The sequence below is a fragment of the Mobula hypostoma genome, chromosome 20 (assembly GCF_963921235.1).
Source record: "Mobula hypostoma chromosome 20, sMobHyp1.1, whole genome shotgun sequence".
Classification (NCBI taxonomy): domain Eukaryota; kingdom Metazoa; phylum Chordata; class Chondrichthyes; order Myliobatiformes; family Myliobatidae; genus Mobula; species Mobula hypostoma.
The window spans coordinates 44,938,128-45,212,229 of record NC_086116.1 but is presented as its reverse complement, the minus strand read 5'-3'; the positions used below and the strand labels follow the sequence as shown (position 1 = coordinate 45,212,229).

Below are 274,102 nucleotides of genomic sequence, written 5' to 3'. Positions count from 1 at the left end.
CTCCTATAAAATGAGGCATGATCCAGTTGAAGGTGCATTAGGTGGGCTTTCACATGGAGAAATAAGCACTATAAAAAAGCAGGATATTTCCTGACAGCACCGCTCCCAATATTACACAACACATTACTTCAGAAGAAGCTGTCAACCCTCAGAGGCATGGCAGTCATGGAGAAGCTGCACACTTGCACCGAGGAGAAAGGGACTGCAGGGGAGAGGAAGACAGGTCTAACCTCACTCAAAGGTCAAGCAACTCCTTCTCAATGAGATACATGTCATGAGCACGCATTTATGCTTCCAGGAGCCAAGAAGACCTGCTCGTCTCATCACGGGGAGGTGTTATCAGCCATCTGCTCTAGGACTGGTAATCCCCTCACAATGAAACAATGTAGAAAGAAATGTCGCAATCTCACATTTTTTGCCTTGGTGATCTCCACATCACTGTTCACATCAGCAAAATGGAGCTCCACACAGCAAATGCATTTTGCATAGAAGTGGAAGTTCTTTAAATGTGGCTTAAATCAGGAAACACTGTTGTACCAGGCCTTGAAAGTAATTGGGATAGAAATGCATCCATTCATGAGTAATGCGCTGTGAGGCTATGTTGACACCCATCCATTTGCCATCCGCTGTATGTTGTAATGAGTTCCACAAGAAAATCATACTTGATTTACTTATTTATTTATTTGGTTAGTTAGCTATTTATTTATTGAAATACAGTGTGGAACAGGTCCTTCTGGGCTTTCGAGCTGTGCTGGCCAGAAACCTCCGATTTAACCCTAGCCTAATCACAGGACAATTTACGACAAATGAACCTATCAACCAGTACATCTTTAGACTGTGGGAGGAAACTGGGGCAACCGGAGAAAACACACACAATCATCGGGAGAACATACAAACTCCTTACAGACAGTGGCAGGAGTGTTGGCAGAATAACCACAAATTACCAGGTTTAACTTCAGAGTTGTGCCCATGAGCTCAACACTCCACTGAGCTCAACAGTACCAGGTTTGTCCTGAGGTAAAAAATTTGATTTCCAAGATGATAAAGTCATAACCAATTATTATTACAAAAAGAATAAAAAAATTCCTTTCCCTGTTTGTTAATCCAAGTTTGGAATAAATGATTCTTCATAGATGTGATGGGGAGCAAACGATCAGAAGAAATAAATATGAAATATAAACCAGAAGAATTTATGATGAAAGATATCCTAATCTTTGAAAGATTTGTTTCAAACTTTCTGGGTGACTGGCTCAATACATGTGCATTCCAAAAGACAAAATAATCTATTTAAAGTCATTGAATAGATGTTCAAACTAAAACGTAACAATACGAGCCTGGGAAATGATCTATTGCATTAACATTGCATTAGTAATTTCTACTGCATGCACTTGTTTTAAAGTGGGTGTTCAACATTGTCTGGTGGGATCAGCTTTCTTGTCTAGCACTGTGAATGAATACATTTCACAAAATATGCAGACGATTGGTTCATTGCTGAAGAGCAACATTTCTAAGGCTTGATCTGAGCCACTAAAGTATTTATCTTATAGACAGGGTTATGTGGATATGTGTTCAAGCAGAAAGAAGAGGATTGCTTATTCAAGGGTTAAACCAATTAGAACGATGCCACAGTGTCACATGGGTTTTTCACATTTACTTACTTCACATTTTATTCTGCTCTAGGGGCTATTGTCCAAAGTTACAGCTTAGAGAAATAATGAAAGATTCAGTCTATTCCTTGTACTAGTGCTGGAAGTTCTCATAAATAAATCAACTTTAGTCCAACGCATGCTGGAAAAAGTACACTCAGTGGCCACTTTATTAGGTACATCTCTAACCGTGCTTGTTAATGCAAACGCCTAATCGGCCAATCACGTGGAAGCAACACAATGCTAAAAAGCATGCAGACACGGTCAAGAGGATCAGTTGTTGTTCAGACCGAACATCAGAATGGGGAGGAAATGTAATCTAAGTGACTGGCGGTGGATGATTTTTCTGGCACCAGTCAGGGTGGTTTGTGAATTGCAGGAACTGCCAAACTCCTGGGAATTCCACACACAACAATATCCAGAGTTCACAGAGACTGGCGCCAGAAACAAAAAAAAACATTCAATGAACGACAGTTCTGTGGGCGAAAATGCCTTGGTAATGAGAGAGAGACTGGTTCAAGCTGACAGGAAGGTGACAGGTAACTCAAAGAACCACATGGTAGTGGTGTGCAGAAGAGCAGCTTTGAACACACAAGTTGAACTTGAAGTGGATGGGCTACAGCAGCAGAAGACTGCATGGGATTCCACTCCTGTACCTAATAAAGTGGCCATGGAGTGTGCAAATCATTGAAAATTACAGAATAACAACAAAGCATGATTTGTATTTTTCATTTGCTAAATAGTAACAACAAAGGCCAGGTGTTATAATTTTGAATTATATTTTTAAATTAAAAGCTTGTATTTCAATCTTCAGAGCTCAGCATTTTATGAGAGTGTCAGTTACCTTAGTTAGGGAAAACTCGCCCAACATATCATACAAAACCTGCATCTACCCTTCCATTGAACGTGCAGATCCTATTGGCTGAGACACTATATTGTCATTTGCTACAACTGTCTTGTGTCTGAAAAATCATAATGAATATGTATATAATGGGTTTTGCACACTTCATTAATATTTGCAAATCCAGTGGATTCTGGTTAATTGGGACCAGTATTTGGCCCAATGAAGCAGCTGCCCAAAGCTATTAGCCAAAAGTTTCATGAATATAGTTAAAACGATACAAAATAGACAAATTACCATTTAAGTGAGTACAAATGATGTATCAAATGAAATGCAGAACAATTAGAACACTACTTTTACTGCAGCTGGCTGCCTGTCATATCCGTCGATGACAGGATACCCATACAGGAGCATTTTTAAAGTGGAAAAGCTGTTGCACTCTCTTGACCTTAGAAGTCTGGATCCAGTGGGGTGAGTAGACATCACAACTGGGATGCAGTTGATGACCATGACTTATTCAACGCCTTGTCATGCCCCTCGTTCTCCGTGTAGCATTCCTGGCTGTTGGCTCTCACTGCAGATCTTATCTGGCCAGTCCGCCGGAGCTGACGTCATATGCTAGGACAGGCACATCCCCATCAGGCTCGCCAGCTAACCTAACCACTGTGTGCTGCCGCATTCTTTTGATTGACTGTAAGTGCGTAAACAAAATCAGTGCAGACCTCGGATGTAAATAATGGACTGCCTTCATGCAATGCAATCTGTTGTGTATTTAATACGTCAGTAAGATTTGAGTAATACTGTAAATTTATTGTTGATTAAGCATTCTTTGTTGTTCACTTAATTCATGACAAGTTATATGGAAAGTATGTGAATGGCATACATCATTATACCACTGCATCGTATGTGAGCGCCTCACAGAAGTAAAAATGAAGTCACATGTTATCCTCACCTCCGTGTTTTTCTTTCGATTAGTTTTATGTTTTGAAGTTACAAAGCTTAACGATTAAGTTTTAAAACAAACCTGAGACGACTACCTACCTGTTGAAGTGCAGAATGTTTCCAAATAGTTGCGGAGTTTCAGATTGATGAATCAAATTTTCAGAACAATTCTATTCTGCAATCGGCACATTGTATGTTTCATAATAAGTCGGCAAAATCAAATTTTATCCCGGGTACTGTATCTGTTCCTTTTGAAATATAATGCCTATATGTTTGGAGCCCTACCTATAACTACAAAAAAAGCCAAATAAAACAAATGTTATCAGAAAAGGAAAAATAGAGCATAGTGTCCGTACTTCATTTAGCTTCTGTGAAACTTACATCTGGGAACACAGCGCAAAAATGATTATATTACTAGATTATTGCAGAGCTTGAACTGAATGGGTCATTCATCTGATGAGAAAAGTAGTGACTAACTGTTAGAAACACAACAAAAATTGGATAGAAATGATTACATGCTTGAAGCACTTGCACTGATATAAGGAGCACAGCTCAAGTGGTTTATTGCACTTTTGTATGATGGATACATTTACTGATGTAGAAATAATGCCAGATTTAAACGTGAAAACGGCACCACTAAATGCTACTTCTTCATATTGTTCATTGTTAGAAATATCGAAGTATCTTTCATGGCAGTAAATTCTACAGATACTTCACGGCAGGAGAAAATAGCCATGTTTGATTTTATATGGGAAGATGAAAGATGAGAACACAACTGTTGTTATTAATAGCTGTCATTAACCAAAATAATTTAAGTGGCAGCCATGGAATGCTGAACTTGTTTGTGATCTGAACATTCTAATGGATAATATCAGTTCTTTTGGATATACTAGTCAGTATACATCGATTTCAAAAAGGTGAGCATGCAACTGATTCTACTTGACAGATGCTTTTGTCTTTCATTTTTTTCCGGCATGGAAACCGAATTCTCATATCAAAGTTATAATCATAGTGTGAAAAGCTTGGACAGAGTGGAATTTGTGAAATGAGTCCAAGAGAGCTTTATTTACAGTATATACAGGGACCTACTGGAGATAATATGACATTGGACCTTCTCCTGGGGAATGAGGTAGGGCAAGAGGCAGAAGGGTCTGCCAAAAAGAACATTGGGTCCAGTGAACATAATTTTGAATTAGATATGGAGAAGGACATGGTTGATTCACAGGTTAAAGTCCTGAACTGGGGCAAAGCAAATTTTGGAGCTATTAAATGGGTTCTGACAGATGAGCTTGTCAGCAGGGAAAGGAGCATCTGCCAAGTGGATGGCATTTAAAAGTGTGGCATTAAGAGTTCAGGGCCTGCACGTTCCTGTCAGAGTGAAGGACAAGGCTGACAGGTTTCAGGAACCGGAGTGATATTAGGTATCTGGTTAGAAGAAGAGGGAAGCTCACACTGCACACAATAAAGTCAAGTTTATTGTCATTTAACTATATACACGTACTGGTAAGTAACCTATATAAACATATAATGTACTGCATATAGAAACAAGACAATGTTTCTCCAAATCAGGGTGTAAGCACGTAGTACTCATAACACACGATAACTAATGAAGGTGAGGATAAAATCTACAGACGAATCACACATAAATAACAAACTAAAGTGCATTAATATTAAACATTGTAAGGCACGGAACAGATTAACCAGTGACACTTTGAATACGAAGCGGCAGGAAGTTCAGGAGCCTCATGGTCTGAGGGAAGAAACTTTCTCATCCTGACTGTTCTTGTTTTATGCATCATAGTCTCCTGCCTGATGGTAGAGAGTCAAAAAGGATGCTGGATGGATGGGTGGAATCCTTAATTATATTAAGGGCCCTGTGTAGGCAACACTCCTGATAAATGTCCCCAGTGGATGATAGGGAGAGGCCTATGATTCTCTCAGTTGTTCTCACTGTCCTTTGTAGCGACTTCTGGTCCGATGCTTGGCTGCTCCCATACCAGATGGAGATCCAACTTATCAGGACACTCTCAATGGTGCTCTGATAAAACACAGTTAAGATGGGGGGGGTGGATGCGGGGGGAGCCTTGCTTGCCTCAATCTTCTCAGGGAAGTGGAGGCGCTGCTGTGCCTTCTTGTTCAGGGAGGTGAAATTAAGGGACAAATTGAGGTCACCCATGATGTGAACTTCCAGGAACTTGGTGCACCTACCTCTCCCTACAGAGCAGCCATGCATTCTCAGAGGGGCATGGTTCATCGGCACAATCAACTGGGAACAAGTGAAACTCTTAATGACTACAAAATATGTAAGAGTGCACTTAAGAGAAAAGTTAGGAGGGCAAAAAAGGGATATGTGAAGCATCTGACAAGCAATGTGAAGCCAAATCCCAAGAGGTAACTACCTGGGGGAAGCAACAGTGGCCGTGCCTCTGGCACTGAGTCTAGCCCTGTGGCTCAGAAGGGTAGGAAACTGAAGAGAAGGGCAGTGGTAATAGGGGACTCTATAGTTAAGGGGAACAGATAGGCGATTCTGTGGACGTGAAAAAGAAACAAGGATGGTAGTTTGCCTCCCAGATGACGGGATTCGTGATGTTTCTGAGCATGTCCACAATATCCTGAAATGGGAGGGTGAGCAGCTAGAGGTGGTGGTAAATATTGATACCAATGACACAGGCAGAAAAGGGGTGGAGGTCCTGAAAGCAGAATACAAGGGAGTTAGGAAAGAAGCTAAGAAGCAGGACGTCAGAGGTAGTAATCTTGGGATTGCTGTCTGTGCCATGCAACAGTGAGTTTAGGAATAGAATGAGGTGAAGGATAAATGCGTGGCTGAAGGATTGGAGGAGGGGGCAGGGATTCAGATTTTTGGATCATTGGGACCTCCTCTGGGACAGGTGTACAAAAAGGATGGGTTGCACTTGAATCCGAGGGGAACCAATATCCTGGCGGGGAGGTTTGCTAATGCTGTTGGGGAGGATTTGAACTAGATGTGCAGGGGGTGGAAACTGAAGCAAAGAGGCAGAGAATGGGGAGGTTGGAGTACAAGTAGAGACAGCTTGTAGGAGTTTGTGAGGAAGGACAGGCAGATGTTAGGGCAAAGATGCACTCAGCCGATGGTTTGAGTCTATTTTAATGCAGTGAGTATCATAAACAAGGCGGATGAACTTAGAGCATGGATCAATACATGGAACTGTGATGTTGTGGCCATTACAGAGACTTGGATGTCTCAGGAGCAGGAATAGCTGCTGACTATACCAGGCTTTCGATGTTTCAAAGAGAGGGAGGCAAAAGAGGTGGGGGCATGGCATTGCTAATTTGGGATAGTGTCATGGCTGCAGAAAAGGAGGAAGTCATGGAGGGATGGTCTACTGAGTAAGTGTGGGTGAAAGTCGGAAACAGGAAAGGGGTATTAACTCTACTGGGTGTTTTTATAGAACCCCCCCTCCCAATATTAACAGGGATTTCAAGGAGCAGATAAGGAGGCAGATACTTTATACTTTATAGTCGCCAAACAATTGATATTAGAACTTACAATCATCACAGCAATATTTGATTCTGCGCTTCCCACTCCCTGGATTACAAATATTAAATATTAAAAATAGTAAAAAATTAGTAAATATTAAAATTCTAAATTATAAATCATAAATAGAAAATAGAAAAATGGAAGTAAGGTAGTGCAAAAAAACCAAGAGGCAGGTCCAGATATTTGGAAGGTACGGCCCAGTTCCGGGTCGGGATCCATTCAGCAGTCTTATCACAGTTGGAAAGAAGCTGTTCCCAAATCTGGCCATACGAGTCTTCAAGCTCCTGAGCCTTCTCCTGGAGGGAAGAGGGACGAAAAGTGTGTTGGCTGGGTGGGTCGTGTCCTTGATTATCCTGGCAGCACTGCTCCGACAGCGTGCGGTGTAAAGATTCTGGAATGGTGCAACAATAATAGGGTTGTTGTGTTGGGAGATTTTAACTTTCCTAATATTGATTGGCATCTCCTTAGAGCAAGGGGTTTAGATGGGGTGGAGTTTGTTAGGTATGTTCAGGAAGGTTTCCTGACACAATATGTACAAACCCCATTTCCAGAAAAGTTGGGATATTTTCCAAAATGCAATAAAAACAAAAATCTGTGATATGTTAATTCACGTGAACCTTTATTTAACTGACAAAAGTACAAAGGAAAGATTTTCAATAGTTTTACTGACCAACTTAATTGTATTTTGTAAACATACACAAATTTAGAATTTGATGGCTGCAACACACTCAACAAAAGTTGGGACAGAGGCATGTTTACCATTGTGTTACATCACCTTTCCTTTTAATAACACTTTTTAATCATTTTGGAACTGAGGGTACTAATTGTAGTAGATTTGCAGTTGGAAATCTTGTCCACTCTTGCTTGATATAAGACTTCAGCTGCTCAACAGTCCGTGGTCTCCGTTGTCTGATTCTCCTCTTCATGATGCACCATACATTTTCAATAGGAGATAGATCTGGACTGGCAGCAGGCCAGTCAAGCACACGCGCTCTGTGTCTACAAAGCCATCTGTGTAGCCCATGCAGAATGTGGCCTGGCATTGTCCTACTGAAATAAGCATGGACGTCCTGGGAAGAGACGTCGCCTTGATGGCAACATATGTCTCTCTAAAATCCTAATATACGCCTCAGAGTCAATGGTACCTTCACATACATGCAACTCACCCATGCCGTGGGCATTGATGCACCCCCATACCATCACAGATGCTGGCTTTTGCACCTTTCACTGATAACAATCTGGATGGTCGTTTTCATCTTTGGCACGGAGAACTCAACGCCCGTTTTTTCCGAAAACTAGCTGAAATGTGGACTCATCTGACCACAGCACACGGCAGTCTTTCAGTCCACCTGAGATGAGCTTGGGCCCAGAGAACTCGCTGGCGTTTCTGCATAGAGTTGACGTATAGCTTCCTCCTTGTGTAATACAGTTTCAGGTTGCATTTCTGGATGCAGCGACGGACTGTGTTGAGTGACAATGGTTTTCCGAAGTACTCCCGAGCCCAGGTGGCTATAATTGTCACAGTAGCATGACGGTTTCTTAGGCAGTGCCACCTGAGGGCTCAAAGATCACGCGCATTCAACAGTGGTTTCTGACCTTGCCCTTTACGCATTGAGATGTCTCTGAATTCTCTGAATCTTTTCACAATGTTATGTACTGTAGATGTTGAAAGACCTAAATTCTCTGCAATCTTGCATTGAGAAATGTTCCTTTTGAACTGACTAACAATTCTCTCACAAATTTTAGCACAAAGGGGTGAGCCACGACCCATCCTTGCTTGCAAAGACTGAGCCTTTGATGGACGCTACTTTTATACCCAGTCATGATACCTCATCTGCTACCAATTAGCCTGCTTAATGTGGAGTCTTCCAAACCAGTGTTACTTGAATATTCTGTGCACTTTTCAATCTTATTTTAACTCTGTCCCAACTTTTGTTGAGTGTGTTGCAGCCATCAAATTCTAAATTTGTGTATATTTACAAAATACAATCAAGTTGGTCAGTAAAACTATTGAAAATCTTTTCTTTGTACTTTTGTCAGTTAAATAAAGGTTCACGTGAATTAACATATCACAGATTTTTGTTTTTATTGCATTTTGGAAAATATTCCAACTTTTCTGGAAATGAGGTTTGTAGATACGCCAACTCGAGGAGAGGCTGTACTTGATCTGGTATTGGGAAATGAACCTGGTCAGGTGTCAATTCTCTTGGTGGAAGAGCATTTTGGAGGTAGTGACCACAACTCTAGCTCCTTCACCATAGCCTTGGAGAGGGATAAGAGCAGACAATTTGGGAAAACTTTTAATTGGGGTAGGGAGAAATATGATGCTATTAGGCAGGAACTTGGGAGCATAAATTGGGAGAAGATGTTCTCAGGGAAATGCACAGCAGAAATGTGACAAATGTTCAGGGAACATTTGCATGGAGTTCTGCGTTGGTATGTCCATTGAGGCAAGGAAAGGATAGTAGAGTTAAAGAACCATGATCTACAAAGTATGTAGAAAATCTAGCTAAGAAGAAAAGAAAAGCTTATGAAAGGTTAAAGAAACTAGGTACTGTTAGAGCTCTAGAAAATTACAAGGTTGCTAGGAAGGAGCTTAAGAATGGAATTAGGAGAGCTGGAAGGGGCCATGAGAAGTCCTTGGTGAGCAGGATTAAGGAAAACCCCAAGGCATTTTACAAGTACGTGAAGAGCAAGAGGATGAGCCATGTGAGAATAGGATCAATCAGGAGCGGTGGTGGAAATGTGTGCATGGAGTCGGAGGAGGTAGTGGGGGTGCTTCATGAATACTTTGATTCATAATTCACCAGGGAAAAAGACCTTGGCAATTGTGGAAATGACTTACAGTGGACTGAAACGTTGAGTGGTTAGTAAGTTTGTTTGATACTGAAACAGCTAGTGCTGTAGATAGTATCTTCCTCTTCATGTGCCTTGCACATTACACGCTTGGGTGATCACGGCTCTCCACATCGAACGATCCTTCACAGCCTCTATGATATATCGCACATTTAGATTTGTTAGTTCTTTCACAGTGTCCATGTATTTTCTTCTTTGCCTTCCTCTTCCGCGTTTCCCAGGCATATGGCCTTGTAATGTAAGGCATTCTATTTCTCCCTTTCTGATGATATGGCCCAGGAAATTAAGTTTCCTCTCATTTAATGTTCTCATTAAAGATCTTTTTGTATGAGTACGTTGGAGTACTGTCTCATTAGTTACCCTATCTCTATATGATATTTTCAGCATTCTTCTAAGAAACTACCTTTCTGTTGCTTCTATGTTTCTTTGGAGTTCTGGTGTTATAGTCCATGCTTTGGACGCATACAGCAAGATTGACCAGATGTAGCATTTCAGTCGTCTAAGCCTTGTTGTCATAAAAATGTGTCTGTTGGTAAAAATGGGTTTCATTTTTTGGAAGTTGGTTTTGGCAATAGCAATTCTTCTACTTCGTTACTTCTAGCGTAGATAGTATAGAAACTTATAAAAATTACAGAGGTGTCTTGATCAGCTAAATATATATATTGAGTATTAGCTCATGGCTTTCAATCCAGATAAAATGAGATATTGCATTTTGAGAAATCAAAGCAGGCTACACTTGTACAGTGAAGTGCGATGGAACAGAGCGACCCTGGAGTGTAAGTGAGTTGTTCACTGAAAACAGTTTCTCAGGTAGATAGGGCAGTGAAAAAGGAATTTGGCACCCAGCTTTCATTGGTCAGAGCACTGAGTAGAGGAATTGGAAAGTTATGTTGCGGTTATACAGTGTAAGATGTTGGTGAGACCTCACTCGGAATACTGTATACAGTTTTGTTCAGCATATTATAGAAAAGGTGCTAATAAACCAAAAAAATTTACTATGACGTTGCCTGGATTTAGGGGCCTGAAGTGCAAGGAAATGATGCACAGACCAGAACTATGTGAAATACTCCAGATGCAACATAACTAGAGTTTTATAAAGCTGCAACATAACTTCCTGACTTATGAACTCAGTGCATCAACTAATAAAGGCAAGCTTGTCATGTACCTTCTTAACCAGCCTATCAACTTGTATGGCCACGTTCAGGGAGCTATGAATTTAGATCCTAGGATCCATCTGCTCATCAACACTGTTAAGGGTCTCTCTCATTTTTGACCTACCACAGTGTAACACTTCACATTTGGCTAGGTTAAACTCCATCTGTCATTTCTCTGTCCATCTCTGCAGCTGATCTATGTCCTGTTGTGTTCTTTTCCAGTCCTCTATGCTATCTACAGCTCTGTCAATCTTCGTATCCTCTGGAAACTTACTTATCCACCCAACAACTCTATCATCCGGGTCACTTATCACAAAAAGCAGATGATGCCAGTACAGATTCCTGCAGAACACTGATAATCACACACCTCCATCTAGAATAAGTCCTTTCAACCACTACCCTCTGTCTTCTGTGGGCAAGCCAATTCTCCATTGATCCTGTGCATCTTAATCCTCTGTGGCACTAAGTCAAATGCCTTATGAAAATCCATGTGAACAACATCCATAGCTCTACCTTCATCAATCACATCATCAAGAAACTTAATCAAGTTAATAAATCATGACTTAAGGCTGATTTATATTTCTGTGTCAACTCGACGCCGTAAGTACGGCGTCACCACAAACCCTACGCAGAGCCTACGCGGATCCCTACGCCATACCCTGATACGCACCTCTCCCAAACTGTAACTGTGCATCACAGCAACGCAGACCACAACAACTGTCATTGGTCCGCTTGGTAGCATCGCATTTCCTCCTACGCTGCAACAGCTTCCCTTTGGCCGACTGAAGGGCAGGGAAGGAACTCTGGCTGCAATGCTTTCCATAAAGCTTTACGGACCTCCGAAATTATGGAGGACACATTGCGCTTTTACAAAAAAAGACGCTCGCTTTAAACTTGCTTACCCTAAGAAAGACTACCATGACCATGAAGCCTTGCACGGGCAGGTGTGTGTGCATACGCGACGTGCCCGATTTGCAGAGCGACGCAGACACACCAACGCACAAGTATAAATGCTCACAACGTGCGTAGGCCACTTGCATCGGTTACGGCGTCGAGTTGACGCACAAGTATAAATCAGCCTTTACCCCACACAAAGCCGTGCTAATCCCCCTAATCAGGCCGTGGTTTTCCAAATGCTCATAAATCCTATCGCTAAGAATTGTTTCCAGTAACTTCCCTACCACTGGTGTGAGACTCACCAGTTTACACCAGGGTTATCCCTGGTTCCTCTCTTGAAAAATGGAACATTTTCTACTCACCAGTCCTCCAGGAACTTGCCTGTGGCTAGACAGGACATGGTGATATGGGTCGAAGCCTCAACAATCTCTTCACTTACCTCTCTCAATAACCTGGGATATATCTGATCAGGCCTGGGGAGTTATCCACCTTAATGCTCTTTAAGAGAGCCAATACTTCCTCCTCCTTTACTCCGAAATGCTCTAGCATATAATAGGCTCAGCACTGACCTCACTATCTTCCACATCCTCCTTCTCCTGGGTAAACACTGGTGTAAAGTACTCATCTCAAATCTCACCCACATCCTCCACATCCAAGCAAATGTTTCCCCTTTATCCTCGAGTGGCTCTACCCTCTCCATAGTTATCCTCTTGTACTTAATGTACAGTATGTATAGAATGCTTTAGGGTTCTCTTTAATCCTACTAGCTAAGGACTTGCCATGGCCCCTTCTGGTTTTCCTAATTCCTTTCTTGAGTTTTTTTTGGCTTCTTTATAACCCTCAAGGGCTCTGTTTGATTCTAGCTTCCTAAATTTTACATGTTTTCCCTTTTCCTCCTTGACTAAGTTCATCACCTCTCTCGATATCTAAGGTTCTCTTTCCTTGCCATCCTTGGTTTTCCTTCTGAATGGAACATACTTGTTCTGTACTCAGTCTTTAAACGCCCTCCACATGTTGATATGGACTTGCCCAAAAACAGCTGTTCCCAATTAACTATCCCTACTTTCTGTCTAATGCTCTCATAATCTGCCCTGCTCCAATTTAACACACTTCAGCAGGGTCCATACTTATCCTTCTCTATATCTATCTTAAAATGTAAGGAGTTCTTGTCACTGTTTCCTAACTGCTCACCTACTGAAGGTCGGTCACCTGGCCAGGCTCCCATGACAACAACCCTATTGTTTTCACAACTTTCCTTAATCTGCCTGCATATCAGTTCCTCAATGTCCGGTAGCTATTGTCTATGTACTATCCCATATTGTACGTGAGATTGTTTTTAATACAATTCCATCAGAGTAATTATCTCCTTCCTAACTTTGAGTTCCACCCATATAGACACAGTGGACTAACCCTCCAATATGTCCCCTCTGAGTGTGGCTGCGATATTGTCCCTGATTAGTAGTACAGCTACCAACCTCACCCTACCCCCCCTTCCCCATCTTTTACCTCCCTCTTTATCTTTTCTAAAGCATCAGAACCTTGGGACATTAAGCACCCATTCCTGTCCCTCTCTCAACCAAGTTTCTGTAATGGCCACATCATACTTCCATGTAGTGAGCCATGTGTTAAGTTCGTCACCTTTACCTGTAATAGACAATAGACAATAGGTGCAGGAGTAGGCCATTCGGCCCTTCGAGCCAGCTCCGCCATTCACTGTCATCATGGCTGATCATCCACAATCAGTACCCCGTCCCTGCCTTCTCCCCATATCCCTTGACTCCGCTATCTTTAAGAGCTCTATATAACTCTTTCTTGAAAGAATCCAGAGAACTGGCCTCCACTGCCTTCTGAGGCAGAGCATTCCACAGATCCACAACCCTCTGTGTGAAAAAGTTTTTCCTCAACTTCGTTCTAAATGGTCTATCCCTTATTCTTAAACTGTGGCCTCTGGTTCTGGACTCCCCCGACATCGGAGACATGTTTCCTGCCTCTAGCGTGTCCAATCCCTTAATAATCTTATATGTTTCAGTCAGATCCCCTCTCATCTTTCTAAATTCCAGTGTATACAAGCCCAGTCGCTCAAATCTTTCAACATATGGCATTCCCACCATCCTTGGAATTAACCCAGTGAACTTACGCTGCACTCCCTCCATAGCAACAATATCCTTCCTCAAATCTGGAGACCAAAACTGCACACAATACTCCAGGTAGGGTCTCACCAGGGCCTTGTACAACTGCAAAAGGACCTCTTTGCTCCTATACTCAACTCCCATTGTTATGAAGGCCAACATGCCATTAGCTTTCTTCACTGCCTGCTGTGCCTATATGCTTACTTTCAGTGACTGATGAACAAGGACACCCAGATCTCGTTGTACTTCCCCTTTTCCTAACTTGACACAATTCAGATAGTAATCTGCCTTCCTGTTCTTGCCACCAAAGTGGATAACCTCACATTTACACACATTAAACTGCATCTGCCATGCATCTGCCCACTCACCCAACCTGTCCAAGTCACCCTGCATTCCCATAATATCCTCCTCACATTTCACACTGTCACCCAGCTTTGTGTCATCTGCAAATTTGCTAATGTTACTTTTAATCCCTTCATCTAAATCATTAATGTACATTGTAAATAGCTGCGGTCCCAGCACCGAGTCTTGCAGTACTAGTCACTGCCTGCCTTTCTGAAAAGGACCCATTAATCCCTAGTCTTTGTTTCCTGTCTGCCAACCAATTTTCTATCCATGTCAGTACCCTACCCCCAATACCATGTGCTCTAATTTTGCCCACTAATCTCCTATGTGGGACCTTATCAAATGCTTTCTGAAAGTCCAGGTACACTATATCCACTGGCTTTCCCATGTCCATTTTCATAGTTACATCCTCAAAAAATTCCAGAAGATTAGTCAAGCACGATTTCCCCTTCGTAAATCCATGCTGACTCGGACTGATCCTGTTACTGCTATCCAAATATTCCACTATTTCATCTTTTATAATTGACTCCAGCATCTTCCCCACCACTGATGTCAGACTAACTGGTCTATAACTGCCTGTTTTCTCTCTCCCTCCTTTCTTAAATACTCCTAGTATTTAAATACACACACTTCAAACTATCTGTCCCATCATACCTACCACTCTGCTTCTGCCTCTTTGTACTGGCCTGACATCTACCGTCTTCTGCATCCCTCCACTTTCAGACCTGGTGCTCTGGTACCCACCCCCTGCCAAACTAGCTTAAATCCTCCCGAGTAGCACGAGTGAACCCAGCCGTGATACTGGTTTCCCATCAATTTAAATGCAAACCATTCTTCTTGCACAGGAGCCCTGCCTCAGAAGAGGATGCTGTCCAAGTTGCATGCCATCTTGGTCAATGTCTCCCATCCACTACATAATGTACTGGGTGGGCACAGGAGTACATTCAGCCACAGACTCATTCCACCGAGATGCAGCACAGAGCGTCATAGGAAGTCATTCCTGCCTGTGGCCATCAAACTTTACAACTCCTCCCTTGGAGGATCAGACACCCTGAGCCAATAGGCTGGTCCTGGACTTATTTCCTGGCATAATTTACATATTACTGTTTAACTATTTATGGTTTTATTACTATTTATTATTTATGGTGCAACTGTAATGAAAACCAATTTCCCCCGGGATCAATAAAGTATGACTATGACTATGACTATGAAGAGGTTCCAAAGATCCAAGGACCTGAAACCCTGTCCCCTGCGTCAGTTCCTCAGCCATTTGTTCATCTGTACTGTCATCCTATTCCTGCCCCGACTAGAACGTGGCACTGGGACTAATCCATGGAGGTCCTTCTCCTTAGCCACATCATAACTCCCTAGACTCACTTCATAGAACTGCTTTCTACCAATGTCATTGGTGTCAATGTTCACCTCGACCTCTGACTGCTCACCCTCCCCCTTAAGAATATTCTGCAGCCTGGACCCTAGCACCTGGGAAGCAACACATCATCCTGGCATCACTTTCGCAGCCACAGAGTCTCCTGTCCCTCCCCCTAACTATTGAGTCTCCTACCACGATCGCTGGGTCTGACTTTACCCTTCCCGACGGAGGCTCAGAGCTGGCCACAGTGCCACTGGCCTGGCTTCTGCTGCTGTGCCCTGAGGTCACCTGAGGCCGCAATTAAACCCAGATCTCCAGAGCTCGGAGGTATCTTCTCTACTCACCGCACCTCTGTGGAACCCAAAGCATTATTGTGCTTGCTTTACAGTGCAGCACCAGTTTTCCAACTGGAGTTCAGAATACTGATATGGTAGATTTTAAAGGATTGTTATTTAAGATGAACTATAGACCTGAGAGGCTAATATCCCCGGAATTAGTGCCCCAGTCCAACCACACTGGGGTGCAGTTCTGTTACTAATCCAGTGATATGATCAAATATCAGCCTCATCACTGCCAAGGCCTACAGACACATGAAGAGATATTGTACTGGACTGAACAACCTGCATTCTCAGAGACTGTGATGGCAGCAGCTTCTCTGTGGAGCACAGACTTGTGTCTTTCTGGCTAAGAGTAGCCCCACTGCCCCCATTGATGGTGCTGATCTTGGGTTGAAGGGTTGATGCAGGGATCAAAAGCCACAGACCCTCAGGTGAAGAATTAGTAGCTGGAGTGCAGGGTTAGAGGTCATGGCATTACCATGTCAGGGGTCAAGGGATTGGAAATTAAGGAGGGAGGAGAAGATGGTGGTGCGACGCTGCACACGCGGCCGTTCCGAATGATATCGTATGTGTTAACTAGGGGGCCGTGCACAACCCAGATTTGATGGAGACAGCCGTGAGAAGCATGGAAGAACATTTGGAGAAGCTTCTGAAATGTCCGCTTCGCTGCCGCTGCTACTGTGCGATCCAGATTCTCCAGAGGGATGGCCCCAAATCCTCGGCTTTGCCTATTGCCTGTTGCCGGGGCCGGGGTCGAAGCGCTCGGCAGAGATGGTGCTCGGTGCTCAGTGTCGGAGAGCTGGTCAGAGGCTCGGAGTTTTCGGACGGACTCGGAATTGGACTGTGGTCGGATGCTTCCAGGATGCTGCATCGGCAAGTTGGCGGTGCTGGAGGTTTACCGTCTGCATGAGATGATGGGACTTTTGAGAGACTTTGAGACTTTTTAATGTGCCCATGGTCTGTTCTTATCAAATTACGGTATTGCTTTGCACTGTTGTAACTATATGTTATAATTATGTGGTTTTTGACAGTTTTTAAGTCAGTTTGTCATGTGTTTCTGTGATATCTGGAAAAACATTGTATCATTTCTTAATGCATGCATTACTAAATGACAAAAAAGGAGGACTGCGTGTCCTCATAATCTAATCTAATCTAAATTAGGATATCCATGATTGAGGCTCAGGTGGTTTGTAGTGAGATGGACTGGGATTTGACGTTGACAGGAAATTTGTGTGGGGAAGGAAAGTCATGTGAGGCTGGAGGGCTAAGAGGGTAGTTTGCTGCAGTTGTGGTTGGTGTGTGTGTGTGCGTGTGTGTGTGTGTGTGTGTGTGTGTGTGTGTGTGTGGGGGGGGGGGGGGATTGGTTGGAAAACAAATCACCTGCCTTAGAGGGGATTGAATAGTTCCCAGTGCTGAACTGCTCAGATAAACCACTGCAAGTCAAACAGAAATGGGCCTGACAGGAGATTTGATTATGCAGGCTATGAAGACAATTGAACATCACTGAAGCAACATCCAGGCAACGCCCGGCCATTGAAAACCACAACAAGGTCCTCAGCGCACTAAACAGACAGGGATCCTGGAACAAAGGTCGCAGACTTTGAAAATGTAATTGAAAATTGGGAACTACATGCAATATTCAATTAGTTGAAAAGCCTATTGAAACTGGAGACGAATCTTTGGCTTTGTACATGGATATAGATTATAAATTAGAGAAGTTATGTTAAAATGGTATTAAGTACTGATTAAGTCTCAGCTGGAATACAAGAATCCTTCAAAGAGTCAGATCAGGCAATTATCATGAATCACTTTCATAACATGTTCCAGTACACACTGTAGCTTTGCATAAAAGTCTGGGTCCTTTGTGTAAGTCACCTTTTTTGCTTTGCATATGGCTTTTTTTTATGTTGTTATTGACACTGGCATCTAATGAAAACAGACAATATCATAATCACGCATCATGTCTCAAGCCTTACTTTTGAGCAAGGGCAAGTGAAAATTATGCCAATGGACTGACCATGACCGCTTCCAAGTGACTTGCTAAAACTATCCAGCAAAATATCCATTCAAGTCTATTAGTTCATAAGCACAAAACTCAAACACATGCTCCTTGAAGCTAACTGCACCATGTTTAGTTTATATTGCTCCTTGTCTATACACAAGGACACTCTTGGCAACTTGTTCCATCAAGAATTGATCTCATATTTTCATTACTTGGAGGAGCCAAGTTTTGGTCTACCAAAGCACCGGAGAGCCAGGGCATCCGTGTTTGTATTCACTTCCAGTAGCAGGACTCTCACTCTGAAAGATACTGGAGAGCCACATTTCTTGATAGCAAATGCAATGCCAGTAATCTTTGATCCATTGTCCGGTATCTCTGGGAAATGGAATCTAACTCCGACACGGATGTGTGGTTATGGGCCATGTGCAGAAGGAAAGACACTGAAGGGGATGAAAAGTTCACTGACTCTTAGAAATTAATGGAAAAACTACAAATGCTGAGCTAACAGGGACGTTAACTAAAAACTCTCAAACTGAAAGCCAATACCAACAGTGTGGCTTGGAAACAGTAAATTCACACTAAATAGATATCGCTCATTTATAGTGACAATCAAAAGGTAAGCAGGGAGCATTGATGTTGCTTTTGGTCAAGACTAAAATGAGGGGAAGGGGGTTAAATACCACAATGGAACATTAATGGGTTGGAATGTGCATACTCACGAGCGTGATTGCTGACCCCATTCAGGAGCCCACCTGCAAAGTCAGCCAGACTCCACGGCAGAGTCTGTGGTCATGACAGAGCGCCCCCCTCCCTCGGCACAGCTCCCAAGGTGCCATAGACAAATGCCTGCTGGAAGTCCTGGATGATAGACGTGTCCAAGATGTCATGGCCCAGAACCCAAGGGTGTTCCTCAGTGCTATACCCCTCCAAATCCAAGTAATCCTGGACCCTGACCTACACCTGGTATGATGCAGGAGGCACTGCACAGAAGAGACCAGGGAACCACCTATCGGGGGGAGAAGTGGGGGTAGGGAAAGAAATCACTGGGCAGTATGAACACCATGTGAATTTTCATCGATGATTGTAGGCATAAGCTATAGGAGACTTTGTTGATAGCATTCTCCACCACAGTTGGTCCCACTTAGCACAGAACCAACTTGCAGCTCTCAACTTTCAAAGGAAGATCTCTAGACACCAGCCAGACTTTCTCCCCCGGGTCGAGAGACCCCACCTCTCAGCAGAGCAAGTCAGCCATATTGTTTCTGAGCGCACAGCGGGGAGGCCCTGGCCTGTCCCCACATGCACTTGTGCTGCTAGACCAAACTCTTCAGCAGCAGGAGCCCCCACGTCAATCTCTTGGTCAGGGAAGAGCGGTGGCTGGAATCCCTTCTGGCATTCAAGGGGGGGGGGGCACGCCAGTGGAGGACAACTTGAAGTTATTGTGGGCAATCTCCGCCCAGACCAGCTGGGAGGTTCAGGCATTGGGGTAGAAGAGACAAGGCAACACAGGGTTGTCTCCAGCTCCTGATTCACTCTCTCAGTCTGGCCAAGAGATTGGAGGAGATTCCAAAAGAGAACAGAAAGCCTTCTAGAAGTAGTACATGAACTGTGATTCTTGATCAGACACTTTGCACTGAGGGAAGCTGTGCAGCCCGAACGTGCTGAACCATGAGGGTGGCAGTCTCACGAGTTGACAGGAGCTTGGGCAGAGTAATGAAGTGAGCAGCCTTGGACAGCCGGTCCTCAACCACCAGAACGGTAGTGTTTCCATCTGACAGATGATCAAATCCACAAAGAGATCAGACCAAAATCATTTCTTTATAAATTTCAGGCTCCCTTGAATTTCCAGGTGGGAAGAGTGTCAGGCCTGTGGGGGCTTGAACCCAGGTCTCCAGCCTGGCAATCTGGATCTCTGCCACTGTACCCAAGAGGCCGAGAGAGAAATGAACGCAGGTGCAGAGATCACACAGGAGGCCAGAATGGATACTCAGGCAGGTACTTTAGTGGATATTTTGCCTTTCCAGCACAGTTCCAAAACAAAGGTAATAATGCAAATTAGAAGGCTGGGCAGTGGTTCAACATAACAAAAACAGGAGTTAAAAAAGGAGCAGACAGACAATTCCAGAAACACACAAACTGAATCCAAAGTTCTAAAGTAAAACAGGTCCAAAATACAAAAATAGCAAGTCAAGGGCAAAAAAAACACACACACTCAAAAGGAATATACCACTGGATTACAAAACAGGCATACAGTACTATCAAGTCCCGGCTCAAAGACGAAGCTAAAAGTGGCACAATTAACACTGCTTAGATACTCAGAATAACTAGGCACAGGTGTAGTCAATTCCCACACACGTAACGCAGCAAGGCTAGAATGTTTCAAAACCGGAAGCCCACTGAGGGCTTCTAGTAGCCAACTGTGGGATTTGGCCCCAAAGTCCTGACTCTCCAACCCTCAGGGGCACACAGTGGCGGGGACAAACAGCCAGTTGGGAGGTCACCCACCTGGGCCTGGATCTGACTGTTGGGCAGCCCTCACTTCTACCTCTATTCCCTAAGTTACAGGAACGGCAATGCACAAGAGAGGAAGGATGGGCTCTGGATTGGCATTGTTCTCAGAGATGTCAGACTGGTGGGAGAAAGCATCAGCCTTGGTATTCTTGCTGCCAGGATGGCAGGTGTCGGTAAAATTAAACCAGGTGGAAAAAAAGAGAGCATAGAAGATAAATAATCATAGGAGATACATACTCTTCATAGGAGATAAATTTCTTGGCATCCTCAATGTAAGAGAGGTTCCTGTGATCTGTCCATACCTGAAATGGGTGCTCTGTCCCCTCCAGCTAGTGTCACCATGCTTCCGGGGTCTCCTTGACAGCCAGAAGTTCTTGGTTCCTGACATCGAGGTTACATTCGGCAGGAGTCAAGTGATGGGATGCAACCAATTATCCACAGAAGAGCACTGGGAGAGTACAGGTCCAACACCAGCATCTGATGCACCAACCCCGACAATGAATGGGCGGGATGGGTCTGGACGTTGCAGCCCTGGGGCAGTGGCAAAGCGTCAATTTAGTTCTGAGAATGCTTGGACTGCTTCACTTGTCCATGGGAGTCCTGCAGAGGTCCTCTTGGGGAGTGCACGGTGGAACTGAGGTTGCCGATGGCGTGGTGATAAAAGTTTGCAAACCCATTGAAGCACCTCACCTCTTTGACCGTAGGTGGTTTGGGCCACTCTGTGACTGCTTGAACTTCACATGGGTCAATTTGAACACTGGAAGGAACGTGGACATAGCCCAAGAGCAATGCCTGCTCTCTAGGAAACTCACATTTCTCTGGCTTGATATAAAGGTAGTTCTCGAGGAGCTGTCTGAGAACCCTCCCAACATGCTGGGCGTGTTCCTGGCGAGAACGGGAATAGATAAGAATGACATCCAAATACACAAAAACAAACTGCGTCAACATGACCCGCAGCACATTACTGACCAGGGTCAGAAATCAGCAGGGATGTTGGCCAGACCAAATGGCATCATGAGGTACTCAAAGTGGCCAGTGGAGGTGTTAAATGCTGTCTTTCACTCAACCCTTTCTCAGATCCAAACCAGATGTAGCATACTTGATATGAGTTCACCTTAAATACACAGAGAGATTACATAAAACAGATGTGCATAATACAAGGAAGAAGAATGCATTGTGTTTATAAGAAATATTGCAATGTCTTTACAGGGATTCTTTACAATAAATGTAAACAGATTTTTATTTAATTCGTCCCCCCCATCCCTCCCCACTGATCTCCCTCCTGGCACTTAGCCGTGTAAGCGGAACAAGTGCTACACATGCCCTTACATTTCCTCCCTTACCATCATTCAGGGCCCCAAACAGTCCTTCCAGGTGAGGCAACACTTCACCTGTGAGTCGACTGGGGTGATGTACTGCGTCCGGTGCTCTCGATGTGGCCTTCTATATATTGGCGAGACCCAACGCAGACTGGGAGACCGCTTTGCTGAACACCTACGCTCTGTCCGTCAGAGAAAGCAGGATCTCCCAGTGGCCACACATTTTAATTCCACATCCCATTCCCATTCTGACATGTCTATCCACGGCCTCCTCTACTGTAAAGATGAAGCCACACTCAGGTTGGAGGAACAACACCTTATATTCAGTCTGGGTAGCCTCCAACCTGATGGCATGAACATTGACTTCTCAAACTTCCGCTAATGCCCCACCTCCCCCTCATACCCCATCCGTTATTTATTCTTATACACACATTCTTTCTCTCACTCTCCTTTTTCTCCCTCTGTCCCTTTGACTATACCCCTTGCCTATCCTCTGGGTTTCCACCCCCCCCCTTGTCTTTCTCCCTGGGCCTCCTGTCCCATGATCCTCTCGTATCCCTTTTACCAATCACCTGTCCAGCTCTTGGCTCCATCCCTCCCCCTCCTGTCTTCTCCTATCATTTTGGATCTCACCCTCCCCCTCCCACTTTCAAATCTCTTACTAGCTCTTCCTTCAGTTAGTCCTGACGAAGGGTCTCGGCCTGAAACGTCGACTGTACCTCTTCCTAGAGATGCTGCCTGGCCTGCTGCGTTCACCAGCAACTTTGATGTGTGTTGCTTGAATTTCCAGCATCTGCAGAATTCCTGTTGTTTGCGTTTTTATTTTTGTTGGCTGTTAATTTCTGAATACAAAATACAATTGCGCTATTCAGCAGTTCTCCAGACCCGACTGTCATGCATCAAAATTATCATTGCTTGCAGTGTTTTACCAGTTGCCAGCAAAAGCCATGGCTTCCAGAAGATCACTGGGATATAATGACTCCCTGCTAAGAAACCTTCCTGAAGTGTTGATAAGGTAGAAAAGTGGCTCAGTAGCAATATTTCAGTGCTTGAGACACAAACTGATGCATGCAAAAATCTCTAGTGTCTTCACAAAAAGAATGTAAAACTGGAGAGGTGTGCTGTTACTAGGATTTGTAGAACAGACACTCGTAATAATGAGATCCAAATGAAAATAGAATGTAGGACTGTTATTATCTTTTCAATGGTATTGGTATGAAGATCTTAATTAGGATAATCTTCACTTCAAACAAAATAGCTGTTAATCCTTCCAGAAAGTGGAACTGAAAACACTAAATTTGTCTCAGACATGGAAATGAATTGTACTGTTTAGTCTGCAATTTAAACAGATTGCAACACATATAATAAGTAAGTAGGATAACACAGAGCTTTGTACGTTTTCCTACCGGCTTTTTTTTAAACTAGACTGAATTCACTCTATACTGATACAATAAAAATATCATCTCACTTGGCAGTTTAAAGTCCCATTCCAATAAAGTCACATAATTGAGTTAACTAGATTACCATATTAAAAATGAATTAGCAGGTGTTTACTGGCAATTATTTTAAGATAGAATATTGTAAAGATGATATAAATGCTGCATAATTCAATGCTAGGCAGTTCCTTCAGGAAAGAGGATGCAATATTCTTGCATATTTCCTACTTTACATAAAATGCCAAAGAACAATGAATGCAAATACAACACATGATTGATGGAAAGTGTCAAAAGACAACCCTGTGCTCAGTTATGCTTTAATCCTCAAATGGTTGATTATGGCAAACAATTTGCATTCGAAAGGGCAATCATTTGAAAATGGTGCAATATCTTGGATAGATATGAATTCTGGTCCATTAATCAAACCTGGAATTAAAACCGTTACTAAATGGCAAGACAAGATGTCTGACAATTACAGCAGCATCAGGCAAGTATGTTTGTCAGGGCCCGAATACTGATCTGAATGTTGGTTTTGGAACAGTAAGCATTTTTGGCACACTTTCACACAAGTTCAGTCATTTATCACCGAAAGCAATGTCCTCCCTGAAACATTGGAATCATTCAACAGTTTAGAACGTAGTTTTAAGTAAGATATTCAAGAGTAGTGAAGTATTATTTTAAAAGAAATTGAGATTTTTTTCTAATCTTTTTAATCATTATGCATGATACACTACTTGGTCTTTATTTCTTTAACTGGGTTCTTTCAGTTTCTTGCTTTGTGGCTGCCTATAAGGGAACAAATCTCAAGGTTGTATAATTTATACATTCTTTAAAAATAAAATCTACTTTGAACTTCTAGCAAGATTGAGGAATTCATATAATTTGGCAGCATGACAGCTGTAGTTTGATGAAGTTTCAAAGTAAAAGTGCGGGGATGTATCTGATAGATTGGCTGCCATCAGCCACTAGAAGTCAGAGAAATTTTCGGGTTCTGCGCTATAAATCTGGAATTGAGAACTCCTTTAGGATGACTTCCACGTGGCACATTCAATGCCTTTATCATCAGTCCCCTCTCCTAAATGCCTGTCTGATGATCAGCTTCACCACCTCTTTCCAATACCTACTCCATTATGTGAGTGGAACTTGTATCAGGTTGGCACAATGTCTCAGCTGAATCATCCTCTTATTGAACTAAGTTTTGCCAAACTGTCGGTACTAAGCCGCTTTGTGCTGCTGAAACCTTATCATTTAAATGCTCCTGTAATCTTGCCCTCCAACACATCAATACTTTATGGAGGTGTCATTACCACTGTTCACAAAAATGAGCTGGCAGTAATTGTGTGAGTACTGTGGAGTATCAGTGGGGGTTCATCGTTTAGTTTCAGCACAGTGCTGGGACAAGAGCCAAGTGCTCCAGATGCAGAGAGTCTGGAATGAAAAACAGAATTTTGGAAATAATCAGCAGGTTAGACAGCCTCTGGAGAGAGAAACAGGTTTTAACACTTAAAATCCATTACCAGTCATCACATGATTAAGCTAAACAGATTATTGAAATATTTGTGCCTATTCTGTTTATAGAGCAAGCAGAATAAACCATGAAATACAAGACAAAGGGAATCTTTTTTGAAAGAAACCCAAACCAAAGACACATACTTTTGCTTTGGATGATAGTAAATAATTCCTGCAACAACTGTTATTTGTTAAATGAATATTCTACAATACTCATCCAGATTTACAACAGGATGTGAAGGTGGCTGCTGTGATAAATCATTGGTTCTTTCCAACCATCTACAAAGAGTTTCTATGAATCAGGGTAATTTGCAAAATCTAATCTGATAAGAATAGGACAGATGGTATGCTGGGGGAGCAGTGGAAGATGCAGCCACTTTCCTAAATCACCAGAGCTCGCTCATTATGGCATTTACAAGCTTTCAATATCTCTTCCATACTGTTGGAGGAGAGAATTAAGGTCACTTTGATACAAGTGTCTGTTTCTTGACTTAATAAGATTTATATTTTTCTGAGAGTAGACCATTAAAATTCTAGAGACGACAATAGATTTCTATAGCTTGAAGCATAATGTTTACATTTGGAATATGGTTGAATTATAATTCATGAAGACAAAAGGCAAGATAAATTGGGTAGAAGTCTTCTTCCTAGGCAGTCCCTCAGAACTAGGGGTTCCCAACCTTTTTTATGCCATGGAGCCTCACTATTAACCGAGGAGTCTGTGGACCACAGGTTGGGAGCCCCTGGTCAGGACTGAGGATGACTTGTTCTCACTCTGGTGTTGTAAGTTCTGAGATGTTTAATGAGGCCAATAAAAGAGGTGCCTGACAAGACATGTTTCAGTAAATCGGTTCATTCCTACCACTGCTTACCCGAGAATTCTGTGTGCATCCAATGCACAGCCTCAACGATCCCTGTACCCTCCCAAATGCTTCTCTTCCATTTTAAGTGGTTATGGACGAGAGGTTCTCAGGAGATGTTATACTTCTTCTCAGTAGCTTTACCTGTATGTCTGAATCTCTTCCTCCGTCCATCTGGTAAAAAGTTCCTTACATGACTGTGCTTGAACTAGTGTGCCTGCTTTGGGAATCTGGTGTGTGTGGCATGTAGAAGACCTGGTCTGCCCTACGGAGTTTGCCCATTCTCCATATGACAGCACGGGCTTCAGTCTGGAGCTCAGGTATTTTCCCCTCCCTTACCTAAAATGAGTGTGTCGGTAGGTTAAATGGCTACTGTATACGTCTCTATTGTGTAACTGTGTGTTAAAATGCAGGGTGGATGAAGTGGGCGCAGAGTAATGTGAGAAAAATTACATGTGTTAGGGTAGTATTAATATAAAGACAGACGCTGATCAAGAACAGGTGTTTGATGGTTGGTGCAGATCTGGTGTTCCAAAGGGACTGTTTCCACTTTGTGTCTCTCTTCAGCTTGGTGATTCTTGAAGATGCATTATAGGTCGAAATTTTTCTATGCCCTCTGATGTCTACTGCAGATAGACCAGATCTCAGGTGTGTATCTGAGAGCAGGGATCGCAGCTGCCCAGCATTTTGTGAGTTTTATACCAGGTCTGAGGTATAATTGACCAATGTTGAGCTGGTGCATTTAAAGCAATGGTAAATTTGTTGCCTGCCTTCATAGAGAGATGGCTCCTGAGATAGGGGAAGTGTTTCATATGTTCCTTGAGCTTTATTGATGGACAGTGTAGTCCAGCAGAGGTATGCTGGTGAGAACCTTCACCTTATGGATGTTCAGTGTCAGGCTCAACCTCATGTATGCTTGAATGAACAAGGAGATGATATCCTGGGCCTCAGCATCTGAACATGAGCAAGCACGAACAACGTCTGCATAAACAATTGCAGCTTGGAGATTGAGGTCTGGGTCGTCTTGGTTTTGGGGTGTAATTGCCATGGTCTGTCCTCAGTCATATGTGCTAAGCCCAGAATTGTACAGCTGTGTATTCTGCTTATGAAATTCTTACTGGCTTTATGCATTTGTACCCTAGACCATCAGAACTTCCAATATTTACCTTTGTTAATAGAAGATTGTAAGAAAAATCATTTGTATTCCTGCCAAAGGGTTTCGGCCAGAAATGTTGACTGTACTTTTTTCCATAGATGCTGCCTGACCTGCCGAGTTCCTCCAGCACCTTGTGTGTGTTGCTCGGATTTCCAGCATCTGCAGATTTTCTCTTGCTTGTGATTTATATTCACTTGTGGGTTGTGGACAAGGCCAGCAGTTATGGCACATCCCTCATTTGCCTTGTTAATGGGCAACTGCCTCCTAAGCCATTTCAGTGGGCCAATACAGGTCAACTCTAATTTTGTGAATTCAGAGTCACATATAGACCAGAGCGGATAAGAACAGCAAGCCCCCTTTACCATGGGATACAAGTGAATCCGATGAGGTTTTAAGAGCAATCTTGATGCTGACTTAGTGTTCCATGTTATTTATTGAACTGAATTTTAACTCCCCAGCTGGTGAATTCAGATTTAGCCGTGTCTCATGGAACATTAGTCCACCCCCTCAAGTTTACTTAACCAGTAAATTATGCATTACATGATGGTTACAGCTGCAAAAACAAATCAGAGGGTTGATGTGGTGTCTACTGTTTCCAACTGGTTGTCTGAATGTACTTGCCTTGAATTATCCACATTCCCCAGATCAAAAATATTGATTGTTAACCAACTCCACTCAATCAATAGCAGGCACGGTATGATGCCAAGTGTAATTTAGAGCCTGTTTGCAAGAGTTTTCTACACTTATATTCACTTATAGTCAAGGACAACATGATCACAGTGCTAAATACTAAAGGATCTGGAAAAGGCAGACGATGGTCAGTTGACAAAATGAAGTGTTTCTGAGATGCATCAGTTATTTGCAATGCAGAGTATCTGAGTGCTGCTGGAATCTTTATAACAGGAATGACCCTGGCAGTACGTGAGACGCAATGCAGAGGCTGTGTCGGATTTACACCCAGTATCCACCGTGCCATAGTTTATCGAGTTGGCCAGAGAGAAAATGGGCTGGCTTGGAAATGCAGACTCAATTGTTGCATTGAGGTCAACAAGTTCAGTGCCCGCCCACCGTGGGAGCAGCTGGCTGCCCTTAACCCCCATCCCCACCCACTCACCCTACTCCACCTCCTTCCCCCATCCCCACCCACTCACCCTACTCCACCTCCTTCCCCCACACTCTCTCACTCTTAAAAGTTGCTTCCTGTTATCTTTTGGTAGCATGCTCTCGATTCCCGCCTGAAATATGGATAAAGTTCTCAAAACACAGCAAATTAAATATGATTGTGGCTAACTTGGCACCATATGCAATTATTGCTGGTCATGTTGTCACAGGCCAGTGAATACAATCCTGAGATACTAATGCTAAACTGTATCAGACAGCAACCTTGGACTGTCACTGATGACCTTCCATCCATCATATTGACAGTGCATTGTTAGCAATGTTCAGCTCCAGACACAATGTTCTCTGGGTTTATTCTGCCATACATTCAAATTCTGTCATATAGCTTCAGGCTGAAGTTGCATGAAAGCTAGGCTGGGTAAGACACAGAAACTCCTCCCAGGAGGACAACAGTAAACTAGCTGATTTCACAACTGTGTTGAGTTTTTCAGCCCACATCACTGCTATTGCCATTTTAATTTGAGAGCTAAATTAAATCAATTTCAGAGCCTGAATTTAAATGTTTCAACTCAATTTCTTAAGTCTTCTGAACTGTTACTTTTGTAACTTCAAAGTTCAAAGTATTATCAAAGTATGCACGTCACCATATACTACTCCCAGATTCATTTTCTTGCGGGCATTCACAGTAGAATAGCATTTGCACTTGAATGTTCTCTTCACTGCATTTGCACCATTATAGAGTTAATGAACACTACATCTGGAATCCCTCTTCCGTACCTTTGTACGGTAAATTCAACTTAATAACAGATTAATGAGAATTTCAGATGAAAACGCCAGCATTGCATTTGCTTTTTAAAAGGTTTGCAATTATATAGTCGCTTTCATGGCCTATCCAGGGAAATAGTTCTTTTTGTATTGACTGGAAATTCACTGAGCATCCGGCTGTATGCAGCAGGCTCCCTTTAATAACAGTGAAATAATGAATTGATGGAGAGACACATATTAATCTGAATAACAAGTAATAACCCTACTGACCATTTTAACATGAAAACCGCTATCAGATCTTTTGCATCTACCTATGCAAAAAAAAGCCTCGGTCAAATATCTCATCCAAAAGACTTTTTGTATGAGATATTGTGGCTTGGTGAGGCATCTGAGACATGGTGTGGAGAGGGTGGCGTGTGAGCATAGCAGTTACCATGGGAGCAATGCTGTTATAGCACCAGTAACCCGGCTCAATTCTCGGCATGCTCTGTAAAGACGTTGCACGTTCGCCCAATGACCGTGTGGGTTTCCTCCAGGTGCTCTGGTTTCCTCCCACCTCCCAAAGACATATGGGTTAGGGTTAGCAAGCTGTGGGCACACGCCGTTGGTGCTTGAGTGCAGTGACACTTGTGGGCTGCTCCCAGTACATCCTCGGACCGTGTTGGTCGTTGATGCAAGTGACGCATTTCACTGTTTCAATGCACGTACAAAAAATAAAGCTCATCTTTCTTTCTAGATGGCAGCCTAGATTTACTGCTATTGAACTTCCTGAACTGCGATTGGCAACTTATCTTTCCCACCTAGAAGCAAGGTACCTACCGAACCATAGCGCACAAAACCGTTTCTCTGATCTGTGCCTTTTCTCAAGCGTAGCAGGTCAGAGAGAGAGTTTAGAAATATGCCTTTCAGCCCTCAGTGCCTACCATCATCCAGACATTTACACTGATGGGGTTGTTCAAAGTAACATTTATTATCAGAGTACATACTCTGAGATTCTTTTTCCTACGGGCATACTTAGCAAACCTATAGAACAGTAACTGTAAACAGGATCAATGAACAACAAACTGTGCAAATACAAATATAAATAAAGAGGAATAAATAACGAGCATGAAATAACAAGATAAAGAGTCCTTAAAGTGAGACTATTGGTTTTGGGAACACCAGAAATGGAAAGGTTCAAAAGTCCAATTCAATATCAGAGAAATGTATACAATATACATCCTGAAACGTTTTTTCTTCGCAAAACATCCACGAAAATAGAGACATACATCAAAGTTTCTGGTGAACGCAGCAGGCCAAGCAGCATCTCTAGGAAGAGGCGCAGTCGAAGTTTCAGGCCGAGACCCTTCGTCAGGACTAACTGAAGGAAGAGTGAGTAAGGGATTTGAAAGTTTACGAAAATAGAGAGGTGCCCCAAAGAATGAATGACAGTTAAATGTGAGAACCCCAAAGTATCACCCCCAGCTCCCCCCTCCTGCGCATAAGCGGTGGCGAGCAACAATTCCCAACCGGCAAAACAAAAAGCACACCCACTACCGTACACAAGTGTGAGCTAGGCGACAGCAAAGACACTGACCTTGCAGTTACCCCAAAGACTATCACAATTCATCCAGATTTCAGCAACCCACAGGTTCTCTCTCTCTCTCTAATAAGGTAGAGGGAGGTGTCCCCCATTTTCGCAGTGAGCGGGAGACATATCATCCTGCTGGATGTTAAAAAGTCCGTTTCACTGCTTTTTACGGGCTCTGTGCCCGAAGATCACAAAGAACTCGGGTCTTCGGGCCCACAGCGAAAAATTTTCTGGCCTCTCCGACGACACGAGTCTCCTGCCGTGACACCGACCCTCAATCCTGCCCATCTCCAGAGCCCCGCGATCTTAGGCTTCCAAACTCTAGGCCGACCCCTTGGCGTGCTGAACACCAGCCGGTCCTGAAGCCCCGAGAACAGGTTCCTTTCCCACAAAGAACCGAAGTCAGCGTGTAACTCCAGGTCAGGGTCTTTAAAAGAACCCCGAAAGGGAAAAAAGTGTAGTTATCCTCTATTGTTCAAGAGGCTGATAGTTGAGGGGTTGTAACTGTTCTTGCATCTTCTACCTGATGGCAATCGTGAGAAAAGAGCAAGGCCTGGGTGGTGAGGAACTTTGATGATGGATGCTCCCTTTCTATGGCAACGTTTCCTGTAGATGTGATCAATGGTTAGGGGGCTTTACCCGTGATGTACTGGGCCGAATCCACTACCTTTTGTAGGATTTTCCACTCAAAGACATTGATGTTCCCATCCAGTTGGTAATGCAGTCAGTCAGCACACTTTTTACCACACATCTATAGAGATTTGCCAAGGTTTCTGATGACATGTTGAGTCTCCACAGATTACTGAGGAGGTAGAGTCACTCTCGTGCCTTCTTTGCAAATATATTTATATGATGGGTCCAGGAGAGGTCCTCTGACATAGTGACAACTGGGAATTTAAAGTTACTGACCCTCTCCACCTCAGCTCCTCCAATGATTACTAGCTAAAGAACTTCAGGTTTCCCTCTCCTGAAGTCCACAATCAGCTCCTTGGTCTTGTTGACATTGAGGGAGAGGTTGTTGTTATTACCCCACTCAACCAAGTTTTCAATCTCCCTCCTTTATGCTGATTCATCACCTCCTTTGATAGAGCCCACAACAGTCACGTCATCAGCAAACTTGTATATGGTGTTGGAGCTGTACTTAGCCACGCAGTCACAGGTGTAAAGTGAGTCGAGCGGATGTCCAAGCACACGTCCCTGTGGTGCACCTGTGCTGATGGAGATTGTGGAGGACATGTTTTTGCGAATCTGAACAGAATGGCAAGTGAGGAAATCCAGGGTCCAATTGCACACCAGGGTATTGAGGCTCAAGGCTTGAAGTTTACTGATTAGTTTTGAGGAGATGATGGTATGAAATGCTGAGCTATAATCGATAAAGTGCACCCTGATGTACAAATCTTTGCTGTCCAAATGTTTAAGGGTTGTGTGAAGAGCCAATGAGATGGCATCTGCTTCGGTAGGCAAATTGGAGCAGATCCAACTCACCACTTAGACAGGAGGTGATAAGCTTCAACACCAGCCCCTCAAAACACTTCATCACTGTGGATCTAAGTCCCACTGGACGATAGTCATTTAGACAGGTTACCACACTCTTCTTGGGCACTAATGTGATTGAAGCAAATGAGTACCTTTTGCTGGAGCAAGAGGTTGAAGATATCCACGATCACACCAGACATTTGGTCAGCTCAGGTCTTCAGTACTCAGTCAGGTACTCCGTCCGGACTGGGCTACCTGTCGTATCCAACAATAACAGCTGGATTTGTGCATTTTTTCTGTTGTGCATTCGGTGATGTGAACTGCATGAAGAAATCTGTGCAGGAGAGATTTTTAAGGTGGGAAAGCCGTTGCTGTGGGGAAATACCACTCTACAGACCTTGGAAGTCCGGGTCACATAGTCATCATACTCGTTCTTTCTTGGTTGCATTGGATGACCATGAATTCTGCACCTTGTCATACCCTTCACTCTCCAAGAAATGTTGCAGAACTGCCTTTTGGCTGTTGGATCTTACTGCTGATCTCATCCAGGCAACGCACTGGAGATGACTTAGGGTCAGCACGTCCCTATCCCACCGGGGTTTGAAACCTGCCGGCTACCCTTGTTCGGTTTAGCCCACATGTCGAAGTGGTGTGGCGGCTGCTGCATGCTGACAGCTATTTGGAGCCGCAGGTGAGGGCTGAGTGTTCGGTGGGGGTCAAAGGTGAGTGAGATGTTTGGGGTGTATGGGGTGACCAGGCAGGGGTAGCACCTCTGGTTGTTTCGTTTCATATGGCATGGCCCGGGAGAGGCAGACACGAGTCTGTCTGTTCGGGAGCCGGGGTTGGATCAATCTTCGTCTGGCATCTCGTCCACAGCCGTTGCAACATGGGTGGCCCTGAGTTGGCATCGCCTGATGGAGTCCTTGAAGCACACAAACCTCCACACGAAATAAATGTTTTGATCCAGGTCGTGGTGGAGCACCTCTGGTGAAGGGAGCCCATTTACGTTAACCCTATTTTTAAAGTTCTCCCCACATTCCCAACAACTCCCTCCAGCTCCTACCACTCACCCACTTACCAGGAACAATTTACAGTGGTCAGTTCACCTACGAACCCCACACGTGGTTTCGGATGTGGACGGAAACTAGGAAACTGGAGCACCCGTGCAGGCACAGGGAGAATGTGCAATTGTTGACCTGAAGTTATGTTCAACTGTAACCATCTGAAAATCACATTTTTAAAAATAAAATGGGCAAGAAATCACATTTTAATAAAAGAGGGATTATGCATTTTTAACCTCCTTTGCACAAAATTTCCAGGACTTTAACAGCACCTAGTCCCCAGGGACTGTTCTGTCTGAGTGGTGAACTGAAGGTGCATGAGCAAGATTTGTTGGGGTAGAGACATCAGGAAGTGATGATGAAGATGACAGTAGCAGATGGGAGATTGTATTGGGTGTATGGAGGAAGGTGAAAGGCAGGATTCTGAGATACAGGAAAATAAGAGGCTGATTGAGGATTGTAGTGGCTCATTGTCCAGTGATTAAAGGCAACAGACAGGATTTAAATATCAGAAGAAAGGGTTTAAGGTATTGCTGAGTTTTGAACGTGGACCTGGTTCTGATATCAATCTGATTAGATTAACTAAGAATTTGAAAAAAAAACAATTAGGAGATAGTGTGGATGCAAAACCTTCCAGAGATGGGGGCGCTCTTCGAGTTTTGTAGTCAAAAGCTGTGACAGGAAGGAAGGTAACACGAAATAATTATATTGAACAACAGTGGCTTTGGGGAGTAATCACAGCAGTGCCTCTAGAGATGAAACCATTGACTAATTTATAAATAATCTAGCTGGGGGAAAAGTTGTAGATGTGAAATATTTTAAAGGGTTTCATAGTGGAGTAAGAATAGATGTTGATATAAGTGGATGGAAAAAAGTTGCTGGATACGGTTAGTTTAGGTTATATTAGTCATGTGGTTTGAGTATATGAGCTGTCCCCGCTGAGATGTTTTCCAAGCCAGAAGTTTGGCTATGTAGCATCTGAGTGTACCGGTAAAAAGCAGTGTGGTAATTGTGGAGAAGGTATTGGCCTAAATTTTAGCAACTGTGGAGGGGAACACAGCTCTGCTGACAAACAAGAGAAAATTTGCAGAAGCTGGAAATCCAAGCAACACTCACAAAATGCTGGAGGAACTCTGGAGGCCAGGCAGCAGCTATGGAAAAAAGTACAGTGGGGGAAGGGGAGAGAGAAACACCAGGCGATAGGTGAAACTTGGAGGGAGAGGGATGAAGCAAAGAGCTAGGAGTTGATTGGTGAAAGAGACAGAAGGTCATGGAAGAAAGAAGAAAGGGGGTTGGGGAGGAGCACCAGAGGGAGGCGACGGGCAGGCAAGTAGATAACGTGAGAGAGGGACGAGGGGGTGGGAAAAATAAGCTGTGCTTATGCCGGGGGTCCTACACATAAGGGATATCATACAGTGTGTTCGGGTGGAAATGGCATATCAAATGCAGAGGTTCTTCAGAAAGTACGGATTACAGATAGATTAAAGTCAGTGTGTAAAGTGTGTGATTTTATAACAAAGGATTCGTTGATTGTGAATAAAGTTTGTTACTTTCGTGGCAGATGAGGTAAAGTGTACGGCACAAACAAAGTATGGAACAAATTAAAGTGCATTAAAAGCTGCAGAAAAAAAAACATTTAGAGATAAAAGCCTTAACTCTATAAATTATTAATGGAGCTTTACGGGGGTAAATGATATTCAGATTTCAAAGAAGAGTTGTTAATGTTTTTTTCTTACAATGGAATGCTAGAAGTGTGTCAGCTAATGGTCAGGGGATTTTAATGTTCACTGTGTGAGGTTGTAGTGACATAAACGGGAAAGGGATGGTGGAGGAAGGCTTTCTGGAAGAAAAGTATCTGGTGTGCTTGATGCGCCTTCCGTTGGTGGGCCGACTACCATTAAACATTACTAGAAGAAGAAGACGGTTCTGTCTGTAACTGAACCTCTGCCAGGACCTGTTCCCTGCTCTATGAGTCGATGTGTGAGCCTCACTCCGAGTACACAAGACTGATAAGAGAGGAGAGGACTGCGCGGATACATTTCGCAATCTATCTCTCGCTCGCAACACTCGGTTTCCGGGTCCGCCTCCCTCGCTCGCCCAACGAGCGGCCCGGAGGGACCTCGCAGGATCCGCCCCACCGGCCATGGCAGCGACCGCCAGGCTGAATCTTCTCCTGCGGCACCTACACCCCGACCTTGTATCCTTCAGTTTCGCCGGGAAGCTCGAGTTATCCTTTCCGCTGCGCTGTCACCGAAGTTCCGCCGGACTTGCGTTGGGCGGAGACTCGGCCCCGGAGAGAAGTCGGTTTCCAGTAGTGGTGCTCGGCGCTGGTTGTGACGGCTTCCACTCGAGCTTAAGCTTTAATTTCTTTTTTTAAATTGTTAAAGACAGAACGGGCTGCATAGACGCGGTGGGCCGAAGAGCCTGCGCCTGTTCTGTACAGCTTCACGGCTGTAGAGGAGTCCTCTGGCCTTGTTTGGGGACCCGGGGGATGGGGCCGGGTTGGAGAGCGCTCTGGTGATATTGGCCCTGAGATACTGTGTCTAAGGTGACTGTAGTTCTAAGGAAGTGTGTATTATGTGGTTCTGGAAAGGGTGGACCGGGTGCAACTGATTAAAAAGGGCCCTGGCTCCCAACATCGACTCTCTATTTCCCTCCAGTGAGATGTTGCCTGACCTCCAGATTTGTGTATGTGTTGCTCAAGATCTCCAGCATCTGCAGAAAATTGTGTTTATTGTTTACAATCTCCTACCAGAGGAAGTGGTTGAGACAGATACCATTTAAGCAGCACTTGAATACGTAGGAGATGACTTCTCATTGCTCCCAACAAGGAGGTGGTATCAGAGCCTGAAGACAGACTCTGAATGTTTCAGGAACAGCTTCTCCCCCTCCACCATCAGATTTATGAATGGACAATGAACACTACCTCACTATTTTTTGCTCTTTTTGCACTACCTACTTAATTTTCTATACATACTTACTGTAATCTATAGTTGCATATGGTTATGTATTGCAATGTAATGAATTTCATGTCATGTGTCAGTGATATTAAACCTGATTCTGATTATCAGTCTCTGCCTAACAGGGTTGGGGAAGCAGACATTCTCATCTCATTTAAAAAGTCAAACACGAGAAAATCTGCAGATGCTGGAATTTCAAGCAACACACATAAAAGTTGCTGGTGAACACAGCAGGCCGGGCAGCATCTCTAGGAAGAGGTACAGTCGACGTTTTGGGCCGAGACCCTTCGTCAGGACTAACTGAAAGAAGAGTTATTAAGAGATTTGAAAGTGGGAGGGGGAGGGGGAGATCCATAATGACAGGAGAAGACAGGAGGGGGAGGGATGGAGCCAAGAGCTGAACGGGTGATTGACAAAGGGGATATGAGAGGATCATGGGACAGGAGGCCCAGGGAGAAAGAAAAGGGGGAGGGGGGACTGTACCTCTTCCAATAGATGCTGCCTGGCCTGCTGCGTTCACCAGCAACTTTTATGTGTGTTGCCTGTCATTTAAAAAGTACTTAGAAGAGCCTAAGGGTCACAGTGCTGTTGTAAATTGTGTTTTGGCTGCATCGCTTTTTAAACAGCCCACATGTGATGGGCTGAATGCCTGCCTTCTGCTTTTCTGTAATTGCACAGTTGACCAAATTGCTTTATTTGTGTTGAATTGGGGATTCCAGTTGGATGTAATGATCAGATGCCAGAGCGTTCAGTTCCTGGTGGCATTTAACCCCCCCCCCCAGCTACTTTAATAAAATATGTCTGGGGCAGCAGAGACTGAGGAGAGCGGATAGAGGTTTATAAGATTATGAGAGGCATAGATTGAGTAAAGTTCAAAGTAAATTTATTGTCCAAGTCCATATATGTCACTGTATACAACCCTGTGATTCATTTTCGCACAAGGGCATACTCAATAAATCCAGTAACCATAATTGAAGCACCAATTGGGCATACAACCAGTGTGCAAAAGGCAACAAGCTGTGTAAATACGAAAAGGAATAATGAATAAGTAACACATATCGAGAAACACACACAAAATGCTGGAGGAACTCCACAGGCTAGGCAGCATCTAAGGAAAAGAGTACAGTTGATGTTTCGGGCCAAAACCCTTCTGCAGGACAGACTATATCGAGGACACACTTTCATCTCATCATGAAGCTGATGAGATGAAAGTGATTCCATAGGTTGTGGGAACAGTTCAGTGATGGGACAAGTGAAGTTATCTTGAGGGGTAATAACTGTTCCTGGTGTGAGACCTGTGGCTCCTGTTCCTTGATGTATGTACTGGAAAATAAATTTAAACTTATTTTTTCTCACTCCCTGTTTCCCAGTGACCTTACTTGCACTTGAGAGTTGCTACAAGCTCTACTTCACCACCTCTTTAGCTGACACCTTCGAGGTGCCTTCTGCAAGGATCACCATCTTGTCGTGGTGGAGAGGTTTGGGAGTTTCCTTGATCCCGGAAGTGATGCTGCCCGGAGTTTAGAAGTCTGTCACTGAGATCCTAGTAGGGTGAGATCAGACAGAGAGTGATCCAACCAAGACCTCAGTGCTGGAGCTGGTGGAAGATGATGACACATCACAGTGGCAGTGAAGGTGGAGGAAGGCTGCAGCAGTGAAGTGTTCCCAGTTCTCTTGTGCAGCCCCCAATCTGTCAAGGGCTGTGTGGTTGTTGCCTATGCATCTGCTCTCCAGGTTAAACAAAGCCATGCACAAGTATTCTCCATTAAGTGAATCCATCCGTACATTCTAGTTATGTGGATCCCAGATCAGCCTCTACAGCCACCAAGAGACAACCCCTTAGCAGAGCATCTTGCTCCACTTGAGTGATTGCACAACTACTCCCAGATCACCTCCATTTAGCGGATGAAAAAAGACCTGTAAAGAATACTCTGCTTCCAGATATTGCATTTTTGTGTATTTAATAAGTAGTTCTGTGTTTAAAAGTAGTGCTAAGTTACCAATAAACAAAATTTCCTTGAGAGAGAAATCATATTTTTTCCTTTATCCATACTTAAGAAAGCCTCTCCCACATCAGCAGAAGTAACTTCGCATTCTTTTCCTGGAAAGCTCCGGTAAGTAAGGGGACAAATTAATTGATTGTTGCGGATTGTCATTATTTTATTGTGAGGAGTAATTTGCTGGAGGTAGGTCCTGCGAGCTCTAATGTATTTTTGTTTTCCCTGGTCTGTGAGGCTTCCTGTTACAACTCTAATCTGGTAGGCTGTATGTCCAAATACAATGAGATAACGGAATTGCCTTTTGTTTAATTGACAGAAGGTGTGTGTATTTGAAATGAGATCTTTGGAGAAAATGTACAGTTTATTCCCTTTGAGTCAGATAATTGGAGACTTCCACCAACCTCAAGTGTAGCAGGTCTTCTCTGTATGAGCAGTGTTAAGGCCAATTTATACTTCTGCGTCGAATCTATGCCGTAGGTATGGTGTAGCCGCGTACCCTACGCTGTAGCCTGACACGCACCTCCCCAAAAATGTAACTACACGTCGCGGCGACGAGGACCGCAACAACTGTGATTGGTCCGCTTGGTAGCATCACATTTCCGGTTGCTGCTGCTTCTCCGTCATTTTGGAATTGAGAGAGAATAAGAATGTGAGTTGGACGTGAGTTGGGAAATGGACCAAATCAAGGAGAGGTTAATTGAGGAAGTTTGAAAATATGTACATTTGTACGACTGTTGGTCGCCAGACTATAAAGACAGCCAAATAGTATCAAATTCATGGAAAGAAATTTCCACAAACATCAGTTTCAATAAAAGTAACTCTTGTTCAACATTTATTAGCTCCAACTCGAACATGAAGTACTCAGTTTCAGTCGCCATTGTTTGAAGTACACAAAGAAAGTGGCATAGAAACACCAGCGCCAGCTAGTGTTTTGGCATTGAATTGCGGAGTGACGCAGACACCCCAATGCACAAGTATAAATGCTCACAACGGCGTAGGCCGCTTCCTTAGGCCACAATGTAGAGCCTACGCAGAAGTATGAGTCAGCCTTTCGAGATGTAACGTTACAGCACAGTACAGGCTCACGATTTGTCCCAACCTTTTAACCTACTGTAACATCAATGTAACCCTTCCCTCCAACATAGCCAACCAGTTTTTCAACCATCCACGTGCCTATCAATGAGTTCCTTAAATGTCTCTTATGTATCTGTGTATCGAAGCCCACAACTGATGTCAGAGATGGATTTAATAGATACATGGCTTATTTGAGTGAAACCCAGTGGAGTTACTTCCATGCATGGGCAAACCGTTATCTCTCAACCAACACCGATCAGAAATGATCACTTTGCTGCTTTTGTATGGGTGAAAACCGGCTACTGTGTTTCCTTTTTTAAAGTTTAGCTTCATTTGTCTCACATGCATCGGAACATCAAAACGTACAATGAAATGTGTGTTTATGTCAATGTCCACACAGCCCGAGAATGTGTTGAGGCTGCTTGCAAATGTCACCGCACTTTTGACTGGAAGACAGCACGCTCACAACTTACTAACCCTAACCCGTATGTCTGGAATGTGGGAGGAAACCAGAGCACCCGGTGGAAAACCACACAGTCACGGGGAGAATGTACAAACTCATTACAATGATTCCTTAAAGAATTGAACATCTGGTCAACAAACCTGGAAGTGCCAAAGGCATTTTGACCAAGGAATCGATTGTTGACTTTAGGAGGGGTAAGTCAGGAGAACACACACCATTCCTCATTGAGGGGTCTGCAGTAGAAAGGGTAAGCAGTTTTAAATCCCTGAGCATCAGCATCTATCTTGGGCCAACACATTGATGGAATCATGAAGCAGGCACACCAGTGGCTCTGTTAGGAGTTTGAGGAAATATGGTATCTCAACAAAGATACCTAAAATATTTCTATAGCTGTACGGTGGAGAGCATTCTGACTGGTTGCATCACAGCCTGTCTGGAGGCTCCAGTGCAGAGGATTGGAAGAGGCTCAGAGGGTTGCAGTCTCAGCCAGCTCCATTACGGGCAGAATCATCCCCACCATTGAGGACATCTTCAAGAGGTGGTTTCTCATAAGGCAGCATCCACCCTCGTAATCTGGGACCTGCCCTCCTCTCATGACTACCGTCAGTGAGGAGCTACAGGAGCCTGAGGACCCAAACTCAACACTAGGAACATCTTCCACTCTGACATTCGATCTCTGAATGATCCATGAAAACTACCTTGTTAATTGTCTTTTGCACATTTTTTGTAATTTGTGTTACTCAGTATATCATACTGTACTCTGCTGCCGCAAAGCAACAAAGTTCATAACATTGGAGGTATAGCAGAACCTGGAAATGATGAAAACATTCAATAGGTAGTTCCTATTTGTAAGATGTCAGGCCTTCATCTAAGCCATCAGCTGTCCATTTTCTCCACAGACGCTGCCTGACTTGCTAAGTTCCACCAGCATCTTGTGTTGCTTCACTTGTAAATTGGCATTTCGAGTGCAGAATATAATGCTCAGGCTACACTGATTCCATTAACTTGGCTGCTCTCTCTCTACACTGCTAATTGCTATCCCAACAGTTTGTAAATATGAAAAGATTTGTGCTTCTTTTATACACCACTGCCTTTACTGTGGTCGCTGTTGACAACAAATTGTAGCAGCTATTGAAGTACAAAAAGCTACAAGAACAGTTTGGAACCTGAACTCTAAGTGATTAATCTGAGTCTCCAATGTCACTGTACAGCGCTAGCTGTAAGCTTGGGGTTCAATTCCTGCCCCTGTCTGTAAGGAGTTTGTACATTCTGCCCGTGTCCATGTCGGTTTCCTCTGGGTGCTCAGGTTTCCTCCCACATTCTAAAGATGTACATAAAAGTTAGGTTAGTGAGTCATAGGCATGCTATATTGGTGCCTGAAGCGTAGTTTGCCTCCAGCACCTTCGCTGTTTTGATCTGATGCACACAACACATTTCACTGTATGGTTCAATGTACTTGCAACAAATAAAGCTAATCTTCCTCTTTGCAAAGCATGTCAGGGGTATGACCTTTGAATAACAGTCAAAATTTGACTTCATCTGGGAGAAAGCAGCCAACTCATCCTCAGTATTATTTACTTATTAGTTAATTTATTTTTTTGTATTTGCATAGTTTGTTGTCTTTGGCACATTGGCTGGATGTTGGTTTTTGTGTGTGGCTTTTCATTGATTAGAACATAGAACAGCTCAGGAACAGACCCTTCCACTCATGATGTTGTGTTGAAACACTTAACTTACCAGTTAAATAGCTAACTAATCTCTCATGCCTACACAATTTCCATGTCCTTCCAGTTTCCTGGCATGCATGTGCTTATCTAAATGTCTCATAAATGTCCCTAAAGTTTCTGCCTCTTCCACAACAGCAGACAGTGCATTCCAGACACCCATCACACTGTGTTTAAAAAAAAACAACGTACCTACCCCTCTCATCTCCTTTGAACTTGCCTCCTCTCACCTGAAATGCATAGTCTCTGGTATTAAACATTTCAATCCTGTTTACCCTTATCGATGCCCCTCGTAATCTTACAAACTTCTATCAGATCTCCCTTCAGCCCCTGCTGCTCCAGAGAAAACAACCCAAGTTTGTTCAACCTCTCTTTATAGCACATGTCCTCTAATCCAGGAAGCATCTTGGTAAACCTCTCCAAAGCCTCGACATCCTTCCTATAATGGAGTGACCAAAACTGTGTAATACTCCATATGTGGCCTAACAAATTTAATAAAGCTGCCACATAACTTCCTGACTTTTGAATTCACTGCCTCGACGAATAAAGGCAATCATGCTATATGTACGCCTTGTTAAACATCCTATCAATGTGTGTTGCCACTTTCAGGGAGCTATGAATTTTGACCCCAATATCCTTTTGCTCATTAACACTGCTCAGGGTCTTGCCTTTAACAATGTACTATTTTTTACATTTGACCTACTAAGGTGCAACACTTCACATTTGTCTGGGTTAAACTCCATCTGCTATTTCTCAAGCTATATCTGTAACTGATCTATATTGTGCTGCATTCTTTTCCAGTCTTCCACGCGATCCACAACACTACCAGTCTTCGTATCATCTGCATACTTGCTAACCCACCCATCTACATTATCATCCAGGTGGTTTATATACATTGCAGACAGCAGAGGTCCCTCTCACACCTCCAGCTAGAGCAAGTCCTTATGACCACTTGCCTCTGTCGTGTCTGGGCAAGCCCGTTGCGAATCCAAATGGCCAATTCACCATGGATCCCATGCTTCTTCGTCTTTTGAATGAGCCTCCTGTGAGGGACCTTGTCAAACACCTTACTAAATTTCACATAGACGACATATACAGCTCTACCTTCATCAGTCACCCTTGTCACCTCGTCAAAAACTCAGTCAAGTTAACAAGCCAGGACTTTCCTCTGCAAAAAGCTGTGCCAACTCCCTAATTAGGCCAAGCTTTTCCAAATGTTCATAAATCCTATCCCTAAGAATTCTTACATATTTCTTTGTTCTGCTGTGTACGCCTGCAAGGAAATGAATTTCAAGGTAGTACATGTGCATGCATACTTTGGTACTAAATTTCCTTTGAACTTTGAACTTGCCATTCTCAAACTGACAGATGCACTCCACGGCCAATGCCCTGACTGTGTACAGTATGCTTACTCAGTGAAGTGGTTTCAGGAGTATCTCTCAAAACCCACCCTTTTATCATTGCAAGAACAAAGGCAGCAGATACGCAAAATCACTTGCAGGTTCTTGCCAAGTTGCACCCCAATCTGGGGGGGGGGGGAATATATTCCCCATCCTTGAAATATACTTCTTTTTCTTCAATATCATAGTGAATTATGAAACTGTCAGCTTAAGAGTACTGAACAAATATCTTTACTAGAGGCAACTATGCTTATAAATGGAGTACCGTGGAAGCGTACTGATTTGCGTGATGCTATTACGGTTCGGGGAGTCAGAGTTCAGTGTTCAATTCCAGCGCTGCCTGTGAGGAGTTTGTACCTTCTCCCCCTGACAGCATCAATTTCCTCCGGGCACTCTGGTTTCCTCCCACAGTCCAAAGGTGTACAGGTTAATTGGTCATTGTCAATTGTATGATTAGGATAGTGTTTAATCGGAAGGTTTCTGGGCGGTGTGGCTCGTTGGGCTGGAATGACCTGTTCTCCAAATAATAAAATAAATAAGTCACCAGAGAGAGCTGGACAACTTGTGATTTTGCCAGCAGTAGCTATATCCCTTGAGATTGAGCATACAAGGTAGTATATCACAGAAAACCAAAAAAAAAAACCAGTATAAACTGCGTAAGAAGGGATTGCAGCACACATCTGCAACCTCACTTGAGTTCTCATGCTTACCGATCTTTAAACTACAATTTTGTGATGCGTTTCATTGGGGGAAAAATCAGTGTAAGAGCTCAATTTCTTGAGTTTTAATGTAATTGGGCATCAATAATAATAAGGAAAACATTTTTACTGCATTCCAAATAACTTACATTAAAGATGCATCCAAATCCCTTCAACTTGTTAAAAGGGGAGAGAGGGTGATGTTCCTGTGTTGGTCAATCTGTTGTTTAGACCATAAGGCAAGGGAGCAGAGTTAGGTCATTTGGGCAATCACATCTGCCTCATCGTTTTATCCTGGCTCTTTCATTATCCCTCTCAATCCCATTCTTCTGCCTTCTCCCCATAATCTTTGACACCCTTACCAATCAAGAATATATCAATTTCCATTTTAAATATACCCAATGACTTGGACTGCACAGATTCACCACCTATAGTTTGACATTTTCAGCAAATTTCCTGCAGCAGGGGTTTCCGGGAATCTTGAGGGGAGCATGTGTGTGTTTTTACTGAACCTCTTAATCTCCTCCTCAAGTAAAACTTAGAATGTAGCCTGTTGCTACTGTAGTATAATTTTTGGATTATTTACCTATATATCAAAGAGGTAAGCGCGATGCTATTACACCTCGGGGAGCTGGAGTTCAGAGTTCGAAGTTCATTTCCGGCGCTGCCTGTAAGGAACTTGTGTGTTCTCCCCGTGAACTTGGTGGGTTTCCTTCAGGTGCTCCGGGTCCCTCCCACAGTCCAAGGATGTGCTGGTTAGTAGTTAATGAATTGGTGGTTGTAAATTGTCTTGTGATTAGACTAGGGTCAGATCGGTGGGTTGCTGGGTAGTGTGGCTCATTGGGCTGGAAAGGCCTGTTCCATGCTATGTATATAAATAAGTATTAAAAATAAATTAAAATATTTAAAAGTAAATAAATTAAATTAGTTTGATCATTCTCAGAGTAATTACAAATGTCTAACATTATGCAGAATAAAACTATACATTGTTTTTGTGTGAAAATTGTCCTTTTTTACCAAGAAGTTTTAAATGTGTTTATTAAACTATCTTTTTCTCTAGCTACATTTTGGAAAACCCTCATCTCATCCCTGAGCAGAGGCAGTTTTATGAGGAAAACGGATTCCTTCTTGTTAAGAAGTTGGTTTCTGATGAAAACCTGGAAACGTTTCGGTAAGTTGTTGGTGTTTTAAAGAAATAAAACATGAATTTATTTATCGCAAACAAGAGAAAAACCTGCAGGTGTTGGAAATCCAAGCACACACACAAAATGCTGGAGAAACTCAGCAGGCCAGGCAGCATCTATGGAAACGAGCACAGTCGACATTTTGGGCTGAGACCCTTCATCAGGACTGATATATTTATTTCAGAGGACAACAAATGGGGAGAGGAGGTGATGATGAACCTTACCCGAGTTGTAAACATACCGACAGAATACTTGCTCCGAGAGATTTATAAGGGGCATAGAAACATAGGGAAGTTTTAATGCAAGATTCAAGATTGTTTAATATCATTTCCAGTACACAAGTGTAAAGGAGAGCGAAATAATTGTTAGTCCAGATCCGATGCAGCACAAAAAAGTAATAAGAGAAAGGACATTAATAATAGAAAAGCACAATAAATATAAATACTTAAAATAGTTTATATACATTGATCGTATATCCATAAAGTGACTCTAGGCACAAGAGTATGTGTACATAAGGTGACTGACAGGATGTAACTATGAAAATGGACAAGGGAGAGTCAGTGGATGTAGTGTACCTGGACTTCCAGAAAGCCTTTGATAAAGACCACATAGATTAGTGAGCAAAATTAGGGTACATGGTATTGGCGGCAGAGTAATGACTTGGATTGAAAATTGGCTGGCTGACAGGAAACAAAGAGTAGCGATTAACGGGTCCCTTTCGGAATGGCAGGCGGTGACCAGTGGGGTACCGCAGGGTTCAGTGCAGGGACCGTAGCTGTTTACAATATACATTAATGATTTAGATGAAGGGATTAAAAGTAACATTAGCAAATTTGCAGATGACACAAAGCTGGGTGGACGTGAGAAATGTGAGGAGGATGTTATGAGAATGCAGGGTGACTTGGACAGGTTGGGTGAGTGGGCAGATGCAGTTTAATGTGGATAAATGTGAGGTTATCCACTTTGGTGGTAAGAACAGGAAGGCAGATTATTATCTAAATGGAGTCAAGTTAGGAAAAGGGGAAGTACAATGAGATCTAGGTGTTCTTGTACATCAGTCACTGAAAGCAAGCATGCAGGTACAGCAGGCAGTGAAGAAAGCTAATGGCATGCTGGCCTTCATAACAAGGGGAATTGAGTATAGGAGCAAAGAGGTCCTTCTGCAGCTGTACAGGGCCCTGGTGAGACCACACCTGGAGTATTGTGTGCAGTTTTGGTCTCCAAATTTGAGGAGGGACATTCTTGCTATTGAGGGAGTGCAGCATAGGTTCACAAGGTTAATTCCCGGGATGGCGGGACTGTCATATGTTGAGAGATTGGAGCGACTGGGCTTGTATACACTGGAATTTAGAAGGATGAGAGGGGATCTGACTGAAACATATAAGATTATTAAGGGATTGGACACGCTGGAGGCAGGAAGCATGTTCCCACTGATGGGTGAGTCCAGAACCAGAGGTCACAGTTTAAGAATTAGGGGTAGGCCATTTAGAATTGAGTTGAGGAAAAACTTTTTTACCCAGAGAGTGGTAGATATGTGGAATGCTCTGCCCCAGAAGGCTGTGGAGGCCAAGTCTCTGGATGCTTTCAAAAAAGAGATGGATAGAGCTCTTAAAGATAGCGGAATCAAAGGTTGTGGGGATTAGGCAGGAACTGGATACTGATAGTGGATGATCAGCCATGATCACAGTGAATGGCGGTGCTGGCTCAAAGGGCTGAATGGCCTACTCCTGTACCTATTGTCTGTTGACAGGAAAGACTGCACCTGGAGCATTGAGTACTGGTTGGGTCTCCCTGTTTGAATGTGTATTTGCATTGGAGATGGTGCAAAGAAAGTTCACCAGGTTAATTCCTGCAATAAAGGGTTGAAATAAGGAAAGGTTGAACAGCTTGTCAGTGTTTATTGCTTAGAAGGATGAGAGATCATCTTTTTGAAATGTATGATCTAAACCAGGGATTCCCAGCCTTTTTTTTTAATGCCACGGATCCCTACCATTAACCGAGAGGTTCATATCAGGTTGGGAACCCTGCTCTAGATAGACGTCAGTAAGGCCTTTGACGGAGTCCCACATGGGAGAATGGTTCAGGGGACTCAAGGCAAGTTGACAAATTAGATCTAAAATTCGCTAAACGCGATGCTGGGAATATTTGAGGAAAAAATGTTGAGGGAATTCAGCAAGTCAGGCAGCATCAGTGGTGTGGAATAAACAGTTGATGTTCATCAGAACTTTTTCCAGTACTAATAAGTGGTCTTGGCCCAAAATGTTGACTGTTTATTCCCCTCCATAGATCCTGTCTGACCTGTGAAGGTCCTCCAACATTTTGTGTGTGTTACTCTAAAATTCACTTTCTGGTGGGGACAAAGGGTAAATGTGGGGGGTTTTTGTGATTGGAAACCTGTGATCCATGATGCCAAACAGGGATCTGTGCTGGGACCCTTGCTGTTTGACAGTTACATTAATGATCTGGATATGTAGGAGGATCATTGGGAGATGAGATGAAAATTGGTAGATTTCTTGACAGTGAGGAGGGTAGTCAGGTTATCGTTAGACATTGATCAGTTGGTAAATTGGACAGGGAGTGGCAGATTGACGTTAATCCTGATAAGGGTGAGATGATGTACTTTGAGCCAACCAGAAAGGAGAGGGCATGATGAATGATGGGATCTAGGGAGCGTTGAGGAACAAAGGGGGCTCATGTTCAAGTTTATTGTCAACTGATCGTACATATATATAACCAAACGAAACAACATTACTCTGGACCACGGTGCACCTGCAAAACGTGTCTCACACAGCACCAATTCTGAAATATTATCACAAATAAATTACTAAAGTATAATTGAAAAAATAATTGATAGGTATCTGAGTAGCCAGGGCATCAAGGGTTATGGTGAGAAGGCGGGGGAGTGGGACTAAATGGGAGAATGAATCAGCTCATGATAAAATGGCGGAGCAGACTCAATGGGCCGAATGGCCAACTTCTGCTCCTTTGTCTTATGGTCTTATGGTCTAAAAATGCATGTAGTGTGCAGCACAAGTGAAGAATAAACAGCTCGCTGTTCTAGTGAGGACACCAGGGTGGTGTCAGGGTACTCATTAGTCTTAGAGCCTAAATGTTGAGCCAGTCTGGCAGTTCCTAGTGCTGAGGCTCCCGGATCTCCTTCCTATGGTAGTGGGTCAAAGAGATTGTGGGATAGGTGGTAGGGATCCTGAACAGTGCTTCCAGTCCTTCGTCTACTACACTGCTGGTAAACGTCACTAAGATCCCTGAAGGTAGCAGCGTGGGTAGACATGAAGGGAGTGTGTGGATACTAGACGTCATTGGCTGGGGCACCAAATATTAGTTTATGATACAGCTTGTAAAACTTGGCTAGGCCACAGCCGAGGTACTGTGCACACTTCTGGTCTCCACTCTGTGCACTGGAGAGGGTGCAGAAGAGATTCACCAGGCGCTGCCTGGGATAGTGCCCCTTACACGTGAGGAGAGACCGGGCTTGTTTTCCTTGGAGTGTAAGAAACCGCGAAGACTGACTGAGGCGTAAGAATAATGAGCTGTGCAGACAGGAGAGACGGCAGGAAACGTTGCCACATGGCTGGGGTGTCAAAACTAGAGGGTATAGGTTTTGTTCAGGAGGAAGATGTTAAGAGTAGATCAAAGGAGTGATATTTTCGCCCGGGTTGGAATCCGGATTGTCCTGCTTGAAAGGGTGTGGGGTGGAGGCACTGCTAAAGTTTGCTAATTTACTGAAAGTTTACAAGCAGGTGATTGTACAAATATATAAGGGAATAAAGAAAGTAAAAACTACAAGGAAAAGCACAATGAAAACTTCAATCTGGACCTTAATCCAACACTTCAAACCCTTAACACCCCAACTGAAAATCAGCTTTGTGTATACTCAATTACCTGGCCTCTGATGTTCCCTTGGGTAGATGGTTCTAAAGATTCAAGGAAGAGAATTGTTTGGAATTCTTTATTACAGACGTAAACTGAAAAAGAAATGATTATCTATTTGCTAATATTGTGATGTATTTAATGAATACACACAAAGTACGTTTGGAAATGAATGCTGTTTGTCTTGGTTACAGAGAGGAGTTTGAAAGGATCTGTCAGAAGGAAGTTGTGGTCCCTGGATTAACAGTGATGAGAGATGTAGTCATTTCGAAATCTGAGTATGTTCCAGATCACCAGGCTGTTTCCAAGATCCAAGATTTCCAAAACAATGAAATCCTTTTTAGGTACTGCTGCCTACCAGAGGTGAGAGGCAAAGATTTAAAGGCTAAAGACTTCTTTTTATCCAAAGAATTGCAAATGATTGAGAACATACTCAGATGCAAACAAGAAGCAATGTTAGTGTACGTTCTCCTAAAAAGTAAGAGCTTGCTGCACAATATGTAACTTTAAATTATTTTCAAACCAGTAGGCTGCTATCAAATCAGAATAATCAAGTCTAAAAATATTTTGCTGGTGTTTCACTGTACTCTTCAAGATATCCTCAAATGCTTATCTAATTTAACATAATATAGGCATCCGTTAGTCTCGTGAGACCATGGATTTGCGCCTTGGAAGGTTTCCAGGGCGCAGGCCTGAGCAAGGTTGTATGGAAGACCTGCAGTTGCCCATGCTGCAAATCTCCCTTCTCCATACCACCGATATTATCCAAGGGAAGGGCATTAGGACCCATACAGCTTGGCACCGGTGTTGTCGCAGAGCAATGTGTGGTTAAGTGCCTTGCTCAAGTACATAACACACTGCCTCAGCTGAGGCTCGAACTGGCAACCTTCAGATCACTAGACCGACACCTTAACCACTTGGCCACGCGCCAACACCTAATTTAACATACCAGTTTACAAATATTGCAGCTAATTTGTAGGTGGATATTGTATTTGAAATCAGCCTTTTGCATAAAATGCTTTGTTAATACAGTTAATGCTTTCAGATCTTAAAATATGTGGAGTGCTTCACTGGTCCCAACATCATGGCAATGCACACCATGCTGATCAACAAGCCTCCTGACTCGGGTAAGACGGGGAAAAAAGAGACTGAATATTGGAACCAGTTTATTGTTGTCACGTGTGCTGAGACACACTGAAAAATTTGTCTTGCACGCTTTTTGTATATAGTGGATTCCAGTTAATTGGGCTGTCCATTATTTGGGACAACTCTTAAAGTTTATCAGAATCAGGTTTGTTATCACCAGCATGTGACGTGAAATTTGTTAACTTGGCAGCAGCAGTTCAATGCAATACATAATCTAGCAGAGAAAAAATACATACATAAAATAAAACATAATAATAAATTAACAAGTAAATCAATTACGTATATAGACAAAAAAACATGCAAAGACAGTAATACTGTATATTAAAAAAAAAGTGAGGTAGTATCCGAAGCCTCAGCACCCACCCAGGAATCGGATGGCAGAGGGGGAGAAGCCGCTCCTGAGTCGCTGAGCATGTGCCCCCAGGCCTCTGCACCTCCCACCTGACGGCAACGGTGAAAAAAGATCACGCCCTGGGCGCTGGAGGCCCTCAGCAAAAACCTAATCGAGAAAATACCCAGGACTCCCTTCATTAATCTGGGCCACTATTTCGCTTAATTGGGACAGGAGACTGTTGCCGAACAGTTTCTAACTTGCATCAGTCACGTGCACTTTTGTAGCTTAGAGCGAGCAGTTTTTAAATAACATCAATTGTGTCTGTTTATATTCAAAAAGCAGTGATTTTTGTGGCTGATAGTTGGCAAGAAATAAGCAGTAAGACAGTTCAGAACTGTTGCACACTGGAGATGCTAGAAATGGTCAGGAGTGAAAATGAAATGATTTCACTACTTCAAGTTTGGAACTATAACAAATTTGGAGGTATTGGCAATCGTTTTGAATGTTAGAATGAAAATGAAGATTTGGAGGATGCAAACATTGAAAGCATTTTATGAAGGCAGCCCATAATGGCGACCGAGACGGAGGTGGAATTGTTCGGACAGAGATGGCGCTCAGTACTCGGTGTCAGAGAGCTGATCAGAGCTCGAAGTTTTCGGATGGCTCAGAGTTGGATTGTGGTCGGCATGGCAGGGAGAGTTTTTCTTCCTTCTTCTGTCTGCGTGAGATGTGGGACATTTGAGAAACTTTGAACTTTTACTGTGCTCATGGACTTCTTCATCAAGTTATGGTATTGTTACACTGTTTGTAACTATATGTTATAATTATGTGGTTTTGTCAGCTTTTCAGTCTTGGTTTGTCCTGTGTTTTGTGATATCACACCGGAGGAAATAATGTGTTATTTCTTAATGCATGCATTACTAAATGACAATAAAAAAGGACTACCTGTCTTCATAATCATATCATAATCTGCACTAGATGCCTGCGCCAATTTGTTCATTTATCATCAGCCAAATGAATTCGGCAGCGTTCACTGGATGAATTCCTCCGTCAATAACTATTAGTACGGTTTTATAGTACTATAGTAATATGGTTGTGTTCTAATTTGTTCTATATTTCATTGAAATACATAATTTGTTACTCAGTTAAATGGTAGTTTGTCTTTTTTATACCTTTTAAACTATCTCCATGAAACTTCAGCTAATTGGGACAAAATGTACTGGTCCCAATGAGTCCCATTTAAGTGGAATCCACTGTTTATAAATTCATTACAACAGTGCACTGAGGTAGTACAAGGTAAAACAATAACGGAATGCAGAATAAAGCGTAACAACTACAAAGAAAGTGCAGTGCAGGTAAATAAGTTGCAAATTCACAATGAGAAAGACTGTATCGCTGTTGGTTTATTATTGTCACATGTACCAAGATACAGTGAAAAGCTTCTCTTGCATACTGTTCTTACAGAATCAGTGTCAGAATTAATATCATTGGCATATGTCATGAAATTCATTACTTTGTGGCAGCAGTCCATTGTAATACATAATAATAAAAACTATAGATTGCTATATGTAGTTCGTGTGTTTATTGACTACTGTAGTCAATAAACGGCAGCCTGATGAAGGTACAGGTGTCCCCCACTTTTCGAACGTTCGCTTTACGAAACCTCGCTGTTACGAAAAACCTACATTAGTTCCCTGTTTTCGCTAACAGAAGGTGTTTTCACTGTTATGAAAAAAGGCAACACAGAAAAAGCATGCGATAAAAGACAGCGCGCGCCCCGAGCAGCCGCTCCTCCCCCAGAATTACATTCTGGCCGTCATTGCTTAAACACGTGCCTGTGAGCAGCCGTTAGCAAGATGAGTTCTAGGGTATCGGAAAAGCCTGAAAGAGCTCGTAAGGGTGTTAAACTTAGCGTAAAACTAGACATAATTAAGCGTTCCGATCGTGGTGAACGAAGTAAGGGCAAAGTGAGTTTGGCTTGTGGAAGTTGACGAAGGTGATGTTGAAGAGGTTTTGGCATCCCATGACCAAGAACTGATGAAGAGCTGATGCAATTGGAAGAAGAAAGGATAACAATCGAAACCGAATGCAGTAGCGAATGGACCGAAAGTGAAGTCGTCCAGGAACTGAACGTGAAGCAACTGTGTGAGATTTTCGCAGCAATTGACAACAATGATTGCAGAAAAGTATGACTTTAATTTTGAAAGGGTACGTAAGTTTAGGGCATATTTGCAAGATGGTTTGAGTGCTTACAAAGAACTCTATGACAGAAAAATGCGCAAGGCTAAGCAGTCAAGCACACTGTCGTTTTTCAAGCCTTCCACATCAGCCACAGCAGACGACAAACCTCGACCCTCGACATCTAGGCAGGCAGAGATAGAAGAAGACGACCTATCTGCCCTGATGGAAACAGACGACGATGAGATGACACCTCAGTGTCCCACCACCCCAGACCCCGGGCTACGTACCGATACATTGCCGCGGAGAATGCAGCGATAGCTGGGACACGCCCAGCACATCTTTAAGAAAAAAGCCGAAATAAACAAGCTAATTAATTAGGTGCCACCTGGCATGTAAATGTCGGCCCAGAACGGAGGCGATTGCCGATTACGAACGGTTTCATAGGAATGCTGTACCTTCGGACGGCGGGGGAAACCTGTATTACTACTGTCCAGGTGATCCAGGGCAGAGTGGAGAGCTAATGAGATTGCATCTGCTGTACACCTGTTGTGGCAAAAGGCAGGCTGCAGTGGGTCCAGGTCCTTGCTTAGGCAGGAGTTGATTCTGGCCATGGCCCACCTCTCGAAGCACTTCATCACAGCAGATGTGAGGGCCACTGAGCAACGGGGATTGAGGCAGCTCACCCTGCTCTTCTTCGACACTGATATGATTGTCGCCCTTTTGGTGGGAACCTTCCGACCGCAGCAGTGAGAGTTTGAAGTTGTCCTCGAACCCTCCCGCCAATTGGTTTACACAGCCCTCCCAGGTACACCATCAGGGCCTGATGCCTCGAGGGGATAATCATAAAGCATACTCCACCTCCTTGGCCTTTAAAAGACTGAGCTGCCCTGTCTTTGTGGAGCCATCTGACTGCAGCACTACGTCCAAAATTGCCAGTGCTTCTGGCACCAACGTACTATATACGGAAGATTCCGGAGAAAAAGTTCTGTACACTATCTAGACAGATCATGGCATATGTAAACATAAGAGATTCTGCAGACGCTGAAAATAGAGCAACACGCACAAAATGCTGAAGGAACTCAGGTGGTCAGGTAGGCATAAAGAGTGGACGCTTGGGCTGAGAGCCTTCATCATGGCATACAGAGGTGCGTCGAGGTAGTAAAATGAGAACAGAATGCAGTACATACTGTTACAGTTACAGAACAAGTGCAGTGCAGGAAGACAAATAAAGTGCGAGGGCCTTGAGGAGGGAGACTGGGAGCTCAAGTGTTCACCTTCAGCCTATGAGAGTCCATCCAAGAGTCCAACAGCAGGCCAGGCGCTGTCCTTGATCGCGGTGGTACGTGTTTTCAAATACCACCGAGGTGAGGGGACAGGAGGTAGAAGGACTGGAGTGGGAGGGGTATTGATTATGTTGGCTGCTTTCCCGAGACAGTATGAGGTGTAGATAGAATCAACAAAGGGTGGCTTGGTTTGTGTGACGAAATGGGCTGAGTTCACAGCTCCACAATTTCTTATGAACTTGAGCAGAATAGTTGCCGTAGCAAGCTGTAACGCATCCTAATCAGGTGCTATCTAGGGTACACTTGTAAAGGTTGGTGAGGGTTATATGGGACATGCTAAATTTCCTCAGCCTTCTTCGGAAGCGGAAGTGATGGTTACCTCTCTTGGCCATAGTGCCAACATGGCTGGACCAGGGTAAATTATTGGTGATTGAGTATCCAAGAAGCAGAATCTCTATGAACTTGTAGTGAGATCAGTGCATCCTGAGAACTGGCTGAGAAAAGTGTTAGTATGTGAATGGTATAATCAGTATCAGAACACAGCCCAGCACATCACACAAGCCAATCTTCCGTCCTTGGACTCACTTTATACCGCACGCTGTCGGAGCAGTGCTGCCAGGATAATCAGGGACACGACCCACCCAGCCAACACACTTTTCGTCCCTCTTCCCTCCGGGAGAAGGCTCAGGAGCTTGAAGACTCGTACAGCCAGATTTGGGAACAGCTTCTTTCCAACTGTGATAAGACTGCTGAATGGATCCTGACCCGGATCTGGGCTGTACCCTTCAAATATCCAGACCTGCCTCTTGATTTTTTTTGCACTACCTTACTTTCCCTTTTCTATTTTCTATTTACGATTGATGATTTAAATTTTTAATATTTACTATCGAGTTGTACTCCAGGGAGCACGAAGAACAATCAAATATCGCCGTGATGATTGTACGCTCTAGTATCAATTGTTTGGCGACAATAAAGTATAAAGTATAATCTGGTGTTTTAGCACGGACATCTGTCATTAAATTTGTTGTTTTGTAGCAGCAGTACAGTATGATATATCAATACACTGTAAATTATAATAAATTTATAGGGGTATGATATGGTGTAGTGGCATCAGTACTGGACTTCGAGTTTGAAACCGGCCGGGTCCCAACCTGGGCAGCAGCTATATCTGTAGGGAAGAGAGGCCTGGCAATCTACTTCTGTAGCTTGCCACAAAAACCCTATGGACAGCTACAGTATCCATAGGCTCGCCATGAGTCGACAATTTCACGGTGGCACTTAACAGCTATATGTCAAGTTCAGGTTTGTAGTCATTTGATTATGCATACATCAAGCAAAATAGTGTTCCTGTGGACCATGGTGCATTCACAAAACATGCATCACACACAGCACTTAAACCAAAATATTAGGAATAAGTTAATAAAATATAATTCAAGATGCGTGTAGTAAAGCGCAGCTCGGGTAAACAGTACGGTAAACAGCTCTCTGTCCAAGTGATGGGATCTCAGTGGTGGCAGGGTGTTCATGAGTCTCACAGCCTGAGGGAAGAAGCTGTTACCCAGTCTAGCAGTCCTAGTCCTGGTGCTTCTGTACAGCCTTGATTAATGAGAAGGTGTTGTGGGTACAGGTTACATCGTCCGTTATGAGCACACCGAGGAACCCTATGCTCTTCACTCTCTCCTTGGCAGAGCCATTGATGTGCAGTGGAGAAAGATCGACCTGTGCCTTGCTGAAGTCCACAGTCATCTCTTCTGTCTTGTGCGTGTTGAATCTCAGGCTGTGGTTCTCAGAGTATCTGTCAAGCCCCTCTACCCTCTGTCTGTATGCCAACTCATCATTGTTGCTGATGAGGCCAACCCACTGTTGTGTCATCAGCGAACTTGATTCTGCGGTTTGAGCTGGATCTGGCAGTGCAGTCGTGAGATAGATATAGACACATACTTTCGCACAGTGTTGTAGTAATTGTGTGCATTGCACTGTACTGCTGGTGCAAAAGGAACAAATTTCATGACATAAGTGAGTGATGATAAACCTGATTCTGATATGGGTCTCTAATGTGGACAGAGAGTGGGAAGGGGGCAAGGAGAGGGGAATTGTCCTTGGGGAAAAGTGAAGGGAGCTGGGAGGGAGACATTCTGTAATGATCAATAAACCAATTGACTGGAATCAAATGACCTTGCCTGATGCCTCAGGGATGGATGTATTGGCACCCAGGCCCCCCCCCCCACTCCTGGCACTCCATCTCTGCCACCTGTCCCACACCCCTCCACCCTTGCCATTCCTAACATCCTTTGCTTCTTGCCAGATTTCCAAAGTCGCTCTCTGCTCCACGTTGACAAATACAGTAGTGTGCATCTCATTATTTATTCATTTTGTCTAATATATATCTGTATATCTTATGGTAGACGGTAAGAAGCTGTTCCTAAAATGTTAAGTGTTGGGTCTTCATGCTGCTGTCCCCTGTACCATATTGAGTTCTGTATGCACACGCTCTCAGGAAAGAAGACTTCGCGGCATCCGTTGCACCAGGATCTGCATTACTTTCCATTCCGGCCTGCGGCCCAGATCGTATGTGCCTGGACTGCCATGGAGAAGGTGGACCGCAACAACGGCTGCCTTGTGGTGCTGCCGGGGACACACAAGGGCAGCCTGAAGAAACACGTTTACCCCGATTGGCCGGTAAGTGCGGTGGTGTAACACCGTTACTATACCGCGACCAGTGTTCAATTCCCGCCACTGTCTGTGAAGTTTGTACCTTCTCCTGTGATGCCTGGGTTTCCTCCAAGTGCCGAGGTTTCCTCCCACATTCCGAAGGTACCAGGTTAGTGGGTTAATTGGCCCTGTGGGTGTAATTGGGCAGTGTGGGCTGTTGAACTGTAAAGGCCTGTTACCGTGTTGCATCTCTTAATTAAGTACACAAATTATGGAAACTAGGCTTGTACTCACTGGAATTTACAAGCTTTAAGGGTGATTTTCAATAAACTATGTCATCTGGGTCATTGATAATGAATCTGACTTTCCAGGTCTGACAGAGAACAATCCTGGTTTGTGGAGCCAGATGATTTCTCTCAGGATGCATTTCACAAAAAAAAAGTAGGACAATCACCTTGAGGAGTGAAATTACAAAATGCTTGTTCTTCTCGAAAATTTACTAAAATAAGATCCATGCATCATTTTGAAACAAGATTGCACAGAAATTTAAATATCACAATTAAATCCTAATCAGAAATTCCAAACCTCCTAATTTCAGGAAAGTTAGAGTGCTAAACTAACACACATCAAGAATTGGATTGCTTAAAATTGTTTCTAGTAATTACACTTGTTCTGTTAATGAAATGTATCAGACTTGGAACACTCCAGTGCTGAGTTTTCTGGCTTTTCTTGTGTCTTCATTGCTAGAGGGATTGAATTTAGGAGCAGGGAGGTCATGCTGCAACTATACAGGGTACTGGTGAGGCTGCACCTGGAGTACTGGGTGCAGTTCTGGTCTCCATACTTGAGGAAGGATATATTTGAGTTGGAGGTGGTGTAGAGGAGGTTCACCAGGTTGATTCCGGAGATGAGGGGGCTAGACTATGAGACGAGATTGAGTTGCCTGGGACTGTACTCGCTGTACTCACTGGAATTCAGAAGAATGAGAAGAGATCTTATAAAAACATATAAAATTATGAAACGGATAGGTAAGATAGAAGCAGGAAAGTTGTTTCCACTGGTAAGTGAGACTAGAACTAGGAGACATAACCTCAAGATTCGGGGGAGATGAGGAGGAACTGCTTTTCCAATTCTCTGCCTAATGAAGCAGTGGAGGCTACCTCAGTAAATATATTTAAGACAAGGTTGGATAGATTTTTGCATAGTAGAGGAATTAAGGGTTATGGGGAAAAGGCAGGTAGGTGGAGATGAGTCCATAGCCAGATCAGCCATGAACTTATTGAATGGCAGAGCAGGCTCGATGGGCCGGATGGCCTACTCCTGCTCCTATTTCTTGTGTTGTTTCCATGGAGAATTTTATTTTTGCTCATGAAGGTGATGTGGTATGCTGTCCTTGTCTGCTATATTTTCAGGGTGGCGTCAATAAGATGTATCATGGCATCCACGATTATGACCCCAGTCATCCCCGGCTTCACCTGGAAATGGAGAAGGGTGACACTGTGTTCTTTCACCCTCTACTCATCCATGGATCGGGAACCAATCAGACTCGTGGCTTCCGAAAGGTGAGGTTGATGGACAGGGGTTACAGGAAAGCGAGACCCATCGCATATAGTAGATGGAGAGTCCAATGCAAAATAAACTTCCTTCGCAAACAAAATCCCCTCAAGTAGCATGGATAATTTCACTCACTTCAACACTAAGTTGATTCCACAGTCTATTGACTCACTTTCAATGCCTCTTTCATAGAACATAGAAAATCTGTAGCACATTGCAGTTCCTTTGGCCACAATGTTGTGCCGACCATGTAACCTACTCTAGAAGCTGCCTAGAATTCCCCTAGCGCATAGGCCTCTATTTTTCTACGCTTCGTGTACCCATCTAAAAGTCTCTTTAAAGACCCTATTGTATCCGCCTCCACCACCATCGCTGGCAGTGCATTCCACGCACCAACCTCGGTACATATTTCCAAGCACATTAAAACTATGCCTCTTCGTGTTAGCCTTTTCAGCCCTGGGAAAAAGCCTCTGGCTGTTCACACCATCAATTCTCTGTTATTTATGTATTTTGTATTTGTACAGATCATCTTCTTTTGTACATTGGTTGTTTGTCAGTCTCTGGGTAGTTTTTCATTGATTCTATCGTATTTCTTTTTCTATTGTGAATGCCCACAAGAAAATGAATCTCAGGGTTGTATTTGATGTCAGAAATGTATTTCGATAATAAATTTAGTTTGTGCTTTGATCAACACTTTCTGATCTTGCTGAGTGATACGAGGCCATGGGGCTGGCATTGCTATCACCACATTTGATAGTTGGAATTAGATGAAGTTTACTAATTGTCACCTCCAAACCCTGTTTCAATTTTGGGTGCAGTGGTTTTTCAGGAATTGAGTAGGAATGCAGTAACATTCATTGGTGTTTTGTGGATCAATGAGATTTTGCCTTTGTAGAGGTAATTGTGAAGTTTTGTATGGTATTGGTCAGACTGCACTTGGAGTATTGGTAGCAGTTTTGGGCCCCTTATCTAAGATACAATGTGCTGGCATTGGAGAGCGTCCAGAGAAGGTTCATTAGAATGATCCTGGAAACAAAAGGGTTAATGTATGAGGAGCATTTGATATCTCTGGGCCTGTACTCAATATGAGTTTAGTAGAATGAGGGTGAAGTTGCCATTACTAGGGAGAAGGTTCTTAGGAAACTGAAAGGTTTGAAGGTAGATAAGTCACCTGGACCAGATGGTATTCTCCCCAGGGCTCTTAAAGAGGTGGCTGAAGAGATTGTGGAAGCATCAGTAGTGATCTTTTGGGCACGGTTCTGAAGGAATGGAAAATTGAAAATGTCATTCCACTCTTCAAGAAGGGAGAGAGGCAGAAGAAAGGAAATTATGGACTGTTAGTTTGAACTCAGTGGTTTGGAAGATGTTGGAGTTGGTTGTTAAGGTGAGCTCTCAGGTTACTTGGAGGCACATAATATCGTAGGCAGTAGTCAGGAAAAATCTTGCCTGACAAATCTGTTGGAATTTGAAGAAAAACAGGATAGACAAAGAATCGGTAGATGTTGTGTACTTGACTTTTCAGAAGACCTTTGACAAGTTGCTTAACAAGTTAAAAGCCCATGGCATTACAGGAAAGATACTAGCATGGACATGTGTCTAGTGGTGTGCCACAGGGATCAGAGCTGGGTCCATTGTTATTTGTCATCTATATCAATGATCTGGATGATAATGTGGTAAATTGGATCAGCAAGTTTGCTGATGATACAAAGATTGGAGGTGTGGTGGACATTGAGGAAGGTTTTCAAAGCTTGCAGAGAGATTTGGACCAGCTGGAAAAATGGGCTGAAAATTGGCAGATGGAGTTTAATACAAACAAGTGTGAGGTATTGCACTTTGCAAGGACAAACCAAGGTAGAACATACAGGGTAAATGGTAAGGCACTGAGGAGTGCAGTAGAACAGAGGGATCTGAAAATGCAGATACAAAATTCCCTAAAAGTGGCGTCACAGGTAGATAGGATCGTAAAGAGAGCTTTTGGTACATTGGCCTTTATTAATCAAAGTATTGAGTATAAGAGCTGGAATGTTATGATGAGGTTGTATAAGGCATTGGTGAGGCCGAATCTGGAGTATTGTGTTCAGTTTTGGTCACCAAGTTACAGGAAGGATATTAATAAGGTTGAAAGAGTGCAGAGAAGGTTTACAAGGATGTTGCCGGGACTTGAGAAACTCAGTTACAGAGAAAGGTTGAATAGGTTAGGACTTTATTCCCTGGAGCGTAGAAGAATGAGGGGTGATTTGATAGAGGTATATAAAATTATGATGGGTATAGATAGAGTGAATGCAAGCAGGCTTTTTCCACTGAGGCAAGGGGAGAAAAAAAACAGAGGACATGGGATAAGGGTGAAGGGGGAAAAGTTTAAAGGGAACATTAGTGGGGGCTTCTTCACACAGAGAGTGGTGGGAGTATGGAACGAGCTGCCAGACGAGGTGGTAAACGCGGGTTCTTTTTTAATATTTAAAAATAAATTGGACAGATACAGGGATGGGAGGTGTATGGAGGGATATGGTCCGTGTGCATGTCAGTGGGACTAGGCAGAAAATAGTTCAGCACAGCCGAGAAGGGCCAAAAGGCCTGTTTCTGTGCTGTAGTTTCTATGGATAGAGCATTGACTAATTGGCTGGTGGCAAAGAGTGAAAATAAAGGGAGCCTTTTCTGGTTGACCTCCGATGACTAGTGTTCAACAGGGATCTGTGTTGGGACTGCTTTTTATGTTATGTGTCAGTGGCTTGGATGACGGAATTTATGGCTTTGTGGCCAAGTTTGCAGACCGTGCGAAGATACACAGAGAGACAGGTAGTTTTGAGGAAGTAGAGAGGCTACAGAAGGACTTAGATTAGGGGAATGGGCAAAGAAGTGGCAAGTGCAAGAGTGTGAGGAAGTGTATGGTCATGCACTTTGGAGGAAGAAATGAAAGAGTAGACTATTTTGTAACTGGAGAGAAAATACAAAAATCTGAGATGCAAAGGGATTTGGGAGTCCTTGTGCAGGATTCCCTAAAGGTTCATTTGCAGGTTGAGTCAGTGGTGAGGAAGGCAAATGTGATGTCAGCATTCATTTCAAGAGGACTAGAATATAAAAGCAAGAATGTAATGTTTATAAAGCACTGGTGAGGCCTTATTTGGAATATTGCGAGCAGTTTTGGGCCCTCTATCTAAGAAAGGGTATGTTAGCATTGGAGAGGGTTCAAAGGAGGATCATGAAAATGATTCTGGGATTGAAAAGCTTGTCATATGAGCAGAGTTGGATTGCTCTGGGCCTCTAGTCACCGGAATTCAGAAGAATGAGGGGTAACCTCATTGAAACCTATCGAATGTTGAAAGGCCTCAATAGAGTGGATGTGGAGGAGATGTTTCCTACGGTGGGGAGTGTAAGACCAGGTGACACGGCCTCAGTATAGAGGGGACATCCTCTTAGAGTAGAGATGAGGAGGAATTTCTTTAGCCAGAGAGTGATGAATCTGTGGAATTCATTGCCGCAGGCGGCTGTGGAGGCCGAGTCATCTGGTATATTTAAGACAGAGTTTGGTGGATTCTTGATTAGCCAGGGCATGAAAGGATATGGGGAGAAGGCAAGAGATTGCGGCTGAGCGGGAAACTGGATTAGCCATGATGAAATGGCAGAGCAGACTCTGGCCAAATGCTCTAATCCTGCTCTATATCGTCCGGTTCAATATCATTGAAACTTACGGAATATTAAAAGGCCAAAATAGAGCGGTGTTTCCTATATTAGGGGAGTCTAGGACCAGAGCGTACAGCCTCAAAATAGAGGAGCATCCATTTAGAACAGAGATGACGAGGAATTTCTTCAGGCAGTGGGTGGTGAATCTGAGAAATTCAATGCTGCAGACGGTTGTGGAGGTCAAGTCTTTGGGTGTATTTAAAGCATATGTAGATTGATAGATTTTTGATTAATAAAGGCATTAAAGGTTACAGGGAGAAGGCAGGAGAAAGGAGTTGAGAGGGATAATAAATCAGCCATGGTGGAATTGCAGAGCACACTCAATAGGCTAAATTCTGCCTTATGTCTAGTGGTCTTATGGTTCCCATTGTTTTCTGTAAGGAGTTTGTATGTTCTTCCCGTGGCCACGTGAGTTTCCTCTGGGTGTTCTGTTTTCCTCCCCCATTCCAAGATATATTAGGTTTAGGTTTATTAAACTGTGGGCGTGCTATCTCAATGCCAGAAGTGTACTGACGCTTGCGAGCTGGCCCCAACACAATCCTCGCTCTTTGGCCTGTTGCGAACAACACTTTTTACTGTATGTTTCAGTATACGTGTGACAAATAAAGCTAATCTTTTATCTTTATCAAAGAATCTTAAAACCTTCAGTTAAGCTCCCAGACTTGTCAGCCTTGTTCTGAACAATGCTTTTCCTTCAATACTGACTTCCTCTGTTGCGTGTGGTTTGATTTTCAGGCAATTTCCTGCCACTTTGCCAGTGCAGATTGCAGTTACATTAACGTGAAGGGTACCAGCCAGGAGAATATCGAGGAAGAGGTTCTTGAAATAGGAAAGAAGAAGTACAACCTTGACAAGGATGTGTCTTTGGCGGTAGGTATTTAAAATCTAAATTGTTAAAGTTGCGTAAGGCCTTGTAATCAAATCGAGTTGTTAGGGATAGTTTAATGTGGAGTTGAGTTGGTAACTGGGTAACATTGGGACTTGGTAGCTGTAAGAACGCTGTGTCCACAACCCTTCTCAATGTCAGCAAAGCAAACTGCTGCCGTTCTTCTCACACAGGATATTAATGCACCTTAAACCAATGAACACAGAACCTTGAGACGCCATCGGGAAACAAGATCAACCAAACCTCAACTTGTTTTAGACTATAAGACACAGGAGCAGAATTAGGCCATTCAGCCCATTGATTCTACCCTGCCATACCATCATGGCTGATTTATTATCCCCCTCAACCCATTTTCCTGGCTCTTCTCATAACCTTTGACACCCTGTCATACTCCGCTTTAAATATGCACGGTGACTTGTTCTCCACAGCTGTCCGTCACGGTGATTTCGACGTGCTCACGTTTGTTAAGAACATAGAACAAAATGGCAGAGGACAGGCCCTTCGGCCCATGATGTGCTGACCTATACAAATCTACTCCACAGTCAGTCTATCCCTTCCTTCCCACCCAGCCTATAACCCCCCATTTTTCTTGCATCCATCTGCCTATTTAAGAGTCTCTTAAATGCCCCTAGTGTATCTGCCTCTACAGCCCCTCCTGGCAGGGCTTTCCACACACTCACCACTGTCTTAAAAGAAACACACACACAACCTCTGACATCGAATCTAAACATTCCTCCACTGTCCTTAATTAGATGTCCTGGTATTGCCCATTAACACCCTGGTGAAAGGGCATTGGCTCTTCATTCTGTCTCTGTCTCTCATAACCTGTACACCTCTGTCAAGTCAGCTCTCATCCAAAGGGAAAGGCCCTGGTCGTAAGAGGCCCTTTATTGAATGGGGTTGACCATGGACATTGCGGCCTAGCTGTCTACGTATACGCAAGCCAGGATAGTACGACATGGAGAGCAAACTGTTGCCAAGGCAGCAGGCTCCCACGCTCCACGCAGCTGATGAATCCAAAGGGACGGCAGAGACCGATACAGTTTGTCACCAGAGGCGTCGCAGGAGTTGCCAGTCAGTGTTAAACTCAACGTATGACTGTCTTAGGGACTCCAGCTCCAGATTTATTTATTTATTTATTTTAGCAATGTTTACTCTGAAAGTCTTCCCCATGGGCGGGTTCAGCCACAACGCAGTGGAGGTTTGAGATCAGAGCTTTCCTTCCCCTAGGTGAGCTGCCAACCACAGCTGACGAGCCTCATCTGCGCAGAGTGACTGGTTTTAAGGAGCTAGTAACCCGCCTTTACCCCTTCTCCTGTCAGACGTGTCCTCTAATCTAGGTAAATCTCCTCTGCACCCTCTCTAAAGCTTCCACATCCTTCCTATAATGGTGCAACCACAGCTGAACATAATATGGTCTATCCAGAGTTTAAAAGAGCTGCAACATTTCCCACTAAGGTGGGAGTCTTGACCAGCATGGACCAGATGGGTAGAAGGACCAGCTTCCTTGCTCCATGCTGCTGTTTGATCGTCTGTTTGCTCTATCAGCCCTGCATATTTTTTTTCTGCACAATATTATTCAAATTAATGTACACAAATTAGGATCAATAGTGTATCTGACTATTGGATAGTCCAGTAAAGCTCCTGCAGGGCTGACAGATCAGTGCACTTCATGGCCCAGTGAAGCCACCCAGAAAGCAAACTCAAAGCCTGTGCACTCCTTCTGATTCAGATTCATTTATCACATGTACATGCACCGTAATATACATACATACGTCATTTGCACTAATAACCAGCACAACCTAAGGATGTGCTGGGGGCAGCTTGCGATTGTAGTCCTACATTCTGCCCACCGTGTTCAGTTGACCAATACAACAGCAAGACAGGCCACAGACACACACACACTCTCTCTCACTCACTCTTTCCCTCCACCTCACCCCTCCAGGACAGGCTGCCTCCAGGCCTCCAACTTCCAGCTCAGTTTAATACAAAAGAATTAGTACTGTTTGGGTGGGTGCTTTTTTGCTCCATGGTTACTGGGGTTCGAGGCTATGTCAGGGTTGCACAGAAGATGAAAAGCTACTGTAAAATTTCCAGACCCAGTGAAGACAAGGAATTAGGCTGGGCAACTCTTTTCCTGGCACTTCAGAAGTTTGAAAAAGTTATGCAGTGCACACAGCCTATGGAAGAGTGAAGATATTTGACCTTGTTGGATTAGGGTGTAGAATTGTTATTTTTCCTGTGGTTTAGTCTTTTTAAGTTTGTATGTTTATATAATTAGCCCTATGTTTGGAATTGTTCAGTGAATTTTCCAGTAAGTACGGTACAGTTGCTTCTGTAATTTTTCTAGAAAAAGTTCTTAATTTTCAGTAGCAGGTGTCATGCCATGTGAATCTGGCTATTTTAAAGGCTAATTGTTATCATTGGAATTTTTTTTATCTAGTCGGAGTACGAGAGCACAACTGCTTTTTCCTTTGTCTCTTCTTTGTTCTCTTGTCTGTCCTTTCTTGTTTACTTTCCACTCTTGTTACACTTAATAAAATGATCGTAAGCAACAAGTTTTATGCCTCATTCTTGACTTCTGAAGAACCTTTGGATCCAACAGCCAGATCGCATAGTAACTGATTATGCAAGTAAATGTTTCCTTTAAAGCATATAGCCATGAAGGAATTGCATTCATGACCATTTCAATGTACCAAATTTTCCCGCAATTGGACCAGAACAGAGGCAATGCTAACACTTTCCCTATTTTCTTTCCAGGACGTCTGGTGTTTCAAATCGCGTCTTGTACAAGGAGAGAGAACCAATTTGTGAAATCGTCCTGACCTGAGTAACCACTAGAGGACGCTGTGCTTGTGCGCCACGCACCATGACAGATTAATTAATTTTCTTCTGCAAATGATAATGTTCACTGCACTTTCAATATACTCTGCATGTTTAAGAACCGCCTTCAAGAGTTAATTCCTATAATTGTAGAGTAACACACACAAAGTGCTGGAGGAACTCAGCAGGTCAGACAGCATCCATGGATGGGCAGCAACTCAACATTTCGAGTTGAGACCCTTCTTCAGGATAAAGACTCGGCCCAGAAGGTCAACTGTTTGTTCCTTTCGAAAGATGCTGTCTGACCTGCTGAGTTCCGCCAGCATCTTGTGTGTGTTACTCCAGATTTACAGCATTTTCAGGATCTCTTGTGTCAATATTTGTAGCATCATTTACAATCCAAAGGTACAGTAAAACTCCAATAATCCAGCAGGGTTGGGACATTGGTGTCAGACTGACCGGTTTTCTCAACTATTTGTAAAACACCCCAGAATACTTTCAGTTCACTTTTAAGATTTGCATTGAATTATAAATATTTGCGAGTGGAGGCCCGATGTCTGTCAATCAGCTAGTTCGTGCTGGAGACAGTAGATTGGCAGCCTGCCCTGGGGTTGGAGGCCTGACTCTGTGTGAGTGAGTGGATGGTGTATGGATGGGAGAAAGGAAAGCAGTTTTTTTCCCTGTCACTGATTAAAGATTAGCTTTTATTTGTCACTTGTACATCGAAACATACAGTGAAATGCGTCGTTTGTGCCAAATCAAATCAGCGAGAATTGTGCTGGGCAGCCCGAAGTTGTCAGCATGCTTGTGACGCCAACATAGCATGGCCACAGCCTAATCCGTCTGTCTTTGTAATGTGGGAGGAAACCAGAGCACCTGGAGGAAACCCACGCAGTCACAGGGAGAACGTACAAACTCCTTACAGACAGCGGTGTGAATTGAACACCAATCAGTGATTGTTGGAAAGTGATTCCACTAACCACTACACTGCACTGCATTTGATCCATTGCTATCGCTGCATGTCTTGTTCTGTTGAACATTGTGGGCAGGCTATGTTGGCACCGGAACACAGCACATCCTTAGGTTGTGTTAGTTATTAACGCAAAGGATGCATTTCAATGTACATATGATAAATAAATGAGTCTCAAATTTCCAACAAATTGAATTTAAAGGGAGTACAGCCAATGTGGTCCTGGTGAGTTTGAAATGAGTGCAGGAACCAAGGCTCCAGTAACCATTTGCTGAACCAGCCATATCCTATCCACGGTCATATAGCGGATTATCGGAGTTCTACTGCACTCGGTCGGATGTTCTTTAAGTTGGCTTTAGTTCAGCTGATTGCACACTATCACCAATTTTAATTGCACTTGTGTTGATGGATTTTAATCCTTAATTATATTGTGTTTTACATTTTCTGTTCCACGTTAATTTAATACTGTTCAGTTTAGAATAGTTTGAAATGATTCTTGCAGTGTAGCATGTGATCTTCCGCTGAATGATCATATATAAATGCCTTTGAATCAACTATATTGGTCAGTTTGTTCATCAGCCCTGCTCTCGTGTTTGCACTGCAGTCTGTGGGCCTGTGGCATATTGCTCAGAGTGACCACACAGTCACCTTGTCCAATTTGATCACGGTAGGACTGCTCACTCTCTCCGTGATCATCTCAGCTCGGACCAGAAAGGTTACATCTTCACGTCATACTGCACAGACTAGAATACAGTCTTGGCCAATGCTCTCATTGAGTGCTTGAGGCTGTCCATAAGCTGTGATATCAGGCTGACCGGGCTGTTCTCTGCTTCTGTCCTTAATAATCGATGCCACCTTCTTTAGGCAAAACCAAACCTGTGGTCTTCTCCCCCACTCCCCCAATACTTAATTATCAAACATCTGCCAGTTGCAACCTTATGCTTTCTGATTCCGATTCAGTTATTTATCACGTACAGTACATCGAAACACACAGTGAAATGAGGCATTTGTGTTAACCACCAACGTAACCTAAGGATGTGCTGGGGGCAGCCCGCAAAGCGTCGCCACAAATTCAGGCACCAACATAGCACGCAATATCAGATCCAGAGTCCACAATGTTCAGTACAACGAAAACAACAGAACAGCAACGAAAACAACCCCCTTTTATCCCTCCCGCCCACTCACTCACACAGACAGACCTCCAGCCCCAGGACTGGCTGCCTCCAGTAGACTCTGGAACTCACAGACATCAGGCCTCTGACTTGCCCCGTGGACTCGCAGATTCAGGGCTTTGGCCATTGCGTCTTAACTTCTGGACTTCGGGCTTCGATCTTTGGTATCAACTTGCCGATGGTGGGACTCCGAACTCGCGGCCTCAGGCTCCGGACAGTGCTAAGGAAGCTTAATATCCAGCCAGTCCGCCGGACTCTGCTGTCGTCATTTTGTAAAACATTTTGTTCTCTGAGGTGGGACATGACGACACCGAGACCATTTTGAGGAAGAATTTGGAATGGATTGAGGTGGGCACATCAGCAACATTTAAAATCCATCTAGATAAGTACATGGACAGGAGAGGTTTAGAAGGCTAGGGGCTGAATACAGGCAGGTGGGACTAGCTCGCTGGGCAACATGGTTGAGTTGGGCCGATGAGCTTGTTTTCCTGATGTATGACCTTTAAAAGCAGGGAAATCACTTCTGGAACTTTGTTCTGTCAGCAGTTCAGCACTGAAACAAAATGCTGCCACTCAGCCTTATTGGTCAGTTCTGTGCCTTAAAACACCCAGGCCTTTAAATATACAGTCATTGGGGTTCCTCCCCCCAAATCTCATGTCAGTCAAAGTTATAGCAACTCTTGTTTCTTCACCCCAGCCCTGCCCTTCTGATCTTTCCTCACAGTACTGTTATCTTTGTTTCACCCATTTCATCCCTCTCCTGGTTCTACACGCACATGCCACCTTCCTCTTCTCCCATCCCTTCGGGGTCTGGTCACCTGCCACCTGCCATGCCCCTTTAGCCTAATGGTGCCCATTCTTACCTCCTTTGTTCATCAGAGTGAGGTGCTGGTAGCCCTTTGTGTTCCTGTTTATCTCCCTCCAGCGGCTGACTCCAACCTTCACCTCCCCCAGCCACCACACCCACTTCAACTGCCTCTCAAAGTATTTTTTCTGTTCTGTCTTCCTCCATCTGTCACTCACCTGCCATTGTCTTCCAAGTCCATCCCTTCTCCCTCTTCCCTGTCCATCAGCTCCCACCAGTCCACAGTCCACCAGTCACTTCTGGCTCCCGTCTCACCTCTCACCACTCTCCTTCTGGACTGCAGAGTTCCAACCCAAAATGCTGACAGTTCACGAGAAGCATGGGTCGGGCAGACAGCGGGCACCTTTTTTTCCAGAGTCGAAAGGCCCAATACCAGAGGGCCTACATTTAAAGTGAGACGGGGTGTGTGAAATGCACTGCCGGCGCTGGTGGTGGAGGCAAATACGACTGAGGTGTTCTAAGAGGCTCTGAGTTTGCCACAGGAAATGGAGGGATGTGGATACTGGGTCGGCAGAAGGGACCAGTTCAGTCGTGTGTTTACATAGTTCAGCCCAGCACGGTGGGTTGAAAAGCCAATTCATGTGCTGTATGTTCTCGGAGATTTCTTTGTAGGAATGAGCCAGTAACCCTAGGCCACATCAGCCTGAAGGTATAGACCATCCTCTTGGATTCTTTTGAAAAGGAGATGGGAATTATTCCCGATATCCTGCACAAGGACTGGTTGTCCATCATAAGACATAGGGGCAGAATTAGGCCATTCAGCCCATCGAGTCTGTTCTGCCATTCCATTATGGATGACTTATTATCCCTCTGAACCCCATTCTTCTGCCTTCTCCCTGTAACCTTTGACACCCTGACTATTCAAGGACCTGTCAACCTCTGCTCTAAATATACCTGATTTGGCCTCCACAGCCGTGTGTCACAATTAATTCCATAGAATCATCACCCTCCGGCGAAAGAACCTCCTCCTCACCTCTGTTGTAAAGGGACATCCTTCTCTGCTGAGGTTGTCACTATAGACTCTCTCCGTATAGGAAACATCCTCTCCACATCTACCTATGCCTTTCTAAATTCAATAGGTTTCAACAAGATCCACCCTCATTCTTCCAAACACCAGCAAGTACAGGCCCAGAGCCATCAAACATGCATTAACCCTTTTATTCCTGAGATCATTCTCGTGAACCTCCTCTGGACCCTTTCCAATGCCAGCAAATCCTTCTAGTAAGATGGCGGCACACCTGGACACAGCGGACTCTACAGAGACAAAGATGTTACTGACTTTACTTTTGAAGATCGCAAAACCCTGCTGAACGCTAGGAATTTAAGGTACTGCAGGTGCATCCCATCCGCAAGCTGCTCGTCGGCAGAGATATTGAAGGTGCGGATCGTGGTGATGCCTGCTACAGGAAGGTATTGGAGTCAGTGCCTGAAGGCTGTGTGCAGTCATAACAGCAAGTGATCAACCTAGTTGCTTTTCTTGTGATCACAAGACCCTGGTGGACATAGTTAGTCTGAAACGCTGCGGGTACGATTCACTGGGTTACGAGCAGATGGCGGGGAGCTGCTAGGCCTCAGTCGTAGCAAGGACTAGGCCTCAAGCCACAGTGTCGCCCTTTTGCAGCCACTCGGGGAGGTGTTGGAGTCGGGCGCTCCACAGGAGTCCCGAGGGCTATGTCTCTGCTGGAGTTGGTGCTGCCCCCAGTGTTCACTCGGTAGAAGACAAGCTGTATTGTGTTCAACTACATACTGCTGCTTCATGGACTCTGGGACTTGGACTATTTTTATGTGTGATTGTATTTTACTGATATTTTATATGTGCTCTGTGTGCCTTCTGCTATGTATGACTGTTGGTACTGTTTTTTTGCACCTTGGCCCCTCAGTAACGCTGTTTCATTTGGCTGTATTTATGGGTGTGTTGGCACTTGGCCAAGTGGTTAAGGCACTCGTCTAGTGATTTGAAGGTTGCTAATTCGAGCCTTGGCTGAGGCAGCGTGTTGTGTCCTTGAGCAAGGCACTTAACCACACATTGCTCTGCAATGACACCGGTGCCAAGCTGTATGGGTCCTAATGCCCTTCCCTTGGACAATATCGGTGGCGTGGAGAGGGGAGACTCACAGCATGGGCAACTGCTGGTCTTCCATACAACCTTGCCCAGGCCTGCACCCTGGAAACCTTCCAAGGTGCAAATCCATGGTCTCATGAGACTAATGGATGCCTATTCTATTCTATACTCATGTATATTTGAATGATAATTAAACTTGAACTTTCTTAGATAAGAGCTGCCCACTGTATCCGATGATGACAGGAGACCTGTCTGGGAGAGTTTTTGAAGTGAAACAGCAGTTGTGCTGAAACAGTTCCATTCTCTCGACCTCGGAAGTCCGGGTCCAGTGGCACAAGTAGTGGATACAAATTGTGAACTTCCTTGGTGGCAGTGGGTGACCATGATTTCTTCCTTTACTAGTCGTGCCCCTCGCTCTCCACAGGGAGTTGCCGAGCAGCCTTCCTGGCCGTTGGATCTCTCTGTTGGTCTCCATTAGAACATGTCCCTATCTCACCGCAGTATGAAGCCCCGCCGGCTACCTTCACCCGGTTTAGCCCGGCTGCCGAAGCGGTAATCATGGTGCGGCCACCGTCACACGCGAGCAGCTACTTGGAGGCACGGGTGAGGGCTTGGCCGATATTCATTCGACGTTTCTAGAGCAGCAAATCACAAACGCAAGAGCTTCTGCAGATGCTGGAAATCCAGAATTACACACACTCAGAGTGCTGGAGGAACTCAGCAGGTCAGGCAGCATCCGTGGAGAGGAATGAACAGTGCACATTGTGGGCCAAGACCCTTCAGCCCTGAAGGTGGGTCTCAGCTCAAAAGGTCAACTGTTCAACCCTCTCCACAGAAACTGCCTGAGCTGCTGAGCTCCTCCAGCACTTTGTGTGTGTTACTAGAGCAACTTATCATTCACTGGAAGTTTGTTGTACACAGGATGACTGTCTTGCTACAGCAGTAACTACAGTGCAGGAATACTTCATGAGTTGAAAAATAAAACGTGGGGCCATTCTCAAAGGGTTGTGCGAGCAGCAGCAATAATACAAGTCGTCCTTTATAATTTACTCTCTGTTGGAGCTGTGATTAAGAGGAACAGCAGGATATAGATTGTTTTTCAAGTCATCCCTATTAATCATTATAATATTTGTCATTTCTTGCTGTGTAGATCAGAAGTTCATGGATTGCTTTTATTTCCATATGTACAGCTTAATGAGTCATGGAGCAATATTAACACTACAGCACAGAAACAGACCCTTCGGCCCAAAGCATCTATGCTGACCCAATCTATACCAAATTGCCTGCGTTGATTGCATCTTGCTCTCTGCCCTGAGCAGCTGCCTCTGTGAGAAGGGAAACATGTTAACACTTCAGGGTCAAAGGCCCTTCATTAGAAAGGGGAAAGAGTGGGAAATAAATTGGCCATAAATTGCGGAGAAGATGGGGCAAGGGATGTATAAGCCAGAGACAACATCCATCACAGGGTGAGAGCACGGTTGCTATGGCTACCAGTTGTAAAGGTCCTCTGGTCAATAGGTTTACGAGGGGAGTCAGATGTCAGCTATACAAACAATGTAGGGTAATATCTTGCAAAGTGGGCTGTGAAACATGCCCGCTTACCCTAATGGAACTCACCTGGTACCAATCACAGTGAAATGGTTGGCTCTGATATAGAGAAAGAAGGTAAGTTACCTGAGGATGGAGAATTCGGAAGGCTGCAATGCACCCAGAGGGAAGACAAATAACCCTGAGAACTTAAGTTGTTGAAAATGAGTCTATAGGTTGTGGAGTCAGTTCAGTGTTGAGCTGACTGAAGTTATCCATGCTGCTACAGGGGCCTGAGGGTCATAGGGTTTATGTTGTCATTCTTGGGTGTAGATCTGAAGTTTACATATTACAAGTCAGTCAGTGCAAGAAGAGACCTTTCATCTGTGCAAACCCCATTCTATACTAATCCTGCTCACCTGTGTTAATTCCATATCCCCCCGTGCCCTGCTCATTCGGGTACCTGTTCAATGTTAATGCTGTTCCTGCCTCCACCACCACTTCTGGCAGCTCACTTCACTGTGTGAAAAATTCACCCCTCAGAAACCTCCTCCCTCTCGCCTTAAACCCCTGCTCTCTGGTTTTCTACACCCCTCCCCTTGGAAACAGAATTTACTCACATTAGATCCATCGCCTTATTTGCCTTGGCCATTCAAGCACCTGGCTAGAGGCTTGTTTTAAATGCTGAGGGAGTCTCTGCCTCCATCCCCTCTCAGGCAGTGCGTTCCATATTCCAACCCTTTCTGTCTGAAAAAAATTCACCTCAGATCCCTCAACACCTCTAGCCCTCTTGTTACAGATATCTCCACCAAGGGAAAAATATATACTTGCTGTCAATCCTGTCAACGCCCCCATGATTTTATATACCTCTGTCACTCCTCAGCCGCCTCCGCTCTACAGAAAGCAGTCCCAACGTGACTGGTTGCATCACAGCCTGGCACTTTGAACTTGAACTCTGACTCTATAAATCTGTACAGATGCCCCTTAAGTGTTGTTACAGTTCCTGCCTCCAGCAGCTCATTTAGATACCAACTACCTTTTAAACCTTTCTCTCACCTTAAACCTGTGCTATATAATTTTAGACATCCCTTGCCATGGAAAGCAGACATTGGCTACCTACCCTAGTTTTGCACTGGGTGTACAGCACATCTGTGGTAATTACTAATTTGCATTAATTTAGGATGTGTCCGTGTTTTTACAGGAAAGGGACAGACAAATTCTGGGAATATTAGCACGTTACACATCAAATCTTGTGTGTTCTTTTGCTAGCTGAGGCTTCCAACTGGCGTTACTGAATAGAGGCAATCATTGTTTTAATTTATAACTGCAAGAACAGCTCACAAAAAGAGTAAAAGCAGTATTGTCGTCCGTAGTTCTGGTTATTTTCAGGGTGATTTTTGCCAGTAAAAATGTATTTCAAGGAATGCTTTGCTGACTGATTTTCAATAGCCACTAGAGGATGCTGTGGGTCAGTATTTCCTGACCTCGAAGTCATTACGGTTGTAATTAGTATTTAATTCAGAAACTGTCAATTATTCTAGAGGTGTCAGAACAGCGAACTTTTCCAAAATGACTCATTAAGTCTCAAAGTCAAATAATGCCTTATACACAAGTATGCGTAGAATGATAAACTTGCTCACATCACATTCACAAGAAAAACTTAAATTATATACAATTTTACAAGAAGAATAAATGAATGAAAATAAAAGCAATTTGTTAACTTCGGATCTACACTCAGGAATGACAAACATTAAACTGATAAATACCGATTGCTTGAATGACAACATGGTGGTAAGCATCCTGCTGTTTCATCTCCAAGGATTTCTTCATTAAAAAAGGAAAATTCACTTAATTAGTTTAAGTAGCTTGGAGGTATGATGTAGGAAACACGGCAACAAATTTAGACCGGAATCTCCCACAAAGAGTGATGCGCCAATGTTCAGGTGAAGGATGTGCAATTTTGTGAACTGGTTTATGTATTGAGGTTCAGTGGAAGACCTCGAGATCATCACATCAGTACTATGAGGTAGTACAAAGGAAAACAATCACAATGTAGAATTAAGTGTAACTGCTACAGAGAAAGTGCAGTGCAGACAATAATAGGTTTCAAAAGTACATTTAATGTCAGAGAAATGTGTACAATATACACCCTGAAATTCTTTTTCTTTGCAAGCATCCACGAAAACAGAGGAGTGCCCCAAAGAATGAATGACAGTTAAATGTTAGAACCCCAACTCCCCTGTCGTAGGGGTTGGAAGTTTGCATGCCTTAATGACCCAGAGGGCTATGTTGGTTGGAGTCAGGGCTTTATACTTTAGCTCTTGGTAGGGTCACCCATGCCAAACAGGTCAAAGGGTAGAGGCCAGACTAAGAATGGTCTATCAGTCCTCCAGGTTCAGGGGTTCAGGGGATATAACAAGGAGCAACAGAGATGGAGAACTTTCATTGCTGCCCTAAACACCAGTGGCGAAATGGGAGTAAGCAGGTAAGTTATCCTACCCAACCACAATCTCCTTTTGTTTTTCTTTCAATCTCCAGCTGCTGTCTCCCACCACAACACAGCCTCCCCACTCCATCTGTCCATCATCTCCATCCCCACCTCAATCCACCTATCGGCACTTGAAAGGCCAAGGTAAGGTGCCCGTGGAGAGGATGTTTCCAGTAGTGGGAGAGTCTAGGATCAGAGGGCACAGCCTCAGAATAGGAGGACGACCCTCTGGAACAGAAATAAGGAGGAACTTCTTTAGCCAGAGGATGGTGAATCTGTGGAATTCATTGCCACAGGTGGCTGTGGAGGCCGTCATTGGGTATTTTTAAAGTGGAGGTTAATAGATTCTTAATTAAAGGTGAGCTTTATTTCTCACATGTACATCAAAACATATAGTGAAATGTATCATTTTGGGTCAACGACCAACACAGTCCAACGATGTGCTGGGTGCAGGCCACAAGTGTCGCCATGCCTCTGGTGCCAACATAGCATGCCCACAACTTACCAGCCCTAACCTGTCTGTGTTCGAAATGTGGGAGGAAAGTGCAGCACCATGCAGTCACATGGAGGAAGTACAAACTCCGTACAGACAGTGGTGGGAATTGAACCCGGGTCGCCAATGCTGTGAAGTGTTATGGTAGCTGCCACTCGGCTGTGCCACTTTTGTCAGGGTGTCAAAGTTTACAAGGAGAATGGGATTGAGAGGGAAAATAAATCCGCCATTATCGAATGCCAAACAAAACTCGATGGGCCAAATGGCCCAATTGCTTAATGTCCTCTATGATGTGGTGGTTTATGCCTATGACAGAGCTGTCTCAAGCCTAAACCCTCTGCAGCCTCTGTCAATGCTGTTTATTTTCTAGAGTTTAAATCAGTCTTTGGAAGGCAGAAAGACCAAGGGAGTGATTTATTGAACCACAGCCACATTGAGTTTCAAGTTTAATGATCATTCAACCATACATGAATATAGCTAAACAAAACAGTGCTCCTCTGGGGCCAGGATGCAAAACACATTACCAACAACAGACAGCACATCAGAAAAAACAAATAGTTATGAAGAGAGAAAAAATTATATAGCCCAAGTCCCCGAGTTGTCCTGGTCCGGCTTGTTCTTCCACTGACTGAACACCAGAGGGCAGCACCAATGGGAGGGGCCACCCTCAATCCCGCATGAAATCCAATGGCACACTGTCAGCTCCAGCATCTCCTTCGCTGACGACTCCAAGTCAGGTGGAGTCTTGTCTGCGCAATAACCAAGGTAACCCATCTCCCCCATCGTCGGTCTTGCCAATGAACCGGTGAAACCAGGCTTGCGGTATTCTACGTTACCAAAGTCGGGCAGGATCTGTCAATACAATAAAAACGTCCAAGTCAACCACTCGCACCTTTTTTTTACCGTGCACCGTCTCAGCATAAGAGTGCGGAGCAATTCCAGGCAACGACACAATGGCGTTCCATAAATCCAGCTCCATCACAATCGAGCAACTCGCTGATGCAATCGTCCTGCTGTACTTGATGTTCCTAGTATCCACAGGTTGTCTCTTGGATAGGCAGTCGTAGATTATATGGCAAGATTGTGAAGATAAACAGTGCATTTCTCCCTGGTGTCCTGACCAATATTAATCACCCACACCATTGCCTAAGGAGCTGATTATTTTTTTAATGACACTGCTCTTTATGGAAGCTTGCTGTTCACAGTTGGCACACTTTATACTACCTCTGTATCAAGACTATTTAATTAAGTGTATTTGGGCACTAAGAGATTGGCTCGAGTCCCAGTCCCTAACCATCGAAGGGAAAATTATTATGTTTACCTCATCGTCCGGTGATCCATTCCATGAGAAAGTTTTCTTATTTCCACTTGATCACATCCTAGTTATTGTCTCAGTAACATAATGAAGGATTACAACCCCACCTCCCCACCCTGCTCATGGATTGTTTGTCCCACTCCCATACAGCATCCATGCAGGGACCACCAAACTCAAAAACAGTTCCCTTCCCCCCAGCCGTCAGGCTGATCAACACCTCCACTCAACACCCCACCCCCACCACTACATCCACATCACCTAGCAACACCTTACGTACGTACAATCAATCTATGTGTATTATGGGCATCCGTTAGTCTCATGAGACCATGGATTTGCACCTTGGAAGGTTTCCAGGGGTGCAGGCCTGGGCAAGGTTGTATGGAAGACCGGCAGTTGCCCATGTTGCAAGTCTCCCCTCTCCACGACACCGATGTTGTCCAAGGGAAGGGCATTAGGACCCATACAGCTTGGCACCGGTGTCGTCGCAGAGCAATGTGTGATTAAGTGCCTTGCAACATGCTGCCTCATGGTATCTATGGGTATAACAGTTAGTTGTACATTATGCTTTATAGGATTACTGTACCTTGATACTTATATTTATTGTGCTTTTATGCTAGATTTGAATATGCAGTAACAATAATATTGTTCTCCTTTACACTCATGAACTGAAGAATGACAATAAATAGTCTTGATTCTTTTCTCCTATTAGTTTTCTTCTTATCTGGTATTTGGTATTGGACGTGTATGGAGATACAGTGAAAGTCCTGCATACAGTTCATACAGATCAGATCTACAGACAGTGCATTGAAGTAGAAGGTAAAACCATAACCATGCAGAATAAAGTGGAACAACAGCAGAGGAAGTGCAGTGCAGGTAGACAACAAAATGCACGTTCATAACGAGGTAGATCAAGAGGTCAGGAGTCTATCTTATCGTGCTAAAGGAATGCTTGGGAGTCTGCACCATTGATGGTTAAGGAGGCAATCAAACAACTTGCCCAGAGATTCTCGGTCCTCAGCTTTCCGTTGGCTCCTGCTGAGTGCAGTGATTCCATAGCATAGCAGTTAGTGCATTGTTTTACAGCGATAGCCTTCACCCATTGGGGTTCAATTCCTGCCGCTTTCTGTGGGAGTTTGTATGTACTCTTGTGTCACGTGGGTTTCCTGTCAGTGATCTGATATCCACCCACATTCCAAAGACAAACGGGTAAATTGCGGGCATGCTATATTAGTACCGGAAGCATGGTGACCACTTACTGGCTTCCCCCAGCACAATTCTCTCTGCAACACACACAAAATGCTGGAGGAACTCAGCAGGCCAGGCAGCATCTAGGAAAAGAGTACAGTCGACATTTCGGGCTGAACCCCTACAATTCCTACAATCCTCACTGATATGATTCGACCCAAGTGACACATTTCACTGTATGTTTTGATGTACGTGTGACAAATAAAGGTGATCTTTCTCTTTAGGAGAATTCTGTAGCATTCCCTTGGTGTTTTCTTGAGTGTCTCAGAACTCTTCCCACAGTTGCCCCTTTTCCTACCTGTTTCTCTCCAGATTTTGTCCCCACGTCTCCTTTTAGCTGCTCTAGACTTCCCTCTATTTACTCGCTGGTTCTTAGGGGATATGAGCTCAACACAGACAATCAGACAAGTAATTAATGTCTATCTTCTCAAAACCCCCTTGTCATTTGAAGAACTATAGTACTAAATATTGGAAGGCCTAGGTAGAGTGGATGTGGAGAGGATGTTTCCGATTGTGGAGGGAATCTAGGACCAGAGGACACAACCTCAGACCAGAGATGAGGAGGAATTTCTTTACCCAGGGGGTGGTGAATTCATCGCCACAGACGGCTGTGGAGGCCAAGACATTGGATATTTAAAGTGGAGGTTGATAGGTTTTTGATTAGTAAGGCCATCAAAAGTTACAGCGGGGAGGCAGGGGAATGAGGATAATAAATCAGCCATGATGGAATGGCAGAGCTGACCTGATTGGCTGAATGTACCAATTCTGATCGCATGTCTCATGGTCTTATTATGGTTAACAATAAAGGTGGTTATATTGACTGTAATAATCTTAGCTTCTGATCTGGAGACACGTGTATGGGCTGGATGACAATTCTTTAAGAGTTATAGAGTCACACAGCACAGAATCAGGCTCTTTGGCCCACGGCAACAGTGTTGCCCAGCAAGCTAGGCCCATCTGGCTATGTTTGACTCACAGCCCTGGTTCACAGGCCCTGTTATTGACACACTTTCCATTTTGAAACCAGTGCCAAGGTTGGAAGGTGCTTCATGCTGGCTTTCCAGCGTGCTGGTGGATGTTTGGAGACGGTGCTTCGAAGATGGAACCTTAGGAACTGAGCCGTATTGTCTGCACAGGTGAATGTATGAGATCCAACGTGTCATCCCAGCAATGAACCCACAAACACCTCAAGAGTCAACAGGTCCTTGGAATGCATGGAAAGGCACTGCTTAAGAGAAATTATGTGTGCCCTTCATGTATTGGTTTCCTTGAAATAACATGGCAGCATTCCTGCAAACAGGCTGCGTTTCCACAGCTTTGCTACAGTGTCTCTTGTCTCCTGAACTCTACATACCTTCAGGCTAAAAAATAATCTCAAAACCTATTTGGAGAATCTGGAATTCTGTACTATAATAGGTGAGTGCATTTGCACAGATCAGCGCCACAAGAAAGCAGCATGCATCATCTAGGACTCCTCCAATCCGAGCCATGTTCTCGTCTTGCTACTACCATCGGGCAGGAGGTATAGAAGCTCAAGGTCCCACACCACCACTTTCAGGGTCAGTTATTACCTCACAGCAATGCCGAGCTGACTCCACAACCTACAGAATCACTTTCCAGGACTCCCTACAACTCATATTCTGTGTTACAATGCAAAACATTTTTTTTTCACCTTCTGTTGCACATTGGTTGTTTGTCAAGGGTTGTTTGCTTGTGAATAGTTGTTTTTTGTTATATAAATCCTGTTGTAGTTCTTTTCTCCATGAAGAGGTCTGCAAGTGAAGGCCTGCCTGTGAGGTAATATTGCTGCTCTATGACTCCTGGCTGAGGCCCTCTGTTGGTCAGAGTCAACTCTGGAAGTTGCCTTTTAGCTGTCAGATCGACAGTACGATCTGGAGAGCAACCTGTTGCCCATACAGCTGATGAATCCAAAGGAATGGCAAACTCAGATACAGTTTGGTATCATCGATGTCACAGGATTTCCCAGTCAGTGTTGAACTCAATGGAGGACTGCCTTAGACGGCTCCAGAATGTTCCTTGGGGTTTTGTCCGGCGGCTGTTCCCAGGAGTGGGTTTAGCTGCGAGTCAGCAGAGGTTCGAGTTCGGATTTCTCTTCCTCCTAGATGAGCTGCCAACCATGGCTAACGAGCCCCATCTGCCTGAAAACCCGGGTTACCACACTAGGAATATTGTGTTCGGTCCTGGTTGCCTCCTTATGGGAAGGATGTGGAAGCTTTAGAGGGGGTTCAGAGATTTACAAGGACGCTGCTTCAACTGGAAGGCATGTCTTATGAAGATAGGCTGAGTGAGACAGCTTTTCTCTTCGGAGCAAAGGAGCATGAGGGGTGACGATAGAGGTGTACAAGATGATAAGAGGCATTGATAGAGTGGATAGCCAGAGACTTTTTCCCAGGGAGGAAGTGGCTAATACGACGGCACATAATTTAAGGCGTTTTGAGGGAATTTAAGGGGGGAAATCTTTAACAGAGCGTTGGGTGGGTGGAATGTACTGTCAGGTGGTGATAGAGGCAGATACATTCAGGATATTTAAGGGACTCTGAGATAGGCACATGAATAATAGAAGAAGGAAGGGTGATGTGGGAGGGAAGGGTGAAGGTGATCTTGGTGTAGGTTAAAATATTGGCACAACATTGTGAGCCGAAGACCCTGTACTGTGCAGTTATGTTCTATTGTAAATAGCTAATACCTCCTCTTTCAGAATTTATTGTAAAATGACATAAATCTCTAAATCTGAGTTATGCACTGAGAAATTGATAATTTTATTCCGTAAAAAGTTTGGTATAAATTATTACAGAATAAATGGATAAATACAGAATAAGTGCTGTCATATAGTGAAAACTGCCTAGCGGATTATCGGCACCAATTGCCCACCATTGAGAATATCTACCATAAACGCTGCCTGGGTAGGGCAAAAAGCATTATCAAGGATGCATCTCACCCTAACCATGGACTTTTTACTCTCCTCCCATCCGGTAGGCGCTACAGGAGCCTCCGCTCCCACACCAGCAGGCACAGGAAGAGCTTCTTCCCTGAGGCTGTGACACTGCTGAACCTCACATCACAGCGCTAAGCAGTATTGCATCCGTATTGGACTGTCTCAGTACTTCTATATTTGTGTGCTGTAGCACTTACTTTTTATTCGCAGTTATTTTGTAAATAATACTATTCTTTTGCTCTTCTGGTCAGATGCTAATTGCATTTCATTGGCTCTGTATCTGTACTCGGCACGATGACAATAAAGTTGAATCTAATCTAATCTAATATGAGGACTGAATTTAAACTTCAGGAACTTTAAAGCAAATCATTTCACTCCTGCTAAAGTAGATTAAATGAGAATGACAGCAGTATTTGCACCAAAAAAAGTCTGTCAAAGGCATTAAGCATAGATTCTCTTTACTGAAAGTTTTGTTTAATTAAATACATAATGTCCTTTCAGTCAACACCTACTTAAGCTCAAGGTCTTCAAGGAAGTGGTAGCACTTCCGTCACGAAATGAGGATGCAGTTGCTGTGATACTTTAGAGCACTCGGACTGAGTAAGGGTGTGTACCCCAATCCAGGATGGGGGATGCATTGAGGCCAGACCAGGCTGAAGGAACAAGAGTTCCCTTCATGTGCTGCTGGTGAGGGCAATGGAGTTGTGCAGTGTTCTTGACGTTGTGGCACAGGGTACATTCAACGTTCAAAGTAAATTTATTATTAGAGTACATATGTCACCATCTACTACCCTGAGGGTCACTTTCTTGTGGGCATTCACAGTAGAACAAAGAAATACGATGGAATCAATGAAAAACTACACACAAAGACTGACAAGCCACCGATCTACAGAAAACAACAATTGTGCAAACACACGATGGAGAAATAAATACATAAATATTGATAACGTGAGTCGCTGAGTCCTTGAAAGTTAGTCTATGGTTTGTGCAATCAGTTCAGCATTGAGGTGAGTGAAGTTACCCACCACTGGTTCGGGAGCCTGGTGCTCCTGAACCTACTACCTCCTGCCCCGGCCGATGGCATCAGAATTAATGTGTCACGTTAATGAAGTCGTTTGGCACCAAGGCAGCGCTGGGAACGATGGGCGGCTTTCATCCGTCACCAGCCTGTGAAATTCTGGTACCGCAGATCAGCTGAGATCTTAAACAAGCCTGGAATAATGGCATCGATCTTACGGAAGTATGTATCCATTAATTAATATTACAACAAAGCATGGATGAGACCATAAGACACAGAAGCAGAATTAGGCCTCTCGACCCATTGAGTCTACTCCAATATTCCATCATTCCTCTCAACTCGATTTTCCTGCCTCTACCTGTAACCTTTGATGCCCTGACTAATCAAGCATCTATCACCCACCACTTTAAATGTACTCAGTGACTTGCTCTCCAGAGCTGTCTGTAGCAGTGCACACCACAGAATCATCACCAGCAAGCTAAAGAAATTCCTCTACATCTCTGTCCCTCTTTTCTGATACTGTGCTCTCTGGTCCTAGACTCCCACATTATAGGAAACATCCTTTAAACATCCACTCTGTCTAGTCCTTTCAATATTCCATAGGTTTCCATGAGCTCCTTCCTTATTCTTCTAAACTCCAGCAAGTACAGGTCCAGAGCCATCAAACGCTCCTTATACATCACCTCTTCATTCGCAGAATCATTCTCGGAAAATCCTCTGGATCTTTTCCAATGCCAACACATCATTTCTTAGCAACACACATCAAAGTTGCTGGTGAATGCAGCAGGCCAGGCAGCATCTCTAGGAAGAGGTACAGTCGACGTTTCAGGCTGAGGCCCTTCGTCAGGAGGGTGTTGCTTGGACTTCCAGTATGTACGTTACTTGAATTTCCAGCATGTGTGTTGCTTGAATTTCCAGCATCTGCAGAATTCCTGTTGTTTGCGTTTTTAAATTGTCCTGACGAAGGGTCTTGGCCTGAAACGTCGACTGTACCTCTTCCTAGAGATGCTGCCTGGCCTGCTGCGTTCACCAGCAACTTTGATGTGTGTTGCTTGAATTTCCAGCATCTGCAAAATTCCTGTTGTTTGTGTTTTTAAACATCATTTCTTAGATAAGGGGCCCAAAACTGCTCACATTACTCCAAGTGCGGTCTGACTGAGGCCTTGTAAAGCCCAGCATCACATCCTTGCTCTTATATTCTAGTCCCCATGAAATGAATGCTAACATTGCACTTGCCTTCTTCACCTGCAAGTTAACCTTTCGGAAATCCTACACAAGGACTCCCAAGTCCCTTTGCACATCTGATTAGAATTTTCTCCCTGTTTAGAAAATAGTCTATACCTTTATTCCATCTATCAAAGTGCATGGCCATACACTTCCATATATCTGCCACTTACTTGTTCCTTCTCCCAGTCTGTCCAAGTCCTTCTGCAGACATCCTGCTTCCTCAACAGTACCTGTCCCTCCACCTATCTTTGTATTTTCTACAACTTTGGCCACAAAACCAACAATTCCGTTATCCAAATCATAAACATATAATGTGAAAAGAAACAGTCCCAATATCAACCTCTCTGGAAACCCACTAGTCACCAACAGCCAACCAGAATAGGGCCTCTTTGTTCCTCCACTTTACCTCCTGCCAATCAGCCAACTTTCTATCCATGCTAGTCTCTTTCCAATAATACCATACGCTCTTTTACTGTATCTTGTTAAGTAACCTCATGTGCAGCACCTTTCTGAAATCCAAGTAAACACTATCCACTAACTCTCCTTTGTCTATCCTGCCTGTTATTTTCTCAAAGAATTCTAACAGATTTGCCAGGCAAGATTTCCCCTTAAGAAAACCATGCTGACTTTGACGTTTTTTATCACGTGCCAACTTCCCTGAAATCTCATCCTTAATAATGGACTCCAGCATTTTGCCAATGACTGAAGTCAGACTAACCCTCATTTCTTCTGCATCTCTCTCTTTGAAGGGTGGAAAGATGTCTGCAATAACTTCACTCACCTCAACACTGAACCGATTCCACCTGCGGACTCACTTTCAGGCACTCGACAACTCATGTTCTCAATATTTATTAATTTGTTTGTTATTATTTGTTCTTTTTGTATTTGCATAGTTTGTTGTCTTTTGCACATTGGTTGTTCGTCAGTCTTTGTGTGCAGATTTTCACTGATTCTATTGTATTTCTTTGTTCTACTGTGAATGGCTGCAAGAAAATGAACCTGAGGGAGGGAGGGAATTGGTGATATATGTACTTTGATAATAAATTTACTTTAGAACAGTACAGGCCTCTCGGCCCCCTTACCTTTTACCCTTCTTTAAGATCAATCCAACTACCCCTTCTTTCCTACGTAGCCGACAAGAGAAAATCCGCAGATGCTGGAAATCCGAGCAACACACACAAAATGCTGGAGGAACTCAGCAGACCAGGCAGCATCTTGGGCCAAAACGTCGACTGTACTCTTTTCCTATATGCTTCCTGGACCTGTTGAGTTCCTTCAGCATTTTGTGTGTGTTTTTTCCATTTTTCTATCATGCATGTGTCTATCTAAGAGTTTCTTCAATGTCCCTAATGCATTTGCCTCAACCACCACACTGGCAGTGTGTTCCACACACCCACTGCTGAGTGTGAAAAACAACACAATTCTTACATTTCTACAGTTACTACAGTAGATTTTAGAGATTGTTTTCCTGGGGATGACCTTGTAATAAGTGTTAAGAATTTTTATTTATTGATCCACAGCAGTGCCATGGAGAGCATTTATTGCCACCCCTGACTGAGCAGACCACTGGTTTGTAGAGACAAGATATTGTCATCTTGTCAAGGGTCTGAGCCACCCATTGTCCTGAATGGAATCCCAGACAGAGCACAGCAGCAAGCCCTTTGGCCAAACTCATATATGCTGACCAAAATGGCTCTCCAAGTTAGTCTCATTTTTTGCCCATGTTTGGCTCATGTACCTCTAAACCTTTTCCTATCCGTGTACTTGACCAAATGTCTGTGTTAAAAACAAGCCTACCTCTGGCATTCCCGCTAAATGTTCCTCCACTCACACCCTCATTTTAGCCATTTCCACATTGGGATTAAAGTGCTGACTGCCCACTCGACCTTTGTCCTGCCTATCATCTTATTACCTCTATCAAGTCACCTCTCATCCTCCTTCACTCCGAAGAGAGAACCCCTAGCTCATTCAACCTTTCCTCATTAGACATGCTCTCTAACCCAAGGGTCCCCAGCCTTTTTTGCACCGCGGACCAGTTTAATATTGACAATATTCTTGCTGACCGGCTGGGGGGGGGGGGGGGGTTAATCACGACCGGAATATAGGTGATAATTCAACTAGGTCACTTATAAGTGGCTAATACACTAAATTTTGTTCCTAAAATGGTTTATCTAACGAATTTAATATTAAACACACAGCACATATTTTCCCCGTATGAACATATAAAATCATTGCGACACACCAATATCGCTGAATCAGTGGGAGCCCTGGGCTTGTTTTCCTGCAACAAGACGGTCCCATCGAGGGGTGATGGGAGACAGCGATACTCAAAGGGGGTTCCTTATGTCCAGTCTATTCCGCAATTTGGTTTTCGTTGCATTTGTTGCAGAAAACTCCGCTGCACAAAGATATGTTGGAAATGGAAGCAACGTTTTCAGTGCTTTCGTGGCTATCTCAGGATATTCAGCCTTGACTTTGATCCAGAATGCCGGTAGAGATGTTATATCAAACATACTTTTCAGCCCACTGTCATTTGCAAGCTGGAGGAGTTGATCTTCTTCCCGCGCTGACATGAATGACACGTGCATAATGACCTCGCGTGCGTTCAAGTTCCAACAGTGCGTGAGAGAGGGAATGAGGAAAGGTGCAGCTGACTCATATCGTTTCATATCGTCAAATCATATCGTTTCCTCGCGGCCGGTGTTTGGGGACGACTGCTCTAACCCAGGCATCACCTCCTCTGCACCCTCTCTAAAGCTTTCTCATCTGAGGAGACCAGAAGTGAACACAATACTCCGAGTGCCGTGCAGTCAGAGTTTTGTCGAGCTGCAAGAGCTCGTGGCCCTTGAACTCACTCCCCAACTAAGGAAGGCCAACACACCATATGCTTTCCTAACAACCTTACCAATTTGTGTGGCAAATAATATTTGATTGTCTGTGAGACCGTTGTACAACTTCATTAGAATAAAACTAAATAGTAGTGATTATCCCTTATATTCTGCGTAGTGAGTAACCTGGTTTATTGGAGCAGAAGGTAATGTGGTTGTTGTGTTTGTGTTACTATTTTACATACCAATTGGATTTAAACATTACGTAAACTGTTCCTGGAAGCTCAAAACAGCAGGATTACAAAATAAGTTCCAGAGCGAAGTTATAAATCTATGTGGATTCAATAGGTCATTTATAGACCACATTCTGTCTTAGTGAAAATGCAATGCAATTGTGCAAAGTTTAACAAATGAAGAAATTTTGATTTTCAACATTGGTAAGAAGCAGTCTGAGCAGAAATCTTAGCCAGTTCCAACTTTGTGCTAATGGGACTGAAATAATAATCCCAGATGATATGGAAAAGTGCAGTTCACTCTTAACGTCAGGGAACAGCTGACCGAGTGAGCTGTTCTTTCTGCCGGTGAAATTCTTGCAAGTGCTGGTGCCAGCGACTTGGGAGCTGTCCCTTCTGCATAAGACCCTCCTTAAAACCTACTTCTCCAAGCAAACATTTGCTTACCCGCCTGAAACGAAGCCTGGCATCAGTGACTGCAGCCCTATGAAGCAGCATCGTCATTCTCCTGTGTTACACATGCAGTGTAAGCACGGCTTCTTGTGGTTATAACACTGAAACTGGCCATTGTTTCACTTTTACATGTTATTATACTTAGAGATACAGAATGCAAACAGGACCTACTGGCTCAATGAGCCTGCTACAGCCTGTAAGGAGTTTGTACGTTCTTGCCATGACTCCATGGGTTTCCTCCAGGTGCTCCAGTTTCCTCCCACAGTCCAAAGACCGACCGGTTGGTAGGTTACTTGGTCATTGTAAATTGTCCTGTGATTAGGCTAGGATTAAATCAGGAGATAGCTGGGCGGTGCAGCTCGAAGGGCCTATTCCACACTGCATCTCAATAAGTAAATAAGTTACACCTATGTGACCAAAAAACCTACTAACCGGTGTATCTTTGGACTGTAGGAAAGAAACAGAGCACCTGGAGGAAACCCACATGGTCATGGGGAGAAGGTACAAACTCCTCACAGTGGCGGGAATTGAACCCATGTCACTGTCATCGTAATAGCATTACGCTAACCGCTACGCTGCCATGCTGTTGTGTCATTTGCAGCATACAGATAATATTGGGCTGCATACTGTTTATGAGGAATTAACAGTATTGGGAAATATTATTTTATTTGTAATTTCCAGGTCTTTATGTTTTCAATGCAGACTGCAGACACTGCATTTCACAACTTCAATGTACCTTACAACCATCAAGCACCCTCACCATACCGGCCATGCTCTCGTATCGCTGCTGCCCTTAGTGACGAGATACAGGAACCTCAAGTCCCAGAACACCAGCTTCAGAAACAGTTATTACCCTTCAACCATCAGGCTCCTGGATCACTCACTCACTTTCAAGGACTCTACAAGTCATGTTCTCAGTATTATTTATTCATTATTATTACTTTTTTTTGTATTCACACGGCCTCCTCAGCTTTTGCGCATAGGTTTTCATTGATTCTATTGAACCTCTTTGTTCTACTGTGAATGCCTGCAAGAAAACAAATCTCAAGGTAGTGTATGGTGACTTTTATGTACTTCTATTTTTGACTTTTTGAAGCATTACTTCACTTAGTTATTGTTCTAAGACACGGCCTGTGCCCAGTGAGTTCCCACATTGTTATTCTGCTGTCGCTGGAGTATTGTGTCTAGTCCCAGGTGCTGAACTTGAGGAAAGATGTAAACGGTTTGGTGAGGGTGCGGGAGAGAGTTACTGAAATGGTTCCAGAGTGCAGGAACTTTGTAAATTTTCCATCAAAACTAGGGTTGGGCTAGAGAGTGTTGTGAGATTTGACAGAGGAATTTAAACTCAGTAGGAGTACAAACACTGTAGATGGAAAGACTGTATTTTGTGTAGATGACGACCTTCCTGCTGGGATATAGAATTGGGGACTTGGATTGACAGAGACTGGCTAAAAAACTAACAGGAGAAGCAGTTTTTTTTTCTCAAACTTATTTTCCCAAACGCCTGTCTCTCCTCCACCCCTACCCACCCACTCACTGTCCCTCCCTCCAATACCACCAACCCCCCTACCCACAGAGACACTCACCCTGACCCCAACCAGACAGAGACCCTCATGGTGAACCCCAACCACAGAGAGAGATCCTCAGCCTAACCCCCAACAGAGAGAAACCCTCATGCTGGCCCCTCACCACAGAGACCTCACCTCAACATATAAACATTGGCCCGGACCGAATCCCCTACATAACGCAGTGACTGAGGCAATCTGTAGGTCAGATACGAGCGCATTTGCTTTTCTTCCCCCCTGTGTATTTGGATTTCCACCCTTTCTCGCTGCTGACCCTAGCGGTTGGAGCACGGATGTGCTCAGGAGAGTGATCTGTGGCCCTCTAAACCGACCTAGGCAGCGTAACACCTTACAGCGATCGCGATTCGGTTTGTGAGGAGTTTGTATGCTCTCCCCTTGACCGCCTGTGTTTCCTCCGGGTGCTCCGGTTTCCTCCCACGTTCCAAAGACGTGCGGGTATGTTGCGGGCATGCTGCGTTAGGGCCGGAAGCGTGGCGAGATGCGGACTGCCCCCAGCACGTCCTTGGACTGTATTGGTCGTCGACGCAAACGATGCTTCTCGCCGTTATGACAAATACAGCTAATCCTTTCATCCCCCCTGTTTTTCGAACCAGGTTTTGAATTGTAACGTTTAAGAGGAGTTTGCACGGGAAGGGTCTGGGTGCAGGTAAATGGGTCTAGGTCTAGGCAGAAGACCGGGCCGTATTGACTGGATCAGTTTCTGTGCTACAACTCTACATCGATTCCAACCCCTACCCTGAACCGAACAGACTTACAGACACCCTGACCTGCCCAGACCTAACAGACCGGACTCCGCACCTCCACCGAACACATTCTGGAGATTTGCCGAACCGCATCTTCTCCAACCACCAGCGGCGTCTGCGCCCCTTTACCTCCTTCAGGAACCCACTAAACATTGCCAGGGCGCAGAGTGCCCGCTGCCAACGAATGCCTTTCGCCTCCAAGTTCCGCAAAAGGATAGTGTCATGCATCCAGGGTCCTTGGAGCTGATTAGTCCTGAGCTAAACCCCTTGTTTAGTTTCACCGAGAGTACTGGGTGCGGGGGCGAAGGTCCCGTCACCGCCCCTCCGGACGGCGGCGGGGCGGTTCTGGGGCAACCGCGGTCCCGCCCCTCTCGGACTCAGCAAGCCGCCAGTCCCAGTCCGTCTCAGACACCCGAGCTGCGAAGAACACCTGGAGAAACCTGTCCGCTCTGCCACTGTCCCGGGAACGGAGAACTCCACCGCGATGGAGTGGAAACGACTGGCGTTGCTGTGCTGCGCCGCCACCGGCGTCCTGTTGGCGGGTAGGTGGACATTCTAACCCCTTCCTGCCCTTCAGTGGGGCATCAGAGCTCCCTCTGCAATGTTCTTCCAGTTGGGTTACCCCCCCAACCTAACTCTCCCAACTCCCTCCGGGAGTATCTCACTACTCGACCCAAACGTCGACCCTAGATGGTGCCGACTCGCTGAGTTTATCCGGCACTTACAGTTTCTTGTGTCTCCGTCCACCCTCTGCTTCATCCCCTCGCCCTCTCTCTTTCTATCTATTAATCCTCTCCCCTACTCGTTCATCTGTCTCAGCCGACCTCTCCATCCACCTCTCCCTTTTCCTCCACAGCCCTTCTCCCTTCCTCCCTACTTCCCTAACTATCTCCCTCTCTCAACTTCCCTTCCTCTTCCCCTCCCTCCTCTCCCTCCCCTTTCCCCTTCCCCTCCCCCACTTCCCCTTCCCCCCTCCATCCCCACTTCCCCTTCCCCCTCCCCTTTCCCCTTCCCCTCCTCTCTTCTCCTCCGCCCCTTCCCTCCTCTCCTTACCCTCTTCCCCTCCTTCCCCTCCCCTCCCTCTCCATTCCCCTTCCCACTCCCTCCCCACTTCCCCTTCCCCCTCCCCACTTCCCCCTCCCCCTCCCCACTTCCCCCTCCATCCCAACTTCCCCCTCCCCTTTCCCCTTCCCCTCCTCTCCCTTCCCTCTTTCCCCCTCCTTCCCCTTCCCCTCCTCTCCCTCCTTTCCCCTTCCTGTCCCTTCTTTCCCCTTCCCCTCCCCTCCTTCTCCATTTCCCCTTTCCCCACCCTCCCCATTTCCCCTTCCCTCCCCCTCTTTTACCCTTCCCCTCTTTCCCCTTCCCCTCTTCTCTTTTCCTCTGCCCCTTCCCTCCTCCCCTCCTCCCTCCTTCCCTCTTTCCCCTCCCCTCCCCCTCCTTTCCCCTCCCCCCTTTCCCCTTCCCCTCCTCTCCCTCCTTCCCCCTTCCCCTCCCTCCTTCCCCCTTCCTCCTTCTCCCCTTCCCCCTCCCTCCTTCTCCCCTTCCCCCTCCCTCCCTTCCTCTTCTCTCCCTCCTTTCCCCTTCCCCTCCCCACCTTCCTTCTCCCTTCCCCTCCCTCCTTTCGCTCTCACTTTTCCTCCCTCCCCTTCCTCTCTCTCCCTCTCCCCTTTCTCTTTTCCCCTTCCTCACCCTCCATCCCCCTCCCACCCCCCCTCCAACCCCCTCTCCCATCCTCTCTCCCACCCCCTTCCGCTCCCTTCCTCCCTCCCCGTCCTATCTCTCTCTCGTGTTTCTCTGCATCAGGACAGAAGAGCAGGTTTTTAACCCGAAACCTCAACAATCCCTCTTCCCCGCCGGCCCACACTGCTCCAACACACTGGAGCACTTCGTTTGTTGCTCCAGACTGCAGCATCTGCAGTGGCTTGTTTTATTGTAGTTGGGATATTCCGTGGAGAAACACCCCTCCTCTCCCCATTTCTAATCTGTGAGCTGACCGGTGTTCCAGTGGGAAAGGGAGAGGCAGATGTGCACCCCAGTAGTTCCCCCTACTTGCACCCCGCTCTCTGTTTCACTCTCACTTGTTTCTCTTGCAGTTCTGAGCCAGGTGGAGGGAGCCACGGTCCGGCTGGAGAAAGATGGCGAGCCCCGTGATACAGAAAGTAAGGAGCGTCCCAGCATAATTTACCATTCATGCCATATCTGCCAGCAAACAGACATCTCTCCCTCTCTGTCTCTCTCGCTCTCTCCCTGTCCCTCCCCCTTCTGTCCCTCTCCCCATTTAACTTTCCCCGTCTGTCTCCCCATCTCTCTCCCCCATCTCTCTCTCTCTCCCTCCCCATCTGTCTGTCTGTCTGTCTCTCTCTCCCCATCTGTCTGTCTCTCTCTCCCCGTCTGTCTGTCTCTCTCCCCATATGTCTGTCTGTCTGTCTCTCTCTCTCTCTCTCTCTCTCTCTCTCTCTCTCTCCATCTGTTTCTCTCTCTCTCTCCCCATCTGTCTCTCTCTCTCCCCATCTGTCTGTCTCCCTCTCCCCGTCTGTCTGTCTCTCTCTCCCCGTATGTCTCTCTCTCTCTCCGGTCTAGCTGTCTGTCTGTCTCTCCCCCATATGTCTGTCTCTCTCTCCCCGTCTGTCTGTCTGTCTCTCTCCCCATCTGTCTGTCTCTCTCTCTCCCCGTCTGTCTGTCTCTCTCCCAGTCTGTCTGTCTCTCTCTCCCCATCTGTCTGTCTCCCTCTCTCCCTGTCTGTCTGTCTCTCTCTCCCCGTCTCTCTCTCTGTCTGTTTCTCTCTCTCCCACATCTGTCTCTCTCTCTCCCCATCTGTCTGTCTCCCTCTCCCCATCTGTCTCTCTCCCCATCTGTCTGTCTGTCTCTCCCTGTATGTCCCTCTCTCTCTCTCTCTCTCTCCCATCTGTCTCTCCCTCTCCCTATCTTGTCTGTCTCCCTCTCCCCCCATCTGTCTGTCTCCCCCCATCTGCCTGTCTCTCTCCCTACCTATCTCTCTCTCTCTCCCCTGTCTGTCTCTCTCTCCCCATCTGTTGGTCTCTCTCTCTCTCCCCCCGGTCTGTCTGTCTCCCTCTCCCCCCATATGTCTGTCTCTCTCCCCACCTATCTGTCTCTCTCTCTCTCTCCCTGTCTGTCTGTCTCTCTCCCCATATGTCTCCGTCTCTTTCTCCCTCATATGTCTGTCTGTCTCTCCCCATATTTCTTTCTCTCTCCCTGCCTATCTGTCTCTCTCTCTCTCTCTCCCCGTCTGTCTCTCTCTCTCCCCCATCTGTCTCTCTCCCTCCCCATCTGTCTCTTTCTCTCTCTATCTGTCTCTTTCTCCCTCTCTCTCTCTCCCCATCTGTCTCTCTCTCTCCCTGTCTGTCTGTCTCTCTCTCCCTGTCTGTCTCTCTCTCCCTGTCTGTCTGTCTCTCCCCATCTGTCTGTCTCTCTCCCTGTCTGTCTGTCTGTCTGTCTCTCCCCATCTGTCTGTCTCTCTCTCCTCCGTATGTCTGTCTCTCTCTCCCTGTCTGTCTCTCTCCCCGGTCTGTCTGTCTCCCTCTTCCCCATATGTCTGGCTCTCTCCCCACCTATCTGTCTGTCTCTCTCTCCCCGTCTCTCTCTCTCTCTATCTCCCCCGTCTGTCTCTCTCTCTCTCCCCGTTTGTCTCTCTCTCTCTCTCCCCATCTGTCTCTCTCTCCCTCCCCCATCTGTCTCTCTCCCTCCCCGTCTGTCTGTCTCTCTCCCCGGTCTGTCTGTTTCCCTCTCCCCATATGTCTGTCTCTCTCCCTGCCTATCTGTCTCTCTCTCTCTCCCCCCGTCTGTCTGTCTCTCTCCCCGTCTGTCTGTCTCTCTCCCCGTCTGTCTGTCTCTCTCCCCGGTTTGTCTTTCTCTCTCTCCCCCATATGTCTGTCTGTCTCTCTCCCCGGTCTGTCTGTCTCTTTCCCCGGTTTGTCTTTCTCTCTCCCCCATATGCCTGTCTCTCTCTCTCTCTCTCCCCCCACCCCGTCTATCTCTCGCTTTCTCATCTGTGTCTCTCTCTCCCCATCTGACTCTCTCCCTCCCCGTCTGTCTCTCTCTCTCCCCGTCTGTCTCTCCCCATCTGTCTCTCTCCCTCCCTGTCTGTCTGTCCGTCTCTCTCCCCCCACCTGTCTCTCTCTCCCACTGTCTCTGTCTCTCTCTCCCCCTGTCTCTGTCTCTCTCTCTCCCCTGTCTGTCTTTCTCTCCCCTGTCTGTCTCTCTCTCCCCATCTGTCTCTCTCTCCCCTGTCTGTCTGTCTGTCTCTCTCTCCCCCGTCTGTCTCTCCCTCTGTCCATTTCTCCCCCCTTGCCCCTCTCTCCCTCCCTCTGTCTCTCTTTCTGATTCTCCCTCTCCCTCTGTCCCTCTCTCTCTCTCTCCCTCCCCCTCCCCCTGTGTCTCCCTCTGCCCATCTCTCTCGCTCTGACTGTCACCCTAACTTTCTACCTGTCTCTCTGTTTGATCTCTCTCTCTCCCTCTCTCTGTCTTTCTCAGTCTGTCTCTCTGTCTTTTTTTCCTGTCTGGCAGTCTTGCATTCTCACTCACTCTCTCTCTCTGTACGCCTGTCCCTCTCTCACTCTCTGTCTTCCTCAACCTCACAGGCACCAAGAAGCGCATTTTTATGTCTGAGCCGGCTGCCTCGACCTTTCTGAAACGGCGAACCAGGCGATCCACCGCGGCTGAGCTGGCGGGTGAGCAGCAGGAGGGAGAGGGGTGTGAACGAAAGAGGAGGGAGGAGGGAGGAAACCAGGGCCGGTGTACAGGTGATCCTCTGTGGCTGAGTGTGAGTAGGTGGAGGGAGAGAGAACAAATTAAAAAGATCGAGGCAGAGATGGGGTAAGGGGGGATAAGGGAGGTGGAGGGAGAAAGGGAGAGAAGGGATGAGAGGAAGGGAGAGAGGCAGAGAGTAGAAAATATAAAAGACTGGAAAGGAAAGTGAGGGAGACATAGAGGAAGGAATTGAGAATAGTGGGAACAGATAAATAAGGAGAGGAAGAGAGGGAAAGGTAGAAGGGGACACGAGAGTCTGCGGTTGTGGAGGAACCCACGGGGGTTAGCTGCGTCAGTGGGGTGAGAGAGAAATTGCTAACGTTTTGGGTAGTGAGATACTCCCAGCGAGGGAGATAGGAGAGCTACACTAAGAGAAGGGGCATACTTGTCCTGTTCTCTGCACACGTCACATCTTTTAAAACCTGTTAGCCATTGAGTTAATAAGGAAGTGTCGTGGCCTCTGCATTTCCGGGAATTTGTGTCGCTTATAGGGCTGAAGGTGTTATATTTGAATGCACAATACTTGGAAAAAGGTAGATAATTTTGTAGCGCAGTTAGAGATTGGTAGGTATGATAAGAAGGCATCATCGAGTTGTGGCTGAAAGCGGATCATAGTTGGGAGTTTTACATCCAAGAATACACATTGTGTGGGAAGGACAGGCAGGTACGCAGAGGGGATAGGGTGTCTCTGTTGGTAAAAAATGAAATCAAATCCTTAGAAAGAGATGACACGGGATCAGAAGATGTAGAATCCCTGTGATTAGGCTCAATAAGGATGATGGAGAAAGTCTCTTCACAGCAGCTACTGATGGATGGGAATTTAAATACTGGCCAAGAGATAATGTGAGGAAAATCCGTCACTCAGATTAGTTCTGATCTGGAATTCACTGCTGTAACCAGAGGGAAAAAGTTAATGTTTTTGATAATCGGAGTCTTTTACTAGAGGGCATAGTTTTAAGGTGAGAGGGTGAAAGTTTGAAGGGGATACACTGGGTAATTTTGTTTTAGACAGAGTGTATTAGGTACTTGGAGTGTGCTGCTGATGGGAGATGGTGGAAGAAGACACAGTAGTGGCATTTAGGAGTTAGTTCGACAGATCCATGGTCACATAGGGAATGGAGGGATGTGGATATGGGCAATGTGCAGTGAGATGGGATTAGTTTAATCTGGCATCATGGTTGGCACAGACATTGTGAGCCACAGGGCCTGTTCCTGCACTGTACTAAGGGAACTGCAAAGGCACTTACGAGAAATAACTTGCAAGCTGTGGGGATGCAACAGGATTGCTGTACCAGACACAGTGGGCCAAATGGCGCTCTTATTCTCCACAGAAGCGGCCTAACTTGATGAGTAGTTCCGTTTTCAAGTCATATTTGTACTTATTGTTAAAATAATCTTTCCCGCAGCGGAAAACCAACAGAGGCTTGCTGCTGACGAGCGAAGGAAGGAATACCATGAGGAACAGTTGAATGAATGGGAGAATTATGTGGAGGAGGTGCAGGATGGTAAGAGGTCAAAGTCTCTGCAGGTGATAAGTGAAACTGAAAAGCAGTCTAGAAGACAGAACATTACAACACACTACAGGCACTTTGATCCATGATGCTGTGCTGACCTTTTAATCTATTTTGAGAGCAATCTGACCCTTCCCTCACATTATAGCCCTCAACTTTTCTATCATCTTTGCGTTTATCTAAGAGTCTCTTAAATGTCTCTAATGGATTTGCCTCTACCACCACCCCTGGCAATGCGTTCCTGCTGTTAGGCAGGAACCTGAGAGCACAAATTGGGAGTAGATGTTCTCAGGTAATGTGTAGTGAAGATATGAGGTTTGTTTAGGAGCACTTGCATGGGGTTCTGGATAGGTTTGTCCCATTGAGGCAGGGAAAAGATATAAGGGTGAAGGAACCATGGTTGACAAGAGAAGTGGAACATTTGGCCGAGAGGAAGGAGGAAGTTTACTTGAGGTTTAGGAAGCAAGGATCAGACAGAGATCTTGAGAGTTATAAGGTAGTCATGAAGGAGTTTAAGGAACTTAGGAGAGCCTGAAGGGGGTCATGAGAAGGCCTTGGTGAGTAGGATTAAGGAAAACCCCAAGGCAATCTACAGATAAGTGAAGAACAAAAAGATGTAAATGGCTAATGTGACAGGGCATAATTTTAAGGTGTTTGGTTCAAAGTGTGGGGGGGGGAGGGGTGGATGTCAGAGGCAGGTTTTTCACTCAATAACTGGTAAGTGCATGGGATGCTCGGCCAGGAGTGGTGGTAGAAGCATATACTTTAGGGAGATTTAAGAGAATTTTGGATAGGCACATGGATGAAAGAAAAATGGAGTGCTATGTGGGAGGGAAGCACTAGATTTATCTTTAGAGTAGATTAAAAGGTCGGCACAATATCATGGACCAAAGATGCTGTGCTGTACTGTATTGTTAGGTGAGAGACATTAATTGGTAAACTAAAAACTGGTAAAATTGGTGCATTCTTGTCACAGGTACCAAGTGAAAAACTTGTGTTGCACACCATGTATACAGATTAATTCACTACAACAGTCCTTTGAGGTTGAACAAGTCAGTGCAGGCAGACAATAAGGTGCAATAGTCTTATGACAGCAGGGTAGAAGTTGTCCTGGAGCCTGGTAATACGTGCTTTCAGGCTTTTGTAGCTCGTTGGGAGGGGTGGCAAGAGATTATCTGGGTTGGGCGGAGTCTTTGATTTTGCTAGTGCATACCAAGGCAGTGAAAAGTATAGACAGGGTTCACAGAGGGGAGGCTGGTTCCATCGTGCACTGAGCAGTGTCCACAGTTCTGCAGTTTCTTGTGGTCATAGTCAGAGCAGTTTCCATACCAACTTAGGATGCTTCCTTGGTGCATCAATAAAAGTTTGTAAGATCAAAGGGGACGTATAACCATATAACAATTATAGCACGGAAACAGGCCATCTCAGCCCTTCTAGTCCGTGCTGAACTCTTAACCTATCCTAGTCCCACAGACCTGCACTCAGCCCATAACCCTCCATTCCTTTCCTGTCCATATATCTATCCAATTTAACTTTAAACGACAACATCGAACCTGCCTCAACCACTTCTGCTGGAAGCTCATTCCACACAGCTACCACTCTCTGAGTAAAGAAATTCCCCCTCATGTTACCCCTAAACTTTTGTCCTCTAATTCTCAACCCATGTCCTCTTGTTTGAATCTTCCCCACTCTCAATGGAAAAGGTCTAACCACGTCAACTCTATCAAGCCCCCTCGTAATTTTAAACACCTCTATCAAGTCCCCCCTCAACCTTCTACGCTCCAAAGAATAAAGACCTAACTTGTTCAATCTTTCTCTGTAACTTAGGAGATGAAACCCAAGCAACATTTTAGTAAACCTCCTCTGTACTCTCTCAATCTTATTGACATCTTTCCTATAATTCGGTGACCGGAACTGTACACAATACTCCAGATTTGGCCTTACCAATGCCTTATACAAATTCAACATTACATCCCAACTCCTATACTCAATGCTTTGATTTATAAAGGCCAGCATACCAAAAGCTTTCTTCACCACCCTATCCACATGAGATTCCATCTTCAGGGAATTATGCACCATTATCCCTAGATCTCTCTGTTCTAAAGCATTCTTTAATGCCCTACTATTTACCATGTATGTCCTATTTTGATTAGTTCTACCAAAATGTAGCACCTCACATTTTTCAGCATTAAACGCCATCTGCCATGCTGAATTTCTTTATCCTCTTGGGGAAGTAGAGGAACTGGTGAGTTTTTTTAACCGTGACGTCCACGTGGTCGGATCAGGACGGGCTGTTGGTGATGTTCATTCATAGGTACTTGGATCTCTCAATCCTATCAACCTGAGCATCGATGATATAGACAGGAGATGGTGTACCACTCCCCTTCCTGAAGTCAATGACCAGCTCTTTGGCTTTACTAACATTAAGGGAAAGGTTGTTGTCATGACACCATGTTGATAAACTCTTTATCTCCTTCCTGTACTCAGACTCATTGTTAACTGAGATTTGGCCCACCACGGTTCATGGCCAACAAAGGGAGCAGGATCAGGCCATTTGACCCATTGAGACTGCTCCACCATTGCATCATGGCTGATTTATTGCCCCCCTCAATCCCATTCTCCTGATTTCTCCCTGTAACCTTTGATACCCTGATTAATCAAGAACCTATCGACCTCCGCTTTAAATATACCCAGTCACTTGGCCTCCACAGCCTTTGTAGCTTTGAATTCCACAGATTCTCCACCCTCTGGCTGAAGAAATTCCTCATCTCTGTCTTAAATGTGAAATTTCTTAGGAACACATCTATCATGTTACAGCAGAACTACCTGTAGTTCCAATTTCCAGGCAACCAGCAATGCAACAGTCTATCTGAGTTCAAAGAATTATACCACATAGAAACAGGCACTTTGGTCCAACTGGCCTATGCTGAGCAAGATGCCCCATCCAAGTCAGGCCCATTTGCCAGTCTTTGGTACACAGCTCTCTAAACATACCTACGTATATGTCCAAATGTCTTTAAAAAATTGCTATTGTACCTGCCTCAACCACTTCCTTTGGCAGCTCATTCCACATAAATACTCTTTGTGATCAAGGGATACCCCACAAGTTCCTATTAAATCTTTCCCTTCTTGCCTTAAACCTTTTCCCTCTAGTTCTTGATTCCCCAATCTTGGGAAAAAGACTGAGTGCATTCAACCTATCTATGTCCTAATGATTTTGAACACGTGTGGGACCTACGCTCTAAGTATTAAAGTTCGAGTATGTCCAACCTCTCCCTGTGACTGAGTCCCTCAAACCTTAGAAACATTCTTGTAAATCTTTTCACACTCTTTCCAGTTTAATAACACCTTTCCTGTAGCAAGATGACCAAAACTGAAAGCAATATTTCCAGCATATGCAGATTTTCTGGTTTTTGCAATATTTCAAGTGTGGTCTCACCAGTGTCTTGCACATCTACACATGACCTTCCAATTTTGTATACTCAGTACCCTGGCTGATGTAGTTGTACTCCAATCACTCTGTTCTACAACGCTTCTCAGGGCCCTGCCATTTACTGAGGAAATCCCATGTGGATTTGACTTTCCGAAATGCAACATCTCACACTCCATTTGCCATTCCTTGGCCCACTTACCCAGCTGATCATTATATCGTTGGTGTAAAGTTAGTCACAGTCATCCTCATGGGGACATAGTTAACAATTTCAATTTGATATATTTTCTTTTCTTAATCATTCCACAGAGCAATATGAAAGGAATCGTGAAAGGGTTGAATCATGGCGTCAATGGCATTATGATGGCGTTTATCCTCCCTATCATTACAACGGTTACTATTATTAAAAGAAAGTCACAACCTAGCTCCTTGGAGTGAAGGTGTGTGTTATGGTTTAAGTGATGTCTAACTAACAGATGTGTTTTACAGTAAAGTAGGAGAACGACCAAAATTATATTTCAGTTTTAATGCAATTGCTTTTAGAAGATAAACAAAGCTTTGGTAAACACAGTATCCTTACATTTTCAATAAGTTCAGAAATATTAAATATTTTATTAAGGAAGTCTATGTTTTGTGAAAAAATATGAAGAACTTGCGAGTAGCGATTTTTGTAGAGTCATAGAACATTACAGCACAGAAACAGATCCTTCAGCCCATTTATTCCATGCTGAACTATTGTGCTGCCTAGTCCCATGCATCTGCATCTGGACCATAGCCCTCCACACCCCTCCCATCAATGTACTTGTCTAAACTTTTCTTAAATGTTGAAATCAAACCCCATCCACCTCTTCCACCGGCAGCTCATTCCACACTTTCACCAGAGTGAAGAATTTTCCCTTATGTTCCTCTTAAACATTTCATCTTTCACATTTAACCCATGACCTACAGTTCTAGTCCCACCCAATCTTACGGGTAAAAGCCGGTTTGCATTTACCCTATCTATACCCCTCATAATTTTGTATTCCTCTATCAAATCTCCCCATATTCTCCTATGATCCAGGGAATAAATTCCCAGCCAGTTCAACCTTTCCCTATAACTCAGCTCCTCAAGTCCTGGCATCATCCTTGTAAATTTTCTCTGTATGTACTCTTTCAATCCTATTGATAACTTTCCTGTAGATAGGTGATCGAAACTGTTCACAATACTTCAAATTAGGCCTTGCCAATGTCTTATTCCATGAATGATATGAGTTTACAAAGGAACTACCAAAATCATCCTATTGAAATCTTTTCTCTTGGGTTAGATTTAAACTAAATCCATTTTAAAGTCTGTAACAAGCTTGAAACACTGCCAATTTGTCTTGAAATATTTGAGCTGTTTAATTTTCTTTTTATAGTATTATTTTTCTTTGTGTGTTTAACCCATACCACAATTGCATGTAAAATAGAATAATGTAGCAGAATAAATACTAACCCCATTGTTTTTGTTGGTTTTGACTTTGTCATAAGTTTAACATGAATTATTATGGTGGGTTCAGTGTGGTGTAGTGATAATTAAAAATAATGTTGGTCATTCTGTTAATCTATGAAACTTAAAACATTTTGTAGTCAGTTCTACAAAGACAAAAGTGCAATAAATTGTAATGATATCAATGTCTCATGGTAATACTCTGTTGTCATTCAGTTGTGCTCTCTCTCTATTAAAGACAAGGTTAACATTCATTTTGAGAGGACTAGAATACAAAAGCAAGAATGTAATGCTGAGGCTTTAAAAGGTATTGTTTAGACTGCACTTGGAACTTGGTGAACAGTTTTCAACCGCTTCTCTAAGAAAGGATGTGTTGGCATTAGAGAAGGTCCAGAGGAGGTTCACAAGGATGATCCCAGAAATGAAAGAGTCAACGTATGAGGAACATTTGACTCTGGGCCTGTACTCGCTGGAGTTTAGGAGGATGAAGGGGGGATCTCATTGAAACCTATCAAATATTAAAAATATCTGGATAGAGTGGATGTGGAGAGGATATTTCCTACAGTGGGGGAGTCTAGCAACAGAGGGCGCAGACTCAGAATAGAGGAACGTCCACTTAGAACAGAGACAAGGAAGAATTTCTTTAGCTAGAGGGTGGTGAATCTGTGGAATTCATTGCCACAGACTTTTGTGGAGGCCAAGTCATTGGGTATATTTAAAGCGGAAGTTGATAGATTCTTGTTTAGTAAAGGTGTCAAAGGTTACAGGGAGAAGGCAAGAAAATGGGGTTGAGAGGGATAATAAGTCAGCTGTGATGGGATAGCAGAGTAGACTCAATGGGCTGAATAGCCTAATTCTGCTCTTATATCTTATGGTCTTAAGCATGGACATTCAATCTAGGCTGCTACCCCCGACACTGAGCATCGAGCATCACTTACCTCCAGTTCTATTCCATGGGTGCCAAGCCGGTTCATGGGGAACAGCAATTCTTCCACAGATGGGGCTGGTAATTTGTGAGGTGGTCTGCTCCTGCTATTGATAATGCTAGGTCCATGTCCAATCCTGATCAAAATTCACAATGCCGCATCAGTTGGAGCAGTCGTGGTCCAGAGATTACTGGGGCCACGGGAAGGGGTCGTGCATTTCTTCCAAGAAAGCTTTGTGAACATCCTTGAATCTTTTCTTCTATGCACATGGCAACCTCTTCCCATGACAGAGCTGGTAGTAGTGCTTGATGTTGGATATGAGAGCCAACTGCACACACAGGTCGCCCCAGGCTTTCTCAGTCAATTTTGGTTCTACCAGCTGTTCCCCTCTCTCCTAATGGCCCCATTCTCACTTCCTTTACTTATCAGTGTCCAGCACTGGTAGCATTTTGTGTTCCTGCTCATCTCCCTCCAGCCGGCTCCACCCTCAGCCTGAGACCCTGAGACATTGGCTCAGGTCTAATCGGACACCTTGTCTTCTCTCTACCCTGACTCTGTCTGTCCTTCCAATGCGCTGATGGAAGACAGGCGGCATCGAGTGGGCAATGGACTGTAGTCTGGTGGGCACATCTACACCAATGGGATGGATATGGGATTGTGAAATCTCACTGTGACACCGAACTCGGGCTGACAGGAAGATCGTGCTCTTGCGCTCTGGCATTCCCTCAGGAGAGAAAACACATGTCTTTTGATCTTCCCCAATTTTCACCCTCTGCACGGAGATGCTAAAGTTCCACAGAGTTGGGGAACAGTACAGTGTTTTTACCATTTGAACATCCTCTGTTGCACATTCCAATTACATTCTTCTGCAGAAAATATTTGCTAAAACAACTAACTCAAAAGAAGTTAGTGAATATTGATATAGACACAGAGCCAACACCTGCAGGAGTGCAGCAATGCTACTGGAGATACAACCACAATAATGTGGGATCTGATATTTACCTCTTCCATTTATTCCCAGGAGTTGTCTGCAGCTCCTTACTGGTTCTGATCTGACTGAAAAGACCATTATATGACTTTAAAATGATGAATCCATTACCAGATGTTCTGAGTATGTGTCTATCCACAAACAAAAAATCTTGCGTTCATCAAAGGAGATCAGCTGTAGGAAACACTAACTCAGTCTATCTTGGACTAAATCATTAATGCTATTCCAGCCAAATTAAATATTCTGCATTTGCATCAATAATCTAACCGGAAATCTCTAAGAGACGACATTATGAGGACATGGCTGATAAATACTTAAAAGACTATTTCTAAAATTACTTTTTTCTTAGAGATGGAAATCTTTCCGTCTAGGATACCCATCATCTGAGGCAAATAACTGGAGGTGAAAGGTCATAAAAAAATAGGAGCAGGAGTAGGCCATCCGGCCCATCGAGCCTGCACCGCCATTCAATAAGATCATGGCTGATCTGTCCATAAACTCAGCTCCATCTACCTGTCTTTTCCCCATAACCCTTAATTCTTTTACTATGTAAAAACATATCTAACTGAATCTTAAATGTATTTAGTGAAAAAGCCTCAACTGCTTCCCTGGGCAGAGAATTCCACAGATTCACCACTCTCTGGGAAAAACAGTTTCTCCTCATCTCCGTCCCAGATCTTCTCCGCTGAATCTTGAGGCAATGTCCCCTAGTTCTAGTTTCATCTACCAATGGAAACAACTTTCATACTTCTATCTTATCTACCTCTTTCAAAATTTTGTATGTTTCTATATGATACCCCCTCATTCTTCTGAATTCCAGAGAGTATAGGCCCAGGTGACTCAATCTCTCCTCATAGGTTAACCCCTTCATCCCTGGAATCAACCTGGTGAACCTCCTCTGCACTGCCTCCGAAGCCTGTATATCCTTCCTCAAGTATGGAGACCAGAACTGCACACAGTACTCCAGGTGTGGCCTCACCAGTACCCTGTATAGTTACAACATGACCTCCCTACTCTTGAATTCAATCCCTCTAGCAATGAAGGCCAACATTCCGTTTGCCTTCTTAATAACATGTTGTACCCACAAGCCAACTTTTTGCAATTCATGAACAAGCACTCCCAAGTCCCTCTGCACAACAGCATGCTGCAATCTTTCACCATTTAAATAATAATCTGCTCTTCTATTATTCCTTCCAAAGTGGATAATCTTGCATTTACCAACGTTGTATTCCAGTTGCCAGACCTTGGCCCACTCACTTAACCTATCTATATCCCTCTGCAGACTCTCTACATCCTCTGCATAATTTGCTTTTCCACTCAGTTTAGTGTCATCATCAAATTTTTCTATGCTACACTCAGTCCCCTCTTCCAAATCATCAAGGTAAATGGTAAACAGCTGCGGGCCCAGCACCAACCCCTGCGGCACCCCACTCACCACAGACTGCCAACCGGAGAAACACCCATTTATACCAACTCTCTGCCTTCTATTGGATAACCAATCCACCATCCATGCCAATGCACTTCCTCCAACTCCATGCATCCATATCTTATTTATAAGTCTCTTGTGTGGCACCTTATTGAACGCCTTCTGGAAATCCAAGTATACGACATCCACCTGTTCCCCTCTATCCACTGCACTCATTATGTCCTCAAAGAACTCCAAGTTTGTCAAACAGGACCAACCCTTTCTGAATCCATGCTGGGTCTGTCTAATGGAACCACTCCTTTCTAAATGTTTCGCTATTTCTTCCTTAATGACATCTTCAAGCATTTTCCCGACTACAGATGTTAAGCTAACTGGCCTATAGTTGCCCGTCTTTTGATTACATCCTTTTTAGAAAGTGGCATGACATTTGCTGTCTTCCAATCCGCCGGGACCTGTCCAGAGTCTAGAGAGGTCATTCTGAAGCTCCAGTTTTCTACTACAAGTTTAGACTGAAATTATAACCAATTGATATTTTAAGAACACAGAACAGTACAGGGCATTTGGCCCATAATCTTGTGCAGACCTTTTAATCTACTCCAAAATCAATCTAACACTTCCCTCTCACATAGCCCTACATTTTTCTATCATCCATGTGCCTATCTAAGAGTCTCTTAAATGTCCCTAATGTGTCTGCCTCTACCACCACCTCTGGTAATGTGTTTCATGCATCCACCACTCTGTGTAAAAAATCTACCTTTGACATCCCCCTATACTCTCCTCCAATCACCTTAAAAGTCTGTAATCTTGTGGTAGCCATGGCAGCACTGGGAAAAGGCACTGACTATGCCTCTTATCATCTTACACACCACCATCAAGTCACTTCACATCTCAACACACACAACACATTGGAGGAACTCAGCAGGTCGGGCAGCATCCGTGGAAAAGATCGGTCAACGTTTCGGGCCGGAACCCTTCATCAGGACTGTAGGGGGAAGGGGCAGAGGCCCTATAAAGAAGGTGGGGGGAGGATGGGAAGGAGAAGGCTGGTAGGTTTCAGGTGAAAAACCAGTAAGGGGAAAGATAAAGGGGTGGGGGAGGGGAAGCAGGGAGGTGATAGGCAGGAAAAATGAAGAAGGAACAGGGGAAAACACAATGGGTAGTCGAAGGAGGTAGAGCCATGAGGGAGGTGGTAGGCAGCTGGGGGAGGGGCCAGAGTGACATAGGGATAGGGGAAGGGAGGGGGAGGGAATTACCGGAAGTTGGAGAATTCTATGTTCATACCAAGGGGCTGGAGACTACCGAGATGGTATGAGAGGTGTTGCTCCTCCAACCTGAGTTTAGCCTCATTTCTGTTGGGGTCATCTATTGCATCCGGTGCTCCTGGTGCGGCCTCCTCTACATCAGTGAAACCCGACGCAGATTGGGGGACCGCTTCGTTGAGCACCTCCGCCCCGTCCGCCAAAACCAACAGGATCTCCCAGTAGCCACCCACTTCAGCTCTGCTTCCCACTCCCATTCAGATATGTCCATACATGGCCTCCTCTACTGCCATGATGAGGCTAAACTCAGGTTGGAGGAGCAACACCTCATATACCGTCTAGGTAGTCTCCAGCCCCTTGGTATGAACACAGAATTCTCCAACTTCCGGTAATTTCCTCCCCCTCCCTTCCCCTATCCCTATGTCACTCTGCCCCCTTCCCCAGTTGCCTATCACCTCCCTCATAGTTCTGTCTCCTTCTACTACCCATTGCCATTGTGCTTTCCCCTATTCTTTCTTCACCTTTCCTACCTATCACCTCCCTGCTTCTCCTCCCCCACCCCTTTATCTTTCCCCTTACTGGTTTTTCACCCGGAACCTACCAGCCTTCTCCTTCCCACCCTCCCCCCACCTTCTTTATAGGGCTTCTGCCCCTTCCCTCTACAGTCCTGACGGAGGGCTCCAGCCCAAAACGTCGACCGATCTTTTCCACGGATGCTGCCCCACCTGCTCAGTTCCTCCAGCATGTTGTGAGTGTTGCTTTGACCCCAGCATCTGCAGATTATTTTGTGCTTACACTTCACATCTCCCTAGCTTGCTCAGCCTTTCCTCATCAGACATGCTGTCTAATCCAGGGAAATACTCTTTGCATCCTCCCTAAATCTTCTGCATCCCTGCTATAAGGAGGCAACCAGAACTGAACATAATACTCCAAGGGTAGTCTATCCATTGTTTTATAGAGCTGCAACATTACCCTGTGACTCTTGAACTCAATCCCTTAACTAATGGAGGCCAACACACCATATATCTCTTAACCACCATATCAATTTATCTGTCAACTTTGAGGGATCTATGGAGTTGGATTCCAAGATCTCTCTGTTCTTCCACACTGCTAAGAATCCTACCATTAATCTTGCACTCTGCCTCCAAGTTCAACCTTCCAAAGTGCATCACTTCACATTTTTTACGGATTGAACTTGATATGCCATTTCTTAGCCTGGCTCTACATTCTGTTAATGTCCTGCTGTAACCTACGGCAACCTTCTACACTATGCACACCACCACCAACATTCATGTCATCTGCAAACTTACTAACCCACCCATCCATTTCCTCATCTGTCATTAATAAAAATAACTAAGACCAGGGGATCCAGAACAGAACCCTGGAGACACCACTAGTCACTCATCTCCAGGCAGAATATGCTCCATCTCAGAATCAGGTTTAATATCACTGGCATATGTCATGAAATTTATTGTTTTGCGGTAGCAGTACTTTGCAATGCATAATAAAAAAGCTATAAATTAAGTAGGTAGTGCAAAAAGAGAGAAAATAAAATACAGTGAGCTGATGTTCATTGCTTCAAGGTCCATTCAGAAATCTAATGGTGGAGGCGAAGAAGCTGCTCCTAAAAATTGAGTATGTGTCTTCAGGCTCCTATGCCACCTACTTGATGGTAGCAATGAGAAGAGGGCATGTCCTGGGTGATGGGGGTCCTTAATGATGGATGCTTCCTTTTTGAGGCATCACCTTTTGAAGGTGTACTGGATGCTGGGGAGGCGAGTGCCCATGGGGAGGCAGAGTTTACTGCTTCGTGCACCAACTTGCGCAGTGGCCCCTCTGTACCAGACGGTGATGCAACCAGTTAGAATGCTCTCCGTGGTATATCTGTAGAAATTTGCAAGTGTCTTTGGTGACATAGTAGTAGGCATGCCGTTGATCAGGAGTGACCATGGATGTTATGCAAGCCAGGGCAGCCCAATATGGAGAGCAAGCTGTTGCCCATGCAGTAGCCTTCCCCCTCTCCACACAGCTGATGAATCCAAAGGAATGGCAAGGACCAGCAGCATCACAGAAGTTGCCAGTCAGCCATGAACTCAATTTAAGTCTGCCTTCAGGACTCCAGCTCCAGATTTTTCCTCAAGGTTTACTCACAAAGCCTTTCCTGTGAGTTGATGTAGCCCCAAAGCAGTGGAGGTTAAAACCAGAGCTTTCCTTCTCCTAGATGAGCTGCCAACCGCAGCTGATGGGCCCCATCTGCCCAAGGCAACTGGTTTTAAGGTGTCAGTAACCTGTATTTGCCCTTTCTCTGGTCAGTAGAAATAGCTCCGTCAGGCTTAGTAGCTAAGGCACACGTGAAGGCCAGGAGCCGGACTTGGTTGTCAGAAGCTATTTGAGACAGACCCATGCCATTGACAGCATTTAATAGGTAATGGAAGCTTATCCCCACTACCAACCCCCAACCCCCAGCTATGACAACCTTAAGGAACTGGTAACATACCAATTCTCCTCAATCTCCTAATGAAATATAGCCATTGTTGTGCCTTCTTTGTAATTGCATCAATATATTGGGCCCAGGATAGATCCACAGAGATGTTGACACCTAGAACTTGAAGCTACTCAGTTCTCACCCTTTCCACTTCTGATCCCTCTGAGGACTGGTGTGTGTTCCCTCGACTTCCCCTTCCTGAAGTCCACAATCAATTCCTTGGTCTTACTGACGCTGTGCAAGGATGTCACTGCGACACCACTCAACCAGCTGATCTTTCTTGCTCCTGTACAACTCCTTATCACTGTCTGAAATTCTGCCAACAATAGCTGTGTTATCGGCAAAGTTATAGATGGTGTTTGAGCTGTGCCTAGCCACATAATTGCAGGCGTAGGGAGAGTAGATAAGTGGGCTAAGCATGCATCCCTATGGTGCGTCAGTGAGGAGATATTATTACCAATCCACACAGAATGTGGTCTCCAGGTGAGGAAGTCAAGGATCCAGTTGCAGAGGAAGGTACGGAGACCCAGGGTTTGGAGCTTGTTGATTAGAATTGAGGGTATGATTGTGTTGAACACCGTGCCTGACAGCAGCCTGACATAAGTATTGCTATTGTCCAGGTGATCCAAGGCCAAATGGAGAGTCATTGAGATTGCATCCACTGTAGATCTATTGTGGCAATAGGCAAATTGTAGCAGGTCCAACCCCTTGCTTAGGCAGAAGTTGATTCTAGCCACAGCCAGCCTCTCAAAGAACTTCATCAGAGTAACTGTGAGTGCCTCTGGGTAATAGTAATTGAAGCAGCTCACCCTGCTCTTCTTGGGCACTGGTATGATTGTCACCTTTTTGAAATGGGTAGGAACCTCTGACTGCAACAATGAGAGACTGAAGGTGTCCTTGAACGCTCCTGCCAGTTGGTTGGCACAGGTTTTCAGAGCCCCACCAGATACACCATCAGTTCCAGATGCCTTGTGAGGGTTCACCCTCTTGAAAGATGTTCTGACGTCGGCCTCTGAGACAGAGATCGCAGGATCACCAGATGCTGCAGGGATTTGCACAGATGTAGTTTCATTTTCCCTTTCAAATCGTGCATTAAAGACATCGAGCTCATCTAAGTGTGAAGTATCACAGACATTCATGGTGTTAGGCTTTGCTTTGTAGGAAGTGATGGCCCACAAAACCTGCCAGAGTTGATGTGCATCTGATTCTGTCCCTAAACTCAATTGGAATTGTTTTTTTGCCCTATCTATTACAGTCCTCTACCTTCTACATGCAAGTCAATTCCAAATCCATGCAGCCAATTTTCCCTGGATCCCATGCCTCCTGACTTTCTCAAAGAGCCTACCATGGGGGAACTTGGTCGGACTACTAAAATCCATATAAACCACATCCAACACTCTACCTTCATCAATTTATTTTGTCACTCATCAAAGAAGTAAATCAGGCTCGTGAGGCACGACCACACTCTCTATTCCTAATCAGACTATGCTTCTCAACTGTTTGAAACTGCAGTTTGGGATAAAATGATGTAAAATCACTGACAAACACACATCTTGCCAGCCTGTGATGGAGGATACAGTGAGATTGCCACATACATTTCCTGCACCCAATTTTTCTCCATCACTTTGCTCTTGCATGCAGTGACATCCTTTTCCTTATTTAATTTCTCCCATCTTCCACCTCGCAGCATGTTAATGCGGTGGTTAGCATAATGTTTTGCAGTGCCAACTGTAAAACTGGAGTTCAATTCCTGCCGCTGCATGCAAGCAAATTGTACGTTCTCCCTGTGAGCAAGTGGGTTTCCTCCTCATGCTCCAATTTCCTCCCACATTTCAAAGGTGAATGGTTAAGGTTAGTGAGTCGTGGGCATGCTATGTTGGTGCCAGAAGTGTAGCAACACCTGTGGGCTGCTTCACTGATTTAATTTGACGCAAATGACACATTTTGCTGTGTGTTTCAACATGCATGTGACAAATAAATCTAATCCTTAGGTCTTCCTTTTGGAACTTATCTCAGCTACCTCTGTACCCATTTGGAAGCTGACACATCTGGAGATTTTTCATTTCTAATCAAAGGTGTTGAACCAAATCAACCAGGTTTCTCCCTCCACAGACGCTGATCAATTTGTTGCGTATCCATCTCCTTTCATTGCAGCTTTAGAAATTTGGCATGTACCATAACATGGGGAGAACCTTGCAGAAGGATGGAGGTCTCACTGTCAGTAGACAAAGAAGATATTAAACTGTTAATATGGCTAATATCATTTTGTAATTGTATGTGCTGGATCATACCTGTACGGGTTGTATGTGACTATATGTACTGCGTTTTGCACCTTGGCCCCAGAACAATGTTTTGTTTAGCTGGAAACTCCAATACCCTTGAATAGAAAAGCTTAAAAAAGGTGGTAAATACAGCCCAGTCCTGCGCAGGTAAAGCCCTCCCCACCATTGAGCACATCAACATTGAGCACATCACCATTGAGCACTGTCACAGGAAAGCAGCATCCATCATCAAGGATACCCACCACATGGGCCATGCTCTCTTCTCGCTGCTGCCGTCAGGAAGGAGGTACAGAAGCCTTAGGTCCCACACCACCAGATTCAGGAACAGTTATTAGCCCTCAACCATCAGGCTCCTGAACCAAAGTGGATTAACTTCACTCACTATCAATAACTCTACAACTCACATTCTCAATATTATTTATTACTTATTTATCTATTATTATTATGCTGTTTTTATTTTTGTATTGGTACAGTTTGTTGTCTTTTGCACCTTGGTTGTCCATCTTTGTGTGTAGTTTTTCATTGATTTTATCATCTTTCCTTATATTTATTGTGAATGCCCACAAGAAAATTAATCTCAGGGTAGTATATGGTGACATGTACTTTGATAATAAATTTACTGGGAACTTTGTATACATGTGTACACTTGAATGACAATAAAATTGAATTTGAATTTGAAGACATTTTAGATTCTGGAATGTAGATTAAAACACATCTGGTGGAACCATAGCACTAAAGTTAAATACATACTTTGGCAAGTTTGTAGAACAGGAATGGGAAGACACTGCCATTTTCCCTTAATCTGCAGCCAGCCAAAATTTAACTTTTATTTCATGCCATTGCAGTAGCGCAGATGGTTCTCCCACCTAGGCAGTGAATGTTCTGGCAACGGACAGACGTATCTCCATTTGGTTTGGAAGAATTGTTGTTACTCCCTCTCACATAAGTATTCAAGTGATTTAGTGAGGAACATTGCAGGCTACTGCATAAAAATGTACTTGTTTTTAAGCAATAATTGTACGTGTGACAGTACAGCACAGGAACAGAACGATCGGCTCATGATGTCTGTGTTAAACATGATACGATAAATTAAGCTAAATCACTTCAGCCTACACCTGATCTATATCCTTCCATTCACTGGATATTCATGCACCTGTCTAAAGTCTCTTAAACACCACCAAATCTGCTTATACCACTAGCCCTGGCAGTGTGTTCCAAGCACCCACCACTCTGTTTTTAAAAACATGTCCTGCACACCTTTAAACTTTTCCCCCATTCACTTAATTGCATGCCCTCTAGTAATTAATATTTCTACCCTAGGGAAAAACATCTTTTCTATCTATGCCTCTCATAATTTTATAAACTTCCATCGTGTCACCTCCCCAGCCTCCAAAGCTCCAGAGAGAAACAAAAAAAGACAAGTTCGTCCAGCCTCTCCTTATAGCTCATGCCTTTTAATCCAGACAACATCCTGGTAAACTTATTCTGAAATATAGAATAAGTACTTTATTGATCCCGAGTGGGAAATCCTTTTTTTACAGCAGCAACATTTAAAAACACACTTAGCAGTGTGCAGACTTAACTAATGAAGTACAGAATAATAATATACTTTAATAGTTTACCAATATGTAATAATAATGTACAAAATAATAAAGCAGAGACCATTGTACTATGATGTGTGTTCTGTTGCACAGAGATGAACTGTTGTATATGGTCATTGCACTTGGTTGGAAAGATTTTCTGTAGCAACCCTTGTGATAGCAGAGCTGAAGTAGCCTGTTCGAAAGGGTTCTCTGCTGTTTATTCAGTAGGTCATGGAGACGATGTGCCTGATTGTCCATAATGGATAACAGTTTGTTTAGTGACTTCCTCTCCACCACTAACTCAGCAGAGTCCAAGTTGTAGCCAAGGACGGATACAGCTGTTTTGATGAGTTTATTTAGTCTTTTTGCATCACCAGCACCAATTCTGCTCCCCCAACATAGATCCGCAAAGAAGACTGCACTCACTACAACAGACTGGTAAAAGATCTCCAGCGTCCTGCTGCACACATAGGATCTCAGCTTCCTTAGAAAATAGAGTCTGCTCATCCCCTTCTTGCAAACAGCTTTGCTGCTGGTGTTTCAGTCAAGTCTGTTGTCAGGGTGAACACCCAAGTATTTGTACTCCTCCTCAACTGCAACAGTTTCTCCCAGAATGTATGCAGGACTCATCACAGTCCTCTTCCTCCTAAAATCAATCACCAGCTCCCTGGTTTTGGCCACATTCAGAAGCAGGTAATTCCTCCCACACCACTCCATAAACTTGTCCACCAGTCCTCTGTACCCCGACTCCTGCCCATCTCCGATACACCCAACCACAGCAGTTATCAGAGAGCCTTAGCATTTTTTTAATGAAGAAAAGCAGATATAACTGCCCATATCATTTAAGAAGCACTTTGATAGGTAGATGGCAGGGCAAAGAGGGATATGGGTCAACCACAGTAAACTGGAACTAGCTGGGAAGGGCACTGTGGTCATCATGAATCGGTCGGGCTGAAGGGCCTGTATCCATGCAGTTTGGCGTTATGACTCCATGATTCTAATAATTCCTGTGTACACAATGCCACATTGACTATTTTTATAGTCCTGCTTCAATTAAAGTGAGGACAAAGATGAACTGGCGAGAAAGATCCACCAGAATGGGGTAGTGGTGGTGGGGGGCTGGGGGAGGGGGGCGTCAGACTGAGTTCTGATGTGGGTGGAGGGAACTCCCACCTAATTGTAATGAGGTAATTCATTGTATGAGGAGAATGTTGATGAGAAAATGGGTACAGGAAATGTACATAGCAACAATATCACAGTCTTATCACCTGCTGGTAAAATATAAGAGTTGCATATGGGTGTTATCATTTCAGAAGATCTGTCCTGGGTCCCGCACGCAAGAGCCATTACCAAAAAAGTACTGCCGTGCCTCTACTTTCTTAGAAGTTTGCGAAGATTTGGCATGTCATCTAAAACTCAGACAGACTTCTATAGATGTGCAGTGGAGAGTACATTGACTGGTTGCATCAAGGCCTGGTATGGAAACACCAATGCCCTTGAATGGAAAAGCCTATAAGTAGATGGCTAGTAGTTTGTACAGCCCAGTCCATCACAGGTAAAGCTCTTCTCACCATTGAGCACATCTACATAGAAATGAATCTCAAGGTTGTATAGTGACACATATCTACTTTGATAATAAACTCACTTTTTAACTTGAACATCATTTTATGTGGTTTCAAACTATGGAATGGGTCAATATATCATGGGCGTAAAATCTCACTGAAGCATTTCCAAACTTGGGGCAGAAGATTGGAGCTTTGATTTTACACCTTCAGTGATTTGTCACAGATGGTATGTATCCCACGTGGAAAGTTTCATTCCCAGACCAAAAGTTGTTTTAAGATAATATTTTAAGTATTAGTCAGCCATGTCCTTAAATTGTTGCCTCAAAGAGATTTTCAGTTAGTTTATTGATGTAAGTGCAGAATATTGAATTTGGCTGGAAAACCATTAATGATTTAGTCCAAGTTAGGCTGTTGGTATTTCACCTCTCCTTAGATGAACTCTAGATTTTTGTGAACAAGCCCATTGCAATACACAGGTCAACAATATGCTGGTGGTAAAATAACATGGTAGGTGAAGATTTGCTCTGTTTTAGACTTGGCATTGAATCTACCAATGAAACAGGAAAAGTCTACAGAAAGAGATGTATGCAGCCCAATCTATCGCAGGTGAACCCCACTCCACTATTAAGTACTTTTACAAGGAGCGCTGCCACAAGACAACAGTGTTCATCATCAAGGACCCCCCACCATCCAGACCACGCTCTCTTCTTGCTACCACCATTGGGCAGGAATTACAGGAGTCTTAGGTCCCACACCATCAAGTTCAGGAACAGTTATTAACCTACAACCATCAAACTCCCAAACCAGTGTGGATAATTTCACTTACCACTTCTCTGAACAGATTCTACGATATAACCAACTTGCTTTTAAGTAAGGATTCTTTACAACTCACGTTCTCAGTATTATTTTCATTTGCAGATTGGTGTTTGTCAGTCTTTGTCCGTTTACATATAATTTCTCATAAAATTCTATTGTGGTTTTTCCTGTAAATGCCTGCAAGAAAATGAACCTCAAGGTAGTATAGGGTAACATATGTAATTTGATTATAAATCTATTTTGAACTTTGAAATATTCTGAATCAGAAGGCTGGAAATTGGGGTGAAAAGTCATTCATTTGGGATTTCTGACCTTCACTAAAATGTAAACTTTCAATAAACTTGTTCCATTTTAAATTTATTTCCATAAATTCCTTTTTAATAAATGTATAATTTGTTATCTTTAACAAAATGTTTTAAAAGTTAAATGCATAAATTGACAAGCTGCTTCTAAATGCCTCTTACAGAACATTAGTTGCCAGGGTCTCAGGTTCCATCTCCCAAGACCTAATCACCACTCACACCCAGCTCAGGTTCACATGACAAGTATGGAGTGGAGTTCTCCAGTACACTGGATCTTGTGAGTCCCACAGCACATATGTGCTGATGATGAGGTGGACTGAGTATGATCCAGCCCGACCTTTTTCGGATGTGGAGGAGACTAATATCTGGGGCCAGAAGTTTCCAATAAATCTAACAGGACTCCAGGAGTGAGGAACTCCTTCATACAGGAATAGATAAAGTGTGTAGAATGGATAGTTTTAAGGGTAAGGTAGATACATATTAATTCAAAACACTCACAAAATGCTGGAGGAACTCAGCAGGTCAGACAGGCAGCATCTATGGAAGAGTACAGTTAACGTTTCAGGCTGCCTGGCTTGCTGAGTTCCTCCAGCATTTTGTGTGTGTTGCTTGGATTTCCAGCATCTGCAGATTTTCTCTTATTATTAATTCAAAGTAAACTTATTACCAGGGTACATAAATTACACCATATACTATCCTAAAACTCATTTTCTTGCAGGCATTCACAGTAAATACAAAAAACACAATTGAATCAATGAAAAACTGCACACAAAGACAGACAACCTTTGTGCAAAGGCCACCAAACTGAGCAAATAAAAAAAAAATCAACAAATAAATAATTAATACCGAGAACATGAGTTGTAGAGTCCTTAAAATAAGTCTATTTGTTGTGGAATCAGTTCAGAGGTAATGTAAGTGACGTTATCCACATTGGTTCAGGAGCTTGATGGTTGTGGGGGTAATAATTGTTCCTGAATCTGGTGGTGTGGGATCTAAGGCTCCTGTACCTCATACCTCAATGGCAGGGAGCACAAGAGAAAGGGAACATTATGTTGTTAGAGATAGATGCACAAGGTGGCTGCAGGTTCCAATGGAGTACGATGGCCTAAACCATGAGAACATGTCACTGGTGTCAGTGATGGAACTACTACTTACAACAGCAGCACATCAGGCTGGCAGGCAGTATTTCCCCTGCCCATCAGTTCCCACATCTTCCTGATCGCTGCTGATTACATCTCCTCCAAGACTCCTCACTCTAGAGCCAATTCACTCACTATTTATACCTCACCTGCTTGACTGGTTTGTTCTCCAAGTCAATGGCAGAGTCATAGTGTACTTCAGCACAGAAACTGCCCACCTAGTCTGTGCCAACCTGGTCTGCCTAGTCCCATCTACATGCAACTGGACCCAGAGCCCTCCATACCCCTCTCATCTATATACTGTACCGATCCAAATTTCTTTTAAATGTTACATATCCACTACTTCCACACTTCACCTTCTAGAGTGAAAAAGTTCCTTCTCAGATTTCCCTTAAAAATTTCACCTTTCATCCTATATCTGACCCATAGTTCTCGTCTCACCCAACATGAGGGAAAAACCCCTGCATCTATACCTACACCCTTATAATACACCTCATATTTTTGTATACCTCTTTAAGATCTCCCCTCATTCTCCTATGCTCCACGGAAGAACGTCCTAACTTATTCAACCTTTCCCTATAACTCAGGTACAGACACCTTTGTAAATTTTCACTGCACTCTTCCATTATTATTGGTATCTTTCCGGTAGGTATGTGATCCAGACTGCACACAATTCTCTAAATTCAGCCTTACCAATGTAATCATCTGACAGCCTATACTCCTTCCCTCCCCCCCTCCAACTTCCTTATTTTGGCTTCTTCTCCCTTTCATTCCAGTCCTGAAGAAGGCTTCGACCAAAAACGTCAACTATTTGTTCCCCACCATAGAGGCTCCCTGACCAGCTGAGTTCCTCCACTTGTGTGCTTCACTAATGTATTAAACCATAACTATAAAGTAACATTTTGTAAATCACTTCTCATGTTATCAAATAATTACAGCATCACAGCATGGATACAGGTCCTTTGGCCCAACCAGTCCATGCAACCACGAAACCCATCCAACTACAAAATAAATCTGTACACAGCAAGCCTCTGAATTATCAATACCTTGCTCCTCGTCTTCCCTGTAATGTTGGCCAGCCAGCTCTGTTACTGTCCTTCTCCTCTATGACATCCATTTTCCAGTAGTTCCCTCGCTGACTTCACTTCACTGCAGTATGACTTCAGCAGATTTCTCCTATCCCTATATGACCAGTGGCAAGCATACTCAAATCCTCAGCCTCCCTGAATCACTGAGGATTTGTCTCCAATCTCAACAGAGGACCCCCCCTTTTTTTTTTGTAATTAGTATATTATTGTCACAGAGTACTACAGCACAGAAACAGGCTGTTCAGCCCATCTAGTCCACGCTGAACCTTTCCCTGCCTAATCTCATCGACCTGACCATAGTCCTCTCATCCAAACTTCTCTTAAATGCTATGATTGAACACACATCTACCACTTCTGCTGGCAGTGCATCCACATGTGCACCACCTTCTGAGTGAAGAAGTTTCCCTTAAATATTTCATCCTTAACCTATGACCTCTTAAGTTCTAGTCCCACCCAGCCTCAGTGGAAAAAGCCTGCTTGCATTTACCCTATCTACATATGATCCTAACTTTGTATACCTCTATCATATCTCCCCCTATTTCCCTATACTCCAGGAAATAAAGTCCTGACCTATTCAACATTTCCCTTTTACTCAGGTCCTGTAACATTAATCAAGATGCAACTAAAAGCTTTTGCTTATATTCCATCCAGACAGATCATAATTTTTTTTAAAGTTACTGTTAAATCTGATTGCTATAACTGCATGTAAATTTACCTCTTTTAAAATAAATGAAAATAATCTAATTTTTAATTTATTAGCATTTACCTCCAAGAAACGGGACAATTACAATCCCATTTCATTTATACAATAATTCTGAGTTATACAGTACATTTTCAATTTACAATTTTTCACAATAATGCCAACCATTAAGTTATGTTGCTATATTTGATGGAATGTTTTGCAGTCTTTTCAGTTTATTAAATCTTGTTCAACATTTTCCAGAAATGTATCTCTTTCGTAAGTCGCAGAATGGTTGTACTTGGGATCTGGTTGTTGCCAGCAAGTCTAGTACATGTATAAACTGCTCATTTCTAATCATCCTTGGAAGGTGTACTGAGTATCATCTTGGACTGCTGCAATGAGAGGTGGAAATATTCCTCCAGAGCTGTTTGTCTAAAAAGTTGACACCACAGGAAGACAGGAACAGTAATATACACTCAATGGTCACTTTATCAGGTACAACTGCTCATTAATGCAAATAACTAATCAGCCAATCATGTGGCAGCAAATCATTGGATAAAAGCATACAGAGGTTCATTTTTTTATTTAGACCAAATATCAGGATGGGGAAGAAATGTGACCTAAGTGACTTTAACCTTGGAATGATTGCTGATGCCAGGCTGGGTGGTTTGAACATCTCAGAAACTGTTGATTTCCTGGGATTTTCATGCACAACAGTCTCTAAAGTTTCTATAAAATGGTGCAAAAAACTAAAATCCATTGAGTGGCAGTTCTGTGGGCGAAAACACCTTGCTAATGAGAGAGGACAGACTCGTTCAAGCTGAGAGGAAGGTGACAGTAACTCAAATAACCACACATTACACCAGTATTGGAGGTACTTAAAGAAGTGGCCACTGAGTGTATTTCCCAGTCAGGATGGGGTCCAGCCCAGAGGAGGAATTGGAAAATTATATTCCTTTCTGAGTAATTCTGCTACTGCAAATGTTAGCAATATGCTCATGGAACAACTTTCACATATTAGATGGTTCAGGTTCGTCCATTGAAACAATTTTGTGAGCATGACAAAGGACTATTGCAGAACCTAAACACGAGATACTGCTGATGATGCAGTTACTGATGTCATTAAAACCTGTGTGGATGAGTGTGTGCTCACAAAGACTTACTGTACATTCCCAAACCAAAAGCCGTGGATGAACCGGGAGGTACGTCATCTGCTGAAGGCTAGATCTGTGGCATTCAAGTCTGGTGACCCATGCCTGTACCAGAAAACCAGATATGATTTGCAGAGGGCCATTTCAAGGGCGAAGAGATATCAGATGCACAGCAGCTCAGGCAGGGTATGCAAGCCATTACTTCCTACAAAGCGAAACCCAATAGCATGAATGGCAGCAATGCTTCATTACTAGATGAGCTCAACGCCTTCTATGCACGCTTTGAAAGAGAGAACACAACTACAGCTGTGAAGATCCCTGCCGCACCTGATGACCCTGTGATCTCCATCTCAGGGACCGATGTTAGACTGTCTTTAAAGAGAGTGAACTCTCGCAAGGCAGAAGATCCCAATGGCGTACCAGGTAAGGCTCTGAAAACCTGTGCCAACTAACTAGTGGGACTATTCAAGGACAGTTTCAACCTCTCACTGCTACGGGCAGAAGTTCCCACTTGCTTCAAAAAGGCAACAATTATACCAGTGCCTAAGGAGAATAAAGTGGGCTTCCTTAATGACTATCGCCTGGTAGCACTCACATCGACAATGATGAAATGCTTTGAGAGGTTGGTCATGACTAGACTGAACTCCTGCCTCAGCAAGGGCCTGAACCTACTGCAATTTGCTTATCACCACAATAGGTCAACGGCAGACGCAATCTCAATGGCTCTCCACACGGCTTTAGACCACCTGGACAACACAAACACATATGTCAGGATGCTATTCATTGACTATAGCTCAGCATTTAATACCATCATTCCCAAAATCCTGATTGAAAAGTTGCAGAACCTGAGCCTCTTTACCTCCCTCTGCAATTGGATCCTCGACTTCCTAACCGGAAGACCACAATCTGTGTGGATTGGGAATAACAAATCCTCCTCGCTGACAATCAACACTGGCACACCTCAAGGGTGTGTGCTTAGCCCACTGCTCTACTCTCTATATACACATGACTGTGTGGCTAGGCATAGCTCAAATACCATACATAAATATGCTGACGACACAACCATTGTTGGTAGAACCTCAGACGGTGACGAGAGAGCTTACAGGAGTGAGATATGTTAACTAGTGGGGTTGCGCCACAGCAACAACCTGGCACTCAACATCAGTAATTTATTATTATTTTTGAAATTTTTTATTTATTATTATTCTTTTTCTCTGCTAGATTATGTATTGCATTGAACTGCTGCTGCTAAGTTAACAAATTTCATGTCACATGCTAGTGATAATAAACCCGATTCTGAAATCTTGAGCAACACACACAAAATGCTGGAGAAACTCAGCAAGTCATACAGCATCTATAGAGGGGAATAAATAGTCAATATTTTGAGCTAAGTCAATGGACCATTGCAGAAGAATCAATTGTATCAAGAAGATCGGGCAAGCTCACCTGATAAAGAGTAAAGATTTGAGGAGGTAGTTCTTGGAAGGCTTTTAACACCTTTTAGCCGCTCATTTTAAAGAATCCCTTGAAGGCAAAGGGCAAGACGTAAAAAAATGAAATTAGGTTACTGATCCAAACTATTTATTCGATTACCCAATCATAGATGCTGCTTGACCTGACGAGTACTTCAAATATTCTGTGCTTTTATATCCTGAAACACCTGGGTTCTATGAAGAGGTCGGACAGGCTTGCACTTTATTGCTTGGAACAAAGGAGACTGAGGGATAACTGTATTGAGTGGATGAAATCATGAGGGCATTGATTAGGTGAATGCACACAGCCTTTTCCCCAGGGAACGGGAACCAAAAACTAGAGGGCACAGATTTAAGGTGGGAGGGAAAAGATTTTAAAGGGATCTGAGGGGCAACTTCTTCAGAGTATGGTCTGCTTGTGAAAAGTCCCTCCAGAGGAAGACCTGAGATGGATAAAATGACAACATTTAAAAGACATTTGAATAATTACATTTGGATAGGAATCATTTAGAGTGATACAGCCAAACATGGTCAGCATGGATGATAAACACAAAATATTCTGCAGATGCTGGGGTCAAAGCAGCACTCACAACAAGCTGGAAGAACTCAGTAGGTTGGACAGCATCCGTGGAAATGATCAGTCAACGTTTCAGGCCGAAACCCTTCATCAGGACTGAAGAAGGAAGGGGCAGGCCCTATTAAGAAGGTGCGGGGAGGGTGGGAAGGAGAAGGCTGGAAGGTTCCAGGTGAAAAACCAGTAAGGGGCAAGATAAAGGGGTTGGGGTGGGGAAGCAGGGAGGGGATAGGCAGGAAAGGTGAAGAAGGAATAGGGGAAAACACAATGGGTAGTAGAAGGAGGTGGAACCATGAGGGAGGTAGTAGGCAGCTGGGGGAGGGGGCAAAATGAAACTGGAATAGGGGAAGGGAGGGTGAGGGAATTACCGGAAGTTGGAGAATTCAATGTTCATTCCAAGGGGCTGGAGACTACCCAGACGGTATATGAAGTGTTGCTCCTCCATCTTGAGTATAGCCTCATCATGGCAGTAGAAGAGGCCATGTATGGAAATATCCGAATGGGAATGTGAAGCAGAGTTGAAGTGGGTGGCAACCGGGAGATTCTGTCTGTTGTGGCGGTCAGAGCGAAGGTGCTCGACAAAGCGGTCCCCCAATCTGCATTAGGTTTCACTGATGTACAGGAGGCCGCACCGGATGCAATAGATGACCCCAACAGAGTCACAAGTGAAGTGTTGCCTCACCTGGAAGGACTGTTTGGGGCCCTGAATGGTGGCAAGAGAGGAGGTGTAGGGACAGGTGTAGCACTTACGCTTACAGGGATAAGTTCCAGGTGGGAGGTCCATGTGGACCAGGGAGTCGCGGAAGGAATGATCCCTGCGGAGAGCAGAGAGGGAAAGATGTGCTTAGTGGTGGGGTTGTAGGTGAGGACAAGGGGAACTCTGTCCCTGTTGTGGTGGCGGGAGGATGGGGTGAGGGCATCATTCATGACAGCAGAAGGGAAACCACGACTCTTAAAGAAAGAGGACATTTGAAATGTCCTGAAACGGAAACCCTCATCCTGGGAGCAGATGCGGCGGAGACAGAGGAACTGGGAATAGGGAATGGCATTTTTGCACGTGGCAGGGTGGGAAGAGGTATAGTCGAGGTAGTTATGAGAGTCAGTGGGCTTATAGAAGATGTCAGTGGACAGTTCTGTCTCTAGAAATGGAGACCGAGAGATCAAGACAGGGGAGAGAAGTGTCCGAGATAGACCAAGTGAAATTGAGGACTGGGTGGAAGTTTGAAGTAAAGTCGATGAAGTTGACGAGCTCAGTATGGGTGCAGGAAGCAGCACCAATGTAGTCGTCAATGTAGTGAAGGAAAAATTGGGGAGCAGTACCAGTATAGATTTGGAGCACAGACTGTTCCACATAACCAACGAAGAGGTAGGCATAGCTGGGGCCCATGTGAGTGCCCAAAGCTACACCCTTGGTCTGAAGAAAGTGGGGAGAGCCAAAAGAGAAGTTATTAAGTGTGAGTACCAGTTCCACCAACCGGAGGAAGGTAGTAGTGGTGGGAAACTGGTGGGGTCTATTGTTCAGAAAGTAGCGGAGGGCTTTGAGGCCTTCTTGATGGGGAATGGAGGTGTATAAGGATTGGACATCCATAGTGAAAATGAAGCGGTTGGGACCGGGGAACTGGAAGTTATTGAAGAGGTGCAGGGCATGGGATGTATCCTGGATGTAGGTGAGGAGGGACTGAACTATGGGTGACAAAATGGAGTCCAGATAGGCAGATACAAGTTCGGTGGGGCAGGAGCAGGCAGAAACTATTGGTCTACCGGGACAGTCAGGCTTCTGTATCTTGGGGAGGAGGTAAAACTGAGCAGTACGGGATGTGGGAATTATGAGTTTTGTGGCTGAGGATGGAAGGTCTCCAGAGTTGATAAGGGCGGTGATAGTACGGGAGACAATGGTTTGACGTTTTTTGGTGGGGTCCTGTTCCAGGGGTAAGTAAGAGGAGGTGTCAGAGAGCTGCCGTTTGGTCTCAGTGAGGTAGAGGTCCATCTGCCAGACTACTATGGCACTACCTTCGTCTGCAGGTTTGATGGTGAGGTTGGAATTAGTGCGGAGAGAGCGGAGGGCAGTGCGTTCAGAGGGAGTGAGGTTGGAACAGGAGAGAGAAATGGTGAAGTTGACACAGTTGATGTCTCGGTGACAGTTGGAGATGAAAAGATCGAGTGCAGGTAGAAGGCCCGGGTGGGGTGACCAGGAGGAGGAGGAGGAGAAGGTTGAAAACGGAAGAAGGGATCATCAGTAGGGGGAGGGGACTCCTTGCCAAAGAAGTAGGCTCGGAGACATTCTCCAACTTCCAGTAATTCCCTCACCCTCCCTTCCCCTATTCCGGTTTCACTCTGTCCCCTCCCCCAGCTGCCTACTACCTCCCTTATGGTTCCACCTCCTTCTACTACCCATTGTGCTTTCCCCCTATTCCTTCTTCACTTTTCCTGCCTATCACCTCCCTGCCTCCCCTCCTCCACCCCTTGATCTTTCCCCTTACTGGTTTTTCACCTGGAAACTTCCAGCCTTCTCCTTCCCACCCTCCCCCCACCTTCTTTACAGGGCCTCTGCCCCTTCCTTCATCAGTCCTGACGAAGGGTTCCGACCCGAAACGTTGACTGATTGTTTCCACGGATGCTGTCCGACCTGCTGAGTTCCTCCAGCTTGTTGTGAGTCAATATGGACGAGTTGCTCTATTACTCTATGATGCTAATTAGCCTTTCAATACTTAGCTCATAACGGTTACTTGTTAGAAAAAGTTAATGTACAATTCTTACTTGATGTGTTCATCTAGTAAATGTGATTTAATTTAGAAACTATTCTTTTTAACCTTACTAACGCCAAGTTCACCACACACTGGGTCCTACCATTAATAAATCTGGAGAGACTGCCAGTTTAATGATCCCCCCCCGCCCCCCATTACCTGTGGAAATTACTGGAAAAGCTAGTGTTTACTGGCCACTCCAAAAAAAGTAGCTTGCCATTTCAAACATTTTTCTGTTGGTCTGGAAGTACAAACAAATCAGGAAAAGGTGAGACTTCAAATGGCTTCAACAATAATCAGGAAAGTTCATAGTCATTATTACAAATATCCCACTATCCTTTATTACCGAGTTAATTAATTACCAGAATTTAAATTTCCCAAAGTGGGATTTGAACTAGTCCTAGATTACTATTGAGACCATAAGACATTGGAGCAGAATTTAACCATTTGGCCCATCAAGACTACTCCAGCATTCTATCATGGTTGATTTATTATTCCTCTCAACCCCATTCTCCCCATAACTTTTGACGCCTTTATTAATCAAAACTCTATCAACCACTTTAAATATACCCAATGACATGGCCTCCACAGCTGCCTGTGGCAATGAATTCCATAGATTCATCACCATCTGGCTGAAGAAATTCCCCCTCATCTCTGTTCTAAAGGGTTGTCCTTCTATTTTGGGGCTGTGCTCCCTGGTCTAGACTCCCCCACTACAGGAAACATTCTCTCCATGTCTACTTTGTTTAGGCCTTTCAACATTCAATAGATTTTAATGAGATATCCTGCCCTCATTTTTCTAAACTTCAGTGAATACAGGCCCAGAGCGATCAAATGCTCCTCATACGTTAACCCCTTTATTCCTGGGATCACTCTCACGAACCTCCTCTGTACCTATAAGAAAATCATCAATTAAATACCAATACTGGAGTGGCAGTTGCAAGACAAATTAAGACGAAGCTAAAGGCTTCTGCAAATTTAGTAACAGGCAAGAAGTATTTTTAAAAATACATAAGAACTTCTGGAAAAATATTTACTCAGAAATAACAAGCCGTCTCTGTAAAGCTGAACAGAACCAGTGGAAGATTTGAGGTGCAAACCAGTTACCACCGAGGTTAACTGCAACTTCTTCACACCAACACATTCCCCTTATTTATTTGCTAAGTAATCCCCCTCATTGTGGGTTCACTGGGTTAGTTTCACCGAATTGGAAGAGAACCCACAGGTCCAGTTACATTTTGGTAATTTTTAAAAAAAGTTCAGTCACAATGCATCACTTATTAATGTCTGATATGGGATTAAAAATGTGTGCCTGTGTCTACACACAACTCCCACCATATATATTGTTGATCCAAATGAATAAATTAGGAAAACTGACGTTTATTTTTAGTTTAAAAACGACACTGGGTTGAAATCTTTAGCACCAGAAAATAACATCTCTCCTGTAGTGCCATTGATGAACCTCAGATAGAGTCTATATAAAAATGTGATGTCTTACATCACACTTCCTACAGTTAGGATTCATTTTGAAGTACTTAAAAATTTGCTATGTTCTTCTCCTCTTGGTAGCAGCAGTTCTCCTCCAATTTTTGGACCTTTCCTCTCCTACAGAAATAGAAAGACAAGATCAAAATGTCAGCAGTTAGCTAAATAGTTCAACAAATTAATCCACCTCAATAACATCCAACAACTTCCATTTATTCTGCCCTATTAATGGATCAGCATACTTCAAAGCAACTCATGAGTGTGATTATCATATAAGGACATATTTGAGATAAAACCTTATAGATTTTAAAACAGCTTCTTAGAATAGTATAGGCAGAACAAGAGAGGGAATTCTAGAGCTTAAGGCCCCAGCAATCATTGGTTTAGATCCTGATTGGGGTATTGCAAAGATCCCAAGGCTAGATAGACTGCAGCAATAAGGAGATAAGAGGCAATGAGTGAGAGAGCCCATGGGTGTGTGTGAGAATTTTAAAACTCTAAGACATGGGTGTGGGTCGATGGGACTAGGCAGAAGAACGATTCAGCACAGACTAGATGGACCAAAGAGTCCACTTCTGTGCTTTAGTGCTCTATGTCTTTATGACAACAGTTTAAGTTTCTGATGGATAGTCATTGACCTGAAATGTTAATTTTACTTCTCTCCTTCCCAAACAGGGGTTTTCAATATCTGCATGGTTTTTGGTTTTGCAAGGTTTTTCAACCTAAAATCCAAAACCACAAACACTGACAAAATTTTGTTTTCTTCCCCGCAGTTAGAAAAATATAGTTACTAGCAAAAACTCATTAGAAGCAACCCTGTTAGATCTGTCAGAACCCTGTTAAACCCCTAGATCTTGTTAGATTTTGTCCAAGAAGTACCCTCACCAAAGAACATTAGAAAGATCCCAGCCTGTAAGCAGAGATTAGTCAATAGTCTGATAGGTTCAATGTCACACAAAACACAGCTTCAAATGGGTCAAACATAGGTCCGTGATGGAAAGTGACCAAGGTCCATAGTGGGCGTTCTAAGACAAACACGTGGCTTAAGATTCCAGACATCATTCACAAACCTAGATACCGCTGGACATTTTCTAATAGAGTTTCCTACCAATGGTGACTGAGGTATCAATCTTGAATAAACGAACAGATGGAACTTTGAAAGAGGAGTATTTGTTAATAAAACTGGTTTTGAAACCTGAAATCATATCCAAACACAGCTGAGTCGGTTATTTCCCACAAAGGAAAATGGCTTTCGTCCACAGGAGGAAATGGTGCCTGGAAGCTCACATTTGTTTGAACAGTGATGTAAACATTTTTCATCATAGATTGATATGTTTGACACACCCAAAACTAGTATTATGGTATTAACATTACAAGGTCTGTCGTTTGGTATCTACACAATTGAGCAATTTTTTTTATTAGTGAACACATGACCTCTACTTAACTGAAGAATCAAATTGAGACATGATCTCTACACATCACAATCTTTCCATGAGATGACTTATTAATTTATCTTACTAAAGAAATTTGGCCTGTCCCCTAAAACCCTCACTAATTTTTATAGATGCACCGTAGAAAGCATTCTTCTAGGGTGCATCACAACCTGGTATGGAAGTTGTCCTGTCCAAGACCAAAAGAAGCTGCAGAAGATTGTGAACACGGTGCAGCACATCACACAAACCAATCTGCCGTCCTTGGACTCACTTACACCGCACGCTGTCGGAGCAGTGCTGCCAGGATAATCAGGGACACGACCCACCCAGCCAACACACTTTTCATCCCTCTTCCCTCCGGGAGAAGGCTCAGGAGCTTGAAGACTCGTACGGCCAGATTTGGGAACAGCTTCTTTCCAACTGTGATAAGACTGCTGAACAGATCCTGACCCGGATCTGGGCTGTACCCTCCAAATATCCGGACCTGCCTCTCGGTTTTTTTGCACTACCTTACTTACCATTTTTCTAATTTCTACTTATGATTTATAATTAAAATTTTTAATATTTACTAATTTTTACTATTTTCAATATTTTTAATATTTAATATTTGTAATCCAGGGAGCAGGAAGCGCAGAATCAAATATCGCTGTGATGATTGTACGTTCTAGTATCAATTGTTTGGCCACAATAAAGTATAAAGTACCCCAGGGGTGAGATTGATCGAAAGGGGACAGTAACACCCATCTAATTATTGACATTTACTCTGAAATTAATTCTTTAATTTTTGATTCCTGTATTGGATGAACGTATGAGTATATTGTCAAATATTAGTTGTAGTTAATAGACATTAGAGATCCACACACTGAATACACCATAACCTTAGGAAAACCCACCTTCAACATTCCATCTCTCTCCCACTTATACAAGCCACAGTTGCTGAAAAGGAACACAAACAGTTAGTACTGTGTTACATAAGAGATTGTGCGCTTTGCTACGATGTTAGAAAATTTTTTCATGCTACTGTAATTCATGAGAATATGTTTATAAATACAGTAGATTCTGGTTAATTGGGACACATTGGGACTAGTACATTTTGGTCCAATTAAGCAGCTGCCAAAGTGTCGTGGACATAGTAAAAAAAACGACAAACTACCATTTAACTGGATAGCAAATTATGTATTTTAATAAAATACAGAACATCTTAGACAGAGAGTAGGTGTGTCCGCCAGAGAAAGCAGGATCTCCCAGTGGCCACACATTTTAATTCCACGTCCCATTCCCATTCTGACATGTCTATCCACGGACTCCTCTATCGTAAAGATGAAGCCACACTCAGGTTGGAAGAACAACACCCACTACCAATATTACTACAGTACTATAAAACTGTGTATTAGCTCCTAATAGTTATCAAGGGATGAATTCATCCAATGTATACTGACGTGTTTTTTTGATTGACTGTAAATGAACAAAATCAGGGCAAACATCTAGTGCAGATAATGGACTGCCTTCAAACAATGCTTTTGATGAATACATCTCCAAAATCTTCATTTTTATTGCAACATTCATGACAATTGTTGATACCTTCAAATTCTTCATAGTTTCTAACTTGTTGAAGCAGTGAAATGATTTCATTTTTACTCCTGGCTGTTTCTGGCACCTCCAAGCCTGAATGCTTTAAAGCACAGTGAGCTTCTAAATTGTCTTATTGCTTATAGAAATAAGCTGTCAGTAATAAAAATCACTGCTTTTTGAACGCAAACACATGCAATAGACACTATTTAAACACTGTTTGCTCTAAGCACAGTGTTGCGTTAAATGGCCACACAAGTGCACAGAACTGACACTGATTAGAAACTGTTCGGCAACAGTCACCTGTCCCTATTAAGTGGCAGTGTCCCCAAATAAACAAAGGGAATCCTGGCCATTTTCTTGATTAGTTTTTGTTCTTTTAAGAACTGTCCCAAATAAGCGGCTGCCCCATTAACCGATGTCTCAATTAACTGGAACCCACTGTACTGAACTTTCCAAAACTTTATGAGATTCAAATAAAAGGATTATTTTTAAAGTTACAAATACAAGGATGAACAAGTTGTATAATAACCATACATAAGAACACATTATATGGAAAATACCTATAATTTACAGAGCAGCTTTCATAACCTCAAGACATCTCAATGAAATACTTGTTGAAAAGATGAGCTTTATTTGTCACATGTACGAGGGTGATTGATAAGTTCATGGCCCAAGGTAAACGGAGTCAATTTTAGAAAACCTAGCACATTTATTTTTCAACATAGTCCACCTCCTACATTTATACACTTAGTCCAGCGGTCGTGGAGCATACGGATGGATCTTGGACCTCCATAAAGTGGCCACAGATGGGTGATTGATAAGTTTGTGGCCTAAGGTGGAAGGAGATGAGTTATACAGCTCTTGTTACATGCACATGCCGGTCAATCCATTGAGTGATTATGCAGAAAGTTTAAAGTTAATACCTCATCTCCTTCTACCTTAGGCCACAAACTTATTAATCACCCCTGATGAATTATTAACCTCAAACTTTCTGCATAATCACTCAAGGAGTTGAACTGCACGTGCATGTAACAAGAGCTGTATAACTTACCTTCTTCTACCTTAGGCCACAAACTTATCAATCACCCCTGCTGTGGACACTTTCTGAAGGTTGAAGATCCATATGCTCCACGACCGCTGGATTAGGTGTGTACATGTAGGAGGGGACTATGTTGAAAAATAAATGTGCTAGGTTTTCTAAAATTGACTCCTTATACCTTAGGCCACAAACTTATCAATCACCCCTTGTACATTGAAAGTGAAATGTGTCCATCACATCAAATCAAATCAGCTGGGATTGTGTGGGGCAGCCACCACAGCAAGCCTGCAACTCATTGACCTGAACTATACTGTACGACTTTGGAATGTGGGAGGAAACTGCAGCATGTGGAGAAATCCTTGTCTACCTTATCTAAACTAACTATATCCTTACACACCTCTGTCAAATATTCCCCACCCTCCTTCACTACTAGGAGAATAAAGTCAGCTTAATCAACCTAAAGCCCCTCATACCTGGAATCATTCCAGCAAATATTGATTGAGGGTTATTTATTTAATTAGTGATACAGTACAAGGTACGCCCTTTGAGCCACACCATCCCAGCAAACCCCGACAAACCCAATTAATCCAAATTCACATAAAAGTTGTTGGTGAACGCAGCAGGCCAGGCAGCATCTCTAGGAAATTCAGTCACCCAAATTCAGTCACTGGACAATTGACAATGACCAATTAACCTACCCGCTACATCTTCGGACTGTGGGAGGATACCGGAGAAAGCCCATGCGTTCCAGGAGACTCCTTACAGAACAGCAACAGGATCAAACTCCAAACTCTGGGATACCCTGAGCTGTTAAAGTGTCACGCTAACCGCTACTCTACAGCAGCGCCCAATATCCGCTTCAGGATTTCACATCCATCCTGAAGTCCGGCAAACATAATTGGATGTAATATTCTAGTTGTGGCCTAGTTTACAGGGAAAGACCATAACACAGCAACAGAAAGCCCCATAACCCATCAAGTCTGCTCCGAAAGAGAGGGGAGAAATGGAACTATGCTACAAGCCAGCACTGGCTCGATGGACCAAAATGTCCTTTGAAAACCCACCCGGTTCACTAATGCCTAGTCACTCTGCACTTAGAGCAATGTTGTCCTTACCTGAATGAATATAGAAAGCCAATCATTGTGGGGCAATTAGGTATGAGCCATATGAAGGGCAGGCTAATAATATTTCCATACTGAGAACATTTTAAAATAACTGAGTATTTCCACGTTTGGCCTTTCCCCATCGACAGCCCATCCCAGACATACTTGCAGCTCTTCTTTGGCAACCTTGTTAATGCTATCGCTCTGCTACCACACGGACACTTGAAGAAGCGCTTGACTGCATCATGCCAGTGATAGTCATGGTTTTCACTCACACACATCTCTAGTGGCTTGAAATATGTATATTTACACTGTTAAGAAAATGAGAAAAATATTAGGTATTATCACTGTATAGACACAGAAATTATCACACAGTCTATTGCTCTGTAGACCATAAATCAACAAGACATAGGAGCAGAATTAGGCCATCTGGCCCATGTACTGTGGAAACAGTTCAATTGAAGTTTGACAAGATTTCACAACTGATGAAGATAATTTTACCAAAGTAAAACGCTTAATGATGCTATAATCATCTGTAAGATTCATACTTGCATGTGTTATTTCAATAGTTAATAATTTTTGGTTTAAGTATGTTTGCCTTTATTAGTTGAGGCATTGAGCTCAAGAGTTGGAAAATGTTGCAGCTTTATAAAAGACTATTTAGGCTGTGTTTAATTCTGGTTCCCCTTTACAGGGAAGATGTGAAGGCCTTGGAGAGGGTGCAGATGATATTCACCAGGATGTTGCCAAGGCATGCGCTATAAGAGAGGCTGGACAAACTTGGGGTGTTTTCTCTGGAGTGGTGGAGGCTGAGATTTATAAAATTATGAGAGGCATAGATAGACAGGTGACATCTTTCTCCCAGGGTTGTAATGTCTTATACCAGAGGGCATGCATTTAAGTTGAGAGAGGGGTAAGTTCAAAGAAAATGGCCAGGTCAAGTTTTTTTTAAACACAGTGAGTAGTGGGTGGTTGAAAAATACTGTCAAGGGTGGTGGTGGAGGCAGATATGATGCAAATGTTCAAGCAGCTCTTAGGCATATAAATGTACAAAGAATAGAAAGATATGGACAAAAGGGATTAGTTTAGCTGGCACTTAGTTACTGGTTTAATTAGTTCGGCAGAAGATTGTGGGCCGAAGTGTCTATATTTGTATTCTACTGTTCTATGGAATATAAATTTTGATCAATAGTTCACCATTTAAAATAAGATCATTCTTGGGATGAAAGCAAGCCTAACGCTTATTGGCTTTCTCTTGCTTTTCTGAAGTGGTATGTTTTTCCCTTGAAATACCTCTGCCCTTGCTTTGAAAGTGCTCAAGTTCTCCACGCAGAGTTTCAGATCAGCTCTGTGCATCTATATGCTACACTATTTCAATGTTAAAGGGCCAGTGCATGTAATGGCATCAAATTCCATCTATAATTGGTTATTCTGAAACTTACAGCAACTTCAGGATTTCTTCACTGTGGAAATCTTTACATTTTTGTAGGGGTGCTGTATGCTGCCTTTTCCTTTGCTATCATATGAAGGTGAATTTAAACTATCCATAACCCAGCCTCTCTCAACAAATGCACTGAAAATCTTAAACACTAGAAATTCTGCAGATGCTGGAAATCCAAAGAAACACACACCAAATGTGTCAAAAGTGGAATTTCCCAGTAGCCAACCATTTTAATTCCTACTCCCATTCCGACATGTCAGTCCATGGCCTCCTCTTGTGCCATGATGAGGTCACTCTCAGGGTGAAGGAGCAACACCTCATATTTCAGCTGGGTAGCCTCCAACCTAATGGGATGAATATCGATTTCTCCTCTCGGTAAAAAAAAATCCCCCTCCCCTCTTCTTCTATTCCCCACTCTGGCCTCTTACTACCTGCATATCATCTGCACTGGTGCCCCTCCAGATTTCCTTTCTCCCATGATCCACTCTCCTCCCCTATCAGTTTCCTTCCTCTCCAGCCCTTTACCTTTCCCACCTACCTGGCTTCATCTATCCTCCCCCACCTTTTCATTCTCCCTTCATTTCCAGTCCTGAAGAAGGGCCTCAGCTCAAAATGTTGACTGTTTATTCATTTCCATAGATGATGCCTGACCTGAATTCCTCCAGCACTTTGTGTGTGTTACTCTGAAAATCTTAAGCTTTGATATACAAAGTTTTGGAGTTTTTAATTGTAATACTAAATTAACACTTGGAAACTAATGTTAAAAACCTCAAAAACGCAAGCAATTCTGCAGATGCTGGAAATTTAGAGCAACACACACAAAATGCTGGAGGAACTTAGCAGGCCCCAAACACCAACTCTTCATTCCTCTTCATATATTCTGCCTGACCTATAGAGCTCCCCCAGAATTCCGCATGTTAAAAACCTCTTTACGTTTGCAGATTGTGCCTCTTTCATGTAACAATGTCAGAAATTATTATAATTCTTATGATTTTCACCTTCTGCCTTTTCCTAATTCGCCGTGTGTGAATGTACTGTATGGTTGGTGCTCAGCCTGATGTCAGGTCGGCTGCGGGAAGTCTTTTGAACTGATGACTGATCAGAGCTAGTGCAAGGACTGTTATTTCACTGGTGATTGCAATTTACAGGCATGCTGGAGGAGATTTAGAATTGCATACAAACGAGATGAGGTAACACAGATCGTCTTCCTTCCAAATGAATCAATAAACTTTGAAGCCAACAGTCACTTTTGTATAATTCAGTTGGGATTGTAAAATCTGTTCAGTTACTGAGGTAACCACTGCAGATCTCCTAGAATATTTGATTAAACATTTCAATGGGCGTTTGAAACGACCACACTGTCAAATTCCTTCTACTACATTTCCAAAATTTAAACTTGAAAAAATTTTGCTTTTCATTTATCATAAATCCATGTTGGGATTCAACATGCTATATCTCATTCAGATATTGAATAACATGCATTACCCATTTCCCATCTTTGGGGTCAGATTTAAGCTATTATCATACTTCAGTAACTTCTGCGCCAGGTTTGAAACAAGAATATTAATAGATATGTGTTATGACGAAGAAAAGAGATATTTTAAGGAGACACAAGAAATGCTGAACAGTCACTAAAGTGAATGAGGGGAAGTCAACTTTGTGATTGATGACAAAGGATCATATCATCATCAAAGGCTTCTACAGATCTACTGTGAAGGGCATTCTAACTGGGTGCATTGCTGTCTGCTATGGAGGGGCCAATGTACATGATGGGAAATAGCTGCCAAGGGTTGTAGACTCAGCCAGCTTCATCATGGGCACTGGCTTCCACATCATCGAGGACATGCTCTGGTCCTGTAATTACTGGAACTTAGAAGAATGAGGGGTTACCTAATTAAAATCTATCGAATGGCGAAAGATATTGATAGAGTATATGTAGACAGGATGTTTCCTTTGGTGGGAGGACACAGCCTCAAAATAGAGGAGTGCCCTTTTAGAACTGCAATGAAGAGGAATTTCTTTAGCCAGTGGTAAACCTGTGGAACTTGTTGCCAGAGGCAACCAAGTCTTTATGTATATTTAAGGCAGAGATGGATAGATTCTGGATTGGTCACGGCATGAAGGGACATGGAGGGAAGATAGGAGATGAAAGCTGAGAGGAAATATGAATCAACCATGATGAAATGGCAAAGCAGACTCAATGGGACAAATGGGCTAATTCTGCTCTTGTATCTTATGGTCTTATATATCAGCAATATTAAGCCTGATTCTGATTGATACTTTAAACAAGTCACGGGACCAAATGCAGAGGCACCAGAATATTTGTTCATCATCCATGCCCTCATAAAGCAGAACAAAATCTGTCCAAATTCCGTGAAACAGTATTTACTGCACCAACAATTAAGCTGACCATGTGCTAATTCTGAATAAAACATCTTGCAAGAAACAATTGCAGTGTGACTTACATAATTGTCTTGACACACAATACAATATGTTGCTTTTCCTGCCATCAGTATTTACAGGTCTGGCAATAATTTCCAGAAAATTAAGATTAAACTCAAAACAGTCATTTTTTTAAAGACAAAAATAAACTTTCAGGTAAAAAAAATAGTTGTCAATGTCAAGTTAACTGTTGTTAAACCAAGCTTGATCAAAATCCTAAATTTCAAATTGGTATGTTAAGTTTGGGAGTTCCTATTTTGGTGTCTAGTGTGGAGGTGAATGGACATAGGACATTACAGCACAGTAAAGCCCTTCGACCCACAATGCCATGCCGGCCCTTTAACTGATTCTAAGATCAATGTAATCCTTCCCTCCCACAAAGCTCTCCATTTTTCTATCATCCACCTGCCTATCTAAGAGTTTTTTTTAATGTCTCTACCCTGGCAGTATATTCCATGTGCCCACTACTCTGTGTAAAAATCTTACTTCTAACATCCGCCCTATACTACCAATCACCTTAAAATTAATAGAGTCACACCTAAATATCTGCATTTTATAATTCAGTGATTACGAACAAAGTGCAAAGATAAATTGTAAACTTTAAGGTGTATGATCTGTTTATATGAACAGCTATTTATGAACCATGACTTTACATCAGATTTATTAGTTACATGTGCATCAAAACATACAGTGAAATGCTTTACCATAGTTTTTATTTCAAAAGCTTGGCCCAATTGTTTCATACAGGGATTGAAACCTGCGGGGTGGTACAGTAGTGGAACCAATATATCTGGTGCTCCATCGCACCAGAGACTAAGGTTCAATCCTGACCTCAGGTGCTCCCTGTGTGTTGAGTTTGCATGTCCTCCCTTGTCCTACAGGGTTTCCCTTGGATGCACCAGCTTCCTCCCACATACTGAAGATAAGATAAGCAAGTTACTTGGCCACATAACATGCCTCTCATAGGTAGGCGAGCGGTAGAATCTGGGTGGAGGTGATGGGAATGTGGGGAGAGTAAAATATGGGATTGATGTAGAATTGGCTTACATGTGGGCTGAAGGGCCTGTTCCCCTGCTTTAACTTTCTCTGAATCCGTCCGCACAGAGTCCTTTCTCATTTAAGAATCCAGGACTTTAACTGGCACTTTCTATTAATTACTTTTCAAAATAATTTTGAATTTTAAGCTTGATCAGATGCCACATTGCTCCATATCTCCCTTCCAGAATGTGCTATAGGACTATTAAAACAAAACCAATTCATGCCATTTTAAACGTTTGTTCTCCCCAGGCAGTTTATCTGATTAACCATTCTAGTTAGACTCCCACCCCACTCTACCTCTGATCTCAGTCGGTGCACTGCACTGTAAACTCAAAAACTATTTTTATATTGTAAATGCATGCTGATATTTATGTACATTTTATTCAAAATCTGTACTTTTAACTTCTGACTTTATTTTTATATAATTCTTTATTAGCTGTTGAATGTTGTTTTATGTTGCATGTTGTGCCAACACGCCACAGCAAATTCCTAATACATATAAATGTATATGGCAAATAAAGTTGGTCGTCGGTCAGACACAACTGGAGTTAAACAGAAATAGTATGATTTACCCCAATTTAGTGGCACCACTAAAAGGTTCATTTTTTTTGGACAAGATGTTATGTCATGTTGTGAGGATACATATATGAACCACCTCAAAGAAACAATGGAAAGAATCTTTAGCTCTTTATAAAAGAATGCAGATTTTACACCTGCTCTCAACTAGAATAGCATTCAGTCTTGCCAAAGCAACACTTCCATGAAGATTGGACATGATGAATGCAGATGAAGGATCTAAATGAATGTTTACACTTAACTCTTAAAATGGATTCCAATGACTTACTCACCACCAAGGAAAAATTGAAAACTCATCACCATATCATCCACCATTTCCTCCCTTGTTTCATTTAACACCCTTGGATATGTTCCACCTGGGATTGGGAATTATCTGTTTCAAAGACGCTGAACTCCATAATATCTAGTTTTCTATCCCGTAGAGGACTGCACAAGTTTTTACCACAATATCAGCATTACCCTTCTTCATTTTGAATACAGTCTCAATGTTTTTAATCAAGCACTGTACCTCATCCTCTGTTTCCCCAGGGTTACGTTTTTGCTCCTTAATAGATCTTATTCTTAGCTTTTTTTCTTTATGCACTTCTGAAACATCTTTGGATTTTCTTTGACTTTGTTTGGCACTATTAGTTACAGTACAGAACTTCACAGCATATTACAGGCCCTTCGGCCTACAATGTTGAGCCAACTGAATAGTTCCTGATATCCCTTTTAATTTCACTAGTATACTTGCTATACTCCTCCAAGCTTTCTGTTTTACTAAGCCCCATGTCCAACATTACCATGGGAAAAGATCACAACCTTTTACTGTGCTAGCCCATGTAGCATTTCACATTTATTTGCCATAACCACAATATCAAAAAGATGGGTTTTAAGGAGGGTCTTAAGAAGGAAGGAGAAGTTACAGAGACAGGGAGGGAATTTCTAAACAAAGGCCTCTAACAGCCTCTAAGGAATTTTAGATTTGAAAAGAGGACAATTGCACACAATGAAGGAGAATTTTCCCGATTAAATTGATTATTTACCATCTTGCAAGTGACAACTCTACACTTCATCTCACGGATGCTTTTCATTTTTTCTTCCATTTGCTCTTTCTTCACACGTGGCTCAAAATACTGCTCTTGAAACTCTATTTCAGCCTGTTGAAACAAATAATATTTCTCAAAACTCATTAGCAAATCATATTTTGTATTTCTGGAAAGGTGACATACACACAGTGGCTAGTTTATTAAGTCGCCATCCTGTTGGTTTGAACCAGTCTGGCCATTCTTCTCTGACTACTCTTATTAACAAGGTATTTTCTTCCATAGAACTGTCGCTCACTGGATGTTCTTTGTTTTATACACCAATCTCTGTAAACTCCAGTGCGTGAAAATCACAGGAGATCAGCAGTTTCTGAGGTACTAAACTACCCTAACTGGCACCAATAATCATTCCACAGTCAAAGTCACATAGGGTTCATTGCCATTCTGATGTATGGTCTGAACTACAACTGAACCTCTTGACCATGTCTGCATGCTTTTATGTAGAGTGGCTGCCACGTCATTGGCTGATTAGAGCGGGTGTACTTGTATACCTAATAAAGTGGCCACTGAGTGCATATAACCAATAACAGATGAGCCAGATTTTGAGATTTGGCACTGTTTACTGCTAAAACACTATGAAACCAATAGTTTTGTCAGAATAACCACATGGCCAGGCAAGTGTAAACATCCATAAGTCGCTGAGTGGTTCCTGCCCTTCTCTAGAGAAAGCTACATTAGTTTTTACTTGAAATCTGTGACTTAACCAGTACTCAACACGCTGACATCTATTTTAACTGGGGAACAGAATACTGAAAACGCCAAGCTACGTTGAGTGAATTTTTAACGATATTTTTAATAGCTCAGCTATCTCTCTTGTGCAAAAGTATAACTGTCATTTCTTTAAGTATTAAGTACTGAAGTCAATATATATTATATATATTTTAGTCTCCACCTTAAGCGCAACAGATTCCTGAAAGGAGATTTGATATGTCACCAAACACTCTTACAGATTTCTATGTGGAGAGCGTTCTGACTGGTTGTATAATCGCCTGGTACAGAGCCTCCAAAGCACAGGATCACGAGAGGCTGCAGAGGGTTGGAGACTCAGCCAGCTCCTTCATGGGCATAACCATCGAGGACATCTTCAAGCAGCAGTGCCTAAAGAGGGCAGCATTTATCACTAAGGACTTCTTCTCATTACTACTATCAGGGAAGAGGTATAGGAGCCTAAAGATCGATACTCAATAAGTCAGGGACAACTCCTTCTCCTCTGCCATCAGATTACTGAATGGTCCGTGAATCCCTTAACACTACCTCATTATTCCTTTTTTGCACTAGCAATTTTTATGCCTTTGCACTGTACCGCTGCCACAAAACCAATAAATTTCATATCATATAAGTCAGTGATAATAAACCTACTAATGATTCTGAACAAGCACCCTTTTCTAAGCTCCATCACAGAAAATGATTAGCAGGTGGACAGAGGAAACAATTTGTGGATTTTCTCTTTGAAAAAGTGTAACATGCCATCATCTTGGGGGAATCTCTGGCCCATATACTCAGTAAATGAAATGCAGAATCTGTCAAGCTATCTATCTCCTGCCCCCACTGTGGCAAGTATACAAATCTTGCATCGATCTGTAGAGCAGACCATTGCACAGCTTATAGAACCATAGTGAAAGCAAAGAAACCTCAACTTTGAGGGACTGCCGAGGAAGTTATTATTTTCAAATCTATTCGCATTACTATTCTGTCACAATTTAAAAAATTTTGCAAGCTTACAAGGTGTTAAGCTAAACAGCAGAGCAGTTTAAAGTGATGGTGTTGTTAATGAATATTGTTGGATAGTAATCAGTAAGGCAGAAATCATTATATACTTTGAGTCAGAGTCATAGAGCACACAGTATGGTTACAGGCTCTTCAGCCCACCAGTCCACGCTGACTATGGTGCCTACACAGTTAGTCTCAATTTTCTGCATTCAGCTAATATCCCTCCAAGTCCCACCCCTCTACGTACACATCAAAGTGCTCCTTAAATGATGCTCAGAATCAGAATTATTATCACCAGCATGTGTGGTGAAATTTGTTAACTCAGTAGCAGCAGTACAATGCAATATATGATAATATATTTTTTAAAAAATAAGTAAATCAATTACAGTAAGTAATATAAATATTTTTTAAAAAGTGTGGTACAATGGGTTCAATGTCCATTTAGGAATCGTATGGCAGTGGAAAAGAAGCTGAATCACTGAGTATATGCCTTCAGGCTTCTGTACCTCCTTCCTGATGATAACAATGAGAAGGGGGTATGCCCTGGGTGATGGGGGTCCTTAATAATGGACATTGCCCTTCTGAGGCACTGCTCCTTGAAGATGTCTTGGATACTACCGAGGCTAGTACCCAAGATGGAACTGACTAATTTTACAACTTTCTGTAGCCTCTTCCGGTCCTGTGCAGTAGTTCTTCCATACCAGAGAGTGATAAAGCCTGTCAGAATGCTCTCTATGTTAAATATATATAAGTTTTCTGAATGTTTTAGGTGACCAACCAAATCTCTTCAAACCCCTAATGAAATATAGCCACTCTTTTGTTTCTTTATAGCTGCATTGATATGCTGAGACCAGGTTGGTTCCTAACAGATCTTGAGACACAGGAATTTGAAACTGCTCACTCTTTTCATTTCTGATCCCTCTATGAGAATTGGTTTGGGTTCCCTCATCTTATCCTTCCTGAAGTTCACAATCAGCTCTTTCATCTTACTGACATTGTGTGCAAGGTTGTTACTGTGACACCACTCAACTAGCTGGTATATCTCATAAGAACATAATAGGGGCAGGAGTAGGCCATCTGGCCCATTGAGCCTGCTCCACCATTCAATAAGATCATGGCTGATCTGGCTATGGACTCAATTCCACCTACCTGCCTTTTCCCAATAACCCTTAATTCCCCTACCATGCAAAAATCTATTCAACCTTGTCTTCAATACATTTACTGAGGTAGTCTGCACTGCTTCATTAGAGTAGAGAATTCTGCAGATTCACCACTCTGGGAAAAGCAGTTCCTCCTCATCTCCATCCTAAATCTACTTCCCCGAATCTTGAGGCTATGTCCCCTAGTTCTAGTCTCAGCTACCAGTGGAAACAACTTTCCTGCCTCTATCTTATCTATCCCTATCATAATTTTATATGTTTCTATAAGATTTCCTCTCATTCTTCTGAATTCCAGCGAGTGCAGACCCAGGTGACTCAGCCTGTCCTCATAGTCTAACCCCCTCATCTCTGGAATCAACCTGGTGAACCTCCTCTGCACCGCCTCCAAAGCCAGTATATCCTTTCTCAAGTAAGGAGACCAGAACTGCACACAGTACTCCAGGTGCGGCCTCGCCAGAGTGGATGGCCTTACATTTACCAACATCTTGCTCCTGTAAGCCCGCTCATCTCCACTGGAGATTCTACCAACAATGGTCGTGTCATCAGCAAATTTATAGATGGTGTTTGAGCTGTACCTAGCCACACAATCATGGGTATAGAGAGAGTAGAGAAGTGGGCTAAGCACACACCCAAGGTGCACCAGTGTTGATCATCAGTGAGGAGGAGATGTAATCACTAATCCACACAGATTGTGGTCTTCTGGTTAGGAAGTCGAGGATCCAACTGCAGAGGGAGGTAGAGAGGCCCAGGTCCTGTAGCTTATCAATCAGGACTGTGGGAATGATGGTGTTAAACGCTGAGCTATAGTCAACAAACAACATCCTTGCATTGGTGTTTGTATTGTCCTGGTGATCTAAGGCCATGTGAAGAGCCATTGAGATCGAGTCTGCCTCTTGTGGCATAGGTAAGTTGCAGTGGGTCCAGGTTCTTGCTGAGGCAGTTCATTCTAGCCATGACCAACCTCTCAAAGCATTTCATCACCGCAGATGTGAGTGCTACTGGGCGATAGTCATTAAGTAGCTCACACTACTCTTTTTAGGCACTGGCATAATTCTTTCCTTTTTGAAGCAGGTGGGAATTTCTGATTGTAGCAGTGAGAGGTTGAAAATGTCTTTGAATACTCTGCCAGTTGTTCAGCACAAGCTTTCAGAGCCTAACCAGGTACTCCATCCTGCTGCCTTGTGAGGTTCACCCTCCTTAAAGGCAGCCTAACATCGACCTCCGAGACAGATATCACAGGGTCACCAGGTGCAGCAGTGATCTCCAGGGAGCTGTAGTTATGTTCTCCCTTTCAAAGCAGCAGGTTTCATGCAAAAGGCATTGAACTCATCTGATACTGTTATAGCTGCTTCAACTACTTCCTCTGGCAGCTTGTTCCATCTTCTCACCACCTTCTGCATGAAATAAGTTGCCCCTCGAATCCCTTTTAAATCTTTCCACAAAATCTATGCCTTCCAGGTTTAGTCTTCCCTACTGTGGAAAAGACTTATCCACCTTATAAATAGATTCACCTTATCTATGCTACTTAACTTTAATTTTTTTCAATAAGGTCACCTTCATTCTCTGCAATCAAACATTTTATATTTCACATAAAATATCTACAACTATTCAACTTATAATAGAAATCTTATAAAATTCATCTATTTTCCTTTCCTTAAAATAATATTATTGATCAATTATGAAGATTCAGAAGTTTGTGATTTATGAGAAAGAACACATTAATGATTGACAAACATGAGGTCTGCATATTGCCAAAAGAATCCAAGGAAAAATATGGAGATTTCATAATCTGTACGAACCGAGTTAACTGGTGTTTCAGAGCGGGATTATAAGTCTCTCGAAGCAAAAGCAAATATGAAGTTTCATACACCCATTGAGTGGAACACAGATTGCTGTTGTATGATTATTCAGTGCAGTTTTGACAGGAAAATCATGGACTGAAGGTAAACCACAACTGGCTTCATTCCATTCTTTACAGTGCTGCAGTTAGAGAAGCAAGACAAAGAGTGACTGGTTGTACCTCTTGGATTGTGCCAATGTGTCTTGATTTTGCATTTAGTATTTTCCGAAACTCTTCTGAGTCCAGGTACTCCAGCTGGACACGGTGCTTCTTTAACATTGGTTCATCATTTCCTTGGTGGAAACAGAATTAAAAAGATTGGACAGGTGACATGAATGCCAACGATCTTTGCAAGCAAATAGGAAACAGCAGAATAATGGCAATGTTATTTGTTAACAAAGTAAATCAAGGTTTGCATTGTACAGCCAATCGACATTAAACTTCCAGTGTTCAGTTGGTGGAAGACAAGCTGGAGTGTGTTCGTCTGTGGCTGCACTAATGTGTGATGAAGACTGTTGTGAGCTTGTTCTTGCAGAAACATGGCTCCAGGACAACATCCAATGCACCATCAATCTACAGGCATGACACTCAGGGGCTTGGGCTATATTACTTTTTTGTGACTGTATGTTTTATTGCTTTCGTAGTTATATGTGCTATATGTACCTTGTGTTGTGTGTGATTGCTGATACTCTGTTTTGTACCTCGGCCCCAGAGGTACAAAAATTTGACTGTATTCCTGTGTGTAACTGAATGACAATTAAACTTGAACTTGAATTTAAACAAGTTTGCCAACATAAATTCCAAAGGTCTGAAATGAATTATATGGTATAAGCACAAGAGATTCTGCAGGCTCTTGAAATCCAGAGTGACCCACATAAAATACTCGAGGAACTCAGCAGGTCAGGCAGCATTGACAGAGGGCAAAAACAATTCACGTTATAGGCTGAAACCCTTCATCACAGGGGTTCCCAACCTGGGGTCCATGGACCCCTCGGTTAATGCTAGGGGTCTTTGGCACTGTTACGTAACTGGCAACAATGAATATCAATCGAGACAGGTTATATAAAAACAACCAAACATTTATTAAACATGGATAAACAATTAAAATAAATGAAAACCTTAACCGGAAGTTAACCGCTATGCAGCCGTTCAACAAGTCATCACTCGGCACTGGTTCTGAAAGTATTAAATGCGAAAACAGTTCTTAAAGCGGTAAAGTCAGATATAGTTCTTAAAATGGTAACTTTGAAAGTCCAACAGATTTATACGTTCAATTGGGAGAGACTTCTCTGGAGAAGGATTTCTTCATAGACGTGACTTGCTTGCTGGTTCTGTCCACAGGATACACGATGCCGGAAATAAACAGTTTTAAACAACTGACCTTAAATTCTTCTAGAGAGCAAATCCCGCATGAACTCCTTGCTCTTTTGGCAAGAGTTATCTTTGATGCAGATCACTACTCCTTCAACAAAGACTCACTAAGGTCGACCCTTTGTTAAGCTGCTGAACGATGCCGACTCCTCTCAATCCTTCGGGTCCTGTACTTCGATAAAGTCTTCACTCCCCCGTACTACTGCTGGAATAAGCAGCAGTAGTAAAAATTACTACCAGCAAAAATTGCCAATCCAGCACTATTGTACCTTGCAACAGAACGTAACAACCGTTTTAAAAATGAAACTGCGTCATAAAAACAAATACGTAACAGAAACAGAGACACAGTACGTTCTAGCTGGAAATCTAAAAACTAAAAACTAACTGCGTCATCCGGGGTCTTCCCTTATATACCCGTGGTGCACATGTCATCACGTGACCTCACATCAGCAGGAAAACTACATCAGGTGACCTCCAAAAGACCATTACATCATTCTCACAAAAGAAAATCACAGATCTCCTTGAGGCATAACAGGCACTAAAAAGGTTGGGGATCCCTGCTTCTTAGCTAATAAGGTTGACAGTTTCTTCCCCTCTATAGATGCCGCCTGATCTGTTTAATTTCTCTGGCATTTTGCGTGCTTCTATAATCTAAAGCTACCACTGTCAGTGGATATGCCAGAGGGTCAATTTCTTTACACAATTATATTCTCAACAATATTGGAATCTTTAACTAACGTCAGCCAAGACTCAGTGGGTCAGATTCTTGCCTGACTGGTTTATGTGTTCAAGTCCACTCCAAGGACCTGCTGCCCCAAGTCAGTACTGAATGAGTGTTCCATTGTTGTTGCTGCTGTCTTGTGCATGGGTTATACTGAGGCCTCTGCCTCTGAGTACTCTTTCAACGATCCTATAACTCGGGTTCTCAGCATCATCTATCCACCCGGTGAAGGGTCTCAGCCCAAAACATAGCGTTGACTAATTTTCATAAATGCTGCCAGGCCTGCTGAGTTCCTCCAGCATTTTGTGTGTGTTTATCTATCCACCTATCCATGCATATTAATTATTTTTTTTATTTGCATAGTTCCTCTTCTTTTTCACATTGGTTGTTTGTCAGTCTTGGTGCGTAATTCTAAATTTATTCTATTGGATTTATTTGTTCTATTGAGAAGGCTTGCAAGAAAATGAATCTAAAGGTAATATATGGTGATAACAAATTTACTTGGAACTTTGAATGAAAAACATCCTACAATTTATGTTGAAAAAGAGCTGAAGAATGTGATCGACATTATTAAATACTGTTGTGCATGAAGCCTTTGCCACATATCCTCCTTTACCACAGGGACTCCACTTCAAAAGCACTTACTGTAATTGATTGTAAGTCAGTTTGTAAAAACTCAAGGAGGTTAAAGGTACTATTGAATTTCAATGCTTTCTTGCTACTAACTCCGTGGTATTTCCCATTTGTGCAGTTAGGAATGTATTGCACGTGCCATTCTTTGCAGCCATTTATTTAACAGGGCAGGGGAAATGTGCAGAAGGTTGTGATGATGACTTTGTTGCCTGACATTTTAGGTGTATTTATAATCTTCATGCCTAGCTCCACTTATATTTTAACTAGCATTATCACCTCTATCTGCGCATCTGGGATGTACAAAAATTGCAATGTGACTGCTGATGTTAAAAAAGACATCACTATTGTAGAACATAGAACATTACAGCACAGTATAGGCTCTTCGGCCCACAATGGGTTTTAAAGGTCAACCTTTAAACCTATTTTAGTATCAATCTAACCCTTCCCTCATACATACCTCTTCATTTTTCTATCATCCATGTGCCTATCTAAGAGTTTCTTAAATGTCCCTAATGTATCTGCCACCACCACTGTTCCACATACCCACCACTTTCTGGGTACCTTACACCCGCCCCCATACTTTTCTCTAATCACCTTAAAATTACGCACATTGGTATTAACATTAATGTCTAGTTATAATCTTCCCTTTTTCTCCAATTCCACCTTGGCCACCTGTCCTAGTTAAATTTGACGTTGATTTTTTTTCTCTAAAGTCCATATTTAAGATGAAAACCTCTTAAATACCAATTTCTTCCTTTCCTTTCATAGCTTACTCTTTACCTTACCATTCCCTCCAAAACCATTTAGCATCCTCAATGCTCTCCTCAACTCTCCCTCTCTTTCTTTCTTTTTTCAACCTCACAAATCTATGCTCTTCTATCCCATGTTCATTTCCCTGATGACTGGTTCACACATTTCTCCACAGATGCATTTAGAACCAGAATCAAAATCCGGTTTAATATCATTGGCATATGCCGTGAAATTTGGTGTTTTAGTGGCAGCAAAATATAACAATAAAAACTGTAAATTTGTAAAAATATATTTTAAAAAATCAAATTAAATAAGTAGTGCAAAAAAAGAGCGGGAAGAAAGTGAGATAGTGCTCATGGGTTCATAGTCCATTAAGAAATCTGATGACAGAGGGGAAGAAGCTGTTCCTGGAACGTTGATATGTGTCTTTAGGCTCCTGTACCTCCTCCTTGATAGTAACAATGAGAAGAGCGCATGTCCTGAGTGATGGGGGTCCTTAATGACGGATGCTGCCTTTTTGAGGCATTGCCTTTTGAAGCTGTTCTCGATACTGGGGAAACTAGTGCCCAAAAAGTCAACTGTACTCTTTTCCATAGAAGGGTCTTGGCCTGAAACGTCGACTATACTCTCTTCCATAGAAAGGTTCTCAGTCTGAAACGTCAACTATACTCTTTTCCATAGAAAGGGTCTCAGTTCGAAACGTCAACTGTATTCTCTTCCACAGAAAGGTTCTCGACCCAAAACATCAACTGTACTCTTTTCCGTGGAAAGGGTCACGGCCTGAAATATTGACTGTACTGTTTTCCATAGATGCTGCCTGGCCTGCAGAATCTCTCCAGCATTTTGTCCCCCACTGAGGAGCACCAGGCCATTCTCTCCCACATCATCACTGACCTTATTAACTCTGGAGATCTCCATCCACTGTCATCAACCCCATAGTTCCCTCACCCTACATCTCCCATTTCTACCTCCTTCCCAAGATCCATAAACTTGCTTGTCCAGGTAGACCTACTGTTTCTGCTTGTTCCTACCCTATTGAACAGTTTTATCCCCCCCGGTTCAGTTCCTTCCTACCTACATCCGTGACACTTCATACGCTCTTGATCTTTTCAATGATTTCAAGTTCCCTGGCCCCAATTTTCACTATGGATGTCCAGTCTCCCATTCCTCACCAAGAAGGCCTCAAAGCTCTCCGTTTCTTTCTGGACACCAGACCCAACCAGTTCCCCTCCACCACCACCCTCCTCTGTCTGGCGGAACTCACCCTCACTCTTAATAATTTCTCCTTTGAGTCCTCCCACTCCCTTCAAACAAAAGGTGTAGCCATGGGCACTCACATGGGTCCCAGTTATGCCTGACTGTTTTGTCGGCTACATAGAACAGTCCATGTTCCAAGCCTACAATGGTATCACTCTCCAACTTTTCCTATGCACTGGTATTGCTTCCTGCACCCATGTGGAGCTCGTTGATTTTGCCCCCAACTTCCACCCTGCCTTCAAATTTACCTGGTCCATTTCCGACACTTCTTTCCCCTTTCTCTATCTCTGGAGACAGCTTATCTACTAATGTCTATTATAAACCTACTGACTCTCACAGCTACGTGGACTATACTGCTTTGCACCCTGTTACTTATAAAAACGACATCCTCCTCTCGATTCCTCCATCCCTGCTGCATCTGCTCTCAGGATGAGGCTTTTCATTCCAGAACTAAGAAGATGCCCTCCTTCTTCAAAGAAAGGGGCTTCCCTTCCTCCTCCATCAGTGCTGCCCTCAACCACATCTCTTCCATTTTGTGCACGTCTGCCCTCACCCCACCATGGATAGGGTTCGTCTTGACCTCACCTACCGCCTCACCAGCCTCCGCGTCCAGTACATAATTCTCCATAACTTCCGTCATCTCCAGCGGGATTCCACCAATAAGCATGTCTCCAGTCCCTAACTTTCTGCTTTCCGCAGGGATCATTCCCTACACAACTCCCTTGTCCAGTCATCCCTCCCCATTGATCTCCCTCCTAGCACTTATCCTTGCAAGCAGAACAAGTGCTACATCTGCCCCTCCAACTCCTCCCTCACTACCATTCAGGGCCCCAAACAATCCTTACCAGTGATACCTGTGAGTTTGTTGGGATTATCACCTGTATCTGGTGCTCCCGGTTTGGCTTCCTGTATATTAGTGAGACCAAATACAGATTGGGAGACTGCTATACTGATCACCCTCGCTCTGTCCGCCAGAAAAAATGGGATCTCCCAGTGGCCACTTGCTTTAATTCCACCTCCCATTCCCATTCTGATATGTCAGTCCACAGCTTCCTCTACTGTTGCGATGAGGCCATACACAGACTGGAGAGCAACACTTTATATTCTGTCTGGGTAGTCTCCAACCTGATGGCAAGGGAACAACTCAACCTTCCAGTAATGGTCCTCACTCTCCTTCACCACTCCCCATTCCCATGTCCCTTTCTCACCTTATCTCCTAACCTGTCCATCATCTCCCTCTGGTGCTCCCCCTTTTTTTCCATCCATGGTCTTCTGTCCTCTCCTTTCAGATTCCCTCTTCTCCAGCCCTATATCGCTCTCACCAATCAACTTCCCAGCTCTTTACTTCATCCCACCTCCCCATCACCTTGTGGTTCATCCTCCCCCTCCCCCACTTTCTTACTCTGACTCCTCATCTTTTTTTCCAGTCCTGATGAAAGGTCTCGGCCCAAAACATCGAATGTACTCTTTTCCATAGATGCTGCCTGGCCTTTTGAGTCCCTTCAGCATTTTGTGTGTGTTGTTTATAACTTTCTAGCCTTTTCTGATCCTGTGCAGTGGTCCCTCCATATCAGATGGTGATGCAGTTAGAATGTTCCCCACGGTGCATTGGTAGAAATTTGCGAGCATCTTTGGTAACATATCAAGTCTCTTCAAACTCCTAATGAAATTATAGGCACTGTCATTTCTTTGTAATTGCATCAATGTTGGTCTCAGATAGATCTTCAGAGATGCTGACATCCAGAAACTTGAAACTGCTCACCCTTTCCACTACTGATGCCTTGATGAGGACTGGTGTGTGTTCCCTCAAGTTCCCTTTCTTGAAGTCCACAGTTAATTCCTTGGTCTTACTAACATAGAGCGCAAAGTTGTTCCTGTGACACCACTCAACCAGCTGATCTATCTTGTACCTGTATGCCTCCTCGTCACCATCTGAAATTCTGCCAACAGTAGTTTTGTTGTTGGCAAATTTATAGATGGTGTTTGAGCTACAATAAATCTACAGTGAATGCAACTTGACTGGCTCTCCACTTGGCCTTGTATCACCTGGACAGCTACAGCAGGCTGCTGTTTATTGATTACAGCTCAGCGTTCAACACAATCATACCCTCATTTCTAATCAATCAAGCTACAAAACCTGGACCTCTATACCTCCCTCTGCAACTGGATCCTTGACTTCCTCACGGAGAGATTACAGTCTCTGTGGATCAGAAGTAACATCTCCTCCTTGCTGACAATCAGCACATTTACAGATCTAACCTTTGCTTTCTCTCTCCCTCACTCTCATTCCCTTTTGGTAGCTTCTGTAGCCTATAACACTCAGTAAAAATACTTTAACATTGAGCATGGTTTCCCTGTCTTCATTCAACTTTTACTGGCAGCATCACCTGCAACCTTGACCTCTCATTACTTTACTTCCAACTTCAAAAACTTTCCAGGAAAGTTATGTTTCACTCACAACTCTCCTGATACAACCACAACAACAATTTAAAAAAATCATCAATGGCAACACACACAAAATGCTGGAGGAACTCAGCAGGTCAAACAGCATCTATGGAGAGGAAGAGACACGATGTTTCTGCCAGATCTACCTTATCAATGTTCATTGTGAGCTTCAAAGATCATCCAGCATCATTCTCTATGAGGATAAATAAAGGAAAGCTTGACCCGTTCCAGCTTTAGCAAGATCACTACCCCACCAATCTGTGGATTACACCGATTTCTTTCGTAAAAGTAAAAGAGGAGAGGAGCTGTTATCTTCATTGCTTTAATAAACACCTGTTTATCAAAGCAATGAAAACTACAGTTAACATTGATGGAATTTTCAAACAGCTCTGAACACCTCTGCCAGATCTATCAAGGACAGCGATACCTTTAACATCTGTCGGACGATACTGAGGATGTTCTACGAGTCTGTGGCCAGTGCTATCATGTTTGCTGTTGTGTGCTGGGGCAGCAGGCTGAGGGTAGCAGACACCAACAGAATCAACAAACTCATTCATAAGGCCAGTGATGTTGTGGGGATGGAACTGGACTCTCTGACGGTGGTGTCTGAAAAGAGGATGCTGTCCAAATTGCATGCCATCTTGGACAATGTCTCCCATCCACTGCATAATAGACTGGTTGGGCACAGGAGTACATTCAGCCAGAGACTCATTCCACCGAGATGCAACACAGAGCGTCATAGGAAGTCATTCCTGCCTGTGGCCATCAAACTTTACAACTCCTCCCTTGCAGGGTCAGACACCCTGAGCCAATAGGCTGGTCCTGGACTTATTTCCTGGCATAATTTACATATTACTATTTAATTATTTATGGATTTATTACTATTTAATTATTTATGATGCAACTGTAACGAAAATCAATTTCCCCCAGGATCAATAAATATGACTATGACTAGATCTAGCTTATCAATGTGAGCTTCTACTATCATCCAGCATCACTCCCTACGAGGATAAATGAAGGAAAGCTTGACCATCTCCAGCTTTAGCAAGATCATTACCCCACCAATCTGTGGATCACACTAATTTATTTCATAAAAGTAAAAGAGGAGAGAAGCACCTGTTTATCAAAGCAATGAAAACTAAAGTTAAAGTTGATGGAATTTTCAAACAGCTCTGAGCACCTCTGCCAGTTCTATCAAGGACACTAGCTGCCCCACCATCAAAGGACCACTTCTTTTCTCGTTAGATGTGAATGACAGAATTGATGGTTTTGTGGCCATGTTTGTGGACATAGGTGGAGGGCCAGGGGTAGTACTGAGAGAGCAGGGAGTCTGCTGAAGGATAGATTGGGAGAATGGACAAAGTGGTAGGTGGAATATACTGTAGTGTAGGGAACTGTATGGTCATGCACTTTGGTAGAAGGAATAAAAGCATAGATTATTTTCTAAATGGGGAGAAAATTCAAAAATCATAGGAGAAAAGGATGCTGGGAGTCCTCCTGCAAGATTCCCTAAAGGTTAACTTGCAGATTGAGTTGGTGGTGAGGAAGGCAAATGCAATGCTAGCGTTCACTTTGAGAGGAGTAGAATGTAACAGCAAGATGTAATGCTGGGGTTCTATAAAGCACCGGTCAGACCCCACTTGGATTATTGTGAGCAGCTTTGGGCCTGTTATCTAAAAAAAGATGTGCTGGCATTGGAGAAGGTCCAGAGGAGGTTCATGTGAATGATTCTGGGAATGAAAGGATTAACATGTGATAACATGTGATGATGGCACTGGGCAAATACTCACTGAAGTTTAGAAGAATGGGGGGGGGCGAATCTCATTGAAACCTATCAAACATTGAAAGGTCGGCATAGACTGGGTGTGAGGAGAATGTTTCCTATAGTTGGTGAGTCTAGTACCAGAGGGCACAGCCTCAGACTAGAGGGATGTTCATTCAGAATAGACATGAGGAGGAATTTCTTTAGCCAGAAGACATGAATCTGTGGAATTCATTGCCAGAGGCGGCTGTGGATGCCAAATCATTAAATATATTTAAAGCGAAGGTGGATGGGCTCTTGATTAGTCAGGGCATCAAAGGTTACAGGAAGAAAGCAGGAGAATGGGTTGAGAGGGGTAATATATCAGCCATGATGGAACGGTGGAGCAGACTTGATGGGCTGAATGGCCTAATTCTGCTCCTATGTCTTTTGGTCTTATTGTATAGTAGTCAGTGCCTCATGAAGGCGCCATCCATCATTAAGAATTGTCACCATTCATGCCCTCTTCTCATTACTACAGGAGCCTGAAGGCATACACTCAATGTTTTAGGAACACTTTCTTCCCCTCCGTCTTCAGATTTCTGAATGGTCTGTGAACACTACTTCACTTTTTGCTTCCGGTTTAAGGTGGCACTGGTGAAGCACAGCAGGAACATGCTGGCAGCAAACAAAACTACTAATTACTTTATTAATCACACTTTTTCTGAAAAACATTCACTGCAATCAATAGCCTGTAACTTCCCTTTCAGTGTTGAGCTTTTGAACCGCCTCTACGACCTGGCATTTTTACAGTGTGAACTGAAGTTTAGAAGGTACTGGATGGTTGTGGTTGTGGTGTGCACGGGTCGAATCAAGGCAGCGGGCCCTGGCCCGAGAGCAGGGAATGAACCACTTTGGCTGCCGGGTGGACTTGGAGGCGATTCGAAACGGCAGAACCGAGGCAAGGTAGAGTTGAGGAGGCAGGGCCCAGGACTGAAAGTGAGGAACAAGTTGATGTTTGACTGATTTAATTGCCAGACCAGATTGGAAAGGTCAGTCATGGGCCAAATCGGGCTGGAGAGCGTATTGAAGTAGCAGGGCCCAGGTCTGAAAGTGAGGAACTATTCCTTGTTTGGCTGATATAAATGCTGGGCCAGATTGAAAAGGAAAGGGTGCCAGGGCTGGAGGTGAGGGACGTGCCAGTGTTCAACTTGCTGCCCGGTGAGGTTTCCTCATCTCTGCATTGAAGTGAGGCTGTGGTCTACAATTAACGGGCTCCTGGATCGGCAGTGACTGGCTTCGTGGCCGTGGACTCCTTATCATGAACTTCAGTTCTGAATGTTATTTGCTTACTTTTATTGTTTGCACAATTTGTTATTTTTACCCCCTGCACATTAGATGTATAACGGTCTATTTTTTAATGGCTACTATTGGGATTCTTGTTTTGTGGCTGCCTGTAGGGAGAAAAATCTCAAAGATGTATATAATATACATAAATTGATAATAAGAATACTTTGAACTTTTTGAACTATTTATATTTTATATTTCATATTCTAACATAGTAATTTTAAAACGTTTTCCACTGTACTGCTGCTGCAAAATGACAAATTTCACAACGTCATTGATGATAAACCTGATTCTGATCAGCACAGGCCTGCGGCCATGAAGATAGCTGACTGTTGTGACAATATAGACAATGGGATATTAAAAACATATTGATCTAAAGATAAGATGATGAGAAATGGGAACACATGATGACTCTCTAGTTTACAGAGAAGCCTTAAGTAATATTTACTTCAGTGGTTTTCTTTCAGTCAGAGCATAGTGCTGTTAATGTAGCTCTGTACTTGTGGTTAGCAGTATTACACATGTGGTGAGCCAATATGGCTTCCCACAGAACTTATGTGGTCCAGGCAAAGCCAAAAATAACCAGGAGTATAATTTATTTTTATTCTATCCCTAAAGAGGAGAAAACAAATTTGTATTTCTCTTTACACATATCACTTTTCTTTACATTTCAATGTTTACCTATTTTCAATATATTTTCCACATACACGTTTTCATACCAAAGCACGTTGTATAGAAATATAAATATTCTTCTACTTGCCTTAAAATTCAAGTTCCGGTTTATTGCCATCTGACTGTACATATGTACAATCAAACGAAATAATGTTTCTCTGGATCACGGTCCACCCACAAAACACAGGACATAAAATATTGCCATAAATAAGTTAATAAAAGTATAACTGAAAGTGCATGCAGTATGCAGCATTAGTAAACAGTAAACAGCTCACTGGTCTAGTGATGACAGCTTGGTGGTGGCTGGGTATTGATTAGTCTCACAGCCTGAGGGAAGAAGCTGCTATTTAGTCTGGCAGTCCTAGTCCTGATGCTCCTGTACGTCCCTCCTGGCTATAGTGGGTCAAAGAGTTTGACTCACGGAGATTAAACCAGACAGAATAAGATTACCTGGCTTACAGAATCTTTCTCAGTCTTTGAACAAAAAACACCCATCTCATACAACAGCAAGAACATATTTGTAATGGGCAGCATCACAGAGAAAGTACAAGAAGAGATTTTCGATAATGCACAGTAATGCAGAAGATCATAATGATGCACTTGGAGAATTTTGATTACAATCTTTGTACGTTATCCCTGCTGTGGGCTCAGACAGAGATAATCACCATCATCATCAGATGCCATGCCCAGTTTGAGCTTTGACTGCCATGGCCTACACACTCCTGTTTCGGGTCAAGTGAATCAATTCATTGGTATTCATTTCCAATTCTCTGGTTGCTGTCTCCATCATCATTTGTCTTTGCCTTCCTCTTGCTTTCTTCCCTTCAATCTTTCCAATAATTACTGTGCATTCTAACTCCTCTTTCCTAATCACAAGTCCAATGAAGTCACGTTGCCTTTTCATGATCTCATACATTATTTCTCTTTTTGTGCTTGCTCTGATCATGACATCCTCATTAGTTATTCATTTTGTCCATGATATTTTTTGCATCCTCCTCAAAAACCACATCTCTGCTGCTTCAGTTCGTTTCCTCATGTTACTAGATATTGTCCAACATTCTGAGCTATATAACATAACTGGATAAACGTAACATTTCAGTGCCCTGAGGCAGGTTGTCATGCCTAGTTTAGTGTTGGTCAGTATAATCTTCATTCTTGTAAAGGTGTCTTTTGCCATCCCTATTCTTCTTTTGATGTCCATGTCGCACCTGCCATCTGATGTCACCCAGCTTCCTAAGTAGCAAAAGTTCTGTACTTGTTTTATGTCTTCCCCGTTTATTCTCAGCCTACAGATAGGATTCTCCTTCTTTTTGGATATCACCATACATTCTGTCTTTTTACAATTGATAGATAGACCCATTTTTGCACTTTCTTCAACAACTATATCAATTAAGTTTTGTAGTTCTTCCTCTGTACTTGCAATTAACACAGTGTCATCCACATATCTAAAATTGTTGATGTTTTCACCGCCAACTTTGTTTCCCAAGATGTCTCTTATTTTTTGTAATATTGTTTCACTGTACACATTAAACAAATCAGGAGTGAAACCACACCCTTGTCTAACGCCTCTCTTGATTTTCGTAAACTGACTCACTTCTCCATCTATTCTTACAGCAGCAGTTTGTTCCCAGTACAGATTTCTGATTAGGTGGAGGTCTTTCGAATCTAGATCTAGTTTCCTGTAATATTTCAAATAACTTATTGTGCTTAACTTTATCAAATGCTTTTGTGCAGTCAATAAAACAAACAAATCTTTTTGCACTTGAATGGCTCGTTCTGATCGTATCCTTAACATCAATAATCGCATTTCTTGTACCTTTGTCTTTCACAAAAACACATTGTTCTTTATCTATTTCAGCTTGTATCTTACTTTTAGCTCTTGTCATCAAAATTCTTAGAAGTATCTTGGTGATATGACTCATTAAACTTATGGTCCTATGTAATTCACATTCTATTGCTCCAGATTTCTTAGGGAGAGTGATAAATACCGATTTTTTCATCTCTTCTGGTATTATTCCAGTCTCATAAATGCCATTGATTAAATCAGTAAGTTTTTCATTACATAATCTTCAAGGGCGATAATTTGTTCTATTACTAATTCATCAGGACCTGCTGCCTTTCCTTTCTTCATCGTATTTATTGCATTATGAACTTCAGATTTTAAAATACTTGGACCTTCAATGTTCTTCTTAATTTCTGGTTTTTCGTCTCAATCGTCTTCAAACAATTGCTGAATATACTCAGTCCACCTGTTCATAATCTCATCTTTTTCCATGATAATGGTACCGACCTTTGCTTTCAAACATCCACCTGAAGAACAGAGGAGCTTTTTATCAGTGATATTCTTGATTTGTTGATGTAACCTTTTTGGATCAGTAATAGGGATTCTTTCTAATTGCTCAGTTTTCCGGTTTAACCATTCTTCTTTGGCTTTTTGACATAAGCTTTTAACTTTTTTATCTAAGGACTTATATTCTATAGGATTTGCTTTCTTCCGTCTCCTTGCTTCCATTAGATTTTTGATTTCACAGAGATAATAAGGCTCTGAAATCTCAGTGGTGAGCATTTGTGCCAATTTCTAAGCTCTACGACTGATGGAAATGTTCTGTTTTGATTAATAGGATTTGGTACGCTCTGTGAGACAGGGCTTAAGATAAGTTGCAGCGAACAATAATAGCCCGGAAAAGCAATGTGATGTGGCAAAACTGCAAGGTTGCCCTGGGAAAACCACTCAAACTGGTGGGAGTTGTGATGGCACTTCTGGTCTCAGGTCAGTTTTTCCACTCAGTGGCACTGCCGTTTACTTTAGTGTGATGGTGTTTGCTTTTTGCTCAGCTTGCTAAAATACACAGAAATATTTCCAGCTGCCGCACCACTGGTTCCAGTAATAAGCTTTTAGACGCTGAACATCATGTAACAGTTTTCAGGACAACTACTATCCACTTTCTCTGATCCACTACTCATTTGCAATCACTGAACAGAGAACAGTACAAACCTGCAAAGGCCATTCAGCCCATATTGTTACCAATTTATACCAAGTCCTCAACTTGTGTCGTCCATCTCCCTCTATTCCCTTCATATTTACGCGTCTATCTGAAACCCCAAACTGCCTGCTTCCACTACAACCTCTGGTAACCCACTCCAGGCACCTATAACTCTATATAAAAATGTTGCCCCTCATGCCACCTTTAAACTCCCCCACACCAACCTTCAAGATTCTAGATTTAAATTTATTAATCACGTGTACATCGATGAATACAGTGAAATGTGTCATTAACAACTAATACACTCAAGGGCATGCTGGGGCCACCTACAAGCGTCGCCACACATTCTGCCGCCATCATAGCACGCCCACAACAACAAAGAGCACAACAAACAAGAGCGAAAAAAGGCCCATTCCTCCCTCCCACCCATGCACACGCACAGTCCCCCAACCCCCTTAAAAGCATGTCCTCTGATGATTGACATTTCTAGCCTGGGGAAAAGATTCAACTCCACCATGGATGGTCCCAAGACCAGGTGCGGAAGGAGGGTTTGGCATGGGGCTAGCAAAACCAGAGCTACAAAAGCACCAACAGAAACTCCAAAGACCTCACCCCAGGAGAGGAAGGATTTTTGCCAAGAAGTTGTGTGGTGGAAGTAGAAGCCACAGGGATCAACCTTCGGCTCAGGACAGAGGACTCCGGCAAGCTGCTATCGGCAGCCTATGCCCCGGAGGGGTGATGGGCTTAAGAAGAAGAAGATTCAGACTGTCTACCCTTTCTTATTCACAACATAGTCGGTCTATCAGCCTTTATGCCAATGCTAGTGAAAAGCAGGCTATCAAGTTTAATCCCAGCCCACAGACCAACTTTGTAAGTTGGAATGTTCAAGTGCTAATTCCAGTACTTCTCCATTGTTTTCCCATTTATTCTGGCAGCCTGTTCCACCTATTCCTCAATTCGCTTCTAATTCTTCCCCTACTAAATGATATCTGCACCCTGACTACTGTAGTGTCTACTGCTGAAACAAGACTTTCCATGTTAACTCAGTCTAGTAATTCTGTATACCTCAATTAAACCCCTTCAACTTGCTACTTTTCCCAAAGGAAACAGCCACTAGCCTAGAGAATCTCACCTTGGGACTTGTATGTGTCCAGGACATGAAAGGCGGGCAGGAGAAATCATTGCAGACAGTACCCACCCTGCAAACTGCCTTTTCCAAAAGCTCCCTTCTAGAAAGTGCTCTAGGGCTGTTATAACAAAAACTTCATGCCATTTTAACTTTCTTCCCCCGGGAGTTAATCTGATCAACCATTCTAGTTAGCAACCCCACCTCCCTCTATCTATTACATTGCACTGCAAACACTTTAAACCACTTTTCATAATGTTGTATTGCTGGTATTTATGTATTTATGTACACTTTATTCCACATCCATACTTTAACCTCTAACTTTTATTTTTATATATTTCTTTATTCTTTATAATTGCTGAATGTTGGTCACACTAACACACAACAGTAAATTCCTAACACATGTAAATGTACAAACGTTTGTATATGGCAAATAAAGTTGATCCTTCTTCTCCTCTTCATAACTATAACTTGTTGGACCCAGTTAAATTCTTGTACTCTTACCAGCATTTGAGAACAGCCAGGATGAAAAAAACTTTCTAGCCTCAATTCACCATGACTAATTATTCACTGGCTCCTACTAACAAGAATAACATCTCAAATAAAGTAATAAGAGGGAAGGGAAAAGAAAAATTTTTTAAATAATGTATAACTGTAGTCAAGAATATAAAGCTCACTATATTCTCCTATTTATTACAGGAGACGTGTAACATTAGAAGAAGTCAACCAGGCTACACTTATACAACAGAGATTATTCAGTAAGACTCAGAAAACTCTTCCAAGCCAGTTAAATCAACAATGCGATCACCTGACAACTTCATGAAAGTTTCCTTTCAAAAGAGTTCATGACTTAAAAAATACTTAAGGAAGAGGAGTAAAGTTAGAAAGCTAAATCATAAATACTGAAAAAATGCAATGGCATTAAAATGAAGAAATAAAAACAGAAAATTTTGGTAAAACTCTTAACAGACCTAACCAGCAATTTCAAGTAGTTCATATATTTATTTCAGATGTCTAGCATCTGTAGTACTTTGCCTTTCTATAAAGTGAAAATGTTTTGTTTTATGAGTAACACATACAAATTGCTGAAGGAGCTCAGCAGGTCAGGTAGCATCTGTGGAAAGGGCTTCAGGCCGAGATCCTTCATCTGGATTTCCAGCATCTTCAGAATCTCATTTTATTTTTCATTTTCACATTGGCAATGATTTGAAGAAGAGTAAAATCTAGTTTCCTGCAGGATAATGTATGACACATGCTGCCTATTTCTCAGAAGCAACTTACCATCTGGGGAAGAAAGGTTTTTCTCAATACGCTCCAACAACTTCTCACCCGTGTCTGGCAGTTTCTGCTTCACGCTATTGGGGTCCTCCTTTGCAAGAACGGCACCTTTTTTACGGAGCTTCATAATGGCAGCCATCTGGAAAAATTATGAGAAGCTGCATTCGGTTTACTGAGTCTACTCCGCCATTCCTTCGTGGCTGATTTATTTTCCCCTACAACCCTATTTTCCTGCATTCTCCCCATAATCTCTGATGCCCTGACTAACCAAGAACCTATCAACCTCCACTTTAAATTCACCCAGTGACTTGGCCTCCACAGTCGTCTGTGGTAATAAATTTGATAGATTCACCACCCTCTGGCTAAAAAAATTCCTCCTCAGCCTTGTGCTAAAGGGACGTCCCTCTATTCTGAGGCTGTGCCTTCTGGTCCTAGACTACCACACTATAGGAAACATCCTCTTCACATCCATTCTATCTAGGCTTTTCAGTATTTGATACGTGTCAATGAGACCTCTCTCCCCAATTCTTCTAAACTCTAGTGACTACCAGTCTAGAGCCATGAAAAGTTCCTCATGTTAACCCTTTCATTCCTGGAATCATTCTCATGAACCTCCTCTGGACCCTTAACCAGTCCATGCAAACCATAGTGCCTATCCACTCAGTTCCAATCTCCTGGGTTTGGCCCATATATCTCCAAGTCCAGCCCCTCCATATATGTATCCACGTGCTTCTTAATGATACTATTATACTTGCCTCAACCACCTCTTCTGGCAGCTCATTTTATATACTCATCATTCTCTGCATGAAAGGTTGTCCTTCATATTTCTTAAGTCTCCCCAAAATCTATGCCCCTCAGTTTTGTCTCTCCTACCCTGGGGAAAAGACTGTTATCATCCACCTTATCCATGACTTTCATAATTGTAAACACTTCTTTAGGGTCACACTTCATTCTTCTATGTTCTCAGGAATAAATATCTAGCCTGGCTTACCTTTCCCTATAACTCAGGTCCTCTAGTTGTGACAACGTCCTTGTAAATCTTTTCTGAAGTCTTTCTAGCTTACCTACATCTTCCCTATAGCAGGATGACTAATGTACACAGTACTCCAAATGCAGCCTCCCTAACAACTAATACAACTCTATACCGCTTTAAGAGCTACCTCAACCTGGAAACCTCCAAAATTTAAGACATTCAAATCAGGCATGTTGACATATCCCTACAATGAGAGGCAAGGAGGAAATTAGAAAAGCAAATGCATTGAGCATCCTAAAGCACGTCTTCTGAAAACTATTCTGATCTTCAGTGGCAAGTTTTTTTCAAATTATACTTCTACAACTTTTAGTTACTGGATATGGTTATCATGTGAATATTTTATGATTAATTCATTGAACTGCAATTATCATAAATTTTAGTAGTCAATTATTTGAAATAAATGTAAATTTTTCTCAAGTTACCAGCCGGCATTTTCTCTCAAAAATTTTGATATAAAAAACGCTAATGGTGAGAATGAAATATACCTAACTGCAAAGATTGATGAAATTTACCTTCTTTGTATCCACATAATGGCTCAGTTTTGAGGTTGATGGTGGAGATGTATCGAAAAACAGAATATCTTCTCCTTGGGAAAGACCTCCTCCCAGTTTAGGTGTCTGTGGTGTGGCGACTAATTTCTGTTTTTTGGGAAATTCTGCTCCAACCTTGGGTGATGTCTGAGTTGACAGTCCTCCTGCTCCTAATGTGTGGCTGCTGTGTACAACTTCACTCTGCAAAAAGCTGCAGAAAGTTGGACAGCGAGCATTAGTTAATGAATCAATGCTAATCATAGAATCATAGAGAACTACAACACCAAAACAGGCCCTTCAGCCTATTTAGTCCGTACTGACCTGGTTTATTATCTTGTCCCATTTTTCTGCACCCGGACCATAGTCCTCTATATTGAGCCCATCCAAGTACCTACCCAAACTTTATTTATTTAGAGATAAAGCATAGACTATTCCAGCTCTTTGAGCCATGCTGTCAGCAACCCACTAATTTAACCCTAGCCTAATAACAGGACAATTTACAATGATCAATTAACCTACTAACTAACCAGTACATCTTTTGAATATGGGAAGAAACTGGAGTACACAAAGGAACACCACGCATTCTATGGGGAGGACATACAAACTCCTTACAGAGGATGCCGGAGTTCCGAAGTCCAATACCCTGAGCTGCTCTAATCGCTACACTACTGTGGTGCTTAAATGTTACAACTGAGCCTGTATCTATCAATTCTGCTCATTCCACACTCGTACCACATTCTGAGTGAAGAAGCTCCCCCACAATGTTTCACTTTTCATCCTAAACGTATGACCTCCAGTTCTAGTCTCACCCAACCTGAGGGGAAAAAGCCCACATAATTAACACCATTTTACAAAATGTAGATATTTTGATTTGACCAATTACCAAATTTTATAACTAAATCTTTGCTGGATGTGGAAAACATTCTGACTGGTTATGTCACAGCTTGTTCTGGAAACTCCTTTAGAGGAAAGCAAGAGGGTACAATGAGAAGTGGACTTGGCCAGTTCCACTACGTTCTACTCCAAGTCCTGATGAAGGTCTTGGCCCAAACCATCAATTGTTTATTCCCTTCCATAGATGTTGCCTGACCCACTGAGTTCCTCCAGCATTTTGTGTGTGTTATTTTGGATTTCCAGCATCCACAGAATCCCTCGTTTATGACTTATTCTCTCAGACTCTTATTTCCCTCAGTTTGCACTAATGTCATGTTTATTATTTATTTTTGTTGTGCAATTTATAATTTATGTTAATTTATCTATTCAATGTTTGTAAAATACTGTACTGCTACTGCAAAAAGCTAATTTTCATGGCATTTATACGCTGGGTAGACGTCGAGTCAGACCTGAGAGGCCAGCGTTGGGAATTTTCATGCCTTACAAGGTGCAGTTCGAAAGGCTGTGTGGGGCACCACTCCTCGCACAGACATTTTACAGTGTTATTTTACAAGGCCGAGTTGCGAGCTCGACATCAACCCAGCGCGGATGGAGAGTACGCACGGGGCAGTCTGACACTGGATCGAACTCGGGAACCTTCATTCTCGAGTCCGGCACTGATCTCACTGTGCCACCAGCCGACCGGGTAGATATGGCTATGATGATAAACTTGAACTGGATGGATTTATGAAACGATCCATTACTATTATTTTTATTCCAGATTAGTTACTTAAATGAATCTAAATTTTCAGCTACAATACTGGGACTTTAACACTGGATACCCCAATGCTATCATCCCTAATAAAAGAACTATACCTTCAGAAATTCTTGCATATACCTTCCAATGAATGTAAAAATTTTACTCAGGTGAGAACCTGAGCAATCTGTATTACCTCTTCTGCAGCTCTTCAGCTTTCCTCTTGCGTGTTTCCAGCATGTTTTGCTTCTGCTGCTTTAATAGTTCAGAGGCAGATAATGATAGGATAGTAGGTCCTGGTTGTGCATTGTTAACTGACCAACATGAAAAATTAAAGAGCAATAAATAGCAACCAAGTCAACAGTACAAAGGTTTATGAGTTCAATAATATAAATAATCTTCCACTGACACAAACACATTAATTAACCTGCAGAAATTTTTAATACGTGTGGATCATATTAACCCTATACATCCATTATCCTATGTTCACTGACTGACCTGGGCTCCCTGGACCTCATTCAATGAATGATTTAAATAATTCTGGTCGGGTCTTCAAATACCTCCATTGCCTCCCTCTTTCTCACGTCATCTCCTCCAGTCTTATAATCCTCCAAGAAGCCCACACTTTCCCTTGATCGAGGCTGATCATTTAATCATTTTAATTGCTCCACCATCTCAGCCTTTAGTTGCCAAGGGGTTAAATCTCAGAGTAGGCTACTGCACTGTGAGGCGGTACTGTATTGCAATCGCTTTACAGTGCCAGTGATCACCGATCAGGTTTCAATCCTGCTGCTGCTTGTAAGGGAGCTTGTATGTTGTCCCCATGACTGCGTGGTTTCCTCACACATTTGAAAGACATACAGTTAGGATTATGGTTCGTGAGTTGTGGGCATGCTATGTTGGTGCTGGAAACATGGTGACACTTGCAGGCTGCCCCCAACATAAGCCTTGGTTTTTAACATGAATGACATATTTAATTGCATGTTTTGATGTATATGTGACAAATAAGGCTAATCATTATTTTAAGTGCTCCACCATCTGGAGCCTTCAGCTGCCAAGGATTTAAATCTCTGCTGCTGCTTCCCTTGAAATTTATTCTATACATTTTTAATTCAAGATCAGTTAATGTCAATCCAGTACATGTGTAAAGGAGAACAAAATAATTGTTACTCTGCATCCAATGCAGCACAAAAAAACACATTAAGATGAAGAACACAATAATAATTTTTTAAAATCATAATGAATATAAATATGTAAGATAACTTATATACATAGATGAATTGTATGTCCATAAAGTGACGCTAGGCACAGTAGTGTCTGTACATAAGGTGGCTAACAGGAAATAATAAAGTAATGGTGGTTGGGGTGGGTTAGTGGGTGGAGGTGTTGATCGTCCTAATGGCTTGGGAAAAATAACTGTTTTTGAATCTGGTAGTCCTAGATGGCAGTGGGACAAACAGTCCATGAGCAGGCTGTGTGGACTCTTTCAAGATGTTACTGGCCCTTTCCAGGCACCTTTTTATGTATATGTCCTTGATGGAGGATAGGCTGGTGCTGCTGAATTTCCTGACCATCTGGAGGTGTTATAGAAACATATTGTACGCTGTTGTTGCCTTCATAGACGGCACTTGTATTTATGAACAACTCTACAGACACTTTGTCCACCAACTATTTCTCATTCCGGGGGTTTGGCTGACTTTATGCTGCACATTCCTCTGGCTCTCCTGTTGGATATTGACTGAGCAGCGATTTACACCCATTGCGTTTCCTTTCATTGGTCAAAGACAAAATATTTCATGTCTTATACAGCAAATATAAGAATGAAGTACAATGCTGTTTATTCTGTTTGTTTCCCATTTTGCTTTTTAAATACAGTTGAACAATGTGGCCCCTGATACTGTTACTGCTTTAGGGAAAGCACAGGATACAGAATACACACAATGAAGTCTTGGCTGATTAAGACACCATGAATTAAGACCACATAACAGACAACAAGCTATGATTATTGGAATCTCGTTTTCACACGGAGGAATTATACCCGAACAGTAAAATCCTTATTTATTTTTTATTTCGAGATTCAGTATGATAACAGGCCCTATCAGCAGAATGACCTCGACCCACCCAATTACACTCACGTGACCAATTAACCTACCAACACGTACATTTTTGGAATGGGGAGGAAACCAGCCCCAGGAAATCTATGTGGTCTCAGAAAGAACGTACAAACTCCTTACAGACAATGGCAGGAATTGAACCCGGGTCAATGATGCTGTAATAGTGTTATGCTAATCATTACACTACCATGCTGCCTTCTTCCCCAGTTTTTGGAGTGGTACTTGCCCCACAGCCTTGCAGGCTGAGTCAATAATGAAAAAGGTACAAACTCCTTACAGACGATGGCAGAATTGAACCCAAGTCACTTGCACCACATAGGGGGGAAATCAGAGGTAAGCTTTTTACATGGAGAGTGCTGAGTGTATGGACCATGCTGCCGGGGTGATGGTTGAGGCAGATATATTAGGGACATTTAAGAGACTCTTATACAGTTACATGGATCAAAGAAAAACAGAGGACTATGTGGGAGGGAAGAGCTAGATTGATCTTAAAGTATGTAAAAATAAAGAGTCAACGTGACATCGTGGGCTGAAGGGTCAGTGGTGTGCTATTATGCTCTACATTGTGGATCGCGAGGAACATCATCCAAGGCTTCAGCAGAATGTGGTTCAGATGGCAAGTTGGAGTAAAAGCTGGTTGGGTTTGAGGTGTGTGGGTGTGTACACGCGCACACAAAAGAGGGAGGGAGGGAGAGAGAGAGTGGGTGATATCAGGGGGTTGCTTTGCTGTTGCTGTCTGTGTTGTTCTGCTGAACATTGTGGGTATGCAATATTGGCACCGAAACATGTGGCAAACGGTAGATTTCACTTGCAGGCTGACCCGAAAACATCCTTGGGTGTGTTAGTTGCTAATGCAAATGGTAGATTTCACTATCTGTTTCGATGTACATGGGATAGATAAACTGAATCTAAAAAGAAAGCACTTAGACAACAGCTGAATAGTGAACTATCTTAAATCTGAAGTCGTGAAATTTAATTTTGTGAAAGTAGTAACTGCCAGCACAACACCAGAAGGGTAAATAATTGGGGGTTCATGGAGCTGTAAGCTCAAATATATGTTTGTGTGCAAAAATGCAGGTTCATTACTGGTCTGGTAAACTTTAGAGGTCTTTTAATATTATAAATGCCAACCATAGCAACATCTGCAGATGTAAAAGACATTGCAGGCAGGAGCCAAATTTTTAAAGAGAAATTTCACAATCAATAAATTCAAACTCAGTTTTATAATGAACAACACATTTTCAGATTCAAAGTTCTAAGTTCATTTTCTAAAATGCATGTACCAAATGCACACAGAGCTGCTTTCACTAGTCAACAGACAAACTCCCAGAAGAGCGAGTTTGTCTGAGGATGTGATCCACCCACAAACGTGAAAACTTGGATAAGACCATCAGACCACAAGAGCTGAATTTTTTGAGATGAGGACAATTCAATTTTATGAATTTAGCTAATGGAAATGTAACATACTGTACAAATTTGACTAAACTAAAATGGAGTTTTGTTGTAATTGTGTTTTTCTGTAAAGATTGTGTATATTTTGTTTAATTTATTTTTTTTTGTGAATGCTGCTTATCTGATACAATGAGAGTGACACTGTTGCAAATAAGATTTTCATTGTTTCTGTGTATACGTGGACTTGCACATATGACAATAAACTTGACTTTTGATTTTCACTTTATGCTATAGTTGTCTAACCAGATTATTGATAGCTATGGCAAAAAGGGTACAAGTTGCATACTGACCTTTAATGGGCGCCTTCGTTAGGTGTTTCTTGAGATTACGCGCTCCAAAAGTAGGTAATTGCATTAAATCCTTAAATTCCTCTGAGCATCCTGTCAAATTCTTCCCACTTGTTAATGCTGGAGTTACACGAAATGTCTATTGTTAGTGACTGGCAACAAATGTTCAAAGTAAATTTATTACTGAAGTACATATAAGACTCCATATACAACCCCGAGATTCATTTCCTTGTGGGCATACACAATAAATCGTAACAGAGTAACTATAATAAAATCAATGGAAGACCAGTGTGTAAAAGACAACAAACTTTAAGTACAAAAAAAAAGAAATAATACTACTAATAATAGTTAATTAAACAATAAATGTTGAGAACATGAGACTAAGAGCTTTGAAAGTGAGCCCATAGATTGTGGGAACAGTTCAGTGATGGGACAAGTGAAGTTATCTCCTCTGGTTCAAGAGTCTGATAGTTGAGGGTTATTAACTGTTCCTGAACTTGTTGGCATGAGTCCTGAGGCTCTTGTACCTTCTTCCTGATGGCAGCAGCAAAAGGAAAAAATGAACTGGGTGGTGGGGGTTCCCTGATGATGTATGCCACTTTCCTGTGACAACGCTCTGTGTAAATGTGCTCAATGGTGGGGAGGGCTTTACCCATGATGAACTGGGCTGTAACCATTACTTGTTGTAGGATTTTCCATTCAAGGGCATTGGTGTTTCCATACCAGACTATGATGCAACCAATCAATACCCTCCCCACCAGACATCTATGGAAGTTTACCAAAGTTTTAGATATCATGCCAAATCTTTGAAAACTTCTAAGGAAGTAGAGGCGCAGCCGTGCTATCTTCGGAATTGCACTTATGTGCTGGGTCCAGAACAGTGCCTCTGAAATGATAACAAGGCCAAGAGACCTTGCAAGACTTTACTATAAAGTCCATGTAAATCACATCTACCACCCTGCCCTCATCAATATTCCAAAAAATTTAAATGAAATTGATCAGACAGGATCTGCCTGAATTGGTCCTTGCCTTTCCAAGTGATCAATAATCCATTTTCTTCTAGTACCTTCCCTACCAGCTCTCGGGTCTAGAATTGCTAGGTTTTCCTCACTCCCTTTCCCGAAAAGGGGAGCCCATGATTATTGTCCTACCATCTTGTAAGTTGGGTGGTGGGTGGAGATATGCCTCTACCAAAGGAGGTGTAAGACTCTCTCTCCCTCCATGAGCCTGCAAGTCACCATTGGGGCAAAGTGTAGCACCTGCTTAGCCCTCACACAACCCCCCAACAAATCATGGGAGCAGGTGGTGGGTGGCTGCGTGAGCAGCTGGTGCATATCACAAGTCCTAGTTATGCAATCACTGTGGCCAGACAGACAGTCCCTGAAGAGTATTGATAATGGCTGGGATCACGCATCTTGTTAAGACACTGCCCAGAAGAAGGCAATGGCAAACAGCTTCTGTTGAAAAATTTCCAAGAATAATCATGGTCATGAGACCACGAATGCATCATTGACACGGCACATAATGATCATGATGAGAACATCAAGTAGTTATTTACAGAAATGTGTTTTTTCCTTTTACTACTGGGTGAAGCAAACTTAGGGAAGAAAGGGAGACAGCAAAGAATTTAATTAACTAAAATATATTCCAACACATGGCAAGGCAGATAATGTGTTGCAGCTATTATATGTTGGATTGATGCAAACTATTAGGGTAAATAGATCTATTGATGAGTGATGACCAATAACTTAGGAAATGCTAAGCATTGGGGAAGGGGAAAATTACTAGACAAAATGGTGCAGAAAGCAGGCACACCTTTAAGATTTGGTCAGTCAAGAGGGTGCAACACCAAGGGAAACAGCATCGGGATCCAGGATCTGCAGCCCCTGACACACTAAAACTGAGTGCAATACTTCATGCGTGGACTCACGTCTTCTATAATTGCAGTAAGACATCTTTTCTTATGTACTCAAAATGTCTTGCAATAAGGGCTGACATGCCATTTACCTTCCTAATGGCCTGCTGCAGCAGAATATTAGCAGAACAGATTGTAAATGGTGAGAGTATGAAAGCTGCTCGTGTTCAGAAGATTCTGGGTGTCATTGCACATGAATCACTGAAAATAGGTTCAACAAGCAATTATAGAGCAAATGCAAGAGATCTCAAAGAATACAGCTTCCTCCAATTATGTGGAAGCCTCTGAGATCACCACTGGAAAAGTGTGCACAGGTCAGGGCTCCCTATCCGATGAAGGATATGCTTGCAAAAAATAGATAGCGAGTTAACAGTGAGAAGAGATACAGTATATATTCTTCTGAAGTGATCTCACTAAAAGGGTACAAAAATCATAATGATTTTGATAGGGTAAATGCAGAGAAAATGTTTTGCCTTTGAACCTGGGATCAGAACCAGACAATAAGGGGGATAAGCCAGTCAGGAAGATGAGAAATACATTATTCTCATGGAAACAGTGAATTGTTGGAATTTTCTACCCAAGATGGCTGTGGGAGCTCGTCTATTGAATATACTTATGACAGAGATGATATTAAGGGAATCGAGGGATAAGAGATTAATGGAGGAAAGTAGCACTGAGGTAAAAGACGTCTCTATTGTCTATCAAAGCAAGCATAAATACCTTCTCCTGCTTCTAATACTTCCTTCCTTTTCCGACCTCCAGTGCACCTTTCTTAAGGAATGAAACAATCAGATGAGGAGGGCCAGAGTGAGCTAGGGTTTTTCTCTTTGGAGTAAAGAACACTGAAAGGTGACTTGATAGCGGTGTATAAGATGGTTAAGAGGCATAGATAGAGTGGATACTAAGAGACTTTTTCCCAGGGTTAATATGAGAGAGCACAATTTTAATGTGATTGGGGGAAGGTATCAGTGGGATGCCAGAGGTAGGCTTTTTTAAACAGATCAATCTAACCCTTCCTTCCCAAATAGCCCCCCATTTCCTATCATCTATGTGCCTATTTAAGATGCTCTGAAATGCCCCTAATGTACCTGCCTCTACCACACCCCGGCTAGCCCTTACATACACCCAACACACTGTGTAAAACACTTACCTCTTGACATCCCCCTTATTCTTTCCTCCAATCACCTTAAAATTATACCCCATAATAATAAGGAAAGCACAGTTTCAATGTGCTTTCTTTATTATTATGCTCCCCCTTCTCCGCTGTGACTGTAAGCTTCATTTTATTCACTACATCGGTGAATATAACGTGATGTCCTCTGCCCTCTTGTCATACACTTAGAATAGAAGGACATAGTATAATGGCCTTTTTTTCTCTCTTTCTGGGAAGCAGACTTAAAGGACTCACTTTGCCACAACAGTGCCCTACCATAATCGCTCCATATAACATCCATACATTTTTCCACATTACCTATATTTTTCTTAGTTTCTCTAACAATGTCATCAGCTCCTTTCACCATCAACTGCGTCAAGGTCATCTGAACGCTTTTGCTAGGACCCATAGTTTTACTGTGAAGGCAAAAAGAAAATTAATTACACATGCTGCTAGTGATTAACTTGAGATTAAAATCATAAAGAACATTGGTGACCTTACATTCCATTTAATCTTGCTCTACCTTGACCTATTACTAGAATTTGGTTGTTGCCTTATCTATGGTTTCACTTAGTTTCACTCAATGATTATACATTGTCATAAGAAATAATTAAATGCAAGTGAAAAGCCTCCGCAGTGACTTACTGGATAAACACACCACCTAGTGACTGAAAAGCTCAGGCATCTCAAATTTTATCAGTACGTAGTTCTTCATATCTAAAGCAGCATATGGGAGATTACAACTAGAATAATGAGAGCCAGAGTGCTTTGTCCATGCTTGGATCATATCCCTCTAAATTTTTCCTATCCACAAACTTGTTCAAATTATACTATTGTACCACTTAGCCTGCTAGCTCTTTCGTATACTCTGTATGAAAAACCTGCCCCTCAGATCCCTTTTAAATCTTTCTCCTCTCACCCTAAACCTATGCCAAAAGACAAGAGCCCAAAGCCCATCCTTTCATAAGTTGAAACACTTCTATAGGTGGCCCCTCATTCTCCCTGGGAATAATGAAAGTGGTCAAGAGCAAAAATTGCTAAATAAATTCATAGATTTTTTTTGAGGAAGTAAGAGGGAAAAATGAAGTTGATGTGATAAATACAGACTTCTGAAAAGCAGTTAAACTGGTTTCTAGTCAAATCCAAGGACCAAAGAAATGAAGTTATTCAGCTAACTGGCAACAGAGCAGTAATGAAAGGTTGTTTCCCAGATACAAAAACATACAGGGTTGGGATTCTGAGTGTTGCTCAATGTAAATTAATGATGGACTAGAACACACAGAGTACAAGTCTAAATGTGCAGATAAGACAAAATTGGAGGTACAATTAATTGTGATGGTGTATATTGCCATAAGACATTGAAACAGAATTAGTCCATTTGGCCCATCAATTCTGCTCTACCATTCCATCATGGCTGATATATTTTCCCTCTCAACCCCATTCTCTTGCCTTCTCCTGTAACCTTTGACACCTTACTAATCAAGAACCTATCAAACTGTTCTTTAAATATAGCTAATGACTCGGCCTCCACATCAGTCTGTGGTAATGAATTCTGTTGGTTAAAGAAATTCCTCATTTCTGTTTTAAAAGGACAACCATGTATTTTCAGGCCATGCCTTCTGGTTCTAGACTCTCCAAATATTGGAAACATCCTCTCCATGCCCGCTCTCTCTAGGCCTTTCAATATTCGAGTTTCAATTAGACCTCCCCATATTCTTCTAAATGCCAGCGAATACAAACCCACAGCCATCAAACAATCCTCATACTTTAACCCTTACATTCCTAGGATCATTCTCGTGAATCTCCTCTGGATCCTTTCTAATGCCAGATATCGTTTCTTAGATATGGGAGCTAAAACTGCTCACAGAACTCCAAATATCGTCTGACCTATGCCTTATAAAGCCTCATTTCAAGGAGATTATGGATGAACTGGAGACTTTGGTAAACAGATACAGGTGAACAAATGTGAAGTACTGTGGGAAATTCCTAGTCAAAGTCTCATCTGAAAGGTGTTACCTCTAACGGTGCAGACCTCAGTTAAAATACACTGGTGAACTAGGCTAGGTATTTGAGTGGAAGTCTCTGCAGCAGGATTTCAACCACAAATGAGGCAGTATGAACTTGGTTGTACCATCTGGCTGAGGTAGTTTCGATGAGCTTTTCTTAACCATTTCATAGCTCCAAGTCCAAGAACAGCAAGTTCCCTTCAACAATCTGGTTCTTGAACCAATCAGCACTTGTGATGCTGCTGTAAATAAGTTTCTGTTGATTTTTTCTCTTGTAAAAAATTGTATATAACTTAAGTTTTATTTATGTTTTCATCGCACTTTTGCACACAACAATAAACTCAACTTTGACAACCATAATCACTGCAGTTTAGCAACACTACAACCATTTTGATCACTTCTTACTAAAATGGACTTTGATTTTCTTTGTTCTTACTGTTCTTTGTTGGAAAAATTGGATATAATTTATATTTTTCTTATGAATGTTGCTTATATGATGCTGCTGCAAGTAAGTTCTTTGCTGCACCTGTGCATACATGGACTTGTGCAGAATACAATAAACTCCACTTTGACAAATCCACGCGCTATGAACTTGCAAAATGCAAACTATGCACGTTACAACTTCATACATTAAATATATAAATGTGCATGAAAAAAATCATAAACAATATCTAGTTTAAGGTAAGATAAACAAATATTCCATCTGATAAATAAATACTACACAAATAGCTTCTTACACTGAGGCTGCGTATGACGCTGATGAAATCCCTCCATAGTGGAATCCTTGCTGACACAGCCTTTCTTTCAGACTTCCATGCTTGCCGTTCATTCTGTTTGGAGCACGACCAGAGAAGCTGGATTGCAAATCAGCTCGCTTGGCACTAAGCTTTTTGTACTGGGCTTTGACATGGTACTCACAGTATTCGCAATCCAGCTGGAAGTGAAGGCAAGAAATCAGTCTTTGCAGGTGAACTGAAAGTTCAGTGTGTTCCAAGAGCAATGGCTGAATTAGGTGGTGATGAGAACTTGTAACTAGTAATTTCTTAATTCCAAAACTCCTTTGAAATGATAATTTAGTCTGAAATTATATTTTCATCACAGTAGCGTAACAGTTAGCATAATGCTATTACAGTGCCAGTGACCGGTTTCCTCCCATGTTCCAAAACGTAAGGGTTAATAGGTCAACTGGTCACATTGGTGTAATTGGCTGGCACAGGCTCATTAGGCCAGAAGGGTCGGTGACCGTGCTGTATCTTTAAATACAAAAAAATATATAAAATCATGGGGAAAACCACTAATTCCATTCATATTACATCATTTATCTTCCAGCAAATTCAAATTCTTTCTCCATTTTATATTATATCTTCAACAAACCCTGGGAAGGTAATCCCATCAGCAGCTGGGAAAATTATTTTTAATTTTAATTAGAGATACAGTACAGTAGAGACCTTCCAGCACATCAAGCCCGTGCTGCCCAAATACATGTGACTAATTAACCTACTAACCCTTAGCCTTTGGAATGTGGGAAGAAATTGGAGCACCCAGACGAAACCCACGTGCTCATGAACAGAACGTACAAACTCCTTGATCACAGGTGTACTAAAGTGTTACACTAATTCTACGCTACCATACTGCCGAAATTTAAATTCAAGTATTTAACTAAATTCAGGATTTTAAAAAATGGTATCATTTATGATTACCAAGAACCTACTGGGTTGTCTTAAAAATCCACCTGCTTCACTAATGTCCTTTAAAGAGGGAAATTTGCCATTCCACAGAGTTGACCTTTAATCAGCTTCCTAAGTGGCCTTGAAAACCATACAGTTCAGGAAGCAATTAGGGAGTAAATGTAGAGCTTGCTGTTGTTGTGCACATCCTGAGAACAAGCGGACTAAATAAAACTTGGCGGCATATGGTGACATCTCTACAGATACACTACAGGGCGGCATGGTAGCCTAGCGATTAGCATAACACTTTACAGTGCCAGCATTCAATTCCCTCCGTTGTCTATAAGGAGTTCGTATGTTCTCCCCATGACTATGTGAGTTTTCTCAGGTGCTCCGAATTCAACCCACCTTCCAAAGATGTACAGACCAGGATTAGTGAGTTGTGAGCATGCTATGTTGGCACCAATAAACAAGGCAACATTTGTGTGCTGCTCCTAGCACACCTTCGGACTGTGTTGGTCATTGATGCAAATGAATCACTTCACTGCATGTTTCGATGTACAAGTACTCTACACAGAGTGGAGATGAATAGGTAATTCCCTTGTACAAAATCTATGTATCTCAAACTAATCAGCCACTGCATCTGTGAAAGGCAGCTCAGTAATCCATTAAAGTAAACAATTTGCCAAAATAAACACAGAATGTTTTATTGCTGTTGCATATAAATATAATATATTGTCTTACTATCGCCTGAATACTGTAAAATAATTATAATGGAGGCAAGCAGTGAAGTCAAAGGAGCAGAATTGGGCAATTTGACCCTTTGGGTGTGCTCCATATTCCATCATGGCTGATTTCTATCCTTCACCTGCTTCTTCTCGTCACCTTTGACAGCCAAATAATCAAGAACCTATCAACCTCCACTTTAAATATACCCCATGACTTGGCCTCCAAATCCACCTATGGCAATAAATTACACAGATTCATTACCCTCTGGCTAAAGACATTTCTCCCCATCTCTGTTCTATATGGATGTCCCTCTATTCTGAGGCTGTGCAGTCTGGTCCTAGACTTACCCACTTGAGGAAACATTCTCCCCACATCCACTCTATCTAGGCTTTTCAGTATTCCATAGGTTTCAATGAGATTCCCCTCATTCTTCTAAACTCCAGCAAGTACGGGCCCAGAGACATCAAATACTCCTCATGCACTAACCCTTTCATTCCTGGAATCATTCTCATGAACCTCCTCTGGACCCTCTCCAATGCCAGCACATCTTGTCTTAGATAAGGGGCCCAAAACTGCACACAATACTCAAAGTGCGGTCTGACCAATGACTTATAAATGCTCAGCATTACATCCTTACTTTTATATTCTAGTCCTCTCAAAATGAATACTAACATTGCATTTGCCTTCCTCACCACAGACTCAACATGCAAGTTAACCTTTAGGAAATCCTGCACGAGGACTCCCAAGTCCCTTTGCGCATCTATGAAATTTGCTCCCCATGAGAGAATAGTCTACACCTTTATTCCTTATACCAAAGTGCATGACCATACACTTCCCTACACTGTATTATAAAGCTTTGTACACACACTTATTGCTGAATTCTTAAGACTGGTTTCTCTTTAGATCTGACTGTTTAATTGATATTTTATTTGCATTTTAACAATTAACTGTCTGCTTGTATGTTATATAATTACTTGTATATAAGTAATATGCTTCCTTGTGGTGTTAAATACATGGGTTATGACCAAAGGAAAAATGGCTGGAGTTGCTTCGCACTTTAGTGCAAGGGTGCATCAAAGATCAAACTTACAAAAATTAGAGAAAATAATGAAAAGAAAACTGCCAATATTTACAAAAAGTTATCAACCAGAAACTTAAAAAACTAAAGAAGCAAAAACCTGAACAATCCCTTGACTACTTGCAATTAATTAAACAAGAAAACTTAAGACAAAAATTTACAATTGAAGAAAGGAATAGATTTCAAAGTCTAGAAATAGAATCTGTTGAAGATGATAACAATCACGTAGCAATCAATTTAACTCTCTAAAGGATACCTTGGTAGAATCAGCAAAGTCAGTGATTCCTAAAAAAGAAAAAAGCACAAAGAATAAATGGATGACAGACGGAAGAAAGCAAATCCTATAGAATATAAGTCCTTAGATAAAAAAGTTAAAAGCTTATGTCAAAAAGCCAAAGAAGAATGGTTAAACCAGAAATGTGAGCAAGTAGAAAGAATCTCTATTACTGATCCAAAAAGGTTACATCAACAGATCAAGAATATCACTGGTAAAAAGCTCCTCTGTTCTTCAGGTGGATGTTTGAAGGCAAAGGACAGTACCATTATCATGGAAAAAGATGAGATTATGAACAGGTGGACTGAGTATATTCAGGAATTGTTTGAAGACAATCAAGACAAAAAACCAGAAATTAAGAAGAACATTGAAGGTCCAAATATTTTAAAATCTGAAGTTCGTAATGCAATAAATAAGATGAAGAAAGGAAAGGCAGCAGGTCCTGATGAATTAGTAATAGAACAAATTATCGCCCTTGAAGATTATGGAATTGAAAAACTTACTGATTTAATCAATGACATATGTGAGAATGGAATAATACCAGAAGAGATGAAAAAAAAAATCAGTATTCATCACTCTTCCTAAGAAACCTGGAGCAATAGAATGTGAATTACATAGGACCATAAGTTTAATGAGTCATTTCATCAAGATACTTCGAAGAATTTTGATGACAAGAGCTAAAAGTAAGATACAAGCTGAAATAGATAAAGAACAATGTGGTTTTGTGAAAGACAAAGGTACAAGAAACGCAATATTGATGTCAAGGATACTACCAGAATGAGCTATTCAAGTGCAAAAGGATTTGTTTGTTTGTTTTATCCACTACACAAAAGGATTTGATAAAGTGAAGCACAATAAGTTATTTGAAATATTAGGGAAAACTCTAGATCTAGATTCGAAAGACCGCCGCCTAATTAGAAATTTGTACTGGGAACAAACTGCCGCTGTAAGAATAGATGGAGAAGTGAGTCAGTTTATGAAAATCAAGAGAGGCGTTAGACAAAGGTTTGTTTTCTCCCATGATTTGTTTAATGTGTACAGTGAAACAATATTACAAAAAATAAGAGACATCTTGGGAATCGGTGAAAACATCAATAATTTCAGATACGCAGATGACACTGTGTTAATTGCAAGTACAGAGGAAGAACTACAAAACTTAATTGATATAATTGTTGAAGAAAGTGCAAAAAAGGTCTATCTATCAATTGCAAAAAGACAGAATGTATGGTGATATCCAAAAAGAAGGAGAATCCTATCTGCAGGCTGAGAATAAACGGGGAAGACATAAATCAAGTTCAGAACTTTTGCTACTTAGGAAGCTGGGTGACATCAGATGGCAGGTGCGACATGGACATCAAAAGAAGAATAGGGATGGCAGAAGACACCTTTACGAGAATGACGAGTATTCTGATCAATACTAAACTAGGTATGACAACCCGCATCAGAGCACAGTACTGAAATGTTACGTTTATCCAGTTATGTTATATGGCTCAGAATGTTGGACAATATCTAGTAACATGAGGAAATGAATTGTAGCAGCAGAGATGTGGTTACTGAGGAGGATGCAAAGAATATCATGGACGAAACGAATATCTAACGAGGATGTCATGAACAGAGCAAACACAAAAAGAGAAATAATGTGTGAGATCATGGAAAGGCAATGTAATTTCACTGGACATGTGATTAGGAAAGAGGAGTTAGAATGCATGGTAATTATGGGAAAGATTGAAGGGAAGAAAGCAAGAGGAAGACAAAGACAAATGATGATGGAGACAGCAGCCAGAGAACTGGAAATGAATACCAATGAATTGATCCACTTGACCCGAAACATGAGTGTGTGGGCCATGGCAGTCAAAGCTCAAACTGGGCAAACTGATGATGACGATGATGATGATCTGCCAGAAAACACAATAATAACTCCATACTTATTATTGTCCAATGTGAACTCTTGACAGCTCCTCTCCTTCCTCTACTGAGGGTGATCAGCTCCTTTTTTTTGATACTAGGACATACCGTCTTTAATTACCAACAAGGTTAATTTAGAGTATGATGCACCCCATGACGTAGTTACAATCAGATTACAAAATAAAAGTATCTACATTAAATACAACATATACACATTTACATATCCCATTATTAAAGAAATGGAATATTCTGCCATGTATTGTACCATAAAGCCAACCCGAGCGCAGCAGCTTGGTATAGCATTCATGAGATTATACCAGGAAAGACACTGAAGTACGTACATTAAGCACAATAACAGCAGAATGACAAGGTTATGCTTGTGTACATAGTGGAAACTTTGTACTTATTAATTACCGCTTGTGATAACGGACAACACTACAGGAAAGACCTCAAAAGAAGGAATATTTTTTATTGCAATAGCCTTACAATAGTACAATCTCTAGCAACACAATATCAATAATTGTCTCTTGTACCAAACTAAATTGTCAAATCTATCATTTTACTACTTTGTAATACTCAAGACTTCTGTTTTAAAAGTCCTCATTGGAACTATGGAGTGAGCAGAATAAGCATCTTGTTTCCAAACACACATACCTTGACTAATTAAACCAAACTAGATGTATCAGCTCGATCACGGAACTAGCATTCAGTCTTAGTTGAATAATAATTTTTACTGGCTCTTCAATTCAAAAAGGCATTTCTGAAACTAGTTGGAACCAGATAACAGCACCAAATATAGGATGCCATTCACACTGTCACATATGGCAACTCTCTAATTAACTTGTAAATAAAATAAATTGGTTTATAATTGTCACATGTACTGAGATAATAACAGAAAGCAGCATTAAGTGGTACAGTTACAGAGAAGGTGCAGTGAAAGCAGACAATAAGGTACAAGGCTGTAGCAAGGTAGATTCAGACCGTGAGTCCATTTATTGTACAAGGGAACCATTCAATCATCTTGTAACAGCAGGATAGAAGTTGACCTTGAGCCTAGTGTTATCAGGATGGGAAGGGGTAGATGAGAGAATGTTTAAAATTCAAAAGTCCACGACTGATGTGGTCTTTGATTATGCTGGCTGTTTTACTGAGGCAGTGAGAAGTGTAGACAGAATACATGTTAGGGAGTTTGGTTCCCATGATGTTCTGAACTGTGTCCACAAATTTCTGTAATTTCTTGCAATCACTGGCAGAACAGTTACCATACCAAGCTATTATACATCCGGACAGTATGCTTTCTATGATATATTGATACACATTAGTGAAGGTCAAAGAGACAGTCATTTTTTTCTCTCTCCTGAGGAAGCAGAGACACTGGTGAGCTTTCTTGGCTATGGTGTCTACATGGTTAGACCAGGATAGGCTACCGGTGATGTTCACTCCTAAGAACTTTAAGTTTTCAACCCTTTCAAACTTAGCAATGTTGATGTAGACAGGAGAGTGTGCATCACCCTTTAAATAAACCACTACAACACTGTAGTGTTCTGCTTTCTCCTAGCACTAGACAGCATCCAGAGAAGGTTCACCAGGATGGTCCAGGGAATAAAAGGGTTAATGTATGAGGAGCATTTGATGGCTCTAGTCCTGTACTCACTGAAGTTTAGAAGAATGAGGAGGGATCTCAATGAAACCTCTCGAATATCGAAAGGCCTATAGAGAGCGGATGTTGAAAGGATGTCTTTGACAGTGAGAGTCTAGGGCTAGAGGGCACAGCCTCAGAAGACAAGGACATTCCTTTAGAACAGACAGGAGGATGAACTTCTTTAGCCAGAGGGTAGTTAATCCGTGTAAGTCATTGCGACAAATGTCTGTGAAGGACAAGTCATTGGGTATATTTAAAGCAGAGTTAGATTATGTTTTGCATTAGTAAGGGTGTTAAAGGTTAAGGGGAGAAGGCAGGGGAATGGGGTTGAGGGGGATAAAAAAAATCAGCCATGATTGAATGGCAGAGCAAACTCAATGGGGGTAAACGGCCTAATTCTGCTCCTACGTCTTATAGTTTTATGTAGTGTCTGAGTTTATGAAATGTAGGGGCATAACTGAACAATTCCACAATCCACCATGGAAAACCTATTCACTGATTAGGTCACGTGGATCAACCACAAGATCTGAGCATACAGGCAATGCTGAGATACTTTTATTATCTCTCAGTTCCAAGGATGCTGGATTCAAGTGTAGGATTTTTATTTTTCTTGTAGTTTAACTTTCCCATTGCTTATAACTTCTATATAATCACCTACAAAGGTGTAATTGTTCAGAAAATTTTCTAGTAATTGTAGTACAGCTAATCCTGTATTTTCCAGAAGCTTCTTAGTTTTTCTATAGCAGGTGTCACGCCACTTGAATCTGGCTATTTCATAGGTTAATTGTTATCACCGAAATGTTGTTATCTCTTGTCTGAGTATGAGACAACCGCAAATTTTTTCTCTTTTTCTTTGGTCTTTGTTCCTTTGAACACTTAATAAAAAAGTTATAACCACCAAGCTTTATGCCTCATTTTTGATTTCCGAATAACCTCTGCATCGATATTACCAGATCTAACATTTGTTGTTGGCAACACATACAAAATGCTCCAGGAACTTTAAACATCTAGAGGAGAATGAGCACTTGACGTTTTGGGCCAAGACCCTTCCTCAGGACATTTGTCAGATGCCTACTGAATGAAAGGTAATTAAATGAACTTGGAAAAATATTATGGGGTTAAAGGGACTGAGGAAGAGAGTGGAATAATTGGAAACTTGTGCTGAAAAGCAGGCCCCATCATGATGGGGTGACTGGATTTCTTGCACCTTGGAAAGACCCGAGGAACTGGACTGCCATGAAAAATGGCTGTAATATAACCTACTGACTAAACAATTTCTCTTACTGAAATGGACTCACCAAGTTCACTATCTGAGTACAGGGATCTCCATTCTTCTTTCTAGAACGGCAAGTTCCCATGTCCAAGGCTTCACCCATGACCAGGATTTTCTGTGGGTGGTCAACAGATAGACAAACCTATAACAGAAAACAACTGGTGAAATAAATGAAATGAAATGAATTTAAGTAAATTCAAACTGCATAAGTTAGAGAACCACTCACAAACTGCTGTTCCTGAATCCCCTGATGTCCTGACCAAATAAACCATAACAGAAATGTTGAAAATTTTAGAAAGTAAGAGTTATAAATGCCACACTTCCTTTAGTATTTCTGTTAGTAATAATCTCAGTACTACACAGAACAAGTTTGGCACAGACTAGATGGGCTGAAAGGCCTACTTCTGTGCTGTAATTCTGTATGACTAATGCTAGCAGATAACTTTGAAACGAGTACCAAAAGATACTGAAACGATGGAAACAGATTTATCACCAAAGTAGGCCATTTAGCCCATCGAGTCCAGGCCAAACAAGCACCGATTTTATACTAATCCTATCCTAACCTACACAAAATGTTGGAGTCACTCAGCATGTCAGGCACCATCTATGGTGGGGAATAAACAGTCATGTTTTGGGCTGATGCCCTTCATCCGTCCTCTCCATAGACGCTGCCTGACTTGAGTTCCTCCTGCATTTTTTGTATGTATTTCAAAACTGGCAGAATCTCTTGTGTTTATTCCTATTCTAACCCATTTTTTTCATTCTGCCCACATTCCCATCAACTTTACCACCAGAGCCAAATTACAGTGGTCAATTAATTTACAAATTATTTAAAGCGAACAATGATAGGTTTGAGATTAGCAAAGGTGTCAAAGGTTTTGGGAAGAAGACAGGAGAATGAGGTTGAGAGGGATAATAAATTAGCGATGATGGAATGGTGGATCAAACTCGATAAGCAAAATGGCCTAATTCTGCTTCTGAGACATATGGTTTTATATTTTTGGAATGCAGAATGAAATTGGAGCACCCAGAGGAAAGCCATGTGGTCACCGGCAGAATGTGCAAACTCGACAGCACCAGAAGCCAGCACTGAACCTATGGTTTGAACAACTGAAACCCTATCAGCTGTTCCACTGTGCCACCCTGGTCAAAAGGTAGAATTTTTTAGCACGAGGGTTACTTTACTGAGGCATCATGGCCAAGGGACAAGGAGGACTGGTGGGCTCCTGGGCTAGCTTCACTCGCTTCGGCGCTGAATGAACTGCAGCCCCTTCATTTGCCTCAGCACTGACCTAGCTCTGTGATTGTAGACTCACTTTCAGGGACTCTGTGGTTCATGTTCTCTGTATTATTTGTTTACGTCTTTATTGTCCACACAATCTTTTTTCTCACAGTGGGTGTTTGTTGGTCTTTATTGTGTGGGAGTTCTCGTGGATTCTATTGTGTTTCTTTGTTTTGTGGCTGCCTGCAAGATGAATCTCAAGGTTGTATATGGTATACATATTGCGATAATATATTGTATTTTAAACTTTGAAATCTCTAATTACCTACCTCATCTGTTCCATCCCTGGATTTCATCGGATTGGCATTTAGAAGCCCAATGACAGTTCCTGTGTCTGTTTTCCAATGCTCTTTGTGGACGTTTCCAAAGAGAAAGAGAGACAATTTCAAGTTGCTCCGCAGATCACTTAGATTCCATATACTGAAAGTTTTACCCTGAAACAACAAAGATTCTATTTCAACTTCTGAAGATAAAAATTAGCTCTGTTTGTCACATGTACATTGAAACATACAGTGAGAAGCATTGTTTGCATCAATGACCAGATCAGCCCGAGGACGTGCTGGGGAAAGTAAGTGTTGCCATGCTTCCGGTGTCAACATAGCATGGCCACAACTTACTAACTTTAATTGGTACATCCTTCAGATGTGTGAGAAAACCAGAGCACCCAAAGAAAACTCACGTGGTCATGGGGAGAGCTTACAAACACCTTACAGTGGCAGGAATCGCTATTGCTGGCATCATAGGGCATTACACTAAATGCTGTACTACCGTAGCACACACATTATTGCCACACAAAAAGTACTCTGAGTGGTACAGTGACTTAAACTTTAACTCATGTCTGGCTGCCTCAGCTGGGTTTTTCCTGGGTATAAGACCCATCAAAAAATGAAAATCAATTAGTAACTTCATCGCGATGACTGGATTAAGTTGATAAATTGGTTTACCCTCCCAGACATTCTCTATTCCCCCCTTCCATCAGGCAGAAGATATAACAGCACAAAGGCTCAAGGAGATTGTATTCGCTATTATAAGACTATCAAACAGCCCCCTACTAAAATAACATGGAATCTTGACTTCATAATCTACCTTGTCATGGCTATGCACTTTTTCGTCCACCTGAACTTTCTCTGTAACCATAACACTTTATTCTGCATTCTGTTACTGTTTTCTCTTATATTGTCTCAGCGCACTGATGTAATGAAAGGATCTGTATGGATGGCCTGAAAAATGAAGCTTTTCATTGTACCTCAGTGCATGTGACAATAGGATCAGAATCAGGTTTATTATCACTGACATTTCTTGTGAAATTTGTTGTTTGGTTACAGCAGTTCTATACAATAAATAAAATATACTGTAAATTACAATAAGTAATACATATAAAAATAAATAAGTAGAGCAAAAGTAGTGAGGTAGAGTTCATTGGCTCATTGTCCGCTGAGATATCTGATGCTGGAGGGGGATGAAGCAGTTCCTAAAGCATTAAGTGCGTGTCTTGACGTTCCTGTACCTCTCATCTGATGTTAGTAACGAGAAGAGGGCATGTCCTGGGTGGTGGGGGTCATTAATAATGGAGGTCTCATTCTTAAGGCAACACCTTTTGAAGATGCCATCAACTGTGGGGAGGCTAGTGCCCATGATGGAGCTGGCTGAGTTTACAACCCTCTGCAGCTTTTTTCCGATTCTGTGCAGTATCCCCTTCAATAAAACAATTTATCAATATGATATGGTAACTTATGTTTATGGTGCCCGGCTTCTGAAGCTGATTCCTTGAAATAGACGTTAATACACATGATCTATATATCTAGCAGAAACAAGAAAATAAATTTTTATCCCCAAGAGTCAGAAATCTTCAACTTCTACAACAATTAATATTTGAATAAAAGAATAATATTTAACATATACCATCAACATTTATTGCCACATCACAGAATCACCTTCAAATATTGAACATACATTATTGGAACTCTGTGGTGTGATTTTCTTGATGATAACGCCAAATGTCACCCAGTCCACATCCTCGAGCTTTTCATTTGCAAGCTTTGAGCGGAGCTGGGAGAACCGGATCAGCTTTCGTCCGTGCATCTTTCTCTCCATCTCTGTTGACGAAACAATTGGATTTCTGTTGGGAGAGAGGCATTTGTAACTTGTAAGACTGTATTTCTCAAGAACTAAATTTAAAAGGTTAATATTAAAAGAAAATGAACCGTGTTATTAAGTTACGATAACTTTTCAGAAAAGTTAGAATTTTGACTTGATACAGTTATGCAACATGGAAACAGGCTCTTTGTCCCAACTGGTTCATGCTGACCAAGATGCCCATCCAAGCTAGTTCTATTTGCCTGTGTTTGCCCCATAACCTCCAAAACCTTTCGAATCCAATTTATTATTTTTATGTGTATTTTCTTTTTTACATTTACAAATTTTGTCGTCTTTTGCACATTGGCTGAGTGTTTACTGTGAATGCCCACAAGAAAATGAATCTCACTGCAGTACATTGGTGACATATATATTCGAAGTAATAAATTTACTTCGAAGCTTGAGATCTTACTGGCCTCCTTCCACAATGCTGACCACATCAAAACAAATTTATTGAAGATGAAACACAACGCATCATTAACCAGATGCTATAAAAGCATGATCTTTGTTCACAGTGCTCCACCTAGTGAGTTTATGAAGAACTGATATTACTTATTTAATCATACTCTAAATGCAAATTAACACAAAATCGCCTGCTTTTGGGATCAAAAACAAATTCTTATGAGAAATTTTTGAGATTGCGGACTGCCCTCACTATATTCCTGGATGTGTGTTTTTAATGGAAATGACACATTTTACTGTATGTCCAATGTACGTGATAAATAAATCTGAATCTGAGTTGTGATCTTCCCAAAGACCTAGTGATTGTCAAATGACAAGGTGTATGATGTAGGACTGGCCCACTACACTCAGTCAGGAGCTTAGCTGGCTTACTTAAATTACCCAAGTGGAAAACGCCAGACTTACATGAGCAGCAGATGGATGCTGTATTGAGTGACCTGGTCCCTAACTGCACTTTGGAATTCAACAAATAGGTAATAAATATTACTAAAGAACTGCATGGTACTTTTGACTAAAGGCAGCACGGTGGCACAGAGCTATTACAGTGCCAGCAACCCAGCTTCAATTCCGCAGCTGTCCGTAATGCCTTTGCATATTTTTCTCGTGACCACACGGGCTTCCTCCGGGTGCTATGCCTTCCTCCTATGTTTCAAAAATGTACAGGTTAGCAGGTTAATTCATCAGGAGTATAATGGGCAGTGTGGACTCATTAGGCAAGAAGGGCCTGTCACTGTGCTGTATCTTTAAATGATTAAACAGACTGAAAGTAAGTATTGTGAATTGTTAACAAGGCAAATTATTTGATATGTTAATTGGCAATTTCTAAAGACTTAAAAGGTAAACACAATATGCTGATAAACTGGAGCAACTTTCCAACATAGAAGGAACACGTTGAGTTAAACACAAAACAATTAGCACAGCACTCAATTACAGTACCTTAATCTCAAGCCAGAGAATTTATCCACAGATACATCAGTATTTGCTGCACGTGACGTTCCTGGGCTTCCGTGAGCTCGTGAAGTTGTGGGCAAATTTTGATGATTTGCATTGTGTTTGTTCTGATGCTGACGTGGCTGCTCATTTCCAGGTGGAGTTAGAGGACTTCTCTCTGTCCAGGAAATTAAGAAACACATTTCACAAAGTTTTATTGATCCACTCAGAAAGAAGGCACACAAGTGGCTCTACTTAATTAGGAGTTTGAGAAGATATGAGGGATGTTATCACATTTGTAGAGAGAAATTGACTGGGTGCATCATAGCCTGGTATGGAGCCTCCAACACACAGGATCGCAAGAGGCTGCAAGAGTCGACTGCACCTCTTCCTATAGATGCTGCCTGGCCTGCTGCGTTCACCAGCATTTTTTATGTGTGTTGTTTGAAATTCCAGCATCTGCAGATTTCCTTGTGTCTGCAAGGGTTTCTTCATAGACACAACCCACCCCGCCATTGAGGACATCCTCAAGTGTCTCAAGAAGCTGACATCTATCATTAAGGACCCTTACTATCCATGACATGCCATCTTTGCATTACTAACAAGGAGGAGGAAGACCCACATTCAATATTTTAAGAAGTTTCTTTCCTTCAGTCATTAGATTTCTTGAATGGTCCATGAACACTACCCCGTTGTTCGTCTTTTGTGCTGTCATTGTAACTTACAGTAACTTTTTACGTTTTGCATTGTATACTGCTGCAAAGCAACAAATGTCACAACATTTGGTAGGAAAATGATAATAAAGATTCTGATTTGCTCCTTGCTTACAAAGTAGTAATTGCAAATTATTGTTTTTGAAATGCATTGTTCTCAGATCTAAAGCTAACATATTGATAACATTACTGAGACAGCTTAATGCTCCTACCAGTACAATGGAAATTCCTACATGAATAGAAGCAAAAGGTTATTGGTGCCTTGAGTTGCTTCACTTGCCTTATCCACCATTTTCACTTTGTGCCTTCCAACAGTGCGCACATCTCACTATCTGCCCCAATGGGTCTTGTTTTTCCCAGTAAGAGGATGTTTCCCATGTTTTTCTTATTCCACTACACCATCCCCCACATTTCCCAAATATTTTGAAGAAAAAATGCTTGTTTCCTCTGCATGCTTCCCCATTCTCAAGAGATGAAACTCATCTCCTGCAACCAACCCACTCCCCCCAGCAGTCTTTCCCAAATAAGACTGGCATTTCTTCATCCCTACTTCTGCAGCTGAAAAAGACCTGAACATCCCTGGAGTCAAATGTAAAAACAACGGACAGACTTTAACTACATTGTTACGCTTAAACAATTTACTAATTTTACATTGGAGAATTTATTGTACTATATGAGTTCTATTAGACAAATGATAAGTATACTACAGTGCATTAATTACCATAGCTGTTACAGATGCAGTTTCAACTGTTCTAGTACATACAATGTTACATTAAATAGATCAGCACAGAAGAGATTTTTTGTTTTAGAATTCCAGCATCAGCAGTTCTTTTGACTTTCACGCTTTCTTATCTTCATTCCTGGAATATACACTCAGTGGCCACTTTATTTGGTACTCTTGCTCATTAATGTTAATATTTTATTAGCCAATAATGTGGCAGCATCTCAATGCCTAAAAGCATACAGGCATGGTCAATGGGTTTATTTGTTGTTCAGACCAAATGGGGAAAAAGTGATTTTGGCCATGGAATGATTGTTGGTGCCAGACGGGATGGTTAAGTATATCAGAAACTATTCTCCTGGGATTTTCATGTCTTTAGAGCTAACAGAGAATGGTGCAAAAAAAACAAAACAACATCAAGTGATGCCAGTTCTGTGGGCAAAAACACCTTGTTAATGAGAGAAGTCAGAGGAGAATGGACAGACTGGGTCGCTGACAGGAAGGTGCCAGTAACTAAAATAACCACACATTACAACAGTGGTGTGCAGAAGAGCATCTGTGAACACACAACACATCGAACTTTGAAGCGGACAGGCCACTGAACGTACTTACACACTAATGTTACTAAATGTGTCTAAGCAACTGTTATAAAGCAAAGTTTTCACCTTGCTTGATGAGTAATTTCTGGCATTTTCTATTTTAGGTTTCCAGCATCAGCAGTTGTGTTGACTTCCACTAGTTTTTCTTATCTTCATTCAAAGAACATAGAACATTACAGCACAGCCCTTTGGTCCACAATGTGGTGCCGACCTTTTTAGCCAACTCTAAGGGTTAGATTGATTTTAGAGTAAGTTAAAAGGTTGGCACAACATCATGAAAATGAAAGAAATGGGTTTAAATTTTAGACCATATCCCGTAATCCTAGTCTCTCAACCAGTTACGAACATCACAACTCTACTAAGCAAATCTGACAGGTCTTCACCTGACATTTCCACTATCTGTAAGCAAACATGTTCAACATGCAAGCAGCAATCTACTCATTACCTTTTGGTGACTTCGTAGGCTCTGGGGCTATACGTGACTTGCTTTTCAAAAGATCATGCCTACCACTAGAGGATGACCTACATCGATCTTGCTGAAAAGAATTGTTTTTCTTGATGTTTTGTGAAGTACACACCTCTTGACCTGTTGAAACATAAGGTTGAACGAAATACTTAAAGGAAACAAGAAGCAATCACTAGTACCAAAAGGAAGATCAGATCTGCTGAAACAACACACTATTTTTATTTTGCTTTATATTAGGATTAAAGTCGAACAAATAAATGTGGATGTCAGGCACATCTAATTCAGGTGAAAGCTATAACATTCCTACCATAAAACTCCATCCCTAAGATGTCTAAGATTTCACACCAAATATTAAAAGGCAAAAATATTGGGCAAATATCCCAGAGACCTTGTCTAATGACATGGAGATATGTGCTCAAATAACACCATGTGAGATAGTGAACTTTAAATCTGGTTAACAAAAATAAATCTGCAATAAAAAACTAGCATCAGCAATAATGACCATGAAACTACCATAAAAACCAATGACAATGGGCTTCACCATTGTTCATATGGAAGGACATTTGCCATCACTATCCAGCCTATTCTATGCATGGCTCTCAACGCCCCTCTGAAATGTTTAGGTTGATCACAACTGCTACACAATGTAGAAGCTCACATGTATTGTTCCAGGAGACTACATGTCTTATGAGCATAGGTAGAGTGAGTTAGGGCTTTTCTCTTTGGAGAGAAGGAGAAAGAGAGGTGACTTGATAAGAGGTCTACAAGATGATGAGTCATAGATAGCGTGGATAGTCAAGGACTTTTCCCAGGGTGGAAATGGCTAATGCAAGGAGGCATAATTTTAAGGTGACTGGCGGAAAGAATAGGGGAGGATGTCAGAGGCAAGTTTTTGCACAGCAAGCGGTTGGTGTGTGGAATGCACTACCAGGGGTGGTGGCAGAGCCAGATAAGATTAGGGACATTTAAAAAACTCTTGGATTATAGAAACACATGGATTATAGAAAACTGGAGGGCTATGAGGGAGGGTAAAGTGGAATTGATCTTAGAGAGGGTTAAAGAGATGGTACAACAATGTGGGCCAAAGGCCCAGTGCTGCTCTATGTTGTTCTATCAGCTTACTAAGGGCAGTAACGATGGGTAATAAATACTTGCATCAGTAAGATCAGTTTCTTGCCAATGAATAATAAAAATCAAATTTCAAACATCAGCTGAAAAAGTACTGCTAAAGAGCAGATCGTGAGAAAATAAAACAAAGCATGCCAACCTTGGGACCACAGATGCACCAGATGTCCAGAGTTTTGAATAATACAGCCCATTTCATACATGGTCAAGCTCTGTGTCTGTGAACCACTTGATAAATCAGAGTGATCAGTTCTGAAAGTCCACCGGGGAAGTCAGAGGACAGTTGTCTGCAAGTCCACTGGAGGCTGGGGTTCGAGAACTGACTGTGTGTATGAGTGGATGGGAGGAAGGGGGAAAGGAGCTTGTTCTGATGTTGTTATTTTATTGTTTTTTGTGTTCTGTTCATTCGAATCCTTCTGTCAAACAGTAAAGCTGATCAACACCTCCACCCACTAACACACCCAACCACTAGTACTTTTATTATTTCCTGTCAGTCACCCTAAATACTGACACTCCTGTCCATCACTTTATGGACATACAATCAATCTATGTATATAAGCTAGCTTATGTATTTACATTTATTGTGTTTTATTTATTACTACGCTCTTTATTTTTTGTGGTTTTTTTGTGCTGCATTGGATCCAGAGTAACAATTATTTCAATCTCCTTTATACTTGTTTACAGGAAATGACATTAAACAATCTTGAAGCTTTTGTTGTGTTCTATGTTGTTCTGCTGAACATAATAGGCATGCTATGTTGGTGCTGGAATATGTGGTGACAGTTACGGGCTGACCCCAGCATATCCTTAGGTTGTGCTGGTTGTTAACAAAAACAACACATTTCACTGTATGTTTCAATGTACATGTGATAAATAAATGAATTTGAATCTGATTTTTTTTGTTCTCACCAAGAAATTGCTTCATACCCTGCACCTTCAGCTTGTTGTCAGGTGAGTCCTTTCTGGAACTTGCAATGCAATTCCGTCCATCTGCAACTTTTGTCAACTGCTGCTGTAATTTTTCCATCTGCTCCTTCATCCTTTCAAGTTCCTCTATGGAGAAAGAATACAAGGATACTGAAGTAAGCATTAAGTCCCAAACTACAAAAGTTTAAACAACATGAAAGAAGCTAGAGGAACTCAGCAGGTCAAGAAGCAACTATGGACAGTTGACATTTCATGTTGAGCTCCTTCATCAGGACCCATATCATTACATCTCCCATCTTCTTGCTTCATTCCCAATCTTCTACCTCCCTCACTCAACTGCCCATCACCGTCCTCACCTGGAATTGCCTAACACCTGCCAGCTTTCGTTCCATCCATTACCCTCACATTTTTATACTGGCTATCCCTTTCCTTTCAGTCCAGACAGCAACCCGAAATGTCAACGATCAATTTCCCTCCATAGATGCTACCTGACCTACTGAGTTCCTGCAGCATTTTGTGTTGCTCTGGATTTCTGCACCTTCAGCCTCTTGGGTCTCCACATAAATTTAAAATAGGTGCTTATCTGCAAAAATGTTACAACATATGGGCTCAACTGCTTCATCTCAAAGAAACAGATGATGCTTATAAAAGTAATAAACACAAGAGATTCTGAGGATGTGGAAATCTTGAGCAACAGACACAAAATACTGGAAGAACTCAGCAGGTCAGGTAGCATCTAGGGAGAGGAATAAACAGTCAACATGTTGGGCTGAGACCCTTCATCAGGACTGGGCTGATGAAGCCCAGATTATGCGATTAACTGGACAGTTGCCCAGTCCTGATGAAGGCTCCCCGCCCGAAACGTTCATTCCTCTCCATAAATGCTGTCTGACCTGCTGAGTTCTTCAAGCACTTTGTGTTTGATGCATCTAAAAGGCTTTTAAATCCTTTGGGCATCTGAGCTGCTTCACAACCAAAGACAATTTGTCCATGATAAATTTCAAAAATTGGCGCTATCATGATGATATATAATCAACATCCACGATGTTGGGATAAACAATTGCAGACCACACAAATCCTCAACCACTGTAACCATAGTCAACCTTTATTGATCACTGTAACAGTGACTAGTGATGAACTTCCTTTCTGAAGCACTGTAGTCCCTCCTCTATAGTGCTATTGGTTAGGAAATTCTGAAGTTTCACCCACACTCATGTGGACAATGATACATTTCCAAATGCTGGACAGTGCAGAGGAACTTGCACACGATAGTGTTCCTATTTTCCTTCTCTCCTCATCTTTCTGGTGATAAGATGCTATGAAATAAGTTTTTCACTATATCTTAGCACATGTGACAATAATAAACCAAACCCAATACATGACTTCCTGAATTGAGAATTCAAAGAATTGACAGCATTTCCTGCTTTTATTACACCATATCAGATGAGTCACTTCCGGATTAATGATCCTCATTGCTACAACAGAAGACTGCAGATCTTTGAGCATTTGACCATTTAGAAAAGAAACCAATTTACTGATTAGCATTATGCAAGTTCATATTATTCAGCCCTTCAAACCAGCTCCATTATTCAAAAGTATTATACTGATCTCCTACTCCACAATATATCGTTGGCCTTTCTTCATGTGTCTGGATTTTTTCTGAAAGTGCCTGTATTCATTTTTCTGGGGTAAACCTTGGCCTAGTGTCAATGATGGAAAGAAATGAGCAGCTCCAAGCTCCCGGACATCCCCACCTCGGAGGCTCAGTTTATGTCTTCATCACAGTTTGACGAACTGGGTATTTCCGACAGCTCTGCATTTTACATGTTTTTTTAATCATTTTTATTCAGAGATACAGCACAGAACAGGCCCTTCCAGTCCTTCGAGCTGATTCACCCAGCAACCCCCCAATTTAACCCTAGCCTAATCAGGGGACAATTTTCAATGCCCAATTAACCGGTACAGCTTTGGACTGTGGGAGGAAACCGAAGAAAACCCAAGCACTCCATGGCGAGGACATCTAGACGACGTCGAAACTGAAAGCCGAATTCTGATGCCCCAAGTTGTAATAGTGTTGCATGAACTGCTACCTTGCCGTAGCAGAACAAAGAACAGTATAGGCCCCTCAGCCCACAATGTTGTGCCAACTTTTAACCTACTCTAAGATCAATCTAACCTTTCCCCACTGCATAGCCCTCCATTTTTCTTTCAACCATGCTCCTTTGTCTGTTTTCTCTTTCACCAACGGAACTCATTAAACTATCAGCAAGATAGTTTAATCAACATCTTCTCACCAAGGTAATACTGGCCTCACACATTCCACTTGTCCTACTTATCAGTTCAATACCCTCGCTTCAACTTATTTCATGTCTTTTCCACTTGAAAAAAAAATGCATTCAAACTGAAATGTTAACTTCTTTTCTCTGAGTTCTATTTCCAGCAACTCTTAATCTGGAATAGGTGCTCTAATGGAATACAAAAATAATTATTCTTCATTAGGTACTGCAAATAGTGACGAGGAGACATGCAGGAGTGAGACAAATTAGCTGTTTGAGTGGTGTTGCAACAACAACCTTGTACTCTGCATCAGCAAGACCAAGGAACTGAGGTGGAGTTCAGGAAGGGGAAGGTGGGAGAACACACACCAGTCCTCATCAAGGGTCAGCAGCTCCAAGTTCCTGGGTGTCAATGTCTCCAAAGATCTGTCCTGGATGCAACTTATTGATGAAAATACGAAAAAGGCTATACTTCATTAGCAGTTTGAGATTTGGTATGTCAAATTTCTATAGATGTACTGTGGAGAGCATTCTAACTGGTTGCATCACCGTCTGGTATGGAGATGCCATTGCACAGGATCGGAAAAAGCTGCAGAGGATTGTAAATCCAGCCAGCTCCATCATTAAGACCCCTCACCTCCAGGTACATGCTCTCAGAGAGAACTACAGGGAGCCTGAAGACATACACTCAAAGTTTTAGCAACAGCTTCTTCCCCTGCACTTTCAGATTTCTGAATGGATAATGAACCCACCTACACTACCTCACTATTTGAGCTCTTTTTGCACTATTTGATTTATTTTTTATATATATTTCTTATTGCAATTTATAGTTTTTTATGAATTACACTGTACTACTGCAGCAAAACAATTCCATGAAATGTGTTATAACCATATAACAATTACAGCACAGAAACAGGCCATCTCGGCCCTTCTAGTACATGCCAAACGCTTACTCTCACCTAGTCTCACCGACCTGCACTCAGCCCATAACCCTCCACTCCTTTCCTGTCCATATAGCTATCCAATTTTACTTTAAATGACAATATTGAACCTGCCTCTACCACTTCTGCTGAAAGCTCATTCCACACAGCTACCACTCTCTGAGTAAAGAAGTTCCCCCTCATGTTACCCCTAAACTTTTGCCCCCTATCAACTCATGTCCTCTTGTTTGAATCTCCCTTACTCTCAATAGAAAAAGCCTATCCACGTCAACTCTATCTATCCCCCTCATAATTTTAAATACCTCTATTAAGTCCCCCCTCAACCTTCTACACTCCAAAGAATAAAGACCCAACTTGTTCAACCTTTCTCTGTAACTTAGGTGCTGAAATCCAGGTAACATTCTAGTAAATCTTCTCTGTGCTCTCTCTATTTTGTTGGCATCTTTCCTATAATTTGGTGACCAGAACTGTACACAATACTCCAAATTTGGCCTTAACAATGCCTGGTACAATTTTAACATTACATCCCAACTCCTATACTCAATGCTCTAATTTATAAAGGCCAGCATACCAAAAGCTTTCTTCACCACCCTATCCACGTGAGATTCCACCTTCAGGGAACTATGCACCATTATTCCTAGATCCCTCTGTTCTACTGCATTCTTCAATGCCCTACCATTTACCATGTATGTCCTATTTTGATTAGTCCTACCAAAACGTAGCACCTCACATTTATCAGCATTAAACTCCATCTGCCATATTTCAGCCCACTCTTCTAACCAGCCTAAATCTCTCTGCAAGCTTTAAAAACCTTCTTCATTATCCACAACGCCACCTATCTTAGTTCACCTGCATACTTACTAATCCAATTTACCACCCCATCATCCAGATCATTAAAGTATATGACAAACAACATTGGACCCAGTACAGATCCCTGAGGCACACCACTAGTCACCGGCCTCCAATCTGACAAACAGTTATCCACCACTACTCTCTGGCGTCTCCCATCCAGCCACTGCTGAATCCATTTTACTATTTCAATATTAATATCTAGCGATTGAACCTTCCTAACTAACCTTCCGTGTGGGACGTTGTCAAAGGCCTTACTGAAGTCCATATAGACAACATCCACCCCTTTACCCTTGTCAACTTTCCTAGTAACCTTTTCAAAAAATTCAGTAAGATTTGTCAAACATGACTTTCCGTGCACAAATCTATGTTGACTGTTCCTAATCAGACCCTGTCTATCCAGATGATTATATATACCATCTCTAAGAATACTTTCCATCAATTTACCCACCACTGGCGTCAAACTCACAGGCCGATAATTGCTAGGTTTACTCTTAGAACCCTTTTTAAACAATGGAACAACATAAGCAATACACCAATCCTCCGGCACCATCCCCGTTTCTAATGACATTTGAAATATTTCTGTCAGAGCCCTTGCTATTTCCACACTAACTTCCCTCAAGGTCCTAGGGAATATCCTGTCAGGACCTGGAGACATATCCACTTTTATATTCCTTAAAAGCACCAGTACTTCCTCTTCTTTAATCATCTTAGCTTCCATAACTTCCCTACCTGTTTCCCTGACCTTACACAATTCAATATCCTTCTCCATAGTGAAAACCGAAGAAAAGAAATTGTTCAAAATCTCCTCCATCTCTTTTGGTTCCACATATAGCTGTTCACTCTGATTCTCTAAATGACCAATTTTATCCCTCACTATCCTTTTGCTATTAATATAACTGTAGAAACCCTTTGGATTCATTTTCACCTTACTTGCCAAAGCAACCTCATATCTTCTTTTAGCTTTTCTAATTTCTTTCTTAAGATTCTTTTTACATTCTTTATATTCCTTGAGCACCTCACTTACTCCATGCTGCCTATATTTATTGTAGATATCTCTCTTTTTCTGAACCAAGTTTCCAATATCCCTTGAAAACCATGGCTCTCTCAAACTTTTAACCTTTCCCTTCAACCTAACAGGAACATAAAGATTCTGTACCCTCAAAATTTCACCTTTAAATGACCTCCATTTCTCTGTTACATCCTTCCCATAAAACAATTTGTCCCAATCCACTCCTTCTAAATCCTTTCTCATCTCCTCAAAGTTAGCCTTTCTCCAATCAAAAATCTCAACCCTAGGTCCAGACCTATCCTTCTCCATAATTATATTGAAACTAATGGCATTGTGATCACTGGACCTGAAGTGCTCCCCAACACATACCTCCGTCACCTGACCTATCTCATTCCCTAACAGGAGATCCAACACTGTCCCTTCTCTAGTTGGTACCTCTACGTATTGCCGCAAAAAACTATCCTGCACACATTTTACAAACTCTAAACCATCCAGCGCTTTTACAATATGGGCTTCCCAGTCTATGTGTGGAAAATTAAAATCTCCCACAATCACAACCTTGTGCTTACTATAAATATCTGCTATCTCCTTACAAATTTGCTCCTCCACTTCTTGCTCCCTATTAGGTGGTCTATAATACACCCCTATAAGTATTACTACACCTTTCCCATTCCTCAATTCCACCCAAAAAGCCTCCCTAGACGAGCCCTCTAATCTATCCTGATATATGTTGGTGATATTAAACCTGATTCTGACAACTAGGATTTTTTGAGCACCAATCAGAACATGAAAAGACCAGCAGCCAATGCCCTTGTAAATACCAGTTCTCATTAGTATGTCTGACTGTCCTCCCATTTCTCTGATAAATTAAACAATACCTTCGAGTTCTAGCTTGGATTTTTCAGATTTCTTCTGACCAGGAATGGGAGATGTCTGTTCATTTATTTCTGTTGCATCTGTAATACTCTTGCTCTCCCCTTCCTCTTCCTCCAAATCATCCACTTCCCCAAAGAGAGCCCTGAGTTCTTTAGCGTGGGCACCATCCTCCTCTTCCTTGTCGAACAGTTCATCCCACTCATCAGCCTCAAGTGATCCCTCCACATTTGGTTCATCCTGTGAACATCCTGCACCAGCAACAGTCTCTTCCTCCTCATTTTCATCCAAAAGAGATGCTAATAAATCCACATCATCGTTGTCTGTTGTCAATAAAAACATTAGTCAGAATGCACTATGTCAGTACTTCAAAATAATCTTGCTTAAAGCATGATAGTTTTCAATAAAGATTTAAAAATTAAATTTATTTTAAAAGAATCAGAATTTTTTTCAATGCTATTGAAATTCTCCTACCTTCCATGGCATAAGAATATGGTTAATGAGGTTTCAGAAAACGCCAAGCACTGAAAAATAAGAACGTAATACTAACAATGAAAACAAATCATGTTGAATACACTGAACTATTCAACATATGTAATCTCCAAGTGTATACTTAATTTAGAATAGTTTTTATTTATAAAGCAGACAAATCTATAAATAACAAGATTTATTCTATGCCAAATGTGCATGCATGCACACACAGCATAAACTAAGATCTGAAATTTCACAGTGCATGTATGATTATGTTTTCTTCCTCTGCATTCCTACCCATTTTTTCTCTTCCTTTCTTGGTGTTACGCTTCAATGAGTACCCTTTTATCTTTCTTTCATTCCCCATGATCTGAATCAATAAGTTACATGTGCATTTCTCTCTCCCACTATATTCACACTGTGAAAATTTTTCTGCTTTATTGTTCATTTTACCTTTATCTCTTCCTCAATCAGCATCTTACATACATCTTATTACAACTTGTGTTACACCAGGATTCTGTACCCAAGAACTGCATGTAACTTGAATAGTTTACAAGTTGGCATTGTGGACACTCAGCAATATATTTAAATAAAAGCATAGGCCAACCAAGGGCAATGAAGGTCTTCCAGGGCATTTAACTCAACCATTCAGAGATTGCCACAAACTGAGTTTCCACATGGCAGAAAATGCCTCCAGCACACAGTACCCAGCAAATAAGACCATAAAACATCAGAGCAGAATTAGAATGTGGAGGGAAATGGGAGCATCTAGAGGATACCCATGCGGTCATGGGGAGAATATACAAACACCTTACAGACAATGGTGGGAATTGAACCCTGATCACCAGAGCTGTAAATCATTACACTAACTGCTACGTTCCTCCAGAGGACTACAATCTTGTCATAGGGTTTGAAGGCTTATGTGCCTCAATGACAAGGAGAGCTATGTTGGCTGGAGTCGGGGCTTTATGCTTTGGCTCTTAGTAGGGTCACTATGCCAAACGGGTCAGAGGCCAGACTAAGAGTGGTCTACTGATCCTCCAGTGTTGGGGGGTCAGCTCAGGCTAACAACCCTGACTAGTAAAACAAAACCATTACAGAAACAGCAGTGAGGAATCCTTCTACATCTGAGTGTGATGATATTCCTGAGTCTCCACCTGAGAGTTGCTGGACTGAACTGACAACAGTGAAAACCACGAGGAAGCTACTGACATGATGAAGGAAACTGTGAACACCACCAGAGACGCCCTTTATCTGAGGAATTATATACAGAATTAAAAGGGCTAAAACCTGACTGACATTTGCAGCTTGACTAGTCACGCTATGTGAATAATGTTGCAAGATAACTAATCTGCTGACCGTGGATTAAATGCAAGGAAAAAAGAACTGCTTGTTGCATGAGAAAGCTGCTTTGTGTAACCACTAATCAAGGATGCCCGGTGATGATCAGAGAACTATATGATAATAAATGTTTAACAAGCAGCCCCGGACAGTGCTTGGGGCTCACTTGATTAAAGATTTTCCAGGCTCTATGAGCGAGGGCTCTGTAATATCAACTGAGATGCAAGCTTGCTAATAAACAGTATGTAATCTTAAGTAAACTGTGTTTGACAATTATTCCCTTGGTTTGAACTTAAAAGTCCTCTGGTACAGAGGCAGAGTGACATATCCAGACAAGTGGGTGGGGGTGGGGAGGGGAAGAGAGGGATAGAGGGGGAATGAGAGAGAGGTAGGGAAGGAGGGAGGGGAGGGGAAGGGGAGGGAAAGGGAGAGGGAGGGAGGAGAGGGAGAGGGAGGGAGGGGAGGGAAAGGGAGAGGGAGGGAGGGGAGGGAAAGGGAGAGGGAGGGAGGGGAGGGAAAGGGAGAGGGAGGGAGGGGAGGGAAAGGGAGAGGGAGGGGAGGGGAGGGAAAGGGAGAGGGAGGGGAGGAGAGGGAGAGGGAGGGGAGGAGAGGGAGAGGGAGGGAGAGGGAGAGGGAGGGAGGGGAGGGAGAGGGAGAGGGAGGGAGGGGGAGAGGGAGGGAGGGGGAGAGGGAGGGAGGAGAGGGAGGGAGGGGAGGGAGGGGGAGAGGGAGGGAGGGGAGGGAGGGGGAGAGGGAGGGAGGGGAGGGAGGGGGAGGGGGAGCGGGGGAGAGGGAGGGCGGGGGGGGAGGGAGGGGAGGGAGGGAGAGGGAGGGAGGGGAGGGAGGGAGGGAGGGGGAGGGAGAGGGAGGGAGGGAGAAGGAGGGAGGGGGAGAGGGAGAGGGAGGGAGGGGGAGAGGGAGAGGGAGGGAGGGAGGGGAGGGAAAGGGAGAGGGAGGGGAGGGAGAGAGGGAGGGGAGGGGGAGAGGGAGGGAGGGGAGGGAGGGGGAGAGGGAGGGGGAGAGGGAGGGAGGAGAGGGAGGGGGAGGAAGAGGGAGAGAGGGGGAGGGAGGGAGAGGGAGAGAGGGGGAGGGAGGGAGAGGGAGGGAGGGAGGGGGAGGGGCAGTTGGAGGTGGAAGGGGAGAGAAATAATGCCATTAAAGGACAGTAGCAGGTGATTAGATGCTCACTTGCTGGCAAGGGTCATTACTTAGCATTTTTTCCAGTATAAATACTATTTGCCAAAACTACCTTTAACTAAACATGGTAAACACCAGAGAATCTGCAGATGCTGGAAATGAAGAAAAACACATACAAAATGTTGGAAAAACTCAGGTGGTCAGGCAGCATCTATGGAGACGAAGAATCGACATTTCGGGCTGAGACCCTTCATCAGGATTGGAAATGAAGGGGGAAGAAAGTGGAAGCGTGCGTCTTCCCTCTTCTTTTCCAATCCTAATGAGTCTTAGCTCAAAACGTCAATTCTGTATTCCTTTCCATAGATCTTTCTTGATCTCCTGAGTTCTTTCAGCATTTTGTGTGTGATAATTGAACATTGCCTTGGCTTGCTACATGATGAAGTGGCTCCTTTACTAACCAAGAAACTATGAATGGAATTGAATACGGTGCTATCAGTGAAGATTCTCATGCTTGACTTCATGATGGAAGGTTACTGATGAAGCATCTGAAGACAGATGGGCCAAGGGCACCTCTCTGCGGAACTCTACAGTGAGGTCAGGTGGCCAGGATGGGAGGGGGAGAGAACGTCGACTCAGACCATGAGAGGCCTGCGTCGGGCATTTTCATGCCTTACAAGGCACAGATTGAATAACCATCAAAGGAGCCATCTTCTCTTCTGGGAAGTATCTAACTTTGATCCCAGAACAGTAAACTCTTGAGAATTGGCTAACCATCTATTCAGAAATCACGATGGCTCAGTGACTGACTCATTAGGTGCTCGTTCTTGCTGTTTCCATCTCTCAGGCCTCCGGTCCTACGCTTTCTCCATTCACTGAGGCTTCAGTGTGTGAGATCCCTGTAAACTCACTGTGGCTTGAATGCGATTAGATCTCTACTACCAAAACCTGACCCACTTCAATCCCAGAACCAAATCCAATGTTCCTGACATGTTGACTAGAGATGTATGTACTGCTGCTGAAAATTAAACTGAATATATCTTAAAACCTTTTCACCCTCTCAGCCCTTATCACTTTGGGTTTTTGTAAGATAATTTAAATCCCTATAGTTCTTATACTTCCCATCATTATTCCTGCATACTTCATTCTCCACCCCTCTCTGTTCATTGGTGACCTGCAGAATACACCCCTGGGCATATTGCTCCTTCTGCTCTAACCAAACAGATTACATTTAACAGGCTTTAACATTCTCTTTCTCTAGCACTGTAAAACTCTATTTAACAAGTACTACTTCCTTTTTTTCTTTCAATATCCTTCCTGAAAACTTTGTACCCAGGAATATTTAAATAGCCAAGCCAAAGTTCTTTAACTATTTCTTGTTCTCACATGTACCCTCAGGTTTTTCTTTTACCAGATTTGTTTACCACACTCACATACATGCTCAAGAAACAAAGCTTAGTTGTTATTTTGCTTGCATTTTTACTGACATAGTGTCATCTTTATGCTGACCTAAGTTACATCCTTATGTAACATCTTCCTTACTTTTTGCAATGCTGTTTAATTTTATCTTATCATGCTTTTTTAAAAATCTGTTGCATCCTATGCTTTACAATATGGCTACCACTACAATTTTACTAGTAACATATTCCTGACTGTTTCTCTCACCACAGAAGCTGCCTGACATGTTTAGTATTTCTAGCATGTCTGTTTTTATATTTGTTCCAGATTTCTAACATCTGTTGGTTGCTTTTTGATTTTCACTATTGCTGGAACGATGACAGGGACATTACTTCTGTTCAGAAACAGAGACACAATTACCTGAAAACAACAACACATGTAGGTAAGAGGGTGAAGGCAGCATTTGTTACACTTGCCTTCAGACGCTGCAGCATAGACTACAAGCGTTCGGAGACTGTGTTGCAGCTGTATAAAACATTAGTTAGACTGCATCTGATTACCACACTACAGGAAAAATACAGTAAAAAAAAGAGTGTGCAGAAGACATTTACCAGGATGTTGCCTGAAATGGAGAGCTAGGTTAGGAAGATGTCTGAAAAGGAGATTAGGAGAAAAGATCAGATCGGCTGAGATTATTCTCAATGGTGCATGGGAAGCTGAGGGTGACCTTGTACAGGTTATAAAATTGGGAGTCATAGACAGGATGTACAGATTCTTTTGCCCATGGTAGGGCAGTCTAGAATGAGAGAGCATAGGTTTAAGGTGAGAGGGAAAATATTTAAAGTGGACCTAAAGGACAAGTTTTTACCCAGAGTGGTCCTTATATGGAATGTTATCTGAGGAAGTAGCTGAGTCGTGTACAATAACAACACTTAAAAAGACACTTGGAAATATTCGTGGACGGGAAAGGTTTAAAGAGACGTGGGCCAAACATAAGCGAATGGGACTAGTTTGGATGGCCATGTTGGTCTGCATGGAAGAGTTGGGCTGAAAGGCCAGATTCCCTGCTGTGTAACCAGAGTTTGTACCTGTCCCCTCCTTTCACTACCTGCAGGTCGTGCGTGTGAGTGTGTGCACTCCCATTCCCTTCCAGGGGATTACACAGCTGTGTTACACTACACCCCACACTATCATGTTATTCTACACTACATCTCACCATGTTATACACTCCACTGTGTTGCATCCCCACATCAGACTAGCTGTACCCTGTTATACCCACACACTCACTACAGTAATACCCCACTACAGGCTCTGAACTGTTACATTACACATACCACATTCACTGTAACACGTCATTAGACTGACTGCACAGTCTTCGAGCACAGAAATGACCTCTTAAACCCATCACGTCTACGCTTTTTCTTCCCCACCCCACCCCACCAGAGAAAGCTAAACAAAAACAGAGGGCACAGGCTTAAGCGAAGATTTAAAAGGAACAATTTTTCACATCCGCTGTGTTACACACTGTATCATCACCACTTACTCACTGTATCATGTTACACACACATCATATAAACCCCGCGCCGAGAACTTCACCTCTGTCTTTCCTCTCGGGCTCCAATCTGCCGCCAAACCTGTCAGGACCCGCTGACCTCCTACCTCTCGCCTGAGCAAAAAAGATCAGTCGAACCGCTTTCCAAACCAAACTCAAGAATCACGTCAGGCGAAGTAAGTGGATGGTAAATAATATATATTTTAAAAAATCGTGATTTCCAATTCCTCCCACTGCTGTTGGCACTCAGTGAGACAGCCGAGCGGGGTCCTGGTAGCTGTCAGCCGCGGCCTCAGCCGGCAGGCTCGGATTTCGGGCGGCGAGGCTGCTACCGCATGACAACAACAGTATTGCGAAGGGCAAATGCTCTAAACTTCGTCACGGTTTTCCTTGGCAAATCTTACCAAACTACTTAGACATAAGAGATTCTGCACTGCTGGAAATCTGGAGCAACACACACAATATGCTGGATGAATTCAGTGGGTCAGGCAACATCTCTGGAGAAAGAGTGAAATCCTGATGATCCTGATGAAATCCAGAACGTCAGCCGTCTGTTTCCCTCCGCAAATGCCCCCTGATTCATTGCTGCCTGACCTGCTGGGTATTTCAGACACTCTTTAATATTTCCAGCCACTGCATTCCAGTGCGCTCTTTTTGTTAGCTGCACATTAATTAGACAGCTTCTGAAACATTGAGAGGGTTACAGGAGCCTGAAAACTCACACTCAACGTTTTAGCAACAGCTTCTTCCCCTCCATCATCAGATTTCTGAACGGTTCATGAACGATACCCGCACTATTCCTCTTTTGCTCTTTATTTATTTACTTTTTGTAGGTTATAGTAATTTTTGTCTGGCATGGTACCTCTGCCAAATGGTCGAGCAATAATTTCCTAAAACTGAATGAAGGTAAAACTGAAATACTTTTGGTTCACCTCAAAGGCGAAAGAGATAAGCTTCTTGAGACCCTTCGTCAGGATTCGGCCCAACAGCTTCTTATGTCCACTCTCTCCATTGAGTCTGATCGAACTGCTGTCATTTCTAGCGCTGACTTTATTTCAGACTCATAGGCACGTAGATATTTACTTTTCAACAACGTATTTGTACACTGTGAAACAGAGCTTTACTTATCCTCATGCTGCAGGAGTGAAACATCAAAACCTTTCCTTGCTTCACAGTACGCATGAGCTGCAGAATATTTTCACTTCAGCTCCGTCTGCAAAAATCAGAACTTACCAGTAGCCAACCATTTTAATTATTACCTCCATTCCCATTCTAACATGTTGGTCCATGGCTGCTTCTACTGCCAATCTCAGGCTGCAGGAGCAATACCTCATATTCTGGTTAGGTAGCCTCCAACAAGTTGGCATGAACATTGATTTTTCCAACCTCCAGTAATTTTCCTCGCCCCCTTTCCTCTTCAATTCCTCAATCTGGCCTCTTACCTCTTCTCACCTGCCTATCACCTCCACCTCCCCCCCCCCCTTTCTCCCATGGTCAAGGGCTGGAGAAGAAGATAGCTTCTTCTTCAGCCCTTTACCCTTTCCACCCATCACTTCTTAATTCCTATTTCATCCCCTTCCCCCACCCACCTGGCTTCACTTATCACCTTCTAGGTTGTACACGTCCCCCTCACCACCTTATTCTGACATCATCCCCCTTCCTTTCTAATCCTGATGGTCCAAAATGTCGACTGTTTATTCTCCTGTGTTTATTGTTTCAGAATAGAGGCTTCCTCTTTTCAGTCAGGTGAGACCAGTTAAGTAGTACAATCCTCTTCCAGCTTGCTTTCTTTCTAGTCCTGAAGGGTCTCAGCCCAAAATGTCAACTGTTTATTCCCCTCATATATTCTGCTTGCCTTGCTGAGTTTCTTCAGCATTTTGTATGTGTTGCTCTAGATTCTGCAGAGTCTCTTTGGTTTGCACCATTTAAAAAATGTTGATACCAACCTTTGATTTTGGATACCAATTTCTGCAAGAAGTAGCTGCCTATTTTCATTGTGCCAGTATATTGACTGGTTGCATCACAGCCTCAGGTGAAAACTATAATGCTCTTGAAAAGAGGATACAGTCCTGTCCAACTAATATCATTTGCACTGAACTGTCCCCACAACCTATGGACTCACTTTCAAGGATTCTTCATCTCCCCATCCAGCTAGGCCAGCCGATAGCTGGTATCTATTGCATTGTTTGATATATAGAAACAAAAAGCCTCACTAGTTGTGTTTAGGTTAGATCGTAACTGAAAATAAACATGCAGTTTTGAATCTCCATATCCAGGTACATACATCTTATGATGCAAATGTAGTGTCTTCATGCTTATGGGAGTGGTATTCAAAGTTCAAACCTCAAACCCCAGCTACACAGTCATGAGTGCAAAGAGAGTAGGGCAGTGGACTAAGCACACATCCTTGATGATCTTATGTGATCATCAGTAAGTTGTTACTTCCTCTCTGCACTAACTGAGGTCTCTCAATGAGGAAGTCAAGAATTCAGTTGCACAAAGAAGTACAGAGGCTCAGGTTTTGAAGCTTATTGATTATATTTTATTCCACTATTGTAAGACTATTGAATGGACTCTAGTATGACAAGATGGAGTTTTGACTTCAATTTACCTTATCTTGCACCTTGTTTACCTGCACTCTACTGTTACACTTTATTCTACATTCCATTAGTGTATTACTTCATGGCACCGACCTGTCTGTCTGTATCTTGTTTTATGGCGGTTGGCATCCAGCTTAATGGTGCATTACCGCCACCCTCTGCTCCGGAATGTGCACTAGACACACATTCTAAATCCCTTCACCCAATCACACACACACACACAAACCTACACTTCACTCTCCCATCTTTGACCATCCTAGTACCCTATTCCTGTTTATCCATCATATCCTATAAAAAAACCCTGTACCCCTTAAAACATTAAAAATACCCGGACTTGTGCTCTCTCACCCATGCCCAGCAACCCTTTTAGTGTGAATTCCTGCACCCCCAACTCCCTTAATTTAATTCTCATCATCTCCCTCTGTATCCCATACTTACTGCAACACAAAACTACATGTTCTACTGACTCCTCTTCCTGACATTCCTCACACAATCCTGTCTGGTGTTTCCCTATCATTTTCAATGTTTTGTTTAATGCACAATGCCCCAGCCTTAACCTAGTCCACACAATTTCCTCTCTTCTGTTTCCATTACCTACTCTAGTACCTGCAACACTCTTTTTATTTGATATAAATGCCTCCCTTTCCCCTCCCTGTCCCATCTTTCTTGCCACATTCGGTTGACTTTTTCCCTCCCATGGTCATTCCACTACCTTCTTGTTCCTTGACCAGCTGCTAAGGTAATGAGACAAGGAACAACATTTTATACAGATGGCAAAATTGTTTATATTCAAGTAAGTTGTGTTGGTGATGCACACATGAACATGTGCTGGACATAGTTTCTTTAATCACATTTATTTGAAAACATTCCATAATAGTCAAATATAATTCCAAAACATGTAATTGTGCACAGTTAGCTTACTAGTCAACTTTTGTTCAATCATGTTCTAAGTGCATGCTCTTCTGCTCTGCATAGTCCTCAAGTTGCAAGGCTCACCACAGCAAGAACATCCCAATATGGCCAATGGCTTGGCAACTGGAAAAATGTGGCAGTAATAACATGGAGTAAAGCAAAGCCAGCTGAGAAGAGATCTAACAGGTATCCAAAATAATGGCAGATTAAATGGCTGCTCTTCTCTTTTGTGATTGATTCAATTAGACAAAAGGTTCAAGTGATGGTAAAAGAAGACAAAGACTGAAGAAAATCATTTTATACAGTGCAACAATGACATGAAGGTTTCTGTCTGCAAGCATGGTGGAAGTGATCAATGTTTTCTAAAGCAGATCAGATAGATTTTTGAAAAAAATAGCATTCATATCAGAGGAGCAAAGAAATAGAACTGATATGGACTTGATAGGACAACTACATGGAAGAGACTTTAGGAGGAATGTGGATATTGTCTCGGCAGAAGGGATTAGATTAATTAGGCATTTAAACTACTTTTTTAAAAATTAGTTTGGCACAACATTGTGGTCTGAAGGGCTGTTCCTGCACTGTCCTAGGCCTCGCCATCAAAATGGAATAACTTAATTAACACAAAAGAGTACAGCAGAGGAACAGTTCTTTTAGTCTACCATGTCTGCATTGAGCATGATGTTAATCTAAAATAAATCCCTCTGCCTGGTCATGTATCTAAATGCCTCAAATGTTGTTACTGCATCTTTGTACTCAGCTTTAACTATTACTGATTATAACATACATCTGTACTTGCACTGTTGGTGAGATTGTCCAATCAAAATCAGCCTCACAAAGCCAATGTCTAATCTTCTTTAAGTCATCTACTTATTTTACTTGTAGTCCTAAATATTTAGGAAAATATATTTTCTATTTTCTCAATTGTTATAAGTAAACATACGAAATAGGAGCAGGGGTAGGCCATCTGGCCCGTTGAGCCTGCTCCGCCATTCAATAAGATCATGGCTGATCTGGCCAAGGACTCACCTCCACCTACCTGCCTTTTCCCCAATACCCTCGATTCCCCTATTATAAAAGCACTTTCTGGCAGATTCGTTAATGTGCAATTTCCAGATGTAAACAATAGTCCATTCCAGTGGTACATTTCCTTACAGACCCCAAAATAAATGTACACCATATATTAAAATAGCATCATACAAGAATTTTCACATTTACTAATCTGAAAATATATTGAATAAAAATATTAGTTAATCCTCGACCCTCTCTTCTCACACCCCACCAGCCAAATAATGAAAAGTTGTGTATGCATAGTGAAAACAGTCTCTTAAAAGAGAACATGCTCAAATGATGCAGTCCATGACATGGATCTGTAAGGTATCGATGTCAGGGAGGACGATCCCACACTTCGGGCAAGCGTGTTCTGGCAGAATACCTTGGTGCTCCCAACCGGGGTTTCTGGGTTCTGTAAGCAGAAGTTAAATTTATTAATTCTTTATATACATGTTTGAGACCAGAAGATATTTGACTAATATTTATTTTAAACATATTTACTTGGATTATTAGTGTTCAGTTTTGCTCAGCTCATTATAGGAAGCTTTAGAGAGGGTGCAGAGGAGATTTACCAGGATGCTGCCTGGATTGGAGAGCATGTCTTATGAGGACCGGTTCAGCAAGCTAGAGCTTTTATTTTATTTACTTAGAGAAGGTTCGTTAAGGTTATTATATCTGGGGGTGGTAGTGGGGATAAGTTCCCACCATCCACTAAATGCCTCCAAAGGTGTGCGTCTCAAATAGCCCCTGACATCAAGACCAGCTCCTGGCATTCACATGTGGTTTAGCTATTCAGCCCAGCGGAACGGTGTCCACTGACAGGAGAAGGGGCAATGGTAGGTAGCACCATAAAACTAGCTGCTTCAGGCAGATGGGGCTGTGTGGCTGGCAGCTCAGCTAGGAAAAAGAAAACTGATCTCAAACCTCTGCTGCCTTGTGGCTATATCCACTCATGGGGAAGGCTTCAGCAGGAAACCCCCAAGGAAAAATCCTAAGACAGTCCTACATTGAGCTCAGTGCTGACTGGCAACTCCTGCAACGTCACTGGTGTCAAACTGTATCATTCTCTGCCATTTCTTTGATCCATCAGCTCTGTTGAGAGGGGGAGGCTGCTCCATGGGCTCTCCATATTGCAATGCCCAGCATGCATGTCATGTAGACAGCTAGGACACAACTTCCATGGTCAATCCTGACTAACGGAAGCACCACCCCCACTCCCACCCCCGGTTAGAGATACAATACAGAACAGGTCCTTCCAGCCCAATGAGCTATGCCAGCCAGCAACTCACCGATTTAACCCTAGACTAATCACAGGACAACATAACCTACTAATAGGCATGTTTTTCGACTGTAGGAGGAAACTGGAGTGGGCAGAGGAAACAGACTTGCACACGGGAAGAACGTACAAGTATTCTTGTAGAGGACGCTAAACTCAGAACTCCAACGTCCTGAGCTGTAATAGTGTCACGCTAACCTCTACACAACGTGGTGCCCTCTTTTCTCTTTGGAGCAAAGGAGGATAAGAGGCCTTGACAGAGGTATAGGTAGATAAGATAGCCAAAGACTTTTTCCCCAGGATGGAATTGGCTAACACAAGGGAGGCATAATTTAACGTGTTGAGGAAAACACTGGAAGGTGGGGAGGTGGGAGGGGGGGAATGTCAGGAGGTAGGTTTTCCTTTTCACAGAGAATGGTAGGTGTGTGGAACACACTTCTAGGGGTGTGGTGGAGGCAGATACATTACCGACATTTAAGAAAGTCACATAGATGACAGGAAAATGGAGGTCTATGAGGAAGGGAAGAGTTAGATTGATTTTGGATTTGGTTAAAGGGTCAGAAAAACATTGTGAGCAAAAGGGCCTGTAGTGGGCTGTAATATTCTATTGTCTAAATCAGTAATGTCAAGGCAAAGCCATTGGGCAAGACAGTATCAGATCCCCCATAAGCTAGGACAAGGACAACATGAATAGGGGCAACTTGACACTTGCAAGTCCCTCATCAATCACAAACATTCCTGAATGGGAACATGAGAGTTTTCATTACCTCACCTACCAAAGGAACACCTTAATCACACTGGTGCTAACTAGCACTTCAGGCTCCTGCCCAACCATTTCTTTGTGTAGGTGATGAGTGACTGAACTCCGGGTTGTATTGCTCATTGGAGTGGACTCCTATTGTACTGCAGTAATATGATGGATATGACCCTCAGTAGAGAGAATGCAGAGGAGGTCCTGGGAACGGAAGGATTAACATATGTGGAGTATCTGATGTGTTTGACCAATTTAAGTACATGGATTGAAAGGGTTAACATACAAGGAGTATTCGATGACTCTGAGCCTGTACTTGCTAAAGTTCAGAAGAATGAGGGGGGATCTCATGGAAAACTATCGGCTATCCCGAAGCCTAAATAGAGTGGATGTGGAGAGGATGTTTCAAAAATGGGGGAAGTCTAGGACCAGAGGGCACAACCTCAGAATAGGACATCCCTTTAGAATAAAGATGAGGAAGAATTTATTTTGCAAGAGGGCACTTAAACTGTGGAATCCATTGCCAACGATGGCAGTGGAGGCTAAGTTATTTGATATATTTAAAGTGGAGGTTGATAGGTTCTTGATTAGTCAGGACAGCAAAGGTTACGAGGAGACAACAGGAGAATGGTGTAGACCTGATGGGCTGAATGGTCTCATTGTGTTCCTATGTTTTATGGTCTTCTGTTCACCTGACTACTCGTCACCTTACATCAATTTAGTTACTTAGCAGTACACAGAAGCGCATTTAGAATATACAAAGCTTTTACCTCGCACTCCCTGCTGCTGTAATGCATTATCATCCTCAGTCCCACAACTTCCATGCCGGCGCTGAAGTTCTGCTAAAGACTGCCTACAAATTCAACAGAACATACACAGGATCAAGTTTCCCCATTTCCCAGCTCTTGGTCTAAAGCATCGTAAGTTACAGTTCTTTGGGAGATTTACCAGGATGCTGCCTTGGATCAGAGGGCTTGTCTTATGAGGATAGCTTGAGCAAGCTGGAGCTTTTCACTGCGGAGCAAAGGAGGATGACAAGGTAACTTGATAGAGGTGTACAAGATGAGGAAGTATAGATTGGGTGGACAGCCAGAGATTTTATCCCCTAGGGCAGAAGTGGTTAACACAAGAAGTGTAATTTTAAGGTGACTGGAGGAAAGTACAAGTAGATGTCAGAGATAGTTTCAACTGTTTTTTTAAAAAAAAGTGGTGGTTGAGTGGAATATCTAGCCTGGGTGGTGGTATAGGCAGGGGTATTCAGGGCATTTAAGATTTTTTAAGATAGGCACATGGATGAATGAAGAATGGAAGCTTGTGTGGGAAGGGTTATATTGATCGTGGAGTGGACTGAGAGTCAGCGCAACGTGCATGGACAAAGAGCCTGTACTATGCTGTACTGTTCTATGTTAATATTTCACGAGAGTAAAGGTTGGGCTGTTAGATGCTCAAACATTTACAGCAAAAAAATGATTAGTTTTCTCCCACAGCAAGCCGAGGTATATTAAGATTGTTTTAACAGTTAACTACATTTAATGTTTATAAACCCTGAATTAATTGAACGATAGGAAAATTATTTAATCCTCCATGGGATTCCGGAGGTAGCTTGTCATGGGATGGAGGACTGTCTGTGTAAGTGGGTGGATGGGAGGGTGGAAAAGGGGTTTTGGTGGCCTGAAAGACCTCAGCCCAAATTGTCAACTCTTAATTCCTTTTCATAAATGCTATCTAATCTGCTCTGCTCCTCCAGCATTTTGTGTGTGTTGCTCTGGATTTCAAGCAGCTGTGGATTCTCTTGTTTTGTTGTTTGTATTGTTCTGCTGATGGTTGGCAGGCTAAGTTGGTGTTGGAGTTGGAATACGTAGCACACCTGTGAACTGCCCCCAACACATGGTTGGGTGTATTGGTTGTTAACGTAAACAATGTATTTCACTGTAAGCTTTGCTCACATATGATGAAACTGAAACAGAAATAATAATAAAACTGGGAGAGAAGGCTTAGAATTAAAGACAAAATGTCCTCAAAACATTTGGCTTTGTTTACTGGGATGTGGTTTAACTCAATACCTGCCAAATGTGTCCAGTTCTTCCTTCAGTTGTGTGTTTTCTTTCAGCAGCAGGTCCAGCTTTTCAGCCATGGCCTCCTTTTCTGCATGAATTTTCTCTCGAGCTGCTCTCTCGGCATGGAAATCTACACTGTAAACTTCAGCCTACAGAAAGGTGGACATTTCAGATGCATTTCTTCAGCAACAATTATGTATTGCAACACAAGCCCAACACTGCTTTCCTGGTGGCCACCCTTTTTAATTTACATCCCATTACAATGTGTCGGCCCATGTCCTCCTCTACTGCTAGAAAGCCACTCTCAGGTTGGAAAAGCACCAGCTTAGGTAGCCTCTAGTGTGACGGGATAAACATCAATTTCTTTAACTTCTGGTAATTTCTCCCCTTCCCTCCTCCTTTTTCCATTCCTCGTTCTGACTCCCCTCTTACTACTTCTCTTCTACTCACTTGTCCACCACCTCCTTCCGGTGTTTCTACTCCTCTCCCCACCCCACCCCCTCACAGTCCACTATCAGATTCCTTCTTCTTCAGCCCTTTGGCTTTTTCATCCATCACCTCCCAGCTTCGTATTTCATTCCACTACCCCACCCACCTTACCCCTCAAACTGTTCTCACTTATCATCTGCCAGCTTGTAATATTTACCCCACCCCTACCTTATTTTGACCTGCCCCCTTTCTTTCCAGTCCCAAAGGGTCTTAGCCCAAAATAACTATTTATTCCCATTCATAGATGCTGCCTGATCTGCATTCATGTTATTTTTTTTAAGCCAACTAATATTTTCTCCCAAAGGATCTGGGTTTTGTTGATGAGGGAGCATTAACTGCCAATGCCAAATTGGCTTGCTGTCTGTTCTAGAGCACAGTTAAAAGTTGTTCAGATTGCTGTGTACTAGAGTTGGATACAAGTCAGCAAGGATCATCCTTCATCAATTCATGTGGACCAAATAGATTTTTATAACCACCTGATAGGTTCATAGTCACCATCTTATCTCATCTCAGATGGTGACGAGGCGGCGTACAGGACATAGACTGGCTGCTTGAGTGATGTCACAACAACAATCTAGCACTCAATATCAGCAAGACCAAGGAACTGATTGTGGACTTCAGGAAGGGGCGATCAAGAGAATATTGTCAAGGGATCAGCAGTGGAAAGGGTGAGCAGCTTCAAGTTCATGGATGTTAACATCTCTGAAGATCTATCCTGTGCCCAACATATTGATACAATTATAAAGGCACAACAGCAGCTAACTCGTTAGGAGTTTGAGGAGATTTGATTATATCACCAAAGAGTCTTACAAATTTCTGTAGATGTAATGCATTCTGACTAGTTGCATCACGGTCCAATACCGCGGCTCCAACGAACAGGATCATACAAAGCCGCAGAGGGTTGTAAACTCAGCCAGCATCACCAGGCACACTAGCCTCCCCACCTGGTGTTCCAGGAGGAACACCAAAGGACACTGTCAATAGGTGATGCCTCAAAAGGTGGTATCCAACTTTAAGGACCCACACAATCAAGGATATGCCCTCCTCTTATTGCTACCAGAGAGGAGGGACAGGAGGCTGAAGACATTCAATATTTTAGGAACAGTATCTTCCCCTCCGTAATAAATTTCTGAATGGACTACGAACACCATAGTTTTCGCACTACTTAATATTGTGTGTATTTCTCATTGTAACTTATAACAATTTTTTATGCATTGCACTGTAGTGCTGCCACAAAACAATACATCTCACAACACGTCAATGATAATCAACCAGATTCTGATCATTTTCAATAGCAAGTCATTCCATGAATTTAACTTCCCCCATGTTCAGATCCCACCTGGGCATTTCCCAATCAACTGGAGAATGGGACGTTATGGTAGTACCAGTTAGGTTAACAGTAGTCTCGTTCAATTCTACCGCTGTCTATAAGGAATTTGTATGTTCACCCTGGGACCATGAGGGTTGCTGTCGGTTGCTCCAGTTTCTTTCCACATTCCAAAGATGTACGGATTAGTGGGTTAATTTGTCACATGGGTGTAACTGGACGGCGCAGGTACAGTGGGCTAGAAGAGCCTTTTGTATCTCCAAATAAATGAACAGTTCAGATTTCTGAGCTGGGTCTTTAACTTAACAGTTCTACTTTACTACATCCTTCACGTCTATTATCTAGAATATGTAAAAATATTTTATACTTAGTTTGAATGGTGATGGATGATATGTGCATACACATGGGCTGTTTAGTAATTCCACAGAAAATGTTTGTAAGTGATCCAGCGATCTTGCCTCGATATATTTTGTATAATAAATTTCCCCAAAACAATTGTAATTGCTTGTCTACTCATAATGCTTTTCAAACTTCATTAAAGAGCATTATTCCCATTTGCAGAAATTCTCCATTCTTGGAATTTAAAATGAGGTTAATGATTCAATTTGGGATCAAGTACTTGGAGTGGCGTACAGCAGGGAAAATCTGATCAAGAAAACAGTGGAATTTCAGTTTCTGTAGAGGGGTAATCAGAAAGTGCCCTTGCTTCCAATTGTTTGGAATGACTCTTGTATTCAAGATTTATCACTGTGGCAAAAGTTCTCTGCTACATACGTAGTACACATCTTTTCTAAGAAACAATAATAATAACCAGTTACTTATTTCAATACTTGCACTGCACTATTTTCACACAGAGGATGCTGAGTATTTGGAATGAGCTGCCAGAAAATGTGGTTGAGGCAGATACAATAGTAACACTGAAGTACTTGGATAGATACAAGAAGGGGTGTGGGTCCATTACAGGAAATTGGCACTAGATGGGTGGGCACCATGATTGGCATGAGCTAGTTGGGCCGAAGGGCTTGTTGCTCTGTGCCTATTACCTGCATGTTTGCTTTTACTAGATACTTTGTATACACATTCTGTTTTCTAAGAGGTTAAGTGTCAATTGTTATCAAAGATCTGCTCTGGTGTTGTGTATTTTGCTTTCTTTAGAATGTCAACCAAATTAGCATTTTTCTGCATTCTGAATAAAATATACAAGACCAAAACAGATATTGAAAATGATTGGCACTTAGACCATTAGAAATCTTGGACATTGTACAATTTGTCTTATCCCAGTATTTCCAAGACAGATAAGGAGGAATTACTGTAAGTGGATTCATTGATTAGCTGCACAACACAGATCACCTCTGGCTTTGCATTTTGTTGTTCTCTTGCAACTTGCAGAACTGATTATGATAAAAAAAAAATTAAGATGGCTTTAAACCTTTGGGAATAAGTTATTTACAGTCTGATTCATTTTAATATCAATTTCAAAATACAGACTGGAATATTTGAGCCTTTGGAATTTAGAATACTTCCATTAAGTTTGCACAGCATAAAAATTGAAACTTGTTTTAGAAAGTTAAAATTTGAACCTGAAGAAATTTAAACAAAATCAGATTATGTTTTTAACTTAACACCTGATATATATGTGCTATTTTTGAAAACTCACTAAATACATTGAAAAATAGATTCTTCTGATATAATCATGAAATTAGCTATATCAGGTTTTTGCTGAAGTGCAATTTTCATGTGAGTCCACTTGATTCATAGCTTAAATCAAAATGTGCACATTCTGGCAACTGGTAGTTATTCTACTATACTAGACCAAGGATAACATGAGAACTTGAAACATTTCTACTAATCAATTACAGCAATTATTTGAAGCTAGATATGGTGATAATTCAAGCCGACACTTGGTCACATACAAGTGCACTCTGACATCAAGCAGTTTCTGATACCAAGTTTTGCACTTCACCTGTGCTTTGAATACAGCCACGGTTTCCATTTCTTCTTCCTGTTTGATGATGGTCTGCTTCATTATATCAATCTTTTGTTGCTTTTCCACCAAGGCTTTCTCAGCCACTTCTAACTGAGCAGAGATGTCAACCAAAGCCACATTCTGCGCCTTCTGAATAAAACAAAATACACCACACCGAAACAGATTTTTTCATAATGAATGACACTTAAACCTTTAGAAAATCCTCAACTGTAGAAAACCTGGACATTCTCACTTCTTCCCCCCTCCCATTGGGCAGAAGATACAAAAGCCTGAAAGCGTGTACCACCAAATGCTAAGACAGTTTCTTTAGATTAGATTCAACTTTGTCATTGTACCGAGTACAGATACAAAGCCAATGAAATTCGTTTAGCCTCTGAACAGAAATGCAAAGAATAGTGTTATTTACAAAATAACTGCGAATAAAAAGTGCTACAGCACACAAATATGAAAGTACTGAGACAGTACAATACAGATGCAAAACTGCTTAGCGCTGTGATGAGAGATTCAGCAGTGTCACAGCCTCAGAGAAGAAGCTGTTCCTGTGCCTGCTGGTGCGGGAACGGAGGCTCCTGTAGCGTCTACCGGATGGGAGGAGAGTAAAAAGTCCATGGTTAGGGTGAGATGCATCCCTGATGATGCTTTTCGCCCTGCCCAGGCAGTGTTTATGGTAGATGTTCTCAATGGTGGGCAATTGGATGCCGATAATCCGCTGGGCAGTTTTCACCATACGCTGGAGTGCTTTGCGGTCCAATACGGGACAATTGCCATTTCACACTGAGATGCAGTTGGTGAGTATGCTCTCAATGGTACAGCGGTAAAAGTTCGACAATATCCTGGGACAGAGCTGAGCTTTCTTGATGCTCCGCAGGAAATAAAGGTGCTGTTGCGCCTTTTTGATCAGGATGGAGGAGTTCAGGGACCAGGTGAGATCCTCGGAAATGTGGACACCAAGGAATTTGAAGCTTGATACATGCTCCACTATAGTTTCGTTGATGTAGATGGGGACGTAAGTGTGACTCCTGGCATGCCTGAAGTCCACAATGATTTCCTTGGTCTTCTGGGTGTTAAGGGCCAGGTTGTTTTTGGCACACCACATGGCCAGGTGCTGAACCTCATCCCTGTAGGCCGTCTCGTCATCCCCTCTGATCAGACCAACCACTGTGGTGTCCTCTGCGAACTTGATTATGGAGTTAGAACCATGTATAGGAACGCAGTCATGGGTGAAAAGGGAGTACAGAAGAGGGCTCAGCACACAGCCTTGAGGCACACCGGTGTTCAGGGTGAGAGTGGAGGAGGAAAGATTGTCTAACTTAATTGATTGGGGTCTGTTAGTCAGCAAGTCCAAGGTCCAATTGCAGAGAGATACGCTGATACCAAGCTGGCGAAGTTTGGTGATCAGCTTGGAGGGGATCACAGTATTGAATGCCGACCTAAAGTCAATGAACAGCATTCTGACGTAAGAGTTGGGGCTGTCCAGGTGGGTCAGGGCAGAGTGAAGTGCCATGGAGATAGCATCCTCTGTTGACCTGCTGGTGCGATAGGCAAATTGATGGGGGTCCAGGGTAGAGGGCAGACAGGATTTCAGATGTGATAGAACCAGTCTCTCAAAGCACTTTGCAATGATGGGGGTGAGTACAACTGGATGGAAGTCATTCAGGCCCATGGTAGTGGAATACTTCGGCACTGGCACGATGGTGGCGATCTTGAAGCTTGTGGAGACAACTGCCTGGGCCAGAGACAGATTAAAAATGTCCGTGAAGACCCCGGCCAACTGCCCTGCACAGACTCCGAGCACACGGCCAGGTATTCCATCCAGACCAGCTGCCTTCCATATATTCACCATGCTCAGGGTGGCGTAAACATCCCATTTGTTATGTGTTTCACAATCTACCTTGTTATAATCTTGCACTTTACCTGCGCTGTATGTTTTTCAGTAGCTTTTAGAGTTTATTCTACACTATTATTGTCTTACCATATTCTCTCAATGCACTGTGTTATGATATTACAGTATGCAAAACAAGCTATTCACCAGATTGAATTGAATTTATTTCTTACATCCTTCACATACATGAGTAAAAATCTTTACGTTACGTCTCCATCTAAATGTGTAATCATAGTAATTTATAATAAATAGAACATTTAATGTAATATAGAATACACTCAGATCAGCTTGAGTTCATCAGTCTGATGGCCTAGTGGAAGAAGCTGTCCTGGAGCCTGTTCATCCTGGCTTTTATGCTGCCGTACTGCTTCCTGGATGGTAGCCACTGGAATAGACTGTGGTTGGGATGCTTGAGTCCCCAGTGATCCTACGGGCCCTTTTTACACACCTGTCCTTATAGATGTCCTGAATCATGGGAAGTTCACAACTACAGATGTGCTGAGTTGTCCACACCACTCTCTGCAGAGTCCTGCGATTAAGGCAGGTACAGTTCCCATACAAGGCAGTGATGCAGCCAGTCAGGATGCTCTCAATTGTGCCCCTGTAGAAAGTTATTAGGATTTGGGGGCCTATACCAAACTTCCTCAACCGTCTGAAGTGAAAGAGGCACTGTTGTGCCTTTTTCACCACACAGCTAGAGTGCATAAACCACTGAGATCCTCGGTGATGTGGATGCTGAGGAACCTGAAGCTGTTTACTCTCTCAACACCAGATCCATTGATGTCAATAAGGGTTAGCCCGTCTCCATTCCTCCTGTAATCCACAACCAGCTCCTTTGTTTTTGTGACATCGAGGGAGAGGTTGTTTTCTTGACGCCACTGTGTCAGAAAGATGACTTCCCTGTAAGTCGCCTCATTATTGTTTGGGATAAGGCCAATCAATGTAGTGTCGTCAGCAAATTTAATTAGCAGATTGAAGCTGTGGGTAGCGACACGGTCATGGGTATACTACGTCGACTCAGGCCTAGGGGGCTGGCGTCGGGCACGATGACGGACTCTTCACTTCTCCCTCTCCCTCATCAGTGTGTCAGTTCATCTACATTAGCCACGCCACTGTCTTCTAGGAGCGTGTTGACCATAGTCTTGGGAGGGTGCCCAGGGTTCATCCTCCCGTGCTTGGGCTCCCATATGATGACTAGGCTGGCAGGTAGCTTGGGGTGGCGTAGACAGTGCCCCGATAGTTGCAGTCTTCTTGCCTCGATTTTAGTGGTGAGCATCGGTAGGTTGTTATAGAGCTCGACATTTGTCATGTGCTATTGCCAACCCACATCAAGAGCCATCCAGCGCATTCGTGTATAGCAACCATCTAGAGACTTTCGCATCGTCTAGGTGAGTGTCCATCTCTCGCATCTGTACATGAGAATGGACTCTATGACTGCTATGAAAATCTTCTTTTTAAGCCCTCTGGTCAGGTTCGACTTCCAGATTTCCTTCATGTCGTTCATAGCCCTCCACGCCAGCGCCTTCCATATCTTCATGTCCTTCTCCGAACTCATCATTCTTGACCCGAAGTACTTGTAGTCAAAGACTTTCTTAATGGTATCATTCCCTATGATCTTGAGAGTACCTTCGTCGCAGTTAAACGCCATGTACTCTGACTTTTTAGCATTTAGGTCATGGGTATACAGGGAGTAAAGGAGGGAACTCAGTACGCAGCCCTGAGGGGCTTCTGTATTGAGAATCCGAGGATTGGAGGTGAGGGAGCCCGCTCTTACAACCTGCTAGCAATCTGACAGGAAGTCCAGGATCCAGCTGCACAAGGTAGGATCAAGGCCAAGGTCTTTGAGCTTCCTGTCGAGCCTGGATGGAATTCTGGTGTTGAATGCTGAACTGTAGTCCAAGATCAGCATTCCCACATAAGCACCCTTCTCCAGATGTGTAAGAACGGTATGTAGAGCAGTGATTATTGCATCATCTGTCGATCGGCTGTGTCAGTAGGCGAGTTGTAGGGGGTCCAGTTTGGGTGGTAGCAAGCTTCAGATGTAATCATTAACCAGCCTCTCAAAGCATTTGCTTATTATTGAGGTGAGTGCAACAGGACACCAGTCATTCACACATGTTACCTTGGTCTTTTTTGGTACAGGGACAATGGTGGATAATTTGAAGCAGGGGGGCACTCTACACTGGAAGAGGGAGAGATTAAAAATGTCAGTAAACAAACCTACCAGTTGTGCTGCTCACATCCTGAGTACTCGCCCTGGGATGCCGTCCGGTCCTGCAGCCTTGCGACTGTCCACTCATTGGAAACATCTGCGTACCTCAGTCTCAGAGATGACCAGGTTGCAAGTTGTAGCGGTGGCTTTCCTCGGAGGCTCAGAGTTAGCGACATCAAACCGAGCATAAAAGCGATTGAGCTCATCTGGGAGAGAGGCCGCAATGTTGGCTGCACCACAACATTTGGCTTTGAAGTCTGCGACGGTATGCAGCCCTCGCCATAAGTCTTGTGTGCTATTCCTTGTTAATCTTGACTCAATCTTTTCCCTATATTGTTGATTCGCAGCCTTGATAGCTTTGCACAGATGGTAGCTGCTTTTCTTGAGCTCTAGTTGATCGCCAGCAATGTAAGCTTGATGTTGCATGGTAAGTGCTGCTCGCATGGAACTACTGATCCAGGGTTTCAGGTTCGAGAAGACCTTGACCAACTTCTGGGGAACAACATCGTCGATGCACTTCCGGATGAAACACGTGACTCCATCAGTGAACTTGGAGACATTCTTATCATGGAAGACATTCCAGTCGACATCATCGAAGCAGTCCTGCAGCATGGAGGCCGATTGGTCGAACCAACAGTGGATGGTTTTAACTACGGCCACCACTTGTTTCAGCTTTTGCATGTACGTCGGCAGAAGCAGGATCAAAGAATGATCTGATTTTCCAAAAGCTGGTCGAAGGAGAGCTTTGTAAGCGTTGCGGAAAGGAGTGCAGCAGCGGTCAAGTGTGTTATCTTGGTACATGTGACAATAATAAACCAAAGCCGATACAAATACAGTTTAGTGACTGCATATTAAACTGACCTCAATCTTCAAACACGATTTTTCATTCACTTGCTACAAACAGAATTACACTGCTATATTGGTTCCTGATTATTGCTTTAACAACTACATACCCATCTCTGTGGGATCCCTTGTTTCAATGGTAATAAACAAGCTGACCCCGGTCTGTGTGTACAATTAGCTTTATAGAGTTAGATAATCCACTTAATTAATTGAAATCAGTGGCACTAGCAAACATTTGGTGGAGAGAGAAATTTCAGTTAGTATTATTTAAAAAGGTACCAATGCAAAAGTTCAAAGCTCAATCTAACCTGCACACTTAACTCATCAGCCTGCTGGGCAACAGTTTGCTGCAGCTGATTAACTGTTTTCTGGTTCTCTTCCATTGTTCTTTTAACAACAGTCAGCTCAGCAGCAAGTCCAGAAAGTGTTTCCTTCTGTTTACTCTGTCAAAAACAACACATCAAAATGGATTTCAAATTTAACATATTATTGCTAAATGCCAACAGAAAGACTTTCAGATTCCAGACTTAGATACCAAGTTAAATAGTAACATATTTAAAAAATGATTCAATAAAGATACACATTTTTGTGTATCATTGGGTCAATGAATTGTATTTATTTGAAAAATTAGATTATGATAATATTTAAACCTTTAACAACTTTAAAGGTCTCTACTAGGTAATCCTTTTTCCATAAGGGAAAAAACAAGTCTGTTGATCTATTCCTGATGTACACCTTTGCATCACTGGTATCATCCTCCAAAATCTCTGCATCCTTTCCAACATCTCAATATCCTTTTAGTGCAGTCTAAGCATGGGCAGGTAGATTTGTTACTTTATAATTCTACCCTTTAGAAATAAACCTACATTTGTTTCAAAAGTGTCTTGATAATATACGATGAAGTATATAGTAACTTGTATACATATACTCAGATTCATTCATTCTTCTCCGCCCATCAAAATGTGCTACCCTGAATGTGCTGAGCATCATTTAATGAATAATCTTACAGAATGAGCAAGTAATATCTTACTGAAGTTTGTTGCACTTTCCGTCAATATTGACTTTTTCCTCCCTATTTGATATCAGCTAATTTAGAAATGGTGTGTGATTCTGAAGTCCAAATTGTTAATCATTGTGCAGAGATTGGTATATCATGGGTCAAACTGTATGCACAGAATAAGAAAAATAATCCAAGTCCAACACCACGTGCAGCTACGGATAACAGAAATGTGGAAAAAAGCAAGTGTTTGTCTCAAGTCTACAATATCCATTTGATGGACTTGTAAATGAGGATCCTTCACCAAGGACCAACTGAGTCTTTGTGGCAAAAAAAAAATTTGGTCCAGGGGTCAAAAAATTGAATATAAACAATGTATAAATGAATTGGCATGGGGATTGTGGCAGCCAATATGCAAATTGTAAAAGCCCACAAACAGTATTGCAAAAAAAAACCCCAGGTAATTTAACATCACAGGCTCCACCCTTTCTTGATGGATTCTGTTATACTTCTCGGTACTCCAGTAAAGCATCCAGCATAATCAAAGACCCCACTCACCTGGACATTCTCTCTTATCCCACCCTCCCATCAGGCAGAAGGTACAAAAGCCTAATAGCACGTACCACCAGGCTCAAGGATAACTTCTATTTCAATGTTAGTGTACTCTTGAACAGAACTCCTGAACAATAAAATGGACTCCTGGCCTCACAATTTATTTCACTTTAATCATTTACCAGCACTGCACATCAGCTTTTATACTTCATTCAGCATTGTATGCAAGACAAGCTTTTCACTGTATCATAGTACATGTGAAAATAATAAACCAATACAAATACAAAAAAAAACAAAGTAAATATATTATCAAAGTCACCATATACTACCCTGAGATTCATTTTCTTTCAGGCATTTGGAGTAACTACAGAGTAATAATAAAATCAATGAAAAACCACGGACAAACAACCAGTGTGCAAAAGCAACAAACTGTGCAAATACAAAAGAAAAAAAACAAAATAATAACAAACAAATAAGTGATAAATATCAAGAACATGAGATGTAGTGTCTTTGGAAGTGAGTTCATGGGTTTTTTAATCAGTTCATTGTTGGGGTGATTGTAGCTAAGTGATAACTTATTTTTAATGTTGTCTGAGGAATAAGCAGTGACATGAAGTCTGAAAACTTATTTTTAAAATAGTGAGACAGCAACTTGTCTATGCAGCTGACCTAGGAGAGCGACTTGAATGCACAAGTGCCAACTGAGTCACAACTGTGCTAAATAAATCATTAACTGTAAATAAATCACAATAATGTCTGGATTGAGAATGGACTACCCCAGTGTGGCAGATCACCACATGCCAACACGCTCATTAGAATGTTAGATTTTAAAATAGGGATTAACCATTATTTTCGGATTGTGATTTCTTAGCAGCACCTTTGTAGCATGGAACTAAACAGCTTAATTTCTTTATTTGGATTTCACACTAATTTTGAGAACAGAATGGATAAAAGTTTTTTTTTTAAAAGAGAAAACATCTTTCACGCTACAGCAATATCAAGCTACAAATATTAATCTCCGAGTTAATATCAGACATCACTAAGGACCCTCACGATCCAGGACATGCCCTCGTCATCAGGGAGGTGGCAGAGGAACCTGAACACTACCCTCAACAATTTAGGAACAGCTTCTTCCCCTCTGCCAGATTTCTGAATGGTCCTTGAACACTATATTATTCCTTTATTTGCAATGTTTATAATTTAGTTATTTTTGTATCTTGCACTGTGCTGCCTCAGCAAAACAAAAAAATTAGCAACATATGGACACAACGACATCAGACCCAGGCAATGAACAAACGACGATGAGGAAGCAGTGTGCATGTGGCAAAATCTGCAAGAACGATCGCGGCTTGAAGATCCACCAAGCGAGGATGAAGTGTCTGGCGGGAGCAGGAGCGGCACAACCCGCAGGTGTCCAACCTGGTGAGACGAAGGAGGGGCCAGGCCCGGAGTCTCCCCATTGTGACCGGAACCTCCAAGTGTTGCAAACTAATCCCTCTTGCATGAAGTCTAACAGGAGGCGGATCAAATGGCCTGCAGCTAACATGACTTCACTGTGGAAGCAGTTTGATGAAGATGTTAACCAAATTCTGGAGGCAACGGTGAAGGGAGGGGTCGATAGGAAGCTGCAAGCCATGACAACAATTATTGTCAGTATCGCAGCTGAACAGTTTGGAGAAGAGGAGAAGGAAGGCTCCAAAACATCTTACTCGAAGAACCAAAGAGCATTGAGGATCCACATCAGGCAGGAGATGAAAGCGCTGAAGTCCCAGTACAAGGAGGCAGGAGAAGAGGAGCGCATTGGCTTGGCCCAGCTGATGTGCTGAAGCCGTCAGCGCAGGAGTTGAGTGGGCGAAGCGGTCCCGACCCTCCAAGCAGACCATTGCCTTTGTCAGAGCTGGGGAGCAGCCAATACCTGCCAAAAGAACACCTGCAGGCATTCTGACCTCTGCAAGGGACTGGCAGCTGTTGGTGGACCTCGAAGGGCAGCTGAAGTTCCCCAACCATATCGCAGCCACCACCCTGCGACCAGACATTGTCCTAGTGTCTGAGTCTACTAAGCAAGTGGTGCTGCTGGAGCTGACAGTCCCATGGGAAGATAGCTTGGAAGAGGCCTTTGAAAGGAAGCTCTCCAAGTACGCAGGACTGGTCAGCAACTGTCAGCAGGCTGAATGGAGAGTGAGGTGTCTCCCAGTGGAGGTTGGTTGTAGGGGATGCATAGCCCGTTCTTTAGTTAGAGCCGTCAGCATTTTGGGCATCGAGGGAGAGAGGAAGAGGAGAGCCATCTGCAGTACCACTGATGCGGCAGAGAGGGCCTCAACGTAGCTGTGGCTCAAAAAAGGGGAGCCATGGAGTCATAAGTAGCTAGCCATCTGGACACAAGCTGGGGTCTGATCAGCCCCGGCTGGGTCACCTGGAGGAGGTTGTATGATGTTGAAAGACCCGAAACACCCGATGATTCCAGGAACATCACTGAAGATGTGTCCAGAAGCATCAATAGATGTATGTACACAGCTGCCAGCGATAATAAACCTGACTGACTGTATTCAAGTTAAATTTATAATTTATTACAACATTATAATGACATTTTAATTGCAAATCTGGATTGAGTGACCCCTTTACTTTTGAGTGTAAGATTAGTCAAATCCTCTTGAATGATAGTTTACATGTATTTTCTCATGGTTCCCATGATATTTTTCTTACTCATCATGCCAGGCAGGTCAGCACACTGGTATGAGGCTTTCTTTGCACAGTGAACACAGTTTCAGCAATGTTGTAGAATGAAGTGAAGCTTTAAACCCATTTCAAGGCATAATTACTATTCTGAAAGCTTCATTTTAGGCAAACTTTGAAATAGGATACCAGCAAAGAAAAAAATTAGATGGTGTTGAGCGGAAATAAAATAAAGGTTTGAAAGAAAAGCAATTCCTGAAATGTTCAAACCAGCTAAACATGTTCGATTTGTCGAGACATTTTTGCCATTCTTCAACTTGACATTCTTCTTTGCATTCCAACTTCTTAACAATCTCATTGCATAGCAAAACTGGTTTGAGGACCACAGACTAATTATAGCATAAATTCAATTCAAAACCATACAATAATATATCTGCAGGAACCCCAATAAACATCATTTATAAATAAGTTGATGTCAATTATGAAATTGTTCAACATAACATAAGAAATAGGAGCAGGAGTAGGCCATCTGGCCCATCGAGCTTGCTTTGTCATTCATTAAGGTCCTGGCTGATCTGGCTATGGACTCATTTCCACCTACCTGCCTTTTCCCCATAACCCTCAATTCCCCTACTATGCAAAAATCTATCCATCCTGGTCTTAAATATATTTACTGAGGCAGCTTCCACTACTTCATTGAACAGAGAATTCCATAGATTCACCACTCTCTGGGAAAAGCAGTTCATCTCCTCCATCCTATATCTACTCCAAGTCTTGAGGCAGCATCTATGGAGAGGAACAAACAGCCGATGTTTTAGGTCAAGATCCTTTATGAGGAAGGTGTTGGCTGAAACATTAGCTCTTTATTCCTCTCCACATGGGCTGCCTGAGCTGCTGAGCTCCTCCTTTGCGTCTGTTACAGTTACAGAGGAAGTGCAGAACAAGCAGCTGATATGGTGCAAGGTCATGACAAGGTAGACAGAGGTCAAGAACCTACCTATTGTAGTAAGGAGACACTCAATAGTTTTATACAGCAGAACAGCTTTCCCCGAGCCTGGTGGTAGTACTTTCGAGAATGCACGAGGTGGGTGGAGTCTTTGATTATGTTGGCTGCTTTACCGAGTGATAACAACCACCCCCACACCCACCCGGCCTCTGCCCGATTTCCTTCACTTGTGAAGTAGGAATCTGCTTGACATTATCCTTCAGAAGCAACTCTAAAATAACAACCACAATGAAGTAAAATTTGTCTAGCACTGAGCCAACGTACATCAGTGCTATCAGGTGACTTAACATTGTGTAGCAGTGCAGAAAGCTCCTATGTTTAGGACAGACAACCAGAGTTATAATAGAAGTAAAATGAATCTTCTATAATGGAAAGTTACGCAGATTGAAGGTACTTCAGTACATTTATATACCAGTGAAACCAAAAACCAACTATGCAAGATAGTCTCTATGTCAAATCTGTTAACTCTGTATGCAACTGCATAAACAAATATATAAATCGCAAGTACAGAGCCACCATACTACTTGAGGGTAGGGAACAAAAACAAACAGATGCCTGCAACTTAGAATTAGTGTACTTACTCTGACTTATTTCTGTAAAATCATTGTGGAATATAGTGCTGTACATTTTACGGACTTACATAATGGTGAAAGTGAGAGCCATTTTCCAAACATTAAACATACCTCTCTAATTTTCATTTCTTCATCAGTCTTCAACAAATTTTCATAGTCTTTAAACAAAGTATCATAGGCAGCTTGCATTTGCGTAAGTTTTCTCCTATTTCAAAAGAACCAGAAGAAAGCATTACTCAAGATTAGTAACTTCAATCAGAACTAATTAAATGAAAGCCTTTGTTTCACTCAAAATAGTTCACCAGCAATCTTGATGAAAGGTCTCAGCTTGAAACATCAACTGTTCATTCCTCTCTATAGATGCTGCCTGACCTGCTCAGACATCCCACCCTGCAAAAAACTAATTTCAGGGAGGTCTCAACCTCATAGCAGTCTGTGTCAATGAATTTGTTAATTTTGCAAGACATCAGATTCGCAAGTGTTTCGTGAGACAACTGACTTGTGAATTCTGTCTTATTGTGCCATGTTCACAATAGCTGCAGTCTTGGTTGATGAGCAGGCATAGTTTTTTGCTATTTCTGAATCAGGAAACATTTTCCTGAATAGCTTGCCTGTGTGCTTACAAAACTGCAATGGCAGGTTATGCTCAAAGATGAAAGATGTAAAGTACACCTCAGCTCTAGTGACCTTCTCTGTCAGACTTTGGTTTTCTGCTGAAAAGAACTGTGAAATACTTGAACAGCCTTCCCTGCGCTTAGCCTCCCTAATATGTTGTGGTTCCTAAATGAAATAAAAGCATAAGGTGTATCCTTATTGCAGGTGTGCACCGCTTAACGTCCATTCGGGCAACGTCCGATCGCATATACGTCCATAGTCACACACATACACACACATTGCCTGCAATAGTCGGGATCAGAACTTACTTTTTTACAACGAAATGGGGGATTTTAAATGAGTAATTTAGAAATTCTGTATCTTCAAGTTCAAGTTTATTGTCATCTGGCTGATTGTCCACAAACGAAACAACCTCTGTCCGGACCACGGTGTAGCCACAATACATATATCATGCACACCACATAAAGCAATACATTACCATATTATTTAATAAAGTGTAATTCAAAATGCATATAAAGTGTGCAGCACAGGTAAACAGTTCGCTGTCCAAATGATGAGACCTCGGTGGGTCCGGGTTTTCTTCTGAAAACAGCTGCGCTTAAACCCAACCGATCGCTGGCTTTGATGTACCTGAGTGGAAGTGTTTCAGGAAAAAAGCCCCGAAGTGTTTGCTTGCTGTGAGCACGTTTTTAAAGATGTCTTAGCAGACGATTTTGGAATTTTGCTCCAATTTAACCCAGCTCTAATCCCCCTTAAGATGCCCGTATAGGACAGCCTCACATAGTCAGGTTGTCACCGCCAGCCTTGGGAATTTCTTCGCCAGGCTTTTGTACTTCATCACCGACAGTTGTCCAGATCATTTCAGCGTCATTACAGATGGCAGTAACTGAACTGATGGAATATGGAAGAGAGAGAGAGGGGTCGACTGTAAAGCCTGCCCACAGAGAAAACTGATAGGTTTACTTAGCACAAAGAGAGATCGAGCATGATTCATTCATTTTCTTTCTTTTTTTTCCCCCCTCCCTCTCCAAAAAAATCAATTTTCAGGATATTGTATATAATTTGCGGGCATCAGGGAGCCGCTATCGATATGTGGGAGACTCCTGGAACTCCTGGGAGAGGTGGGATGTCTGCCTGCTGAGCGCCTCCAGCATTTTGTGTGTTACTCTGGATTTCTAACATCTGAAGAATCACTTGTGTTTATAGCTCACAAAGCAGCTTTGCTCTCCCTGTCTGCCTGACTTTTCAATTCTGAACATTTAGCACTTACCAATTGCAACTTATGTAAGTGCAGTGGATTCAGTTAACTGGGACATCAGTTAATTGGAGCAGCCGCTTATTTGGGCCAAGATCCCCTTTGTTTATTTGGAACAATATGCTGTTTAATCAGGGCAGGAGGCTGTTGCTGAACATTTTCTAACTAGCACCAGTCACATGTACGTTGTGTGGCTAATAGACACTACACCATGCTTACAGTAGTTTAAATAGCATCAGTTGTGTGTGTTTGTGTTCAGAAGCAGTGATATTTGTCACTGACAGTTGGCGAAAAATAAGCAGTAAGACAATACAGAATAGTTTTGCTCACTGCGGGTTCAAGGATTCAGAGTTGTAAATGGCAGAAACAGCTGGGAGTGAAAGTAAAACAATTTTACTATTTCAACATGTTAGGAACTACAAAGAATTTGAGGGTATTGACAACCACTGTGAATGTTACCTTTAGTCTCCACCAGAGACTCAGCTCTCACCCATGGTTCCAAATACCTGTTTGCATGTGACAGTGGCCATATCCCAGTGGATTACTTCAACATTCAGGCTAAACCAGGTGAGGTTAGCTGGCAGATCTCATACTCCAGTAAGATAGGGACATACCTGGCCTAGCACATGAAGTCAGCTGCAGCAGACTGGCTGGATAAGATCTACAGTGAGTTCCAATGGCCAGGAAGGCAGTCTTGCAATGCTAGGTGGAGAGTGGAGGGCACATGACAAGGCACAGTAGTCATGGTCATCCACTGCAACCAGGAAAGACCCCAGTTGTGACATCCACTCGTCCCAAAGGACCTGGACTTCTGAGGTCGAGACAGTGGAACTACCCCAGTGCAACAGCTTTTCTACTTTAAAAGCTTTCCTGCACAGGTTTCCTGTCATCGTCAGATCCATCAGTAATATTGGAAGTGTTCTAATTTGTTCTGCATTTCATTTAAGTGCAAAATCTGTTACTCAGTTAAATTTGTCTTTCTTTTATATCTTTTCAACTATTTCTATGAAACCAGCTAATTGAGGCAGCTGCTTAATTGGCCAAAATGCACTGGTCCCAATTTGTCCCAATTAATGAGAATCCACAGTATTTTTCACGATTTGTGTTGCTTCAAGCACTTAGCACTCTCACCACATGAAGGCAGTGTGCTCAAGTGCAGGTCAGAGTTTGCAAGCAAGCCATTCCCCCAGAACTGTACTCAAGAGTGCTGCAGTGCAGGCAGACAATACGGTACAAGGTCATAGCAAGGTAGATTGTGAGGTCAAAATAGGATAGGACAGACTTTGAGAAATATGGGTCAAATGGGACTAGCTTAGACCGGCATTTTTGTCAGCAGAGACAAGTTGGGCTGAAGAGTCGTCCAACACAGAAACAAGTCGTATTGATGGCCAACAATGGAATATGACAGTAGAGCCAAATCAAAACTCTATCCAGAGTCATCTAGTGTTCCTTCAACAATAAACGAATTCAAGATCAGCTTAAACCCCACTACAGTTTATTGGAGTAAACCACACACAAACTCACTTTTCCTCTGCCAGTGCCACTTTTTCATCAAATAACTTTGACTGCAAAATCTTTTCTTCAGACTGCAAGCTTTCCACTTGCAGTTTCAATTTTTCATTGGAATAATTAAGTTGCTTCACATCCTCCACAACTACCTGATTGCTAGCCAGCTTTTGTTCCAGTTCTAGACATCTGAAAGAGAAATGATTAAAGTTTTGTTACCTTACTAATTAATTGCATTAAACTTTAAAAAAAAACAAATATTACAAGAATGCAAAACATTTATTAAAACTCAAACTGGGTAGCCAGGTGTTGTTCTGGTGAACAGTGTGGGTATGCAATGTTGGCACAGGTATGTGTGGCAACACTTAAGGGCTACCCCCAGCACATTCTTAAGTTGCATTGGTTGTTTATGCAAATGATACATTCCGTTGAATGCTTCAGTGTACACATGATAAATAAATTAAGTGGATTTGCAACACAGCTCAGACCAAACATTCTCACAATCTCAGTTATAACTCCACTATTAAGCAATCTACCCCTTTTGAAAGCTGAAATTCTCCATAATGTATTTATCCGTGAACAAAGTATATTTTTTAACCTTGCTTGAAATGACTTCTTCATGTCTTCAGCTTCATCCAGTTTGTTCTGGACTTCCTGCAAGTCTTTTACTAATGACATCACTTGTGACTTCAATACTTCAACCTCATTTGGATTCTGCAGATGGAGATAAACAATTTAAAAATAATTGTTAACTTTATGCAATTATCAAACTGCTATAATGTCAGAGGTATTAACTATATTTGCAGTTTACTCTGAGGAACAGTTCAATGCACATTTCAGAGGTTACAATTTAACCATTACAATGTACATACCAGTCACTGCTTCCACAATGAAAGACATACTTGATCGCTCAATGCAGGTTAATGCTCAAGTTTCAAATTCATTAGCAAAAATAGTGTCAGTTTTTACAAAAATCCTCGTGACATCATGACATGGTTATTTAACATCTACTGGCAGATTAAGGCATTATTTAATCTCTACACGGAAGAATTGTTAAATTCTTGAAAAGAATTACAGCTGGGGAAATTGAAGAATTGCTATGTAAGCAAGTAGTAGGTACGCGAGTATGTATCACCTGCCAGCTTATACTCCTTCCCTCCCCACACCTTCTTCATCAAACTTCTTCCCCCTTAAGGGTCTTGTTAAATCTTAGTATATTTAACAGCACATTGGATCAGAGCCCAAGAACAAAAAAGCACAATACTTAGTTTGCCTGAGGGAAACTTGTGACCTGGGATATCTTTGCTGGGTGTATTTGTCTCTCTTTTGAAATATATGTCTGTAGAAACAAGTCCCAATCTAGAGAACTAAGTGCAAATTCTAGGCCAGCACCTCATTTAGCAAAGGAAAACTTGCAAAATCAAAGATGAAATATCTGATGAAAGGCTATCGACCTGACTTGCCATGTCCATCATCTACTGTATTTTGCTTTATTACCAACTGGAGTCTGCTTCCATTAGTGTGACTTTCATTACTCCACGTTTAGGTCAAGACTGATTTCTATGACTAGTCAGTAACTTAATGATGCATCATACAGCTATGATCACTGCAGATGGATCTCCCTGGTTTGTTAGGAATTCAGTGAATTAATCACTTCCACGCCAACTACGCAATCTGCTTTTTACAAATTTTGATAGAAAGTATTTACTTGGTTTGCAGCGTTTGATTCCTTTGCTGGAACAGCAATTTTAGGATTCTGTTCTTTAATGTCAACAAGCACGCTTTTCGATGTAGATCCCTGGTCAGCATCAGATGAAGATTGTGCTTCTGCATTTTCCTCAGTCTGTGTTGTACTGTTAACTCTTTCAACATCTTTGGAGAGTTCTGAAATCCTGCAAAATATTGAAAGTTGCACCGAGTACTATTGACATTAATCTCAAATGAAGAAAAACAGAACTTAATCACCACCTAGATGTCCAATGCAGCTGCTCAATGACTATCCACACCCGGGACTTCCAAGCTCCGGTGTCAAGCACCAAGGTGGCAGAGTGTGCTCTGATAAGGTCTTGCTAGTGGGCCATGCTGAGAGGAGGCATTGCATCCTGTCAAACTCTGTCACTTAGAAAGTAAGATTAGCTTGTCAATGACAAACACAGTCCGAGGATGTGCAGGGGACAGTCCACAACAGTTGCGATGCTTCCAGCACCAACATCGCAAGCTTACAACTTACTATCCCTAGCTCACACATCTTTGGAATGTGGGACCCAGAGGAAACCCATGTAGTCACAGCAAGAATGTACAAACTCCTTACAGACAGTGGTAAATCCAGGTTGCTGGTGCTGCAAAGCGTTATGATTGCTACTCTACCACTCCGCACATATAGATGCAAAAATTTTAACATTTTAAAATAACACTTTGCAAAACAAAATAATTAGAAACCCAAAATAAACATCTTGAACTGATTTTTCTTCTGAGCAGCAGGTCAGGAACTCCCTTCAAAGGAATGGGACTTCTGATTGTACTCCAAGCCTGCATTGTCCAGTGTAATGCTGGGGAATCCCAGGATCACTGGGTTCTACTGCTGGACTGCATAACTGGGATTTATTCAACTCCAAGTGTCCCAAAATCTGTAATTTTTTTCAGAATCACCAGCTTCAGACAGTTTAATTTGGTCAGTGCCTGGGTGCTTTCATGTACAAAGGCCAAAGATCTTAAGATACTAAATTCTTAACAATTTTCCTCGCTTCTATAAGATCTATATTTTTCTAAAATGTGGAGCATGCAGGCTCAGACTCTAATATGTCAAATCTTTAATCATAGGGTTCTTCAATCTGAACGCAAGAGATTCTGCAGATGCTGGAAATCCAGAGCAACACTAAGTGCTGGAGGAACTCAACAGGTCAGGCAGCATCTGTGGAAGGGAACAAACAGTCCACTTTTCAGGACGAGACCCTTCATTCATGTTGTGATGAAGGTTCTCAGCCTGAAACGTCGACAGAATTTCCCAGTGGCCAACCATTTTAATTCCAATCCCCATTCCAACATGCCAGTCCACAGCCTCCTCTACCACCATGATGAGGCCACCTTCAGGTTAAAGGAGCAACACCTGATTAAGACCATAAGATACAGGAGCAGAATTAGGCCATTTGGCCCATCAATCTGCTCCACACAATCACCTTCACCCTGGTAATGGCAACTTCACTCACTTCTGCCCCCTGACACACTTGAACATCTGGCATACCGCTAGTGTCTTCCACAGTGAAGACTAATGAAAAACACTTACTCAGTTCATCTGCCATTTCCTTGTTCCCCAGTACTACTGCTCCAGCATCATTTTCCAGTGGTCCAATATCACTTCTCGCCACTCTTTTACTCTTTATATAGAAAAATCTTTTGATATCTTTATTAATATCGTCAGCTTACCTTCGATTTCCATCTTTTCATTTATGATTTTGTTGGTTGTCCTCTGTTGGTTTTTAAAAAGTTTCCTAATCCTATAACTTCCCACTAATTTTTGCTGTATTATATGCTCTTTTACTTTTATGTTGACCTTGACTTCCATTGTCACCACAGTTTTATCATCCTGCCTTTAGAATACTACCACTACTTCTTTGGGATGTATCTGTCCTGCACCTTCCAAATAGCTCCCAGAAATTTCAGCCATTGCTGCTCTGTTGTCATCCCTTCTAGTGTCATCGTCCAATGAACTTTGGCCAGTTCCTCTCTCATGCCGTGGTAATTCCCCTTACTGCACTACAATACTGATACATCTGACTTTAGCTTCTCCCTCTCATAGTGCAGGGTGAATTCTATCAAATTATGATCACGTGTTCCCCTAAGGTTTCCTTTACCTTAAGCTCTGTAATCAATTACAGTCCATTGCATAACATCCAATCCAGAATATCTGATCCCCTTGTAGGCTAAACCACAAGCTGCTCTAAAAATCTATCCTGAAGGCGTTCTTCAAATTCCCCCTTCAGATCCAGCACCGACCTGATTTTCCCAATCTACTTGAATAATGCAATCCCCCATGACTTTGCAGTCCACATCTTTGCTACTGTTCAGAGGCCTGTATACAACTCCCATCAGGGTCTTTTAACCGTAAGTTTCTTAGCTCTACTCACAAGGATTCTACACCTTATGATTCTACGTCACCTTTTCCTAAGGGTTTGGTTTCAGTTTTTTTTAAACCAACAGAGCCACCCCACCCCTTCTGTCTATCTGCCTGCCCTTTCGATACAATGTATATTCTTGGATGTTAAGGTCCCAGTTAGCATTTTCGTTCAGCCACAAATTCCTGATGGCGTAAACATTGATTTCTCTAAAGTCTGATAATTCTCCCTCCTCTCTTTAATTCACCACTCTGACCACCTCTTAACTTCTTGTCTTCTCACCTGCCCATCACCTATCCCAGTGCTCCTCCTCTTTCCCTTTTGCCCATGGTCCACTCTCCTCACCTATCAAATTCACTCTTCTCCAGCTCGTCATTGATGAGCTGATTGAAAGAAATTGATCATATGCTCGCTCATACTTCTCACTTTTTTTCCACTTAACTTCTTGGTTACACGCACGCTTGAAACACTACCTTTCCTTGCACGACTGAAATTCATGTTCGAGGTTTTCCAACTTCACAGTCTTGTCCCTTAGCATATGAAGTAGTTGTCTGACCGTTAGCTCCTCTGACAAACATTTTTCGCCACTGTCATGAGATTTTGACCTGTTTCAAAGTAAAAAAAACTGTTTAAAACCTTCCTTTCACATCACGTATAACATTCACTTTATTTTTCCACAGACAGTGAATTACTCCAGTATAATTTGAGTTCACATATTCCAAACAAAAGCCCAACCCACTGGAGATTAATCCAGTGGTTAAAACACTGCATTCATTAGAGGGTGGCCCCCTATTGTAGGTGCCTAGCACAATGCACTACAGTGCTAGCTGTGAGATAGCTGTTTGATTTCCGCTGCTGTCTGTTAAGGTGTTTGTGTGTTCCCTCCTTGACTGTGTGGGTTTCCTCAAAGTGCTTCAATTTCCTCCCACATTCCAAGACAATCAGAGCTCTGTACATGTTATGCTGGTGTTAGAAATGTGGCGATAATTGCAACTCCTAAGCACTGTCCTCTACAATTTAATTTGAAGCAAATGATGCATTTCAATGTATGTTTCAATATATGTAACAGAGGAAGCTAATCATTAAAATCTTTATCTTTAGAGAGAAGCCTCGAAAAGAAAAGCATTGGTTAGCACACAGCTAGTTAACATTAATGAGATAGATCTGATTCCAGTACAACATTGAGTGAGTGTTGCTCTTTCGCACCTGGGAAGGGGTCCCTGTCTGCCCTCTCAGGTGGCAATTGTACAGCAGTGCACTTCACCCTGATCTGAACTCCACCAAAGGATGTGCTGACATTGGAGAGGGTTCAGAGGCTGACAAGGATGATTCCAAGAATGGAAGAGTTATCAAACAAGGAATGAGACTAACTCACTGGAATTTAGAAGGATGAGGGAAGATCTCGTTGAAAGATTTTGAAGGTTGAAAGGCCTTGACAGAGTAGATGTGGAAAGGATGTTCCTCATGGTGAGGGATTTTAAGACAAGAGGGCACAGCCTCAGGATAGCGGGGCATCCATTTAAAACAGATGTGGAGAAACTTCTTTATCCAGAGGGTGGTGAATTTGTGGAATACCACAGGCAGCTGTAGAGGACAGGTCGTTGGGTGTATTTAAGCCAGAGATTGATAGGTTCTTGATTGGACACGACATCAAAGGTTATGGAGAGAAGACCAGGGAGTGGAGCTGAGGAGGGGAAAAAATGATCAGCCATGATTGAATGGTGGAGCAGACTAGATGGGCCAAATGGCCCAATTCTGCTCCTATATCTTATGGTCTTAAAACAGACAGCCCATTAGACTGACATCTGTGGGATCATATTTGGCGGCCACATTTTGTACATCGTAACAGATACAATGCTGGTGGTGAAGAGGCTGTTGGATAAACGCAAGAATATACAGAGCATGGAGGGATATGAATCATGTGCAATAAATAAGAGATCTACTTTAATATGACATCACGATCAGCACAGATATTGTTGGCCGAAGGGCCTGTTCTTGTGCTGTACTGTTCTATGTAACTTTCTAAACAAAAGTAGAACTTTGATAAGAATTTTATATTAATTTTGTTTTCATTCTTCCTCCCAACTGCTGCCTCTCCTATCAGTAGAGGCTTCAGTAGTTCAGAATCAGCTCCATGTAGGGTCAAAATATCAGTTTCAAAAACACTTTCAGGCCAGGGTCAAAAAATAAAGATCCATGGATTCTCATCTTAAATCAGTTTACCATGACATAGGAGCAGAATTAACCCATTCGGCCCATCAAGTCTGCTACGCCATTCCATCATGGTTGACTTATTCGTTCTCTCTCAACCCCATTTCTGACTGAAACCTTTGACACCCTTACTGTGCTACCATGGGGTGCCACAGAGTAGCTAGAACAGTGTTGCATTAACTGCTCAGGGTAGAGTTTGGAGTTCAATTCTGACACTGTCTGCAACTTTATATGTTCTTTTTGTAAACACACGGATTTCTTCCAGGTGCTCCGGTTTCTTCACACAGTCCAAAGACATACCTAGGTTGGTTGGTCATTGCAAATTGTCCTATGATTACGGTAGGGTTAAATAGGTGAGTTGCTGGGTGGTGCAATTGGTTAGGCCTGTAGTGCCTGTGCTGTGTTTCTAAATAAATAAAGAACCTATCACCTTCCACTTTAAATATACCTAGCCATTTGGCCTCCACAGCCTCTGGGGCAATGAATTTCACAGATTCACCACCCTCCAGCTAAAGAAATTCCTCCTCATCTCTGTTCTAATGGGACACCGTTGCATTCTGAGGCAATGGCCTTTGATTTCTCCACTACTGGAAACATCCTCCCCATATCCACTCTGTCTAAACATTTCAATATTCATTAGGTTTCAATGAGATCCCATCCTTCATTCTGCTAAACTCTAGCAAGTACAAGCCCAGAGCCATTAAAGCACCTCATAGGTTAACCCTTTCATTCACCTGATCATCTTCGTGAACCAGGGACCACCAGAACTATGATCGAAATTACATACTGGCATCAGAACAAACCAGTCAGATTGTAATAAATTTAATTATTTCACAGCAAAACCCCACAAACATCCACTAGTTTAATTCCAGAGGGGCACTCTTGCAAATATAGTACACAAGGTGACAAGTCTCATTTTGGCTGTATTTTCCCCTTTCTGCCAATGTTGGTTAAAGTAACCCAGCTATGCTACAAAATTTAGCTTGCATTTAAGGCCAGTTGTAGCAGGTAACAGCATTAGGTACCTTTGAGTTCAGGTAAAACTTCAGTTGATGATTCTATGGAAATTTCACTTGGTTCTTGTAAGAACTGGAATTTATTACTTGAATAGTCTGGAAGATGCTTTGCTGCTACAGCAACAGGCCAGGCTCTACCTTCCTTACATAAAGATAAATGAGCCAAGAGTATGGATTTCTCTGGCTTCAATATACATGTTGATGAACGCTGATTCTTGGCTTGTTCTTCCAGCAAGTACAGGGATCGTACAATTTAGATGAGAATTTCATTTCTGCAGTCCACATTCTCAAATCACTTTCAGGCCTCTGTCTCTACCTAAATGCACCGTATTTCACAGAGCTGGGTAGGTGTTTTTTTTTTATTCCCTGTGTAGGTTACCGTATCCAAGTTCTACACAATACTTGCACTTCGAAAGTTAAGAGAAGATAACAGTAATTTCAATTGAGTAGCATACTTAAAATGGCATCTTTCAAAAGACATGTTTGAACAATTTCAATTGACAGCAGATGGCACAGGTTGATTGGTTCATATCATAGATTAGAAAGGGTGTCAAAGGTTACAGAAAGAAGGCAGAACCATGGGGAAATGTATCAGCTTGAACAGACTCAATGTGCTGAATGGCTTAATTCTGCCCCATGTCTTGTACTAATGGTGCAGACTGCAATATAAACTAATGAGTAGCAAAAGTGTAGATAGCAGAAAACATTCCTTCAAATCCAAGTCAGTGTCCTACAGCATAGAAACAAACACTTCGACCCATCAAATCCATGGCAACCATCAAATACTGATTCAGATTAATCTGTTTTACCAATTGCCCCCCTCAGATTCCACCACTCACCTGCACGCTAGGACTAATTTATGTGGGCAAATTTAGGTTCAATTGTCATTCAACCATACACATGTATACAGCTAAACGAAACAACATTCTTCTGGGGACGTGGAAGGAAACCCGCACATGGAGAAAATGGGAATCTGGATTGAACTCGGGTCACTAGAGCTGTGAGGTAGCAGCTCTATGAGCTGTACCACAGTGCCGTTCTGACTACATCTGTAATCTGTAACAAGTAACTTGCATTTTTAGAGGACTGTCCGAATCCTTGCACTCCAATTCCTTTGATTTTAACTCAGCATCATCCATAGCTTCCTGTAGCACAGAGAACCAATGAGAGGGACATTAGTATGTCATGGGAAAAATAAACCAAAACATTCAAACATGAAACATTCATTGCAAGTCTTTCTAGAACTGAAACCAAACCAAAAAAAAACTGACATTAAATCTTTCAAAAACTCTTAACCTTATAACAGCTTAGAAATATTGGGCCAGACAGGGCTTAAACCAACTCAGCACCTCAATACTTTTGCCATGGTCACATTTGGTATTTGTGGTTTGTACTAATAGCCAGAACCTAGCTGTCACAATCACCCTGGAAAGCAGTATAGTCCACAAGGGCTGACTGGATCTCAGGCAACAGACCAATGCCTTAGCACTAAAACACACCAAAGAATGGTCTTTTGACAACTCATGGCCAGAGACCCAAAGTGCCTTTAAAAGTCTCTGGATGTTATCAGACTTTAAGAGCAGTTCAAAGAATGTCAACGAGAATATATATTTTTTAAAACACTGAAATAATTTAAATTACTAGAAGCAATGTATTATTAGTTTTAAATCCTCCTTTCAGGATGTTTGTGCTCTGCCCTTGGACTCAGTGCTGGTTCAGTGGTAGAGTAGGCAGGTGGCTGTGTCAGTCGCTGACCTCCAAGGCACAGGCACTGAACCCATGAACAGAGTTGATCAATGAGCTGAGATTAGGTTGTGTTTTTTTTTAATTTCTAGTACTCCTTTCTGGTCCCAAACTGCTCTCAATTAGTCCAACTGAATGAACAGGTAGCTTTGAATGAACAACATTCAAAGATGGGTCTCAGTCCGAAATGTCGACTGCTTATTCATTCCCAAAGATGCTGCCTGACTTGTTGAGTTCCTCCAGCATTTTGTTTGTGTTGCTTTGGATTTCTAGCATCTGCAGACTTTCTCATGTTTATACTCTCCTTTTCCAATCACGTCCTTTAGCTATTTGCATTAAATACCTTTCTAAAATAAGCAAAATGTTATAGAAAGAATAACCTGGGTTGGTTCCAGGTCTGGCCTTTCACACTACATAAACCTGGCATTATTCAACATCTGTAATTACAGTGATATGACAGACTCAGCTCAAATTGAACAAGAACCGAATATAAACTATTTTGCATCCATCCAGTTCTAGTATTAGCATAGAAGGAAATAAAGACTCCAAGGGGATATACAATACTGTGCAATAGTCTTGGGCACATGTAAAAAAAGTACTGTAAAGTGAAGATACTTTCAAAAATAAGGAAAAGTTTCTAAATATCAAAAAATACTATACAGAGCAGTAAACAGTAAAAGAAACCTAATTCAAATCAGCTGGTAGGTTTTTCCAAATATTTTAGAAAACCCACCACAGTTCTTCCGCAAACTCTGATCATGTTGAGATCAGAGTTCATAACATCTGTTGCAGAGCTCCTTGTTCTTTTCACTAATAGTTCTTTATGACCTTGGCCTTGTGGTTGGGGTCATTACCCTTCTGCAGAATGAGGCTGGGACTGACCACATGCCTCCCTGATGGTACTGTGCAATGGATGAGAATCTGCTTGTACTTCTCAGCACTGATGATTCCATTAATTCCAACCAGATCATCATTTATAGAAACTCAGCCCCAAACCTGCAGGAAGCCTCTGTTGTGTCACTCTTAGCTGCAGGCACTCATCCACGTCGCACTCTCCAGCTCTTCAACGGACAAACTGCCTCCTGCTTGAGCCAAAAAATTCAAACTTTGACTCGTCGGTCCAGAGCACTTGCTGCCATTGCTCAGTATTTTTGTGCATAGGTGACTCTTTTGGCTTTGTTTCCACTTTGGAGGGATAGTTTTTTGGCAGCAACCCTTCCATGAAGGCCATTTTTGATAAGACTTCTTTGGACTGTAGAGGTGTGTACTTGGCTTCCAGTGGTTTCTGTGAGTTTAAAGCTAATAGCATGCTGGACTTCTTCCAATTTAGAAGCGACATCAATTTGCTGCATCTTGTCAGCTGCACTCAGCTTCCTTGGCTGACCATTGCATTTCTGGTCCTTAGACTTGCCTGTTTCTTTATGCCTCTTAAGAAGAGCTTATCCAGCATATCTCGAAGATGTCTGCTGCAAAATGCTTCTTTGCTAATGCAGGAAGACCACCTTGTGTCTTGTTGCTGTGCTCACTCTTGCTATTGGGAGCTCGTCCAGGATTTGAACAAATTGGTTGGGGGCTTATTCGAATTGATTGGGGAAAATACCTTTTGATTTGGTCATGCGGAAAAACAGCAGACATGAATGTTCAGGATTTTCTGGCAGGGCCAGACCCTGTGGTTTTGAAGGGAACTAAAAAGGATGAGTTGCGGAAAATTGTTGAGGAACTGGAACTTAAAGATGGTAAAGAAGGGTATGACCAAGATAGAAATTTAAAGAAAAATAGTTGAATATTATATTTCGATGAAGCAATTTACTGAGGATGTGTTGAAAATGTTCGCAGAAGGTAAGCCTACTGAGGCTGAGTTTCAGCTTCAGTTGACAGAATTAAAAATGGAGCATGAATTGCAATTAAAATGGTTCGAGGCTGATAAACAGAGAGATTTTGAGAGGGAGATATTGTAGCATGGAGGTCAAGTGCCAAGCTTTGGTAATGAACAGGTGACAGAATTTCATGTGAGCCAAGAAATTAAGTTGGTACCTCCATTTGAGGAAACAGAAGTTGATAGGTATTTCCTGCATTTTGAGAAAGTGGCCATAAATCAGCAGTGGCCGAGAGATCAGTGGGCTGTTCTGTTACAAAGTGTGATTAAGGGGAAGGCTCAACGAGCATATTCTGCATTGTCTGTTGTAGACGCAAATGATTATGATACAGTGAAAGGTGCTGTACTTCAAGTTTATGAGTTGGTTCCGGAGGCGTACAGGCAAAGGTTCCGAAATTTGAGGAAGCCTTGGGACTGCACGTATCATGAGTTTGCTTGTGAGTTGCAGGTGTACTTTGATCGTTGGTGTACCTCAAAAGGGGCAACTGAGAATACTGACAACCTGAAAGAGTTGATATTGATTGAACAGTTTAAAGGTTGTGTCCCTGATGGTATAAGGACGTACTTAGATGAGAAAGCGGCAGCGACCCTGTCAGGGGCTGCTAGATTAGCAAACAAGTATGCCCTAACTTATAAGGTTCGGGTTTTCTCGAATAGGAGTTACCAAAAGGGAATACAGATAACCACCGGATAAACCAGAAAGTAAGCCGGGGACTAGTGACAAAAGTAAGCAGGAAAGAAAGCAGTTGAGGGGAAAATTTCCCAGTTTAACGTGTTACTATCGTAAGAAGCCCGGTCATGTGGCAGCTAATTGTTTTGCTCAAAAAAGGGATAACAAAAAAGAAAAGGCAACAACCCCAAATGCTTGTGTTCAGTCGGTTAAGACACTGCTGAAGAAGGAGGGGTCTGACTGAGTTCAAGAAGGATTGGAGCAGTGTATTTCAAATGGATGTGTGTCTGTGAAGGAGGGGTCACCCCCGGTTCCAGTGAGAATCTGGCGAGGTACTGGGGCTTTTCAGTCACAGATATTAAAGAATGTTCCTGAATTCGGTTCTGAGACAGAGACTGGTGAAGTGAATGTTATCAGAGGTATTGGAAAAGGGATTGAGGCCTTCCCTTTGCATTCAGGAGGGATAGACATGAAGGAAGGGGAGGTGGGGTGGCGTTGCTGGTTAAAGGAGAGATTAACGCAATAGAAAGGAAGGACATAAGCCGGGAAGATGTGGAATCGATATGGGTAGAGCTGCATAACACTAAGGGGCAGAAGACGCTGGTGGGAGTTGTGTACAGGCCACCTAACAGTAGTAGTGAGGTCGGAGATGGTATTAAACAGGAAATTAGAAATGTGTGCAATAAAGGAACAGCAGTTATAATGGGTGACTTCAATCTACATGTAGATTGGGTGAACCAAATTGGTAAAGGTGCTGAGGAAGAGGATTTCTTGGAATGTATGCGGGATGGTTTTTTGAACCAACATGACGAGGAACCAACTAGAGAGCAGGCTATTCTGGACTGGGTTTTGAGCAGTGAGGAAGGGTTAATTAGCGATCTTGTCGTGAGAGGCCCCTTGGGTAAGAGTGACCATAATATGGTGGAATTCTTCATTAAGATGGAGAGTGACATAGTTAATTCAGAAACAAAGGTTCTGAACTTAAAGAGGGGTAACTTTGAAGGTATGAGACGTGAATTAGCTAAGATAGACTGGCAAATGACACTTAAAGGATTGACGGTGGATATGCAATGGCAAGCATTTAAAGGTTGCATGGATGAACTACAACAATTGTTCATCCCAGTTTGGCAAAAGAATAAATCAAGGAAGGTAGTGCACCTGTGGCTGACAAGAGAAATTAGGGATAGTATCAATTCCAAAGAAGAAGCATACAAATTAGCCAGAGAAAGTGGCTCACCTGAGAACTGGGAGAAATTCAGAGTTCAGCAGAGGAGGACAAAGGGCTTAATTAGGAAGGGAAAAAAAGATTATGAGAGAAAACTGGCAGGGAACATAAAAACGGACTGTAAAAGCTTTTATAGATATGTAAAAAGGAAAAGACTGGTAAAGACAAATGTAGGTCCCCTGCAGACAGAAACAGGTGAATTGATTATGGGGAGCAAGGACATGGCAGACCAATTGAATAATTACTTTGGTTCTGTCTTCACTAAGGAGGACATAAATAATCTCCCAGAAATAGTAGGGGACAGAGGGTCCAGTGAGATGGAGGAACTGAGCGAAATACATGTTAGTAGGGAAGTGGTGTTAGGTAAATTGAAGGGATTGAAGGCAGATAAATCTCCAGGGCCAGATGGTCTGCATCCTAGAGTGCTTAAGGAAGTAGCCCAAGAAATAGTGGATGCATTAGTGATAATTTTTCAAAACTCGTTAGATTCTGGACTAGTTCCTGAGGATTGGAGGGTGGCTAATGTAACTCCACTTTTTAAAAAAGGAGGGAGAGAGAAACCAGGGAATTATAGACCGGTTAGCCTAACGTCGGTGGTGGGGAAACTGCTGGAGTCAGTTATCAAGGATGTGATAACAGCACATTTGGAAAGCGGTGAAGTGATCGGACAAAGTCAGCATGGATTTGTGAAAGGAAAATCATGTCTGACGAATCTCATAGAATTTTTTGAGGATGTAACTAGTAGAGTGGATAGGGGAGAACCAGTGGATGTGGTATATTTGGATTTTCAAAAGGCTTTTGACAAGGTCCCACACAGGAGATTAGTGTGCAAACTTAAAGCACACGGTATTGGGGGTAAGGTATTGGTGTGGGTGGAGAATTGGTTAGCAGACAGGAAGCAAAGAGTGGGAATAAACGGGACCTTTTCAGAATGGCAGGCGGTGACTAGTGGGGTACCGCAAGGCTCAGTGCTGGGACCCCAGTTGTTTACAATATATATTAATGACTTGGATGAGGGAATTAAATGCAGCATCTCCAAGTTTGCGGATGACACGAAGCTGGGTGGTAGTGTTAGCTGTGAGGAGGATGCTAAGAGGATGCAGGGTGACTTGGATAGGTTGGGTGAGTGGGCAAATTCATGGCAGATGCAATTTAATGTGGATAAATGTGAAGTTATCCACTTTGGTGGCAAAAATAGGAAAACAGATTATTATCTGAATGGTGGCCGATTAGGAAAAGGGGAGGTGCAACGAGACCTGGGTGTCATTATACACCAGTCATTGAAAGTGGGCATGCAGGTACAGCAGGCGGTGAAAAAGGCGAACGGTATGCTGGCATTTATAGCGAGAGGATTCGAGTACAGGAGCAGGGAGGTACTACTGCAGTTGTACAAGGCCTTGGTGAGACCACACCTGGAGTATTGTGTGCAGTTTTGGTCCCCTAATCTGAGGAAAGACATCCTTGCCATAGAGGGAGTACAAAGAAGGTTCACCAGATTGATTCCTGGGATGGCAGGACTTTCATATGAAGAAAGACTGGATGAACTGGGCTTGTACTCGTTGGAATTTAGAAGATTGAGGGGGATCTGATTGAAACGTATAAGATCCTAAAGGGATTGGACAGGCTAGATGCAGGAAGTTTGTTCCCGATGTTGGGGAAGTCCAGAACGAGGGGCCACAGTTTGAGGATAGAGGGGAAGCCTTCTAGGACCGAGATTAGGAAAAACTTCTTCGCACAGAGAGTGGTGAATCTGTGGAATTCTCTGCCACAGGAAACAGTTGAGGCCAGTTCATTGGCTATATTTAAGAGGGAGTTAGATATGGCCCTTGTGGCTACGGGGGTCAGGGGGTATGGAGGGAAGGCTGGGGCGGGGTTCTGAGTTGGAGGATCAGCCATGATCATAATAAATGGCGGTGCAGGCTCGAAGGGCCGAATGGCCTACTCCTGCACCTATTTTCTATGTTTCTATGTTTCTATAACATAGTTTTGAAATGCGACTTGGTATCAATACCAAGATAAGGGTACTGCCAAGGTAGGGGTACGATCTGAGTTACCGATAGACAATGTTGATGTATTGCTCAGCAATGACCTTCCAGGTGGGGATGTTTATCCAGTTCAGCTAACGAACAAGCCTGCTGCTGCTGAGGACCCCCTGCCCATAGATACTGATGTTCACCCCGCATGCGCAGTAACTCCAAGCATGTCTAAAAAGTCTGTTGATGCCCATGATGATTTATCAGAGACTTTTCTACCTTCCTTATTCCAACAGGACTTAGAGGGTAGTAAGGCTGATGTGAAAGGCTTGTCCTTATCTAGAAAGGAATTCATAGAGGAACAGAAGCGAGATTCTGAAATTGTGGCTTTAAGGGAGACAGCTCTCTCTGAGGTTGAGATTCAGAAAGAGTCTGTGGGATACTACCTTAAAGATGGGGTGTTAATGAGGAAGTGGAGACCAACCACTGTGCCCGCAAGTGAGGACTGGGCTATTGCGCACCAGGTAGTGGTTCCAAAAGTTTACAGGGCTGAAATTTTAAACCTGGCCCATGATAACCCTTCAGGTGGACATTTTGGGGTAAAGACAACAGTGCACAGGATTATGAGAGAATTCTATTGGCCCAATGTGAGGAAGGATACTGTGAATTATTGCAAAATCTGCCATACCTGCCAGTTGGTGGGAAAACCTAATCAGACCATCCCAGAAGTTCCACTTTGGCCAACACCTGCTTTTGGTGAACCATTTTCCCGAATTATAGTGGATTGTGTTGGCCCACTGCCAAAGACTGCAGCTGGCCATCAGTATGTGTTAACTATAATGTGTGCGGCTTCTAGGTTCCCTGAGGCAGTTCCTCTGCAAAATATTAGGGCTAAAACAGTGGTGAAGGCTCTGCTTTTCACTACAGTTGGTTTGCCCAGAGAAATTCAGTCTGACCACGGCACTAAATTTACATCGGGAGTATTTCAGCAAATAGTTTCTGAGCTGGGGGCTAAACAAATTGTGTCAACTGCACACCACCCAGAGTCCCAAGGAGCCTTGGAAAGGTTCCATTCCACTTTAAAGACAATGATTAACACCTACTGCTATGAGAATAACAGGGACTGGGATGAAGGAATATATTTACTTCTCTTTGCTGTTAAGAGACTCAATTCAAGAATCATTGGGGTTTAGTCCGTTTGAGTTTGTTTTCGGTCACAGGCCCAGAGTACTTTTGACCTTGCTCAGAGAACAGTGGTCTGATCCGAAAGTATGTGTCAGTGTGCTGGATTATGTTTTGGTGTTTCGAGATAGGCTTAACAAGGCTTGTGACCTTGCAAAGCAGAATTTGCAGAACTCTCAAATTAAGATGAAGCACTGGTATGATAGGAAAGTGAGGAAACAGGTGTTTCAGGTTGGAGATAAAGTCTTGGTCTTGTTCCCACTTTTGACCAACCCCCTCCAAGCACAATTTCATGGACTATACCAGATAATTAAGAAAACTGACACTCTGAATTATGTTGCTGAGACTCCTGACTGGAGGAAGGCAACTCAAATGGTGCACGTAAATATGATAAAGCCTTATTGTTATGACTTGGAGATAGCACCTGTGAGTACTGTTATGAAAACAAATGGAGTCGTGGAGGCTGGTAATCAGATGCCAGATAATTTTAGCAAACTGAATATAGTCTCAAACAGGCTCGAGAATTCAATTGTTTCGAAAAACATTAATAACAAGATCCATCATTTGGAGCCTGCACAGCAAAAACAATTGAAAGAACTAATTGGCAATTATGAGGATTTGTTTCCTGATGTCCCCAGACGGTGCATAGCTGCAGTGCATGACATCATTGCAGGCTCAGCCAAGCCAATCAAACAGCCGATCATCCCTACAGAACGAATTTAGAAAAAACTAAAATGGTGGAACAAGAAATTGGGTACATGCTAGCAACCGGTATCATTAGGCAATCTACCTCGGACTGGGCGTGACTCTTCGTTATTGTGCCTAAAACGGACAGCAGCATGAGACTCTGTACTGACTACAGGAAAGTTAATGCAGTAACCAAAACAGATGCTTATCCTATTCCAAGAGTCGATGACTGTATTGATACAGTGGGAAAGGCTAAATACCTCACAAAAATTGACTTGCTAAAAGGATACTGGTGTGTTCCCTTGACAGAGAGCGTTAGAGAAATCTAAGCATCTGTAACACCATCTGGGCTGTATGAGTATAATGTCTTGCCCTTTGGGATGAAAAAATGTTCCAGGGACGTTCCAAAGGATGATCAATTCGGTGATTCCAGGTTTAGAAAATATAGGGGCTTATACTGATGATTTGGTTGTATGGAATGACACGTGGTAAGAATATATTGCTGATGTAGAAAAACTATTTGTTAGGCTTTTCGAGGCCAATCTTACTGCGAACCTTGCTAAAAGTGAGTTTGGGCATGCTACTCTTACTTATCTTGGCTACATAGTAGGCCAGGGCCAACTGGCTCCTGTGCAGGCCAAGGTTCAAGCTGTTGCTGAGGTTCCCATTCCGATGGTCAAGAAGGCTTTAAGAAGGTTTTTAGGAATGGTTGGGTACTACCGTAAGTTTTGTAAGAACTTCGCAGATATCGCTCTCCCCCTAACGAAACTCCTAGGGAAGAGTGAAAGATTTGTATGGAGTGAGCTTTGCCAGGAAGCCTTTGAACGACTAAAAACTATTGTGTTACCATCCTGTGCTCAAAGCACCTGATTTTTCAAAACCATTCTCTATAGCGACAGACACTAATGACGAAGCTGCTGGGGCAGTACTGTTACAGAAGGGTGAGAATGACATTGTAGCTTATTTCTCAAAGAAATGTAATGTGCACCAGAAGAACTATTCCACTGTTGAAAAGGAGCTGCTATCACTTATTCTGGCTTTACAACATTTTGAGATCTATGTTTGTCCTGTCCAGAAACCAATGGTGATTTATATGGATCACAATCCATTAGTGTTTCTAACTAAGATGAAGGATAAGAATAGAAGGTTATTAAACTGGAGTCTGATCTTGCAAGAATATGACTGAAAATAAAACATGTGAAAGGTACTGACAATATTATAGCTGATTGTTTATCCAGATGTTAAGTTAGAAGTTATACACGTTTTGCTCTGTTATCTGATAATTATACATGTATTGTTTCAAACTTTGTAATCTACAGTTAAACTAAAAATTTTGCTCCTTGATCAAAATTTTTCCCAAAAAGGAGGGAGGTGTGACGATATCCTGAGTTATTCATTATGGACTGTGCTTTTAAAAAGAGAGGGAGCGTGCAGCTATTCAGCACAAACAACTTGTTATTGAGAGGGGGGGGGCGAAGACTGCTCACAGTTTGGGATTTCTGTAAGGACACTGCCAGCTTCTGAGTTCCTACAGAGAGAGAAGGGAGAAGCTACTTGATGGACAGCTGGTGTTCAGCACAACAGTATTTAAACCAGCGTAATTGCTTGTTTCACAGGACACACAGTCGCACTAAGGTGTGGTGAAGTCACCACAATCCTCTTCAGGTGCCCACGAGTGTGGGACTGAGGATCGATCATGAAGGATCGATCTGTGATTACTGGTGCGTGAAAGAGCGACCCTGTGGAGCCTACCAGCGTGTCTAACCTTTGCCTGGGTTGGTAGACTATCACTTGAAGACAGTACTCCTGAGTTGGACAAGTTTGGCTAACTTAAAAGTTTCAGAGGACAACGGGAAGATCGATGGCATCAGCTCACCTGAAGAACTAGATACCTCTCTCTCTCCATCACTACTCAACCAAATACCACGAACTGAACTGATTCCCTTTACCCATAATCCTAAAACTGTATCCATTTACCCCCTAGGCTTGAAGAAGCTTGGGTTCTATATTTCGACACTTAAATATGCATGAACTTTGCTAACCTGTTTAATTGATCTGATTTTATATTACAGTATTGCCTAGTTACTAATAAACGAGCGTTAGTTAACAGCAATACCAGACTCAAAGGTGTTTTCCCTTTCTGCTGATTCTTTAACCCATTACGGGGTAGGTGACAGGTGTAAGAATTCATGATTTAAAGGATAAACTATCATACCTGCCATAACCACACCTTTTAGTCTGGTTGGCCGCCGCCTAGTTTGATTCCTTCTACATCCGTTTCTGTTTTAGTTTATCAGTTTAGTTCACTTAACTCATTATGTCATTGATCTACATACTTTCAATGTCATCACATTTGCATCTGATAAGTGGTCTGTCACCTAATGTGTTACTTTAACAAAATACAAAAGTTTCTCTAACATTTAATTTTTTGGAAAATAAATGTTTGGAAATCTAAAACTTGCTCTTTTATACCTCCACACTAATGCAGAAGACAAAAAATAAACACATAAAACAAATTTTATATGAAAAATCTAGGATGCTTAAGATTTTTGCGCAGTACTGTAGAACATACAGTATATGCCCTTCAATTTGTGATGTTGTGCCAACCTTTTAATCCACTCTAAGGTCAATTTAACCCTTCCTCCTTACATAGCTCTCCACTTTTCTATGATCTGTGTGCCTATCTAAGAGTTTATTAAATGTTCCTGATGTGCCTGCCTCTGCCACCACCTCTGGCAGGGTGTTGCATGCACCAATCACTTTCTGTATGCAGAATTTACTTCTGACATGCCCCCTATACTTTCCTCCAATCACCTTAAAATTATGCCACCTCATATTAGCCACTTCCACCCTGTGAAAGATTCTCTGGCTATCTACTTGATCTATGCTTTTTCTTTTACACACCTCAAATCACCTCTCATCCTCCTTCGCTCCCCTAGCTTGCTCATCCTATCCTCATAAGGCATGGCCACTAATCCAGGAAGCATCCTGGAAAATTTCCTCTGCACCCTCTCTAAAGCTTCCACATCCTTCCTATAATGAGGCAACCGGAACTGAAGATGATACTGCAGGTGTGGTCTAACCAAGGTTTTTATAGAGCTGCAACATTAGCTCATAGTTCTTGAGCTCAAAAACATAGAGGGTTGTGAATTTTACAATCCTCTATCCCAGAGAGTTAAAAAAAAAGCTGTGTAATGACTGAATATACAAATCATGACTAACAGACACTTACCTTCAATGTCTGCAATGGAATTGGGAAGAGTGAGAAAGTACAGTTCAGACAATTGGATCAACCATCATCTTAACTGAATGGTGCTTCAGGCTTTAAGGGCCCGTAAGCTGATCCTTGTGCCTGTTCCTTATACATTTTATGATCTAACATGTTCTGTATGAACCCCCTTTGTACCAGGCATTTCTGGAAACACTGCTCATTAGCCCCTCACTAACAGCCACTGGACTCAAGAGGTGAGAAAAACCACCTTTTTCAGACTCCGTACTTCTAGGGCCAGTATGACTTGGATCCCACCAAAACCAGGAAGTTGGGGATGTCTCACCTACCCAAACCCTGACCTGTGTGAATACTGTGTATTACTGCCCTCATCAGCAAGCAATATCTGATTATACACTGCATACAATGATAAATATATATTTACAAATGTCAGCTTTAATCGAACAGTTAATAGGAAAAAAAGAAAAATAATTAAAAAGGCCCTTTACAGTTAACCCAGTCCAAATGTGCACACAAGTCGGAGCTGAAGTTGAAGTTGTCTTTAACCCACATGCTAGACCCTTGGTCTGTGTGAAAGCTCACACCTTCTGAATGTCGCTCAAAATCTATCTCGAACAAACGGGCTCTCCCATGGGTGTATTGGTCCTTCCTTCTTGAAGCCATTCATCTGCACAAAGCACCCTGTGCAACAGGCCATCTTCCCTCCTGTCTTCTGTCAGCTCCTGCCAATAAGATCTTGACCCACACCAGAGTTGGTCACAAAAGCCTCTCAGCCCAGCGTTCTCTAGAACCTTCACCCGATTCCACTATTTTGATTGGCTGACACAACATTCCTAAGTTGAACAAAGCCTTTTATCTTAGCCCAAACTCAAGCAGGCTGAAAGCAGAGTGGAGTGCTCTTTCAGAACTGCCAAAATGAAATACCCACAGTGCAGCAGTAAAACTCTTAACTAGAGTGTTACATGTATTTCCAGACAAGTTTTCCAACATACCACCATTCGAATTTCAACAAATGAATCTTCTGACGATGCAGTACCCAGCTTCACAAGAAGTTCTGAATTCATGGCTACCAAATCAGTTTTCTCTGTCTGCAGTCTGTGAATCTGTGCTTTCAGATGTTGAACATCCTGTTCCACCAGATTAGAACTCATACTTTTATTGAGCAAGTCATCTTTGGATATTCCCTGTGAGATTAAAAATGTACATTTTTAAATTAAAATCTGACAAATTACAAATTATTAGTATTGTCTAATTGGAAGAAATTGAGTTCAAAGTCCAATGATTCCAAAAGACCATGTAAAGTATTACTCCACTATCTATTATTGAAGAAACCCTGGATGCCAAAGCATCGAGTTTTAGATAGAAAGCAGATTTCGAGCCAGAGCACTAAAGTACTGAAATAGGCCCTTCAGCCCATCTAGTCCATGCCAAACTATTATCCTCATTGGCACTCAACATCCCCCTCTGTAACAGGATCTTGGACTTCTTGGAAGAAAGACCTCAGTCAATCCACGTTGGCAGCAATCCAACATGTTGAGCACTGGTGCCCCTGCCCCAGGGCTGTGTGCTTGGCCTGCTGTTGACTCATGACTGTACTGCCAGATCCAGCTTAAACCGCACCATTAAATTCGCTCTTGAATAAACGGTGGTTGTACAACAGCAGCATTTACTGGGGACATTGAATATAAAGGGCCCAAAGCACTGAAGATCCCTACCATCCATCCCACAATCTCTGTGATTCACTACCATCAGGAAAGAGATACAGGAGCATCAGGACTAGGACTGCCAAACTGGGTAACATCATCTTCCCCAGGAGGACAGCTTGCTGTTTACTGTTTACCTGTGCTGCACACTTCACATTCATTTTTAATTATAATTTATTAAGTTGCTTGTGGTAATATTTTGTTGTTTATGCTGAGTGTGATATATGCATTGTGTATGTACCATGGTCTGGAGGAAGGTCATTTCTCAGGAAAATGAATCTCAGGGTGACTTATATGCACTTTAATGAGAAATTTACTTTGAACTTTGAATTAATACTGTAAGGCAATTCTCATAAAATAATGCTTGAAGTAGTTATTTTTGCTTACGAAAGGTTCAAAAAACTAGGTAATGACAGAGATCTAGAAAATTATACAGCTAGCAGTAATGAGCCTAAGAATGAAATTAGGAGAGCCAGAAGGGGCCATGAGAAGGCCTTGGCGAGCAGGATTAAGGAAAACCCCAAGGCATTCTACAAGTATGCAAAGAGCAAGAGGAAAAGATGCGAGAGAACAGGACCAATCAAGTGTGAATGGAGGTGGTAGCGGAAATACTTAATGAATACTTTGCTTCAGTATTCACTACGGAAAAGGACCTTGGCGATTGTAAGGATGACTTACAGTGGACTGAAGAGCTTGAGCATATAGACATTAAGAAAGAGTATGCACTGGAACTTTTGGAAAGCATCAAGTTGGATAAGTCACCGGGACCGGACGAGATGTACCCCAGGCTACTGTAGGAAGTGAGGGAAGAGATTGCTGAGCCTCTGGCAATGATATTTGCATCAACAATGGGGACGGGGGAAGTTCTGGAGGATTGGAAGGTTTCAGATGTTGTTCCCTTATTCAGGAATGGGAGTAGAGATAGCCCAGGAAATTATAGACCAGTGAGTCTTACTTCAGTGGTTGGTAAGTTGATGGAGAAGATCCTGAGAGGCAGGATTTATGAACATTTGGAGAAGCATAATATGATTTGGAATAGCCAGCATGGCTTTGTCAAAGGTAGGTCGTGCCTTACGAGCCTGATTGAATTTTTTGAGGATTTGACTAAACACATTGATGAAGGTAGAGCAGTGGATGTAGCGTATATAGATTTCAGCAAGGCATTTGATAAGGTACCCCATGCAAGTAAGGAAGCATGGGATCCAAGGGGACCTAGGTTTGTAGATCCAGAATTGGCTTGCCCACAGAAGGCAAAGAATGGTTATAGACGGGTCATAATCTGCATGGAGGTCAATGACCAGTGGTGTGCCTCATGGATCTGTTCTGACACCCCTTCTCTTCATGATGTTTATAAATGACCTGATGAAGAACTGGAGGGATGGGTTAGTTAATTTGCTAATGACACAAAGGTTGGGGGTGTTGTGGATAGTGTGGAGGGCTGTCAGAGGTTACAGCGGGACATCGTTACGATGTAAAACTGGGCTGAGAAGTGACAGATGGATTTCAACCCAGATAAGTGTGAGGTGGTTCATTTTGGTAGGTCATATATGATGGCAGAATATAGTATTAATGGTAAAACTCTTTGCAGCGATGAGGATCAGAGGATCTTGGGGTCCAAGTCCATAGGACACTAAAAGCTGCTGCACAGGTTGACTGTGGGTTTTGGCCTTCATCAACCGTGGGATTGAGTTCAAGAGCCAAAGGGTAACGTTACAGCTATATAGGACTCTGGAGTACTGTGCTTAGTTCTGGTCACCTCACTACAGGAAGATGTGGAAACTATAGAAAGGGTACAGAGGAGATTTACAAGGATGTTGCCTGGATTGGGGAGCGTGTCTTATGAGAATAGGTTGCATGAACTTGGCCTTTTCTCCTCGGAGTGACGGAAGATGAGATGTGACCTGATAGAGGTGTATAAGATGATGAGAGGCATTGATCATGTGGATAGTCAGAGGCTCCCCACCCCCCACCCCCAAGGCTGAAATGGCGAACACGAGAGAGCACAGTTTTAAGGTGCTTGGAAGTAGGTACAGAGGAGATGTCAGGGGCAAGTTTTCTTTTTTATTTTTTTTTTACGCAGGGAGTGGTGATACGCATGGAATTGGCTGCCCGCAATGGTGGTGGAGGCGGATACAATAGGTCTTTTAAGAGACTCTTGGATAGGTACATGGAGCTTAGAAAAATAGAAGGCTATGAGTAACCCTAACTAATTTCTAAAGTACACGTTCCATACAGCATTGTGGGCCGAAGGGCCCGTATTGTGCTGTAGGTTTTCTATGTTTCACTGATTATGCTTGACCTGCCAATGATTTCCAGCATGAACCTTATGCACCTTATTTGTTTAATTTGTGGTAATATTACTTTATTTGTTGTGTTTGAGTTATACGCCATGTGTTGTGCACCTTGATCTAGAGGAACATTATTCCATTTGGCAGTATATATGTAAACAGTTTAAATGACAATAAGCTTAATCAATAGCCATTGTGCATACCTGTGAACTGTCTGCATTTTCCACTTGAGATTTCTTCAAGGCTTCATTCTCTTCAGTCAAAGTTGTTAATTTTTGTTTAGCCTCCTCAAACTTTTGCAGGATACACTCCCGTTCTACTTTCTGTTTCTCACGCCAAGTTGCAAGTTCTTCATAGCGTTCCTTCATGGCATGGTTTGTTTGTTTAATGGCTTCTGCAGGACATAAATCAGTAATTTAATTAAACAGCATTTAATGAATGTAATTGGAAAGATATTTCTGCAAACTTGTGGAAAATAATCTGTTTAGAGCAGGGTTTCCCAACCTGGGAATCACAAAGCACTCGGTTAATAGCAGGGATTCATGGCTTTAAAAAGGTTGGGAACCCTGGCTTAGAGGGTTCCTTGATGTTGTAAAATAGTAAAAAAAGAAAACTACCAAATGAAAAAGCATTGATTCCAGCACCCACAAATTCTCTTGAAATCCACTTCAAATTTGCATAAATGCAAACTATAAAGTTTTATAATGCTGTACAAATGCCAAATCAAAACCGATATAGAACTAAACCATATTCTGGTGTGTACACACAAGTTCAAAAAGCTACCCAGTTACCTAAACTTTGAGACCAGATTTTGGGGTGCAGAGTGATTAAAATATCTTAAACTACAAATCAAATCTAACCATGTCACTATTCTTATCTAAGAAGAAAACTTGTATCCTCATCGGTATTTTTTCTTGATAACATTTTAAAGCATCTTTCAGAGGGTTAACCATATATCACAGGTCAGCCTGTATCTCCCCTCCCCAGACCACCTTCTCCCTTGCTTTCAGTCTTGATGAAGGGTCTCAGCACAAAAAGTTGACTGTTTATTTCCTCCATATAACCCTTTCACTATGACCCAATGAGTTCTTCCAAACTTTTGTGTGTTGCTCTAGATTTCCAGCATCTGCAAAACCTCGTGTTAAACGATAGTTTTCTCATACATGTTGTCTGAACTGAGTATAGAACTATAAAGCAAACTGATGATTTTGTCATATTTTTCAAAGCAAGAAGTTCTACAGAGCAATAGTTGGTAATTGCTTCAACAGTATTTTTCAGGAATTGTTAACAATAAATGAAATAGCCACAGCCGATACAATTGCCATTTTATTGAGAGGTACAGCATGGCACAGGTCCTTCTGGTCCGATGAATCACACTGTCCAGCAACTTTCCTATTTAACCCCAGCCTAATCACAGAACAATTTTTTTTTCTTTTTAACTCTTTTTATTAATTTTTCAAAATTATAAACTCAATAACAAAGTTGGTATAAAGAGATTGGAAAAATGTTCATCAGCATATACAAAATAAATTTTAAGTAACATAGAAATAAGACTTCCAAACTCATAATGAGATTAAACATTAACAAAGAAATAAAAAGAAAAAATATATAAACAAAAAAAATCCCAAGAAAAAGAGAAAAAAAACCCAAAAAAGGCAAAACAGGGCTAGACCAACAACTTGTATCAGACAAGATCCATAATGTCGCTAACTCCGCTCCTCTCATCATATAATTTTAGAAAAAAGATTCAGAAAGGTCAGATTATATCATATGAAAATGTTGCATAAAAGGTTTCCAGGTATCTTCAAATTTAACCGAAGGGTCAAAAATATCACTTCTAACTTTTTCTAAATTTAAACTTAATATGGTTTGAGAAAACCATTGGAATGTAGTTGGAGGATTAATTTCCTTCCAGTTCAACAAAATAGATCTTCTCGCCATTAAAGTAACAAAAGCTATCATGCAAGAGGCTAAAGAAGATAAAGATCTATGTTCTACCATTGGCAATCCAAAGATTGCCATAATAGGATGGGGTTTTAAATCAAAGCATAGAACTGTTGAAATAATACCAAAAATGTTTTTCCAATATTTTTCCAAAAGAGGACAGGACCAAAACATATGAGTTAAAGAAGCCACTTCAGAGTGACATCTCAGAACAATTTACAATGACCAATTAATCTACTAACTGGTTCATCTTTGGAATGTGGGAGGAAACTGGAAACGCACATACTCATGGGAGGGACATATAAACTTCATATAGACGCCATCAGAATTGAAACCCGCACACCAAGGTAATGCCCCAAGACATAACAACGTTGCGCTAACTGCTACACTACCATGGGACCCATGAAATTGTTTCACCTACAGAACTTAATAGCCCACAGCTCTATGGTGAAGTAATCCTCCTTAATGTGCACACAGCTGATGCAAACATACATTGGATAATTACTATAAACTGCCGAAGAGCAACAATGACTTCTATTAAAAATAAACAAGCCTGACATTACTTGTTTCAGGCTCTTCGATAAACAGGTTTTCTGCAGCCTCTATATAGATGAAAAATTAGACAAACTACACTATAAGTTTTATTTTTTAAAAAGTACAGATACAATTCAGAATAGGCCCATCCAGCCCATCAAGCTGCACCACCCAGCAACCCACTGATTTAACAGGACAATTTACAATAACTAATTAACCTGCCAACCAGTATGTTGTTGAACTGTGGGACCAAACTGGAGCCAGGTGCACAGGGGAATGAAATATGCAAACTTTCTTACAGAGGACACTGGAATTAAACTCTGATGACCGGAGCTGTGATAAGAGTGACGCTAACCACGGTATCTCACAATTTTCACAATACATGCCAAACTTGCCAAGTTCCCATTAACCCACCATTGGCCTGTACGCTCCCTCAGTATTATTTGAGACATTAACCTGACACTCCCTTGAAAGTGAAACGTCAAATAACTAAGTTTTAATCTGTGTATGGCAAACTAACAAACTGAGAAATAAAATTAGAATAGCAGGTTCATTACCAGAATAGCAGAACAAAAGTCAATAAGTCTTCCAATAAATATCATTCCTAAATTTTATAATCTAATTAGCCATCAGCATCAAGATCAGAAACGTGCCTGCAAATAAAAGACAATTATAACAACAGAGCACCTTTTAACTCATTGTTCTCCTTAATCAGTTCTTCCATCACTCTCAACGTTTCTTCCGGGGTGCAGGAATCCAAAGAATGAGGACCATTGATGTTTACGGTACCATTAACAGCCTGAGGGTTGTGATTGTGGTTAGTAGTCATCGTTGATTTGCTCTACTCTGAAAGGAACGTTCAAAAATAAAGAAGTGACTCCTCTGAATCATGAACTGACATGCAGCACAGGACCAACAAGGCGATGACGCAGCAGAGTTTCCAAACAGACGCAACATGAACTCCAGCTGAACCGACCTTCCCCATCAGGTTGGGCAGTGCATACTCTATAACAGGCAGGCGCTAAACGTCCGTAAAACAGTTCTGTTTTTGGGATTGTCATACAAGAGGACAGCAGAGAGGGAGTGAATTCCGAGCCAGAGCTGAGCTGAAATGAAGGTGAAGTTTCCGCTCGAGCAGCCACTTTCGCTTTCTGTTTCTTATAACGCAGTGACACTCGGCGACCGGGGGAGAGAAAGAGGCTACCACCCCCTCCCAACGCACCCCCCACCCCCCAAACCGGGCCGCTCTCCCGCCCGTCCCGCAATGTGCCCGCACGTCGCTCCCTCAACCGGCGGACTCCAAACACCACTCCCGGGGGTGGGGAGAGCGAGGAGGACCAAACACCTCCGCTGTGAACCGGGCCAGACCCGCCCCTCCCGGCACCGAGACCCTCTGTCCTCCCCGCAGCCGTAACCCACGTCTCACCCGCCGCCCTGTCCGTCCACACCAGCCCCCAACCAGCGGACGACCCGGGCCCCGCCCCTCCGCGCACGCGCATCCCACCCCACACACGCGTGACGCGACCCGGCCGCCGGTCACATGCCCGGGGGCGCGGCCTCGCTGTTTACCGTTGTAGTTCCCGTGGCGGACTCTGACTAGTTTGACAACTTTCAGCAGCTCACCTCGATCCTGTGCAGTATTAACTACAAACCCCCCCCCCCATACCAGACGGTGATGCAGACAGTAAAGATTGTTCTCCATACTCTCTGAAAAAGTTTTCGAGTGTTTCTCGTGACATACCAAGTCTCCCCAGACTCCTAGTGAAATATAGCCACTTCTTTATAGCTGCATCGATATGTTAGGAGCAGGTTAGATCTTCAGAGATATTAACAGCAAAGAAGTTGAAATTGCTCACTCTGATCTTCTCTGAGGATTGGTGTCTGTTCCCTTGTCTTACCCATTCTGAAGTCCACAATCAGCTCTGACATTGAGTGAAAGGTTGTTGCTTCAACACCACTCAATTAGCAGGTATATCTCACTCCTGTATGCCCTCTCATTACCATCTGAGATTCTGCCAACAATGGCTGTCTCATCAGCAAACTTACAGATAGCATTTGAGCTGTGCGTAGCCACACAAGAGGGAGCAGAGCAGTGGGCTAAGCACACAACCTTGAGGTGCGCCAGTGCTGATTGTCAGCGAGGTGATGATATTACCGATCTGCACAGATTGTGGTCTTTCGGTTAGGAAGCTGAGGATCCAGTTGCAGAGGCAGGTACAGAGGCCCAGGTTCTGTAGTTTATCGATCAGGATTGTAGGAATGATGGTGTTAAAACACTGAGCTATGATCAATGAACAGCATCCTGACTTAGGTATTTGTGTTGTCCAGGTGACCCAAGGCTGCTTGGAGAGCCAATGAGGTCCACTCTTACACTATTTTTGGTTCTAACTGTATTCTTTCTTTCTTGTATAATTTCTGTTTGATTTATGATTTTCTTTTAAATGTTATGCCTCTGCTGCTATGTGCCTGTAATCTTGATGCAATTAAGTTTTTCTTTGTGCCTGTTCATACCGGTACCCAACAGCATTAAACTTGATTATCCATACCACAGGCGTTACTGGATATGTCCTTTCACTCCTTCCCACCATCCAGGGACTTGCACAGTCTTTCCAAGTGAAGTATGGATCCAATTGCTCTACCACCAGACTAAGGAGCTGATGGTAGACCTGAGGAGAGCTAAGGTACTGGTGACCCCCTGTTTCCATCCAGGGGGTCAGTGTGGACATGGTGGAGGATTACAAATACCTGGAGATACGAATTGACAATAAACTGGACTAGTCAAAGAACACTGAGGCTGTCTACAAGAAGGTCAAAGCCGTCTCTATTTCCTGAGGAGACTGAGGTCCTTTAACATCTGCCGGACGATGCTGTGGATGTTCTACGAGTCTGTGGTGGCCAGTGTGATCATGTTTGCTGTTGTGTGCTGGGGCAGCAGGCTGAGGGTAGCAGACACCAACAGAATCAGCAAACTCATTCGTAAGGCCAGTGATGTTGTGGGGATGGAACTGGACTCTCTGACGGTGGTGTCTGAAAAGAGGATGCTGTCCAAGTTGCATGCCATCTTGGACAATGTCTCCCATCCACTACATAATGTACTGGTTGGGCACAGGAGTACATTCAGCCAGAGACTCATTCCACCGAGATGCAACACAGAGCGTCATAGGAAGTCATTCCTGCCTGTGGCCATCAAACTTTACAACTCCTCCCTTGGAGGGTCAGACACCCTGAGCCAATAGGCTGGTCCTGGACTTATTTCATAATTTACTGGCATAATTTATATATTACTATTTAACTATTTATGGTTTTATTACTATTTATTATTTATGGTGCAACTGTAATGAAAACCAATTTCCCCCGGGATCAATAAAGTATGACTATGACTATGACTTTTAATCTAAAGGGTGTTTATAGCATTTCTCCTCTACAATGGAGAAGCCAAATGCAGTTTGGGCGTTGGCCCTGTCAAACACCCACATAAATTTGTGGGAGTGACCCTGAACTTCGATTAACCTGCCCACCTGTAATGAAAATTGTTGTTCAGGCTCCGGGGGAAAAGCTCCAATTTGTTGCCATTTAACGTGCATGCCGTCAAACAAAACAGCTTTCCTCTGGACCAAGGTGCTCAGCTCAGTATATGTAAGACATCAAGTAATATTACTATTAGTAAATTAACAAACAATAAGTTGAATTTGCAACGCAAGTTAAAAAAGTAAACAGTATAACGCTGCTGGCTCTTCATGTATGACGAGACCTAGGGTGAGGGCCAGGGAGAAAAACCTGTTTCCCATCCTAACAGTTCTTGTCCTAATGCTACGGTACATCCTGCCTGATGGTGGGGTGGGGGGGTGTCAAAGAGATTGTTGGACGGATGAGAGGTATCAATGGCAATGCTAACGGCCCAGCGTACAGAGTGGTCCTGATAAATATCTCTGATGGCTGGAAAAGAGATCCCAATGATCCTCTCTGAAGTCCTCACAATCCCTTGTAGGGACTTGCAGTCGGATGTTACAATTCCCTACGGTGATGCTGCTGGTTAGGACACTCTTGATGGTGCTCCTATAAAAATATTTTAGAGTGGGGGTTGGTGACAGGGGGCAGGAACTTCACTTGTCTTGATCTACTCAGGAAGTGGAGGTGCTGCTGTGCTTTCTTGACCAAAGAGGTGGTGTTGAAAGACCGGGAGAGATCATCCTTTATGAGCACTGTCAGAAACTTGGTGCTCCTAACCCTCTCCATGGGGGAGCCATGTATGTGCAGTGGGGAGTGGTCAGTCTGCACCTTCCTAAAGTCCACAATCATCTCTTTGGCCTTATCCACGTTGAGACTCAAGTGTTGTGCTCCATTCTACCAGCTGCTCTACCGCCTCTCCGTACACCGTCTTATCATCGTTGCAGATGAGGCCAACCACTGTTGTGTCATCAGTGAACCTGATGACTCGGTTTGAACTGAGTCTAGTGGTGTTAACTGCAGTGAGGCACCTGTGCTCAGCATAATGGAGCTAGAGGTGTTTCTGCCAATACAGACTGACTGTGGCCTTTCTGTTAAGAAGTCCAGGATCCAATTACAGAGAGGTGTTGAGACCTCATGAAGACAGTTGGTTGACCAGCTTCTGAGGGATAACATAGAAACATAGAAACATAGAAAATAGGTGCAGGAGTAGGCCATTCGGCCCTTCGAGCCTGCACCGCCATTTATTATGATCATGGCTGATCCTCCAACTCAGAACCCCGCCCCAGCCTTCCCTCCATACCCCCTGACCCCTGTAGCCACAAGGGCCATATCTAACTCCCTCTTAAACATAGCCAATGAACTGGCCTCAACAGTTTGCTGTGGCAGAGAATTCCACAGATTCACCACTCTCTGTGTGAAGAAGTTTTTCCTAATCTCGGTCCTAAAAGGCTTCCCCTCTATCCTCAAACTGTGACCCCTCGTTCTGGACCTCCCCAACATCGGGAACAATCTTCCCGCATCTAGCCTGTCCAATCCCTTTAGGATCTTACACGTTTCAATCAGATCCCCCCTCTCACCTGCTCTCATATCTGCTCTCACCTCAAAGCTCAACTCCTGGCCTATCTGGTTACTGAGATGACTCTTTTTGTTTAACCTAAATTCCATATTTGTTTGAATGTCAAATTCCTAGCTGCAGGGTAGGATTTAGTGATCCAGAAATTCCTTTTGCCCATCAGTCATTTGTCAGTCATTTGTGTAGCTTTTCATTGATTCTATTGCATTTCTTTGTTCTACTGTGAATGCCTCTAAGAAAATGAATCTCAGCGTAAAATATGGTGACATTTAAATACATAGATAGTAAGTTTACTTTGAACTTTGAACTTACAGTTTTGAGTCTAGTAATCTTTGCCATTGCACAATACGTTTCTTTTAAGACTGCAGTAAGGTTGTCAGTTTCATGGTCACTTTCAGTAAGTCTAAATTTATATACTTTCTACCTCAGTGGGCCTCAGGCTCCTGCTGTTGTCAAAGGCAAAACCCTCAAATCCACTGGCAAGAAAAGCAAACCAACCTCAATAAACCCTGCAAGTTCACTGGCAAGAAAAGCAAACCAACCTCAACATCCTCTCCTAAGCCAACAAATCCATCGCCGAGGCCTTAATTTGTCTCCTTGTTGTGGGACACATCATTCACTTGTCCAGAACCACAGTACTAAATTAGACACACTGTTCTGAGCTAATATAGACAGAGGAAAAGGTTCAAGAATACCCTTTAAGATTCACTGAAAAATTGTATCATTCTTCACTGACTTGGGGATCCCAGCCCATGACTCCTCAACAGAGAGAAGGAGTGTTCTGGATGGTATTTAGACCCTCAAATGTGTTCATCAAGAGCCAACAGAGTCATCTGCCCTATCAGGCACCTGTGCAGAATCCATGGGTCCGACATTGGCTCTACTGTTGCTAGAGAACAAAGAGTGGTCCTTCCAGTTCATTATCTGTCTGTCTGTCTATCTATCCATCCATCCATCCGTCTATCTATCTGTCATTCTATCTTTACATCTGTCTATCTATTTATCTATCCATCCAACTGACTATCTATCTGTCTGTCTATCTGTCTGTCTACCTATCTGTCTATATCTATCTATCATCATGTTATTATTATTTATGCCTATCACCTCTCTTCCATTTGCTCATCTTGATCCACTTATCACCTGCCACCCCTTCCCTTCACCTTTTTATACCAGCTATCTTTCAGTCTACATGGAGGGCCATGACCTGAAGCATTGACTGTCTATTTTCCTCCACAGATGCTGCCTGTGTTCTTCCAGCATCTTGTGTGTTGTTTGCTCCTTATTCACTTACCTGTACTGCACTTTCTCCACTGCACCTACATGAGATTCTGCATTCTGTTTTCTGTTTATGTTCTTGATGTACAATGATCTGCTTGGATAGCACATAAACTGACATTTCTCACTGTCTCAAAGTCAAAGTAGAGTTTGTTGTCAACGCACAAGTGCATATGTACAAAGGCGTAATGAAAAACATGTTGCAGCATCGCAGGCACATTGCATTAGAGACATAACAAAAAGCACAAACATAGATTATACAAAATTACACAAGAAAGAAGACAATCAGAACAAATAAAACATTTCATACTGTCAGGCCAAAGTGGTCTAGTAATGCTACACTGAGGTGATGGTCAGGGTTATACCAGTTGGCTCAATACTCTTCTTGCTCCTGCCACCAGGAAGAAGGTACAGAAGCCTCAGGCCTCAGGAACTGTCATAACTCCTCAACCACCAGGCTCTAGAACCAGAGGGGATAACTTCGCTCACCCCAATACTGAACTATTGACTCACTTTCAAGGACTCTTCATCTCATGTTCTCGATACTTAGTGTTTATTTATTATTATTGTTATATTTTTATCTTTTTCTCAGCTGAAGCTGGTAAAACCTGAGGTACGGGCATAGCCAAGTACACTCATTTCTCAATTGCTAGGGACTTTTGGACTATTCTAGTGGTGTTTAGTATTTGTGGCTTTCTGGAGATTTACAGAGATATTACTGTGTAGCCCTAATTGTTTAATGCTGTTGTGTAGTGGCCTTGGGATTATACCAGTTGTAGATACAATTGAGACAATTTCATGTTGATGTTCCAAAGTCTTTCAATTTCCTCTTTTAATTCAGCATATTTCTGGTGTTTTTCACTTATTGATCTCTGTATGTTATGTGGTTATATGTGTTTGGAATGGCTATGTCTATTAAGTAAGTCATTCTTACTTATTTATCGTGTAATATTACATCTGGATGTTTATTATGGATTGTCCTGTCTAACAATAGATTGGTTGTAACATAATTTGTAGGATCCTGACTCTCAGATTGGGTCAGGTTTCTATTTATAGTAAGGTATGATGTCTTTTATGAGTTTGTATTTCAAAGCAAGATTTTGGTGAATGATGTTTGCCACTTGATTGTGCCTGGATTGTTATTATTATTACTTTTATTTTTTTTGTTTTCTTTATATTTACAGTAAATGCCCACAAAAAATTAATCTTAGGGTTGTATATGGTGACATACACATGCTTTGAAAATAAATATACTTTATACTTTATTGTCGCCAAACAATTGATACTAGAACATACAATCATCACAGCGATATTTGATTCTGTGCTTCCCACTCCCTGGAGTACAAATCAATAGTTAATATTAAAAATTTAAATTATAAGTCACAGATAGAAAATAGAAAATGGAAAGTAAGGTAGTGCAAAAACACCGAGAAGCAGGTCCGGATATTTGGAGAGTACGGCCCAGATCTGGGTCAGGATCCGTTCAGCAGTCTTATCACAGTTGGAAAGAAGCTGTTCCCAAATCTGGCTGTACGTGTCTTCAAGCTCCTGAGCCTTCTCCCGGAGGGAAGAGGGACGAAAAGTGTGTTGGCTGGGTGGGTTGTGTCCTTGATTATCCTGGCAGCACTGCTCCGACAGCGTGCGGTGTAAAGTGAGTCCAAGGACGGAAGATTGGTTTGTGTGATGTGCTGCGCCGTGTTTACGGTCTTCTGCAGCTTCTTCCGGTCTTGAACAGGACAACTTCCATACCAGGTTGTGATGCACCCTAGAAAAATGCTTTCTACGGTGCATCTATAAAAATTGTGAGTAAAATTAGTAAGTAAAAAACTTTGAACTTTGACCTTTGGTTGAAGGGAAGTAGCTGTTCTTGAACCTGGTGATGTAGGACTTCAGGCTTATGCAACTCCTCCTGATGGTAGCTGCAAAAAGATGGCACGGCCCAGACCATGGGGATCTTCGATGCCAGATGTTGCTTTCTTGAGGCTGCTCTTCCTGTCGATACCACCGATGCCGGGGAAGGAGTGCCAGTGATGTATTGTGCAGACTTCTCTACTCTCTGCAGCTTTGTATCTTCCTGCACGTTCGAATTGCAGAACCAGCCTGTGATGCAACCAGTCAGGACATTAGCCCATCTTTTCTATTAGGGAAAGATTGAATGGGTTTGAAATTTATTTCCCTGAAGCATCAGAAAACAAGGGGAGACTTGATAGAGGTATTGAAAATGATGAGGGGTGTAGATTAGGTAAATGCAAGCAGGTTGGGCTGGACTCATATTTTAAGGGTGAAAGGTGAAATGTTTACGGGGAACCTGAGGGGAAGCTTCTTCACTCAGAGGGTGGTGAGAGTGCAGAACGAGCTGCCGGCGGAAGTGGTGGATGCAGGTTCAATTTCGACATTTAAGAGAAGTTTGATTAAGTACATGGATGGGAGGGGTATGGAGGGATAAGGTCAATGAGACTGAGCAGAATAAAAGTTTGGCATGGACTAAATGGGTTTAAGGGCTTGTTCATCCACTGTAGTGTTCGATGACTATAACTCAGGACACATAATCATAACCAGAATCAGAATCACTGGTATGTGTCGTGAAATTTGTTAACTTAGCACTGTAGTGTTCGATGACTATAACTCAGGACACATGATCAGAACTCAGGACACGTGATCATAACTCAGGACACATGATCAGAATTAGAATCAGGTTTATTATCACCGGTATGTGTCATGAAATTTGTTAACTTAGCAGCAGCAGTTCAATGCAATACATAATATAGAAGGAGAAAAAATATATAATAATAATAATAAATAAATTACAGTATACATATGTTGAATAGATTTAAAATTGTGCAAGAACAGAAATAATATATATTAAAAGATTGAGGTAGTGTTCACGGATTCAATGTCCATTTAGGAATCGGATGGCAGAGGGGAAGAAGCTATTCCTGAATCGCTGAGTGTGTGCCTTCAGGCTTCTGTACCTCCTACCCGATGGCAACAGCGAGAAAAGGGCATGCCCTGGGTGCTGGAGGTCCTTAATAATGGACACTGCCTTTCTGAGACACCGCTCCCTGAAGATGTCCTGGGTACTTTGCAGGCTAGTACCCAAGATGGAGCTGATTAAGTTTACAATCCTCTGCAGCTTCTTTCAGTCCTGTGCAGTAGCTTCCCCATACCAGACAGTGATGCAGCCTGTCAGAATGCTCTCCACGGTACATCTCTTCAAGTTTTTGAGTGTTTTTTGTTGACATACCAAATCTCTTCAAACTCCTAATGAAGTAAAGTCCCTGTCTTGCCTTCTTTATAGCTGCTTTGATATGTTGGGACCAGGTTAGGTACTCAGAGATCTTGACACCCAGAAACTTGAAACTGCTCACTCACTCCACTTCTGATCCCTCTGTGACGATAATAAGCCAATGCCAAAACCAAGTGGAAAGGAATCAAGTTATCCCATGTGTGGTCTGAGAAGATAATCAATTATCCTGATGCAAAGCTTCAGCCCAAAACATCACGAGTTGAGTTGACCTCCGCTGCTCAACCGCTGAGTTTCTCCAGTGGGTTGTTTGTTAATCAAGCACACAATCTGTCCACTAGGGGGAGCTCACATGCCATTGATACTAAACGTATCCAATCTCAGAAACTGAGTCTGTATTTTACATTAAGATTAAGATGAGTTTTATTTGTATATTGAAACATCGAACATACAGTGAAATGCATCATTAGCGTCTGTGATCAACACTGTCTGAGGATGCACTGGGGACAGCCTGCAAGATCGGTCTCAGTTAAAAAGATCGACTGCAGAATCTCTTGTGTTAGTGAGACCGTACTTCAGGCACCAACATAGCATGCCACAAGTTACTAACCCTAACCCATACGCATCATATATCAGTGATAATAAACTTGATTGTGACAATGATTCTGGTTATAGAGGTACACATATGTTACCCCTGTTGTCTTGTCCATGACCAGTGCATGAAGGCTCCTCCCAGTCTACATCCAGCCAACAGGAGTTACCTGCCATTCATTTCCAACTCATCACCTGCAACCTATTTAAACCCAGCTCTCATCCACAGTCCTTGTTCACTCATATGAATCAGCCAGCTTCAACCAGTTGGCTCCTAGCCTTCAGGTACCTTGTTGAGTTACGTATCTGTTCTCACTTGTCTTGTGGCCCCTCATAGCTTGTTATTTTTCATTTTATTATTAAAGTTATCACTCAGCGCCTACATCACCTCTGCTGCTCTGCAATTAGGTCAAGCCCCTCTCTGTTTCTTGACACTACCAACCCTCGCACAACAACTGAACCGTAGATCATCTGTTATTCTCATATATTCTCATATAGTAATAATCATATCAAAAAAAACCTACAGCATTGAATATAGAGTTCATTGAGGTAGTTCTGCAGTTGTGGTGGGTGTTATATAAATGCAAAATGGGTACAAGAAGAAAGAGCTCAGGGTAATCTGTGGACAGTTGGTTGAAAGTTGCAGGGCAAGTTGAGAAGTAGCTAAAAAATACTTGAGTGATCCTGGGGATTATCTACAGGGGTAACAGGATACAGGAATAAGTGCGGATGAGTTTTTGACATATTTGGAGTACTGTGTGCAGTTATGGGTGTCATACTTTGAGGAAGATGCAAAGGCCTTGGATGGTGGGCAAAAGAAGTTGATCAAAATTATTCCAGGGACAGGGTTTTGGGCAGAATAGAGGAACTAGGGTGTTCACCTCAGGCTATACAAGCCATAATGAGATCTGAGAGGGGTACGCAGTGTCATGAAGAGGGCAGGATCTATGAGGAATGTCTTCCCATTGACAGATGGCCATGAACTACGGGACACAGAATGAAGGGATTAGGGGCAAGTTCAATAACAGCATTCAGTGAGGACTTGGTTAAAGGAAAATAAATTGCACTCCTCTAGGGAGAGGGGACATGGGAAATGAACTGGCTGATGAGATGGTATGGTAGCAAGGTGGCTAGCATAATGCTTAACTGTACCAGCGATGGGGGATCAATTCTCGCCGCTGTCTGTAAGGGGTTTGTCCTCCCCATGACTGCGTGGGTGTCCTCCGGGTACTCCAGTTTTCTACCATATTTCAAAAATGTACGAGTTAGGGTTAGTAAATTGTCAGCATGCTATGTTGGCAATAGAAGTGTGGTGATCTGTGTGGGCTGCTCCCAGCACGTTCTTGCACTGTATTGGTCATTGAGGCAAATGGCACATTTCATCGTGTGCTTTGATGCATACATGACAAAAAAAAGCAAATCTTTAATGTGAACCGTGCTCTAGAAATCCAAGGTGCCTTCTCCTTAATAAGATCAGAAAATGCTGAAAAAGTTCAGCAGGTCAGGCAGCATGTGCAGAGGGAGAACCGGTTTGCCGGAACAGTAGTATGTTGCCAATAGTTTCTGTTTTTAGAGCAACACACTCAAAATCCTGGAGGAACTCAGCAGGTCAGGCAGCATCAATGGAAATAGTAACGTCGACTGTACTTTTTTCCATAGATGCTACCTGGCCTGCTGAGCTCCTTCAGAATCTTGTGTGTATTGCTTGGATTTCCAGCATCTGCAGATTTTATCTTGTTTGTTTTCTTTTTTATTTCATATTACCAGAATGTGCAGTTCCTTTGTTTTTTTTCTCCATGAACGATTATTTTAAAAACACTTTGGTTGCTATCATTGTAGTCTTCCTTTGTTGACTCCTCTCACCCCCACCCTCTTAAAGAGACATTCTATGTCAAACTGACAGTGTTAATACAAGTTGTTCTTGTCATTGAAGGGAGGAGGAGGTATATTTTAAACGCAAGAGATTCTGGAAATCCAGTGTAACACACAAAATGCTGGAGGAATTCAGCAGTTTAGGCAGCATCTATGGAAAGGAATAAAGAGTCAGTGTTTCAAGCCGAGACCCTTCACCAGGACTCAGAAGACATGTTTACAAGAGAGAGCCATGTATGATTGTCATCTTGTTGTGCTGGAGAGACTTGTGAGCTCCTGAGATCCCGACAGCAAAGCTGTATGGAGTTCAGCCATCTGGCGTTTAGCTCCTCGTAGGGTCACTCATGGTAGTAAGGTCAAAGGGGAGGTTCCAGAGAAAGAGTGATCCAACCCAGACCTCAATGGTGGAGCAGAGTAAAGATGATGACACATCACAAGGTGGAGGAAGGCTGCCGCAGTGAGGGGTCTCCAGGTTTGTCAAGGACCGAGTGGTAGCTGCCCTTGCATCAGTCAGCCCGCGTTAAACAGTCATGCACAGGGCTTCTCCATTAAGAGAATCCACCCTGACATGGAATTTATTTTAATTACTTCAGAAGCAGCAAGAAAAATCCCAGGTCTCAAAAGTAGCTTCTTCCTTATTGGAAGTGTGGCTGCTGCCTCTCAGGCATTTGATTGAGGAAAAAAAAATACTGTGAACATTCCTCATTTAGACCTAGAACAGAGGCACTTGGGAATACAGATCCATAAAGTTCAAAATTCAAAGTAAGTTTACTGTCAGAGTACATAAATGTCACTGTATACAACCTTGAGATTAATTTTCATGCAGGCAGTCACACTAAATACAATCAATGAAAAATTGCATACAAACAAATAGTTCCTTGAAAGTGACATCATAGGCAGGGTCATAAAGAGAGCTTTTGGCATATTGGCCTTCACTCATCAGAGTATTGAGTACAGGAGTTGTATAAGACGTTGGTGAGGCCAAATTTGGAGTACTGTGTGCGGTTCTGGTCATCTACCTACAGGAAAGGTATCAATAAGATTGAAAGAGTACAGAGGAAGTTTACAAGGATGTTGCTGGGACGTGAGGACCTGTGTTTTCGGGAAAGATTGAATAGGTTAGGACTTCATTCCGCGAAGTGTAGGAGAATGAGGAGAGATTTGATAGAGGTATATAAAATTATGAGGGGTTTAGATAGGGTAAAGGCAAGCAGGCTTTTTCCACTGAGTTTTGGTGAGCTGAGAACTGGAGATCATAGGTTAAGGGTGAAAGGTAAAATGGACTAGATGGGCCAAAGAACATGTTTCTGTGCTGTATTTTTCTACGACTTTATAACATCCTGGTTATATAATCTTGTTAAATCACAGACATTATTAGTAACTTCCAAAAATTTTCATTTCAGCCATTTCCTATTTCTGCTTAACAATTAGTTTAATTTTATTTTTGTTGTGCTAATATTATTTTGTGACTGTATGTGCTATTGTAACTATATGTGCTGTTGTTATGTGTGATTGTATGTACTGTATTTTGCACCTTGGCCCTGGAGAAACCCTGTGTTGTTTAGCTCTGTACATCTGTATGGTCAAATGACAATTAAACTTGAACTGGAACTTGAACTAGTTTGCTGTGAAAATAAGTGCATGAAACTTATGAATAAAATGTGTTATTGGATTTGGCTAATTAGATTTGTTTATGCTTATTTCTGTGCTAATTAGAAATTAAACACTTAGTGGACACAAGAGGTTCTGCAGATACTGGGAATCTGGAGCAACACACACAAAAACTGCTGGAGGAACTCAACGAGTCCTGGTGAAGAGTCTCACCCTAAAGCACTGATGACCCATCTCCATCCTTGGATGCTGTCTGACCTGCTGAATTTCTCCAGCTCCTTCACAAACAAGAGAGAATCTTCAGAAGCTGGAAATCCGAGCAACACGCACAAAATGCTGGAGGAACTCAGCCGGCCGGGCACCATCTATGGAAAAAAGCCTTGGCCCAAAATGTCAACTGTACTTTTTTCCATAGAATGCTGCCTGGCCTGCTGAGTTCCTCCAGCACTTTGTATATGTTTCTCCAGCTCCTTTGTGTGTGAAACACACTGTCGTCATATTTGTCCTTGAGATAAGTTGATGACAACGTGTCTGTGGCAACCCTGTATCTATGTTTCCATCTCCATATTATCTGATTCTGTTCCATTGAAGTTCTGGACTTGTACTCAGTGGAGTTTAGAAGAATGAGGGGGATCTCACTGAAACCTACCGAATATCGAAAGGCCTAGTGAGAAAGTGCACGTGGACAAGATATTTCCAATAGTGGTAGAGTCTGGGACCAGAGAGGGCACAATAAACGTGAGGTAATCCAAAAGTCACACTAAGTGCAGTCCAGCTGAAAGGTCTCAGCCTGAAGCATTGAATATTTATTCCCCTCCATAGATGCTGCCTGACCTGCTGAGTTCCTCCAGCATCTTGTGTGTGTTGCTCTCGATTTTCAGTAACTGTGGAATCACTTAGACACAGACATTTCATACTTGAGTGCGAATCGTGGCTCTGCATGGGTTGTTATGGAAACTCATTAGTTCACTTATTTCTCTGACTAATTTACATTGATATCTCCGAGAGCAACACCCATTATCATTGCCTTCAAATCCTGTCATTGCCCGAGCGCTCCATTTCTCTTAGTATCTAGCCTCCGAGGTTTCTTTGCTTCTTGGAACATGAGTACAGAAGACATGATACAGCCAAGCATGTGGTGAAGACTCCCTCTGACAATCACAGAACAAGGTCATACTGTACTGAAAGAGGATACAGTCACACAGCTTAATCGAAAAGTTATTGCTGCTTTTAATTGCAAACTTTTTCCCTGTTCTTCCAGTATAGAACAATTAATTTCTTTGATCTCCTGATCACCATCAGTACTAAAAGTTGCAAAGATTTCAGAACTTGCCAAATGACGTATGAACTGAAGTAAAACAAAGCAGAACTTATGCCTGTGACTTTTATCTCAGTAAATTAACGAGATGAAATGTCATTAACTTTATAAAAGAGCATGTGCAACTTTAGATAGTATGCCACTTGGAGTCATAGAGTTATAAGACCATAAGACAAAGGAGCAGAAGTCAGCCATTCGGCCCATCGAGTCTGCTCCGCCATTTTATCATGAGCTGATCCATTCTCCCATTTAGTCCCACTCCCCCCGCCTTCTCACCATAACCTTTGATGCCCTGGCTACTCAGATACCTATCAATCTCTGCCTTAAATACACCCATGCCAGCATGCCAGCAGGCCATTTGGCCCAACTGGTCCATGCCAACCAAGATAGAGCCATAGAGTCATGGAGCAGAAACAGGGTCTTCAGCCCATCTAGTCCATGGTGAACTGTTATTCTGCCTAGTTCCATTGACCCACAACTATATGGACAATATCCTTCCATACCCCTCACATCCATGTCCTTAGCCACACCTTGCATCAGGATGCCCCATCCAAGTTAGTCCCATTTGCCAGCTGGCCCATAACCTGCTAAATCTGTCCTCGGTATGTGTGACAGTAATAAACCAGCTTATCAATAGTCAGCCAAGAACCTATCAATCTCTGCTTTAAATGCACCCAATGACAAGGTCTTCACAGCTCTCTGCAGCAATGAATTCCACATATTTGCCACCCTCTGCCTGAAGAAATTCCTTCTCAACTCAGTTTAAAAGAGGTGTCTCTTTATTCTAAGGGTTTGCCTGGGATCCTAGACTTTCCTACTAATAGAAATATCCTCTTCCCACTCTGTGGCCTTTCAGTATCTGATAGGTTTCTATGATATTCCCACTTTGTCTTTCTGAACTCCATTGTGTTCCACCCAGAGACATCAAACGATCCTCATAGGTTAACCCATTCATTCCCAGGATCATTCTTACTAACCTCCTCTGGCCACCAGGTACTTCTTTAGATATGGGGCCCAAATCATTCACAATATTCCAAATGTGGTCAGAACAACGCCTTATAAAGCGTCAGCATTCTGTTGTTGCTTTTATGTTCTAGTCTTCTTGAAGTAAATGTTGACATTACATTTGCCATCTTTACCACTGACCCAACCTGCAAGTTAATGGCCTCTTCCTATGGTGTGAGGAATTATGCAAAAACAGAAAATTCTGGAAGCACTGAGCAACTCAGACAACATCAAAGGTTTCAGTTGTAATATTTCAAAGTTTCATTTTGCATCAATCGTACTTTTTAAAATTGCTATATTGACAACTTATGTCTGCCTCCTTTTAACATCAGTTTGCTGCACACAGGAACTATTGAGATATCATTTTCCTGAGAGAGATTATCACTAACAACCTGTCTTGGTCTAACCACGTTGACTTTGTAGCTAAGAAAGCTCAGCAACACCTCTACTTCCTTAAGAAACGTTGAAAATCAGCATGTCTTCATTGACCTTCACCGATTTTTATCAATGAACCATAGAAGGCATTCTATCAGATGCATCGTGGCTTGATATGACAACTACTATGCTTGTAATCACAAGAAACTACAGAGAGTTGTGGATACAGCTCAGCACATCACAGAAACCAGCCTCCCCTCCATGGACTCTGTCTATCCTTCTCGTCACCTTACTAAAGCAGCCAACAGAATCAAAGACCTCACTCACTCTCCCCCCACCCCATCCCATCCCATTGGGCAGAAGATACAAGAGCCTGAAAGCATGTACCAATAAAGTGGCCACTGAGTGTATGATCATGGTTTTCTGTTGTAGCTCATCCACTTCAACTTTGGATGTGTTTTGTGTTTATCAATGCTCTACTGCATACCACTATTGTGATGTGTGATTATGTAAGTTACTGTTGCCTTCCTCTCAGCATGAACTAGTCTGGCCATTCTCCTCTGACCTCTCTCATTAACAAGACATTTTCACCCACAGAATTGCTGCTGACTGCATGTTCTTTTGTTGTTTGCACTATCCTCTGTAAATGCTAGAGATTGTTGTGGGTGAAAACCCCAGGAGATCAGCACCAATAATCATTCCACAGTCAAAGTCACTTAGTTCACATTTATTCCCCTTTGAGGTTTGCTCTGAGCAACAACTGAACCTCTCGACCATGTCTGCATGCTTTTATACATTGAGCTGCTGCCACATGATTGGCTGATTAGATATTCATATTAACGGGGCAGGTGTACAGGTGTACCTAACAAAGTGTCCACTGAGTGTAATGTATCAAAGCCGGGAAATGTGATGTGAGATCCTCTCGTACTCTTGGTAACCATGTATGTCAGTCTTCAACTCAACACCTCTTTCACAAAGGGTGGAAGTTTGAGACGTCTACTTTAAATAGTGGTCATTTGGACTCCAAAATTGTGTATTCCCTGTCAAAAAATATTATGCTGACTGTTCATCATTGAAAAATAATGAGACCATAAGACACAGGAGAAGGATTAGGCCATTTGGCCCATTGACTCTGTTCCAGCATTTGGTCAACTCCATTGTCCTGCCTTCTCCCTGTAACCTTTAATACCCGTACTAATCAAGAAACTTGTTAATTTCTGCTTTAAAAACGCTTAATGGCATGACCTCCACAGCTGTCTGTGGCAATGAATTCCACAGATTCACCACCCTTAGGCTGCAGAAATCCCTCCTCACCTCTGTTCCAAAAGGATGTCTTTCTATTCTGAAGCTGTGTACTGTGGTCCTAGGCTCCCCCACCATAGGAAATATATAGTTACTATAGTTCAGTAAGTATACTTAAGACAAGGTTGGATAAAGTTTTGCATAGTAGGGGAATTAAGGGTTATGGGGAAAAGGCAGATAGGTCCGTGGTCAGATCAGCCATGATCTTATTGAATGGCGGAGCAGGCTCGACAGGCCAGATGGCCTACTCCTGCTCCTATTTCTTATGTCTTACATCCTCCCCACATCAACTCCTTTCAAGGCCTTTCAATATTCAATAGGTTTCAATGAGATCCCCCGTCATTCTTCTAAACTCCAGCAACTACAGGCACAAAGCCATGAAGTGCTCTTCATACATTAACCTTTTAAATCCCAGGATCATTCTCATGAACCTCCTCTGGACCCTCTCCAACTCCAGCACATCCTTTCTTAGATAAGGTTTCAAAACGGCTCACAACACTCCGAATGTGATCCGACCAATGCCTTACAAAGCCTCAGCATTACATCCCTGTTTTTATATTCTAGACCTCTTGAAAAGAATGCTACCAGTGATCTTGCTTTCAATACTACCAATTCAACCTGCAAGTTAACCTTTAGGAAATCCTGCGCGAAGACTCCCAAATTGCTTTGCACCTCTGCTTTCTGAATTTGCTCCCCGTTTAGAAAATAGTAGGTTTTCAGACTGATTGACATCTTGGCAGTAAAGTTAAAACCTAACGATAGGAAGATTTTAAGAAGTGTCCAAAATCATTAACACAAGAAGTTCTACAGATGCTAGAAATCCAAACTAGCTCCAAACTAATTGTTTGCAGTTAGAAGTGGTAAATACCACTGAAATGTTTGGAACCCAGAGAATTTTTATGTAATTATGCTGATAGCTGAACTGGACTTAACAAGATAACAGCTTGCTGCTCCTCTGTCACCCTGTTGAATTTTCACCACATGTTAGAGAGACCAGTCTCAATGAATTCTAAACAAAGAAGGCAGTAAAGGCTGGTGACAAGGCTGCCCTACAAATCACCTCCCTTAACAGTTGCAGGGACCTCATTGCAGACTAATGTGTTTTTAACAGCTATTTAAAACATTCTCTTAGCTGTCACGCATATGGTGGGTAGCTCAATATATCAGTAACCATTTATACCCAATATTTGTACTTTCAAACCTTCTGATGATACAGCCGCTGTCTTCCAACTTTCCTCCACTTCGACAAACATCTTTCATAAATTTTAATCTGACTTAACTTTAGATGGTAAAACCTTTTTTTATGCCATAATAATAGTTAAATTACTTTTGCTTCTTGTCTAGCAAGTTTAAGAATAGTTTGTTCCTTTCCTTAAAACCCAATATGGGTTGGATTGGCAGGCTCTGTCAAAGCACACATGTTCATGATGCACACATGAACATTCATGCTAACTTGAAACAAATTCAGAATCTGAAACATAATCAGGGTTATTATCACTGTCTTAAATGATGTCAAATTTGTTGTTTTGCAATAGAAAAGACATAAAATTGCTATAAATTACAAAATAACTAAGTGCAACAAGAAAGGAAGAGTGAGGTAGTGTTCATGTGTTCATGGGTTCATGGATGGTTTAGAAAATTGATGGTGGAGTGGAGGAAGCTGTCCTTGAATTGTTGAGTGAAGGTCTTCAGGCTCCTCGATGGAGCGGGCATGTTCTGAATGAATTTTGCTATGAACACAACGGTGATGAATCTCAATAAGATGGGCCCTCATCATTTACTTTGCAGGTTGTGGGTCCAGATAACATCACAATCTACCTCATTATAGCCTTCAACTTCATTTGTATGACTGCACTTTCTCTCACTGTAACATTTTATTCTGAACTCTGCTTGTCTTTTCCCTTATACTACCTTGACGTACAGATGTAATGAAATGATCTGTATGGATGGCATGCAAAACACTGTTTCCAATGTGTGTCGGTACATGTAGCAACAATAAACTAATTTACAATTTCACACCACAGAGGTTTGAGTGTAAAAGTCACAGATCCTTCCACTAGATGAGATGGAGGCGCTAGCCTTATCATTATTGCATTTTCAGGTGTATGCAAAAGGTCCATGACACTAAGAAAGCTTACATAATGTAGTGTCTACCATCAGATGCAGGCCATTTGGCCCGTCAATGCATACCAGCATTTCTGTTCCGCTTGAGCCTCCTCTTGTCAAAGTTCAAAGTTCAAATTTAAGTTATTATTATAGTACATACATGTTAGCATATACAACCCTCAGATTCATCTTCTTGCAGGCCATTACAGGACTAAAAGTAATATAATAGAATTTATGGAACTACACATAATCAGGACTGGCAAACAACCAATTTGCAAAACAAGACAAACTGAGCAAATAAAAAATAATACTGAGAACATGAGTTGTAAAAAGTCCTTGAAAGTGAGTCTGTAAGTTGCAGAATCAGTGCTTTCCACATTTAATTCTTTCATTGTGACCCTCTATTCCCTTCTCTTCAAATGCTTGTGAGCCTCCCTGTAGATGCATCAAAACTACTCAACAAGCATTTCTGATGGGAGCTTGCACCATTTTTCTCATAGTTGCTTTACACCACCAGTAATCATCGATCGGGGTTTGATTCTTGCCATTGTCTGTAAGGAGTTTGTACATTCTCCCTGTGACTGTGTGAGTTTCCTCCAGGTGCTTGGTTTCCGCCCACATTCCAAAGATGTATGGATTAGTGCTGGTAAGTTATATGTGTACTTTGTTGGTACTGGAAACATATCCTCAGACTGTGGTGGTTGCTGACGCAAGTTACGCTTTTCAAGATTCAAGATTGTTTAATATCATTTCCAGTACACAAGTGTAAAGGAGAACAAATTGTTTCTCTGGATCTGATAAAGCACAAAATAATACAACAAGACAAAGAACACAATAAATATAATTACATAAGATAACTTATTGACATAGATTGATTGTCTGTACATAAGGTGACTGACAGGAAATTATCAAGTAGTGGTGATTGGGGGCATGGAGGGAAGGGTTAAGGGTGGACGTGTTGATCAGCGTTGCTGCTTGGGAAAATTAACTGTGTTTGGGGGAAGTCACTGCATATTTCTATGTTTCTATGTAAATAAGACAAATACAGCTAATCCTTAGCATTTTTTAGAATCCTCTCCATTGGTTTTACTGTAGTAAAGAGAAGAACACATCTAACAAAGGTGCAACGTAGATTTAGCATAATGGCTATTTCTGTAGAAGTACACTTAATTAGTTGGCTTAGCTTTGTCATGGCCTTGCTGACCTGTGGTACTACATTATGTGTCCCGGGGCCAATATTTGCTCTTCAATAAACATCATTAGATGTAGATTATTTGACCAGTATCACATTGCTGTTTGAGGAGCTTTCTGCGTACAAATCGGTTTCTCCTTTGCCAGCATGACAACAGTGACTACAGCACAAAAGCAATTCAATTGACTGATGAAGCTGAAGGGAGAACTTCTTCCCCTCTGCCATCAGATTTCTGAGCGGATGATGAATCGACCCATGAACACTACCTCACTACTTTTGCTTTGTTTCTGCATTACTTATTTACTGTATTTTTAAAAAAAGATATACTTCTTATTGTAATTTATAGTTATTTATGTATTGTACTGTACTGCTGCCACAAAACAACAAATCTCACGACGTATGTCAGTGGTAATAAACCTGATTCTGATTTTGAATTCTCCAGCTCGTCCTGAAAATCAAAAGAAAACTACAGATAGTGGAAATGTGAAATAAACAAAAATACTGGAAGGTCAGACAGCATCTGTACGGAGAGGAGCAGAGTTAACATTTCAGGTTGAAGGCAACATTTCTGTCTGATCTGCCATTGCCTTCATTTCCCGCTTTTACTTTGGCATGTCCTGAATTGAGATTAAATTGTTAAATTGGTTTATTACTGCCACATGTACTGAGGTATAGCTGGAAGTGTTATTGATTTTATTTAGAGATACAGTAACAGGCCCTTTTGGAGCCCACACCGCCCCATGGCACTCATGTGACCAAATGAGGCTTTGGAATGTGGGAGGAAATAGGAGGAAACCCCTGTGGTCATGGGAGAACGTACAAACTCCTTACACACAGTGCTGGAATTGAAACCCGATCGTTATTGTAGGCGCTGTAAAACGTTATACTAACCACTGTGCTATATCACCACACTACCAGGCCAACGTAGCGTGCCCACAAGTTACCAACACTAAGCCGTACATCTTTGCAATGTGGGAGGAGACCAGAGCCCCCAGAGGAAACCCATGTGATCACGGGAAGAATGTGAAAGGCGGCGGAATTGACACAGGGTGATTGGTGCTGCAATGATGTTCTGCTAACTGCTACTATACTGTGACTATACTGCTGCTATACTTTGTTTTACATGCCGTCCAAGCAGATCATCACATCAGTGCATTGAAGTACTACAAGGGAAAACAGTAACAGAATCTCGAATAAAGTGCAGTGCAAATAGACAATAAATTGGTAACTTGTTTTATTATCGTCACATGAACCAAGATACAGTGGAATCTTTGTTTTGCCTGCCATCCATACAGAGACCATTGAGGACACGCTACGCTGGAGCTGGAATGTGTGATGACACTTTCCACCATCTGGCCCCCTGCCCCCAGCACATCCTGAGGTTAACACAAGCAGTGAAGGATCCCATCTACCTTCCTTGTGGCTTGTTTGTCCATTCCTTCAGGGAGGCGGCTACGTGGAATCCACCAGATTCAAAAACTGGGTCTGTACTCGCTGGAATTCAGAAGGCTGAGGGGGGACCTCAGTGAAACCTCTCGAATGTTGAAGGGCCTTGACAGAGTAGATGCGGAAAGGATGTTTCCCATGGTGGGAGAGTCCAGGACAAGAGGGCACAGCCTCAGGATAGAAGGGTACCCTTTCAAAACAGAGATGTGGAGAAATTTCTTTAGCCAAAAGGTGGTGAATTTGTGGAATTTGTTGCCACATGCAGCTGTGGAGGCCAGGTCGTTGGGTATATTTAAGGCAGAGATTAATAGGTTCTTGATTGGACATGTCATCCAGGCTTATGGGGAGAAGGCCAGGAACTGGGGTTGAGGAGGAGACAGAAAAAAGGATCAGCCATAATTGAATAGTAGAGCAGACCTGATGGGCCGGATGGCCTAATTCTGCTTCTATGTCTTATGGTCTAAAACAGTTACTTTCCCTCAGCAGTAAGGCTGATGATCAACACCTCCACCCACTAACCCACAACCCCCACCCTTGAAGTACTTCGATGCGCTGATGTGATGACCTGCTCTAACGACATGTAAAACAAAGGGGGAGGGGGCGGCACAGTATAGTAGCGGTTAGCGGAACATTATTACATCACCAATCACCCTGTGTCAATTCCGCCGCCTTTGACATTCTTCCCGTGATCACATGGGTTTCCTCTGGGGGCTCTGGTCTTCTTCCACATTGCAAAGATGTATGGTTTAGGGTTAGCACCAGCACCTTATCATTTCCTGTCAGGGTGACTTATGTACAGCCACTCCTGTACCTAGTGCCACTTTATGAACGCACAATCAGTCTATGTATATAAGCTATCTATTTATGGAGTGGCGAGGTGGAGATACGTCTCTACCAAAAGAGGTGTAAAGGATTTCCTTCCCTCTGCTAGCCTGCAGATCCCACTTTGGCCAAGTGTCTCACCTGCTTAGCCTCCACCCCCCCCCCACCCATCAGGGTCACGTGAAACCATGGGAGGAGCTGGTGGTGAGTGGTCATATGAGTAGCT

General features: G+C 42.6%; 4 protein-coding genes across 9 annotated transcripts; 2 read left to right on the top strand and 2 right to left on the bottom strand.

The window, feature by feature from the left end:
• The first annotated feature begins 34,811 nt into the window (after positions 1-34,811).
• phyh (phytanoyl-CoA 2-hydroxylase) lies at positions 34,812-66,276 on the top strand. The gene is made up of 9 exons (XM_063072788.1): positions 34,812-35,018; positions 37,840-37,895; positions 44,201-44,311; positions 48,407-48,575; positions 49,258-49,339; positions 55,654-55,835; positions 57,221-57,370; positions 61,779-61,913; positions 64,690-66,276. Exons 1-9 carry the CDS (start codon positions 34,965-34,967, stop codon positions 64,741-64,743), a joined length of 993 nt encoding a protein of 330 aa, XP_062928858.1. The 5' UTR covers positions 34,812-34,964; the 3' UTR covers positions 64,744-66,276.
• A 21,947-nt stretch (positions 66,277-88,223) lies between these two features.
• Positions 88,224-99,287, top strand: ucmaa (upper zone of growth plate and cartilage matrix associated a). The gene is made up of 5 exons (XM_063072162.1): positions 88,224-88,475; positions 90,027-90,092; positions 92,532-92,621; positions 94,107-94,205; positions 97,951-99,287. The coding sequence occupies exons 1-5, from the start codon at positions 88,418-88,420 to the stop codon at positions 98,046-98,048; spliced, it is 411 nt and encodes a 136-aa protein (XP_062928232.1). The 5' UTR covers positions 88,224-88,417; the 3' UTR covers positions 98,049-99,287.
• A 22,170-nt stretch (positions 99,288-121,457) lies between these two features.
• mcm10 (minichromosome maintenance 10 replication initiation factor) lies at positions 121,458-198,224 on the bottom strand. 6 transcript variants are annotated; one of them, XM_063072785.1, is made up of 20 exons: positions 198,141-198,224; positions 192,315-192,364; positions 191,846-192,163; positions 185,872-186,015; positions 183,817-183,957; positions 181,345-181,516; positions 179,764-179,929; positions 178,080-178,244; positions 176,554-176,670; positions 168,698-168,894; positions 166,273-166,370; positions 162,890-163,006; positions 159,230-159,347; positions 157,386-157,614; positions 155,844-155,979; positions 139,696-139,808; positions 134,746-134,859; positions 128,389-128,534; positions 125,403-125,445; positions 121,458-123,196 (listed from the first exon to the last, which is right to left on the bottom strand). In XM_063072785.1, exons 2-20 carry the CDS (start codon positions 192,319-192,321, stop codon positions 123,113-123,115), a joined length of 2,625 nt encoding a protein of 874 aa, XP_062928855.1. In that variant the 5' UTR covers positions 192,322-192,364; positions 198,141-198,224; the 3' UTR covers positions 121,458-123,112. The 6 variants fall into 6 exon arrangements, with proteins under 6 accessions (XP_062928855.1, XP_062928853.1, XP_062928851.1 ...); XM_063072783.1 differs by lacking the exon at positions 198,141-198,224 and adding an exon at positions 197,781-197,811; XM_063072781.1 differs by lacking the exon at positions 198,141-198,224 and adding an exon at positions 197,728-197,803.
• A 2,949-nt stretch (positions 198,225-201,173) lies between these two features.
• optn (optineurin) lies at positions 201,174-252,229 on the bottom strand. Its single transcript, XM_063072780.1, has 15 exons — positions 252,121-252,229; positions 251,382-251,540; positions 248,420-248,610; positions 245,218-245,409; positions 232,715-232,785; positions 228,887-229,018; positions 226,010-226,193; positions 224,900-225,015; positions 224,320-224,490; positions 221,037-221,130; positions 215,434-215,568; positions 210,165-210,317; positions 206,392-206,534; positions 205,099-205,181; positions 201,174-202,713 (listed from the first exon to the last, which is right to left on the bottom strand). Exons 2-15 carry the CDS (start codon positions 251,521-251,523, stop codon positions 202,592-202,594), a joined length of 1,929 nt encoding a protein of 642 aa, XP_062928850.1. The 5' UTR covers positions 251,524-251,540; positions 252,121-252,229; the 3' UTR covers positions 201,174-202,591.
• Between the last annotated feature and the right edge of the window lie 21,873 nt (positions 252,230-274,102).

What these genes read in the sequence shown, in the direction of transcription:
- phyh (XM_063072788.1), top strand. Translation starts at nt 34,965, where the DNA reads ATGGCAGCGACCGCCAGGCTGAATCTTCTCCTGCGGCACCTACACCCC. An exon ending in GAAAACCTGGAAACGTTTCG is followed by an intron (nt 44,312 to 48,406) that starts GTAAGTTGTTGG and finishes TCTTGGTTACAG; the next exon opens with AGAGGAGTTTGAAAGGATCT. An exon ending in ACAAGGATGTGTCTTTGGCG is followed by an intron (nt 61,914 to 64,689) that starts GTAGGTATTTAA and finishes TTTTCTTTCCAG; the next exon opens with GACGTCTGGTGTTTCAAATC.
- ucmaa (XM_063072162.1), top strand. Translation starts at nt 88,418, where the DNA reads ATGGAGTGGAAACGACTGGCGTTGCTGTGCTGCGCCGCCACCGGCGTC. An exon ending in CACCGGCGTCCTGTTGGCGG is followed by an intron (nt 88,476 to 90,026) that starts GTAGGTGGACAT and finishes TTTCTCTTGCAG; the next exon opens with TTCTGAGCCAGGTGGAGGGA. An exon ending in TGTGGAGGAGGTGCAGGATG is followed by an intron (nt 94,206 to 97,950) that starts GTAAGAGGTCAA and finishes ATCATTCCACAG; the next exon opens with AGCAATATGAAAGGAATCGT.
- mcm10 (XM_063072785.1), bottom strand. An exon ending in CCAGGGATGGAACAGATGAG is followed by an intron (nt 176,671 to 178,079) that starts GTAGGTAATTAG and finishes TTTCTGTTATAG; the next exon opens with GTTTGTCTATCTGTTGACCA. An exon ending in TTGCCAAAGAAGAGCTGCAA is followed by an intron (nt 125,446 to 128,388) that starts GTATGTCTGGGA and finishes GTTCCTTTTCAG; the next exon opens with CAACTGTGGCTTGTATAAGT.
- optn (XM_063072780.1), bottom strand. Translation starts at nt 251,523, where the DNA reads ATGACTACTAACCACAATCACAACCCTCAGGCTGTTAATGGTACCGTA. An exon ending in AAGAAGTCATTTCAAGCAAG is followed by an intron (nt 224,491 to 224,899) that starts GTTAAAAAATAT and finishes TTTCTCTTTCAG; the next exon opens with ATGTCTAGAACTGGAACAAA. An exon ending in TGGCTGTATTCAAAGCACAG is followed by an intron (nt 206,535 to 210,164) that starts GTGAAGTGCAAA and finishes ACCTTTCTGTAG; the next exon opens with GCTGAAGTTTACAGTGTAGA.